Source organism: Mobula birostris, chromosome 5 (assembly GCF_030028105.1).
Source record: "Mobula birostris isolate sMobBir1 chromosome 5, sMobBir1.hap1, whole genome shotgun sequence".
Taxonomy (NCBI): Eukaryota; Metazoa; Chordata; class Chondrichthyes; order Myliobatiformes; family Myliobatidae; genus Mobula; species Mobula birostris.
In genome coordinates, this window is record NC_092374.1 from 187,441,013 (window position 1) to 187,705,472 (window position 264,460).

Sequence of the window (264,460 nt, forward strand, 5' to 3'; positions counted from 1 at the left end):
GAAATGGAAAGAGTCATGAAGGGGACACACGACCGTCTTCACAGAGAAATGGATGAAAGGTTCACTGGTTCACTGATGCCAAGTTTGTCGATGTCCAGGGACTGTGTTACGGTGCCGTCAGTAACGACCTGAAGAAGTGCGAAAACTTGGGCGAATTGTACAGCTCTGATGTTGATGGACAGCAGCTATATGAAGAAATTTTGGATTGCAGAACGTTTGTATCAAGGCAGGTCAACATGAAAATATCAATACATGAAGACCATCTTGAATTTATTGTTCAGTATGGAGATGAGAACATCTTCCCCAATCTTTGCATTGCTATTCAGATAATGCTAACCATCGCAGTTTCCATCGCCAGCTGTGAGAGATCATTCAGCAAGTTAAAACTAATACTTTCATATTTGAGAGCCTCCGTAGGTCAAGGCAGACTCTGTGATCTTGCTCTGCTGAGTGTAGAAAGAGGAGAAACCGAAAAAACTGACTTTGATCACATCATAGACCAATTTGCATCAGTGAAAGGAAGGAAGGTGCAGTTATAATTTTTATGTAGTGCCATAATTTGTTAATTAAAAGATTAGCGAGCTTGACTTGTATTTTTGAGCTGATATTATGGTAAAGTTATCTAAAAGATGGGTGTCAGATGTTTGGACGGGGGTGCAATTTCAGTGCTTGCCATAGGTGCTATTTTCCATAGATACGTCCCTGTGTCCAGATGGAATACAAGTTGCTTCTCCAACCTGCGTGTCACCTCATCGCAGCAGTAGAGGAGGCCATGGACTGACATGTCAAAATGGGAATGGGAAGTTGAATTGAAATGGGTGGCCACTGGGAGAAACCGCTTTTTCTTGCAGATAGAGCATAGGTGCTCGGCAAAACGATCTTCCAATCTACGTCAGGTCTCACCGATATACCGGAGGCCACATCGAGAGCACCAAATACAGTAGATGACCCCAGCAGACTCACAGGTGAAGTGTTCCCTCAACTAGAAGGAGTGTTTGCCGCCCTGAATGGTAGTGATGGAGGAGGTATTGGGGCAGATGTGGCACTGGTTCCACTTGCAGGGGTAAATGCCAGGAGGTAGTTCAGTGGGAAGGGATGAACGGATAAGTGAGTCATGTGGGGAGCGATTGCTGCGGATGCAGAAAGTGGGGGGAGGGAGAGATGTGGTTGTTGGTGGAATCCCATTGGGGATGGTGAAGTTACTGAGAATTATGTGCTGGACTTTGAGGCTAGTGGGTGGTAGGTGAGGACAAGGGGAACCCTATCCCTTGTAGGTGGTGGAAGGATGGGGTGACGCAGACCTGTGTGAAATGGAAGAGATGCGGTTGAGGGCAGTGTTGATGGTGGAGGAAGGGCAGCCCGTTTCTTTGGAGAAGTAGGACATCTCATTAGTTCCTAAGTGAAAAGCGTCCAACTAAGATGCCACAGATATGGAGGAACTGAGAGAAGGGGATGGCACTTTCACAAGTGACAGGGTGGGAAGAGGTATAGTCCAGGTAGCTGAGAGAATCAGTGGGTTTATTGAAGAAATCAGCAGATAAACTATCTCCGGAGATAGAGACCGAGAGATTGAGAAAGCGGAGGGTGGTTTTGGAAATGGACCAGGTAGGTTTGAAGGCATGGTGGAAGTTGGGGACAAAATGGATGAAGTTGATAAGTAATACTGAAAATTGCTTTTATTATCAAGATAGCTTTCTTTTACAGAGTACAAAACATGTTGCTCAAGACTGTTGACATTGATTTTGAGTTTGAGATCTCTTTGAAGCAATCAGTATTTCGTCATGTAAATTGCAAATGGAAGTTCAATTTAAATATTGGGCTGGCCCAAACAGTATTTCAACATTAATTTCCTCTCCATCTTAAAGCACACATTTATCTAGCTACTGCTGGGTGTTTGAATTGAAATATTTTGAACCATCAGCCTTGGCACTGCAGGGTTGAGATGTAGCTGTAAAGGGTATTAAAGTTTCTACCTCCTTGCAGATACTCCTCATTGTCATGGAGAACCACATGGGTATCAAGATGTGATAACAAATGATCCCAAGGGACGATGTCTATCAAAATAATAAGGGGGAGGTAGAAGATCAGAAAGAAATACCCAAGGAAAGACACAAACAAAGGAAAAAACCCTACTTTAAAATCTTTGTACAGAGCTCCTGTATCTCTTCGACATTTCAGATGGGTGAGAGGAGAACTGGGCGCAGCATATATGTAGACAATGAGCATGGCCAGTAAAGGTATAGTATAGCTTTAAAGTTACCCAACACCATGAGTGCACAGGCAGCAGAACTGACAGCTGTGGCATTTGTGGTTAGCCACCCAGAATGTTTTCCGCCAGGGTCAGTCATACACTACGATAGTATGCATGTTTGTAACAGCCTTACGGAACATTGCCTCTGTGGGAAGCAAGAGGGTTTGGTTCAGCTGACGGAAACCCCTCCCATTCTGCTCCTCTGTTACGGTATACATTTGAAGAAGAAAAGAGGAAAGAATACTGAGTTATAAAGTGAAAACCCACTCAAAATTATCCCGAGGAAAATAAGAAAGCTGATGAATTACCTAAGCAAGGTGGTTTAAATGGGCAGGAACAGCTGCCGCCACCTAGAGAGATGGGAAGGCAGTAGGAACATAAGGTTAAGGATTTAACCAAAGAGCAGAAGTGGAAGGGTCTTGGACTCATTTACAGACAGATTATGTCCGATCCGTGCCACCCAACCCAGGAAGGTACAACGATATTCTTGTAGTGATAGATACTTTCACCAAGTGGATGGACACTTTCATGACTAGGACAAACATGGCCAATGCCAATGTCTTTACTCACTGGGGATTATCTCAGAGTATTGAATCGGATCAAGGCACACATTCTACTGCCCTGATAATGCAAGATATCATGGTACTTTTAGGGATTAAGCAGAGATTTCATACACCCTATAGACCACAGTCTAGTGGATTTGTGGAAAGGATGAATCAAATGCAAAAAAAATGATTGTCAAAATAGTGCAATACCATGGAAGAACATGACAAGTAGTTTTGCCTTGTGCACTGATGATAATAAGGAATACATTCGTCATCATTGACAGATTACACCCCCGATACATTCATGATCAGTAGAAACATGAGAGGATTGGAGGAGTTGTTTGAATTAAATTTGTCAGAACCCGAAACAGATGGGATTGTGTCTGAAAAGTGGGTACAACTGTGGGTAGAGATAGTAGAGGAGGCCAATTATGTAGCAGTCCATCAACCTGGAAAGAAAAAACTACAGAGTAAAGCCTACTTTGAAATAAAAGTCAGTCCCTTAGAATTTAGTCTTGGACAAAGAGTGATGATTAGAATATACTAACCCAACCCCATTTTTAAATCCAACGTTTGCAGAGCACTATGAAATGATAGACAAAGCAAGTTCATGAGTGTACAGGCTACTGATTTCTCTAGATAAAAGTGAATGGTACCATATCAACCAGTTGAAGATGGTGGGGGAGAAACGGGAATGTTATCACCAATGGATCATAACAATTAAAGTAAACGATGGTCCTGATTTCGTAGACTTGACAAGCAATGTACATGGTGGTCCTGATCTAGAAGATTTGAGGTTGGAACGAATGTTCCAAGAAGATGGCGACAGATCTGACCAAAGGTGAGTTTTTCTGAACTTTCAGTCTAAGAATCAGGGGAGTTTTGGCAGGAAAATAAAGAAAATTAAAAACAAGTTGGTTCCTGTTCCCCTGTCCTGAAACAAAATTGGGTGAAAAAAGATGGATTGCATGGAGTCCATTGAGAACCTGGTTTGGATGGGCCAGAAAGACACATAGAAATTATGGACTTAAAATAGAAACTGGAAATAAGAGCAGAAATTACACTCAAAAGAGAAAATCTGCAGATGCTGGAAATCCAAGCAACACACACACAAAATACCAGAGGAACTCAGCAGACCAGGCAACATCTATGGGAAAAAAATACAGTCGACGTTTTGGGCCCAGACCCATGGCAGGACTAGAGAATAAAAGCTGAGGAGTAGATTTAAAAGGTCGGGGAGGAGAGAGAGAAACACAATGTGATAGGTGAAACCAGGAGGAGGAGTGATGAAGTAAAGAGCTGGGAAGTTGTTTGGTGAAAGAGATACAGGGCTGGAGAAGGGGAAGTCTGATAGGAGAGGACAGAAACTTTGACTGTTTGACCAGTTATCTAAACTTTACACTGCCACAAGATTTATGAAGCATGAAATCATCTTGGAACTCACGCATTTCTTGTACAGTTTTGCTGTGTGCTAGCAATATATCAACAATACTTAGAAATTCATAAATTGAATTTGAATTGATCTTGTTACTTACATCCTTCATATACATGAGGAGAAAAATCTTGATGCCACATCTCCATCTAAATGTGCAATATGCGATTTATAATAATTTGTAATAAATAGTATGTACAACAGGACATAAATATAACATAGAAATATCATTGTATCAGCGTGAATTAATCTGTTTGATGTCTTGGTGGAAGAAGCTGTCCCGGAGCCTGTTGGTCCTGACTTTTATGCTGTGGTACCGTTACCCGGAGGGTAGCAGTGAGCAGTTCATGGTTGGGGTGACTCAGGTCCCCAGTGATCCTTTAAGCCCTTTTTACACTCCTGTGTTTGTAAATATCCTGAATAGTGGGAAGTTCACTTCTCCAGATGCACTGGGCTGTCCGCACCACTCTCTGCAGACTCCTGCGATTGAGGGAAGTACAGTTCCTATACCAGGCAGCGATGGAGTCTGTCAGGATGCTCTCAATTGTGCCCCTGTAGAAAGTCTTTAGGATCTGGGGGCCCATACCAAACTTCTTCAACCATCTGCTGTGTTTTTTTCACCATACAGCCGGTATGTACAGACCACGTGAGATGCTCGGTGATGTGTATGCTGAGGAACTTAAAGCTGTTCACCCTCTCAACCCCAGATCCATTGATGTCTATAGGGTGAGCCTGTCTCCGTTCCTCCTGTACTCTGCAACCAGTTCCTTTGTTTATGCGACATTGAGGGAAAGGTTGTTTTCTTCACATCACTGTGTCAGGGTGATGACTTCTCTGTAGGCTGCCTTGGTGTTATTTGAGATTAGGTCAAATCAGACACAAATCTCAGGTTTACAAATGAAATCTAAAGCACAATAATAAGGAGATCAGTGTTGAATCTTTATCCACGCTTGCTGGGTCCAACTGGATTTTTGCATCCGGTTCTGGACACCTCACTCTAGGATTGATGTCCTGGCTTTGGACGGGATGGTGAGGGATTTACTGGAATGGTGCCAGGAACTGAAGACACCAGTAATGCGGAATATTTTTGTATCCTCTGCAGAGCAGGAAGCTGGGAGAGTAAAGCGTGTTCATATTGTCTCCAGCAGCGAGAGTGTCCCTAATCCCCGGGGACAATGTGGGCTGTGTGTCAGTAGAACAGTCGGGAAGTAAAACTCACAGCATGTTGTCATATTCTGGGATTCACTGGATGAAAATCCGGTGGAAACACATTCAGGAATCAGTTCCAATATGGTTTAATATACACTCTGCATTCACAGATCTCTGAAGAAAGAACAAGGCCGCGAGACTAATTTAATACCAACAATAAACGTCTCTCACTGTCGCGATGGCCCAGTGGCCTCTTGTATATAATCAAACTGTGATTCTATCGGGTTAGAACTAGGATACTGACTGGGCGGAATGGCCCAGGGAGACATGGTTTTTCGAAGAGTCGTTGTTGAGTACAAGGTTCACTCTTAAATTTAACCATCTCATTCAGTTCTTATAGGAAGCAATACACCTTGCAAAATATTTCAACCATATATTAAAAACCTTAAATTAATATTTGGATGGCAGGGTGGAGATACGACTCTACCATCCACTCACCTGGAGGTCACTCTTGGGCAAAATACAGCACCTGCTTAGCCCCCGGGTCAGGATCAGGTGAAGCCATGGGAACAGGTGCTGGGTAGTCATACAAGCAGCTGGTGAATAGACGGTACCGTCTAGGTAGTCTCCAGCCCCTTGGTATGAACATAGAATTCTCCAACTTCCGGTAATTCCCTCCCCCTCCCTTCCTCTATCCCTATTTCACTCTACCCCCTCCCTCAGCTCCCTCATGGTTCTGCCTCCTTCTTCTACTACCCATTGTTTTCAGGGCTATGATGTCAATGCTTCCCCTCCCCAACCCCTTCGTCTTTCAAATTACTGGTCTTTCAACTGATACTACAAGCATTCTTCAAATCCTTCCCCACTTTCATTCTTCAGTCCTGACGAAGGGTTCCGGCCCGAAACGTCGACTCATCATTTCTGACTGATGCTGCCCGACCTACTGAGTTCATCCAGCATACTGAAAGTGTTGCTTTGAGCTAAAGTCAGATGTATCAGTATTTTTAGCATTACAATGGAGTAAATGGAATTACAGAGGCATGAGAGAGGAGTTGGCCAGAATTGATTAGAAAAGAACACTGGTATGGGTAACTGCAGAGAAGGAATGGCTGGAATCTCTGGAAGCAATTCAGAAGGCATAGAAAATAGAAGGAAAGATGTCACAACCGGGCAAACAAGAGAAGTTAAAGCCAACATAAAAGCCAAAGAAAGGGCATATAATAGAGCAAAAATTATCAGTAAGTTAGAGTATTTGCAAGTTTTTAAAAACCAACAGAAGGCAATTAATAAAGTCATTAAGAAGGTAAAAGTGGAATATGAAAGGAAGCCAGCCAATAGTATTAAAGAGGATACCAAAAGTTTCTTCAGATACATGAAGTGTAAAAGAGATGCAAAACTGCCTATTAAATCATTGGAAAATGATGCTGGAGAGGTGGTAATGTGGGACAAAGAATTGGTGGATGAACTGAATAAGTATTTTGCATCCGTCTTCACTAGCAGTATGGTGGAAGTTGCTGGTGTCGGGTCATGAGGCGTGTGAAGTTACCATTATTAGAGAGAAGGTTCTTGGAATGCTGAAAGGACTGAAAGTAGATAAATCACCTGGACCATATGGTGTGCACCCCAGAGTTCTGAAAGAGGTGGCTGAAGATATTATGGAGGCACTAGTAATGATCTTTCAAGAATCAGTCGATTCTGGAATCATTTCGAATGGCCGGAAAATTGCAAAACCCCACACTTCAAGAAGAGGGAGAAGAAAGGAAGCTATAGTCTAATTAGACTACTTCAGTGATTGGGAAGATGTAGGAGTCGATTATTAAAGATGAGGTCTCAGGTTACCTGGAAACACAGGATAAAATAGACCATAGTCAGCATTGTTTCCTCAAGGGAAAATCTTGCCAAAAAATCTGTTGGAATTCTTTGAGGAAATAACAAGCAGGATAGACAAAGGAGAATTGGTTGAAGCTGTGTACTTGGATTTTCAGAAGGTCTTTGACAAGATACCACACATGAGGCTGCTTAACAAGCTACAAGCCCATGGTATTACAGGAAGGATTCTAGCATTGATAAAGCGGTGGCTGATTGGCAGGAGGCAAAGTGTTGGAATTAAAGGGGCCTTTTCCGGTTGACTGCCTGTGACTAGTGGTGGTCCACAGGGCTCTGTGTTGGGACCAGTTCTTCTTATGTTATGTTATTGATTTGGATGATGGAATTGATGGCTTTTTTACAAAGTTTGCTGAGAATACAAAGATAGGTGGAGGGGCAGGAAGTCTTGAAGAAGTAGAGAGGCTACAGATGTACTTAGATTCGGAGAATGGGCAAAGAAATGGCAGATGGAATACAGTGTGGGAAAGTGTACGGTCATGCACTTGGGTACAAGAAATGAAAAGTTGACTGTTTTCTAAATGGAGAGAAAATACAAAAAAATGAAGTGCAAAGGGACTTGGGAGTCCTTGTGCAGGATTCCCTGAAGGGTAACTTGCTGGTTGAGTCTGTGGTGAGGAAGGCAAATGCAATGTTAGCATTCATTTCAAGAGGACTAGATTATAAAAGCAAAGATGTTATGTTGAAACCGGAGAGGGACGTGCTGAAACTGGCGAGGGTTCCAAGGAGGATCACAAAAATTATTTCAGGATTGAATGGCTTGTGATATGAAGACCGTTTGATGGCTCTAGGCTTGTATTCACTAGAATTCAGAAGAAAGAGGGGTTACCTCATTGAAACCTATCAAATAGTATAATGACTTGATAGAGTGGATGTGGAGAGGCTGTTTGCTGTGGTGGGAAAGTCTAAGACTAAAGGGTACAGCCTCAGAACTGAGGGGCATCCTTTTGAAATGGAGATGAGGAGGAACTTCTACAGCCCCTGGACTCAGCGGTGAGAAAACCACCTTTCTAGAACTCTGTATGTCTAGGGTCGGTATGACTTGGGTCCCACCAAACTGGGAGGTTGGATGTTTCAATCGCCCAAACCCAGCTCTGAGTGAATACTGCTCATATGCAATTTTCCATTGGCAAGAAATAACAGATTGTACATAGCATACATTTATAAAGGAAGGGTAACTTCAGCTTTATCGAATAGATAGTAGGAAAAAGAAAAGAAAAATTAAATAAAAGAGCCAATTACAGTTAACCTAGTCCAATTGGAGCTCATCTTGAAGTTGCCTTTAACTCATACCCTGGACCCATGGCCTGCATGAAAGCAACACTATATCACCAACATCGCTTGACATCCATCTCGAACAAATGGGCTCCCTCTCAGAATTATTGGCCCTTCCTGCTTGGAGTTTTTTATCTGCACAAACCACGTTGTGCAACAGGGACAACATCATCAGCTATTTTTCCTCCTGTCCTTCCTCAGGTCCCGCCAAAAAGACCAGGAAACCCACCAGTGTCTGTCACATTTCTCTCTGTGCTCAGCTTTCTCTAGAACTTTCTCCCATTTCCACCATCCTGATTGGGAGACACAACATTCCTCAGTTGAACTTCACAGCCATTTGTGGGCCAAATGACCTAATTCTGCTCCGATATGTTTTTATGGAATAGAAAACACAATGATCAAATCATTGGACCTGGCGAGGAATGGCTCAGCATAATATTAAACAATAATCCCCCCAGTGAATGCTCACACTGCCGCCAGTTCCTGTCCGTGCTTCCTGTGCAGAAATTTTCTCAGCAACTGAACAAAACTCACCCAGAACTGGGTAGCACAGTGGTAAATTATTCACCTCAATATTTGCTCAGAGTTTCTCTCTTCGTCAGCATAGCCTGGGCTGCTGGACGCGAACTACACTACTTTTCATTACCTCTTTATTTTTTTACTCTCGGTCGTCAACTGCTCCCATCTCAAAACGTTTCTGTTACAGTTTTCCTGTGTGTCCGTGACTCCATTTACGAAGGGTTTTCACTACTTATCCCCACGGCCACCCTAGCCTCACTCTATCTGAGATATTTCGTCTGTCCTGTCCATCTCCCGTCCACTCTCTCCACACCTTAATACCAACGTAACGCATACAAAATGCTGGAGGAACTCGGCACGTTGGGCTGCAACTATGGAGAGGAATAATGAGTCCTGAAGAAAGGTCTCAGCCCAAAACATCGGCTGATCTTTCGTCTGCCTGACCTGCTGAGTTCGTCCACGTTTTGTGTGTGTTGCTCCGAATTTCCAGATTCTGCTGAATGTTATTAACTCGACAGTTATTTCAACACACTATGTGAAGAGGAATTTGGCAAGCTTTGTTGGGCCGAATGGCCTGTTCTTGTCAAAATCTTTCTAATGTTCTAATGTATTTTCCTTCAGAGTTTTGCTGAAGAGTCTTCAACCTGGAATATCAGCATTCCTCCTCTTTCCACAGACGCTGCCTGACATTCAGAGAGTTTCCAGAGTTTTCTCTTCTTGTCTGGACGTCCAGTGTAAGCAGTTTATTTTAAATTCACTGTCGCTTTTCTTTCAGCAATGTGGATTTGAAGACGTTCCCCTTCACTCTCCGATGGGTTTTACTGTGTCCTCCCTCAGTGATTTGTATTTCTCTTCTTGTCCTTGACCAAAACCATGTGTCTTCACCCAGTAACATCTCTCTCCTTTGCAAATGTGTTCAGCTCCAACTGATGCCATGTGAATTCCAGCTGAATATCGACCCTTTACATTTCAGAACCACCCTGGATCACGGGTGTGTTCCGACTACCCAGCGACCTGTGGACTCACTTTCAAGGACTCTACAACTCATGGCCTCGGTATTTTGTTTGTTTGTTGATTTAGCTATTTATTTGTTTATGTGTTTATATTTTCTAGTTGTTTGCAGTTTTTCTTCTTCTGCAATCGGTTGTTTGTTTGTCTCTGTGTGCAGTTTATCATTGATTCCATTCTATTTCTTTGTTCCAATGTCTAAGGAAGTGAATCTCAGGGTAGCAGCTGGTAACATACACATCCTTTGATAATAAATTTACTTTGAACTTTCTCCTTGCAGTATTCCTGTCCCATGCTGAGATCCATGCTAAAACGGCCCGTAGGATCATTGGGGACCCAAGCCATGCCAACTGCAATCTATTCCAGCTGCTACTATCCGGGAAGCAGTACGACAGCATAAAAGTCAGGACCAACAGGCTCCGGGACAGCTTCTTCCACCAGGCCATCAGACTGATGAACTCACGCTGACTTGAGTGTACTCTATATTACATTGACTGTTCTGTTTATTATAAATTATTATAAATTACTATGATTGAACATTGCACATTTAGATGGAGACGTAATGTAAAGGTTTTTACTCATGTATGTGAAGGATGTAAGAAATAAAGTCAATTCAATTCAATTCAACATGCACCTCTCTGACTTCTCTCTACAACAACCTGTCTCAGTGCGGTCGTGGTCCGCAATTCCACTTTATCCTCTGTAACATTCGGTGCTGACACAGACAACGTGCCCCTTCCTTTCTAAAGCGAACAACTGTAAACCTCAACAAATCCGCTCCTGGGTTTCCTTTGCCCCTTCACTTTCCACACTGACAAGTCCCAACTCCCCCCAGACCCCCTCCCTCTGCCGTATTCTCACCATCTATAGTTTAGATTCGATACGGATCTTCCCCTCTCCTTTCCCGAGCGATCGGTCCTCAGCTTCTGACCTCACCCCCATCTTTTTGTAACACACATCAAAGTTGCTGGTGAACGCAGCAGGCCAGGCAGCATCTCTCAGAAGAGGTACAGTGGGCGTTTCAGGCCGAGACCCTTCGTCAGGTCGGGAATCTCGGGATTGTTTATGGTGACATATATGTACTTTGATAATAAATTTACTCTGAACTTTGAATATGAAGCTCCAATAAGGTGTGGTCTCTGGGACGTTAGGGTTAATTCCTATCATGGAAAATGCCCGTGTGTGAGTTTGTTTAACGTGGGGAGGCTGATGCAGAAAACCATAAGACCATAAGATATAGGAGCAGAACCAGGTCATTTGGCCCATCGAGTCTGCTCTGCCATTCAGTCATGGGCTGATCTAATTCTTTCAGTCATTCCACTCCCCTGCCTTCTCCACATACCCTTTGATGCCCTGGCTCATCAAGAACCTATCCATCTCTGTCTTAAATGCACCCAATGACTTGGCCTCCACAGCCACTTGTGGCAACGAATTCCACAGATTTACTACCCTCTGATTAAAGTAATTTCTTCACATCTCTGTTCTAAATGGACGTCTCTCAGTCCTGAAGTTGTGCCTCTTGTCCTGGACTCCCCTACTAAGGGGAAATAACTTTGCCATATCTAATCTGTCCAGACCTTTTAACATTCAGAATGTTTCTATGAGATCCTCTCTCATTCTCCTGAACTCCAGGGAATACAGCCCAAGAGCTGCCAGACATTCTTCATACAGTAACCCTTTCATTTCTGGAATTATTCTCGTCAATATTCTCTGAACCCTCTCCAATGTCAGTATATGCTCATGAGTGCCTTATAGAGCCTCAACATCACATCCCTGCTCTTATATTCTATACCTGTAGAAATGAATGCCAACATTTCATTAACCATCTTCACCACCAACTCAAACTGGAGGTTAACTTTTAGGGTATTCTGCACAAGGACTCGCAAGTCTCTTTGTATCTCTGCATTTTGAATTCTCTCCCCATCTAAATAATAGTCTGCCCATTTATTTCTTCCACCAATGTGCATGACCATACACTTCCCAACTTTGTATTTCATTTGCCACTTCTTTGCCCATTCTCCTGTACTATCTAAGTCTCTCCCTTCTCCATGGATTGTCACCTTGTCGCGGTGGAGAAGCTTGTGTGGTCCTGTGATCCCAAGAGCAATGCTGTCTGGAGCTATGCCTGTAAGGTCGAGGGTGAGGTCCCTGACAAAGAACAATCCAACCAAGACTCAATGGTGGAATAGGCGGACGAAGTTGCTTCGAACTCGACGGCTGTAAAGGCCGATGAAGGCTGCAACAAATCCATCAGCTCCAATCGCCGTGGTTTCCATGCCATGCGCTTCTTGGAGCACAACATCAAGTACACGTTAAACAAATACACGCACAGGCATCTTCGCTCTGTGGGCCACTTCTTCAAGTCTTTCAGTGATCGGGGGAGGGCAACAGGAATGGGCAATGTGATGGCTGGAAGCTCCTAGTCAAGAACCGGCACGAAAGTGGTGAATACTTGATTCAGTTGCTCAACTTTTGGACAGAAGCAGGAAAGTTGTTCAGCAGCAGAATTCACATCTGAGCAGCCCTATTTAGGATCCACTCTGCTCACCCTGAACTGGGAAGGGGCTAGAAATGGTGCCCTAAAAATAATCTGCTTCACCCCAACCTGTCTGGAAAGCCGTGTCTAGAGGGATCACCATCATGCAGTCAAAAAACATCGAGAAGTGAAACTATGAAATTTGTTACCTGGAATATACGAACTCTGATGGATATCCCAAACTCAGACTGACCAGAAAGGAGAACCGCCTTTGTTGCCCGGGAACTCCAAAAATTCAACTTTGACATTGATGCTCTGAGTGAGACCCGCAGAGCTGGAGAAGGGCAACTAAAGGAAGAACAAGGTCAATACACCTTTTTCTGGAAAGGACTTGATCCTGAACAACCAAGGGTCCATGGAGTAGGTTTTGCCATCCGAAACAGCCTACTTCAGAAGCTGACAGAGCAACCACTGGGAATCAACAAACGTTTCATGATTCTACGAATCCAAATTGTCAAGAACCAACATGCTACCATCATCAACGCCTATGCTTCAACTCTGGACGTTGAAGATGAAGTAAAGATGAACTTCTACACCCAACTTGACCACGTCCTTTCCTCTGTTCCCAATAACAACAAGATCATTCTCTTGGGAGACTTCAATGCCAGAGTCGGGAAAGATCATAGGCTCTGGACTGGAATAATAAGCAAGGAAGGAGTTGGCAAGGTCAAAGCCAATGAAACACTCCTCCTCACCAAATGTGCTGAACACAACCTGGTGGTTACAAACACCCTATTTAAACAGAAAAACAGGCACAAAGTCTCCTGGCAGCATCCACGCTCCAAATACTGGCACCTCATCGACTATATCATCGTACGATCTCGGGACAAACAAGATGTACTGATAACAAGAGCTGTTACTGGTGCTGACGAGTGCTGGACAGACCATCGACTCATCTCGTCCACCATGAGAATGAAGATTCGACCCAAAAGGAAACACCAAAATCAGAACACTATTAACAAATTTAATGTTGACATCCTTCAAGACATCAGCCATGTACAGAAGTTCCAACAAAATCTTCAAGAACAGCTGCCTTAACAAATCCCACCATCTGTAGAACACTGGAATCAATTGAAGAACACTATCATCACATCCTGCAAAGAAACAATTGGGTTCAAGAAGAAAAAACATCAGGATTGGTTTGTTGATAATGACATAATTCTCCAACAACTCATCGACGAAAAGAGAAAAGCTTTCATTACCTTACAAAATGACCAACAATTGGCTACTAAAAGGAAACACTATCAGGAATGCAAGGCCGCAGTCCAGAAGAGCATCTGAAACCTGAAAAACCAATGGTGGAGGTAAAAAACTCAGGAAATCCAACAACTATCAGATGCCAATGACACTCAAGGCTTTTTCAATGCAACTAAAGCTGTTTTTGGCCCATCCACTCACGGTCAAGCCCCTCTCAAAAGCAAAGATGGTTCAACCATCCTGAAGAGCAATGCTGACATCAATTCTAGATGGAGGGAGCACTTTGAAGATCTTCTAAATCAAACTGTCTCATTTGACAGGAATATGATTAACAACATTCCAAAACAGCCTGTTGACAACTCCCTAAGCAAAATACCAACACTTGAAGAATTCAAGGAAGCCATCAAAACCTTGAAAAACAACAAGGCCGCTGGACGCAATAAAATACAAGCTGAGGTCCACAAAATTGGAGGTAACCCGCTTCATTATCAACTGCATCAACTTCTCATCAAGATCTGGATAAATGAAGACGTACCAGCAGACTTTAGAGACTCAGCAATCGTTACTATCTACAAAAGGAAAGGCGATCGATCCGAATGCGGGAACTATCGTGGAATTGCCCTGTTAGCAACAGCAGGAAAGATCCTCACCTACATCATGAACAACAGGCTCAAGTCTTTAACCGAGAAGATCCTTCCGGAGACACAAGCCGGTTTAGACCATCATGTGGAGAAATTGACATGATCTTCACAGTGCAACAACTACAAGAAAAATGTCGTGAACAACTTCAACCTTTGTACATGGCATTCATTGACCTCACCAAAGCCTTTGACTCGGTATCAAGGGAACTCCTGTGGGATGTCCTATCCACCTATGGATGCCCTGCAAAGTACATTCGAATCCTGAGACTCCTCCACGATGGCATGCTTGCCACAGTCATGGTCAGCAACAGTAACTGTGAGTCTTTTCAAGTTAGATCAGGAGTAAAACAGGGATGCGTGATTGCCCCAACTTTGTTCACCATCTTCATTGCGACAATCATCCACATTATCAAGGACGACCTACCCCCAGGAATCAAAATTGTCTTCAGAACAGGTGGCAGACCTTTCAATCTCGCCCGTCTCAAATCCAAAACCAAGATATCCATGACTTCCCTCATCGAGTTCCAATACGCAGATGACAACAGTGTCGCAGCTCTTTCAGAAAACCACCTACAACAGATTCTGACTGCCTTCAAGCGTGCATACGCGAAACTTGGACTTACCATCGATTCCAAGAAGACTCAGATCATCTATCAACCGTCATCAATTGAGGCATCGGATAAAACCATCATTTCAACTTGGTGAAACAACCCTGGAAAACGTGGACCACTGTCCGTATCTTGGAAGTCACCTCTCTCCAATGTCGACCTTAATGATGAAATCCAGCATCGTCTTAAATGCGCTGGAACAGCTTTTGGACGTCTCCAAACAAGAGTCTTTCATGATTGTGACATCCGAACAGACACCAAAATGTTAGTGTACAAAGCAGCAGTAATCCCAACGCTCCTGTATGCATCAGAAACCTGGACAACATACCGACAACATCTGAAGGCACTTGAAAAGTTCCATCAACGCTGTCTTTGAAACATCTTAAATATCAGCTGGGAAGATAGAAGAACCAACGTCGGTGTGCTAAATGAGGCAAAAACAACAAACATTGAAGCCTACGTCATCAAGAACCAACTAAGATGGAGCGGTCATGTTGTTCAGATGAAAGATGAGTGTCTGCTGAAACAAATCTACGCCCAGCTTAAAGAAGACAAACGTAATAGAGGCGGACAACAGAAGAGATTCAAAGACATCTTAAAAGCCAACATGAAGAAATGTAACATCGACATCAACAATTGGGAAACTAATGCCGAGGACAGGAAACTCTGGAAAGCCATCTTCCGAGAAGGAACAGCAACTTTCGAAGCCAACAGATGTGCAGAATTAGAAGAAAAGAGAAGAAAATGGAAAGAGAGGCAGCAACAACCAAAGCCCGATCTGCCATCTGGAACCACCTGTCCTGAATGCGGAAGAACTTTCAAAGCCAAGACTGGACTCATAAGCCATTTGAGAGCCCATATGTAGATCAACAGAACGAAGACCATCATCCTCGACCTTGAGGGATAGCCATGATAACTAAGTCTCTCCACAGACTCTCTGTTTCCTCAACACTACCCACTCCTCCACCTCTCTTTGTATCATTGGCAAATTCAGCCACAAATCCATTAACCCCATAGTCCAAATCATTGACATACGTTGTAAAAAGCAGCGGTCCCAACACCGACCCCTGTGGAACTCCACTGGTAGCTGGCAGCCTGCCAGAATAGGATCCCTTTATTCCCACTGTCCATTTTCAGCCAATCAGCCAATGCTCTACCCATGCTAGTAAATCCCCTGTAATTCCATGTGGCTTTTCTCTTGCTAAGCAGCCTCGTGTGCATCACCTTGTCAAAGGCCTTCTAAAAATCCAAGTACACCACATCTACTGAATCTCCTTTGTCGACCTGGCTTGCAATTTCCTCAAAAAATTGCAGTAGGTTAGTCAGGCAGGATTTCCCTTTCAGGAAGCCATGCTGGCTTTGGCCTATCTTGTCATGTGCCTCCAGGTATTCCATTATCTCATCCATAACAATCGGTTCCAACAACTTCCCAACCATTGATATCAGGCTAACAGGTCTACAGTTTCCTTTCTGCTGCCTCACACCCTTCTTAAATAGCGGAGTAACATTTGCAGTTTTCTTGTCATCCGGTGCAATGCCAGAATCTATTAATTCTTGAAAGATCATTGTTAATGCCTCCGCAGTATCTCTAGCTACTTCCTTCAGAACCCAAGGGTGCATTCCGTCACGTTCGGGAGAGTTATCCACCCTCAGACCATTAAACTTCCTGAGCACCTTCTCAGTAAAATTTTTCACTGCGCATACTTCACTTCCCTGACACTCTTGAATGTCTGATATACTGCAGGTGTCTTCCACTGTGAAGACTGATGCAAAATATGCGCTCAGTTCCTCTGCCATCTCTGCGTCTCTCATTGCAATATTTCCAGTGTCGTTTTCTATTGGTCCTGTGGTGACCCACTTTCTAGCACACACAAACCGGCTCACAACAGAGCGCGCAGGCAGAGGGCCGGCCCCAAAAAGGGCGCCAGGCCATCTTCAACAGCAGGGGGAAAATCCCACGTGCGGAAAGAGTCTATGATTATGCATTCCCCACAGCAGTCCCGCCCAGGGAGGGCGGGAAGGGGAAGGCTTTAAAGCAGGCCGCGAAGTTTGAATAAATCTCTTTCATCGCAACTCCAACTCACCGACTCCGTGTGGTTATTCTAGCGCTGTGTGTAGCACACCGCTACATTTGGTGACCCCGATGACCCAAACGATATTTGGGCCAGAGATGACCGACGCCGCATCTGTTCACGCAGTTTCGTTACAACTGCCAAGCTTCTGGGTGCTGCGACCCCAATTATGGTTCGAACAAGCAGAAGCACAATTCCACATTCGGCAGATAACCTCGGAGTCCACTCGCTACTACTACGTGCTGAGCTCACTCGACCAGGAGACTGCTGCACAAGTTGAGGAGTTTATACAGTCGCCCCCGGAGGACGGCAAATACACAGCATTCAAAGCCCTGCTCATAAGGACTTTCGGACTCTCACGGCGTGAACGAGCACGCCGCTTAATGCACCTGGATGGTTTGGGAGACAGGCCGCCGTCAGCATTAATGAACGAGATGCTAGCCCTGGCTGAAGGACACAAACCCTGCCTCATGTTTGAGCAGGTGTTCCCAGAGTAACTGCCCGAGGACATGTGCCTGCTGCTGTCCGACGCAGATTTCAGCAATCCCCGGGAGGTGGCGGCCCGAGCAGATGTGCTGTGGAATGCCAGGAAAGAGAGAGGGGCATCCGTCGCACAGATCACCAAGCCGCGTGCCCAAAGACAGACCAGACCAGGCCCGGCAGCAGAGCCCAACGAACAATGGTGTTTCTACCACCAGCGGTGGGGCACAGAGGCCCGCCCTGCAAATTCCCGGGAAACGCCATGGCCCAGCCGCCGCCGATCGCTAAGGCAGCTGGCCACCAGGACAGCCTCCTGTACGTCTGAGACAAGCAGTCAGGACGCCGTTTTTTGGTCGACACTGGAGTGGAGATCAGCGTCTTACCTCCAAGGAGTTATGACACCCGCAACAGAGAACCGGGACCCACCCTGAGGGCCGCAAATGGCAGCACAATATGGAGCTACGGCACCCGCACGGTGCGGCTACAGTTCAGCTCCAGCCGGTTCACGTGGGACTTCACACTGGCCGCTGTAGCCCAACCACTGCTGGGGGCGGATTTTCTACGAGCCCACAGTCTGCTGGTTGACCTGCAAGGGAAGCAATTAGTCCATGCCAAAACTTTTCAAACGTTCTCCCTGGGTGAAGCAAAGTTGCCAGCCCCACACCTCGACTCCATCACGCTGTCTGACAACGAATTCATCAAGGTCCTGACGGATTTCCCATCGGTACTGACACCGCAGTTCACGGCAGCCATGCCCAGACACGGAGTACAGCACCACATCCCGACCCAGGGACCACCCCTCCACACCCGTGCTCGAAGGCTTCCCCCGGACAAGCTCCAACTGGCGAAGGAGGAGTACAAGAAGATGGAGGAATTGGGGATCATACGATGTTCTGACAGCCCATGGGCCTCCCCCCTGCACATGGTGCCCAGGGCAACGGAGGGCTGGAGACCATGTGGTGACTACCACAGACTGAACGAGGCTACAATGCCAGACCGCTACCCTGTGCCGCACATTCAAGACTTTGCAGCAAACCTACACGGTGCAAGGATCTATTCCAAGGTAGACCTCGTCCGGGGATACCATCAAATCCCGGTACATCTGGACGACATCCCCAAAACAGCACTCATCACCCCGTTCGGCCTTTTTGAATTCCTCCGAATGCCGTTCGGCCTAAAGAATGCTGCAGAGACGTTCCAGCGGCTAATGGACGCGGTGGGACGCGACCTGGACTTTGCATTCATCTATTTGGACGACATCCTCATAGCCAGCAGTAGTCGGCAGGAGCATCTGTCCCACTTCCGTCGACTCTACTCCCGCCTGAGTGAATTCGGCCTTACAATCAACCCAGCCAAATGCCAGTTCGGACTCGACACCATCGACTTCCTGGGCCACAGGATTACTAAAGACGGGGCAACCCCGCTGCCCGCCAAGGTAGACGCAATCTGCCACTTCTCCCGACCCAACACAATCAAAGGCTTGCAGGAACTCGTGGGTATGGTGAATTTTTACCACCGTTTCCTCCCCTCAGCAGCCCGAACCATGCGCCCCCTGTTCACCCTGATGTCGGGTAAGGGCAAGGACATTACCTGGGACGAAGAGGCTGCAACTGCTTTCGTTAAAACCAAAGAAGCCTTGGCAAACGCCGCGATGCTAGTGCACCCCAGAACGGACGTTCCTACTGCCCTCACGGTGGACACATCCAACACAGCAGTCGGTGGAGTGCTGGAACAACTCATCGAGGGTTGCTGGCAACCCCTGGCGTTCTTCAGCAAACACCTACGACCACCTGAACTCAAATACAGTGATTTCGACCGGGAGCTATTGGCACTATACCTGGCAATCCAGCATTTCAGATACTTCTTAGAAGGTAGGCCCTTCACCGTGTTCACAGACCACAAACCGCTTACCTTTGCGTTCACTAAGGTGTCCGACCCCTGGTCATGCAGACACACTTTCCAGACCGACTATACAGGCCCTGTCCCAGGGGGTGGACTATGCAGTGCTGGTGGAGGCACAGCAGGCAGACGATGAGATCTCTAGTTACAGGACTGTAGTCTCCGGTATGCAGCTCCAAGACCTCCTCGTAGGCCCAGGTGAGAGAGCCCTACTGTGTGATGTAGCTACCGGCCAACCCGGCCCCATCGTCCCAGCAGCCTGGCGCCGGCGGCTTTTCAAATCCATTCACAACTTAGCGCACCCCTCCATCAGGACAACCGTCCGGCTGGTCGCCAACAGGTTCGTGTGGCATGGACTGCGTAAACAGGTCAGTGAATGGGCCAAAACGTGCATGCAGTGCCAACCGGCCAAGCTGCAGCGGCACACCAAGGCTCCGCCGCAGCGGTTCGAACCCACCCGCCGGAGGTTCGACCACATCCATGTGGATATCGTGGGGCCCCTGCCAGTGTCACGAGGAGCGCGGCACCTCCTAACTATGATAGATCGGTTCACCAGATGGCCAGAGACAGTCCCGCTCACCGACACCACCTCCGAATCCTGCGCCCGAGCACTGATCGCAACCTGGGTAGCACGCTTCGGGGTACCGGCCCACATTACCTCTGACAGGGGCGCCCAGTTCACCTCCAGCCTGTGCTCAGCTATGGCCAGCCTTTTAGGAACACAGCTACACCACACAACTGCCTACCACCCACAGTCGAACGGACTAGTGGAGCGCTTCCACCGTCACCTGAAATCGGCTCTCATAGCCCGCCTGGAGGGGCCTAACTGGGTGGACGAGCTTCCCTGGGTCCTGCTCGGAATCCGCACGGTGCCCAAAGAGGATCTGCACACCTCGTCAGCCGAGTTGGTGTACGGCGCGCCCCTGGTAGTCCCAGGAGAGTTCATACCAGCCCCAAGGGGGCAAGAGGAAGAACCCACAGCAGTCCTGGACAGACTATGAGAGAGGCTCGGTAACCTGGCCCCCATCCCCACTTCACAGCATGGACAGAGCCCGACCTGTGTACCCAAAGACCTGCAGAACTTTTTCTTTTTGTACGACGGGGCAGACACTGGGCACCGCTACAGCGGCCCTACGAGAGACCGTTTAAGGTGATCAGGAACAACGGGTCCACGTTTGTGCTGGATATTGGGGTGAGAGAGGAGGTTTTCACGGTGGACCGACTCAAACTGGCCCATGTGGACCTGGCGCAGCCGGTCCGGGCTCAGGCACCGCGGCGCAAGGGCAGACCTCCCAAACAGAGGCCGATTCAGACTGTGGACATTGGGGGAGGTATCGCCGGTTCTGGGGGGAGGGGGTTATGTGGCGACCCACTTTCTAGCACACACGAACCAGCTCACGAAACAGCATGCGCCGGCAGAGAGGCCGGCCCCAAAAAGGGCGCTAGGCCATCTTCACCAGCAGGGGAAAAATCCCACGCGTGGAGAGGGTCTACGATTATGCATTCCCCACAGCAGTCCCGCTCAGGGAGGGTGGGAACGGGAAGGCTTTAAAGCAGGCCGCGAAGTTTGAATAAATCTCTTTTCTCGCAACTCCAACTCACCGACTCTGTGTGGTTATTCTAGCGCTGTGTGTAGCACACCGCAACAGTCCCATATCAACCCTCAACTCTCTTTTACCCTTCATATACTTAAAAAAATTTTTAGTATCTTCTTTGATATTAGTTGCCAGCTTCCTTTCATAATTCATCTTTTTCTTCCTGATGACTTTCTTAGATTCCTTCTGCAAGTTCTTCAAAGCTTTCCAATCCTCTATCTTCCCATTAGCTTTGGCTTCCTTGAATGCCCTCTCTTTTGCCCTTAGTTTGGGTCTGACTTCACTTGTCAGACATGGTCGTGTTCTTCTTCCATTCGAAAATTTATTTTATTTGGAATATATCTGTCTTGCACTTCCCTCATTTTTTCAGAGAAACTTCAGCCATTGCTGCTCTACTGTCCTTCCTGCTAGTGTCCCTTTCCAGTCAACTTTGGCCAGTTCCCCTCTCATGCCATTGTAATTTCCTTTATTCCACTGAAGTACCGACATATTGGAATTTAGTTTCTTCTCAAATTTCAAAGTGAACTCGATCATATTGTGATCACTGTTCCCTCAGGGTTCCTTAACCTTAAGCTCTTTTTTCACCTCTGGATCATTGCACAAAATCCAATTCAGCACAGCCGATTCCTCAGTGAACTCAACAACAGGCTGTTTTAAAAAGCCATCTCTTAGACATTCTAGAAATTCTCTCTGTTAAGGTCCTGTACTTGCCCAGTTTTTCCAATACAATGTCATGTTAAAATCCCCAATGATTATCATGATATTGCCATTGTGACACGCCTTTTCTATCTCCTGCTGTAATTTGTAATCCACATCCCGGCTGCTGTTTGGAGGCCTGCATAGAATTGTCATTAGGGTCCTTTTACATTTGCCATTACTTAACACAACCCATAGAGTCTCTACACCTTCTGATCCTATGTCATCCCTTTCTAATGATTTAATATTATTTCTTATACACAGGGCCACACCATCCCCTCTGCCTACTAACCTATCTTTCTGATACACCACATATCCTTGGACATTCAACTCCCAATGGCATCCATCCTTCAGCCAAGTTTCAGAGATGGCCACAACGTCATACTTGCCAATTTGTAGCTGAATTTCAAGATCATCCATTTTATTTCTTAAGCTGCCTGCATTCAGATAGAACACTTTAAGTCCAGTATTTGTTGCTTTCTCTTCTAACTGCACCACAGCTCTATTGTCCTGTAACTCATCCCACTGGCTGTGATTATGCCTCATCTCCTGCCTGTCCTTTCTATTATTGCTGTTGCACGCTATCTTTGATTTATTTCTGTTTTCCCCTTCCTCAGCCTGATCACTCTGGTTCCCATCCCCCTACCAAATTAGTTTAAACTCTCTAACAGCTCTATTAAACCTGCCTGCCAGGATATTGGACCCTTTGGGTTCAGATGCACGGGCAGCTACCACAGGTTCCTTGACAGATCAGGGTCGGGGCCCAGTGACTGGGACCCTTCACTGCTGCAGCGTTCACTGTCTTTGTGCAGTTTGATCACCTTCTGTCAGCTCCACCATTGAGGTCTTAGTTGGGTCGTTCTTTGTCTGGAACCTTCCCCTTGACAGCATCACTGTGGTGACCACACCAGGAGATAAATTCCAGATGGCATCGCTCTTGGGATCTGCATCACCAGCCTCTCCACGACAAGGTGACGATCCTCGGAGAAGGATGTTGTACTAACGAGCCGCTGGCCTCTCCCTCACATGTGACACTGGCAACGATCTCACGTCCCTCGATGGAAAAAAAGAAGAGGTGCAGATTTCCCAGTGACTTGGCCTTCAATGCTCCTCAGGGTCCATCAAAATGAACTGCACTTATATAGCACCTTCAACACAAAGAGGATGCCCTGTTTGTAACTTGTGGGTCATTATAGATGTTCAATGAAATACAGACCTAATGATAAAAACTCTAAATAGAAACCTTGCCTTTACACTCTGGGCGACAGGAAAAGGAATCCATTTGGTGCTCTCTTTTTAAATTTGGCTTTTAACAACTAAATTAAAAGACAGTGAAGCTGCAGACTGCACAGTTAGAAACAGCCGACAGTCAGGCGAATGGCAGTAAACTGGAGTGAGCTGGAGCAGTGGGTGGATGGACGGGAACGATTCGAAAACGTTGAGTGTCCCTTCCATTCCAGGAAAATGGCTAAATCCCTCCTTGTTACACAGACATGGGCAGGAATACAAGGAGCTGTAGTTGTAGTTTGAGCTGTTAGACTTGTTTTATTTTCCTGTGTTCCACCGGGCAGGTATGCAGGTTTCTGTTCAAAGTGGGCTCAGTTCAGCCCCATGAGAATAATGTGAATATTTTCCAGGATATTTGTAATGTGATGTGTTTATTGGTCCCGGCAAATGAGAGCGATATCCGGGGACTGGGATGATTAAACAACAACCACACCCACCTTCCTTTGTGTAAAATGTAGTTCCAGCCCGTGGGTTCAATTCACTTTGTCTCAACTGTAAATGAAAATCTTCCTCCTGACCACACTGCAGCCTCCCAGACTCGATATTCAACATCAGACAGCCTGTTGTCTCTAATTCTCTCAGAACCATCAGTTCTGCTGCAGCTCACCCATCTGTAACATTGACTCAGTTTTTCTCTCTCCATTAACAGACCTGCTGGGCATTTCCTACAGCTCTACATTTCACAACTTTTACATCCCTTTGTGTGTGCTCCGTCTCCCTCACTCTAGAGTTTTATGTTCCTTTGTTCATGTTCCACCTCCCTAATAACTTCATTCATTACAAACCCAGTGATCTCGTCTACAACGTACCCCACGGAAACTCTGACCCTTTTGTTTTACCGAACCGCTCCATCCTCCTTGTAATTTAAAACCAACCTGTTTTCAATCTTTCCCACTTCTGACGTCCTCAATCTGAAACATTAATTCTGTTTCTCTTTCCATAGATATTGCCTGAACTACTGAGTGTTTCCAGCATTTTCTGGACCATGGTACTGTATTGGTCAGCACAACACTTTATGGTACCAGTGACCCGGGTTCAATTCCCACCACTGTCTGTAAGGAGTTCGTACACACTCCCTGTGACTGTGTGGGTTTCCTCGGATGCTCCGCTATCCTCCCACAGTGTAAATTATCCTATAATTAGGCTGATCCCATTCATGAATAGTAACCAACAGCAAAACAGAAGTGGCATATTTAATCAGCAATGGTCATAAAAAGGCACCAGGCAACATGTTTAAAATACAAATGTACACATGTACATACAGTATAGGATTAAAATATCCCCAAATCACCCTCCAGTACAACATTCAAACTCATAGAGTTTTATTGCAGTTTCACTGCTCACTGTACAGAAATGGGAGGGAGATTGTGAGGAAATGCTGTACCTGGTATTGGCACTGGGGAAATCACAATCTTTATGGGATTTCTAAGGACAGCATTAGTGCAACAGCCAGAGCAGTTTTAATACTTGTACAAAATGGAAAGGATTTCTGGGCTTGGATTCACTGGTTTAGTCTGATACAACAACACAAAGGTGGGGTGGAGTCTACACACTGTCCTCAGTTTGACTAACAGCAGTCAACCTGGACAGGAAAATGACAAATTTGATGTAGATCCCACAATGATTGCAACTGAGATCAGTGTGGATGGGCAACAAGGTCAGTATGGAGTTTCTGTGCTGTGTAACTCTGTGACCCTTCTCAGGATGGCCCAGGAGCAATAGCTCGATGTTTGTAGATTGATGAAGAAAATGCTCATCACTGATGTGTCACTCCGAGTTGGATGATGCCGGCCTCATCATTATGCTCAGGGTTAACGATCCGTGTATGAATGGGATTTATTGTCCTGAAACTGTAACCGGGTGATTTCATTGCAGATTCCAGTAAACAGGTGAACAAAGGAACTCCAGTTCCAACTGACGGCTGCGAGAGTACAAAGGGTAACTCCTGTAACACCGACGTGATGGAAGAGCAATGCCATGGCCGAGAGTGAACATGGTGACATCGGGACGTTCTGTTTGATCTCTCTCAGCTGCCAGCTCTTCACCTCTCTGCTACGACAGGGGAAGTCAGCCTTGATGGCACAAACAAATACAAGCAATAGGAAATGTTGTTGCTTCACAAACAGATTGGAAATGATGGGAAAGGAGAGGGACTCAGAGAGACCTTGTCATTCTGGTGGGGAACATTAACCACAAGAGGTGCTTGTTGTACAAGGGGGCCTTGGTGACCCTCCAGGTCTACAGCCAGGCAGCAGCAAGGAGTAAAGTGTGAGATGTGGTAGAAATCAGCAATGAATGATCCCGAGGTGAGGAATCTGAGAGGCAGTGATCTGGTCACAAAACAACAAATTTCATCTCATAACACAGTGACAATAAACCTGATTGTGGTTGTCTTCATCAGGCAAAGCAGTTGAACTGTGTGTGGGACCCTGCATTTGATGTCCCAGATTGCAGTCAGGACTGTCTTCTGAAGCACATATTATGTAGTTATTGCACCTTCATGAGATCTAAATCAGAGATAAATCCACAAGGTCTTGTGGACCGAGCCCCTCTGGGCTCCTCTTTCATGGTTCCTTAAAATGATTCCGGTACCAATGAGAATTTTGCCAGATTATCAGGATTGAATTCCTCACCGGAAGCTGAGAGCTGAAATGAGTGCAGTGTTGTTCTCACTCAGGGTAATACAAGTTACAGCTACAGAGCACCATGGTCCCACTGTTGGAGGGAAGGATTTTCCAGGCTCCAGTCTACAGCAGGGACACAGAACCTGCCCTCACAGTCACCTCTGGAACTGAAGACTGCCGTGTCCCTTCTAACTGACCGGATGATTTTCAGGTTCAGCTTCATGACCTGGGCCGAGAGGTTGTAATTCCGGCATTTCTCCAGGATCCTAAAATGGACAGAATGTGTTTGTTATACATGATGACAAATCTTCACTTTGTTCACTGAGATAAAGATGGGACAGACTGACAGGCAGTGGGGGGAGGGGTGTGGGACAGGGCAGGGGAGAGGAGTGGGATGAGGGAGAGGCAGAGGTGACTAATTGGACATAACTGATGTTACAAAGGGGTCAGACAGAGACAACCACTTTCTGCAGAACCAGACACAGACTGATAGAAATGGTAAATAACCATAATAGTGTCCAAACAAGAATGTAATGAAACACTAAGGGATACTGTCAATTAACTTAAAATTAACCAGATATTATCGACAGTAACAGAGGTCATGATTCCTGCTAACCCATGTGTCAATAAATGAGAGAGAGTGGCATTATAAATCAAAACCAGGTTTTGACTTGGAGCAAGAAGGCTGTGGGTGACCGGCTGATTTCCGGATCTGAGGCAGATTTTACTACTCGGGGTAAAAGAGAGGAGAGACTGTGCAGGTGCCTGACGTCAGCCAGTAGAGCGAGACAGATTTAAAAAGATGACCATCATATACAGCGGGCAGAGGAGTGAGAGGAAGCAGCGTGATCGGGCTTTGGCTCAACGGGCTTAGGCGGTAACGGGACGAGGTGAAGTAGGTTTACTTGTGTTGGTTGCGGAAAGGAGGAAGTATGTGTCAGAGGCCAGTTTTCTGTGCTTGGTGTCAGATGTGGAAGGTCCCGGAGTCTCCCAGCCTCCCGGACGGCCGTCTCTGCACTAGGTGTGTCGAGCTGCAGCTCTTAAAGGACCAAGTTAGGGAACTGGAGATGCAGCTCAATGACCTTCTCCTGGTCAGGGAGAGCGAGGAGGTGATAGAGAGGAGTTATTGGCAGGTGGTCACACCGGGGCCACGGGAGACAGACAAGTGGGTCACAGTCAGGAGGGGGAAGGGGAAGAGTCAGGTACTAGAGAGCACCCCTGTGGCTGTACCCCTTGACATTAAGTACTCCTGTTTGAATACTGTTGGGAGAGACGGCCTACCTGGGGGAAGCAACAGTGGCCGTGCCTCTGGCACAGAGTCTGGCCCTGTAGCTCAGAAGGGTAGTGAAAGGAAGAGGAAGGCAGTAGTGATAGGGGACTCTATAGTTGGGGGGTCAGACAGGCCATTTTGCGGATGCAGGAAGAAAACTCGGATGGTAGTTTGCCTCCCAGGTGCCAGGGTCTGGGATGTTTCAGCTCGCATCCAAAATATACCGCGTTGGGAGGGAGAACAGCCAGAGGTCGTGGTACATATTGGTACCAATGACATAGGTAGGAAAAGGGAAGAGGTCCTGAAAGGAGAATATAGGGAGTTAGGAAGGGAGTTGAGAAGCAGGACCATAAAGATAGCATCCTCAGGATTACTGCCTGTGCCATGCGACAGTGAGAATAGGAATAGAATGAGGTGGAGGGTAAATGCGTGGCTGAGGGATTGGAGCAGGGGGCAGGGATTCAGATTTCTGGATCATTGGGACCTCTTTTGTGGCAGGTGTGACCTGTACAAAAAGAACAGGTTGCACTTGAATCCCAGGGTGACCAATATCCTGGTGGGGAGGTTTGCTAAGGCTAGCTGGGAGAGTTTAAACTAGAATTGCTGGGGGGTGGCAACTGAACCGAAGAGACTGGGGAAGAAGAGGTTGGCTCACAAATAGAGAAAACTAGTAGACAGTGCAAGAGGGAGGACAGGCAGGTGATAGAGAAGGGACGCGCTCTGTTCGAAGAATTGAGATGTGTTTATTTTAACGCAAGGAGTGTTGTGAACAAAGCGGATGAGCTTAGAGCGTGAAGCATAGAGCTTGGAGATATGATGTGGTGGCCATTACAGAGACTTGGATGACTCAGGGACAGGAATGCTTACTTCAAGTGCCGAGTTTTAGATGTTTCAGAAAGGATAAGGAGGGAGGCAAAAGAGGTGGGGGTGTGGCACTGTGGATCAGAGATAGTGTCATTGCTGCAGAAAAGGTGGATGCCATGGAAGGATTGTCTATGGAGTCTCTGTGGGTGGAGGTCGGGAACAGGAAGGGGTCAATATCTTTACTGGGTGATTTTTACAGGCCGCCCAATAGTAACAGGGATATCTAGGAATAGATAGGGAAACAGATCCTGGAAAGGTGTAATAATAGCAGAGTTGTCATGATGGGAGATTTTAATTTCCCAAATATCGATTGGCATCTCCCTAGAGCAATGGATATTGATGGGGAGGAGTTTGTTAGGTGTGTTTCTTGACACAATATGTAGAAAAACCGACAAGATGAGAGGTTGTAATTGATTTGGTATTGGGAAATGAACCTGGTCAGGTGTCAGATCTCTCAGTGGGATAGCATTTTGGAGATAGTGATCATAATTCTATCTCCTTTACAATAGCATTGGAGAGAGATAGGACCAGACAAGTTAGAAAAGCGTTGAATTGGTGTAAGGGAAATTATGAGGCTATCAGGCAGGAAATTGTAAGCTTAAATCGGAAGCAGACGTTCTCAGGGAAAAGTATGGAAGAAATGTGGCAAACATTCAGGGGATATTTGTGTAGAATTCTGCACAGGTACATTCCAATGAGACAGGAAGTTATGGTAGGGTACAGGAACCGTGGTGTAAAAAGACTGTAATAAATCTAGACAAGAAGAAAAGATTACAGAAGGTTCAGAGAGCTAGGTAATGTTAGAGATCTAGAAGATTATAAGGCTAACAGGAAGGAGCTTAAGAAGGAAATTAGGAGAGCCAGAAGGGGCCATGAGAAGGCCTTGGTGCGCAGGATTAAATAAAACCCAAAGGCATTCTACAAGTATGTGAAGAGCAAGAGGATAAGACGTGAAAGAACAGGACGTATCAAGTGTGACAGTGGGAAAGTGTGTATGGAACCAAAGGAAAAAGCAGAGGTACTTAATGAATACTTTACTTCGGTATTCACTATGGAAAAGGATCTTGGTGATTGTAGTGATGACTTGCAGCAGAATGAAAAGCTTGAGCACATAGATTTTAAGAAAGAGGATGTGCTGGAGCTTTTGGAAAGCATCAAGTTGGATAAGTCGCTGGGAATAGATGAGATGTACCCAATGCTGCTCTGGGAGGTGAGGGAGGAGATTGCTGAGCCTCTGGCAATGATATTTTCATCATCAATGGGGACGGGAGAGGTTCCAGAGCATTGGAGGTTTGTGGATGTTGTTCCTTTTTTCAAGAAAGGGAGTAGAGATAGCCCAGGAAATTATAGACCAGTGAGTCTCACCTCAGTGGTTGGTAAGTTGATGGAGAAGATCCTGAGAGGCAGGATTTATGAACATTTGGAGAGGTATAATATGATTAGGAATAGTCAGCATGGCTTTGTCAAGGGCAGGTTGTGCCTTACGAGCCTGACTGAATTTTTTGAGGATATGACTAAACACATTGATGAAGGAAGAGCTGTAGATGTAGTGTATATGGATTTCAGCAAGGCATTTGATAAGGTACCCTATGCAAGGCTTATTGAGAAAGTAAGGAGGCATGGGATCCAAGGGGACATTGCTTTGCAGATCCAGAATGGCTTGCCCACAGAAGGCAAAGAGTGTTTGTGGACAGGTCATATTCTGCATGGAGATTGGTGACCTTTGGAGTGCCTCAGGGATTTGTTCTGGGACCCTTACTCTTTGTGATTTTTATAAATGACCTGGTTGAGGAAGTGGAGGGATGGGTTAGAAATTTGCTAATGGCACAAAGGTTGGGGGCATTGTGGATAGTGTGGAGGGCTGTCAGAGGTTACAGCGGGGTATCGATGGGATGCAAATCTGGCCTGAGAAGTGGCAGATGGAGTTCAACCCAGATAAGTGTGAAGTGGTTCATTTTGGTAGAATATGACAGCAGAATATAGTATTAACAGTAAGACTCTTGGCAGTGTGGAGGATCAGAGGGATCTTGGGGTCCAAGTCCATTGGACACTCAAAGCTGCGACACAGGTTGACTCTGTAATTAAGAAGGCATATGATGCATTGCCTTCATCAATCGTGGGATTGAGTTTAAGAGCTGAGAGGTAATGTTGCAGCTATATAGGACCCTGGTCAGACCTCACTTGGAGTACTGTGCTCATTTCTGGTCGCCTCACTACATGAAGGACGTGGAATCCATAGAAAGGGTGCAGAGGAGATTTACAAAGATGTTGCCTGGATTGGGGAGCATGCCTTATGAGAATAGGTTGAGTGAACTCGGCCTTTTCTCCTTGGAGCGACGGAGGATGAGAGGTGACCTGAGAGAGGTGTATAAGATGATTAGAGGCATTGATCATGTGGATGGTCAGAGGTTTTTTCCCAGGGCTGAAATGGTTCCCACAAGAGGACACAGGTTTAAGGTGCTGGGGAGTAGGTACGGAAGAGATGTCAGGGGTAAGTTTTTTACTCAGAGAGTGGTGAGTGTATGGAATGGGCTGTCAGCAATGGTGGTGGAGGCGGATACAATAGGGTCTTTTAAGAGACTTTTAGATAGATACATGGAGCTTAGAAAAATAGAGGGCTATAGGTAAGCGTAGTAATTTCTAACGGAGGGACATGTTCGGCACAACTTCATAGTTTTTCTATATTTCTATGTCTATAAATAGAGCAGGAAGATTCCAATGACTTTATTCATGTGTGAACTGAGAGAGGGAGAAATAACAGTGAATTTACAAACTATTTAAACACAATAAAACTGCAGGAATTTATATGAACAAAATACCTGCTCTGTTTCACCACGGTTGTTCTCATTAGTTTCTTCGTTCCTGCCTGTAATGAATGAAATAATCCCTTATAAATTCTAGATGAATGATGCACATTGGTGAAGATTACTTGTTGCTATTTTAACCGGCCATGGACACCAATCTATTTTGTCCACATGAGGTCCATACCCTTCTAAACCATGTCTATTTAAATGAGGTTCTAAATCGTTCTTGTAATACTAAACATGTCATCCTATGTCAGTGTGTTCCAGATGTCAACCATTCTCTGTTTAAAAACTAATCCCACACATCTCCTTCAAAACTCCTTCCTCTCAGTTTAAACCCGAAAGTTCTTTTTGATACCCCTATCGTACCATGGGAAATGATTTTCACTCTCTACCCCATCTATCTCTGAGGGGTTCACTTCTATGCTAACTGCTAAGGCTAATAAAATGGTTTCTCTGTAATGTTAACTGCTGAGGTAGTGGGTTCTCTGTAGCAGCATGTCTGGGTTATAAGCAGAGATAACGGGGCTTTGGAATTCAGTGTTAACCAATGGGAGAGAGGTTATTCTTTCTTGTCTGTCTAAAATCTATCGGTTTTTTGCGGGCTTTGGGCAGAAGGCGTGAGGGGAATGAAGAGAGGAGATGGGCTCGAGGAGTCGGTGGGCTACCCGACTCTCCGGGCTCTGGGCGGAAGCTCGGAGGTCGACAATGATCGGAGGATCAGCGCAGGGGAATCCGTGAGCTCCAACGATTTGTGCACGAACTGACGAACTGATTAATAAGTCTCTTGGTACATTTTATTTTATATTTTGTTTATCTACTAACCCCACAGTCAAATATAAAATCTTAGTCGTTTAACTGCATATTGTGTACCGTTTGTTATTCCGGGGTACTGATTTGAAACAGGGGACACATTGTGCAGCATCCACCGAAATGAGAATTCCAAGGTTTGGTCGAGCAGGGGGGTCCTCAACCCCGAGGTCATCCCACACATCTCCTTCAAAACTCCCTCCTCTCAGCTTAAACCCAAAAGTTGTTTTTGATACCCCTGTCATACCATGGGAAATGATTTTCACTCTCTACCCCATCTATGCCTTTCACAACCTTGTATACTTATAAGGGTCACTCCTTAGCTACCTTCACTCCAGGGAAACCAAGCCCAGCCGATGCAATCTCTCCTCATAACCAAACTCCTCCAATCCAGCAACTTCCCGTCGCATCTCCTCTGCACTCTCTCCAGTGCAACTATATCCTTCCTATAGTGTTGTGACCAGAACTACACACAGTACTCCCAGTGTGGCCTATCCAGTGTTTTGTAAAGTTGCAATGTAGAATCATAGAGAATACAGCACAGGTACAGGCCCTTCAGCCCAACGAGTCCATGCTGACCACATTGTTCTCTGAGCTCGTACCAATTTACTGTATCTGTCCCATATCCCTCCAAGTACTGTCCCTGAATGTATCGATTCAAGTATTTCTTACATGAAAAGATTGTACTTCCCACAACCACTTCCTCTGACAGTTCGTTCCATCTACTCACCAACCTCTGTGTGAAAAAGTTGCTCCTCAGATCTCTGTTAAATCTTTCCACTTTCACCTGAAATCTCTGCCCACCCCTAGATTTGGGATCCCCTCCCTGGGGAAGGCTGATTCCATCCACCTTATCTACGTTTCTCATTATTTTAAACATTTCTGTAAGGTCTCCTTCCTCCATGTTCCAATCCATAAAGACATAGCCTGGCCAACCTCTCCCTATAACTCTAGTCTTGGCAAAATCCTCGTAAATCTTTTCTACACTTGGTTTAGTTTCATTACATGTTTCCTATATCAGGCTGAACAAAACTGTACACAGTCCAAATGTAGCCTTACCAGTGACTAATACAACTGCAGCATAATGTCCCAACTCCTTTGCTCAATGTCCTGACTGAAGATGGTCAGCATGCTAAATGCCCTTTTCACCACCCTGTCTACCTGTGACACCACTTTCAATGAACGATGTACTTGTACTCCGAGGTCTCTCTGTTTCATTGCACTCCCTGGTGCCCGAACATTCAGAGTACCAGTTGCAAACTAGTTCCATTTTCCAAAATGCATCTAATACCTTGTACTTATCTGTATCGAAATCTATTTGCCACTTCTCAACCCTCTTCCCTCAATGATCAGGATCACTGTTCAATCTACGATAACCATTTTCACTATCACCAACATCTCCTCATTTTGTGTCATCTGCATATTTGTTGACCAAGCCTTGTGTATTCACATTTAAATCATTCTATAAATAACAAATAACAAGGGTCCCCATACTGACCCATAGAGCACAGCACTAATCACTGACCTCCATTCCCAGAAATAACCCTTAAAAACCTTCTGATTCCTACCAAAAAACTCATTTTGAATTCACCCAAATTGCTCTCCCTGGATTCCATGGGAGCTAAACCGCCATGTGGGACCTTGAACGCTTTGGAAAGGTCAAAGAAGACAACATCCACTGACCTACTCTCACCAACAGTTTTAGTTACTTCTTCAAGTAATTCTCTGGCTTCTCCTTGTTACTCTACTTAAACAACGGAATGACAGTAGCTACATTCCAGTCTTTGGGAATTTCACCAGTGGCTAAAAATGAAGCAAATATCTCTTCAACAGCCTCCACAATTTCTTCTTCAGCTTCCAATGTAGTCTGATGATATACTCAGTCAAGCCCTGAGAATTCATCCACATAAAAATGCACATTATCTAATTTAATCCCCTGCTTGATCCTGCCTAATTCCCACAAAATTAGCCCAGCCCCAGTTTTCAACCCTAACTTGGGGTCCCATGCTTGCTTTTCCATCACCATCTTAAAACTACAAGAACTGTGGTCACCAGAGCCAAAGTTCTCCCTGACTGCTCCCTCAGTTACTTGCCCTGCCTCATTCTCCAAGAGGAGGACCAGTATTGCACCCTCTGTCTAGGTCTCTCTACTCGGGAAACTTTTCAAAGTTTAAATATCGTTCAGTGTCATTTCATGTACACAAGTTTAAGGAGAATAAGATAATTATTACTTTGGATGCAATGCAGCACAAAAAATACAAACTATGAAGAACACATTATCAATAATAAAAATCACGAAATAACTATAAATACACACGACAGCTTACATGCATAGATTGATTGTCTATCCATAAAGTGACACTGGCTTGTACATAATGTCAGTGATGGGAAATTATAATGTAGTGGTGGAGTTAGCGGGTGGAGGTGTTGATCAGCCTCACCGCTTGGGGAAAGGAACTGTTTTTGAGTCTGGTGGTCCTGGCGTGGATGCTACGTAAACATGAGAAAGTCTGCAGATGCTGAAAGTCCAAAACGACACACACACAATGCTGGAGGAACTCAGCAGGTCAGGCAGCATCTTTGGAAATGAATAAACGCTCGACGTTTCAGGCTGAGAGCCTCCTTCAGGACTGAGAAAGAAGGGGGAAGATGTCAGAATAAAAAGGTGGGGGGAGGGGGAGGAGGCAATCTGGAAGTTGACAGGTGAAGCCAGGTGGGCAGGAAAGGTAAAGGGCTGGAGAAGAAGTAATCTGATAGGAGAGGGAGAATGGACCACACCGTACTCTATATACAATATGTCATTGATTGCAGGTAGTTTGGTGCCAGTGATGGGTTGGTCAGTTTTAACTACCCATTGTGGAGCCTTCCTGTTCGCCACAGTGCAGTTTCCGTACCAAGCAGTGATGCAGCTTGTTAGGCTGCCCTCTACTGTGCATCTGTGGAATGACATGAGTGTGGATGTGCAAAGTCTCGCTCTCTCAGACTCCTCAGAAAAATGAGGCAGTGGTGAGCTTTCCTGCCGTGTAGGATGTGTTCTGGGACCATGAGAGTTGTGTGTGATGTTCACTCCCAGGAGTTTGAAATGATGTTCAATCCATACAGCTTCACAGAATGAACCTCCAAAGATGTCATCTCTAATCACTGATGCTGTGTCCTCCGTGATCAAAAGGCAACATCCCCTCCTCATTTATCTGTACCTCTGTCCATAAGACCATAAGATCATAAAACATAGGAACAGAATTAGGCCATCTGGCCCATCGAGTCTACTCCGCCATTCAATCATGGCTAATCCTTTATTTTCCTCCTTCTTAACCCCAGTTCCCGGCCTTCTCCCCACAACATTTGATGTCATGTCTTATCAAGAACTTATTAATCTCTCCCTTAAATACACCCAACGACCAGGCCTCACAGCTGTATGTGGCATCAAATTCCACAAATTTACCACCCTTTGCTGAAGAAGTTTCTCCGTATCTCTATTTTGAAAGGGCGCCTCTCTATTCTGAGGCTGTGCCCTCATCCTAGACTCATGGGAAACATCCTTTCCACGTCTACTCCATCTAGGCCTTCTAACATTTGAAAGGTTTCAATGTGATTCCCCTCTTCCTTCTGAATTCCAGTGAGTACAGACCTGGAGATATCAAATATTCCTTGTGTGATAACCCTTTCACTCCTGGAATCATCCTCATGAACCTCCTCTGGACCCTCTCCAATGCCAGCACATCTTTTCTAAGATGAGGGGCCCAAAACTGTTCACAATACTCAAGCTGAGGCCTCAGCAGTGCCTTATAAAGCCTCAGCATCAAGTCCTTGCTCTTGTATTCTAGACCTCTTGAAATGAATGCTAAAATGGCATTTGCCTTCCTCACCACCAACTCAAACTGCAAGTTAACCTTTAGGATGTTCTGCACAAGGACTCCCAAGTCCCTTTGCATCTCAGATTTTGGGATTTTCTCCCCATTTAAAAAATAGTCTGCACATTTATTTCTACTGGCAAAGTGCATAACCATGCATTTTCCAACATTGTATTTCATTTGCCACTTTCTTGACCATTCTCCAAATTTGTCTAAGTCTTTCTGCATTCTACCCATTTCCTCAAAACTACTTGCCTCTCCATCAATTTTCATATCATCTGCAAACATGGCAACAAAGCTATCTATTCCATCATCTAAATAATTTATATACAGCATAAAAAGAAGTGGTCCCAACACCGCTAGTCACTGCCAGCCAACCAGAAAAGGATTTTTTATTCCCACTCACTACCTCCTACCAATCAGCCAATGCTCTAACCATGTTAGTATCTTTCCTGTAATACCATGGGCTCTTAAATTGGTAAGCAGCCTCATGTGTGGCACCTTGTCAAAGTCCTTCTGACAGTCCAAATAACAACTTCCACAGCATTCACTTTATCCTACTTGAAACATCCATCCTACTTGAAACTTCCTCAAAGAATTCGAACTGGCTCGCCAGGCAGGATTTTCCCTGAAGGAAACCATGCTGACTTTGTACTGTCTTGTCATGTGTCACCAAGTACTCCATCACCACATCCTTAACAATTGACTCTAACATCTTCCCAACCAGGCTAACTGGTCTATAATTTCCTTTCTGCTGCCTTCTTGCTTTCTTAAAGAGTGGAGTGACATTTGCAATTTTCCAGTCCTCTGGCACCATGCCAGAGTCCAATCATTTTTGAAAGATCATTTCTAATGCCATCACAATCTCTAATGCTATCTTTCAGAACTCTTGGGTGCAGTTCATCTGGTCTGGGTGACTTATGTAGCTTTAGGTCTCTCAGCTTTTTGAGCACCTTCTCTCTTGTAATAGTAACTGCACCCACTTCTCTTCCTTCACACACTACAACATCAGGCATACTGCTAGTGTCTTCCACAGTGAAGACTGATGCAAAATACTCATTTAGTTCATCAGCCATCTCCTTGTCCCCCATTATTATTTCTCCTGCCTCATCTTCTAGCGGTCCTATATCCAATCTCATCTCTCTTTTATTTTTAACATACTTGAAAAAACCTCTACTATCCACTTTGATATTATTTGCTAGCTTGCATTCATATTTCATCTTTTCCCTTCTAATTAATTTTTTTAGTTGCTCTCTCCAGGTTTTTAAAAGCTTCCCAATCATCTATCTACTATCACGTCTGTATTCTGGAGCATTGAGCTGCCAGTCCTGCCCTTCTCTCAGCCATGTTTCTGTTATGGCTGTAACATCCCAGTCCACAGAGCCAATCCACATTCTGAGCTCACTCACGTTACCTCTTAATCCTCATGCTGTGAATTAAATGCAGTTTGACTGAGTATTCTTTTCTTTCCCTTCATCCTGATATCCTGAATACAAAACTTGCTCTTGCAGATTACTGCTTTATCCCGTGTGTTGTTCCTGCTCAGAGTTCCATCCCACCCCCAAATGTTCTTGCAAGGATATTGGCCCCTCTCTGGTTCAAGTGTAACCTGTCCCTCTTGTACAGGTTGATTCCGTCCCCAGAAGAGATCCCAAGAACCTGAACCTCTCCCCTTGCTCCAGCACCTCAGCCACGAATTCATCCGGCCTATCTTTCTATTTCTGACCTTGCTTGTTGTCCCAAATTATAAATATCAGCATGCCATGTATGTTCTTCTCCACAATATCAACCGATGTTCCTTCTTAGAGATCTATGAACTTGGAGCTATGGTTAACTTCCACCCTGCCCTTAAATTCACTTTGTCCATTTCTGACACATCTCTCTCTCTCTCTCTCCTTTCTTGATCTTTGTCTCCATGTCTGGGGATAAGCTGTCTATTGTTATCTTTTGTAAACCTACTGAATCCCACAGCTATCTTGACTGTACCTCCTCCCAACCTCTCTCCTGTAAAAATGCCATTCCCTTCCATCAGTTCCTTTGTGTCTGTGTGGTGAGGCTTTCTTTTCTGGGAAATCAGAAATGTCCTACTTCTTCAAGGAACAGCGTTTCCCTTCCTCCACTATTGACGCTTCCCTCAATTGCATCTCCTCCATTCACAGGCATCTGCCCTCCACACATCATTCCGGTGCCTTAACACTGACCGAGTTCCTCTTGACTTCACCTACCACCCACGGGACTCTGTATACTTAACACTGACTGAGTTCCTCTTGTCTTCACCTACCACCCACAGGACTCTGCATCCTTAACACTGACCGAGTTCCTCTCGTCTTCACCTACCACCCACGGGACTCTGTATCCTTAACACTGACCGAGTTCCTCTTTTCTTCAGCTACCACCCATGGGACTCTGCATCATAGAACACAGAACATGGAATAGTACAGCACATTACAGGCCCAGGTTGTGCCGACCCTCAAACCCTGCCTCCCATATAAGCCCCCACCTTAAATTCCTCCATTTACCTGTCTAGTAGTCTCTTAAACTTCACTAGTGTATCTGCCTCCACCACTGACTCAGGCAGTGCATTCCACGCACCAACCACTCTCTGAGTAAAAAACCTTCCTCTGATATCTCCGTTGAACTTCCCACTCCTTAACTTAAAGCCACGTCCTCTTGTATTGAGCAGTGGTGCCCTGGGGAAGAGGCACTGGCTGTCCACTCTATCTATTCCTCTTAATATCTTGAATACCTCTATCACGTCTCCTCTTATCCTCCTTCTCCAAAGAGTAAAGCCCTAGCTATCTTAATCTCTGATCATAATACATACTCTCTAAACCAGGCACCATCCTGGTAAATCTCCTCTGTATCCTTTGCAATGCTTCCACATCCTTCCTATAGTGAGGCAACCAGAACTGGACACAGTACTCCAAGTGTGGCTAACCAGAGTTTTATAGAGCTGCATCATTACATCGCGACTCTTAAACTCTATCCCTCGACTTATGAAAGTTAACACCCTATAAGCTTTCTTAACTACCCTATCTACCTGTGAGGCAACTTTCAGGGATCTGTGGACATGTACCCCCAGATCCCTCTGCTCCTCCACACTATCAAGTAGTCCTGCCATTTACTTTGTACTCTGCCTTGGAGTTTGTCCTTCCAAAGTGTACCACCTCACACTTCTCTGGGTTGAACTCCATCTGCCACTTCTCAGCCCACATCCTTATCACTGACTGAATTTCTCTTGTCTTCACCTACCACCCACGGGACTCTGCATCCCTAACACTGACCGAGTTCCTCTAGTCTTCACCTACCACCCACGGGACTCTGCATCCAGCACATCATTCTCTGTACCATCCACCATCCCGGTGGCCAACCATTTTAGTTCCAGTCTCCCTTCTGACTTGTCAGTCCATGGTCTCCTCTATTGCCATGATGAAGCAACTCTCAGGTTGGAGGAGCAACACCTCATATTCCATCTGGTAGCCTCCAACTTGATGGCGTGAATATTGATTTTTCCAACTTCCAGTAATTTTTCTCCCTCCCGTCCCTTCTTCTTCTATTTGCCACTGTGTTCCCCTCTCCTCACCTGCCTATTACCCCTCTTCTTTCCCTTTCTGGAGATGGAGTTCAACCCAGATAAGTGTGAGGTGGTTCATTTTTGTAGCTCAAATATGATGGCAGAATATAGCATTAATGGCAAGACTCTGGGTCTCCATTTGGCAGCGTACGGAGTAAGACTTCTTTTGTCTCAGCTCCATCTTTCATAACTTACTTTCCACTGCTAGATCCATTTGAAGTTTGAAGATTTATTATATTTGCTGAAGGATTTTATGATTAATTAAGATGGCTGGAACCGAATTACGTAGTGGCAAACCCCTTTCTGAGCCGCAACAAACAGAGAAATCAGAGGAAGTTTCTACTTCAGAAAGAATGTTTTCTTCAATGGAAGCTATTAATGTGAAGATCGGTACGCTGGATACCAAAATGGATAAATTGACGAAAGCTAATGAATTGCTTGAAAAAACCAACATCGCTATTCAGGAGTCTTTGAAGAATTTGGAAGATGGATATCAGCCGCTTAAGCAGAGTACTCACAGAATTGAAAGGGAATTTGAGTTAATGGATCAATCTATTAAGGAACAAGATTTGATGATGTCCCTTATGGAAAAGAAAATTAATGAGTATACTTCAGAATTATAAGGAATTAAGAAGAAAACAATTGAATTGGAAAGCAGAAATCGCAGGATGAATCTACGTATACTGGGTTTGCCTGAAAATACAGAAACCAGTGAGCTACTAATATTTTTTTTTGAACATGTTATATTCACTTTCTTGTGACATTCTCGAAGTCTGTCCGATATTGGACACAGTCTACTGAATTCGGCGTTTTAAATCATCAGCCAAAATTAAACCACGTCCTGTAATTCTTTGTTTGCATTATTTTACAACCAAAGAAGCTATTCTTCCGAATACAAGGAAAAGGGATAAGCTAATCAATAATGAAGTTCAGGTTCGTATAGTGGAAGGTTTTGCCCCAGAGATTTATGCCGAAAGAATTATATATTGGGAAGTGATGGCGGAATTTTTAAATGAGCTGTTGCCCGTCTGATGAGTACTCCACCAAAACGAATTGACTCTCCAGAAGATGGTTGGAAATTTATAAGAGAGTTTAAATCCACTTCGGAAGCAATTTGAACAGTTGATCCTTAGCTGGGAGTGGTTTGTAACACCGTTGATGAAAGTCCGCTTTTCGTCTTATCAATGTTTAGATACAGACTTGGTTAACTTACTTAGATCTGTTGCAGTTTGCTTTAACAGTTAATGTAGTTCTGAACTTAACACATATATACTTATTTTTTCTTTGATTTTTAAGTCTTTAATATTAGTTGTAGTTTGTATTAGTTGATGGGATTCATCTTTTTTCTGAAGACATGGCTGCGTATATTAAATGGATTTAAGATGGCCGTCGTTAATTCGGTCTTAACAACTGTTAGACATAATATGAAAATATTTGGAATTTGTATACTTCTTTATGTATTCTTTGTTATGTCTTTTTTGTGGTGGTCAATTTAACTTTGTAAACGGAGCTGCCAACTGGAGACAGGGGTTAAGGGTCAATAGATTAGCATGTTGTTCGCCTATTGGACTATTTCTGGGCTTTTGGGGGAGGTGGGTGGGTCTATTAGGTTAGTTTTTTTCTCGACTGGGCAGTCCTGAGGGGTTTTTCTCTGTCAATCATCTTGCGTCTCTTTCTGATCGAGTCAAGCTTCACCTTTTCTTTCGATTTAGGTTGCGCCCGCGCGTTAGATTACTTTATAAAATTTTTAAATTAAGTTTTAAGTATGGATCTTAATAAAATCAATATAATATCTTGGAATTTAAATGGTATGAAGCAACCTATTAAGTGCAGAAAGATTTTTAAGAAATTAAAAACACTTCATGCAGATATTATTTCTGTGGAGGAGACACACATCTGTAGACAAGATGAAAATCATTTTTTTAAATTTTGGAAGGGACCCTTATTTCATTCTTTATCAGTAATTAAAATAAGAGGGGTTTCTATTTTTATTAATTCTAAAATCCCTTTTGTTCATTTTAATACTGTTACTGATTTAATTGGAAGATATTTAATTCTTACTGGTTTGTTGTGTGGTCAAAAGGTGGCTTTGGTATGTATATACGCACCTAATACAGACAACCCTGAATTTTTTAAGAAGCTATTTTCTGTATTGCCGAATTTAAATGAATATAAGTTGATTATGGGCGGTGACTTTAACTGCTGTCTTAACCCGTTGATTGACAGATCGTCCACCAATCCGTCACTTCCTGATAAAGCTGCGACTTGTATCAATTCTTTTTTATTACAATATGGTCTGGTCGATATTTGGAGATTTAAATTTCCTAAAGAAAAAGATTTTTCTTTTTTTTCACATGTATACCATAAATATTCTAGAATTGATTATTTTTTCTCGGATACACGATTGGTGTCCTCTGTTGTTGAGTGTGCCGACGATGTGATTGCGTTGTCAGATCATGCACCTATGAAACTAACTTTGGAACTCTCTGATAATATTCACATACTTCAGCAGAGATTTAATATTCCATTGTTGCAAGATTCAACTTTTGTAAATTTTATTAAAGAACATATTTCTCTGTTTTTGAATTGAATACAACTGAGGAAATGTCAAATTTGGTTATTTGGGATATAATGAAATCTTTTCTTAGGGGACAGATAATATCATATTCAGTAGGTTCAAGAAGGAAAACTAAGGCAGAACTTTTGCTGGTCACTAATAGGATTAAAGAAATAGATAAACTCTATTCAGTAACGCCTAGTGAAGATCTCTTTAACGAAAGGGTGGAACTCCAAGCACAACATGATTTGCTTTTGACTTTTCCTATTGAACAGCAACTTTTTAAACCCAAAAGCCAATTTTATATACATGGAGACAAATCAGGCAAACTAAGAGCTGGACAGTTAAAAGCAAGTAGGACTAGAAGACAGATCCTGAAAATAAGACATGATAGAACTATAACGGTAGATCCTTATGAAATTAATAAGATATTTATGGATTTCTACTCTAACCTTTATGAGTCTGAATTTTCAGATAATATTACTTTTACGAATAGTTTTTTGCAAAAAGTGAATATACTTAAAATCTCTACTCAAGATATGAATGCATGAGATGCACCTATTAAACAAGAAGAAATAGCGGGGGCTATATCCTCTCTCCAATCAGCTAAGGCTCTGGGACCGGACGGATACACAGTGGAATTTTATAAGACTTTTACTGATATACTTATACCTCATTTATATCAAAGATTCACTGACTCTGTACCCTCTGGGACTCTCCCAAACACTTTCTATGAAGCTTCAATCTCTTTAATTCCTAAAAAAGGTAAAGATTTATCTGAATGCGCCTCTTATAGACCAATTTCTCTATTGAACGTGAATTTTAAAATTCTCTCTAAGATTTTGGCTAATAGACTTGAGAATATTTTACCTACTGTTATTTCCAATGACCAAACTGGATTTATTAAAAACAGATATTCACATTTTAATATTTGAAGATTATTAAATATTATTCACTCTTCTCCATCTAAAGAATCTGAATGTGTTGTTTCTCTTGATGCAGAGAAAGCTTTTGATAGGGTGGAGTGGTCTTACTTATTTGAGGTTTTGGAAAGATTTAATCTGGGCCCAGGATTTATTTCTGGATTAAATTGATCTATCATGCTCCTATGGCTGCTGTTATAACTAACGACCAAAAATCTCCCTATTTTAGATAATATGGGGGTACTAGACAGGGATGCCCTTTCAGCCCTTTATTATTTAACTTGACTTTAGAACCCCTTGCTATTGTCCTTAGAGATTCTAACACTGTTCAAGGTATTAAGAGAGGGGACAAAATACACAAGGTTTCATTATATGCAGATGATCTGTTAGTTAATATTTCAGATCCTAGGAAATCTATTCCTCCTATGTTATCTATATTTTCTAAATTCAGAAGTTTTTCTGGGTATAAATTAAATTTACACAAACGTGAGTTATTTCCTATTAATAATTACTCGGATCCAAATCATCAAATATCTTTTGCTATTGCTAAAATTTACTTTACCTATCTTGGTATTAAAATTACTAAAAATTTTAAGGATCTCTATACATATAATTTTTTTTTCCATTAATTGGCTACACCAAACAAATGCTTTCTAAATGGTCTCCTATGACATTATCATTAATGGGTTGAATTAATGCTATTAAAATGATAGTTTTAACAAAATTTTATATATCAGGCAGTTCCTTCTTTTGTTCCTAAAAAGTTCTTCGACAGAATAGATTCTATAACTTTATCTTATATTTAGAACAACAAAAATCCTAGATTGAGTAAACCCTTATTGCAGAAATTAAAAAAAGGATGGTGGTATGGCTTTGCCTAACTTTGGAATGCACTATAGGGCAATTAATATTCGATATATTACTTTTTGGATTCACTATTCAAATATTGTCCTTCGTGGTTGGATCTAGAGGTAAACTCGGTGAAAGGATTCTCTTTGGCCTCTTTACTGGGAGTTTCTCTTCCTTTTTTGTTTACTAAGATTAGCAGACAAGAATTTAATCCCATTATTAAACATACATTAAGAATTTGGTTTCAGTTTTGTAGATTTTTTGAGTTAAATAATTTTATTCTTTCTAGTAATATCTATCTCAATTATTTTTTTTAAACCATCAATTTTTGATAAGGCCTTTCTAATTTGGAAAACCAAGGGAATAATAACTTCTTCAGATTTGTTTTTTCGGGGACTGTTTAATGTCTTTTTCTCAGTTAATGGATAAATATGATTTATCAAATGTACACTTCTTTGGATATTTACAAATTAGGAATTTTTTACGTGGTTTATTACCAAATTACCCTTCTGCTTATCCACCTAATATGACAGATGTTCTCTTTCAGTTTAAACCATTTCAGAAAGGGTTGATAGCTATAATCTATAAATGGTTATTGTGTTCACCAATGATATCTAATGATAAAATTAAACGTGCTTGGGAATCGGAACTTCAGGAAACATTTCCAGATAATCAATGGAGTAAAATTTTTCATTCGGTTAACAACTCATCTATTTGTGCCCGTCATTCCTTGATACAGTTCAAGGTAGTGCACCGGGCTCATATGTCAAAGGATAAACTAGTGCATATTTTCTCCAATATTAATCCTATTTGTGACAGATGTAATACTGAGCTGGCCACTTTAACTCATATGTATTGGTCTCGTATAAAGCTAGATAACTTTTGGAGAGATGTTTTTAAAACACTATCAAAAGTTTTGGATCTGGATCTACAACCTAATTTGCTTACGGCAATTTTTGGGATTATCCCATCGGAAGCAGGAAATATTCCTCTTTCCGCACAACTTAGGATAGCCTTTTCGACCTTGCTGGCTAGGAGAGCCATTTTATTGAAGTGGAAGGATTCTGATCCACCTACGGTCTTTTATTGGCTCTCCTCCATTATGTCCTGTTTAAGTTTAGAGAAAATAAGAAGTCAGACATTTCATACATCCTTTAAATTTGAGCGAATATGGCGACCTTTTATCCAATATTTTCATTTAATTTTATTTATTACTCTTTCAATCTTTTTTTCAAAGTTTTACATTTGATCAGAAAGTCTTTCTTTCTTTTTTGATCGTATCCTCAAAATGGGCCGCCCAGTCCTTTTTTTTTTTGTTTTTTTTAGTGCAGTGGGTTTTTTTCTTTTCATTTAAAACCCAATGTTTTTTTCTTTCTCTTCATAAACTGGTAAGAGCAGAATTGTTATTTTCATTTTTTTAATTATATATTTGATGCTAGTTGAACGATATCTATGATTTTGACAATGGTTTATACTGTTACTGATACATATATATTTGAACTAATTCTCCTCTGGATTGTATTTATGCTTTTTTAAAAAAATCACAAAAAAGACTAATAAAAAAAAGAAAGAAAGACACTTGGCAGTGTAGAGGATCAGAGGGATCTTGGAGTCCGAGTCCATAGGACACTCAAAGCTGCTACGCAGGTTGACTCTGTGGTTAAGACTCTGTGAAGGCATACGGTGCATCGGCCTTCGTCAATCGTGGGATTGAGTTTAAGATCTGAGAGGTAATGTTGCAGCTATATAGGACCCTGGTCAGACCTCACTTGGAGTACTGCGCTCAATTCTGGTTGCCTCACTACAGGAAGGACGTGGAAACCATAGGAAGGGTGCAGAGGAGATTTACAAAGATGTTGCCTGGATTGGGGAGCATGCCTTATGAGAATAGGTTGAGTGAACTCGGCCTTTTCTCCTTGGAGCGATGCAGGATGAGAGGTGACCTGATAGAGGTGTACAAGATAATGAGAAGCATTGATTGTGCAGATAGTCAGAGGCTTTTTCCCAGGGCTGAAATGGCTAGCACGACAGGGCATAGTTTTAAGGTTCTTGGAAGTAGGTACAGAGGAGATGTCAGGGGTACGTTTTTTTTACACAGTGAATGGTGAGTGTGTGGAATGGGCTGCCAGTGGTGGTGGTGGAAGCGGAAACGATAGGGTCTTTTAAGAAATTCCTGGATGGATACATGGAGCTTAGAAAAATAGAGGGCTATGGGAAGCCTAGGTAAGTGCATGTTCAGCACAGCTTTGTGGGCCGAAGGGTCTGTATTGTACTGTGGGTTTTCTATGTTTCTTCCACATTCCACTCTCTTCTCCTATCATATTTCTTCTCCAGCCCTTTGCCTTTTCTACCCAGCACCTCCCAGCATCGTCCTTCATCCCCCTCCTGCACCCACCTGGCTTCACGTATTAGCTTCGAGCTTGTTCTCCTTCCCCTTCCTCCTTCCTTGTTCTGGTTCTTCCCCCTTCTTTCCAGTCCTGATTAAAGGTCTCAGCCCGAGACATCGACTGTTTATTAATTTTCATCGTTGTTGCCTGACCTGCTGAGTTCCTCCAGCATTTTGTGTGCTTTGCTATGCACTTGGAATCCTCAGTCTCTCTGTTGAACATTTCTACCATGGACTGCAGATATCCAAGTCCTATTTCAACTCGACAAAATGGATGACCTTGTACTTGTCAGAATTAAGTTCCATTTGCTAATGCTCTACCCAGCTTTCCATCTGACCCATATCCTATTGCAGACTTGGACAACTTTCCTCACCATCCACAACACCACCAATTCTCATTCGTCTGTAAACTTACTAATCATACCTCCTAAACTCACAACTAAGTCGTTAATATATATCACAAAGTGCAGAAGTCCTACAACCATTCACTACTGTACATGAGTAGGTGCAGACTTCAAATCAGAAAAAAAACATTCTTCCAACACAACCTCTGCCTTCTGTCATCAAGCTGATTTTGGATCCATTTAGTTGGATTACCTCAGAACCCAGGTGTTTCAGCCTTCTGGATCAGCCTCTCATGTGTGACCATGTCAAATGCTTTACGAAAGTCTGCATGGAGAACATCTTTCACATTGCCTCCAGCAATCTTCTTTGCCAGCTCCTCAGATTGGAGAGATACAGTTTTTCTGACTCTGGGCGTTACTGACAATCCCTAATCAGATCCTGATCTCTCCAATTATACACAACTCCTATGATTTAAATTTTCTCCAATAATTTCCACACAGGCACAGATGGAAATCACTGAAACTCAATTCAAAGTTCTGGACTTCCACAATCCAGCAGGAGTCCCAAACCCCGTCAGCTCACCTACTAAGAGATCCCAGCACCTCTGTGCAGGACCTCCAACAGAATCCAGCAAAATCTGAGCCAGAACTGTTCCCGACTGACAGCAGCCAGCCAGGACAGATTTGATAACGCGCTGGAGAATTCCCCTCAACTGCTCCCTTTAGAAGCTTAAGTGATGGTGAGATCAGGGAAAGTTTTCACAGTGATTGAGTTCTTTAGAAAATGTTTTGTTTTTGATACTTACTGCAAACTGGAAAGAATCTGGATAATGCTGTCACAAATGTGATTCCTGATACAGTCAATATGATCCAGATTGGAATGTTGATCTTGCAGCTTTGATCTGAGACGTACAGAAGTGAACCCACTGAGTAAATTCACACTGATTCTCCACACCCACTCCCAGTTTAAAATACATTTAACACAGTCATATGTCCAACGGCATTCATGAGTCAAAGCAACAAGTTAATTAAAACAATGTAAATTTATTACCAAAATATATACTGTATATGTCACCATTTACTAACTTAAGATTCACTTTTTTGCAGGAAATCAAAGTAGAACAGAGAAATACAATAGAAACAATGAAAAACTACACACAAAGACAGACAAACAATCAAATCGAAAAGACTATTGAACGGTCTCGGCCAGAAATATCGACTGTACTCTATTCCATAGATGCTGCCTGGCCTGCTGAGTTCCTCCAGCATTTTGTTCGTGTTGCTTGGATTCCCAGCATCTGCAGACTTTCTCTTGTTCATTCAGATGTATTTCATTTATTAAATGCAAACACAAAACTAAATCCTAGAAAGCGGTAAACATGTGAAACCTGTAATATTCCCCACACACCCAAGATCCAAGGTGATGTTGTTCATAACAGCTACACAGTCAGCACTAATTACACTGCAAAAGGCAAATGCTAACAATACCTTCTCTCTCCTTCACTTCTAATGTACCACTGAGATTCCTTTTTGCTGTGGACTGTCACTTTAAGGCACAACAGAGAACTGAGACGAACTTTTGGATTTCTGCTGAGAGAGAGAGGGGCAGAGTCTGCCTTTCAGCTCATGTTTACACTTTTACAAGGACAGTGACTACTGCTGTCAGCTTCTGGGTTGCCATGGAGAGAGAGAGAGGTGGAGTTATTTGATGGACAATCGATGTTATGGTGTCTCTGCAGCGTGTTTACTTTTTACAACGACAGTTACAGACACACAGAAACACATGCTCAGAGTCAAGATGGATTCGGTTAATGAAAGACATCAGTGAGTGGGTCGCTGGTTTAAACTTTCAGTAACCCAAAAGGAGTGAGTTGAGATCGACCCTGAGTTTTGATAAATGACTCTCACAGGTTTTCTGCAACTAGAACAAGCGGAAGTGTGATTGTCACATATTTAATGCACAGGAGTGGGTTCTCTGGGGAGGGGAGTACCTTTGTGAATACCACTTGTGTGTTACCCTTGTTTGGGTGTGGTAGATCACTGAAGAAAGGCACCCCTGTGGCAAATCACTGTTGAAGTTATTTCATACGTCACGGAACTGGATAAGTGGCCATCACAGTTGTGTGTTTGGGTTACCTTGTGTGGAAACTACCTGTGTGTGATAATCCTTGCCTGGGTGGGTAGTTTTACCACTTGAAGACGGTACCTCAGTGATAGACTACTGTTGGTGATAATCCATACGTGGATTCTGTTGGAGACACACGGTTTTGGACACTGGATGAGCTTTGTTCTGCCCACAGAAAGGGGGGTTTTGGAGGATCAGTTAGGAGAATCAATCAGTGGCTCTCACAGTGTGGAAAAGGTGTGACCGGTGGGGAGTTATTCGTGTGTCTAATCCTCGCCTGGGTTGATAATTCTACCACAGAAGAACGGTCCCCTTGTTGTGGTCACATTCGGTGACTTCTAAAGGATTTCAGAGGACAACAGGAAGAATCGATGGCATCAGCTTACTCGGACAACCACAAAACCTCTCTCTCTGCATCACTACTCAACTCAATACCACGAACTGAACTGAACTTTACTCATCACTGTAAGACTGTATCCATTTACCCCTAGGCTTGAAAAAGCTTGGTCTTTATATTTCCACACTTATATACATATAATCTTTGCTAACCTGTTTAATATATCTGAACTTATATTACTGTATTGCATAGTTACTAATAAATAGCATTAGTTAATAGCAATACCAGACTCCAAAGTGTTTTCCATTTCTGCTGGTTCTTTAACACACTAACTCACCTTCTCTCTCCTCCTCCAACCCTTATAGTCCTTCCCTCTCTCCTCATTCTCCATCAATCAGATAACTCTTTCCCCTTCTCTACCCTCTTTCTGTGATTTATTGCTGCCCTGTTATAATATCATCGGAAACTTGTTTGTGACTGTTTAAAATCCCATCACCGGACTCAACCTGATGAAAAGTTGCAGTCACAACAGATTTGCCACCATCAATTCTTCACTCTGGTCAGTAGCATGCTTTCAGTTCCATCAGGTTCACCTTTAGGAGTTTATCAAGCAGCTTCTGGAAGTCCAGACACACCCTGTATAACCTACAGTGTCTATATTGGGTCAAACCTCCAGCAGGTCTCCCAGTCCCCAGCTGTAGACTGTGGGGCTGAGGACTGCAAGTGCTGGTGTTCCATATAAAGCAGTTCACAATGTACTGACTGAGATACTCATTCCATTCCTGCACTGAGCCACATGGCGACCATTTTAATGTAATTTAAGAATATTTGTGCACATACCTTTAGACACAATCCAGCAAATGAGGGCAATGAGGATGAAGACAAGAGCCACAATGTTACAAATATTCAGTCGCCACCACCACTGCTTGTCATCTAGAGTCCACAGGGAGAAATGAACAACAACATTAGAACTGTTTCAAACGGTTTCAAAACTGAAGTAACGGATCAACACAAACAGTTCTACATATGTTTCAGTGGACAAGTGTTCCAGATAACAGACATGGATTGGGATTGGTCAGGTTGACTGTGATAATGAATGTCCTAAACATGAGACAATCCACCAGGTTGGAAAAGGACCACGTGTCAGAGCAATGCAGTGAGGGAGGTTCAGAGAGTTCACTCCACTGTCAGTGTGTGCAGATCCCTGGACAGACTAAAGGCCTTGTGGTTAGTTCAAGAAATATATTGTAAAGCCTGGGTATCCATTATCCTCAGGCTGTGAAGATGGAACTGGCAGGAAGACTGCAGTCTCTCTGTGTACACACTGAGCCAATGAGACAAGACACCACTGTAAATAAGCTCAGTCGTATTATCCCAGTGATCAAGTGCTGCAATTGACATGGTCATGCCAGCCAGCCAATCAGGATGGTGGAATTGGGAGATGGTTCTGGAGAAAGCTGGGCGGAGAGAGATTTGTGATGGACACTGGTGGCGTCCTTGGTCTTTTGGCGGGAGATGGAGAGAGGAGAGGATCGGGAGAGGCAGCTGTAGGATTTGATCCAACGGGAAGGCGTGATTCAAAGGAGTCCAGGATGGAAAGTTCTACTGGTGATCAGTGATGAGGAGTTGGTGCCGTGGGTAAGGGACACATCCAGAGTTTGAAAAATATGATCTCCAACACTGTGCGCATTTCATGGAGAAGACCGTAGGGACATGAACATGCTTGAGGTACTGGTGTACATGAATGATCTCATAGTGTTCGAGTCCACACTGGAGGAGCACAAGACGAGACTACTGAAGGTGCTAGACCGCCTGAAAACCAAAGGGTTAAAGCTGTCACTGGACAAATGCCAGTTCTGCAAGATGTCAGTCAATTACGTCGGGCACATAGTGTCTCAGGATGGAATAGCTATGTATCTGTCCAAGGTCGAGGCAGAGACCACATGGCGAAGGCCCATGAATTTGAGAACTCTACACGCATTCCGTGGATTCTGTGGGTACTACCAGAGATTTGTGAAGGATTACTCCAAAGTAAGCCAGCCTTTGAATCAGCTTCTGTGTGGTTACCCTCCCTTGGGGAATAAAGGGAGGAGAACGAAAGGAGAAGAAGGTAATGTTTATCTTGGAGCCTTTCGGAGAAAGATGGGATGCAAAATATGAAGAGGCCTTTCAGCTGCTGAAGGAGTTGCTGACTAAAGACCTGTGTTGAGCTTTGCAAAGCCCCAGCTGCCATATGTCCTGCACACCAATGCCAACCCCAAGGGTTTAGGGGGTGTTCTGTATCAGGATCAGGGCAAAGGGTTGAGACCCATCGTTTTCATCAGCTGGAGTCTGTCACCTCTGAACGAAACTACCCTATGCACAAATTGGGTTGTGGTGGATAAGTTAGATGACTATCTATATGGTGCCAAGTCGGAGGTGAGGACAGACAACAATCCTGACCTTGGCGAAGCTGGATTCCACAGGTCACCGTTGGTCAGCAGCATTCTCTGTTTATGATTTCAGCCTGAAATATCGGCTGGGAAGTCAGAACATTGATGTGGAGTCATGGTCCTGACGGTCACATGAGGTGCTGGAAATGGACAGAGGGTGGGAGTGTGTTCCTGCCTCTGGTGTTAAAGCAATGTGCCAGCTCTCCACCACAGGGAAATGAGCAGCAAGGCTGTGGCAGGATAGAGCTGTGGATCATTTGGGAGCTTCCGGTTGTACCATTCCACAAGCTTATTGCCACTTGACAGCTCTGGATACAAAGCGATTGCCTGCCTTGAGTCCTGTGGAATTGGCAGTAACCCAGTGAGACAACACTTGTAAAGATGTCACTTGGTCATCTGTTGCAGAAGGGGATATGGGCCAAGTTGAAAAGATGAAACACCCTACCATACCCCTACTGATGAGGGAAAGGAACAAACTGGAGTTGAGGAACCAGGTTTTATACAGGGTCATGTCTCCTCCAGACAGGACTCAGCATTCCTAGTTGGTTTTGCCTGAGAAGCATCAGAGGATTGTGTTGAAGTCACTTCATGATGATTCTGGTTACTTGGGGTTTGACAAGACTGTTGGCCAGAAAGAATGACAATCTACAAATCAGTCAATTCAAGGAATCAAGGACAGTGGAATCAGACAGACTATTTGCCTTTGTTCCTGCTGCATGCTTGGGGATGGAGGCTGCCATTTTGTGAAGACACTCTATTCTCCATTTTGTGAGTTTGACATGCTGGGCTTGATCAATGTTTTGAATAAGACACAATGATACTTCAGGTAATCTGCTGGACTGGAGATCATTTCCAAATAAGAAGTTATTTGTGAGATGTTCTTTGATTGGATATAACATGCAGGTTTCTGAATGTTGGCATTGATGCATGTCTGAAGTGATTCAAGCTCATTGTTGATTGAGAACAAAAAGCCATAAATTATCAACTGTCACTTGATGGGAAGAGGGAATAAACTGGTGCTGGCTTGGAGCACAGCCAATAACAAGGTGTTAAAGAACAGAGACAGACCTGTGGCCAATGACACTGGAATGTGATATTTGAATTGAATAGGAATTGATATAAAAGTGGATGCTTTGTGTGTGCTGGTAGCAGTAACTTTGAAGAACAACCATCGCAGATACAAGCGTGAGCAACCCTATGTGAAACACGTGGTGAGTGAATCAGGACTATGAGGAACGCCTGGCCAGCGTAAACTCCTTTGCCAGGTAATACCTTTGCTATTCTTTGACTGTTGAGGAAAGTCAGGGGTACTTAGCGGGTGGGCACACAAGTTATTTAGTGTATGAATTCACGTTCTTGTTAGTTTAAACAATAAAGGTACTTGTCAGTAAATACAGATTTCTCTGTGCCTCACTAATCATCCTTACAAGTAATTTTTTTTAACAACAAGACCTACAGATTGGTCCGAGATCTGTCTTATTGGCCCCGAATGAATCCTGAGGCTGAAGAGTACTGCATTTGATCTATTTGGAGGAAGTTGGCTGATAACTGGGTGTCTACACTTTACATAGCGGACAGCCAGATGCCAAATGTGCCAGTTTTCCGGGTGAAGCCAGAAGCCGGGAATAGCCCTGTCAAAATTCTCCATTGGAATCACCTTTTACCTCCAGGGCAGGAGGTACGTGTTGACTGAAAGCCTGACATGGACCCTACACCTAGTAGGAGAAGAACAGAGAGGCAATCAGCGGAACGAGCTGAAAAGGACCTAATGTGCTGTACTCAATCTGTTCTTAGGGAATGAGACAGGGCAGGTGATAGAAGTTTGTGTAGGCAAACACTTTGCATCTAGTGATCACAATGCCATTAGATTCAAAGCAAATTTGCAAAAAGATGGGACTGGTCCACAGGATGTGATTCTAAATTGGAGAAAGGCCAACTTTGATGGTATCAGAAAGGATCTGGCAAGTATGGACTGGAACAGGCTGTTTTCCGGCAAAAGCATACTTGGTAAGTGGGAGACCTTCAAAAATGTAATTTTGAAAGTGCTAACCTTGTATGTGACTGTCAGAATAAAAGGTAAAGTTAACAGGTGTAGGGAACCATGGTATTCCAGAGATATTGAGGAATGGGAAGTGGAATTAAATGGACTAGAGGAGGCCATGGATTGACATATCGGAATGGGAATGGGAAGTGGAATTAAATGGGCTAGAGGAGGCCATGGATTGGCATATCGGAATGGGAATGCAAAGTGGAATTAAATGGACTAGAGGAGGCCATGGATTGACATATCGGAATGGGAATGGGAAGTGGAATTAAATGGGCTAGAGGAGGCCATGGATTGACATATCAGAATGGGAATGGGAAATGGAATTAAATGAACTAGAAGAGGCCATGGATTGACATATTGGAATGGGAATGGGAAGTGGAATTAAATGAGTGGCCACTGGGAGATTCCATTTCTTCTGGCAGATGGAGTGTAGATGCTCGGTGAAATGGGCTCCCAATCCATGTCAGGTCTCACCGATATAAAGGAGGCCACACCGGGAGCACCGGATACAGTATATGACCCTAACAGTCTCACAGGTGAAGTGTCGTCTCACCTGAAAAGATTGTTTGGGGCCCTGGATAGTAGTGAGGGAGGAGGGGTAGGGGCAGGTTCCACTTGCAAGGATAAGTGGCAAGAGGGAGATCAGTGGGGAGGGATGAATGGACAAGGGAGTTGCATAGGAACCGATCCTTGTGGAAAGTAGAAAATGGGAGGGTGGGGAGGGAAAGATGTACTTGGTGGTGGGATCCTGTTTGAGATGGTGGAAGTTCCAGAGAGTTATGTGCTGGACGCGGAGGCTGGTGGTGAGGTAGGTGAGGACAAGAGGGACCCTATCCCTGGTAGGGTGGCCTGAGGAAGGGGTAAGATGGGCTGAAAAATGGCAAATGGAATTTGATGCAGACAAGTGTGAGGTATTGCACTCGGTTGGACCATCAGGGTAGGTCTTACACAGTGAACGGTCGGGCACTGAGGAGTGTGGTAGAACAAGGGGATCTGGGAATACAGGTCCATAATTCATTGAAAGTGGAGTCACAGGTAGATAGGATCATAAAGAAGTTTTTGGCACACTGACCTTCATAAATCAAAGTGTTGAATACTGGAGATGGGATGCTATGTTGAAGTTGTATAAGACGTTGGTGAGGACTAATTTGGAGTATTGCGTGCAGTTTTGGTCACCTACCTACAGGAAAGATGAAGCAAAGGTTGAAAGAGTGCAGAGGAAATTTATACTCTGAGAGACCTGAGTGATATGGAAAGATTGAACAGGTTAGGATTATATTCCCTGGAATGTAGAATATTGAGAGGAGCTTTGACAGAGGCACACACAATTATCAGGGGTATAGACAGAGTAAATGCAAACAGGTCTTTTTCACTGATATTGGGTGGGACTACAATCAACAGTTTACAGGTTAAGGGTGAAAGGTGAAAGTTTAAGGGGAACATGAAAGTCGTCAGAGCAGGGAAGAAGCTGTCAGTACAAGTGGAGCATGCAAGCTCGATTTCAACGTTGGAGAGAAGTGAGGATGGGCACACAGATGGTTGCGGGTATGGAGGGATACGGTCCTGGTGCAGGTCAATGGGAGTTTAAATGGGTTGGCATGGACTAGATGGGCCGACAGGCCTGTTTCTGTGTCATATTTTTCTATGACACTCCCTCCTCAGGGCCACTTCTCCCAAAACCTCCTCTGCAGTCGGGTCAGAGTTGACTCCAGAACAACTCCAAACATTCTGTGTCACCACTTCATATCTCAACCTGTCAATCATGAAGGACAATTGCATTCCGGATGCCACAGGAATCCAGAGACTCTGTGGGGATGGGGGTGGGGGTGTGTGGGAGGAGTTCATTTTGTCAACATGAGTCACTTGGTATTTCTGCTGAAATGCAAGTTAGACAATAACAGGTACCTGGAGATCCTTTCCTTGACCAGCACATGAATATAATAGCATATGCTGTAGAAAACACCAGCCCCACCATCGATGTAACGGCAGCTCCTACATCCTCTCGTCCGAGGCCTGCAATTAAAAACATTGAATAACTGTATCTGTAACCAGATCAAGGTCATAAGAGGAGAGAATGCTGCCTCTTGAACAGAAGGCTGATGCCCAGATGAACTGAAAAACTCAGCTAATTTCCTGTGAAGAGGGACAGCAGTGAACTTCTCCAAGTTCACAGCACCTTTCATCACACTCTGTTCAAGAGCAGATCTCTGCCAATGATCTCGTGCAGTCAGTGTTGGAGGGAATGTGGAACGTGGTTTATACTGAGCAAGGCTGAACAAAAAGCAGTGTGACAGAAACCGACAAGCTGATGAGTGATGCTGATTTCATATTTCCTCACGATACAGAGGGACGTCACTGACACTTTGTCAGTTCTCAGAGCAAATCTCATCAACCCCATTCCCAACCACCCCCCCTATTTCCCTGCAACCTATTTCTTGTCCGTGCTTCACCTGCTACTTGCTGAGGATTCCCAGCAGATTCAGTTTTTAATTCCAGGAGCAGGTGATTTAGTCCCTCGAACTGTTCATGGCTGACAAATGACCTAGCTCCACATGGCCAGTGTTACAGAGGCTTTGTGGGGACGGGGATTGAGACCAGAACCCCCAGGATCCAGATATAGATCTGGGAAATCTACACCACACTCACTCAAATAGCAAAAGTAAAACAGAGAGAATCAGCAAAGCCACAGGAAGGAATGGAGGGAGGAGGAAAGAAAATCAGCACCGGCAGAATAAATGGTTGTTGTCGAGGTGTTTGGGAGCCCTGAGGGATGAAGGTCAGTAATTAATAGCTGCAGATGTCCCAGTTCAGAGCTGCGATAGTGAAACCAATTGTTACAGGGGTGGTCAAAAACACATGATGCAGTTACCATGCAGTTCCACTAGAGGGGAGTGTTGCACAGGGAATGACATCACGTGCCCCTGACATGGAAATAATGGGCATGAGGGTGACCAGCACCCACAGTGCCCAGTTACATTTATACAGTGGGTGTTACTCCTTTTTCACCCCAGGAAAAGGGATTCCCAGTTGGAAAACACTGGAACAAACCAATTTTCTGCAATTAAATTTCCTGCCCCAAGTTTCCCAGTCCCAGATGCCCTCAAGTAGCAGCAGGACTCTCTATCTCCCCGTGATCTTTAATTCAGACCATAAGACCATAAGATATAGGAGCAGAATTAGGCATTTGGCCCATTGAGTCTGCTCTGCCATTTCATCACGGTTGACCCAATTTTCCTCTCAGCCCCAATCTCTGCCTTCTCCCTGTATCCTTTCATGCCCTGACCAATCAAGAATCTATCAACCTTTTCCTTAAATAGGCCATACATAAAGATCTGGCCTCTACAGCTGCATGTGGCAAAGAATTCCACAGATTCTGTCTGAAGAAATTCCTCCTCATCTCCGTTCTAAAAGGACTCCACTCTATTCTGAAGCTGTATCCTCTGGTCTTCAACTCTCCCACCGTAGGAAAGATCCTTTCCATATCCACTACATCAAGGCCTTTCACCATTCGATAGGTTTCAATGAGGTCACCCCTCATCCTTCTGAATTCCAGTGAACACAGGCCTGGAGCCATCAAACGTTCTTCATATGACAAGCTATTCAATCTTGGAATCACTTTCGTGAATCTTCTTTGAATCCTCTCCAGTTTTAGCACATCCCTTCTAGGGTGCCCAAACCTGCTCACAATACTCATCAGTGCTTCATAAAGTTTCAACATTACCTCCTTGTTTTTCTATTCTAGTCCACCTGAAATAAATGCTAATATTGTAGTTGCTTTCCTCATCACAGACTCCACCTGCAAATTAACCTTTAGGGAGTCCTGCACAAGGACTCTCAAATCCCATTGCACCTCATTGTTTTGTACTTTCTGTCCATTTTTTGATTCTCTGGATTCTATTTTATCTTCTTATATATGGAAAAATAAGTGTTCTAGACGAAACAAAATTCATCTTCAGAAAGCTAAAAAGAATGGAGGGCTAGCTTTATCGAATTTTACGTTTTTATTATAGGGCAGTTAATATATGTAATACTACATTTTGGTTATATTACATTAATCATGAGGATTATCTGATGTGGGTTTCTTTAGAAGCTAACTCTGTTGATAAATTTTCGATTAGTTATATTCTTGGATCCTCACTTCCTTTGTCTTTGAGTAAGTTAACTGACAATTTGGTAGTTAAACATACTTTGAGGATATGGGTACAATTCCGAAAATACTTTGGCTCATTGAGATTTTCTCTTTAAGTCCTCTTTTTTCTAATTTTTTTTTAAACCTTCCATGATCGATGTGGCCTTTTGCTTGAGCAATTGTCAACTAAATATAGCTTACCTAAAACTCACTTTTTTCGATACCTACAAATTAGAGATTTTTTACGGTCTCAAATCTGTACATTTCCTAAAAGTCCTGATAAGAACCTATTAAATGTGATTTCTAATTTGAAACCTTTTGATAATGGATCTATAATCTAATATTTACAGATATAGATCCATTGGTTGCTGGGAATGAGAAGTGCCCCTTTAGATAAAACTAAAACTCTTTGGGAACAAGACTTACAGACTTCAATTTTGGAGGAAACATGGAAGGAATTTTCAAATTGATTAACACTTCTTTGTTACGTGCCCGCCACTCTCTTCTACAATTTAAAGTGGTCCATAGGGCCCATATGACCAAAGATAAGTTGTCTCGCTTTTATTTCGATATATCTCCTTATTGTGATAAATGTAATAATGGAGAAGCTTTGCTCATTCATATGTTTTGGACATGCCCAAGTCTTGAAAAATATTGGAAGGAAGTATTTCAAACCTTCTCAGTACTTTTCAAAGTAAACTTTAAGCCTAATCCTTTGACTGCTCTATTTGATATTGTTGTAGGGAAGGATATTATTTTGGAGTCAGCTGATTTGCACATTCCAGCTTTTATCTCTCTTATGGCAAGGATAGCACTTTTGCTTAAATGGAAAGAACTAGTCTTGCCTACTTACGCTCAATGGCTACGTGATGTAATGTCATGTTTAAATTTAGAGAAGATTCGGTGTTCAACTTCTGAACCTAAACAAGACTTTCAAACAATATGGGGACCTTTTTTTGAATTATTTTCAAAACCTTTGATTTGCTGTTGAAGCACAGCTGATGGCTAATAATATACTTTTTTCTCTTCCTTCTTCTTCTTCACTAATCAGCTTCGGTTTTGGTAGTGGGCTAGATATCTTTTCTATACTAATTACTATATTTCAATTTTGTGATTAATTAATCTGTATGAATATGTGGAGGCACACATAATAGTGAAATTTAAGAGACTACTAGACAGGTATATGGACGAATTTGATGTGGGGGGTTATATGGGAGGCAGGGTTTGAGGGTCGGCACAACAATGTGGGCTGAAGGGCCTGTACTGTGTTGTATGTTCTAATATAGGGTAAGGAGTTTTTATGTATGATTCAGTATAACGTATTTGATATATATTTTTTTCTTGAACTTTCTTGAAACACAGATCCTTATCTGTGGTCTTGCCAACATCTGTCTCCACAACCTCTCCACCAACTGTCCTGACACTCTGGTTCCCATCTCCCTGCAACTCTCGTTTAAATCCCACCATGAAGCATTAACAAATCTTCCCTCTCCAGTTCAGGTACAAACCGTCCCTTCTGTATTTGTCTCACCAAAGTGATATATCTGTTGTTGAAGGGGATGGCCACAGGGGTACTTTACACTGGGTCCTTAACCTCTTTCCCCTTCCTGACTGTCACCCAGTTTCCTGTGTCCTGCATCTTGGGTGTAACTACCACTTGATATGTCTTATCTATCAGCCCTTCAGCATCATCAATGATCTGGAATTCATCCAGTTTCAGCTCCAGTTCCTTAACACTGTTTGTTAGAAGCTGCAGCTGGATGCACTTCTCCCTGTTGTAGTCACCAGAGACACTGGAGGTCTCCCTGCTTTCCCACAGCATGTAAGAGGAGCATTTCACTATCCTGCCTGGCATCTCTACAGTCCTAACTGGGCATATATAAAGAAGAGAAGGGAAAAAAATTCAAGGTTGATTTCATTGTCTTCCCTGAGTGAAGCCTCCCTTTGAAGAGCAAAAACCTCGAAGAGCTAAAGTCTCAAGATCACCACTCTGAATAAGTCCACTGAGACGATGAACACTGTACTTGCCCCTGCCTTTCTTTAACTTGCTCTTACTAATCAATCCTAAATGCCGATTGGTGGCTGGTCACCAAACCATGACCCACTGCTGCCTTTTATACTCAAGAAGTGAACTAGGTTGATGTCCCCTCTTCTCCAAACTTCTGATGTCTGGATTGGCTGCTGGTCAAAGCTCTTTTTCTTGTAAAATTTGACTTCTTGTAAAATTTAACTACTTCACCCTTTAACTGTCTCAGATCCATTCAGCACAGCCCTAGTTTCTGCAGATTCTGCTCAATAAGCATAAACCAGAATCCTTAAACACCAATTTCTCCTTCCTGTGATTTGGGACACAAAATTCCTCTGTGTCTCCAAGAGCTGTTCAGGACTTGTCAGAATCCTGATGCCAACATGAATTTGTCTTGCTGTAGAGTGGCATGTATCCCTGGTTTTGCTCATTCCCATCTATTAATCCCTGTTGGCCACAGAGCTGCTACCACTTCTCCTTACTCCATTGGGAAATGTCGTCATGCAACCTGTTACTCCTCCGTCAATCTGAGACAAGTTGTAATCCAAACACAAATCCTTGCAGGACACCATTAGTCATATTATCCCAACATGAGCCACGTAATCTACTGCAAATTATCCCCACACTGCCTTGTCCCATTGAGGCAACTGTCTGCTCAGGTCAACATTTTGTCTTCAGTTCCACGAGCATCAGTGAAATGCCATTAAAGTCTAAACCTCCAGCAGATCTCCCTCTGGGAAAGGACTTCAGCTGTGGGACTGAGGACTTCAGGTGCGGGTGGTCCTGGTAAAGCAGTTCACAACATCCTGACTGAGATACTCTCTCCATTCCAACCAAACTCCAGAGAACCGAGTTCATCATTTATATGAAAATACAGAATAATATTTCAGCACATACCTTTAAATGCCATCCAGAAAATTGTAGCAATGACGATGATAATGAGAAAACCAACATTACTGACAGACATCCATCTTTGAAATTTATCTTCATCCTCTTTGGATAAATGAAAATTAATCAGTTTGAAAGCCATAGTAACTGATCTACACAAATTATTTCACATAAGCATCAATTTACAATGTGTTCTTGGTAATGAAGATGGTCCCCGAGTCAGTCAGGCTTCTTAAAGACAGGGAAACCCAACCAGTTCAGAAATGGAGCAGAAATCAGAATACCGGACTGAAGAAAGTCCAGGGATCACACTGGCAGCAAGCAGAGAATCCAGGAAACAACAGAAAAACACAAACAAACACATATTTGATAACTTCCGTAATCCCTTATCAAGTGTCTGCACATGCAGAATTGGCAGATACACTGCAGTCTCCCTGTGTACATATCCAGCAGATGAGGTAACAATCCACTACAAATCAGCTTTGTATTATTCTAGAGATGGTGAAGGTTTCAGTTGATGTGGTCCTGCCTCTGGTGACAATACCCAGCCCCAGCTACAGCACTGAGGTTCCACTGTGAAGCCTGTTCTGCTGTTGAGGACTGAACCATCACCACACCCAGATGCTCAAGGCTTCAAACAGTGTTCTGGCCCAAGAAAAAACTGAACTCAATGTGATTGCAGACTAAACTGTCCAAATGCTGGGACATTTAACATGGATAAGGGTAGTGGTTGTCCAGGAAGTCCATTGGGAACCAGTGATACATGTCTGAGGCATTGTCCACCATAAGATTCAAGGGACACTTTTCCTTCACCCAGATATTTTAATTCATTCAGACTGATGTGTTCAGTAATTTTTGTTTAGAAGACTCCAAGACCATAAGACATAGCAGCAGAATTAGGCTATTTGGCCCATCTGCTCTGCCAATCGATCATGGCTAATTCTTTTAGTCATAGTCATAGTCATACTTTATTAATCCCGGGGGAAATTGGTTTTCGTTACAGTTGCACCATAAATAATTAAATAGTAATAAAACCATAAATAATTAAATAGTAATATGTAAAATATGCCAGTAAATTATGAAATAAGTCCAGGACCAGCCTACTGGCTCAGGGTGTCTGACCCTCCAAGGGAGGAGTTGTAAAGTTTGATGGCCACACGCAGGAATGACTTCCTATGACGCTTTGTGTTGCATCTCGGTGGAATGAGTCTCTGGCTGAATACACTCCTGTGCCCACCCAGTACATTATGTGGTGGATGGGAGACATTGACCAAGATGGCATGCAACTTGGACAGCATCCTCTTTTCAGACTCCACCGTCAGAGAGTCCAGTTCCATCCCCACAACATCACTGGCCTTACGAATGAGTTTATTGATTCTGTTGGTGTCTGCTACCCTCAGCCTGCTGCCCCAGCACACAACAGCAAACATGATCGCACTAGCCACCACAGACTCGTAGAACATCCTCAGCATCGTCCGACAGATGTTAAAGGACCTCAGTCTCCTCAGGAAATAGAGACGGCTCTGACCCTTCTTGTAGACAGCCTCAGTGTTCTTTGACCAGTCCAGTTTATTGTCAATTTGTATCCCCAGGTATTTGTAATCCTCCACCATGTCCACACTGACCCCCTGGATGGAAACAGGGGTCACCGGTGCCTTAGCTCTCCTCAGGTCTACCACCAGCTCCTTAGTCTTTTTCACAATTAAGCTGCAGATTATTCTGCTCACACCATGTGACAAAGTTTCCTATCGTAGCCCTGTACTCAGCCTCATCTCCCTTGCTGATGCATCCAACTATGGAAGAGTCATCAGAAAACTTCTGAAGATGACAAGACTCTGTGCAGTATTTGAAGTCCGAGGTGTAAATGGTGAAGAGAAAGGGAGACAAGACAGTCCCCTGTGGAGCCCCAGTGCTGCTGATCACTCTGTCGGACACACAGTGTTTTTTAAACCTTCTCAGTCCCACTCCCTGGCCTTCTCCCCATAACCTTTAATGCTGTGGCCAATCAACAACTTATCAATTTCTGCTTCAAATACAACCAACGACCTGGCCTCCACAGCTGCCTGTGTTAACAAATTGCACAAATTTACCATCTTCTGGCCAAAGAAATTTCTCCGGATCTCTGTTTCAAATGGATGCCCCTCTATCCTGGGGTGCCCTCTTGTTCTAGGCTTCCTCACCATGGGAAACATCCTTTCCACATCTACTCTGTCTATGTTGCAAAGAACAGGTGAGCCCAAACGCAGGACACTGGCACGGAGATAGAGTTAGGATACAGACGAGGGCGTGAGCGTGGCGGGAGCTGAACGGCAAACCGGAGGGTGAACGGAAAAGCAGGAGGCAGGCAAAACATCTCTTGACACTGGGTGTTGCTGGAGCTGAACGGTAAACAGGAGGGTGAGCGGAAAAGCAGGAGGCAGGCAAAACATCTCTTGACACAGGGTGTTGCTGGAGCTGAATGGTAAACAGGAGACAGGTGACAGGCAACACTTATCTTAACACAGAGAGACAGGATTACACAGGTAAACCTCGGTACTGAAGTAAAACTTAGAATACAAAATCCTAAGTGGCCAGGAACGTAAATTACCACACTGACTGATACAATGATCTGGCGATGAGTGGATGCAAAGCCAGGGTATTTATGCTGAGGGTCGAGATGAGAATCAGGTGTGCCACAATCAAAGGGAATTAGGAGAATATGGGGAATTAACGGTCGGGACCGTGACAGTCAAGGCCTTTCAAAATTCAAAATCCTTCTAAGTTCAGCGAGTACAGACCCAGAGCCATCAAACGTTCCTCATATGATAACCCTTTCATTCCCAGAATCAACCTTGTGAACCTCCTCTGAACCTTCTCAAATGCCAGCACATCTTTTCCAAGATCAGGAGCCCAAAACTGTTCACAATATTCAAGGTGAGGCCTCACCAGTGCCTTATAAAACCTCAGCCATCACATCCCTGCTCTTATATTCTAGTCCTCCTGAAATGAATGTTAACATTGCATTTGCCTTCCTCACCACTGACTCAACCTGCAAGATAAACTTTAGAGTGTTCTGCACAGGGATTCCTAAGGGCCTTTGCATCTCAGACTTTTGGATTTTCTCCGCTTCGAAAGTAGTCCGCACATTTATTTCTACTACCAAGGTGTATGACAATGCATTTTCCAACATTGCATTTCATTTGCCGCTCTCTTGTCCATCTCCTCATCTGTCTAAGTCCTTCTGCACCCTTCCTTTTTCCTCAACACTACCAGCTCCTCCACCAATCTTTGTATCGTCTGCAAACTTGGCAGCAAAGCCATCTATTCCAGGCTTTCTCAACCGGGGCTCCGTGAGAGTTTGTGATTGAAAAAATAAACTTTGTTTATTTGAACTCCATGCAACGTGTGCCGCTAGCACTCACAGTGGTGGGCAGTGACCGAGCAGACACGTTAGCAATCTCATTCCAGGTCTCTCAGCCCAGTATGGCAGTGCAGAGTAGGGCCGTGTTTATTTGGCCATTGACAGTTGTTGAGAACTGTATTGCATGGAGGGGAGGACGGAAGACTGATAAATGGTGAGCGCGGTACTGTATGGAGGGGAGGACGGTAGGTTGATGAGGAGCATGAAGTTTGCTTTCAGAACATTGAATGGGCTCACCTGTTTTTATATTTTACTAACCGCTGTGTTTTACAGACTTGTCTGATGTTCCAGTGTGGTGATTTTTGAATTACAATCTGAGTCATTTCACTGCACTAGTGCAACAACGGACAATAAAAGTCTGTCTCTACAATGAAAGCTATTTATCAACGGGTTTTACATGGACTGGTGATCCACGTTGTCCTGTTCCATTGTGCCCAGTCTGTGACAAACAACTTACTGCGTCCTTCCTGTGTCTCCTCTTCTCTTCAGCAGTCGCTCTTCCAGATCCCTGAAGACTCTTGGCTACACCGTGGATCAGCGTTCCCCAGCGGTCTCTGGCACAAGCCAGCTGCCGCCACTCATTGACCTCGATATTTGGCTGAGAGAGCTGCTGCTTTTGTTGGTCTTTGTACCTCTTGTGCAGGACACTGTGATCTCTCTTCCCCTGAGGGAGTTCTCTGTAGAGTACAGCTTTCGGTAACCTGGAGTTGTCCATGTGAGACGTGTGGCCTGGCCAGCAGAGCTGCCTGAGCAGCAAAGTGGCTTCAATGCTTGGAAGTTGAGCCTTCTCCAAGACCTCATTGTTGGAGACACGATCCGGTCAGCTGATCCCCACGATGGAGCAAAGGCAGCACTGATGGAAGTACCTGAGCAACTGGATTTGCCTGCGGTACAAGACCCAGGCTTCGGAGCCGTATAGCAGTGTTGTGATGACAGCAGCCCTGTACACCTGGATTTTTGTGGACAGACACAGCTGGTGTTCTTCCACACGTTTCTCGAGGCAACTGAAGACACTGCTACCTCTGGCAAGTCGATTGTCAACGTCCCTCACTACTGTAGCGTCACTGGATATGACACTGCCCAGGTAGGTGAACTGCTCAAACGTGGTGAGAGGGTGGTTGTCAATGACAATCTGAGATGGGTTGTAAACCCCACGAGGGGACTTCTGATGGAGGATCATTGTTTTCTTCAGACTGACCATTAACCCCAAAGCCCTTGCAGCCTTGGTGAACTGAGTGACTGCAGCCTGTAGCATGTCCTCTGTGTGAGTGAGACGAGCACCGTTGTCCATAAATAGTAGCTCGAGAATGGGCTTTAGCATGGATTTTGTTCGGGCGAGAAGGTGACCACCCTCAAACAGTTCGATAAGTCAACGTGTTCATGACATGTGACTTGATGCTGAATAGGTTTTGCGTGACAAAGTGAAAAACAACAGCTTCTCTATCCAGGGTGATGAGTCAACAAATTTGATCAATAAATGTCATGTTGTAGCACTTGTAAAATTTGCAAATGTTGTTGAAATTCAAGAAAACTTTTTCTGTTGCAAACAGCTGCAAGAAACAAGCAAAGGCTAAGGTATATTTAATGTTTTGTCTTCGTATCTGGAAACGAAAGGTCTGTCTTGGAGGAACCATGTTGGCATCTGTACTGATGGTGCCCTCGATGGCTCCAGGAGGGGTTTCATTTCTCTTGTAACAAAGACAATCCTGATGGTGTCACAACACACTGCTTTCTTCACAGGGAGGTGCTGACGTCAACAACTCTTGGAGACGAAATGAAAAAGTTCTGGATGATGGTTCAAAAATGGTTGACTTTATTAAACAAAGACCAGTTCACTTGAGAATGTTTAAAAAAGTGTGAAAACCCCCTGGATTAACTGCAGAATAAAATTGAATAGTATATTTCTTCCCTTTCAACACAAGCGTATGACTAGGTGAGGGACCCTTTCGCTGAATTTTCTGCTTAGCCTGAGAACTTGACTTTTTTTTAGATTAGATTATGAGGACACTCAGTCCTCGTATATTGACATTTATAAATGCATGCATTAAAAAATGATACAATGTTCCTCCAGAATGATATCACAGAAACACAGGACAGACCAAGACTGAAACTGACAAAACCACATAATTATAACATATAGTTACCAACAGTGCAAAGCAATACCATAATGTGATAAAGAGCAGACCATGGGCACAGTAAAAAAAAGTCTCAAAGTCCCGATAGCCCCACCATCTCATGCAGACGGTAGAAGGGAGAAACTCTCCCTGCCATGAACCTCCAAGCGCCACAAACTTGCCGATGCAGCACCATTGGAAGCACCCAACTGCAGCGGACTCTTGAGTCCATCCGAAAACTTCGAGCCTCCGACCAGCCCTCTGACACCGAGCACCAAGCACTGTCCTCTGCCAAATGCTTTGACCCCACCCCGGCCACCGAACAACAAGCAAGGCCAAGGACTCGGGCCCTTGCCCTCCATAGATTCTGGATCACACAGTAGCAGCGGCAGCGAAGCAGGCATTTCAGAAGTTTCACCAGTGTTCCTCTGTGCTCTCACGTCTGTCTCCATCAAATCGGGATTGTGCACTGCACCCTACTTGACAGATAACAGACGTTTGAGAGAAAAGGAGGAACATGCACTCAAGATGGGATTTACTGACCTGCCCCTGGACAAGTGCTGGATTTCTGTGAAAGAAGAGTATCCTGCCATTCATAGGAAAGCAATAAACATTTTGCTGCAGTTCTCAACTTTGTACATGTGCCAGCAAGCTTTTTATTGTTTGACAAGCAACATGAGCATGAAGAGTTGCTTGCTCATTTCAGTTGAAGGTGAAATCTGTGTGTGCTTATCTCAAGTTTGACCCAGAATTGGGTATTTGTGCAGCAAAAAACAAACACGGGTTTCACATGCTAGGCCTATATTTGTGCCTGATCATGTCACTTAGTACGAAAATGTTTTTTCAAAGTCTTGTATAAAATTGTGTCTTAGGCTATATTTTTATTCATATTGCATTGGCTTATGGTTTTTAGTAACTTTACTATTCAACGTAGTCAATAAATTTTCATGTTGCAAATAGCATTAATTAAAGTCGATTTACAACCTTTATTTCAATTAAATTTACCGAGCCTTAAGTCAGATTACTAACTTAAGTCAGTTATTTAACAGAAATTTGTTATGCTTTGCCCTATGAAATTTTTAAATTCATAAGAAAGGGAAAGAAAGAGATTAATTTCAAGACTGGTTAGTTAAACTTAACTGCCTGTTTTTTCAAGAAAGGTTGGCTAAAAATTCATTCTGTACTCAAAAGAGCAATGATGATTATTTTTGGATTATTATATCTAGAATTTACTAACCACAATAACGTACTGCGCTGTAGATATAGTAATTTTTTAATCAGGAGATCCCTGAGATCTGAAAATTAATTCAAGGATTCCTCCAGAGCAAAAAGTTTGAGAAAGGCTTGACTAGCTTGTATGTGTTTGGAAGTCGTGCCAAAGTGAATATAGCTCTTATTTATTCGGATTTTTGATGTTGTGTACAAGCTACAGGTTGGTGGGATTTTAATGATGTTTGTATTGTTTTTTTTTGAATTGCCGCTACCATATTGGCTTTGTATATTTTGTTTAATTTATTTTCATACTGCATACGTAACTAGTTGATACACAAGTGTGTGGACCAAAGTTAAGCTTTTGATAGTTGCTTTCTGCACTAAAATATCTCAAACAGATAAAGGAATTAGAGACTTGAAAAAGTATTTGTTGTTCTGAGTGTGTATTCTTCCCAGGCTACAAAATTTGGCAGCAGCAATGTGGTAATTCCAAGCCAGTTTTGACTTTTGTATGCAGTATGTAACCGGGTGACCGTCAGATCTTATTCAGTATCGTTAAAAGTGTACTTAGGCATCCATTTGGGTAATACTAGAATAGTTGTCTGTGCCCTTAAGGGAGATGGTGATGTCATTACACACGCGCAGGATAGTGAGGAGGCTATTTTTGCATTGTACGGAATACCCTGGGTCCTCGAACTTAGAAGTGCAAGAGAAGGCTCATCTGTGGTTTTTTAGAGTCCTCAGGAAATGCAAAGACTGTAAAGTCAAAGTGTGGCAGTAGCCAGGCACAGTGCTCACCTCCTGAAGCTCAGGAATCCAAGTCTGTCACTGTAGACGATGTCCTTAAAGTAGTCGCAGAGCAGGGCAAAGCCACTGGTGAGTTGACTCAAGCAGTGAAAGATCTTACTGTACAGAGAGGTGTGGCATATGCTATTAGCAGTCGACCCAAGTTGCAGCCAAGATTCACAGAGGATGGGCAACCAATATGTTTCACGTGTCAGGTGGGGGGGGGGGACGTGGTCAAGAATTGCCCACAGAAGTGAAGTGCGAGGGACGTAGAGCCGGCATCTTCCAGCTCTCAGGCTGTTGTGAGTCGGGCAATTCGGGACAACCTCACAGATAATGTACAGATGTCCCGTGACCAGTCGTTGCAACGTGCCAGAGGACCATGTACTGTCGTTGTGCTTCAGATACCAGGTGTCACTGTCCATTGTCTGTAACACACAGGTAGTCAAGTGAGCACCCTGACTGAGCAGTTCTTTCGAGAACACTTGAATGGAGAGGGTGAGGATAAGTTGTTCACTGCTGGCTGGATTAGGCTAACAGCCACTGACAGTCTTGATATTCCTTACCTTGGGATTTTTACTTGTTTCTACTTGTTAGGGATTCTGTTAACACTGAACAACCCATCCAGTGCATTGTAGGCATGAACATTATAAGCCAAGGTAGACAACTTGTCTACACAGGATTTGACACAACTCTAGAAGGAAAGTTGGATTCTGGCTGGAGAGATGATTTCCAGAAAGTGCAGATGTGAACTACCAAAAAGAAAGCCATAGTCCGAGTATCAGGAAAAGATACTGAGCACATACCTGCTGGATCTGTAGTTACCATTGTGGCTAGGAAGGCTACTGGAGATGTTGGCTGTGACCATAAGATGTTACCTCAGCCACTTAACACCCTTCTACTGGGAAGTCTAGTAGTTATCACCATGCTCGTTGACTCTCGTAGTCGTACAGTACCAGTACAGAGTTTAGACCTCTTTCAAGAGGATGTATGGCTCTCACCCAGGACCCGACTGCGTATACTGCCAAAGTTAGAGTGTGTAGATAGTGATCAGCAATGTGCTATAAGATTTCAGCGGATCTCAGCTGGCATTGAACAAGTGACAACAAGTGACTGTTGGTGTAAAGGAGGAGGGTAGTAACCACAAGTTAAAGTCAATTCCTGACAAGCTTGACATTGGGGTAGTGAAGAACAACAAGCACAGCTAAGAGCATCACTGGTTAAGTACCTGGCTATCTTCGCTGTTGAAGATGAAGACCTTGGGGACACTGACAAGGTCAAGCATGAAATTCAGTTAATTGATGACGAGCCCGTTTCACAGCCACACCGTCACATTCCGCCCAGTCATTACAGTGAAGTGAAAGTGCACAGCTGAAAGAAGGGTGTGATTCAGGAGAGTGATCGTGCGTGCGTCTCCCCTGTAGAGTTGCTACAGAAGGCTGATGATAGCATAAGACTGTGTGTAGATTATCGGAGACTGAATCTCAAGACCAAATAGGTCACATTCCCCGTCCCCCGTATTGATGAGAGTCTTGATGCCCTGTGGGTAGTGCAATTTTTCTCAACAACAGACCTCACGATTAGTTACCACCAAGTGGTAGTAGAGGAGTGTGATAGGTATCAGACTACTTTTCAACCCCGTTTAGTCTGATCAACCCCGGTTGGGTCACCCGGGCGAGGGTGTATGATGTTGAAGGACCCGAAACACCCGACGACCCCAGGTTACGTCACTGATGATGTGTCCCAGCGCATCCGCAGGATGTATCTCAGAATCACACAAGCTGACTGAGCCAGTGACTCTCAGGAACAGGCTGGGTGACCACCAAGAACAGATTGATGACGACTGGAGAGACAGTTGACAGCTCGGAAAGACGGCAAGCGGGGCAGGGAGGGGTAGCAGCCCAACCTACAGCTTCTGTGAAGAAGAACCTAAGAAAGCTACAGATAAACCCAATGAAGGACACCCCCAGGGGAGCCCGGGGGTGGGGGGGGGGGGAGAATGAGCACCACAATAGGACGGACCTAATAACAACAACCAAGGCAAATGGGTAATTGACGACGAGAGAGAGATGCATTTGCAACAAGGTTTGTAAGAACAAGCACGGCCTAAAGATCCATCAGGTCAGAATGAAGTGCTGGGAGTGGAGAATGCTGCACAGCGCACAGGATTTACGTCTGGTGAGACGCAGGAGGAGCCCGGCCTGGAGTCACCCCACAGAGCCCAGAACCTCCAAGCACCAGAAGCTTCTGTGCCAAGCAACGTAGTTCAACAGCGCCGGATCAAGTGACCCCCAGCCAGCAATAAGGAGGAGTGGCTCCAGTTCGATGGGGATGTATCAAGGATCATACAGACAAGGGAGATTTTGACAGAGGCTTCAGACAATGACCACCATTATTGTCAGCTTTGCCACGGAGAGGTTTGGAATAGAGGAGGGAAAGACCACCAGATCCCAATAAACGATGAACCGCAGGGCAGCCCAGATCCACCAACTGCGCCAAGAGCTCCAGTCCCTGGCACGGCAGTTCACGGTAGCAACGGAGGAGAAATCTCCCCGATTGAGCTCCAGAACATCTGCAAGAAGAAGCTAATGACCCTGCACAGAGCAGAGTGTCACAGGAGGCGAGGGAGAGAAAGAGCCAGGAAGCAAACTGCCTTCATAGCCAACCCGTTTGGTTTTACAAAACAGCTCCCAGGGCAGAAACGCAGTGGCCGCCTTCTGTGCTCTAAAGAAGAGTTAGACCATTTCCTTCATAACATCCTGAGCGACCCTACAAGGGAGCAAGAGCTGGGCCTCCACAGAGCCCTTACAAGCCAACCACTCCCCATAGTGGAGTTCGTTGTGAGGGAGCCCTGTTACATACCTCAAGGAGATCTTGTGACTTTCCTGTGAGAATGATGTAATAGTCTTTTGGAGGTCACCTGATGTAATTTTCCCGCCGATGTGAGGTCACGTGATGACATGTTCACCACGGGTATAAAAGGGAAGACCTCAGGTGACGTAGTTAGTTTTTTTAGGGTTTTCCAGTTAGAACATCAATGAGATACTCCGCTCCGCTGTGTATTTGCAGGAACTGGATGGGCCCAGACCTGCTGGAAGCGTACAACGCTATGCTTCTGGCCGACAGTATGCCCGAGTCCATGAGGAAGGGAATCATCACCCTCATCTATAAGCAGAAGTGGGAAAGGGAGGACATTAGGAATTGGAGACCCATCTCTCTCCTGAATGTGGATTACAAGATCCTGTCCAAGGCTATCGCCAACAGGGTCAAGTCTGCTCTAGGACAGGTGATTCACCCAGACCAAACCTGTGCTGTACAGGGCAGGAAGATCTTAGACAGCTTCGCGCTGCTGAGGGACACCATCGCCTACGTGCAGGACAGGGGAGTGGATGCCTGTCTGGTCAGCTTGGACCAGGAGAAAGCCTTCGACAGGATATCGAACACGTACATGGCGGACGTGCTCTCCAAAATGGGATTTGGGGAGGGAATCCGGAATTGGATCAGACTGCTCTACACAGACATCCGTAGTGCAGTCCAGGTCAACGGGTGGGAAACAGACAGCTTCCCCATCAGATCTGGAGTCAGGCAGGGCTGTCCCCTCTCCCCTGTCTTGTTTGTCTGCTGCATAGAACCCTTTGCGGAAGCCATCAGGAGGGATGAGGGCATAAGAGAGGTGACGCTGCCAGGCAGTGGAGGGACACAAGTGAAAACCACCCTGTACATGGACGACGTCACCGCCTCCTGCTCTGATCCGAGGTCAGTTCGCAGGTTGATTGCGAACAGTTCGAGCTAGCGTCGGGGGCCAGGGTTAACCGCACGAAGAGCGAAGCCATGCTCTTCGGCAACTGGCTCGACCGATCCAGCGTCCCCTTCACCATCAGGTCTGACCACGTGAAGGTGTTGGGGATCTGGTTCGGAGGGGCCGAGGCGTGCAACAAGAACTGGCAGGAGCAGACTGCCAAGGTGAAACAGAAACTGGGACTGTGGGGAGGGCGCTCCCTGTCGATAACGGGCAAGAACCTGGTCATCAGGTGTGAGGTGCTCTCAGGGCTGCTGTACTTGGCGCAGGTCTGGCCCGTTCCCCGCTCCTACAGCTCGGAAATCACCCGAGCTGTCTTCAGATTCGTCTGGGGATCCAAGGTGGAGCGGGTGAGACAGACTGTCATGCACAAGTCCCTGGACAACGGGGGCAAGAACGTCCCCAATGTCGCCCTCACCCTGATGGCCAGCTTCGTATGTGGCTGCATCAGGTTGTGTGTAGAACTCAGGCATGTAGGCACCAAGTACCACTATGTGCCCAGGTTCTACCTGTCGCCCTGGCTACGAAGGATGGGTTTGGCCCCACTCCCGCGCAACGCCCCAGTCAGCTGGTCGTTGCCGGCATACCTGTCCTGTTCTTCCAGGACAACGCCTTTGACCACAGAGCTGGGCCTCCACAGAGCCCTTACAAGCCAACCACTCCCCATAGTAGAGTTCAATGTGAGGGAGCCCTGTTACATACCTCAAGGAGATCCTGTGACTTTCTTGTGAGAATGATGTAATGGTCTTTTGGAGGTCACCTGATGTAATTTTTCCTGCCAATGTGAGGTCTTGTGATGACATGTTCACCACGGGTCTAAAAGGGAAGACCTCAGGTGATGCAGTTAGCTTTTTTGGGGTTTTCCAGTTAGAACGTCAGTGAGATACTCCGCTCCACTGTGTATTTGCAGTATGACGCAGTTTTGATTTTAAACGGAGTTTTATGGTCTAATGTAAGATACGGAAGTCTGAGCCAGCAGTTTGATCATCGCTGCCAGGTTTGTTAGTGTATCTTTTCAGTAGTATTGGAGAGTGAAGACTTCATCGAAGTACAGGATATGAAGGATAAAGAGAAGTCGGGATTGTTCGGCAGTTTAATAAAGGATCGAACTTATTGAGTCTTCTTTGAAGAAGTAGCGACCTGCATCGGCGATAACTCTTGCCAAAAGAGCAAGGAAGTTCATGCAAGGTGCTCTCTAGAAATTAAGGTCAGTTGTTTTAAGCCGTTTATTTCCTTCCTCGTGAATCCTTTGGACAGAACCAGCAAGAAAGTCGCATCTATGAAGAAATCCTTCTCCAGAGAAGTCCCTCCCAATTGAATGTATAAATCTGTTGGACTTTCAAATTTACCATTTTAAGAACTGTATTTGACTTTACCGCTTTAAGAACTGTTTCCGAATTTATCGCTTTAAGAATCAGTACAGAGTGACGATTTGTTGAACGGCTGCATAGTGGTTAACTTCCGGTTAAGATTTTCGTTTGTTTTTATTGTTTATCCGTGTTTAATAAATGTTTGGTTGTTTTTATATAACCTGACTCGCTTGATATTCATTGTTGACGGTTACGTAACAGCCCACCTAGAGGGAAGTCTAGTGTTCGCGGTGCAGCATCCTCTACATCGGTGAAACCCGACACAGATTGGGGGACCACTTCGTCGAGCACCTCCGCTCCTTCCGCCAAGACAGACAGGATCTCCCAGTGGCCACCCACTTCAACTCTGCTTCCCACCCCCATTCAGATATGTCCGTACATGGCCTCCTCTACTGCCATGATGAGGCTAAACCCAGGTTGGAGGAGCATCACGTCATATACCGTCTAGGTAGTCTCCAGCCCCTTGGTATGAACATAGAATTCTCCAACTTCCGGTAATTCCCTCCCCCTCCCCTCCCATATCCCTATGTCACTCTGCCCCCTCCCCCAGCTGCCTAACACCTCCCTCATGGCTCCGCCTCCTTCTACTACCCATTGTGTTTTCCCCTATTCTTTCTTCACCTTTCCTGCCTATCACCTCCCTGCCTCCCCTCCCCCACCCCTTTGTCTTTTCCCTTACTGGTTTTTCACCTGGAACCCACCAGCCTTCTCCTTCCCACCCTCCCCCCACCTTCTTTATAGGGACTCTGCCCCTTCCCCCTACAGTCCTGACGAAGGGTTCCAGCCCGAAACGTCGACCGATCTTTTACACGGATGCCGCCTGACCAACTGAGTTCCTCCAGCGTGTTGTGAGTGTTGCCAGGAGGTTGTGTCTTCAACCAGAGCCATTCTGTGCCAGGACCCAGCAGAGGACCCTACAAGGTGTACAAGCACTGCCTGGAGCTCCTCAGGATTCTTTGGAAGATCCTGCGAGTGATCTGGCACAGGGGGACAGTAGCAGACCAGTGGAGGTACGCAGAGGGGTCTAGATCCCCAAGGAGGAAAATCCATCAAACCTGGAGCAGTTCAGGTCCATCTCGCTGCTTAGTGTGGAAGGGAAAATCTTCTTTAGTGTCTTGTCCCGCTGGATGATGGACTTTCTCCTCAAGAACGCTTATATCGACACTTCAGGGCAGAAGGGTGGAATTCCCGGAGTGCCTGGGTGCCTGGAACACTCTGGAGTCGTCACCCAGCTGATCAGGGAGGTGCACATGGGGAAGGGAGGCCTGGTTGTGCTTTGGCTAGATCTTGCCAATGCTTATGGGTCAATACCCCACAAACTGGTGGAGCTTACACTGGACCAACACCATGTTCCCAGAAAGGTCAAGGACCTCATCATGAACTACTACGGGAAGTTCAGACTGAGAGTCACTGCTGGAGCTGTGACACCAGGCTGGCATAGGCTGGAGAAGGGGATTATAACTGTGTGCACAATCTCCATTATTCTCTTTGCCCTTGCCATGAATATGATAGTCAAGGCAGCTGAGGCAGGGTGTAGAGGCCCGCTGACCAAGTCTGGTGTACGGCAGCCCCCGATCAGAGCCTTTATGGATGACCTCATTGTCACGACAACATCAGTTCCTGGCAGCAGGTGGATCCTCCAGGGCCTGGAAAAGCTCATCGCATGGGCACGGATGAGCTCCAAACCAGCTAAATCCAGGTCCATGGTGTTGAAGAATGGCAAAGTGGTGGACGGGTTTCGTTTTACCTTGGATGGCACTGCAATCCCATCTATCTCCGAGAAGCCAGTCGAGAGCTTGGGGAAGGTCTTCGACTGTAGCCTCAGATGCAGCTGCCGTCCGATCAGCTTCCAAGGAGCTTGAGAGCTGGTTCACAATGGTGGACAAGTCAGGCCTAGCTGGAAGGTTCAAAGCCTGGATTTACCAGCATGGCATCCTACACTGAACCCTATGGTCGCTGCTGGTATACGAGGTGCATGCGACAACTGTGGAGTTGCTGGAGAGAAAGGTCAGTAACTACCTTCGAAGGTGGCTGGGCCAACCTCGTAGTCTGAGTGGTGCAGCACTGTACGGAAGGTGCAATAAGCTGTGACTTCCCTTCAGCAGCCTGGGCGAGGAGTTCGGACTTTCCCCACACAAGAGAGGTGCTGCAGTACAGGGATTCCAAGGGCCCTAAAGTGGCAGCAGCTGGCATCCAGGTATGGACGGGCAGGAAGTGGAAGGCACAGGGAGGGCTGGTGGTAGCAGAGTCCCGGCTGAGACACAGGGCTCTGGTGGGGACAGTGTCAACTGGGCGAGTGGGGCTGGACTCCCTTTCACAACCTCGCTATGACAAGGCCAAAGGCAAGGACAGACACCAACTAGTTCTGGAGGAAGTGCGGGCTGGCGTTGGAGAGGAGAGGAATAGCAGGATGGTGGGCATGCAGCAGCAGGGAGCATGGACAAGGTGGGAAGGTGTGCTGGAGCGGAAAATCTCCTGGAAAATCTTCTGGCAGGCAGAACCCCAGCGCATTAAATTTATGATCCAGGCTGTCTATGATGTCTGGCCAGGCCCTGCAAACCTCAATGTCTGGGCAAGAGCAATACACCAGCATGTCCTCTCTGTCCAGGAAGAGGATCACTGGAGCACATCCTTAGCGGCTGCCCTAAAGCCTTGGGGGAAGGTCGCTACCGGTTTCATCATGACCAGGTGCTGAAGCCAGTGGCAGAGAGCATTGCGATGGCCATGACCACCAGCAAACAGAGTGGTCAGAGGAAGAACATCTCCTTTGTCAGAGCCGGAGCACAGCCCCCACGTCAGCCCAGACCAGCATCATCATCGGGCCTGCCGCAGCAGATTGGCTGCTTTAAGTTGACCTGGTGAGGCAGCTGAAGTTTCCCAACCAAATAGCAACAACTTCGCTGAGGCCGGATGTGGTCCTTTCTTCAGTGTCCTCGAAGCAGTTTGTCCTCATTCAGTTGACAGTTCCCTGGGAGGACCGCATTGAGGAGGCAAATGAGTGGAAGCGGGCCAAGTGCCAGGAGCTGGTGGAGCAGAGCTGGAGGCAAGGCTGGAGGGCTCGCTGTGAGCCCATCGAAGACGGATGCAGGGGTTTTGCCGGCCACTCACTCTGCAGAGTCTACACCCTACTTGGCATCACTGGGGCTGGCAAGAGGAAAGCTATCAGGACCATCACAGAGGTCGCTGAGAGAGCCTCCTGATGGCTATGGATCAGGCAGGGTGATCCGTGGGGCAATGCTGCTGGGACACAAGCTGGGGTCTGATCAACCTCGGCTGGGTCGCCTGGGCGAGGGTGTATGATGTTGAAAGACCCGAAACACACGACGACCCCAGGTTATATCACTGATGATGTGTCCCAGCGCATCCGCAGGGTGGACCTCAGAATCATATATGAATATCTTCAGATGACATTTGGGTCGGCAATGGGCTGGTGACTTTCCAAAGACTCATGCAGGCAACCATGAATAACTTAGTCTTCCAAATTATGCTGGTGTACCTGGATGATATTCTGATGTATTCACAGACTCTCCAGGGATACACTTGGAGAGGCTTGACACTGCGCTTCAGCATCTCAAGGAAACTGGTCTGAAGGTGAAATTGGAAAAAAGTCATTTTCTGCAGTCAGAGGTTAAGAACTTAGGACACCAGATATCAGATAGGCACAGATCCCGAGAAGGCCTTGCTGTTCAGCAATGGCCAGTACCATCTACAGTCAAAGACTTAAGATCATTTATCAGCTTTTGCAGTTCTTATAGACGGCTCATTCAGGGATTCTCAAAGATTGCAGGTCCGCTGCATGATGGAGTGAATTTGTGTTTTAATGCAGGGAGTCCGAGTAAAACAAACCAGCTGTTAAAACAGTCTTGGACAGAAGAATGTCAAACTGCCTTTGACTTGCTCAAAAAAAAACTAGCCATTTCACCCATCCTCAGCTTTGCCGATTTCACACACCCTTTCATAGTGGAGACTGATGGCAGCATAAGACTGTAGATTATTGGAGACTGAATCTTAAGACCAATAATGATGTGTTCCCACTCCCACGTATTGATCAGGGCGGGGTGTATGGGGTGTCAGGGAGGGGTAGCCCCTCTGGTGAGGGAACTTTTCGTGTCCTTTTCAGGTGGTTAGTCCACCTTTGGTCCCCACCTGGCACTCAGCTCTCACCTGTGGCTCCCCGTAGCTGTTTGCATGTGACAGCGGCCACACCCTGGGCAACGGCTTCGACAAGCTGGCTAAACCAGGTGAGGGTAGCCGACGGGTCTCAAACCCTCGGTGACATAAGGAGTTGTCTATCCCAGCATGTGAAGACAGACTCCGGCGGATTGAGCGGACAAGACCAATGGAAGGTCCAACGGTCAAGAAGGCGGTGTCTGCAAGCGTCGTGGAACGTGTAGAGCAGGACAAGACACAGAAGACGTCCTGGTCACCCATTGCGCCTAGTCCCATCTCCAGCCATCTAGACTCTATCTTACCACTGGATCCAGATGGGAATCGGGGAGAGAGACTGAGGCTGACGCTGCACAACGCTCCCTGAACTTAAATCCAAAACAAGCGCTAGTCTCGACACCATCGGTGTCGAGGTCTTCATCGACGATGACGATAGAGAAATGCACAACACACATTGATCAGGGTTACAGTATGGTGTATTTGAGTATGAGAAGCACGGGGAGTGTTATCAGCTTCTGCTACCTACCAGCTTGAGGAGTAAAGTGTTTGGATCTGTACATGACTCTATGGGCCATCAAGGCATAGAGCGTACTCCGCACTTGTTGAGAAGCAGATGTGTTTGGGTGGGCATGCACGAGGATGTGGCATGGTGGATCAAAAATTGTCCGCATCGGGGCGTCACGTGATGAAGTAGGATTGAGACGTGTAAATCCAGCTCTCCCGTAAAAAATCAGCAAAGTACCGTTTAAACAAAACAAAGTTAATAAATACTTTCTGAAAACTACTTATAAACTTCGCAAGACTACTTTACGATATGCCTCGTAATCCGCAACAGAAGAAGTCTGTTGTTGCGAAGTCGCCGCGAGATGGGAAGGAAAAAGGGCCTACTGCAGCGATGGAGCCTCAGACTCAGGTTGGTTCTCCTTCAGAGGAGATGCATTTTATCTCCAGCGTAGAAGAACAGGGAGCAATGGCGGTGGTAGTGGTCTCTCAGAAGAAGATGCCAGAAATGTGCATACGCAAATCGACACAACTCAAACTACAAGAACCGATGGCCACTGCAACTGAAAGTGACTCAGAGTCAGAATTGGATACCGCAGAGAACACAGATGAAGAGGAGGAGGAAGAACTGGAAGAGACTGGAAGTAAAGGAGATGACGGAGACATAAGAGAGGCTTTATTGCAAGTAAGGGCTGAACTAAGAAAAGTAAGAGCAGAGCTTAGAGACATGAAGATGTGCTATAATAAAGCTATGAAAAGACAGGATAAAATGGATAAGAAACTTCAGAAGATGGAAAGAATAATGGAGCATATTAATGATAGAGTGGAAAAAACAGAAAATGATCTGCTTGTCTGGAACACGGAAAGAAATCGACTCTTGGAGGAAGTGGACGTGTTGGAAAATTTCAGTAGACATAATAATATTAAAATTGTTGGTCTTAAAGAAGGTATAGGGGGAGACAATCCAATAGAATTTTTTCAAAGTTGGATCCCGAAAACTTTGCAAATGAAAGAGGAAGACCGACCAATTGAAATTGAGTGGGCACATAGAGCTCTAAGACCAAAACCACAAGATGACCAATATCCATGATCAATTTTAATAAAATTCTTAAGATTTCAAGACAAAGAAAGGATTCTACAGGCAGCTGCCCAAGCTGCCAAGAATAGAAAAGGGCCATTGATGATAGAAGGGAACAAAATTTTTTTCTACCCTGACATAAGTTATGAACTTTTGAAGAGAAGGAAGAAATTTAATCCAGTGAAAAAATTCCTATGGGATCACGGTTATCAATTCATATTGCGTTACCCTGCAACCTTGAAGATTTTTTTGGCTGGTGGAGAAAAAAGATTTTTTGACGATTACCGGAAAGCGGAGCAGTTTGTGCGAGATTCTCTGAACATCCACCAGATACAAGAACAAACCCAGGGGAGCGAGATGGATTGAAGATGAAGACTGGGTCAAGGAATAGTCCTGTTGGATTTTTAAAGGCTGATGAATATATAAATATATTATTAATTATATGAGGGAGGGGAAGAAAGGTTAAAATTTGAGGAATACTAGTTGGGAATAGTAACATTAATTTTTATATATATATTTTTTCTTGTTATGGGGGAGCTGGAAGAAACACTGACCAATTGCTACGCTAATCATGTGTGCAAGCGTGGCATTAGCCACGACCCGCAAAATGAAGGGGGGTAGTGTTGTGTATCTTTTCATTCACAACATTAGTGGGGGGGTATTTTGTTTTTTCTTTTTTTGTATCTTATCTATCTTTTATTTTTTTCTTTTTGCCAGGATGATTGGGAGGGAAACACATAGCAACAGGGTAAAGTTCAAAGAGATTCCCCAAGGAACTATGAGAGTTGAGAAGATAAGTAATGTTTTGGATTGGAGTAACTTTGTTAAGAATAATGACTAATTTATTGAATTTTTTGAGTTTTAACGTTAACGGGCTTAATGGACCGGTGAAAAGAAAAAGAATCTTAACACATTAAGAAAATAAAGATAGATTTAGCCTTCTTACAGGAAACGCATTTAATAGAAACAGAACATCAGAAATTAAAGAGAGATAGATTGGCTGGGTAGTGTTGTTGCAGCTTCATTTAATTCAAAAGCGAGGGGAGTAGCAATTTTGATCAATAAAACGTTATCAATTAGAATACAAAATGTAATAACCGATTCGGCGAGGAGATATGTGATTATACACTGTCAACTTTTTTCTGAATTATGGACTTTCATGAATATTTATACACCAAATGAAAATGATGCAAAATTCATACAAGAAGCTTTTTTGAGTTTGGCTGATGCACATGAAAAAATATTAATAGGAGGAGATTTTAATTTTTGCTTAGACCCAGTCTTAGATAGATCAACTAAGGCTGTCACAAAATTGAAGGTAGTAAATTCAACTTTATCATTGATGAAAGATTTAAATTTGATTGATATATGGAGAAGAATTAATCCCAGAGAAAGAGACTATTCGTTCTATTCCAATAGACACAAAACTTATTCAAGGATAGATCTTTTCCTATTATCAATGAATATTCAACACAGAGTAAAAAATATGGAATATAAAGCAAGAATATTGTCAGATCATTCTCCTCTATTAATGACAACAATAATGACTGATAAGGAAGAAGTGGCTTATAGATGGAGATTTAATTCAACATTATTAATACGTCAAGATTTTTGTGATTTTATGAAAAAGCAGATCCAATTTTTTTTGGATACAAACTCTCATTCAGTGGATGATAAATTTATATTATGGGATGCGATGAAAGCATATTTGAGGGGTCAGATAATAAGTTATACGTCTAAAATCAAGAAAGAATATATGGCAGAACTAGATCAATTGGAAAGAGAGATTACAAAATTAGAAAAAGAATCTCAAAGACATATGACAGAAGAAAAACGAAGGCAACTTGTCAATAAGAAGTTACAATATAATACGCTTCAGACATATAGAACGGAAAAAGCAATTATAAGAACTAAGCAAATGTATTATGAGTTAGGGGAGAGAGCACATAAAATTCTTGCTTGGCAGTTGAAAACAGAACAAGCTTCCAAAACGATAAATGCAATTAGAATAAGTGCAAATAAAATTACTTACAAACCTTTAGAAATTAATGAAACCTTCAAAAGTTTCTATTCGGAATTATATCAATCAGAATCACAAAATGATGTTAATGAGATAGAAAGGTTTTTAACACAAGTAACTCTTCCAAAATTGAATTTGGAAGAACAGAAGGGATTAGATACGCCTTTTACATTAAAAGAGGTTGAAGTAGTTTTAGGATCACTCCAAAGTAATAAATCTCCAGGAGAAGATGGTTTTCCACCTGAATTTTATAAAAAGTTTAAAGATTTATTATTTTCTCCCTTTATGGAGTTAATACGTCAAGCAGAAAAAATACATAAACTCCCAGAATCTTTTTCAACAGCGATTGTAATAGCATTGCCAAAAAAAGACAGAGATCCTATAAAACCAACATCATACAGGCCTATTTCTTTATTGAATACGGATTATAAAATAATAGCAGAAATTTTATCGAATAGATTATCCAAATATTTACCAAAATTAATACACATGGATCAAACAGGATTTATTAAAAATGGACAATTGGCAGATAATGTAACTCGGCTACTCAGTATAATTCATTTGGCACAAAAAAGGGAGGAGAAGAGTATAGTAGTAGCCTTGGATGCAGAAAAAGCATTTGATAGATTGGAATGGGATATTTTATTTAAAGTATTAGAAAAATATGGGTTAGGAACATCTTTTATAAACTGGACTAAAACTTTAAATACTAACCCTAATGCTAAAGTAGTGACAAATACTCAAATTTCAACACCATTCCAGTTAAAAAGGTCAACTAGACAATGTTGTCCATTATCACCTGCTTTATTTGTACTGGCGATAGAGCCATTAGCAGAATTAATTAGAATTGACCCAGACATTATGGGTTTTAGAGTTAATCAGAAGGAATATAAAATTAATCTTTTTGCTGATGATGTTTTGATTTACTTAACAAACCCACAACATTCGTTACATAAATTATCTTCTAGATTGGATGAATATGGGAAGGTATCAGGGTATAAAATAAATTGGGATAAAAGTGAAATTTTACCTCTTACTAAAGGAGACTATAGCCAATGTTGATTAGCAACCCAATTTAGATGGCCGGTAAATGGTATATAGTATTTAGGTATAAGACTTGATAATGATGTAAAGAATTTATATAAATTTAATTATTTACCACTATTGAAAAAAATTCAAGAAGATCTTGGCAAATGGATGATACTACCAATAACATTAGTGGGTAGAGTTAATGTTGTAAAAATGAATATATTTCCTAGATTACAGTATTTGTTTCAAACATTACCAATACAATTGCCACAGAAATTTTTTCAGGTGTTAAATAAATGTGTGAGAAAATTTCTTTGGAAAGGTAAGATGTCAAGAATATCATTGGAAAAATTGACATGTAAGCTTGAGTTAGGAGGGTTACAACTTCCAAATTTTAAGAATTATTATAAAGCAAATCAACTTAGATGTATTGCATCTTTCTTCGATGATTGAAAACTGGCATGGATTAAAATAGAATTAGACAAGATAGGAGAAAATAGACCTGAAGATTTTATATATAAATGGGAATCTAAATGGATACGGGAAAAGAAAGAATCTGCTATATTAAAACAACACACATAAAAGTTGCTGGTGAACGCAGCAGGCCAGGCAGCATCTCTAGGAAAAGGTGCAGTCGACGTTTCAGGCCGAGACCCTTCGTCACTGGAACTTTTATGTGTGTTGCTTGAATTTCCAGCATCTGCAGAATTCCTGTTGTTTGCGTTCCTATGTTAAAACATTTGATTGATCTACAGAATAAGATAAATGTTGATAATGAAATACAGAAATCTTTATTAGCAAGGAGACCTTTGTTCCAAAACAGACTTATTCCTTTTACAATGGACAATCAACTTTTATATAATTGGTACCAAAAAGGGATTAGATCTATAGGAGACTGTTATGAACGAGGTATATTGATGTCATTTGAACAACTAAAGGAAAAATATAAAATATCAAATAACACTTTCTTTTGTTACCTTCAATTAAGGGCTTACTTAAAAGGCAAGCTGGGTCAAACAATGTTTTTGCCAAAACCTAATGAAATTGAAACTTTAATTCAAAAAGGGAAAATTAAAAAAATTATTTCTTGTATGTATAATTTGATTCAAAAACAGACAATTAAACAAGGAATCCACAAGTCAAAACAAAAATGGGAAAAGGATCTGAATATTAATATTGATAAAACAAATTGGTCAAGACTCTGTCTTGACAGTATGACAAATACAATAAATGTTCGACTTAGATTAGTACAATATAATTTTTTACACCAATTATATATTACACCACAAAAAATAAATAGATTAAATTCAAATCTATCTGATAAATGTTTTTGGTGTAATCAAGAAATTGGTACTTTCTTACATTCTATTTGGTCTTGTTTTAAAATTCAACCCTTTTGGATAAATATAAGAGTCTTATTGGAACAAATTACTGGAACTCAACTTCCACATAACCCTGTATTATTTCTACTGGGTGATATTGAAGGGATAAAGCCGAAACTTAAATTGAATCAGTATCAGAAAGAATTCATAAAAATTGCACTGGCAGTAGCTAAGAAGGCTATAGCAGTTACTTGGAAATCGGATTTGTATTTAAGTATGAATCATTGGAACAATGAAATGACTAGTTCTATTCCACTTGAAAAAATTACTTATAATTTAAGAGATAAATATGAAACATTTTTGAATATTTGGCGCCCTTATTCACAAAAGATAGGATGGCATATTTAGTTGCTCCGATGATAAAGATCTTGGTCCCTTGGGGAAAGTAATAAATAAATATACTAAATCTATTTTGAATCACATGGAGCATGTGGAAACCTTCCAATGTCCAGGCGGTTCTTCTTTTTTTTTCTTCTTTCTTTCTTTTCTTTTTTAGGTAGGAGTATATATGGGGGGGGGGAGGGTAGATATTATCTTTTCATGTATTCACTTTGGAAACTCAATAAAAATTATATTAAAAAAAAATTGTCCGCATTGTGTGCTAACTAAGATGCCTCACCTTAAGGTCTGTCCCCCCATGAAATCATTTCTTGCTTCTTGGCCGCTCGAAGTTGTTGCTGTAGATTTCACTGTGCTTGAACCGACAGCTGATGGGTGTGAGAATGTCTTAGTAGTCACAGACATTTTTACAAAGTTCACCCAAGTATTCCCAGCTCAGGATCAAAAGGCCGATACCACAGCAAAGGTGCTCTTGAGCAAATGGTTTATGAAGTATGGTGTTCCTGAGAGGTTGCATTCTGACCAGGGCCGTAACTTTGAAAGTGAGGTCATAGCTGAGCTCTGCAAACTGTACAGGTAAAGAAAAGCTGTACTACACCCCATCATCCTACTGGCAACACTCAGTGTGAGTGTTTCAACAGGGCGATGCATGATTTGTTGCTTACGTTGTCTCCAGAAAAGAAACGCAGGTGGCCAGAGCGTCTACCCGAGTCAGTGTATGTGTATAATGTGACGCCTCACACAACCACCAGATATTCCCCTTATTACCGACTGTTCAGTGTTGATCCCCACTTGCCAGTGGATGCTCTGCTAGGGTGAAAACAGTCTGTAAACAGGAAATATGGCTGGTTAGCCATACACCAGAAACAACTGAGTGAATGCTCATGCCAGAGTGAAAGAATACTCGCAACAGAAGGCTGCAGAATGCATTGCCTTACTGCAGGATAAAATTCATTGTCCTAAGATTGACGTAAATATACTGGCTTACCTCAGGACAGACCAATAGGCCGTAATAAGGTCCAGGATGCTTGGAACTCAACTGTCTACAGGCTGGTGTAGGTACTAGACAACACAAACACTGTGGAACCTTTGGAGGGAGAGCCGATCAGGAGGGTGAACAGGGTAGACATCAGGCCCTGAGAGAACCTTCCCACCCCAGCTCCTCAAAGGAGACGATAAACTCATGTCCCTGGGACATGAATCAGGTTCTGAGGATTTAGAGAATGATGTGATATTGGTAGAAGGTGTGTCAGAACAGGGTGTACAGAATCTTGACTCCAGTCTTGACAGCATATCTTCTGGGACTGTAAAAATGTCTGGAACTGAGACTGTAGTGCCTGAGACTGATGATACAGGGTCAGATGTTGGTGGTCCTCCTGTTGTAGTACCCCGCAGGAGTGAAAGAGTAAACGCTGGACAGCACTCTAACCCACATCACGAACCAAGGTCAGTCCGAGATGTGGCCTCCATGAGTCCAGCAGCAGTGTCACAGATACTGGCTCGTCCAGGTTCAGCTCCATTCAGAGAAGCAGTTAAAGAGGTTAAAAATACCTTTGCAGTGAGCAAGTAATCGAGGATGCTGATCCGAGCTTCAGGTAGGTTAACAATGCTGAATTTAGTTAGTTCTGGAGGGGCCTGTGTAGGGTAACGCGATTGGCAGAAATGTATGTAATTCACAACCATCGACATTGAGTTGGAGTTTCATTTTAAGAGGCTGGTCTGACGAGATGACATTATTATGTAAAGAGTTTTAGCACGTTTTGCGCGCTGGTTTGGGAATTCAATAAAATGTGTTACGGGTTTCATTAAACATAAAATGCCTCACTTCATTTTATTTGTGCAAACCTACATTAATCCCTCATCTGAGTGTCTGCTGTGGTGGAGCCTCCATCTGCACTCCCTCAAATGAGAGATGCAAGTGTGGGTGTGTCCTTAGTGAAAAATGGCTTTAAACGTCCATCGTCAGATCTGGCTGCACCCTATTCAGCATCATCAGGTCCTGCTCTCCTTCACCAATTGTTCGTTCAAAGACTGTGCAGAAATGCAAAGAGAACCCCTAATTCACCACTGTTTCCACAATTCACCATGCTGAAGTATTCTAACAATGTGCACTGAACCCATGAATGGCTGGGATTCAGACTGTGCATCTGCCCCTGTAGTTTCCCTACTTCCCTTTGCCCATTGGACCAACAATCACAAATGTCCCTCGATGTCCTGGTGTTGAAATTGCATTGAGTCTGGATTCTAACCATTTCTTTTTCATGCTCAACCCTCCTTCTGTTAGATCCTGTTCATCACCAACCTCCTCTCCTGGTTCCAATGTTAATGCCATTGCTAATCGTTCCCTCTCAGGTATTGTTCCTCACCCTTTCACATCTCCCATCACCAGCTCTGTGCACAAAACAAAAGGCAAGACCTCACTTTCCTTACCACATGGAAGGAGGCCGTTCAGCCCGTCTATGCCAGTTCTCTCAGCTGTCCATTCCTGATTACTTCTCCTTGAAACCATTTCTCTCCACATCCACATCAAGTCTACCACACTTAAGCTACTGCAATTGCCAGAAACCAGGTAACTGAGCAGCCCATCTTTCTGGGATCTGTGCCCATGAATATTGAGAGTTGTCAGTTCCTCTCCAAGCCTTAGTCTTCTGTTTACTGTTTGTTCCTTTGCCTAGTTTCCCCTCTCCAAAAGCACTGCTGTAAACATTTCCAGACTGAATTCCACTTGCCTCTTTTGTGTATCCAAGGAGACCAGTGATAACTTTCTGTGACCCAGACCTTTCTTCTTCACTGCCAACCAAATTGCTACTATTATGATCAGCAGGAAACTTCCTGATTGTGTTCCTCAATTCAAGTTCAAATCATTGACATGAACCTTAAACAGCAAGGGACCTATTACTGAGCCCTGCTTAACTCACCACACATGTCTCTCCAGACACTGAAACTCCCACTGATCCTCACTGTTTGCTTCCTCCCTCTGAACCAATTTTTAATCCAACACCATCTTTTCCTGGATCGCATGGACATCTAGTTTCTTGAGTATGCCATGAGGAACTTTAACAAAACTTTGCTAAATTCCATGTCATGAGGAGGGGCTTTACCATTCTCCCACCTCCCCTTCATCTGGATTAATGAGCAACTTTCAAGTTTAAGTTATTGTCATTCAACCGTATACATGCATACCATCAAATGAGACAACTTTCCTCTGGATTAATGTGCACAACACAGTACATGTAACTCATGTGCATAACACAAAGTAATATCACCACAAATAAATTAAGCAGTAATAAGATGCAAATATAATACAACTGAAAACTAAACAGCCTCACACTACTGGTGCTCCATACATGATGAGACCTGGGTGGTGGCACGAAGTTCAGTAGTCTGGGGGATAAAACTGTTTCTCATCCTAACAGTTCTTGTCCTAATGCTATGGTACTTCCTGTCTGATGGTAGGGGATCAAAAGGACTGTTGGACGGATGGGAGGGATCATTGACAATGCTAAGTGCCCTGTGTATGTAACACTCCTGATAAATATATCTAATGGGTGAGAGAGAGACCCCAGTGATCCTCTCAGCAACACTTGTGATCTTTTGTTGGGACTTGCGGTCAGATACCTTGCAGTCCCCGTACCAGACAGAGATGCAGCCGGTCAGGACACTCTCGATTGGGGTCCTGTAAAAACTGGTTATCATGGAGGATGGGGGTGGGGGTTAGCCACAATCTCCTCAAGGAATGGAGATGCTGCTGTGCTTTCTTATCCAAAGAGGTAGTATTGACGGACCAGGTAAGATCACCTGTTATGTGCACTGTCAGAAACTTGGTGCTCTTAACTCTCTCCATGGAGGAGCCACGTGTGTGCAGTGAGGAGTGGTCCCTCACTCCTCACCTCTACATCACCAGTCACAGCACCTTTGACAACATTGAGTTGAGACATTTTACCCTCAAGTACCATCTCAGACACCAGGTCAGAGATGAGTCTGGAATCGTCCCAGCAGTGGTGTCACTGTGAAACACCACTCCACAACTGGGCAAAAATACAGGGGAATTTCATCCCTCATGTCTCAGTGAGGGTGATTTTTCTTTTAAAATTAACAGCAATTTCCTTGGAGAGATGCCTGAAGTTTAAACACAAGTGTAGACAATTACACTTACCTTCATACCAATATGCTTTCAACCAAAGAATCACAAATGGAATAAAAGCCACTAGGAGCAACACCACCATTGTGATTGATGCAGCAATCGTTACAGTGTCCTTGCTGTAAAAACCTGCAATTACAAATACATTCAAATAAGCAAACATGCAATAAACACCAGAAAAATGACCAGGAGAGCTGCTAATTGTTGCCAGAACCAAATTGTTCCCCTTCCTCTCCTGCAGGGAAGGGATGAGCTAATCACTGCCCAGCAGTCTTGTCAACCTGTGACTTCTGGTCTGCACCAACTGACTCTACCTGCTGTGCTGGGTTAACAAGCCACTCAATTGTTACATTTGTCAGCCATTTGCCTTTTGCACCTATCACCTCCCAGCTTCTCACTTCAACCCCTCCCCCACCCACCTACCTCCCCCTCCACATGGCCTCACCTATCACCTTGTACTCTTTCCCCTCCCCCCCCCCCCCCCCCCCACATTCCTATTCTGGCTCTTTCCCCTTTCTTTCTGGTCCTGAAGGGTAGCCTGAAACAACAATACTTTATTCCTTTCCGTAGACGCTGTCAAACATGCTGAGTTTCTCCAGCATTTTGTATGTGTTTCTCTGGATTTCCATTATCTGCAGAATCTCTCGTGTTAAGGACACAATCCATTGTTCTTTTGCAAGAAGATAATAAACATAAGAAAATAAGAGGGGAGTCGGTCTCTCAGCTCCTTAAACCTGCCCCACCATTCAATACAATTGGAGATACAATCATAGAAAACCTACAGCACAATACAGGTCCCTTGGCCCACAAAGTTGTGCTGAACATGTCCCTACCCTCTATTTTTCTAAGCTCCATGTACCTATCCAAAAGTCTCTTAAAAGACCCTATCGTATCCGCCTCCACCATCGTTGCCGGCAGCCCATTCCACGCACTCACCACTCTCTGAGTAAAAAAACTTACCCCTGACATCTCTGTACCAACTCCCCAGCACCTTAAACCTGTGCCCTGCCCTCGGAAAAAGCCTCTGACCATCCACACGATCAATGGCTCTCATCATCTGATACACATGATCTGCCCCAGTCCTCATATCCTCTTCTGTCCCAGTCCCACACAATCCTGAATTCCTCAATCTTTCAAATAATTATCCATCTCTTCTTTGAATACCTCTCAGCTGCTTGTGGTGGGAAAAGCCTCTCATCCCAGGAATGATCCTTATGGATCACTTTTGGACTGCCGGCAGTGTCAGTGCAATTGTTCTGATTCCCTTACAAGAACATCTTGATCCCTCTGCAATTCACTCATTTGCAATTCCTCTCCATTAACATAACAGTCTGATTCCTCTTACTCAAGGGCTCCACCTCACACTTTCCTGTATTAAACTCCACGTGCTGAGCTGTCACCCACTCATTCAATCTATCGATATCCTATTGTACAGTCCGAATTTCCTCATTGGGACTTGCTTTTCCTCCAGTTTTGATGAATTTCAATATCCATTCATGACATTAATATAATTAAAATATTAATAATTAGAAACTCTGCTCCCCCATGGGGTCGGATCACTGGTGCTTTTAGATTTTCACTATTTAGAATCTATCAGCTCTGTCTCTAATGAAAAAAATAAAAATGTTGGAAGCACACAACAGTTTGGGTAGCATCTGTGGAAAGTGAAAAAGAGTTAATATTGCAGGTCCTAGACACTCTCAGAATAGGGAGAACGGCTATTTGATAGTCATTTGAGCAGGGACCTTTTGGAGAGGTTGGACGCCTGAGAAGACACAGTTCACTCCCGTTCGCCCATTGTGCAGAAAATGCAGTGCCTCATGGCAGTTTGGTGCTTTGAGCAGCACCCAACCTGAATTCACGATTGATTGGCAGAAACAAATTAGAGTAAGGCAGTGGCTAGTGGAGCGGCCAACACTGGAGTGGTCAGAGTTAGAGTGGAGATTTTGAGGCTTTAGCTCTTCAAGGCTTCAGTGAGGAGATGCTTCAGTCAAAGAAAGAAAAAAAAAGCTATAGGTAGAGTTTTCTCCCTCCCCCCCCCCGACATTTTATTGTTTTTCCTTCATGGTTGCTCAGTTAGGAACAGTAGTGATGTCAGGCAGGATAGTGGAACGTTCCTCTCACGAGATGTGGGAAGACAGGGAGACCTCCAGTGTCTCTCTGATGGCTACACCTGTGAGAAATGCTTCCAGCTACAGCTTCTCACACTCTGTGTTAAGTATTTGGAGCTGGAACTGGGAGGCTGAGGGGTTGACAGGTAGGACATATCGAGAAATAGTTACACCCAAGGTGGAGAACACGGGAAATTGAGTGACAGTCAGGACGGGGAAAGGGATTAAACAGCCAGTGCAGAGTATCCCTGTGGCCATCCCCATCAACAACAGGTACACCACTTGGATACAATTAGGGGAATGACCAAGCAGGGGACAGTCACAGCGGTCAGGTCTCTGGCACTGAGTCTGGCTCTGTAACTCAGGAGGGAAGGGGGAAGAAGGGGTGAACTGTGGTGATAGGGGATTCATTCGTTAGGGAACAGAAAGGAGGTTCTGTGGACAAGAATGAGATTCCCAGATGTTATGCTGCCTCCTGGGTGCCTGGGTCCAGGACATCTTGGATTAGGTCCTCAGCATTCTGAGGTGGGAGGGTGAACAGCCAGAAGTCGTGGCCCATGTAGGTAAGAAGAGTAAAAAGGTTCTGCAAAGTGAGTTCAGGAGTTCGGTGCTAAGTTGAAGGGCAGAACTTCCAGAGTTGTGATCTCAGGATTGCTACTCAGGCCATGTACTAGTGAGGCCAGAAATAGGAAGATTATACAGTTTAACACATGGCTAAGGAGGTGGTGTAGGAGGGAGGGTGTCAGATTCTTGGAACATTGGGCTCTCTTCCAGGGAAAATGGAACCTGTACAGAAGTTTTACAGATAGTGGAGAGGTTGTGGGGACAGAGGGGAATCAAAAGGTTGAGCATGGTGCAACTAATGTCCTGAGCTGTGTATACTTCAATGCAAGAAGTACCATAGGAAAGGCAGATGAGCTCACAGCATGGATCAACACTTGGGAATATGGTAGGGAAACTTGGTTGTAGGAGGGTGTGGACTGGCAGCTCAGTATTCTGGGGTTCCATTGTTTTAGACCCAACACAGCAGGAGGGATTAAAGGAGGAGGGGATATTTTACTAGTCAAGGATAATATCCTGGCAATGTTCAGCCAGGCCAGACTGGAGAACTCATCGAGTGAGGCATTATGGTGGAACTGAGGAATAAGAAAAGTGTGAACACGTTAACGAGGCACATTACAGATTATACAAAAGTCCGTGGGATTTAGAGGAACAAATTTGTGGAAAGATCGTAGACTGTTGCAAGAAAAATAAGGTTGTTGTAGTTGCTGATTTTAACTTTCATCATGTAAGGGTTTTTTTTTCTGTCACTGCGTAGTCCAATTAAAATGGCTTCTTCGTTATGTTATAATTGAAAGGGCTTCTTTGTTATGTTAACTGCTGAGAAAGTCCTTCCTGCTAGCAGTTTGTTTTGGATTATTTATTGATAAGAGAACGAATGAACCAATTGCGATAGTTGTTATGCTTTTGGTGTGTCTGTAAGATATTGTATGCGCGGGTTTTGGGGCAGAAGGCAGGAGAGAGAGAGAGAGACAGAGGATGGACCAGGTGCTGTGAGTCCGCTAACGGGGTCGGACCTCGAGCGGGCCGTTCGGCGAGGAGAGGAGACAGAGACGGACTCGTGTGGAGCGTCTGGTCGACCACCGTTGTTGGTCCCAAGCGGCCGGTCGAGGTGGTCCAAGGGGTTGCAGGGTGAAGAAGAAGGGTCCTGAGCTCCAACTGTTTGTGCACGAAGAGACTGAACTTTGATAAGTGTGGCACCTTATATTTTCCTTTTATATTTTATTCTCTATTAATTATATAGTTCCAATAATATCTATCAAGTGTAAATCATTTAATCGTATCTGGTGTATTGTCTGTTATTTGAGTGGGGTGGGGTACATCACACAGCATCCAGACAAACTGATTACCCAGTTTGGCAGGGCCGAGGGCTGTTTCCCTAGACGACAGCAAGCCGAACGACCCTGAGGTTGGCCAGGGGGGCTACAATTATATGACTTGGACTCCCATAGTGTCAATAGACCATATTGGATTGAGTTTGTCAAATCTGTTCAGGAAATTTTCTTAATCAGTATTAGAACTTCCAGCGAAAGAGTGTGTGATTCTTGATCTGCTGTTAGGGAATGAGATAGGAAAGGTCACAGAAGCGTGTGTCGGAGAACACTTTGCATCTCATGATCGCAATGTCATTAGTTTAAAAGAAACTATGCAGAAAGATAGGTCTGGTCTGCAGGTTAAGATTCTAAATTAGAGAAAGGCTAATTTTGATGGATTAGGAGAAGATCTAGTAAGTGTGGATTCGGACAGGAAGTTTTCTGGCAAATGTACACTTGGTAAGTGGGAGGCCTTCAAAAATAAAATTTTGAAGGTACCAAGCTTGTATGTGTCTGTCTGAATAACAGGAAAAGATAACAGGTGTGGGGAACCTTGGTTTTTATGAGAAAGAAAGAGGTACATTGCAGGTACAAGCAGGTAAGAACAAATGAGGTGCTCATGGAGTATAAGAAATGAGAGAACAGTTAGGAAAGAAATCAGGAGGGCTAAAAGAAGCTTGAGGTTGCTTTAGCAGACAAGGTGAAGGAGAATCCTGAGGGAGTCTACAGATATGTTCAGAGCAAAAGGATTTCAAGTGAGAAAATTGGTCCTCTGGAAGATCAGAATGGTAATACATGTGTGGAGCCAAAAGTGATAGAGGAGATCTTAAATGCATATTTTACATCTGTATTTACTCAGCAGACAGACACAGAGGCTACAGAAACAAGGTAAAGTGGCATCAACTTCATGGACTCTATACAGACTACAGGTAGTAGATTGTTGCCTGTCTGACTGGAAGCCCGTGACCAGTGGAGTGCCGAGGGACTGGTGTTGGGTCCATTGTTTGTCATCTATATCATCTATCTGGATGATAATGGGGTTAACTGGATCAGCAAATTTGCAGATGTCAGCAATATTGGGGGTGTAGTGAACAGCGAGGAAGACTATCATGGCTTGGAGTGGGATCAGGACCAGCTGGAAAAATGGGCAGAAAAATGGCAGGTGGAATTTAATGCAGACAAGAGTGAGGTATTGCACTTTGGTAGGATCAACACAGTGAGTAGTTGCACTGAGGAGTTTGGAAGATGAAAGGGATCTGGGAATACAAGTACATAATTCATTGAAAGTGCATCACGGATTGATGGGGTCATCAAGAAAGCTTTTGGCACATTGGCCTTCATAAATCAGAGTATTGAGTGCAGGAGGTGGGATGTTATGTTGAAGCTGTACAAGACATTGGGGGGGCATAATTTGGAGTACAGTGTGCAGTCTTGGTCTCCTACCTACAGGAAAGTTGTAAATAAGGTTGAGAGAGTACAGAGAAATTTTATAAGGATGTTCCTGGGTTTGGAGGACCTGAGTTATATGGAAAGATTGAACAGATTTGGACTTTATTCCTTGGAGCCTAGAAGACAGAGGAGATTTGATATAGGTGGTATACAAAGTTATGAGGGGAATATTTCAGGTAAATTTCAGGCTTTTTTTCATTGAGATTGGATGGAATTTCAACTAGAGGTCATGGGTTAATGGTGAAAGGAGTAAGGGGAACACAAGGGGAAACATTTTCACTCAAAGGGTCGCGAGAGTGTGGACCGACCTGCCAGCACAGGTGATGTATGCAAGCTTGATTTCGGCCTGTAAGAGAAGTTTGGAAAAGTACATGGATGGTAGGGGAACTGAGGTCTATGGACCCAGTGCAGCTTGATTCAAGTAGGTAACTTAAGTTGCTCAGCAGGAACTAGATGGGCCAAAGAGCCTGCTTCTGTGCTCTATAACTGTAACAGAGAAGATGGGGCAGGGATGGGTGGATCAAAGGGAATATCTCTGATATGCTGAGTTATTGTTGCAATTAGAAGCACATAAAGCTTCTTTGTCAGTGTCACACATCACAAATAACAGGGCTGCAGGCAATGCCTTGTTAATAGAGAGAGAAAATCATGAGGCAATGTCAGATGGATGACTGGCAGAAGTGGCTATTTCTTACAAAGATAAAGAGAGAAAGCAAGTTACCTAAAGTTAGTGAATTCAATACCGAGTCCAGAAAGGAAATAACATGCCCTGATATTATGTTCAGAAACACAATCTGACTTTCCATAATTTGTCTATAATTGTCTGAAGTTTTGTGTGGCCAGTTGTTCTGAACAGAGATTTAAACTAAAATGGACATTCAGATATTTTAAACCTCCAGCAGGTTTCCCAGTCCTCAGCTGTGGGGCCAAGGAGCCAAGGACTGTATGCGTTTGTGGTCTAGATGAAGCAGCTCACAATGTTCTGACAGAGACACTTCATTCTATCCCTCTGCTCAGCACCAAGTACATCATTTCATGTAAATACAGAATAATGTTCGAGAACTTACCTGGAATGGAATTGCTGACAGAAATGCCAAGTAAGAATATCAGGTTAAAGAAACTAGTTTGGAAGAACTCCCAATCTAAAAAATGAAATTAAAACCATTTGAAATTCACAGACTCAGAATTCAAACTCAGGTTTATTATCACTGACATATCTCATGAAATCTGTTGCTTTGTGGCAACAGTACAGAGCAATAAATAAAATATACTATAAATTACAATGAGATATATAGTTGTGAAAAAGAGAGCAACAATAGTGAGGGCATCTTCATGGGTTCACGGACCATTCAGAATTCTGATGACAGAGGGGATGAAGCTGTCCCTAAATCATTGAATGTGTGTCTTCAGGCTCCTGTACCTCCTCCCTGATGGTAGTAATCCCCCTGAGTTACAATCTACACAACTTATTCAAAACTTGCTTCAGTGAAGTGCTGCAGTGAACAGAGATGAACCTGGGCTTGGTCAGGTTCATTGTGATATTCAGTGTCCTAACATGAGGCAATCAACCAGCTCAGAACTGGACCAGACATTCAAGCATTGGACTGAAGAAGGTTCAGAGAGCTCTCACACACTGGCAACAAGTGGAGAGACCAGGGAGGGACCAAAAACATCTTCTGGTTCCCTCTGGAAACACTACATTTGATAACTTACTGACCCACAGTCATCACATGTGGAAATGACAGGTACTCTGTAGTTTGTCCGTGTAGACATCCAGTGGATGGGATATCAGGCCACTGTAAATCAGTTCTGCTGAATTATCCCAGTGACCTGGAGGACTGTAATTAACAACATTTCACCAGTGACTAAGTTCCATGTCTGACAGTACAGCCTGTTCTGATGCAGAGAATCAGAACATCACTGTTTCAGCTGTTCAATGGCACCGGACAGTGTTCTGGTTCAAATTGAAAACTGATCTCCACGAGGTGCGGGCTGAACAGTCCACATGCTGGAACAGTTTATGTAGACGTGCTGAAAGATTATCCTGAATGTAAAAATAATGCCTTAGTTCCATCCTTTAACTTTTGCAGCAACTTATCAGGATGCCATGATGTTTGTGATCGAGATCATACATCTGTGTCTGCAGCTTCCCTCCTTCAATCTGCCCACTGGATCAACCCTTCAAAATGTTACACATCTCTCCAGTACTGAAAATTGTATCTGTCTCCAGATTCATCTGTCTCTATATTCTACCCCATCTCCTTGCCAAGTTTCACATCCACACATCACCGTCACCCATATTCTCCTGTCGTTCTTGGTATCTTTGTATAAAACAATCACGTTTGCTATTGTCCAATTTAATGGAAGCAATTTAAAGAATAGGGAGAATATTTAAATTGCTGCATGAAGTATGTCATTTGCTGCCTCTTTTAGATCCCAGGATGAGGTCCATCTGGATGTCCAACTTGCCAGATGGCAGCTCCAACAATTGACTCGGTATTTCTTCCCTGGTGATTGTAATTTTTCCAGATTTGTTCCCTGGTTCTCACTCAGATTACAGCTCAATGCTCATCAATACTTTCAGAAACCTCTGACTTTCCAACACACTTCCCCCCTTCCTCTCTGCAGTCTATAAACCTTTATATTTCTGTTCTAATCCTCTCCTTCACAGCAAGCTTGATCTTTGTGTTTTCAGAAAATTGCTCTTTACCTCTGAATTTACCCCACTAAAGCTCACCACCTTTCCTTAATCCTTCAAGCTTTTCTTTGATACCCAACTGTCTGACCAAGCCTGTGGCCATCTACCCTTATCTTGCTTTACTTGGCTTGGTGACAGACTTCATTTGGTCATTTGCCTGTGAAAGAACAGGGGGCATTTACTGTACAAACATTGATTCTATTCTTGGACAACTTTAGTCTGTACAGTGAAGTAGATCTCAAAGTAACTTCGCCAGGACTTGCTTGAATTAGGCCATGAGGAAGGAATGTCAATATTTTAAACCCTGGATAGTTTGTGATGTGGAGAGGAAGAGGGGGAACATGTTCCCTTGTGCTGACTAACTGGAAACTGCCGTTGAATACAAAGTGATTGGAAATACCTTTTGCGAATTAGTCACAAATTACTTGGGGAGATGACCAGAGCTTATACATAAAGTCAGTTACCTTCGTCGGGATCAGCCATGCAGATGAAGCACAACATTGTCATCACATTTATGAATGGCAACATCAGGATGACGTAAAACAAGGCAGCAATGAAAATGTCTTTGATGGAATCACCTGCAAGTGAAAATAAATTCAAATGAGAAAACATGTAACAATTCACCACAGAAATGACCACAACAGTTGCACAATGTTACCAACAGCTAAACTGTTCCACTTTCATCCTGCAGGGACAGGCAGATGCCAACCTCTGCCCTGTCTTACTGACTCTAAATCAATTGACTGCACGTCCTCTAAGGTGGGAAAACAAGATGCTTAACTGTTGTTCCAACCTAGAACAGACAATTCACAATCCTGATCAGCTGTCCAATCTCCCCAGGTCACCTCCTGCCAATATTCTGCATCAGCTGCTCCTTCTAGTGTTACAATGGCCACTCCTTGAGGAGTTCACTACACTGTGACCAGCAGCCACATGATCCAGGATTTGATTCTCCCGATGTCCACAATTGGTTTTGGAGTTGTCCCCACAATTTCTCTGGAAAGTCACTGGATCGTTTCAATCTGTCTCTCATTTACCAATGATAAGTGGGGTCAGACATTAACCCCTCACTGGGGACAATTTCTTACTGGCTCCATTCCACATTTTGTCACAAAAGTTCTCCCACTCATTTAGCCAGAGGAGCTCTGGCTGATATCCACAATCTGGTCAGGGACACATTGAGGAGAGAAAGTCTCCTTGTGAAGGGCAGGTTGATGCCCAGACAGCTGACTGACACCTGCACATCAGACTGATTGTCACCAGCGACTTTATTTCAGATATCAGGGTCTGATGTTGCATCGTACCAGGAACAGGAGAATATCTGACAGCTCTTTACATTCTTCATATCGTTTCAATGACGTCACACAGGAACTGAAATATTCAGCCAACCCCTGTGAGCAGGGGGCAGAGTGAACTTCTCCACATGAGAAACAGAACCTGTAACCTCACAGCATCTGTTACCAGTCTCTGGCCCAGACCATGAAGTACTTTAAGTGCAGTCACTGTTGCAGGGAATGAGACTCAGTTTGTACTGAGTAAGGCTGAACAAACAGTCATGTAAAAGCTGGCAACGTTTTTCCGATACTGGGGAGAAATCCTTTGTTCTTTTGGAAATAACACTGAAGGATCATTTACACCTTCCTGAAGAAGGCAGATGGGACTCTGGCTCAATGGCTCATCCAAAATTGGAGATCTCTCAACGTGCAACACTTCCTCAACACTGGTTCTGAGAATGCGGGTGATGCTGGTAAAGCCACAGATATCCCCTGTCAGTTTGTTATTTGATATTTTTATCAGTGATTTGCATGCAAAAACGCAAGGGTTGATCAAAAGGTTTGCATATTACACAAAATTAGGTGTTGCCGTTGATAATGAGGGCAGCTATTGTGGGATTTTTGCCCATTTAGGGAAGAGGTCTGATGAGTGTCAAATGGATTTCAAATCTAATGGAACCTTCTCCCAATCAAGATAACTTGAGAAAATGAATTCTGATCAGAAACTATAACTCTAGTTTGTTTTTTTAGACCCCAGGATGAAGTTCATCTTGACCTGGGACTCGGCAGATGGAAGCTCTGACAATGTGCTCAGTACCTCTTCCCTGGTGATCAAAATGTACCCAGTTTACTGCCCCATATGGTTCTCCCTCAGACAATGGCTCTATATTAAAATGCTCATCTGTTCTTTCAGAACCCTCTGACTTTACATTTCACCTCCCTGTCTCTCTCAGTCTACAAGTTTTTTGTATTTCTGCATCCATTTCCTCCTGTCCACCTGAGACAACCTGATCTTAATCAACTTGTGCTTTGAGCTTGAATTTACCCCCACTAAAGTTCTCTATCCCTCCCTATTCTATTAAGCTCTTCTTTAATACACAAATCCCTGACCAAACCTGGGGTCATCTGCCCTTTTCCTGATTCCTGTCTCTCGGTGACAGACTTCATTTGGTAATTAGTCTGTGAATCAGCAGAGAACATTTACACTACAAACACCAGTAGCTACTGATACTACTCTTGGATAACTATAGTCTGTGGGGTTAAATTATTCTCAAGGTGAACTCAGCCAGGACTTGCAAGAATTAGGCCATGAGGAAGGAATGTCAATATTTTGAACTTTGAATGGTTTATAACTTGAAGAGGAAAAGGGAGAAGGTGGTGTTCCCTTGCATTAATTGATTGGAAGGTGCTGTTGAAAACAAAAATCAGAATCAGGTTTATTATCACCAGCATGTGACATAAAATTTGTTAACTTAGCAACAGCAGTTCAATGCAGTACATAAAATAGAAGAAAAAAATAATAATATATCAATAAATCTTATTCCGGTACAATTTATACAGTATACATATATCGAATAGATTAAAAATTGTGCAAATAGATAGATAGATAGATAGATATACTTTATTAATCCCGAGGGAAATTTGGTTTCGTTACAGCCGCACCAACCAAGAATAGAGTGTAGATATAGCAATACAAAAAACCCCCAGCAATCAAACAACAAAATGCAAAACTACGCCAGATGGAAAATAAGTCCAGGACCAGTCTATTGGCTCAGGGTGTCTGACCCTCCACGGGAGGAGCTGCATGTTCGATGGCCACAGGCAGGAACGACCTCCCGTGCCGCCAAGTGTTGTATCACGGTGGAATGTGGCCAAAGCCCAACAGTAAAAAGTTCAATATCCAGTCTGCAAACATGTTCCTCGATCGTAATATACCCCGGATTGCACCATCCGTTGTTAACCAGATCAGTAAGCAGCCCACTCCTTCACGCTGCTTACCGCTCTCAGTGCACTTCCGGTCAGGTATTACCCACTGAACTCCTCTTCTCCAAAAATTTCTGTTGTCTCGATCCGGTCCTCTTTCCTCGGCTTTGTGATCCCTCTCTGTGTGTTTTCCTCCGGATTTCAGCAGGGCTGTCTGCCACTCTGTTCGCTAAGCCGACCGGAATTTGCTGGTCTGTGGAATACACAATGCGACCTTGCTTCTGTCCCGCATGTCGGGATGTAACCATTCCAGCGCTAAAGAAAACCCAAATAAAACTCTCTCTACCAGCATATTAGAGAGGGTGCAGCTTCGACGTGTTACCGGAAATAATATATTATATTAAAAATAAAGAGAGGTAGTGTCCAAGGGTTCAATATCCATTCAGGAATCGGATGGCAGAGGGGAAGAAGCTGTTCCTGAATCGCTGAGTGCGTGCCTTCAGGCTTCTGTATCTCCTACCTGATGGTAGCAGTGAGAAAGGGGCATGCCCTGGGTGCTGGGGTCCTTAATAACGGACGCTGCCTTTCTGAGACACCGCTCCCTGAAGATGTCCTGGATACTTTGTAGGCTAGTAACCAAGATGGAGTTGACTAAATTTACAACCTTCTGCAGCTTCTTTCAGTACTGTGCAATCGTCCCCCAATACCAGACAATGATGTTCTCCACGGTACTTCTATAGAAGTTTTTGAGTGTATTTGTTCACATACCAAATCTCTTCAATCTCTGAATAAAGTATATCCGCTGTCTTGCTTTCTTTGTAACTGCATCAATATGTTGGGACCAGGTTAGATCCTCAGAGAGCTTGACACCCAGGAACTTGAAGCTGCTCACTCCCTCCACTTCTGATCCCTCTATGAGGATTGGTATGTGTTCCTTCGCCTTACCCTTCTGAAAGTCCACAATCAGCTCTTTCGTGTAACTGACATTGAGTGCCAGGCTGTTGCTGTGGCACCACTCCACTAGTTGGCATATCTCACTCCTGTACACCCACTCATCGCCACCTGAGATTCTACCAAGAATGGTTGTATCATGAGCAAATTTATAGATGGTATTTGAGCTATGCCTAGCCACAGTCATGGGTATATAGAGAGTTGAGCAGTGGGCTAACCCCACACCCGAGGTGCATCAGTGTTGATCGTCAGCGAAGAGGAGATGTTATCACCAATCCGCACAGATTGTGGTCTTCCGGTTAGGAAATTGAGGATCCAACTGCAGAGGGAGGTACAGAGGCCCAGGTTCTGCATCTTCTCAATCAAGGTTGTGGGAATGATGGTATTAAATGCCGAGCTATAGTCGATGAACAGCATCCTGACGCAGGTGTTTCTGTTGTCCAGGTGGTCTAAAGCCGTGTGGAGAGCCATTGAGATTGCATCTGCCGTTGACCTATTGTGATGATAGGCAAATTGCAGTGGGTCCAGGTCCTTGCTGAGGCAGGAGTTCAGTTTAGTCATGACCAATCTCTCAAAGCATTTCATCACTGTAGATGTGAGTGCTACCAGGCGATAGTCGTTAAGGCAGCCCACTTTATTCTTCTTTGGCTCTAGCATAATTATTGTCTTTTTGAAGCAAGTGGGAACTTCTGCCCATAGCAGTGAGAGATTGAAAATGTCCTTGAATACTCCCACCAGTTGGTTGGCACAGGTTTACAGAGCCTTACCAGGTACTCCATCGGGGCCTTCACCTTGCGAGGGTTCACTCTCCTTAAAGGCAGCCTAACATCAACCTCTGAGACAGAGATCACAGGGTCACCAGGTGCAGCAGGGATCTACACAGCTGTAGTTGGTTTCTCCCTTTCAAAGCAGGCATAGAAGGCGTGGAATTCATCTGGTAGTGAAGCATTGCTGCCATTCATACTATTGGGTTTCACTTTGTCAGAAGTAGTATATTGCAGACTCTGCCAGAGTTGTTGTGCATCCGATATCGCCTCCAACCTCATTCAAAACTGTCTCTTTACCCTTGAAATAGCCCTCCGCAAATCATACCTGGCTTTCTGGTACAGGTCTGGATTGCCAGACGTGAATGCCACAGATCTAACCTTCAGCAGACGACGTACCTCCTGGCTCATCCACGGCTTTTGGTTTGAGAATGTGCAGGAAGTCTCTGTACGAACACACTCATCCACACATGTTTTAATGTAGTCGGTAACAACTGCAGCTTACTCAACCAGGTTCGAAGATGAATCCCTGAATATAGTCCAGTCCACCGATTCAAAGCAGTCCTGTAGGCGCCCCTGTGCTTCCCTTGTCCATACCTTCTTGGTCCTCACTGCTGGTGCTGCAGTCTTCAGTCTCTGCCTAAACTCAGGGAGTAGAAGTACAGCCAGGTGATCAGACTTCCTGAATTGAGGGTGTGGAATACTATGGTCGGCATTTTTGATGGTGGTGTAACAATGGTCCAGTGTGTTGGTTTCTCTGGTATTGCAAGTGATCTGTTGATGGTAATTGCTTAATGATTTTTTCAGACTGACCTTGTTAAAATCTCCCAAAACGATGGTGAAGGTGTTAGGATGTGCCGTGTCGTGCATGTTGATCCCATTGCTCAGATCATCTAAAGACTGACTGACATTGGCCTGAGGTGGAATGTATACTGCTACTAAAATGACCCCGGAGATCTCCCGTGGTAGGTAAAAAGGATGGCACTTAACTGCTAGATATTCCAGGTCCGGTGAGCATAATTGGGACAGCACTGATATATTTGTGCACCAAGAGGAGTTGATCATGAGGCATACTCCTCCACCTCTGCTTTTGAGAGACTGTATAGATCTATCCTGATGGTGTATCATAAACCCATCAATCTGAACCACTGCATCCGGTATGAAAGGGGTTAACCAGGATTCCGTGAAACAAAGGACACATGTGGTCCTAGTGTCCCTCTGATTCAGCACCCTGGCTCTGAGTTCATCGATTTTGTTCACCAGAGACTGCACGTTCGCCAGCAGGATAGTCGATGTAGGGAGCTTAAAACCCCCGTTTCCTTAAACGCACTTTGTAACCCCGATCTGCAGCCACGCTTCCTCCGTGGGTGCTTCCATCACAATCAAAGTTGTTTCTGTCAGTTTTAATCAGCAATAGTTTAAATGCATTAAGACGCCTTTGTTGACTGTACTGACCTTGAAATTTGTTGTGCCTTTCAGCTGTATCAGTCTGAAACAGGGATACTTAATCAAATATCCAAGCAAGGTTATTAACAGCCTGAAGGAGAGGCCTTCCCACACCCAACTGTATCAAGGATGAGAAAGGCCCCAAACACTCACTCACTCACCTCACCATCATTGGGATCCTTTACACCAACCTGATATGATGCTGAAATTTGACAACACCATGCACCAAACACCAGTCAGCTGAGACATGTTCCTCTCAAGACTACTTTTTCTAAAGACTCTCTGGAGTCAGATCAGAGGTGACTCCAGAATCATTCCAGCTGGGGTGACACTGTAAATCAGAATTTCATAACTGGGAAAAATGTCAGACAATTTCATCCCACAGGTCACAGGAATCCAGAGGGGTTGATGGAGGTGAGGATTATTCAGCTTTTTATCTTTTCTATCCTTTTATTAAAATGAGTCTAAAATTACTTGGAGATGTGACTGGAGTTCATACACAAGTGTGAAAATACCATGACAGATACCTCGATTTCTTCTGTAGCAACCAACCAGAATTGAAAAGATCACAATTGGCAGTACGATTGACAAGACGATACTGACAATTCCCGTGGTGGAAAGGCCTGTAATTAAAAACAAATTCAAATGAGTAAACCTGTAACAATTCATCAGGTAAATGACCATAACAGCTGCCTATTGATGCAAAGAACCGAACTATTCCACTTATCTCCACAGGGCAGGAAATGTACCAACCTCTGCCCAGACTTGCTAACTTTGTCTACCTGACTGAACCAACTGACTCTGCATGGCCTCCGATGTGGGATAACAACATGCTGACCTGTTATTCCGGACCAGAATTATTCTCTGCAGTCTAATCTATCCTGGTCACTTGCTGTCAATATTCTGCACTGGCTGCATCTTCTGGTGTTCCAATGGTCACACCTTGAGTAGTGCACTACACTGTGGCCGGCCATCGTACATGGTCCATGGTTTGATTCTCCTGGCACCCACAACAATTGGTTGTGCGGCTGTCCAACAATTTTACTGGAAAGTCACTGAATCACCCAAGTTCCATCACTCAGTCCGGTTTACCTATGTGCTCTCCAGTGATTTATCTGACCTGTATGTGTTCAACTGACCTGTGCTGTGTTTCTGGTGGTTCTGAACTGTTGATGTTTGGCCATTACTGTCTGACCCTCCAGCAGGTTTCCCTGCACCCAGTTGTGGGGCTGAGGACTGCAGCTGCTGGTGGTCCTGATAAAGCATCTTACAATGTACTGACTGAGATACTCAATGCATTCCAACCGCCCTGCAGAACAATGACTTCATCATTTTCATACAAGTTTATTTCACCACATACCAAAAATCGTAGCGCTGACGATCCAGGCAATGACGAAACAATTGATGAGGACAGTATCACAGAAGGCTTTCAACTTCCACCAAGTTGTGATCATCTGAGAACCTTTTTCAAAAATAAAAAGAAATTTACAACATTTGATAACCAAACAATATGAATGATTTAACACATGCATCAATGGACAAATGTCCCAGGTAACAGAGCTTGGCTCAGGGTTGTTTCGATTGGTGATGATATTGCATGTCCTAAACATCAACAATCCAAACAACTCTGAAATGGATCAGATGTCAGAGCTTTGGACTGAAGGAGGTTCAGGAGTTCACTCACCACTGCAGCAAATGGGGAGCTCAGAGAGACACAAAACACAGTTTGTGGCTGCTACCAGGATTTGTTTTACATTTGATAACTTAGATAAACCCTCAACCACTGACTGTGCATGTGGAAACAGATACACTGCAGCTTCCCTCTGGACATATCCAGCAGATAAGGCAACAGCCCACTGTGGATATTCTCTGCTGTATTCCCTCATGATCTCAAGGGCTGAGATTGACATCAAGTTGCCAGTGTTAACAAAAACTAATCCCAGCTGTAACACTGAGGTTACACTGTTTGACTGTGAATCCTGTTCTGATGCCGAGGACTGGAACAGCTGCTCACAGCATCAGGCAGTGGCTTATTCCAACATTGAAACTAAACAGCTCAAGGGTACAGGCTGAACTGTCCAAACGCTGGGATATTTAATACAGATAAGGGGAGAGGTTGTCCAGGACATCCAGTGGTGAGCAGTGCACAAGATCCAAGGCCACCTCTCTTGTAGTGTTTCTTGTTCATTTCTAATTGCTCTCAACAATGGGGGCGGTGGAAGAGCTGGTTTCTTATTTTGCATCCTCCATCTAAATTCCCACCCTCTTCAGACCCCACATTACTGAAAAAGAATTTCTCTCTATTTCCTCACAAATGCTCTTTCACATTCCCAAACTTATCGTCCACATCGCAGGAGTTACTGAGGTGTTGATTCAAACCCTCTTCATATCACCAAATCCCTTTCCCCCATTGTAACTATAACTCATTCACCTGAGACACTGCCCATTGGCACAACTTCCATCACTATACACTCAAGATTAACAGGCCTGAACACCCTATCTGATAAACTGGTTTAACTAATCACAAAAAGATTCAGCTCTTGACTACTGGACTGTTTAAAGATGAACTAGAATCCAAAATTATCACCCAGGTCATCACCTTGATGTTTTTCAACAATATGAACCGAACAGTGAATACTTGTGTAAAAATAAAACAAGTTGCATTAGGTCCCAACCTGAAATGTTGACAACCCCCTTAACCTCAAACAAGAGAAAATCTGCAGATGCTGGAAATCCGAGGAATACACACAAAATGCTGGAGGAACTCAGCAGGCCAGGCAGAAAAAAGTAGAGTCAATGTTTCCAGCCGAAACCCTTCAACAGGACCATTTTGTGTGTGCAACCCCTTGACCTTCACAGATGCTGCTGACCCACCGAGTTCCTCCAGCAACTTGTTTTCTGTTCCTGATCCCAGTTTCATCAGTCTTCTGTCTCCAATGAGACCTGTGGGTCTGACTATTCATCAGTCTCCTGTCTCCATGGAGACTTGTGGGTCAGACTATTCATCAGTCTCCTGTCTCCATGGAGACTCGTGGGTCAGACTATTCATCAGTCTCCTGTCTCCATGGAGACTTGTATGTCAGACTATTCATCAGCCTCTCTCCTTCCTCTTTGTCCTTGTTGTCCATCATGGAATTTTATCTCAGTCTAGATTTTATCCCACTACCTCCCCACATTAAACTTACCCAAGAAGCATACCTTTCATTCATTACCAATTTCCCTTCCAGCACTGAATGTTAACAAATTTGACAGGACTGATCTTCCATCTATTAACCGCCAACATTACCCTTCTCATAGACCAACCACTAACCACCCCCACCCTACATCAAGATTCCTACTGTCATTGTAATTGAGTTCCTCAATCACCAGTCGACCTTTCCTATTCACAAATCCTTATTGGCATCTCCTAAGTCAGTGGGAAATTTGATGTTTGAATGTCTGGGTTCCTGGTCCTGTTACAGTAGTGAAGCAGTTTTGGTCACCCTCCTACAGGAGAGATGCCATCAGCTGGAAAGTGTGCACAGGAGACTTGCGTAAGGATGTTGCCAGGATCTATAGACTCATAGAAAAGTACAGCATAGAAACAGGCCCTTTGGCCCATCTAGTCTCTGCCAAAACATTTAAACTGCCTACTCCCATTGACCTGCACCTGGACCATAACCCTCATACCCCTACCATCCATGTACCAATCCAAACTTCCTTTAAACATTGAAATTGAGCTCGCATGCACCACTTGTGCTGGCACTTCGATACAGACTCTCACAACTCTCCGAATAAAGAAGTTTCCCCTTAAACTTTCACCTTAAACTTTCCACCTTTCCAGTTAAAGATGGCACTACCAAAGGCATGAGACAGCTCACTGCTAGTTTGAAAGCAAAGGAATTCAATTAAAACCATTATTAATAACACTTTATTTTAAAGAAATTGTGGTAAACTACCACCACAAGCAATGAAGAGGCGAGCGAAGGCAAAGCGAATTCACGGGACGTGCCCTGCTGGTGCGCTGTAAAATCAACGCACTTGGAGTTGGAGCCGTGTTGGTTGGAGTGAACGATTCGGAGGGGAGAAGACGGGACAGAGGAGTTCCGATGCCCGTCCAACTAACCGGGTATGAAGATGGATCGCTCTAAGCACTGAGCCAAATTCAAGAGGTTGAGAACGGCTCCTTCAGCAGCGAATCCGGGTCTGAATTGAATCACTGGGTGGTGTTTTGAAGGCTCCTAATATGAGGTACAATCCGCTGTTTGGACCATCCAAATGCCGGCCCATATAGACTGGAAAGGCAGGATGTCGAGAGTTGGACGACGGTGGATCACTCTGGGCACCGAACCGATTTGGAGAGGTCGGGAACAGCTCCTTCGGCAGCTAAATCTCGGCCCGTAGTGACTCACCGGCGACAGGGCCTGGGTTCTAGTGTGAGGTTCCAACAACTTCAACCACTGAGGGTCAGAGATTCAAAGACCTTTTTGTGGGTTAATTTATTCTTTTGCTTTCTTATGGCCATGTGTTTTTTTTTATTCTCTGCTCATTGGGTGTTAGACAGATTTTTTCAGATATATGGGGTTAGTGTTTGTGTTTCTTTGTTTCATGGCTGCCTGTTAGGAGATGAATCTCAAGGTTGTATAATGTATACATACTTTGACAATAAAATGTACTTTGAATTTAAACACCGGCTCAGAAAGTCTGGGGGTTTCTCTCTCCGCGACGCTAAGGCTGTGAGACGGCCCCCAGTTGCTGTGCTTCGTGTCTGTGAACTTTGCAGCTATTTACCCTGCTAAAATGGTGAAGTGAATACTGAGGCTTGGGCTGTTCCAGGGATTTGGATCTAAAGACTCAATTTGGTTGGGAATGCTGTTGTTGTTGCTCGCTTCTCTTGTTTATATGATTTGTTTTGGTGTTTCTTTTTCTCTTTCTCTGTGGGCACTGGGGAGTTGGTCTCATTTTCTTCAATCGGGTTCTTTCGAGTTCCTTGCTTTGTGACTGCCTGTAAGCAAACAAATCTCAACCTTGTATAATTGATACATTTTTTGATAATAAATGCACTTTGAAACTTTGATCTTTGAAACTTAACCCATGACTTCTATTTGTCGATCCACCCAGCCTCAGTGGAAAGAACCCACTTGTATTTACCCTATCTATACCCACCATTATTTTGTATACCTCTGTCAAATCTCCCCCCAGACTGAGACATTGCAAGGAATAAAGTCCTAACTTATTCAATCTTTCCTTATAACTCAGGTCCTCCAACATCCTTGCAAATTTTCTCTGCACTCTTTCAACCTTATTTACATCTTTCCTGTTGGCAGGTGACCAAAACTGCACACAGTACTCCAAATTGGGCCTCACCAATTTTGTATACAACTTCAACATAATAACCCACTCCTGTACTCAATACATTGATTTAAGAGGACCAATGTGCCAAAAGGTTTCTTTATGACCCTCTCTTACTGTGACACCTCTTTCAATAAATTTTGGACCTGTATTCCCAGAGCCCTTTGTTTTTCCACACTCCTCAGTGCCCGACCATTCTCTGTGTAAGACCTGCCCAGGTTGGTCCTCCCAAAGTGCATCACCCAGCACTTGTCTGCATTAAATTCCATCTGCCATTTTTCAGCCCATTTTTCCAGCTGGTCCAGATCCCCCTGCAAGCAATGATAGCCTTCCTCACTGTCCACGACACCCCCACGCTCGGTGTCAGCCGCAAACTTACTGATCCAGTGAATCACATTATCAACCAGGTTGTTGACATAGATGACAAACAACAACAGACCCCGCCCCGATCCCTGCGGAAATAAATTTTCAACACAGATTATAGTTCAAGAATCCTCCAGCTCCTGGCATTAATACAATAAAAAGTACTCTTTCAAAATTACTCATATCTTTCCTGTAGGTAGGTGACCAAAACTGCACATAGTACTCCAAATTAGACCTTACCAAAGTTTTAGACAACTTCAACCTAAGCATCTCTTGTACTCAATACATTGATTTATGAAGGCCAATGTGCCAAAAGCTTTCTTTATGACCCTATCTACCCATGACACCACTTTCCTTGGATTACGGACCTGTATTCCCAGATCCCTTTGTTCTACCACACTCCTCAGTGCCCTACCATGCACTCCTAATCCTGGTGTCATCTGCATATTTACTGATCCAGTTAACCACATTATCATCCTGATCAGTGATATTGATGAGAAACAATGGACCCAGTGTTGATCCTGTGACACTCCACTAGTCACAGTCCTCCAGTCAGAGAGGGAACCACTGTTTGGCTTCTCCCACAAAGCCAATGTCTAATCAATTTACCATCTCATCCCGAAAGCCACGTGTCTGAACCTTTCTGATCAAACTCCCAAGCGAGAGCATGTCAAATGCCTTGCTAAAGTCCATGTAGACAACATCCGCTGTCTCGCCTTCATCAATTCTTCCGGTAATTTCCTCAAGAAACTCTAAAATATTGGTTAGAAATGGACTATCACGCACAAAGCCAAGCTGACTATCCCAGTGATAAAGCATCTTCTGACCAGAGAAATTCAGTGATAAGTTTGCAAAGATCGTCGTTGATGAAAATCTAACACCAAAACAAGTTTACAATGCTGATTGTTTTATACCTTAAAACCTAAAAAAAATACAAATACATTTTTACTGTGAGGTACAGATGTGTGATGAACAAGTGCAAGACAAAGTCTCTTTACTGGTAGCACATAAACTCAGAGTTTGAAATGATGGCGATACTAAACCATCTCATTATATATTCCAAAATCTGAAGCACTGCTGGCCCCGAGCGTTTCAGAGAAGGGTTATTCAACCTGTATATCGTGGTTGAGGCAGGAACATTAATAACACTTACACAGTCCCGGACCAGTCAGGTGTGGGGCCTTTAAGGCTCATCGCAATGACCGAAAGTGAGGCAGGAGAGGGGATCCAAGCCAGGCTGAAACACAGGGGGGTGAGGCCTCCTCGATCTGGCATCCTGTTGGCAAATGTGCCATCGCTGGAGAACAAAATCGTGGATCTGAGGGCAAGACTGCTGCATCGGAGGCAGCTGAGAGTCTGCTCAATTGTATGCTTTATCGAAACGTGGCTTTCTCCAGACACGCCGGATGCAGCAGACAGATCAGAGGGATTCACGATTCTCATTACAGATTGATAAGCTTCTGCAACCAGTCTGACTTGGCATTGGGGACCAGTGTCAACCATGGGAAGAGTGAGGCCACGCTCTTCAGCGTGGTTGTTATTCTGGGTGGAGTATCTGTGCTGGGACCTCTGTTGTTTGTAATGCAGAAATGACTTGGATCCAAATTTAGATGGTAGCTTTTCTGATGATAAAAGAGAACATTTGGCAGAGTTGCAGACATTGTACAGATATTGTGTGCAGTTTTGTTTGCCCAGTTGTAGGAAGGATGTGGAGGTTTTGGAGAGGGTGCAGAAAAGGTTTACCACGATGCTGTCTGGATTAGAGGGTATGAGCTACAAAGAGAGTTGGGTAAACTGCGAGTGTCAGAGGCTGTAGGGGGAAACCTGACAGAAGCTTATAAAATTATGAGAGAAGTAGATAGGGTAGACAGTCGGTCTTTTTCCCAGGGTGGAAATGTCAAAAACTAGAGGCTGTAGCTTGAAGGTCAATAGGTAAATTTTAAAGGAGATGTGCAGAGCAAATTATTTTACAGAGTGCCAAGTGTCTGGAGTGGGCTGCTAGGGATGGGGAGGCATTTAAAAGATATTCTGACAGGCAGAAGAATCTGCAGGGAATGGAGGGATATGGATCATGTTCAGGCAGAAGGGATGAGTTTGATTTGGTATCATGTTCAGCACAGACACTCTGCCTCAGGGCCGGTTCCTGTGTTGTACTGTTCTACATGAAGATCCTAAGGGTCTTGACAGAGTGTCGATTATTCAAAGTTCCGTGACGATATCATAAATGATTCATTATTGGACAAGAGAGAGACAGAGAGTGACACAGAGTGAGAGAGTGAGAGTGAGAGTGAGACTGAACAGCTCGTGAGTTGCCATGGTGGCAGAGGGCGGTGTTATCTGATGGACAGCTGGTGTCAAGCATGCTTGAATAAATACAAGGTCAGCTGGCTTTCTTGCAGATGCACAGAGGACACTGAATGAGCTTTGTTGTGCCCACAGAAGGGTGGGTTTTTGTGGATCGATCGGGAGAATCGATCAGTGGCTCTCGCAGTGTGTAAAGGGGTGACCGGTGGTAGGTTATCAGTGTGTCCAACCCTCGCCTGGGTAGATAGCTTTACCACTGAAGACGGTTCCCTTTGATGTGGTCATATTCGGTGACTTCGAAGATTTCGGAGGACAACGGGAAGATATAGCATCAGCATACTTGGACAACCAAAACACCTCTCTCTCTCCAACACAACTCAACTCAATAACATGAACTGAACTGACTTCATTTACCTAGCATCGTGAGACTGTATCCATTACCTCCTAAGCTTGAAGAAGCTTTGTTTTTATGTTTCCACACTTATATATGCATGAACTTTGCTAACCTGTTTGACTTATCTGGTTTTATATTACGTAGTTACTAATAAAATAGCATTTATTAACAGCAATACCAGACTCCAGGTGTGTTCCATTTCTGCTGGTTCTTTAACCCATTTCGGGGTACGTAACAGTTCAAAGTCAATTTTATTATCAAAGTACATAAATATCACCATATACAACCCTGAGATTCATTTTCTTGTGTGCTGCCCTGCAATTCTCTAGAATAGTAACTATAACAGGATCAATGAAAGATCAACCAGAGTGCAGAAGACAACAACTGCACAAATGCAAATAAATAACAAGACGATGCGGCACTGGCAACACACTCTGAAGAGCAACTGCAACGCCTCATGGACAGCTTGTCAAAAGCCTGCCAGGACTTCAGCTTGACCATCAGCCTGAAGAAAACCAACGTGTTGGGTCAAGGCGTTGAGCACCCCACTGTCATTACCATCAAAAACTACGAGCTGGAGATAGTTCACGAGTTACATACCTTGGCTCCACCATCACGGACAGCCTCTCCCTAGACACTGAGATCAACAGACTGATTGGACGAGCAGCCTCAACATTCGCCAGGTTGACAAAGAGACTCTGGGAGAACAGAAAGCTGACGACGCACACCAAAGTTGCAGTCTGCAGGGCCTGCGTCCTCAGCACACTGCTTTACGGCAGCGAGACCTGGAGCCTCTACTACAGACAACAGCGGCGTCTCAATGCCTTCCACCTTCATAGCCTGTGACACATCCTGGACATCACGTGGACTGACCGAGTCACCAACAGTGAGGTCCTGGCCCACGCCCAGATACCCAGCCTCTTCACCCTGTTCCAACAACGCCGTCTGCGTTGGCTGGGCCACGTACACTGCATGTCAGACAGGAGGATCCCGAAAGACGTGCTGTACGGGGAACTGGCCTCCGGCAAGAGAGCACAAGGGCGGCCCCATCTTCGTTTCAAAGAGGTTTGCAAGAGAGACATGAAGTCACTGAAAATGAACGTCGAGAGGTGGGAGGACATCGCAAGTGATCGCGCACTGGAGGCTGGAACTACGCAGAGGTCTAAAAAGAGGAGAAGAGAAGCTGAGGCTTGCTGCTGAAGAAAAGCGCACTCGTCGGAAAAACAGCGCCAAGACAACACTGGAGGACAGCACCTTCAAGTGTAGTCGATGCAGCCGAGACTGTTACTCTCGTGTGGGCCTCTACAGACACAACAGACGCTGCTCTAACACAGTCTGAAGCAAGACTTTCCAGGCGCAGATCCATGGTCTCACGAGACTAACGAATGCCACCAACAAGTACATGAGGTAATGAGATGGAGTCCTTGAAAGTGAGATCATTGATTGTGGGAACATTTCAAGGATGGGACAAGCACAGTGTAGTTGTCCTCTGTTGTTCCAGAGCCTGATGGTTGAGGGGTAGTAACTGTTTTTGAACCTGGTGGTGTGAGTCCTGAGGCTCTTGTACCTTCTACCTGATGGCCACAGTGAGAAGGGAGCATGACCTGGTTGGTGGGAATCCCTGATGATGGATGCTGCTTTCCTACGACAGTGTTTCATGTAGATGTGCTCAAAGGTTCAGAGGGCTTACCCATGATGAATCTGTTACTTTGTGTCGGGTTTTCCATTCAAAGTCATTAGTATTTCCATACCAGGCTATGATGCAGCCAATCAATATACTCTCCACTGCACATCTATAGAAGTGTCGAAGTTAGAATTAGAAGTTTGTCAAAGTTTCAGATGTCATTCTGAATCCCTGCCAACTGCTGAGGAAATGGGACAGGCGCTGCCAGGCTTCCTTCAGAATTGCATTTACATGCTGGACCCAGGACAGATCCTCTGAAATAGTAGCACCCAGGAGTTTAAAACTGCTGACCCTCTCCACCTCTGATCCTCTGATGAGGACTGGCTCATGGACCTCTGGTTCCTTCTCCTGAAGTCTGTCATCAATTCCTTGGTCTTTCTGACATTGAGTGAGAGGTTGTTGTCATGACACCACTCAGCCAGATTTTCAGTCTCCCTCCTGTATGCTGATTCATCAACACTTTGATTTAAGCCTGATTTATACTTCCGCGTCAACTGGACACCATAACCTACGCAAGTGGCTTACGCACATTGTGAGCATTTATACTTGTGCGTTGGTGTGTCTGCATCGCTCTGCACTTTGGGCACGTCACGCATGCGCACACACCTGCCTGCACAAGGCTTCATGGTCATGGTAGTCTTTCTCGGGGTAAACAAGAAGCGAGCGTCTTTTTTCGTAAAAGCGAAATACGTCCTCCATAATTTCGGAGGCCTGTAAAGCTTTATGGAAAGCATTACAGCCAGAGTTCCTTCCCTGCCCTTCAGTCACCGAATGGGAAGCTATCGCAGCGGAGAATGAAATGCGATGCTACCAAGCAGACCAATCACAGTTGTTGCGTTCTGCGTTGCTGCGACGCGCGGTTACATTTTGGGAGAGGTACGCATTGCAGCAATGCAGGATCTCGCGTAGGTTTCCGCATCGGCTTTGCGTAGGATTTACAGCGATGCAGTACTTACGGCAACACGGTGACGCAGAAGTATAAATCAGGCTTAGCCTGTGACAGTGGTGTTGTCAGCAAACCTGAATGTGGCATTGGAACTGTGCTCAGCCACACAGTCATCAGTGTAAAGCAGGTAGAGCAGGGTCTAAGCTCACAGCCCTGTGGTACACCTGTGCTGATGGAGATCATGGAGCAGATGTTGTTGCCAATCCGAACTGACTGGGATTTCCAAGTGAGGAAATTCAGGATCCAATTGCACAGGGTGGTATTGAGGCCAAGGTCTTGTAGCTTATTGATTAGATTTGAGGGGACGATGGCATTGAATGCTGAGCTGTAGATAATAACGAACATCCTGATATATGCATTTTTGTTGTTCAGATGTTCCAGGATTAAGTGAGGAGCCAATGAGACGACATCTGCTGTAGACCTGTTGCTCCGGAAGGCAAATTGGAGAGGATCCAAGAAACCTCTCAGGCAGGAGCTGATATGTTTCATCACCAACATCTCAAAACACGTCATCACTGTCAATGTACCTCAGTGCAACTGGGTGATAGACATTGAAGCAGGTCACCACGCTCTTCTTGAGCACCAATATAAATGAAGCCTGCTTGATGCAGGTGGTACCACACACTGCTGACACAAGAGGTTAAAGATCTCAGTGAACACACCAGCCAGTTGATCAACATTTTAGTACGTAGCCAGTTACCTAGTCTGGTCCAGATGCTTTCCCTGGATTCACCCTCCTGAAGACAACCCCCATTTCAGATCAACGGGGGATGTGGGAGTTTTCGATGGTTCCTCCATGTTCTGATAGTTAACATGAACATAGAAAACACTGAGCTCATCTGGAAGTGAAGCTCTGCTGTCTCCCATATCACTTGATTTAACTTTATGGGAGCTGATAGCATTCAAAACCTGCCACAGCTCTCGAGGATCCCATCGTTGATTCAAGTTTGGTTTGAAACTTCACGTCAAGTGTCTTCAGATCTTCTACCTCCTCCTCAATCTTAATGAGAAGAGGGCATATCCTGGGTGATGGGGGGCCTTAATGGTCAATGCCGTCTTTTTGAGGCATCCTTTAAAAGATTTCCTGGATGCTGGGGAGGCAGGTGCCCATGATGGAGCTGACTGAGTTTACAACTTTCTGCAGCTTATTCCGATCCTGTACACTGACCCCTCACACCAGACGGTGAAGCAACCTGTTAGGAAGCTCTTCACAGTGTATCGGTAGAAAGTTGTGAGTGTCTTTGGTGACATACCAGTTGTCCTCAAATTCCTCAGGAAATATAGCCGCTGTCGTGCTTTCTTTGTAATTGTATCAAGATGCTGGTCCAGGACAGATCCTCAGAGATGCTGACACCCAGCAACTTGAAACTGCTCACACTCAGCAAGCTGTTTACTGTCTACCTGTGCTGCACACTACATGCACTCTGAATTGTGTTTTATTAATGTATGTGTGGTAATATTTTGTGTTCTGCACTGTCAGTGATGTGTGTTTTGTGGGTGCACCGTGGTCTGGAGGAATATTTGTTTTGTTTGGTTGTATTATGTACAGTCAGATGACAATAAACTTGAATGTGAACGTGTCCTATTTAACTGAAGATAACTTTATCTCTTGTACAGTCAGTTCACTCTACAATACATGTGACATTCTGTTACCTTCTCTAATTACTTGCTGAAGCTGAAATTGAGACAGTTACTAATGATACCCAGTGAACCAGCTCCCTCTGCATCTGCAGCCTCTCCCCATTTCAATAATACACTCCTTCGTTTTCCCTGACAAAATGAACAATTCCACATTCTGCCACCTTACACTCCATTTGTCAATGATTTGCCCATTGTCATCACTCTATCCCTTTGGACCCTCCACATGTTCTTATCACAATTTACATTCCTCCTTATGCTGGTGTCAAATTTAACCACCATATCATTGGTACCTTCATCTCCCACAGCAAGAACATTACAGAAAATTACGAAAATCTCTGTTTACAGAACCAAACACAGCAGCATCCATTTTTACATCCAGACAACCAGAAAAGATCCATTTATACCGACTGTCTTCTTCCTGTTTTACATTCTCCACAATAACCTTTGATATGACACAGTAAATGTTCACTGGAAATCTAAACACAGCAGATCCACCTTTACCCACAGCACATTATCACTGTAAAAAGAGGCCAATAAATAGATCAAGCATGATCTCCCTCTCACTAAACCATGTTGATGTTTGCTGATTCAGGGATGTGTGTTTTAGGTGTCCTGTTATTGTGCCTAATGATTAAAATCTCACCTGTGCTCTCAGAACCTGCTAAATCTTCATATCTCACATTCCCTGACCCAGTTCTACAACAGTTTAGTCCAGATACATTTGAAATTTCTTCACTTCTCTAACACTCCTCCTGTGAACTCCTGATCTTCATCACTCCACCACTGGTGTGTGTGCTTTGATTTACCACAAAGACCAAACTCTGAGTTTCCCTGTCTGAAACTCTGCGCTTGTGCTCCTCCTTTCAAACCTAATTCGATGTTCAGTCCAGGGTCACCTGCATCATTATTGTTCCCTGTGGCTTGCTGACATATTATTTTGCAATTTCCCTCTGAAGCTTCACAGTACTTTTCATTATATTAATGCCAGGAGCTGGAGGTTTTGCTACTATTCTTGAACTATAATCTGTGTTGAAAGTTTATTTCTGAAGTGGACTTGGCCAGGAAGTTCCTGAATGAGGACATGAGGAAGGAATAACAATATTTTGATGTTTTATAAGCTGGAAAGGAATTTGGGGGTAAAAGCCACAGAGCTGAAAGCTGCTGTTGAATGAAAATGTTGTTGTAAGTATCCAGGAGAGACACAAGGGAGACAATCCTACCCCTTCCCAACCTTGCCACTATCAGGATCATGGGGGAAACTTTCCCTCGGTCCTCAGCTCCAAACTGATTTTGTGTTACACTGAAGTTCAACACAATGTGAAACACAAATGGATTGAGTCAGCTCCTCTCAGGGTCCCTTCTATTAAAGACCCTCCGGAGTCAGTTCAGAGACAATTCCCAAATATCTCCAGGCATTCTGTGTTACTGCAACACATCAGCTCATAACTGGAATGAACAATACAACGTCAACCAATTGTAGAGGACTGGAAGAGTTGGGACAGGGTGTTGATAATTCAGACAAGATTTAATTTGATATCTTTTTCTTTTTGAAAATATGTCACATTTCACTTGCTTGCAAATTTATATCCAAGTGTGTATTAAACAATGAAAGATACCCTTCAGTAATTCCATGATCTTGGTCACATATGGAAGTGCTGTGATATAAAATGAAGAAAGCTGCAATCCTATGATCATCACAGTAATCACTACAAAGTCCAGCGGTGAAAGGCCTGCAATTAAAAGTAAATCAAATCAGCAAACATGTAACAAAGCTCCAGAGAAATGTCAATGAACACTTCCAGTGGTTGCAAGAACCAAACTCTAACACTGATGTCCCAGAGAAGGGAACATGCCAATTCCCACCCAGTGTGCAAATGTGTGACCCAGACCTGCACCAGCAGACCCTGTATAGATTAACAAGACACTGAACTGCAATGCCAGGCAAGAATGAATAATTTACAGTGCCCACTCTATTTTCCACGTGGGTCTCCAGCCCAGTCTTTACACGTCACCTGCTGCCAATTTCTGCACTGGCTGCTCCTTCTGGTTCCAATGGCCAGACCTTAAGGAGTTCATTAAGGTCCATAGTTTCATTCTCCCAACATCCACAACAGTTGATCATGGAGAAGCCCATAAATTTCACAGAAAGTTGCTGAAATTTTCATTCCAATTCTGACCAGTTTCCATAGAATCTGCTGTTCATAACTGGAGCTTGATGCCAGTTCTTCACTGGTGGAAATTCCTCACTGGCTGCATTCTACGTGATTGCAACCTAATTTCCCTCATTTCATGATGTGGTCAACAGTCCATCAGAGAAGAAAAAGCTGTACATGGCATTCATCGAACAGTCAGACATGTCAGTCACTGTCACCAGCTCCATCACTCCAGATGTTTGTGTTGGAACGTCAGATGGTGAACAGAGGAAGGAAACAGGAGTGTTTCTGACAGCTGCTTTGACTCTGCATATCTATTCACTGATGTATTGATTGAACAATTCAGACAAATTCTGTGAATGGGAGCCACAGTGAAAATCTACTTTAACTATGCCCACCATCTTGGTGAATCTTTTCTGCACTCTTTCTAGTCTAATCACATTCTGACAGGCTGCATCACTGTCTGGTATGAGGGGTGGGGATAGGCTACTGCACAGGACCGAAAGAAGCTGCAGAGGGTTGTAAACAACAGGAATTCTGCAGATGCTGGAAATTCAAGCAACACACATCAAAGTTGCTGGTGAACGCAGCAGGTCAGGCAGCATCTCTAGGAAGAGGTACAGCCGACGTTTCAGGCCGAGACCTGACAAAGGGTTTCAGGCCGAGTCCTGACGAAGGGTCTCGGCCTGAAACGTCGACTGTACCTGTTCCTAGAGATGCTGCCTGGCCTGCTGCGTTCACCAGCAACTTTGATGTGTGTTGCAGAGGGTTGTAAGTTTAGTCGGCTCCATCCTGGGTACCAGCCTACAAAGTACCCAGGACATCTTCAAGGAGCAGTGGCTCAGAAAGGCAGTATCCATTATTAAGGACCTCCAGCACCCAGGGCATGCCCTTTTCTCACTGTTACCGTCAGGTAGGAGGTACAGATGCCCAAAGGCACACACTCAGCAATTCATGAACAGCTTCTTCCCCTCCTCCATCTGATTCCTAAATGGACACTGAGCCTTTGAACACAAAATAATCTGCAGATGTTGGGGTCAAAGCAACACACACAACATGCTGGAGGAACTCAGCAGGTCGGGCAGCATCCCTGGAAAAGATCGGTCGACGTTTCGGGCCGCGAGGGGTTCCAGCCTGAAACATCGACCGATCTTTTCCACGGATGCTGCCCGACCTGCTGAGTTCCTCCAGCGTGTTGTGTGTGAGCCTTTGAACACGACCTCACTTTTTTAACATATAATATTTCTGTTTTTTTACACGATTTTTAATCCATTGAATATACATATACTATAATTGATTTAGTTATTTATTTATTTATTATTATTATGTATTGCATTGAACTGCCGCTGATAAGTTAACAATTTTCACGACACATGCTGGTGCTAATAAACCTAATTCTGATTATGTAATATTCATTTATGATTACATTTATTTATGTAGTATTTATTTACGTCTGCAAGATTGGAACAGAATACTCCAGGTGTGGCCTGACTAAAGATAGTACAGTTGTAACGTGACGTCCCAACCTTGTACTCAATGCCCTACCGATGAAGGCAAGCACACCGTTCACCTTCTTTACAATCCTGTCTGTTTGTGTCACCACTTCCAGGGAACTATGTACTTGTCCTAAGCTAATTACCATCTGCCATTCCTACGCCCACTGACACAGATGATCTTGGTCTTGTTGCACACAGAGACAACTTTCTTCACTGTCCACTATCGCACCAATTGTGCTGTTGTCCATGGATTTACTGATCGTGTCACCTACATTTTTGTCCAAATCGTTAACGTGAATGACAAACAACAGGGGAACGAGCACCAATCACTGCAGTACACTATTTGTCAGCCACTGCCACCTCTGCCTCTGACAACCAAGCTAAATCTGCTTTAGTGATGCTGGTTGGGAGAATTATCTTCTTGGATACTGGTGAGAACTTTGTTTCTCTTTAGGAAATAGCACCAGGTGATCTGTTACATTCTCCCAGGGAACATAAATGGTTGCTTGGTTTCATGTCTCATCCAAAGGCAGAGCTGTACTGGAGTGTTAAATTATGAGAGATTACACAGACTAGGACTGCATTCCCTGCAGTTTACTCAGGTGTAATTGGAGTTTTCAAGGTATTAATGGTAGGTGGAAGCTATTTCCACACGTTGGGACTGAGAAACGTTACCACAGAAATTCCCTTACAAAGCACCGTTTTGACTCAGTGTTTTACAGTTGGGATTTACTTTTTCCAGAGTGGAAATGCCCTCCACAGAAATTCAATAGTGTGCTGTGTACAGTGGTCATCCTCACACCCTAATGGGGTTTCCACATCCACAACACTGGTGATGTCATTCCCTGTGCAACATCCTCCTGTCGGGAAACTGCAGTGTCATTAGACTGGAACTTGGAGATGCTCCTGACTACCTGCCATGGTCTCCTCTCAGTGAGTAAATGTAGCCTCAGTAACACCGTCTGAAGTCCCCATCACTTGTTTAAATGGCCAAGACCAGACTTCTGAAAATGCAACACTTCCCTCACACTGGTTTGGGGGATGTGGGTCCTGTAGTTACTCCCCTCAGCTTGTCCTGAGAGGGTGATATTGAGCATCCCACTAGAATCTCTCATGATGGGAACTGGGTAGAAACTCCAAGAAACTTACCCAGAGGCAATAAACTACTGGTCTCTGTGTGCTGACACTGTGATATCATTGTATAAACACATTTAAACCTCAATCAAATCCAGCACATCGGCAGCCCCTCGGGATTAGGGTTGATCTGTCTTCACCTCAATACCATGAGTTCTGAAGAGAATGTTATTAGAAACACAGAAACATAGAAAACCTACAGCACAATACAGGCCCTTCAGCCCACAAAGTTGTGCCAAACATGTCCCTACCTTAGAAATTACTAGGCTTACCCATAGTCCTCTATTTTTCTAAGCTTCATGTATCTATCCAAAAGTCTCTTAAAAGACACTATCGTATCCGCCTCCACCACCGTTGCCAGCAGCCCATTCCCCGCAGTCACCACTCTCTGAGTAAAAAACTTACCCCTGACATCTCCTCTGTACCTGCTCCCCAGCACCTTAAACCTGTGTCCTCTTGTGGCAACCATTTCAGCCCTGGGAAAAAGCCTCTGACTATCCACACGATCAATGCCTCTCATCATCTTATACACCTCTATCAGGTCACCTCTCATCCTCTGTCGCTCCAAGGAGAAAAGGCAGAGTTCACTCAACCTATTCTCATAATGCATGCTCCCCAATCCAGGCAAGAATTAATCATTAATTATAAGAATAATAATAATGATTATTAAAATATTACTTAGCTGCATCATTCCAGAATAATAATTATTTTGTTCTCCTTAACATTTGTGTACAAGGAAACTACAGTAAACATTTTTTAATTAAACAATTGTGAATCATAAGAGTATTGGTCACGTACCTTCAACAACAAACCAATAAATTAACATAATGTACATGGCGGTAAATGACAAAGTATTACAGATGGACAGACTGAGAAAATAAAATCTGTATCCCAGATGTCCTGTGGAGAAATAAAAAAAGCATATGAAAGCCGTTAACAATCTATGCAGACTGATTATGACACTGGAGGCCATTCTGGACATCAATCAATGCTAGCTCCCCAGGGAGCAAACACAATCCCACCATTGACCCACTTTAACTGTTACTCTCTCACCCCAGTTGTTACCAATGGCAAACCCTCCATCTCATCTCCCCCAAATGCAGATGATATAACAGTAAATGTTCTTGGTGAGAACTGTTTTAAACCATCAGATCCAGCTGCACCTGATTCAGCATTATCCGTCTTCCTCCCCATCACTAAATTAGTTGTTCAAAGATTAACCTGAAGTGCAAGAATAATCCCTGATTTGCTCTTGTCTCTGTAATTTTGCTTCCAACAACATGTTAGATGCCCATCGATGGGTGTGACTGAGACTGTCCACCTGTCTCTGTGGTTCCCTCCCATCTCTTTGCCCACTGGATCAATGTTGCCAAATGTTCCTGTTGCCCTGGTGTTGAAATTGCATCTCCCTCTCACTGGATTCTGTCCCATCTCAGTTCTAATTTCAGTTTATCTACAAAGCCACCGTGTGTCTGTGTCAGGCTTCGTGTCTGTGGATTCACTTTCATCAAATTCAGTTCTGAATATTCTCTGTTTAATTTTATTGTTTGCTTTTTTTTCTACACATCGGGTGTTTGACAGTCTTCTTTTTAATGGGTTCTATTGTGTTTCTTTGTTTTGTGGCTGCCTGTAAGGAGACAGAACTCAATGTTGCATATAGTATACAGTGGCATGCAAACGTTTGGGCACCCCGGTCAAAATTTCTGTTAGTGTGGATAATTAAGTGAGTAGAAGATGAACTGATCTCCAAAAGTCATGAAATTAAAGATGAAACGTTCTTTTCAACATTTTAAACAAGATTAGTGTATTATTTTTGTCTTGTACAATTTTAGAGTGAGAAAAATGAGAGGAGCACCATGCAAATGTTTGGAAACTTCAAGAGATTTGCACTCTCAGATAACTTTTACCAAGGTCTCAGACCCAAAGTTGGTTGGGGCAACTGTAACGAAAATCAATTTCCCTCAGAATCGATAAAGTATGACTATGACCTTAATTAGCTTGTTAAGGCTATGGCTTGTTCACAGTCAACATTACGAAAGGCCTGGTGATGCAAACTTCAAAGCTTTATAAATACACTGACTCCTCAAACCTTGTCCCAAAAATCAGCAGCCACGGGCTCCTCTAAGCAGCTGCCCAGCACTCTGAAAATTAAAATAAATGATGCCCACAAAGCAGGAGAAGGTTATAAGAAGATAGCAAAGCGTTTTCAGGTAGCCGTTTCCTCAGTTGGTAATGTAATTAAGAAATGGCAGTTAACAGGAATGGTGGAGGTCAAGCTGAGGTCTGGAAGACAATGAAACTTCCTGAGAGAACCGCTCGTAGATTGCTAGAAAGGCAAGTCAAAACCCCCGTTTGACTGCAAAAGACCTTCAGGAAGATTTAGCAGACTCTGGAGTGGTGGTGCACTGTTCTACTGTACAGCGACACCTGCACAAATATGACCTTCATGGAAGAGTCATCAGAAGAAAACCTTTCCTGTGTCCTCACCACAAAATTCAGCGTCAGAAGTTTGCAAAGGAACATGTAAACAAGCTTGATGCATTTTGGAAACAAGTCCTGTGGACTGATGAAGTTAAAATAGAACGTTTTGGCCACAATGAGCAAAGGTATGTTTGGAGAAAAAAGGGTGCAGAATTTCGCAAAAAGAACCCCTCTCCAACTGTTAAGCACAGGGGTGGATGGATCATGTATTGGGCTTGTGTTGCAGCCAGTGGCACAGGGAACATTTCACTGGTAGAGGGTAGAATGAATTCAATTAAATACCAGCAAATTCTGGAAGCAAACATCACACCATCTGTAAAAAAGCTGAAGATAAAAAGAGGATGGCTTCTACAACAGGATAATGATCCTAAACACACAATCAAAATCCACAGTGGACTACCTCAAGAGGCGCAAGCTGAAGGTTTTTCCATGGCCCTCACAGTCCCCGGACCTAAACATCATCGAAAATCTGTGGATAGACCTCAAAAGAGCAGTGCATGCAAGACAGCCCAAGAATCTCACAGAACTAGAAGCCTTTTGCAAGGAAGAATAGGTGAAAATCCCCCAAACAAGAATTGGAAGACTCTTAATGGGTTAAAGAAAGTGTTTACAAACTGTGATACTTGCCAAAGTGGTTGTTAGTAAGTACTGACCATGTAGGGTGCCCAAACATTTGCTTTGGGCCCTTTTCCTTTTTTGTTATTTTGAAACTGTAAAAGATGAAAATAAAAAAGTAATCTTCCTTAAAATATTAAAGAAACATGTCATCTTTAACTTTATGCCTTTTGGAAATCAGATCATCTTTTACTCGCTTAGCTATTCACGGTGTTACGTACCCCTTAACCGGGTTGCCAAACCAGCAGAAATGGACCACTTAGTTGGAGTCTGGATTACTGGAACCAAGAAAGTTTTATTAAAGAAATAAGCAACACAATACTCTAATAGTAAGGATATCAATGCAACAGATTAGCAATGAATAAACACACATGTACACAGAACTAAGATAATAGGATCAATCAAGCTCTATCACAGTCTAGGGGTAAAATGATCAGTCTCAAATGACGTAGAGTTCAGTTCAGTTTAGTTCTGTTCGCAGTAATCGCTGTTGTGCCATTGGGGAGAGAGAGAGAGAGATAGCGAATGCTGATATTCAAATCCGATTCAACAGACCTTTGATATTCCTCGGTTAGCTTTCGGCGCGAGCCCTTTTTAATATCTTCTGAGGTCACCGACTGTGACCCCTCTGTTCCGGATACAATCGTTCTTCTGCGGTGAACCTGGCACCCAGGCAAGGGTGGACACACACACCAGGTTCCCGCCGATCGTACCTTCTCACCCTGTGCATCTATGGTTGGTCCCGCGATCAGACCTCGAAACTCCCACCAACTTGTGGGGGCACACCGCACTTCCAGGGTCTCGTTATCTCGTGGTGTCGTGGTGTCCCTTGCCTTAGCGAACCTGCTCCTTTTATCCCCCTGCTGGGGTATCACCTGTCCATCAAACTTCAAACAGTTCAGGTTCAAAGCAACCGGTCTCTAACAATACTCGGAACTGTGTCTCTTTTCGTTAATCTCTCTCATCTCTCTCTTATTAGCATTTTGAATGTTTCCCCCATTTGTCTCTTTCTTCTCTCTCTTATCGGCATCAATCTTCTGATAACTTGGTCACACCCCTACCCTTCAAAGGATTTTTACCGGGGTAAAAATTATAGGCATGAATACAGTATTAGACACACACAAATATACATGTTCATCAGCTATTTGGCTAATACAGAGAACTTTAAGTTGTCAACACCTTGACAGACAGTCAGCAATCACATTTTCCATTCCTTTTATATGTGTTATTTTAATATCAAATTCCTGAAGCACCAAGCTCCAACTTAGCAATCTTTTGGTTTTATCTTTCATCGTGGCCAAAAACACTAATGAGTTGTGATCAGTGTAACTTCTCGGTGGTTTTCGTCCCGGACACAGATAACAAGGGTCGCCCCACAACAACTTAGCATTCTTTGGCAAGGGCTTAGTAAGAGGGTGGGTAATATCCGCAAAGTTTTTTTTTGCAAAACTTCCGATAGTACCCCACCATCTCCAAGAACCTTCTCAGGGCTCTCTTGTCTGTCGGGGTGGGGACTTCAGAGATAGCCCGCACCTTAGCTTGCATCGGAGCCAGCTGCCCCTGTCCTACCACAAATCCCAGATAAGTGACCATCGCGTGGCCGAACTCACTTTTTGTGAGGTTTACTGTCAGGCTGGCTTCAAATAGCTTTTTAAACAACTCCTCTACTGCCACAATGTGCTCCTCCCACGTGTCACTCCAGACCACTACATCGCCAATATACGCTTCTGCGTTCTTTAGAACTTTTGTCACTGAATTAATCATCCTATAGGGGTGTTGCTCACTAGGCTGACCTGATGTGACAACAATCCCATGTCCCGGCTCTTTGCATCGCCTCGAGACATTCGGACATACGTGTGCATGCCGTTTAATTAGCTCTCTTAGCGGGTCGCTTTGTTCGGGGATTAAGTGAGAGAACTCATCAGCAAAGTTGGTCAACACAATGGAGTTCTCCCATCTGGTCAGCACCACACTTATCTTTTCAAAATGGGTCCTCCCCTTATCAGGTGGCACCCTAGCCTCATTAATTTTCATGATATCACTAGCTAGATCTGTTTTCTGATCGTGATGAGCTTTTAACACGTTAATAGCCTCTAACGGTGTTAACTCACGTCTACAATAGTCAATAACATCCTTCCTCCTGTGTGGCCAGTAGAACTCTTTCATGATTTCTCCGACTGTTTTCCTCCCCGCAAAATGTCCACCGAGGGGTATCTTGTGGGCCAGGTTAAAAATCTCGCCCCTATAAGTTTTCGGCACTACCACCTGGTGTACAACTCCCCATTCCTCATCTGCGGGCACGGTACGGGGTCTCCATTTTCTCATTAGTACTCCCTCCTTCACATAATAGCCCACTGGCTCCCTTTTTAATTCTGCTTCGGAGAGAGCTGTCTCCATCAAAACCATCAGCTCCTCGTCTCACTCCTGTGCCTGTATAAAGTCTTTCCTTGCTAATGCTAGGTCTGCCTCAACTCCCTCACTTCCTCCTTTTTCCTTCTGCTTCTTCTTTTCACCTTCTAACCCCCCCGGTACAAGGCTGGTAGAAACGTCTCAGCTAACTCTATATCAGCCTCTGCAGCCTTTCTGGACATACGCCGAGTCACTGCGCAAACGGGATAAACCTGTGAGTCCATGGGCGGGGTCTCAATGCTGGCAGGCTGGTTTGTCAATCTCACTGCTGGGTACACTTCTCCACCGGCGAGGTCATTACCGAGTAAGACTTCCATGTCTTCCATCGGTAGTTCTGGCCTCACCCCGATCGTGACCGGTCCGGAGACCAAGCCGCTTTGTTGGTGTATCTGGTGCAAAGGTACTGCTGCAGTCCCTTTCCCAATGCCCTTCATGACCCTGACTTTCCCAGTCTTGGTCTATGAACTAAAGTCTAACACACTCTTTAATATCAATGACTGACAAGCTCCAGTGTCTCTCCAGATCCGTACTGGAACTGGGTTTAACCCCTCCTTCAACAACACCAATATGGCCGAGATAAACCTCTTGCACCCTTCCTGAACTTTATCAGACCTCTTCTCTCCTAGCGGTTTGCTTACCAGCTCAATACAGCCAGTCGGAACCACCGTTTTTCCATTCCCCGTCTCCTTCTTTGGGGCAAAGCACCTGGATGCAAAGTGTCCGACTTTCCCACAATTATAATATACGACCCCAGGAGACTTCCTACCAAACTGCTCCCGGTCTATCTTATCCTTCTCACAAGTCCCCGGCTTACTTTCTGACTTTTCTGGCGGACTCTCCCCGCTGTCCTGACTACCCTTCTGGTAGCCTTTACTTGGGGCAAACTTCGTTTTATGTGTCAACGTGTACTCATCCGCTAACTTAGCAGTTGTGGCTAAAGCGTCTGCTTCTTTCTTATCTGGGTAAGGTCTCATACCTTCAGGGACACAACCTTTAAACTGCTCAATCAGGATTAGCTGTAGCAGTCTGTCATAGTCCCCATTGATCCCTTTCGAGGTGCACCAACGCTCACAATATGTCTGCAGCTCACGGGCAAATTCTAAATACGTGCAGCCCCACTGCTTCCTTGCATTCCGGAACCTCTGCCGGTATGCCTCCGGGACCAACTCATAAATTCTGAGGATGGCCTCTTTCACCGCCTCATACCTCTGGGCATCTTCTGCGGACAAAGCCGAGTAAGTTTGTTGGGCTTTTCCTTTAAGTACACTCTGAAGCAAAACAGCCCACTTATCCCTTGGCCAGCCCTGACTTACAGTAACTTTTTCAAAATGGAGAAAGTACCGATCCACATCGGTATCGTCAAATGGGGGAACCAGCCTAACCTCCTGGGTCGCCCTGAACCCTCCACCTTGGTTCGGCATGGGCCCCTGCGCTGCCATCATCTTTAACCTCTCCAGCTCAAATTCCCTTTCCCTCTGTTTCTCCAACTGCCTCTCTTCTCGCTCCAACTGTTTGTCCCTCTCTTCTCGCTCCAACTGCCTCTCTCTCTCTTCTCGTTGTCGTTCTGTTTCTCTTCGTCTTCTAGCTGTCTTACCCGGAACTCGTGCTCGAGTCTCAATTTTTCAAGCTGCACCTGTACTGCGTCTCCACCAGGTTTTCCAATAGATATCACTTCCAGCTCCCCTTGGGGAAACACACCTTTAGACACATAATGCTCTATGATAGCTCTGTGCATCTCCACTCTCCTCATTGTCGACTTCCTCTTAAAAGAATTCAGCCATTTGGCCACAGCTGCCAATTCCGCTTTCCTGGCATCCTCTAATGCCTCCAAGGTTGGTGCCTTTAGAAATTCCTCAATCTCCATTTCTGCTGTTTGCCTTTTCTTTCTTTTAGGAATTTTAACCCAATCAATTTACCCAGTCCCAAACCTAGCATTCAAAATCGCGGACGAGAACCCCACTTATGTTACGTACCCCGTAACCGGGTTGCCAAACCAGCAGAAATGGACCACTTAGTTGGAGTCTGGATTACTGGAACTAAGAAAGTTTTATTAAAGAAATAAGTAACACAGTACTCTAATAGTAAGGATATAAATGCAACAGGTTAGCAATGAATAAACACACATGAACACCGAACTAGGATAATAGGATCAATCAAGCTCTATCGCAGTCTAGGGGTAAAATGATCAGTCTCAAGTGACACAGAGTTCAGTTCAGTTTCAGTTTGCAGTAATCACTGTTGTGCCGTTGGGGAGAGAGAGAGAGAGCGAATGCTGATATTCAAATCCGATTCAACAGACCTTTGATATTCCTCGCAGTTAGCTTTCGGCGCGAGCCCTTTTTAATGTCTTCTGAGGTCACCGACTGTGACCCCTCCGTTCCGGATACAAACGTTCTCCTGCGGTGAACCCGGCACCCAGGCAAGGGTGGACACACACACCAGGTTCCCGCTGATCGTACCTTCTCACCCTGTGCATCTATGGTTGGTCCCGCGATCTAACCTCCAAAACTCCCACCAACTTGTGGGGGCACACCGTACTTCCAGGGTCTCGTTACCTCGTGGTGTCGTGGTGTGTCCTTTGCCTTAGCGAACTTGTTCCTTTTATTCCCCTGCTGGGGTATCGCCTGTCCATCAAACTTCAAACAGTTCAGGTTCAAAGCAACCGGTCTCTGACAATACTCGGAACCGTGTCTCCTTTTTGTTAATCTCTCTCGTCACTCTCTTATTGGCATTTTGAATGTTTCCCCCATTTGTCTCTTTCTTATCTCTCTTATCGGCATCAATCTTCTGATAATTTGGTCACAACAGTAACAGAAATTTTGACCAGGGGTGCCCAAACTTTTGCATGCCACTCTGCATACTTTGATAATAAATGTACTTTGTACCATCCCTATTCTAATCCTGCCCATCTAGTTCAATTGATCCTCTTCACTGCCAACTTCTCTTCCAGGGCAAATGTTAACTGACATTGTTAATTGTTCCTTCTCCTCAGATATTGATCCTCCTACTTTGAAATCTCCCATCACCACCTCTCTGTATTTAAATAAAAGCAAAATCCTGCAGCTCAGCCATCGTAACATCACTGTCTGGTCATTCAAATCTATCTGGTTGCTTGGTGACTGGAGCTGAACACAATGCCTTGAATGTGTCCAAAACAATATAGTGACTGGAAACCCCACATGTTGAAAATCTGAAATACACTTAGTGGCCACTTTATTAGGTACACCTGTATACCTGTTCATTAATGTGAATATCTGATCAGCTAATCATGTGGCAGTAACTCAATGCATAAAAGCATTCAAACATTGTCATGAGGTTCAATTGTTGTTCAGACCAAACACCAGAATGGGGCAGAAATGTGATCTAGGTGACTTTGACTGAGGAGTGATTCTTGGTGCCACATGTGGTGGCTTGAGAATATCAGAAACTGCTGATCTCCTGAGATTGTCATGCACAACAGTCTCTAGAGTTTACAGAGAATGGACCAAAAAGCAAAATAAAACATCCAGTGAGTGACAGTTCTGTGGTTGAAAATATTTTGTCAGAGAATGGCCAGACTGTATCAAACTGACAGGAAGGTAACAGTAATTCAATTAACCACGTGTTACAACAGTGGTGTGCAGCAGGACATCTTTGGCAGACAACATATCGAACCTTGAAGTGGATGGGCTACAGCAGCAGAAGACCATGAACACACAATCAGTGGCCACTTTATTAGGTACAGGAGGCAGCTGATAAAGTGGTCACTGAGTGTATCATAGTAAATGCTGGAGGTACTCAGCAGTACAAACAGCATTTGTGCAGAGATTTGATGTTTCTAGTCACAGAGAGGAGTGAGAGAAATCCTGAGAAATACAAGAGAGAAATAAAAACCATCGGTGTACGATACACTGCAGTTGCTGGAAATCTGGAATTAAAAAGAATTCTAGATTTCAATTTCTGCATTTGTGGAGAGTGGAAAGTAGTTATGGTTAGACACTCTGATCTTGTATCAGAAGTGGTCAGTTCTAACATAAACTGGAATGGCTGGTTATCTGAAATTGATGAATTCATTATTGCGGCTCTGGGGACTCAATGTGGAATAAGAGATGCTGCTCCTCAATGGGCTTTGCTGGAACTGGAGAAGAGATTAAAGACGGGAAATCAGAGAGAAAACTAAAGTGATAGGCAACCGGAAGCTCACTGTTACCCTCGGTGTTCTGCAAAGTGGTCATACAACCTGCAGTGGTTTCTCCAATGTGCAGGAAACTGCTCTGAGGACATAGAATTGGAAGTACAAGTCACTCACTGCTTTACCTGGAGGGGTTATATGTGTGCCAGGAATGGGGCAAGGGAAGAGGTAATAAAGCAGGTGTTGCATCTTGTTTGGTTCTGGGAGACAGAGGTGTCCCACGTGGAAAACTGCATTGGAAAGAGAGGTTCTTTCAAAATAAACTTTTACAAACACCCAAGAGAAATTGCCACAAAGCCTGAAAGAAAGAGCCACATGTACTGTATGCTCACCAGCAGGTCTGAGAGACAACTGCTCAAACCCCCTGACACTAGATGGGGAGTAGAACTCCTTTCACAACTCTGCCGTATATGTGAAAGAGGTCCCTGTTTCAAAGGCACAGCCACCATCAGGATGAAAGGGCATCTTTCCTTCAGTCCCACCTCTAAACAGACTTGGTGAAAGAGTGAGATGAGACAACACAATGCAGCAAACACGAGTGAATGAAGATGGCTCCTCTCATGGCCACTTCTCCCAAATATCTTCTGCAGTTTGGTCAGAAGTGACTCCAGGACTGTTTCAGGCATTCAATGTCACTGCAAAGCACCTCAAAACTGGGAAAAATGGGCAATTTCACCCCACAGATCACAGAGACAGAGGGGAAGTGGGGGGGAAAGTTGTCAGTGGTGAATTGATTTCCCATATTTTCCCTTGTTTATGTTAAAGTTCATTCAGGTTTACTGGGTGGTGCCTGAAAGTTCACGCAAGAGCAAATTAATCAATGACAGATACCTCCGAGGGTTTTCCACCTCCACTGGTCCGGCAATATGGCTGAATGAAGAGACGGTGCAGACATCACCTGTCCTGCTGTCAATACAGCAATCATTATAACATCCTTGAGGGAAAGCCCTAAAATTAAAATTAAATTCAAATCATTATACATCTATTGGGCAGTGAATGACAAATGATGCAACAACCATAATGTTTCATAATTTCCTGCTGAGAAGGGAATGTTCCAACCCCGGTCTAATCTCACTGATCTGTGACCCAGGCTGACATCAACTGACTCTACTCTGAGAAACATTAATCACAATGCATCGTTATACAAATCAAGAATGGATTATTCAGATTCATTTATTTATCAAATGTACATCAAAACATACAACGAAATGTATTGTTTGTGTTAACAACCAACACAACCTGAGGATGTGCTGAGGGCAAGGCAGACTGCAAGTGTCACCACACACTCTGGTGCTACTTTCCAGCTGATGTTAGGGGCTGCTACACAAATGCACATGTGGGCAGTTTGTTCTAATTGATCCGTGAAGTGCATTATCTGCCTATTTATCCCATCCCAAGAGTTGGAAGAATGAGAAGAGCATACAAAGTCAAGGAGCCAATTCTAAAAAGGTTACACCAACAAGAGATTTGTAGAAAGGGTTACGAAAGTAGTTTGACAAAGATAGGATCTTTGCCTTCCTGATAAAAAAGGCAGAAAGAGGAAGAAAGTCGAAGTGAAAACCTACAGCACAATACAGGCCCTTCGGGAGAAGAACAAATAATATCTTGGGGATTTTTTTTATGCACCGTAGTGGACAGGGTCTAGAGTTCATTGTCAGGAATAGTGAAGGGATATTCAACTGTAATTTCATAAGAGGTCTGGATAAGTAACTGAAAGAAAGAATTTACAGAGCTGTGGGGAGAGGACAGAGCAATAGGACTCAGTTGTTTGCTAGGTGATCGAACCAATCTATTCTTAAATGGCTGAATGACTTTCTTCTCTGTGATAACTATTCTGTGATTCTGTGAACCCAATTAATTCAGCTTTTGCCTCTCTCTGCTACCGCACTGATTTGCATCGGCTGTATTCAATAGGCCATCCATATGGTCTAAATGCTAACTGCAAAATGTCATTCATGAATGAAGCTCACCTCCCAACATTAAGGTGTAGTTTGTCTGGATGGAGCTGACAGGATTGGTTGTGATACAGGCGTACACTCCACAGTCTTCAGATGAAGCGCTTGGGATAACAAGTGTTCTGTTTTCATCTGTTAGTTGGTGATGCTGGGAGATTTCCCCTCCATTCTTTTGCCACTGATACACATTCGAATCTCCAGTGACATCGCAGGTGAGCTCGACCGTCAAACCCAGTGATTCGATGTTGGTCAATATGGAACCTTCTGACAGCTCATCTAAAGGAGAGAATATGAAACCATGATATTCCTATCTTGATGTAGAATGCAATCTTACCACGTGACATTGCACCAGATATGTACAAAAGGTACAAAAGTACAGTCGGTTCAACACATCAAATATATACACAACAATGGAAATAAAAGCCATTTAAACCTCGACCCTGCTCTGTCATTGTACAAGATCACAGCTAACCTGATGGTAGATATTCCCATCTCCCACGATAACAGTTCACCTTTCTGTTTATCCAGGATCCATCTACCTCTGCCTCAAAAATATTCAAAGATTCCAAACAATCTTCTTCAAAGCTGTGGAAGCAAAAACTCAAAACTGTTTCATCTCTGTTTTAGATGTTCATTTGCAAGTTCATAGATGTGTCACTTACAGCAGGAATAGGGTGATGGTACAGATGAATGAGAGGCTCAAGAAGTGATGTTTGAACCTTCTCCCTGTTTAGATAATAGTCTGCACTATTGTTCCTTTTACCAACATGCATTATCATACATTTCAAAACACTCTATTCCATCTGCCATTTTTTTACGCATTCTTCCAATTTGTCAAAGTCCTGCTGCACATTGCTTCTTCAGCACTACCTAACCCTCCAACGATCTTCGTGTCATCTGCATACTTTGTCACAAAGCCATTAATCCGTTATCTAAATTACTGACAATGTAAAAAGTATCAGACCGCCCTGCCCCCCACCCCCAGGAACACCACTCATCACCACCAGCCAAGCAGAAAAGGCCCCTTTTTCCCCACTCGCTGCCCCCTGCCTCCCAGCCATTCTGCTATCCATTGCTGAATCTTTCCTGTAACACCATAGGATTTTATCGTATTAAACAGCCTCATTTGTGGTTGCTTATCAAATGCCTTCTGAAAATCCAAGCAAATGACATCCACTGCCTCTCCTTTATCCACATTGCTTGTTACTTCCTCGAGGAACTTGAACAAAATTATCAGGGAAGATTTCCCTTCACAGAAACCATGCTGACTTTGACTTATTTTACCATTAGTCTCCAAATACCTCGAAACCTCATCCTTAATAACAGACTCCAACACGCTCCCAACCACTGAGGTTAGTCAAACTGGACTAAAGCATCATTTCTTTTGGCTCTTCCTCCCTTATTAGGGGGAACTGGCCAAAATTGACTACAAAGGGACAGCAGAGGACAGCAGAGCAGCAATGGCTGGAGTTTCTGTGAAAAATAAGGGAAGTGCAAGGCAGATATATTCCAAATCAGAATGGATGAAGGACACTACTGTAGCTGACAAGTGAAGTCAGAGCCCAAGTTAACGTTCGAGGTCAGCCGAGGTGTGACAATTGAAGGAGCTGTGAAGGGAAATCTTCCATAGAAACCACAGAAAAACTACAGCACAGAAAAAGGCCTTTTGGCCCTTCTTGGCTGTGCCGAACTATTTTCTGCATGGTCCCAATGACCTGCACACGGACCATATCCCTCCATACACCTCCCATCCATGTATCTGTCAAATTTATTCTTAAATGTTAAAAAAGAACCCGCATTTACCACCTCGTCTGGTAGCTCATTCCAAACTCCCACCACTCTCTGTGTGAAGAAGCCCCCCCAATGTTCCCTTTAAACTTTTCCCCCCTCACCCTTAACCCATGTCCTCTGGTTTTTTTCTCCCCTTGCCTCAGTGGAAAAAGCCTGCTTGTATTCACTCTATCTATACCTATCATAATTTTATATACCTCTATTCCCTGGAGCATAGAAAAATGAGGGGAGATTTGATAAAGTCCTAACCTATTCAACCTTTCTCTGTAACTGAGTTTCTCAAGTCCCGGCACCATCCTTGTAAACTTTCTCTTCACTCTTTCAACCTTATTAATATCCTTCCTGTAATTTGGTGACCAAAACTGAACACAATACTCCAGATTCGGCCTCACCAATGCCTTATACAACCTCATCATAACGTTCCAGCTCTTATACTCAATACTTTGAATGATAAAGGCCAATGTACCAAAAGCTCTCTTTACCACCCTATCTACCCGTGACCCAACTTTTAGGGAATTTTGTATCTGTATTCCCAGATCCCCCTGTTCTACTGCACTCCTCAGTGCTTTAGCATTTACCCTGTATGTTCTACGTTGGTTTGTCCTTCCAAAGTGTAATACCTCACACTTGTCTGTATTAAACTCCATCTGCCATTTTTCCAGCTGGTCCAAGTCCCTCTGCAGACTCTGAAAACCTTCCTCACTGTCTACCACACCTCCAATCTTTGTATCATCAGCAAATTTGCTGATCTAATTTACCACATTTTCATCCAGATCAATGATATAGATGACAAATAACAATGGACCCAGCACTGATCCCCGTGGTACACCACTAGTCACAGGCCTCCACTCTGAGAAGCAATTCTCTACTACCACTCTTTGACTTCTTCTATTGAGCCAATGTCTAATTCAATTTACCACTTCTCCATGTGTACCTAGCGACTGAATTTTCCGACCTAACCTCCCATGCGGGACCTTGTCAAAGGCCTTACTGAAGTCCATGTAGACAATATCCACTGCCTTCCCTTCATTCACTTTCCTGGTAACCTCCTTGAAAAACTCCAATAGATTGGTCAAACATGACCTACCACGCACAAAGCCATGTTGACTCTCTCGAATAAGTCCCTGTCCATCCAAATGCTTATAGATTCTGTCTCTTAGTACTCCCTCCAATAACTTACCCACCACCGACGTCAAACTTACCAGCCTATAATTTCCCGGATTACTTTTTGATCCTTTTTTAAACAACGGAACAACATGAGCCACTCTGCAGTCCTCCGGCACCTCACCCATAGACACCGACATTTTAAATATATCTGCCAGGGCCCCTGCAATTTCAACACTAGTCTCTTTCAAGGTCTGAGGGAACACCCTGTCATGTCCTGGGGACTTATCCACTTTAATTTTCCTCAAGATAGCAAGCACCTCCTCCTTTTCAATCTGTACAGTTTCCATGATCTCACTACTTGTTCCCCTTAATTCCATAGACTACATGCCAGTTTCCTTAGTAAATACAGACACAAAAAACCCATTTAAGATCTCCCCCATTTCTTTTGGTTCCGCACATAGCCAGCCACTCTGATCTTCAAGAGGACCAATTTTATCCCTTACAATCCTTTTACTCTTAATATACCTGTAAAAGCTCTTTGGATTATCTTTCGCTTTGACTGCCAAGGCAACCTCATGTCTTCTTTTAGCCCTCCTGATTTCCTTCTTAAGTATTTTCTAGTACTTTTTATACTCCTCAAGCACTTTATTTACTCCCTGCTTCCTATACACATCATACAACTCTCTCTTCTTCTTTATCAGAGTTGCAATATCCCTTCAGAACCAAGGTTCCTTATTCCTATTCATTTTGCCTTTAATTCTGACAGGAACAAACAAGCTCTGCACTCTCAAAATTACTCCTTTGAAGGCTTCCCACTTACCGATCACATCCTTGTCAGAGAACAACCTGTCCCAATCCACGCTTTTTAGATCCTTTCTCATTTCTTCAAATTTGGCCTTCTTCCAGTTCAGAACCTCAACCCTAGGACCAGATCTATCCTTGTCCATGATCAAGTTGAAACTAATGGTGTTATGATCACTGGAACCAAAGTGCTTCCCTACACAGACTTCTGTCACTGTCCTAACTCGTTTCCTAACAGGAGATCCAATATTGCATCACCTCTAGTTGGTCCCTCTATGTATTGATTTAGAGAACTTTACTGAATACATTTTACAAACTCTAAACCATCTAGACCCCTAACAGTATGGGAGTCCGAATCAATGTATGGAAAATTAAAATCCCCTACCACCACAACTTTATGTTTCCTGTAGTTGCCTGCTATCTCTCTGCAGATTTGCTCTTCCAATTCTTGCTGACTATTGGGTGGTCTATAATACAACACCACTAAAGTGGCCATACCTTTCCTGTTTCTCAGCTCCACCCATAAGGACTCAGTAGATAAGCCCTCTAATCTGTCCTGCCTGAGCACTGCTGTAACATTTTCCCTGACAAGCAATGCTACCCCCCAACCCCATCTTTCATTCCTCTGCCTCGATCACATCTGAAACATCGGAACCCTGGAATTTTAAGCTGCCAGTCCTGCCCTTCCTGTAGCCAAGTTTCACTAATTGCTATAACGTCATAATTCCACGTGTCGATCCACGCCCTCAACTCGTCCGCCTTCCCCGCAATACTCCTAGCATTGAAATATATACACTTCAGAAGATTTTTACCACCTCTCACAACCTTTCTATTTGCGGCTTTGCTTGGACTTTTAACATCATTTATTCTCACCCCAGCCACAGTGTCAGCTCTGGCACTCTGGTTCCCATCCCCCTGCAAATCTAGTTTAAAGCCTCCCCAACAGCACTAACAAACCTCCCTGAAAGGATATTGGTCCCCCTGTAGTTCAAGTGTAACCCGTCTCTCTTGTACAGGTCCCACCTGCCCCAGAAGAGGTCCCAATGATCCTGAAATCTGAAACCCTGCCCCTTCACCAGTTCCTCAGCCACTTGTTCATTCTCCAGAGCATCCTATTCTTACCCTCACTGGCACGTAGCACAGGAAGCAATCCTGACATTACCACCCTTGAGGCCCTGCTTTTCAACTTCCTGCCAAGCTCTCTATACTCACTCTCCAGGACCTCCTCACTCATCCTTGCTTTGTCATTGGTACTGATGTGCACCACGACATCTGGCTGATCACCCTCCCACTTCAGAATGTCATGCAAGCGATCAGAGACATCCTTGACCCTGGCACCCGGGAGGCAACAAACCATCCTGGATTCTCTGTCACAACCACAGAACCTCCTATCTGCACCTCTAACTATCGAGTCCCCTATCAGTACCGCTCTCCTCTTTTTCCACCCTCCCTTCTGCACTGCAGAACCAGACTCAGTGCCAGAGATCTGGCTGCTGCAGCTTATCCCAGGTCAGTCATCCCCCCCTAACAGTATCCAATGCGGTATACTTGTTGTTGAGGGGAATGGCCACAGGGGAACCCTGCTCTGCCTGCCCTTTCCTCTTCTCTCGCCTGAAAGTGACCCAACTTCCTGTGCTCTGCTCCTTTGCCGTAACTACCTCCCTGTAGTGACTGTCTATAATCTCCTCATTCTCCCGAGTGATCCGGAGGTCATCCAGCTCCTGCTCCAGTTCCCTAACGCAGTTTGTCAGGAGCTGCAGCTGGATGCACTTCTTGCAGGTTTCATTGTCAGGGACACTGGAGGGCTCCCTGACTTCCCACATCCTGCAAGAGGAGCATTCCAACATCCTGCCTGGCATTCTCTCTACTCTAAACAATCTGGACAAAAACCTTACCGGAACCTACCCTGACCTCTGCCTGTTCTCGCTGAAGCCTGTTGAGCCAAAGCCATCCCACTCTGACTCAGTCCACTCCGACGATAGCCGCTACAACGATGGCCGTTGTAGATGGTGGTCTGTTTTTAAACCCTGACAATTTTGTTCAAGTTCCTAAGGTGCGATTGTGGATGACAAGGGGAGTCAAGGACAGTATAAGAATATAAGAGAGGAAGTATAAAATAGCAAGGATGAGCGGACAGCCAGAGGATTGGGAGACTTTTAAGGAGCAACAGAAGATAACTAAAAAGGCAATAAGGGGCGAAAAGATGAGGTACGAAGGTAAGCTAGCCACGAATATAAAGGAGGATAATAAAAGCTTCTTTAGGTATGTGAAGAGGAAAAAATTAGTTAAGACCAAAGTTGGGCCTTTGAAGACAAAAACGGGTGAAATTATTATGGGGAACAAGGAAATGGCAGACGAGCTGAACAGGAACTTTGGATCTGTCTTCACTAGGGAAGACACAAACAATCTCCCAGATGTAATTGTGGCCAGAGGACCTAGGGTAACAGAGGAACTGAAGGAAATCTGCATCAGGCAGAAAATGGTGTTGGGTAAAATGATGGGACTGAAGGCTGATAAATCCCCAGGGCCTGATGGTCTGCAACCCAGGGTACTTAAGGAGGTGGCTCTAGAAATCGTGGACGCATTGGTAATCAATTTCCAATGTTCTATAGATTCAGGATCAGTTGCTGCAGATTGGAGGGTAGCTAATGTTATCCCAATTTTTAAGAAAGGAGGGAGAGAGAAAACAGGCAATTATAGACCAGTTACTCTGACATCAGTAGTGGGGAAGATGTTGGAATCAATTATAAAAGATGAAATGGCGGCATATTTGGATAGCAGTGGCAGGATAGGTCCCAGTCAGCATGGATTTATGAAAGGGAAATCATGTTTGACTAATCTTCTGGAATTTTTTGAGAATGTAACTATGAAAATGGACAAGGGAGAGCCAGTGGATGTAGTGTACCTGGACTTTCAGAAAGCCTTTGATAAGGTCCCACATAGGAGGTTAGTGTGCAAAATTAGAGCAAATGGTATTGGGGGTAGGGTACTGACATGGATAGAAAATTGGTTGCAGACAAGAAACAAAGAGTAGGGATTAATGGGTCCTTTTCAGAATGGCAGGCAGTGACTAGTGGGGTACCGCAAGGCTCAGTGCTGAGACCGCAGCTATTTACAATTAAAGGCATCGGTTAGTCTTGTGAGACGATGGATCTGCACCTGGAAAGTCTTCACTCTCCAGGGCGCAGGCCTGGGCAAGGTTGTATGGAAGACCAGCAGTTGCCCATGTTGCAAGTCTCCCCTCTCCACAACACCGATGTTGTCCAAGGGAAGGGCATTAGGACCCATACAGTTTAGTACCAGTGTCATCGCAGAGCAATGTGTGATTAAGTACCTTCTTCAAAGATACAACACGTTGCCTCGGCTGGGGCTCAAACTCATGACCTTCAGGTTGCTAGTCCAATGCCTTAACCACTTGGCCATGTGCCCACACGTTAATGTATATTTACAATATACATTAATTATTTAGATGAAGAGATTAAAAGGAACATTAGCAAATTTGCAGATAACACAAAGCTGGGTGGCAGTGTGAAATATGAGGAGGATGTTATGAGAATGCAGGGTGGCTTGGACAGGTTGGGTGAGTGGGCAGATGCATGGCAGATGCAGCTTAATGTGGATAAATGTGAGGTTATCCACTTTGGTGGCAAGAACAGGAAGGCAGATTACTATCTGAATGGTGTCAAGTTAGGAAAAGGGGAAGTACAACGAGATCCAGATGTCCTTGTACATCAGTCACTGAAAGTAAGCATGCAGGTACAGCAGGCAGTGAAGAAAGCTAATGGCACGTTGGCCTTCATATCAAGGGGAGTTGAGTATAGGAGCAAATAGGTCCTTCTGCAGTTGTACAGGTCCCTGGTGAGACCACACCTGGAGTACTGTGTACAGTTTTGGTCTCCAAATTTGAGGAAGGACATTCTAGCTATTGAGGGAGTGCAGCGTAGGTTCACAAGGTTAATTCCCGGGATGGCGGGACTGTCATGTTGAAAGATTGGAGCGACTGGTGTTGTATACACCGGAATTTAGAAGGATGAGAGGGGATCTGATTGAAACATATAAGATTATTAAGGGATTGGACACGCTAGAGGCAGGAAACATGTTCCCGATGTTGAGCGAGTCCAGAACCAGAGGCCACAGTTTAAGAATAAGGGGTAGACAATTTAGATTCAGCCATGATCATAGTGAATGGTGCTGCTGGCTCGAAGGGCTGAATGGCCTACTCCTGCACCTATTGTCTATTAAAAAGCAAGAGAGAGGGCATACAAGGAAGCCAAAGCCAGTGGGAAGATAGAAGATTGGGAAGCTCTTAAAAAACTTGGAGAAGGAAACTAAGAAGGTCATTAGGAAGGAAAAGATGAATTATGAAAGGAAGCTGGCAACTAATATCAAAGAAGATACTAAAAGCTTTTTTAAGTACATAGAAGGGTAAAGGGAGTTGAGGGGAGATATAGGACCAATTGAAAATGACGCCCTGAAGGTATTGTAGTGAGAGATGCTGAGATGGCAGAGGAACTGAATGCGTATTTTGCATCGGTCTTCACAGTGTACTGCACATTCAAGAGTGTCTGGGAAGTGAAGTATGTGCAGTGAAAATTACAATTGAGAAGGTACACAGGAAGCTTAATGGTCTGAGGGTGGATAGAACTCCAGCACCTGATGGAATTGATCGACTCTGGCATTGTTCTGGATGACTAGAAAATTGCAAATGTTACTTTGTTATTCAAGGAGGGTGGCAGGCAGCAGAATGGAAACTACAGACCTGTTAGTCTGACATCAGTGGTTGGGAAGTTGTTGGAATCGATTGTTAGGGATGAGATTACAGAGTATCTGGAGGCACATGACAAGATAGGCAAAAGCCGGCATGATTTTCAGAAAGGAAAATCCTGCCTGACTAACCTACTACAATCTTTTGAGGAAATTACAAGCAGGGTAGACAAAGGAGATGAAGTGGATGTGGTGTACTTGGATTTTCAGAAGACCTTTGACAAGGTGCTGCACATGAGGCTGCTAAGCAAGATAAGAGCCCATGGAATTACAGGGAAGTTATTAGCATGGGTGAAGCATTGGCTGATCAGCAGAAAACTCTCTTTCAAAAGCATAGTTCATAGGGATACTTCAGAATCCCGTCACACAAAAAAAAATTGACTAAATGTAAATTACAGAGTTTGAAACAGTACAAGTAAAAAATCATCAGATGACAGAGCAAAAATGTGTACAGTTTCCAACTTAACATCTGGATATGCCATCAGCTATAATATTGTCAGTACCTTTCACATGTACCTTTCACAGTACCTTGCAGTATCAGACTCCAATTTAACAACCTTCTATTCTTATCCTTCATTTTAGTTAAAAACACCAATGAATTATGATCCGTGTAAATCACAAGGGGTCTTTGAGCAGGACAAGTATAAACCTCAAAATGTTGTAAGGCCAGAATAAGTGCCAATAACTCCTTTTCAACAGTTGAATAATTATTCTGGTGCACATTAAATTTCTTTGAGAAATAAGCTACTGAGTGTCCAATATCATCCACACCCTCCTGTAACAGTACTGCCCAGCAGCTTCAGCACAAGTGTCTGTTGCTATCGAGAATGGTTTTGAAAAATCAGGTGCTTTGAGCACAGGATGTTAACACAGGATGGTTTTCAGACGTTCAAATGCCTCCTGGCAAAAATCACTCCATACAAATCATTCATTCTTCCCTAGGAGTTTTATTAGGGGGAGAGCCATGTCAGCAAAGTTCCTACAACACTTATGATAATACCTAACCATTCCTAAAAACCTTCTCAAAGCTTCCTTGCCGGTCGGAACAGGAACTTCAGCAACAGCTTGAACCTTGGCCTGTACAGAAGCCAGGTGCCCCTGGCCCACCACATAACCCAGAGATACAACTGTGGCATGGCCAAACTCACTTTTAGCTAGGTTCACAGTAAGATTGGCCTTAAAAAGAGTGTCAAACAGTTTTTCTACCACTGCAATATGCTCTTCCCACGTGTCTGTCCAGACCACTAAATCTTTGTTATGAACTGGGCTTTCTAACCCTCCAATCACAGAATTGACCATTCTTTGAAACGTCCCTGGAGCATTTTTCATCTCGAAGTGTAAAACATTGTATTCATACAGTCGAGACAGTGTCACAAATGCTGATATCTCTTTACCCCTGTCTGTTAAAGGAACACACCAGTATCCTTTTAACAAGTCAATCTTAATAAGGTATTTAGCCTTCCCCACTCTTTCAATACAGTAATCCATTCTCTTTCTTTGTTCTCTCTTGTTTCTAATTCCTTGTTCAACCTTTTTACTTTCCTCAAATTTCACTCTGTGGAGATGCTGTTTCACAGGCTGGGCTGGATTCATAATGACGTGATGCACTGCACCTGTGCACCATTTCAAAATGCCAATTAGTCCTTCCACTTGTTTTCGCTGTGTAGGATCCAACTGATGGACCTTATCAGTAATATTTTTCAAAACAATGGAATTCTGACATTTCGGTGAGATTAGATTCAGTGGGTAAACATGCTTTTCCACTCCATTAACAGATTCCATGACTCCATTTTGTTCCATAACAATTCTCCCAGCTGCAATTCTAGCTAACAAGTGTCTTATTTTGACTTGACCATCTTGTAAACTTTCCTTTGCAAGGACACAAAGCTTACTAAATCTCTTCCAGGGTTTGAAAACATAACTAAACACACTGACACATATTTCTAAATCAGACCATAGTTCCCTGACTAGAGTCAAAGGTCCTTTTGGCCTGTAATTGAACACAGGTCCCAACAAACTACCCTCCAATGCCTTCTGAATCGAATCTCCAACAGGAAATAAGAGGAGGGGAACATCCTCATCCCAATTTTTCCTCTTCTCACACAATGTGCTTAAATCATGGTCTTAACAGTTGAGTTGAGCCATTCCGAGGCTCCCTTGGACTCTGTGTGATATGTAGATGACACCATGTGCTTAGCTTCCAATTCTCTAACTATCCGTTGGGATGTTCTCGAAGTAAAGTTACTGCCCTGGTCAAATTGAATTTCTCTGGGCAGACCTACCAGTGTGAAAAACTTACTGAATGCTGTTACCACAGTCTTTGCCTCGGTGTTTTCAAAAGACACTGCTTCAGGGGACCTAGACACAGCACACACAATTGTTAACACATACTGATAACCAGCTGCAGTCTTTTGCAATGAGCCTACACAATCCTCTATGACCCTAGGAAAAGATTCACTAAAAGCAGATATCGGTTTAAGTAGTGTTACCTGAATAACCAGATTAGATTTCCCCTCAACTTGACAGGTATGGCAAAACCTGTTACAATTCACAACATCCTTCCTTAAACTAGGCCAGTAAAGTTCCTTCATAATCCTATTCACTGTCTCCCTCACTACATGAGGTCCACCTAAAGGCATTCTGTGAGCCATGTTTAAAATTTCAGCTCTGTAAACTTTCAGAACCACCACGTGACTTGCAGGCACTGGGGCTGGTCTCCATTTCCTCATCAACAACCCATCTTTAAGGTAATATTCCACTGATTCTCTCTGAACCTCCACTCCTGTGAGAGATATCTCCTTCAAAGCCACCATTTCAGATCCTCGCTTCTGTTCCTCTATAAATTCCTTCCTCAATAAAGACAAACCTTTCTCATACACCTTACTCTTATCAGCTGTACTACCCTCTAAGTCCGGCCGAAATCTTGAAGGTAGAAAAGTCTGTGACACATCATTATAATTTAAACCTCTGGTTTTGCTATCATAGGCCTCAACAGGCTGCTTACTCATCACCTGAATTACTGAAACACTTTTATCTTGGAGAGGTGTCAACGTGCCTCCATTGTTTACCAAACTCTGCACCATCACCAGGCTGATGAGAATCATGTATACATTATGAAAGAGGCCAAACAATCTCTTTATCAACTTTCTCCAACCTTCACTATGACTTGCTTCCATAGCAACTTCCACTCCAAAACCATAACAAACTTCCTCCTTCTTCTCCACAACATTACACTGAATAACATTATGACCTTGCAGATGCTCAAATGTCCAAACAAAATTCAACAGAGCAGTACATCTTTCCTCAACAGGCCTTTGTCCTGCAAACAGGGTCAAAGGTCACACAACCAATTCCACTTTTTCCAGCACTTTATCAAAAAGTCCAGGAACAGCACTTTTCCCATTATTTTCAGCAACACTGACCTCACCAGCATTTAAAACACGGTCTAATACAAGTAACTGAGATTCCCCACATTCCACTGGTACCAAGGTTAACCCCTTATTCACTGACCCAAGATCATCTGACACACAAAAACTGCATTCCTTTTCAACTGAGTCAGACACCTCCGACTTTAACTGAGCCTTAACATAAGGTTCAGAATCCTGTGAACTCACAGGTACTTCCACAACCTGAACACATTCAGTCCGAACAACTGCCTCTTCTGGGCTATCATCACTTGTCCCAGTTTCAAATTAAAAGGCACCCCGAACCTCACAGCTATTCTCTGGCAAATTCTTTCTGGATTAAACTCAACCTTGTGGGTTAAAACTTCTTCACCTGCTTTCTTATCAGACCCCCGCAGGGTAGCGGCATCCTCTGCATCTGGGTCTGCTCTTACATCATCAGGAACACACCTTTTAAATTCATCACACAAAACTAGCCCTTCCGAGCTGCAAAGATCATCAGGGTCTGACACTAAACCTCTTTGCTACAATTTTTCCCTTTTCAACTGTCTCTGCCTTTCTGCCACATGATCTTCATGTTGCCATTTCTCTCTCTCAAGCTGTCTGTCTTTCTGCCTCTTCTCTCTGTTTTGCTGCCTCTCTAGCCTCTCTCTTGAACTGTTTTACTTGCAATTTCTCCATCTTTAATTTTTCCGACAGAAGCTGAAGCTCAGCCTCAATAGGTTTACCTTCCACGAACATTTTCAACACATCCTCAGTAAACTGCTTCGTCGAAATATAATATTCAACTATTTTTCTTTGAATTTCTACCTTAGTCATACCCTTCTTTACCTCAGTTCTCAATTCTTTAGCAATGTCCTGCATATCATCCTTTTTAGTTAACTTCAAAGTCACCAGGTCTGGTGATTTCAGAAAGTCCCTAACATCCATTTTTGCTGTTTTTCCACACAAACAAATCAAAAGGGATTTGTCCCAATCAATTCAAACCAGCCTCCCGAACAATTTGTTCATATCCCGGATGAGCCCCCAATTTATGTCACAAACCCCGTGACGGGAATAAAGAACCAGCAGAGCTGGAAAACGTTTTGGAGTCCAGTATTGCTATAAACTAATAATATTTATTAGTAACTACGCAATACAGTAATATAAATGTAGATAAATCAAACAGGTTAGCAATAATTATGTAAGTAAGTATATCAGTAAGTGTGGAAATATATGTATGAAAAACCAAGCTTCTTCAATTCTAGGGGTAAAAAGATACAGTCTTATGACAATGAGTAAAGTTCAGTTCAGTTCAGTTCAATTCATGGTATTGAGTTGAGTAGTGATGGAGAGAGAGAGAGAGAGAGAGAGGGAGAGATCTGAGTCTTCAGGTGAGCTGATGCCGTCGATCTTCTCGCTGCCCTTCAAAATCCTTTAAAAGTCACAGACTGTGACTTTAACAAAGGGGAACGGTTTTCTCTGGTGGAGCTATCTCCCAGGTGAGTGTGGACACATGGACAACTCCCCACCAGTCAACCCCTTTCCTCCTTTCACTGCAAAAGCGATGGATCGATCCACCTGATCGATCCTCCAAAATCCACTTTTTCTGTGGGCACAACAGTGCTCATTCAGTGTCCAGAACATGTGTCTGAGGTCTGTATCATCTCACCTCCTATTTTATCTCACTGTACTGGGTACCACCTGTCATTCAAATAATCCCTCCTTCCTTTGTGAAGAAATGCAAGCAGGCAAAAATCCTTGAAGTATCAACAACCTGCCAAAAATCATAACATTGAGTGTCCATTAAATTGCACCGCCTTTGGTCACCATAGCAACTTACGAGCTGCTCGGTGCTGTCTCCAACTCCAGCAGAAATTTAAAAGTTAACCCGTTCTTTCTTGTGCCTTAAAGTGACAGTCCAACCAGTTAGTCTTTGTCTCTCTCTCTCTCTCTCTCTCTTTTACAAACAAGTTGGTGTTAAATAACTCTCTCTCTCTCTCTCTCTCTCAACAAAAACACAGTTAATAGGGGTACTTCAGGATCCCCTCGCACTTGAGAGTATTGTGTGCAGTTTTGGGCTCCTTATTTTAAAAAGGATATACTGACATTGGAGAGGGTTCAGAGAAGATTCACGAAAATGATTCCAGGAATGAAAGGATTACCGTATGAGAAACACCTGGCAGCTCTTGAGCTGTATTCCCTGGAGTTCAGGAGACTGAGGGATTATCTTATAGAAACATTCTGAATGTTAAAAGGCCTGAACAGATTAGATATAGCAAATATTTCCCATGGTAGGGGAGTCTAGGACAAAGGGCAGGTCTTCAGGTTTGAAGGACATCCATTTAGAACAGAGATGCGGAGAAATTACTTTAGTCAGAGGGTGGTAAATCTGGAATTTTGTGCCACGAGTAACTGTGGAGGCTAAGGCACTGGGTGTATTTTAGGCAGAGATAGATAGGTTCGTTATTAGTCAGGGCATCAAAGGGTATGGGGAGAAGACAGGGGCAGTGGGGATGACTCGATGAATTGTATCAGCACATGATTGAATGGCAGAGCAGACTCGAGGGGCCAAATGGCCTACTTCTGCTCCTATATCTTATGGTCTTAGAGAGTGGAGTGACATTTGCAATCTTCTGGTCCTCTGGGACCATGCCAGGATCAAGTGATTCTTGAAAGATCATGACCAATGCATCTGTTATCTCTTCAGCAACCTCTCTCAGGCCTCTGGGATGTAGTCCATCTGGCCCAGGTGACATCCACCTTAAGACCTTTCACTTTGCCGCACACTTTTTCCTTCGTAATAGCAGTGACACTCACGGACCTCTGGCACACTGCTAGTGTCTTCCACAGTGAAGACAGATACAAAGTACCAATTAAGTTCATCTGCCATTTCTTTGTCTCCCTTTACTACTTCACCGGCATCACTTTCCAGTGGACCAACATCAACTCTCACCTCCCTTTTACTCTTTATATAACTGAAAAAGCTTTTGGTATTCTGCTTTATATTATTGGCTAGTCTGCCCTCATAACTTCATCTTTGATTCAAGTGTCTGACGGTTGAGGGTCAAAACTTGTTTCTGAATGTGTGGTGGGGGTCCCTGATGATGGAGGCTGCTTTCCTGCAACAACTCTCCATGTAGATGTGCTCAATGGTGGGGTGGGTTTTACCCATGATGCACTGGGCTATATCCAGTACTTCTTGTAGGATTTTCTGTTGAAGGGCATTGGTGGTTCCATAGGCTATGATGCAGCCAGTCAATATACTCTCCACCACACATCTACAGAGGTCTGTCAGATTTTCAGGTGTCACAGGAATCTCCGCAAATTCCGAAGGAAGTAGAGGCACTGCTGCACCTTCTGCATTTTACACTTAACTGCTGCACCCAGCACCCGTCGTCTGGAATGATAACACCAAGGAATTTAAAGTTGCTGACCCTCTCCGACTCTGATCCTCTGATGGGAATGGCTCATGGGCCTCTGGTTTCCTCCTGAAGTCAGTAATCAGGTCCTTGGTCTTGCTGACATTGAGGAAGAGGTTATTGCTGTGACACTATTCAGACAGATATTCAGTCTCCCTCCTATATGTTGATTCATCACCACCTTTCATCCCAGAATTACCACCAGCTCCAAGAACTCTTGCTGTTTTCCCAGTGGGATAGAGCAGCCCCACACATGGAAATACTTTACTGAGATTTGTGACTGACATTGTAACCAATGAAACAGGCACTGCTGTGGAAACCGTCAGACACGGCACCTCAGGAGGAAGGGGAAGGTGTACATTTAATAGGCTGTGGAATTACCAGCTGGCTCACACTTCATTAGTGCATTTTGACCCACCAGTGACCCATCTACACAGGGAACATCGATACCCTGACATCTCAGTCTTTTCAATAAGATTCTGCTCTTGTTACTTCAGAGAACATCTTCAGGTTTGTTGCCTTTTTGTCAGCCAGGATCAAAATATTTCTCATTGATCACCTTCACCTGGAGCTGAATGTTTATGTCAGAATCAGAGTTTAAACAATAAGATTAATATGATCATTGCGAGCATTGTACGGATTTCAAAAACATAAACAGAGACACCAATCTTAATTCTTTTTATATCCTCCAACTTCCTCCCTGGTCAGTTTCCCAAAATTCTAGTCCTTATCTCAGTACCTGGATTTACCAAACAGAACGGAAAAGTTTACGACAATACATTGCTGACATCACAGTGCAGACAATGGCTTTATCACATAAACACAATGGGAAAGTTTATTACAATACACCGCTGACTTCACAGTGCAGAGAATGGCTTCATCCCACATAAACACGCCAATAAACATTTGGTGGGGTGGAATTTGGAAGCTCCAGGAGCTTTCTGTATCTTTTAAAATGAATATTAGTCTTGTCTTCCCTGTTTTTAAAACACTTAACGGTTTGTGACCACAGTACATCACAGAATCACTTTCCTTTCATAATCCTGCTTAGGTTCTCAGATTGTCTGCCAACGGTCTCTTAAATTTAAAAAAGAATCTCCCTCAGAAGAAAATAGGCAGGTCATCTTTTTTGAACTACACTCCTGAACTGTGGAATTCAATACTTAAACCTATAGGGGATGCAGACTCAGTTGACACCTTTAAATGAAAGCTTAAAATCTATTTGTTTAAACTTGCTTTCAACAAACATCATTTTGTTTTTTTATTTATATTTATTTTTATTTTATTTTTCAAATTTGTACTTTTAGCCCATTGCCAGCAACTTTGAACTACATCATCTGTGTGAAAAGTGCTCGATAAATAAATTTTATCTTTTATTTATTATCATTGTTATTGAAGTTACTTTCATCATGTCATGCCTAATCCCACACTAATCTAAAGCATTTTGTACCTCCCTCCCCTCCCATCCCCTCTCTTGCTACTTTTTCCATTTCTCCACCTTTTCTATCCATCCCCACTCTCACTTCACAACCATTTCCTTCTGTACTCTCCAACAGAAAACCCAAGCCTCAGGTTTGACAAACAGTTCTTCTTCTCTCATCCCACCAGTGCAGCAATGAATGCTGTATCAAATCCCGAACGGGCTCCTCCTTGGGATGACAGGTACATCACAGTGATGGGGTTGAATGACGGCTGCATTCAATATCTGCCACCTCAGTGTTTATTCTATCAGGGGAGTCACCCAACTTAGCCCCTACTGGAAAATACAACTATGGCGAATTCTGTACCCAATCACATCCTGAACAAACACACAGATGGAAATAAAATGGATGTCTATGAGGGAGGGAAGGGTTAGATTTTTCTTGGAATAGGTTAAAAGGTTAGCATAACATTGTGGGCCAAATGGCCTGAACGATGTTGTACATTCGATGAAACATAAAGCTACCTACCAAAGAGTCTTAGTTGTATTATTCTCAGCTCTTGTCCATCCACAATGAAGGTGTAATCTCCTTGGTCATCATCTTCTGCTCCATCCACAGTCAGAGCACCATTAGAAGTATTAAAGTGCAGACGAAACTTGAACTGGTCACTCAGTTCCACTAAGCTGTGACCTGGGACATGATGCAAAATGCTCCTGCTGATGAAGGTCCAAACTATTTCACTCTTGCTGGGATCAACTTTGAGTTCAGGATCCAGTAAAACTGATGAGCCAAGGAGACCAACCTCTTCTTTATCTTTATCTGTTAATAAAAATAATTGTACTTTTCAAAATGTGGTGGCTGTGAAACACCAAAATAGAGAACTTTGTGAAACTACGGCAAATGAGAACATACTACTGAATAGATATTGTGCCACTCTTTACTGGGGTTACAGGAACTTGTCTTTAGGACTAGACTGTTGTGAAAATTCTTTCTGGTCCAGCCTCCCACCTCAGATCCCTCATCAACTTTGGCTGATCCAAGACTCTCACACTATACCTGTTGAAGCTGGAACCCAGTGCTTCTGATCTACACTGGCTCCAAAATTTGCAATTCACTGGCTTCGGAGAAGGAGGTCTGAGAGTCGGAGTGGGAGTGCGGAGGAAGCCATTTTTGAATTTTTCATTTTTTTTTCCATCGGCTTTTAGAGAGGCGGGACTGTGCAAGCGTGTGACGTCGGGCAGTGAAGCGTGGAGGATTTAAAAGGAACAGAGCCTTATATAGCGGGCAGTGGAGTTTGCGGGCTGCGGAGTGAGTCGGGAGCAGAGTGAAGGCTTAAGGGCTTCGGCTCAACGGGCTTAGGCGGAAACAGGCGAGGCGAAGAGGGTTTGGCATTCATTTTTTGTTGTTGTTTGAGCAGAGGGGCAATATGAGTGTGAGGGCAGTTTGTTGTTCTCGGTGCCAGATGTGGGAGGTCCTGGTGTCTCCAAGCCTCCAGGACATCCACATCTGTGCCAGTGCACCAAGATGCAGCTCCTAAGGGACCGCGTTAGGGAACTGGAGCTGCAGCTCAATGGCCTTTGTCTGGTCAGGGAGAGTGAGGAGGTTATAGAGAGGAGTTACAGGCAGGTGGTCACACCGGGGCCACGGGAGGCAGACGAGTGGGTCATGGTTAGGAGGGGGAAGGGGAAGGGTCAGGTACTGGAGAGTACACCAGTGGCTGTGCCCCTTGACAATAAGTACTCCTGTTTGAGTACTGTTGGGGGGGGCAATTACCTGGGGAAAGCGACAGTGGCCGTGCCTCCGGCACAGAGTCCGGCCCTGTAGCTCAGAAGGGTAGGGAAAGGAAGAGGAGGGCAGTTGTAATAAGGGACTCGATAGTAAGGGGGTCAGATAGGCAATTCTGTGGACGCAGTCCAGAGAACCGGATGGTAGTTTGCCTCCCTGGTGTCAGGGTCCAGGATATTTCTGATCGCGTCCAAGATATACTGAAGTGGGAGGGTGAGGATCCAGAGTTCATGGTACATATAGGTACCAATGACATAGGTTGGAAAAGGGAACAGTTCCTGAAAGGAGAATATAGGGAGTTAGGAAGGGAGATGAGAAAAAGGACCACAAAGGTAGTAATCTCGGGATTACTGCCTGTGCTACGCGACAGTGACAGTAGGAATGCAATGAGGTGGAGGATAAATGCGTGGCTGAGGGATTGGAGCAGGGGGCAGAGATTCAAGTTTTTGGATCATTGGGACCTCTTTTGGCGCAGGTGTAACCTGTACAAAAAGGACAGGTTGCACTTGAATCCTAGGGGGTCCAATATCCTGGCGGGGAGATTAGCGAGGGCTACTGAGGTGACTTTAAACTAGAATGGTTAGGGGGTGGGAATCAAATTAAAGAGACTAGGAGAGAGGAGGTTAGTTCACAACAGGGGGATGGGAACAAGTGCAGAGAAACAGAGGGGTGTAAAATGAGGGTAGAAGCAAAAAGTAGTAAGGTGAAAAGTAAAAGTGGCAGGCCGGCAAATCCAGGGCGAAAATCAAAAAGGGCCTCTTTTCAACATAATTGTATAAGGGCTAAGAGTGTTGTAAAAGCTAGCCCAAAGGCTTTGTGTAAAAATGCAAGGAGCATTCGTAACAAGGTTGATGAATTAAAAGTGCAGATTGTTATTAATGAACAAGATATAGTTGGGATCACATAGACACGGCTCCAGGGTGACCAAGGATGGGAGCTCAATGTTCAGAGATATTCGATATTCAGGAGGGATAGACATGAAAGAAAAGGAGGTGGGGTAGCATTGCTGGTTAGAGAGGAGATTAACGCAATAGAAAGGAAGGACATTAGCCGGGAGGATGTGGAATCGATATGGGTCGAGCTGCATATAACACTAAGGGGCAGAAAACGCTGGTGGGAGTTGTGTACAAGCCACCTAACAGTAGTAGTGAGGTTGGGGATGGCATTAAACTGGAAATTAGAAATGTGTGCAATAAAGGAACAGCAGCTATAATGGGTGACTTCAATCTACATATAGATTGGGTGAACCAAATTGGTAAGGGTGCTGAGGAAGAGGATTTCTTGGAATATATGCGGGATGGTTTTTGGAAGCAACATGTCGAGGAACCAACTAGAGAGCAGGCCATTCTAGACTGGGTATTGAGCAATGAGGAAGGGTTAGTTAGCAATCTTGTTGTGAGAGGCTCCTTGGGTAAGAGTGACCATAATATGGTGGAATTCTTCATTAAGATGGAGAGTGACATAGTTAATTCAGAAACAAAAGTTCTGAACTTAAAGAAGGGTAACTTTGAAGGTATGAGACGTGAATTAGCTAAGATAGACTGGCAAATGATACTTAAAGGGCTGACGGTGGATATGCAATGGCAAGCATTTAAAGATCGCATGGATGAACTACAACAATTGTTCATCCCAGTTTGGCAAAAGAATAAATCAGGGAAGGTATTACACCCATGGCTGACAAGGGAAATTAGGGATAGTTTCAATTCTAAAGGAGAAGCATACAAATTAGCCAGAAAAAGTGGCTCACCTGAGGACAGGTAGAAATTCAGAGTCCAGCAAAGGGCTTAATTAGGAAAGGGAAAAAAGATTATGAGAGAAAACTGGCAGGGAACATAAAAACTGACTGTAAAAGCTTTTATAGATATGTGAAAAGAAAAAGATTGGTTAAGACAAATGTAGGTCCCCTACAGACTGAAACAGGTGAATTGATTATGGGGAAACAAGGACATGGCAGACCAATTGAATAACTACTTTGGTTCTGTCTTCACTAAGGAGGACATAAATAATCTTCTGGAAATAGTAGGGGACAGAGGGTCTAGTGAGATGGAGGAACTGAACGAAATACATGTTAGTAGGGAAGTGGTGTTAGGTAAATCGAAGGGATTAAAGGCAGATAAATCCCCAGGGCCAGATGGTCTGCATCCCAGAGTGCTTAAGGAACTAGCCCAAGAAATAATGGATGCATTAGTGATAATTTTTCAAAACTCTTTAGATTCTGGACTAGTTCCTGAGGATTGGAGGGTGGCAAATGTAACCCCGCTTTTTAAAAAAGGAGGGCGAGAGAAACCGGGGAATTTTAGACCGGTTAGCCTAACATCGGTGGTGGGGAAAATGCTAGAGTCAGTTATCAAAGATGTGATAACAGCACATTTGGAAAGCAGTGAAATCATCAGACAAAGTCAACATGGATTTGTGAAAGGAAAATCATGTCTGACGAATCTCATAGAATTTTTTGAGGATGTAACTAGTAGAGTGCATATGGGAGAACCAGAGGATGTGGTATATTTGGATTTTCAAAAGGCTTTTGACAAGGTCCCACTCAGGAGATTAGTGTGCAAACTTAAAGCACACTGTATTGGGGGTAAGATATTGATGTGGATAGAGAATTGGTTGGCAGACAAGAAGCAAAGAGTGGGAATAAACAGGACCTTTTCAGAATGACAGGCGGTGACTAGTGGGGTACCACAAGGCTCAGTGCTGGGACCCCAGTTGTTTACAATATATATTAATGACTTAGATGAGGGAATTAAATGCAGCATCTCCAAGTTTGCGGATGACACGAAGCTGGGCGGCAGTGTTAGCTGTGAGGAGGATGCTAAGAGGATGCAGGGTGACTTGGATAGGTTAGGTGAGTGGGCGAAGTCATGACAGATGCAATTTAATGTGGATAAATGTGAGGTTATCCACTTTGGTAGCAAGAACAGGAAAACAGATTATTATCTGAATGGTGGCCGATTAGGAAAATGGGAGGTGCAACGAGACCTGGGTGTCATTATACACCAGTCATTGAAAGTGGGCATGCAGGTACAGCAGGCGGTGAAAAAGGCGAATGGTACGCTGGCATTCATAGCAAGAGGATTCGAGTACAAGAGCAGGGAGGTACTACTGCAGTTGTACAAGGCCTTGGTGAGACCTCACCTGGAGTATTGTGTGCAGTTTTGGTCCCCTTATCTGAGGAAAGACATTCTTGCTATAGAGGGAGTACAAAGAAGGTTCATCAGATTGATTCCTGGGATGGCAGGGCTTTCATATGATGAAAGACTGGATCGACTAGGCTTATACTCATTGGAATTTAGAAGATTGAGGGGGGATCTTATTGAAACGTATAAAATCCTAAAGGGATTGGACAGGCTAGATGCAGGAAAATTGTTCCCGATGTTGGGGAAGTCCAGAACGAGGGGTCACAGTTTGAGGATAAAGAGGAAGCCTTTTAGGACCGGGATGAGGAAAAACTTCTCCACACAGTGAGTGGTGAATCTGTGGAATTCTCTGCCACAGGAAACATTTGAGGCCAGTTTATCGGCTATATTTAAGAGGGAGTTAGATAAGGCCCTCGTGGCGAAAGGGATCAGGGGGTATGGAGGGAAGGGTTCTGAGTTGGATGATCAGCTATGATCACAATTCAATGGCGGTGCAGGCTCGAAGGGCCAAATGGCCTACTCCTGCACCTATTTTCTATGTTTCTATGTTTCAAATTTCTCTATTCTCCATCTCTCAGAAAGTTGAATTGCCTCACCTTCAGATTTCTCTGAAGTTCATTCATCCCCTTTTCAGGAACATCCCTCAGTTTCAACACCTCGGCAACACAGGGGACAGGCAGAACCTCAGCACGTTGTGGTACCTGGTGCCCGTGTATTTAGGTTCCACACACAGCCTGATGCTGCCACACATGAAGATGGTCATCAGGGTGAGGGACACATCGGGTACATTTTTGCTCCCACTATACAGGGATTTGTGCATTGTGATCTGCGCCTCACCACTCCATCTCGAACCCCCAGGTGAACCTGAAAACAGCTCGAGTGATTCTCAAGCTGGAAGAGTGGGACATGGGCAACACTTGCACCAAGTACAGCAGCCTGAGAGCCCCTCACACCTGATGACCAGGTTCTTCCCAGATATTGACAGGGAGCGCCCTCCCCACAGTCCCAATTTCAGTTTTATCTTCCCAGTCCAGTCCAGGCAATTATTCAAGGTTCAAAATACAAAGTAAATTTATTAGCAAAGTACATATATGTAACCATATACAACAGTAAGATTTATTGTCTTGTGGTCATTCACCGTAACTACAAGAAATACAAATTAATCAAAGAATGACCACCCCCGTCCAATGTGCAAAAGACAAAAACTGTGTAAATATAAAAAAAAATAATAGTAATAAATAATCAATAAATATCAAGAACATGAGTTGAACAGTCTTTGAAAGCAAGTCCATTGGTTGTGGGAACATTTCAATGATGGGGCAAGTGAAGTTGAGTGAAGTCATCCTCTTTGGTTCAAGAGACTGATGATGGTTGAGGGGTAATAACTGTTCCTGAACCTGGTGGTGTGAGTCCTGAGGCTCCTGTAATTCTTCCTGATGGCCGCAGTGAGAAGAGGCCACAACCTGGGTGGTGGGAGTTCCTGATGATGAATGCTGCTTTCCTGTAACAGCACTCTGTGTAGATGTGCTCAGTGGTCGGGAGGGATTTCCTTGATGATGGACTGGACCATGTCTGATACTTTTTGGAGGGTTTTCCATTCAAAGGCATTGGTGTTTCCATACCAGGCTGTGACACAACCAGTCAATATACTCTCCACCACACACATATAGTGGTTTGTCAGAGTTTTAGATGTCATGCTGAATCTTTGCCAACCCCTGAGGAAGTAGAGGCTGATATATCACATTTGTCTCAGTCTACGTCAGTGAACTTGAAAGTGGCATTGGAGCTGTACTTAGACACACAGTCGTCAGTGTAAAGTGAGTAGAGCAGGGGTGAAGCACACAGATCCTGTGGTGCTCCTGTGCTGATGGAGATTGTGGGGGAGATCTTCCTGCCAGGTACAGCACAGGTTTCGTCAGGTGAATCAGAACAGATTTGTCCCAATTGGTGCAACACACATCAAAGTTGCTGGTGAACGCAGCAGGCCAGGCAGCATCTGTAGGAAGAGGTGCAGTCGACGTTTCAGGCCGAGACCCTTCTTCAGGACTCCTGTTTGCGTTTTTGTTGTTTTTCCCTATTGGTGACGGCCTTGGACAGGATCTTACAGTTTACATTCAACAGTAAAATGGGTCTCCAGTTTCTGATGTCATCCTTTTGCCTCTATTACTTGTATATGAGGGGAATGATGCCCTTCTTCATGGAGTCTGACATGCTGCCAGCTGGAAGTATTGCATTGTACACTCCCAGCAGGTTCAGGGCCCATCAGTCCACGTAGCCGAGTACAACTCAGTCGGTAAACCATCACCATCCTTCTGAAGGGGTGCTGAAGGCATTGTGCAGCTTGTCTATTTTAACTGTTTTCATCAGGGATCTGGAGGTGCTGTCCAGCCTGCTGTCGGCACTACCAGCTGCATCGATGATCCAGTTGAAGTCACCAACCAGAATGACCAGCTGTGACGTCACCGGCAGTGGTGGGAGCGGCTCGAGGATGGCCAGTCTCTCACTCCGCACGGGTGAGGTGTACGTGTTAATTAACCAGAGCAGAGTGTTTCAGTACATTATGTATGCCACAAGGAGCCACCCCCCAACCACCTCTCTGACTTGGGTGTAATTGAGAAGCTGTCACCCTGTAACAGAATTCCCAGCCAGAAGGATGTCAATCGTTGCCCCCAAACACACAGACAGACCATGGGGCCACCATCACAACCAACTCTGGTAGATGCAGAGTGTGTTTGCCCACCTTCCTGTAAAAAACTCACATTGGCCAGTTACTGTAAGGCATTGACACATCACACTGTTCTCTTCACACTGATCACATTCAAAGATGCCAATTTTGTTTCTATGATTAGTTCTTGAGTTACATTTCTTGTCCAGGTCACTCAGCCTGAGCCGTCAAGGACATCGCTCTCTTTTGAGGCTGTGTCCTCTGGTCCTTGATTCGCCCACGAAAGCAAATATCCTCTTCACATCCACTCCATCTTGGCCTTTCAACTTTCAATAGGTTTCAATGAGATCCCCCTCATTCTTCTAAATTCCTCTGACTACAGGCCCAGAAACTTCAATCACTACTCATATGATAACTCTTTCATTCCAGCAATCATTCTTGTGAAACTCCTCTGAACCCTCTCCAACGTCAGCACATCCTTTCTTAAGTGTGGGGCCCAAAACTAATCACAATACTCAGAGTGAGGCCTCAGCAGTAATTTATACAGCACCAGCATTACATCTTTACTTTTATATTCTAGTCCTCTTCAAATGAATGCAAACATCCCCTCCACCAATTCAACCTATAAATTAAACTTTCAGGAGTCCTCGGGGACTCCCAAATCCCTTTGCACTTCAGATTTTTGATTTTTTTCCCCCGTTTAGACCATAATCTATGTTTTTAATTCTCCTACCAAAGTGCATGACCATACAATTCCTGACACTGTATTCCATCTGACACCTCTCCAAATCTGTCAAAGTCCTCCCGCAGCCTCACTGCTTCCTCAACACTACCTGCCCCTCCACCTTCAACTGACAGTTTAAGGCGACTGAAAATAATCATTGAATCAAATCAGAATCATGTTTAATATCACTGACATAGGTCATGAAATTTGTGCTTTTACAGGAGTACATTATAATACATAATAATAAAAAGCAATAAATTAAAGTGTATATTAAAAAATAAATTAAATAAATAGTGCAAAAAGAGAGCAAAAAAAAGGTGATGGAGTGTTCATGAATTCATTGTCCATTGAGAAAGCTAATGGCAGAGGGGAAGAAACAGTTCCTGAAATGCTGAGTGTGTATCTTCAGGCTCCTGTACCTCCTCCTTGATGGTAACATTGAGAAGAGGGCATGTCCTGGGTGATGGGGCTCCTTAATGATGGATACCATTTTTTTGAAGCATCACCTTTAGAAGGATCCTTGATACTAGGTTAGTGCCCATGATGGAGCTGGCTGAGTTTCCAACTTTCTGCTGCTTTTTCTGATCCTGAGCAGTGGCCCCTCCATACCAGACAGTGATGCAACCAGTTTGAATGCTCTCCACGTACATTTGTAGAAATTTGCGTGAGCCTTTGATGACATACCAAGACTCCACAAACTCATAACGAAATATAACCTCTGTTGTGCCTCCTTTGTAATTGCATCACTATGTACGGCCCAGGACAGATGTTCAGTGGTGTTGACACACAGGAACTTGAAACTGATCACCCTCTCCACGGTTGATCCATTGATGAGGACTGGGGAGTGTTCCCTTGACTTTGCCTTCCTGAAGTCCACAATCAATTCCTTGGCCTTACTTACATTGAGTGTAAGGTTGTTGTTGTCACCCACTCAACCAGCTGATCTACCTCACTCTTGTACGCCTCCTTGTCACCAACAGTGGGCTAAGCATTCATCCCAGACGTGTTCCAGTGTTGATTGTCAGCAGGATGAAGAAGTTATTTCTGATCCACTCTGACTGGTCTCCCAGTGAGGAAGTCAAGAAGGGAGGTATAGAGGCCCAGGTTTTGAAGCTTTTGGGACATTCTGATTCTGCCCCAGGGGAAGACAACACATGAATGTTCATGTTGATTGGTGGTCATTTAAATCCTCAGGGTGTGATCAGGGACGTTGTTAAGTGGCCATTGTCTGCTTTAGCACAATGTCAAAGTGTATCCCTGTCTCAATGCATCATTCAGAACAGGTCTGTTTCGTCAGAATCTGAATCAGGTTTATTATCACCGGCATGTGACGTGAAATTTGTTAATTTAGCAGCAGCAGTTCAATGCAATAGTTAATATACTGGCCAGTTCCGTATTCAGAGAGCCATCCTTCAGCACTTTAACAAAAGAGATGTATTTTGGGTGTTTGGAGTTTGTGCTCTGAAGCTTTCAAAAGGATTCTACTAGGTGGGATGTATGACTATTGTAAATATATAATTCTAAAAATATTCAAAATGTTAGAGGTTGGTAGGTAATTATAGCGATTGAAATTGTGTTTATTCATTTATCACTTGTGTTTAAAAAAATGTAAGACTGTGTGATGAGAGGAGAATCAGATTCTCTGCAGAAATTCTGCTGTTTTTATATCACCAGCTTCAATGTCTCTCCGATGACTCAGTTGATGAGTCACAGCAGAGGTTATCCTACTTAGACTTTGATGGAAATAAGAATCACAGATCATAGTTTCTATGGCAGATTCTGCCATTAATAAATCACACACTAAATCACAAATATCTGAAACTTCTTACCAATGACAAGCAATTCCATTATTTTCAACTCTTTCTCATCAACAGTGAAGGTGTAATCTCCTTGGTCACTGGCATTTAATCTGTTTATCGTCAGTGCACCACTCAAAGCGTTGAATTGTAAACGGTCCTTGAACTGTTCACTTGGTTCCAAATTGGCGTGACCTGGGATGTGCATCAAAATAACATCACGGCTTTTGTTGCTGGCTTTGAAAGTCCAAAGGATATCATTCTTGCTGGAATCAACGGTGATTTCAGGATCCAGTAAAACTGATGAACCAAGGACACCAACCACTTCTTCCCTTTCAGCTGATTAGAATAAAAAGAAAATATAGTCATTTAAACTGTAGAGCAGGTGAAAGTGAGACAATTACAGCAGAGGAGTCATATTACATGAACAGATGTTATTGGACATTTTACTGCAGTTTCAGGACCAAGCTGTGTAGGGCAACTTGATCTGTAGCCTTGGTCACCTGGACAATACTAATACTTCTGTCAGGATGTTGTTTATTGGCCTCAGCTCAGCGTTTAGTACAATCATTCCCACAGTTCTGATTGCAAACATTACAACCTTGCTTTTATATTCTAGTCCTCTCAAAATGAATGCTAACATCACATTTGCCTTCCTCACTACAGACTCAACCTGCAAATTAAACTTCAGGGAATCCTGCACAAGGTCTCTCAAATCCCTGTGGTGCCTCAGATTTTTGCATTTTCTCTCCATTTAGAAAATTATCAACCTTTTTATTTCATCTACTGAAGTGCATGACCATACACTTCCCGACACCACATTCCATCTGCCATTTCTTTGCCCATTTTCCGAACCTGTCTAAGTCCTTCTGTAGCCTCCCTATTTCCTCAAAACTACCTGCCCTCCACATCGACAGATGCACTGGGCTGTCCGCACCACTCACTCTGGCGATTGAGGGAAGTACAGTTCCCATACTACGCAGTGATGCAGCCAGTCAGGATGCTCTCAATTGTGCCCCTGCAGAAAGTCCTTAGGTTTTGGAGATCTATACCAAACTTCTTCAACCATGGATTGAAGGAAGATGAGGAGGAATTTCTTTACCCAGAGAGTGGTGAATCCATGGAATTCTTTGCCACAGGACATAGGAAAAAAAAAACACAGATGTTAGTTTGCCTCCCAGGAGCCAGGATCCAGGATGTTTCTGATCGCAACAACAAAGGATGGTGCAATCCAGGGTATATTATGATCGAGGAACATGTTTGCAGACTGGATATTGAATTTTTGACTGTTGGACTTCGGCCACATTCCACCATGATACGATACTTGGCGGCACGGGAGGTCGTTCCTGCCTGTGGTCATCGAACGTGCAGCTCCTCCCGTGGAGGTCCTCCTGTGGAGGGTCAGACACCCTGAGCCAATAGACTGGTCCTGGACTTATTTTCCATCTGGCATAGTTTGCATTTTGTTGTTTGACTCTTGGGGTTTTTTGTATTGCTATATCTACACTCTATTCTTGGTTGGTGCGGCTGTAACAAAAACAAATTTCCCTCCGGATTAATAAAGTATATCTATCTATCTATCTATCCACGATATCCTGAAGCAGGAAGGTGAACAGCCAGAGGTTGTGGTACATATTGGTACCAACGACATAGGTAGGAAAAGGGAGGAGGTCCTGGAAACAGACTACAGGGAGTTAAGAAAAAAGCTGAGAAGCTGGACCACAAAGGTAGTAATCTCGGGATTACTGCCTGTGCCACGTGACACTGAGTATAGGAATAGAATGAGGTGGAGGATAAATGCGTGGCTGAGGGACTGGAGCAGGCCACAGGGATTCCGATTTCTGGATCACTGGGACCTCTTTTGGGGCAGGTGTGACCTGTACGAAAAGGATGGGTTGCATTTGAATCCCAGGGGACTAATATCCTGGCTGCGAGGTTTGCGAAGGCTATTGGGGAGAGTTTAAACTGGAATTGCTGCGGGGTGGGAACTGAACTGAAGAGACAGAGGAAGTGGCGGTGGCTCAGAAATAGGGAAAGCTTGTAGGCAGTGTGAGATAGAGGATAGGCAGGTGATAGGGAAAGGATGTGTTCAGATGGTTTGAGATGTGTCTATTTTAATACAAGAAGCATCATGAACAAAGCAGATGAGCTTGCAGTGTGGATCAGTACTTGGAGCTATAACGTCGTGGCCATCGCAGAGACTTGGATGTTTCAGGGGCAGGAATGGCTACTTAGACTGCCAGGCTTTAGTTGTTTCAGAAAGGACAGGGAGGGAGACAAAAGAGATGGGGCCTTGCACTGCTGATCAGAGATAGTGTCACAGCTGCAGAAAAGGAGCAAGTCATGAGTGGAATTTATAAACAGGAATGGGTCAATAATCTACTGGGTCTTTTTTTAATCGACCATCCAATAGTAACAGGGACATCGAAGAGCTGATAGGGAGATAGATTCTGGAACGATCCAGTAATAACAGTTTCGGATGTTAAAAGGCCTGAACAGATTAGACGTGGCAAAGTGATTTCCCATGGTAGAGGAGTCTAAGACACGACTTCAGGATTGAACAGAGATGCGGAGAGATTACTTTAGTCAGAGGGTGGTAAATCTGCAGAATTTGTTGCCACGAGTGGCTGTGGAGGCCAAGTCATTGGATGCATTTAAGGCATAGATAGATAGGTTCTTGATTAGCCAGGGCATCAAGGGCTATGGGGAGAAGGAGGGGAAGTGGGGATGACTGGAAGAATTGGTTCAACTCATGAATGAATGGCGAAGCAGACTCAAAGGGCCAAATGGCCTCCTCCTGCTCCTATATCTTATGGTCTAGCAGGGTTGTCATGACGGGAGATTTTAATTTCCCAAATGTAAAGCTCTGCTTTATTGGCTCGTATATGTCGAGGGGAAATCCCGCCCGGCACCGGCCTGGACACTTTCCACTGGGTCAGTTGCTGTACCAACACCTAGCCAGTAGCATAAAAGAAGAAACCCTGTACACCCTCCCCCCACCAAATAAAGTCATGACCTCATGACTTCGAAAAAAACTCGCCAACCATTCCTGCAGACACAAAAATCCAATCCAGGTGCACACAGTGACATTGCTTCCCAAACAGTGGACCTCACGCCTGGTCCCATGGGTGCTACATAGGCCAACCTATCTGGAAGTTTCCTAATCCTCCAAGACCTCCGTACCCCCTCACCTAAACACTTAAGGCTCGAACACTACAGGGATACCTCGGGTCTGCTTGCCAACTCCCCTCTCAATCCCTCACTCATGCCTCCACTGCAACTTGGAGCCCCCGTCCCGTGTCTGGGGCCCCGCCTCTTTTCCTTCCGGGTCCTGTTGTAGCCCAGGATGCCCACAGCTAGCCCTTCCCACTACACCTGACAGAGTGGGAGAAGGGCCAAAGGTCTCTTCCTCAATCAACGGGAAGTTAGCAAAAGGCAGCATCTACCACATGCCCAGCCCATCATCCTTCGAATCTGTATTCTTCATCATTTCCCCGATCGGTAGCTGCTGTTTGATTTTCTCCAAACTGAAGCACTTGGCCTGGGCTGGCTCTGCAGCCTCTTCAGCCTCCTGTAATCGAGACGACAGCTTCTTCTTGGACTCCTCCAACTCTTGCCACAGTCTCAGCAGTTCTGACTCACGCTTCTTGGCCATCTCAATCTGGGACGCAGTTACACCACCTGCTTCTTCCACCCCGACCTGAAAAGCAGCAGTTAAAGGATATTCAGCCTTCAGTTTAGTGTTCACTGAACTTATCCCCAGCTTTTTCTTCCCGATGACTTCTTCCAGGTCAACTTGCAGTTTTTCCATTTCATTTAAACTGTCGATGGTCATCTTCAGGTTCCCTTCAAGCGTCCGCTTCCCTTTTCCGAGATCTGTCCTCAATTGCTTCACCTCCTCGGAAGTGTAGTCAAACTCCCCTCTCCGGGCTCTCAGTCTTCTGTTGGCCTTAGGCAGAACACTTCCTTGATCTTCCCCAACTTGTAATTCTTCCAATCTTTTCTGGATTAATTCATCAGTAAGTGGCCGCAGTTTCTGCTTGAAATTCCGGTTCTCCGTCTCCACGTTGACGAGCGTGGACTCTAAGTCTTCAAAGTTTGTTCCAAAAGTGCGGCACTTAGTCTCCAAGCCTGCATTTCTAAGCGCTCAGTTCAGCGGTGCAAATCCCCTCTCTCCCCAGTGTCTCATTCTGATTGACGACCTGGGTTTCTATCCCCAGGTCCACCACCGTCTGTTCCAACACCAGGAAGTTCAACTGGTATGTCGGGTCATTTTTCTCAGATTGCACCAAACTCCTCCGGCCAAAAACTCCTCCACATTTTACACTTCGCTTCAGTCGCTTTTCCCTGAACTGCCTCTTTCTCCAGACCTGGCACTCGTCCAAAGAAAGTTTTAATTCTTTAACTCTTTGTCGCCCGGGCTTCGCCACTCGCCTCGCATCATCATCCCCCAAGGCAAATCCAAACTCCAGGCGGTCATCCACATACGCCAAAACTCTGAACACCTCCACATCCCCCCCAGTCTTCCTCAGGCCCTGTGGGCAGGTTGCAGGGGCTCCGGATATGCCCTGGGGCATCTTTTCGGATTGAAAGAATCCTAGGGAACCTATAACGGTTGTCCTCTCCTCATCGGCTTCACTCATCGGGATCTGGCCATATCCACTCCTCAGATCCAGCACATTAAGCCACATTGCACCATACAAACAGACCATAGCCTGGGGGACATCACGTAATGACGTGGGATTGAGATGTGTAAATCCAGCTCTCCCGTAAAAAATCAGCAAAGTACTGTTTAAACAAAGCAAAGTTAACAAATACTTTCCGAAAACTACTTATAAACTTCTCAAGACCATTTTACGATATGCCTTGCAAACTGCAACAGAAGAAGCCTGTTGTTGTGAAGTTGCCGCAAGATGGGAAGGAAAAAGGGCCTACTGCAGTAATGGAACCTCGGACTCAGGTTAGATCTCCTTCAGAGGAGACACATTTCATCTCTGGCGCAGAAGAACAGGGAGCAACGGCGGCGGTAGCGGTCCCTGGGAAGAAGATGCCGGAATTGCGCATACGCAAAGAAGTAGGCATGCGCAAATCGATACAACTCAAACTACAAGAACTGACAGCCACTGCAAGGGAAAGTGACTCAGAGTCAGAATTGGATTCCGCAGAGAATACAGATGAAGAGGAGGAGGAAGAACTAGAAGAGACTGAAAATATAGGATGCGATGGAGACATAGGGAAGGCTTTATTGCAAGTATTGACTGAATTAAAAGGATTAAAAACAGAGCTTAGAGACATGAAGATGTGCTATGATAAACCTATGAAAAGACAGGAGAAAATGGATAAGAAACTTCAAAAGTTGGAAAGAACAATGGAACATATTAATGACAGAGTGTAAAAAACAGAAAATGATATGCTTGCCTGGAAGACAGAAAGAAATCGACTGTTGGGAAAAGTGGACGTGCTGGAAAATTTTAGTAGACGTAATAATACCAAGATTGTTGGTCTTAAAGAAGGTACAGAGGGAGACAATCCAATAAAATTTTTTCAAAGATGGATCCTGGAAACTTTGCAAATGAAAGAGGGAGACCAATTAATTGAAATTGAGCAGGCACATAGAGCTCGAAGACCAAAACCACAAGATGACCAATATCCACGATCAATTTTAATAAAATGTTTCAGATTTCAAGACAAAGAAAGGATTCGACAGGCGGCTGCCCAAGCTGCCAAGAATAGAAAAGGGCCATTGATGATAGAAGGGAACAAAATTTTTTTCTACCCTGACGTAATTTATGAACTCTTGAAGAGAAGGAAGAAATTTAATCCAGTGAAAAAAGTCCTATGGGACCACGGTTATCAATTTATATTGCGTTATCCTGCAACTTTGAAGATTTTTTTGAATAACGGAGAAAAAAGATTTTTTGACGGTTACCGGAAAGCGGAGGAATTTGTGTGAGTTTCTTTGAAGATACAAGAACAAACCTAGGGGAGCGAGATGGATTAAAGATGAAGACTGGGTCAAGGAATAGACTTGCTGGATTTTTGAAGGCAGAAGAATATATAAACATATTATTATTTATATGATAGAGGGGAAGAAAGGTTAAAATTTGAGGAATATTAGTTGGGAATAGTGACATTAATTTTTTTTATATGTATACAGTTTTTTTGTTACGGGGCAGCTGGAAAAAATACTGACCAATCGCTACGGTATTCATGTGTGCAAGCATGGCAATAGCGATGACCCGCAAAATGGAGGGGGGTAGTGTTGTGTATTTTTTCATTCACAACATTAGTAGGGGGGTATTTTGTTATTTTTCTTTTTGTATCATATCTATCTTTTATTTCTTTCTTTTTGCCTGGATGAATGGGAGAGAAACACATAGCAACATGGTGAAGTTTAAAGAGATTCCCCAAGGAACTATGAGAGTTGAGGTGTTAAGTAATGTTTTAGATTGGAGTAACTTTGTTAAGAATAATGACTAATTTATTGATTTTTTTTGAGTTTTAATGTTAATGGGCTTAATGGACCGGTGAAAAGAAAAAGAATCTTAACACATGTTAAGAAGATGAAGGGAGATTTAGCCTTCTTACAGGAAACACATTTAACAGAAACAGAACATCAGAAATTAAAGAGAGATTGGGTGGGTAGTGTTGTTGCAGCTTCATTTAATTTAAAAGCGAGGGGAGTAGCAATTTTGGTCAATAAAACGTTACCAATTAGAATACAAAATGTAATAACCGATTCGGCGGGGAGCTATGTGATTATACACTGTCAACTTTTTTCTGAATTATGGACCCTCAGGAATATTTATGCACCAAATGAAAATGATGCAAAATTCATATAAGAAGCTTTTTTGAATTTGGCTGATGCACATGAAAAAATATTAATAGGAGGAGATTTTAATTTTTGCCTGGACCCAGTCTTAGATAGATCAACTAAGGATGTCACAAAATCGAAGGTAGTAACACTAACTTTACCATTGATGAAAGATTTAAATTTGATTGATATATGGAGAAGAATTAATCCCAGAGAAAGAGACTATTCGTTCTATTCCAATAGACACAAAACTTACTCAAGGATAGATCTTTTCCTATTATCAATGAATATTCAACACAGAGTAAAAAATATGGAATATAAAGCAAGAATATTGTCAGATCATTCTCCTTTATTAATGATAACAATAATGACTGATAAGGAAGAAGAGACTTATAGATGGAGATTTAATTCAACATTATTCAAACGTCAAGATTTTAACGTTGTGATTTTATGAAAAAACAGATCCAATTTTTTTTGGATACAAACTCTCATTCAGTGGATGATAAATTTATACGGTGGGATGTGATGAAAGCATATTTGAGGGGTCAGATAATAAGTTATAAGTCTAAAATTGAGAAAGAATATATGGCAGAACTGGATCAATTGGAAAAAGAGACTACAAAATTAAAAAAAGAATCTCAAAGACATATGACAGAAGAAAAACGAAGGCAACTTGTCAATAAGAAGTTACAATATAATACGCTTCAGACATATAGAATGGAAAAAGAAATCATAAGAACTAAGCAAATGTATTATGAGTTAGGGGAGAGAGCACACAAAATTCTTGCTTGGCAGTTGAAAACAGAACAAGCTTCCAAAACGATAAATGCAATTAGAACAAGTGCAAATAAAATTACTTATACACCTTTAGAAATTAATGAAACCTTCAAAAGTTTCTATTCTGAGTTATATCAATCAGAATCACAAAATGATGTTAATGAGCTAGAAAGGTTTTTATCACAAGTAACTCTTCCAATATTGAATTCAGAAGAACAGAAGGGATTAGATATGCCTTTTACATTAAAAGAGGTTGAAGAAGCTTTAGGATCACTCCAAAGTGATAAATCTCCAGGAGAGGATGGTTTTCCACCTGAATTTTATAAAAAGTTTAAAGATTTATTATTTCCTCCCTTTATGGAGTTAATACGTCAAGCAGAAAAAATACATAAACTCCCAGAATCTTTTTCAACAGCTATTGTAATAGTATTGCCAAAAAAAGATAGAGATCCTTTAAAAACAGCATCATATAGGCCTATTTCTCTGTTGAACACGGATTATAAAATAATAGCAAGAATTTTATCGAATAAATTATCTAAATATTTACCAAAATTAATACATATGGATCAAACAGGATTTATTAAAACCAGACAATTGGCAGATAATGTAACTCGGCTACTCAGTATAATTCATTTGGCACAAAAAAGGGAGGAGATGAGTATAGTAGTAGCCTTGGATGCAGAAAAAGCATTTGATAGATTGGAATGGGATTTTTCATTTAAAGTATTAGAAAAATATTGGTTAGAAACACCTTTTATAAACTGGATTAAAACTTTAAATACTAACCCTAATGCTAAAGTAGAGACAAGTAGTCAAATTTCAACACCATTCCAGTTAAAAAGCTCAACTAGACAAGGTTGTCCATTATCACCTGCTTTATTTGTATTGGTGATAGAGCCATTAGCAGAACTAATTAGAATTGATCCAGATATTAAGGGTTTTAGAGTTAATCAGGAGGAATATAAAATTAATCTATTTGCTGATGATGTTTTGATTTACTTAACAAACCCACAGCATTCATTACATAAATTATCTTCTAGATTGGATGAATATGAGAAAGTATCAGGGTATAAAATAAATTGGGATAAAAGTGAAATTTTACCTCTTACTAAAGGAGACTATAGCCAATGTCGATTAGCAACCCAATTTAGATGGCCAGTAAATGGTATAAAGTACTTAGGTATAAGACTTGATAATGATGTAAAGAATTTATATAAATTTAATTATTTACCACTATCGAAAAAAACTCAAGAAGATCTTGACAAATGGATGATACTACCAATAACATTAGTGGGTAGAGTCAATGTTGTAAAAATGAATATATTTCCTAGATTACAGTATTTGTTTCAAACATTACCAATACAATTGCCACAGAAATGTTTTCAAGAGTTAAAGAAATATGTGAGAAAATTTCTTTGGAAAGGTAAGACGTCAAGAATATCATTGGAAAAATTGACATGGAAATTTGAGTTAGGAGGGTTACAACTTCCAAACTTTAAGAATTATTATAAAGCAAATCAACTTAGATTTATTGCATCTTTCTTTGATGAACGAAAACCGGCTTGGATTAGAATAGAATTAGATAAGATAGGCGAAAATAGACCTGAAGATTTTATATATAAATGGGAATCTGAATGGATACAGGAAAAGAATCTCCTATATTAAAACATTTGATTGATCTATGGAATAAGATAAATGTTGATAATGAAATAAAGAAATCTTTATTAGCAAGGAGACCTTTGTTCCAAAACAGACTTATTCCTTTTACAATGGATAATCAACTTTTATATAATTGGTACCAAAAAGGGATTAGATCTATATGAGACTGTTATGAATGAGGTAGATTGATGTCATTTGAACAAGTAAAGAATAAATATAAAATATCAAATAACACTTTCTTCTGTTTCCTTCAATTAAGGGCTTACTTAAAAGGCAAACTGGGTCAAACAATGTTTTTGCCAAAACCCAATGAAATTGAAATTTTAATTCAAAAAGGAAAAATTAAAAAATTTATTTCTTGTATGTATAATTTGATTCAAAAACAGACAATTAAACAAGGAATCCACAAGTCAAAACAAAAATGGGAAACGGATCTGAATATTAATATCGATGAAACAAATTGGTCAAGACTGTGTCTTGACAGTATGACAAATACAATAAACATTCGACTTAGATTAGTACAATATAATTTTTTACACCAATTATATATTACACCGCAAAAAATAGATTAAATTCAAATTTATCTGATCAATGCTTTTGGTGTAATCAAGAAGTTGGTACTTTCTTATATTCTACTTGGTCTTGTTCTAAAATTCAACCTTTTTGGATAAATTTAAGAGTCTTATTGGAACAAATTACTGGAACTCAACTTCCACATAACCCTGTATTATTTCTATTAGGTGACATTGAAGGGATAAAACCAAAACTTAAATTGAATAAATATCAGAAAGAATTCATAAAAATTGCATTGGCAGTAGCCAAGAAGGCTATAGCAGTTACTTGGAAATCGGATTCGTATTTAAGTATGAATCGTTGGAACAATGAAATGTCCAGCTGATTTCACTCGAAAAAAATACTTACAATTTAAGAGATAAATATGAAACATTTTTGAATATTTGGTGCCCTTATTCACAAAAGATAGGATGGCATATTTAGTTGCTCCAATGATAAAGATCTTGGTCCCTTGGGGAAAGTAATAAATAAATGGAGCATGTGGAAACCTTCCAATATCCAGGCAGTCCTTTTTTTTCTTTTTTTTCAGGTAGGGCTATATATCGGGGGGGGGGGGAGGGTTAAGGGGGGGGAGGGTAGACATTATCTTTCTATGTAATCACTTTGAAAACTCAATTAAAATTATATTAAAAAAATAAAAATAAAAAAAACAGACCATAGAGTCTTCGGCCCTCAGGCCCATATTCTGGTCAATGACTGTGCCTGTTCAGAGTCCTATAATCCACACACACGCTGCCTACGTCTTCCACGGCTACAGGGTCCAGCCGCCGCGACCTCTCTCTCACCGAGGTGTCTTCAGTGGACAACTCCCCTCCCTCATGGTATTTCGGAACGTCTACTAAGAGGGTCTCACACTCAGACACATCCCCCAGGTCGTACCACAATCGGCTCTCAGTTAAATTCGGTACCCACCCAAGGCTGCTACACATGTCCTCAGACGCAGCTCGAAACGCTGGGTGCCCAGACAATGCCCCCATGAACTCCAGGTTCACTAACCAATCATCGTCTTCTGGATAATCACTGGCACTGGTACCGCAAATCTCCAGTGCCCTTAATGTTGTCAAGGGTAAACGTTTCAGACACCGGTTGTAAAACGAACTGTACAACAACTTGACCTGCGCCCCAGTATCAAGGATGGCTTTAGCATCACCTCCCTCTATTCTTAACAACACCCTGGGGCGTGAACCGTCTAAGCCTTCAGGAATAGGGTCTTTTCCTTTTGGAAGTTCCTTGGTACGGTGCTGGGAACGTGCTTCCCCAGAAACCCCAAGCCGTTCCCCTACTGGGCCTCCACTAAGTTTCCTGACACCTCTCTGATCAGCCGAACAACTGAGGGAGGGGCTGATCCCCTGAAATGATCCCACTGGCAATGCAAGCAATCTAGCTGCCCTCCTAGCCAGAGAAGATACACTGAAAACTTTTTCCCCTCTTTCAGATAACTGGCGGCTGTCACTACGAGGTAATTGAACCTCACAGTTCTAACACCGTCATCAGCCCGCCTACTCAAACTTTCAACCAATCCCTGTCGCCCTCCCTCAACCGAGCACTGCCACTCATCTAACAACTGAGAGATCCGCTCCGCCCACGTCTCGTACACCTCCGCCCCTTTAGGGGTGGACAATATCCCAAAAGCCAGGTGGAGCCTGCCATAGCTGGAACATTTATTCGCAGACACTAGCTCCGAATCAGACCACTCTTTCCTCTTTCTCCTAACAGTATGGACAACTCCTAGTCCCACCACCAACTCGTCAGCGCTAGTCTGAACTCGAGCAAAGACCTCACCCAACACGCATGCTGCAATAACCAGCAAATAACCTCCAGAGACTCACATTACTAGCCGCAATCCCACAGAGACACAACAGCGCCGATTTAAACAGGGCAATCACACAGAACACCACTGAATCCAATCCCGGACAAGCCCCCAAATGTAGCCCCCCGGTAAGCCTCAGGTTCGCTCAACTCACTGTCGTCTAGGGAAAACAGCCTTCGGCCCCACCAAACTGGCTCATTTAGTTTATGTGGACGCTGTGTGATGTACCCCGCCCCACCAAATAACAGACAATACACCATATACGATTAAACGAATTACAATTTATAGATATTACTGGAACTATGTAATTAATAGAGATAAAACATAAAAGGAAAGTAAAAGGCGCTCAACTTATCAAAGTTCAAACTCTTTGTGCACAAACAGTTGGAGCTCTAGTAACGATCCTCTCTTCACTATTCGATCCCCTCTGACCACCTTGACCTGCCGCCTGGGACCAACCACAGTGGTCGACCAGACGCTCCACACGAGTCTGTCTCCATCTCTTCTCCTCGCCGAAGACCCTGGACCTCAGACTCCGGCTCGGAGTCTGACCCGTCGCCAGCTCATAGCATCGCGTTCACTCTCTCTCCCCATCGCACTTTCTCCCCAAAAACATGTGCATCACAATAGCTTACAGACACACAAGAAAGAATAACACCTATCCCAATTGGTTAACAAATGGATACGATCCTCCTTATCAGTAACATAACTCAAACAAGCTGCTAAAAAGAGAACCACTGTCTCAGCAGTTAACATCACAGAGAAGCTATTTAATTATAACATAACAAAGAAGCCATTTTAATTAGCCTACGCAGTAACATAAATGAAGAAACCCCTTACAATGTTAAGAAAAGTCAGCATTGCTTTGTCCAAGGCAGGTCGTGCCTTACGAGCCTGATTGAATTGTTTGAAGATGTGACTGAACACATTGATGAAGGTAGAGCAGTAGATGTAGTGTATATGGATTTCAGCAAAGCATTTGATAAGTCACCCCATGCAAGGCTAATTGAGAAAGTAAGGAGGCATGGGATCCAAGAGGACCTCTTCTCTTTGTGATTTTTATAAATGACCTGGATGAGGAAGTGGAGGGATTGGTGAGTAAATTTGCTGATGACACAAAGGTTCGGGGTGTTGTGGTTAGTGTGGAGGGCTGTCAGAGGTTATAGTGGGACATCGATAAGATGTAAAACTGGGCTAAGAAATGGCAGATGGAGTCAACCCAGAAAAGTGTGAAGTGGTTCATTTTGGTAGGTCAAATATGATGGCAGAATATAGTATTAATGATGAGACTGTTGGCAATGTGGAGGATCAGAGGGATATTCGGGTCCAAATCCATTGGACACTTAAAGCTGCTGCGCAGGTTAACTGTGTGGTTAACAGGGCATACGGTACATTGGCCCTCATCATCCGTGGGATTGAGTTCAAGAGCTGAGAGGTAATGTTACAGCTACATAGGACCCTGGTCAGACCCCACTTGGAGTACTGTGCTCAGTTCTGGTCAGCTCACTACAGGAAGGATGTGGAAACTATAGAAAGGGTACAGAATAGATTTACAAGGATGTTGCGTGGATTGTGGAATATGCCTTATGAGAATAGGTTGAGTGAGCTTGACCTTTTCTTCTTGGAGTGACAGAGGATGAGAGGTGACCTGATAGAGGTGTATAAGATGATGAGAGGCATTGATCATGTGGATAGTCAGAGGCTTTTTCCAGGGCTGAAATGGCTAACACGAGAGGGCACAGATTTAAGGTGTTTGGAAGTAGGTACAGAGGAGATGCCAGGGGTAAGTTGTGCTTTTTTACACACAGAGAATAGTGAGTGCATGGAATGGGCTGCCGGCGATGTTGGTGGAGGCGGATATGATAGGGTCTTTTAAGAGATTCCTGTGTAGGTGCATGGGGCTTAGAAAAATAGAGGGCTATGGGTTATTCTGGGTAATTTCTAAAGTGAGGACATGTTAGGCATAGCATTGTGGGCCGAAGAGCCTGTATGGTGCTGTAAGTTTTCTATGAAGATCTGAAGGCCAAGTATTTATGTACAGTATACTTAAGAGGTTGATAGATTCTTGATTGGTCAGGGCATGTAGGGATATGGGGAGAAGGCAGAGATTGGGGTTGAGAGGAAAATTGGATCAACCATGATGAAATGGAAGAGCAGACTTGATGGGTCAAATTCTGCTCCTACATCTTATGGTCTAATAGCCTTACTAGAATGACCACAACTGGACAAAATACTCCAAATTATCCCCACCAATGGTTGTGCAATTTCAATATAGCACCTCAACTCCTGTGCAAAAATGTGCCAAAAGCTTTCTTTACAACCATATCTACATGTCATGCCACATTCATAGATTTATGCATCTGTATTCCCAGATCTCTCTGTTCTACAAACACTCCTCTGTGCCTTACCCCTCATCTTGCCAAGTGCAACACCTCACTCTTGTCTACAATAAATTCCATCTCCCATTTTTGAGCCCATTTTTCCAGCTGCTCCAGATCCTGCTGCAAGCTTTGAAAGTCTTCCTCGCTATCTACCAGACCCCTAGTCTTGGTATCATCCACAAATTTGCTGATCCAGATTACCACATTATCATTCTGCTCATTGATCTAGATGACAAATAACTAATGGACCCAGCAGTGATCCCTGTGGCACACCATTAGTCATGGCTCTCCAGTCAGAGAGGTAACTATCTACTGCCACCCTTTGGCTTCTCTCTTCTCCTGTGAAGACAATGTCCGATCCAAATTACTACCTCATTTTGAATGCCAAGCAACTGAACCTTCTTGAGCAGCCTCCCGTGTGGGACCATTTCAAAGGCCTTGCTAAAGTCTATGTAAACCACATCCATGCCTTGCCTTCAGCGCTCCTGGTGCAACAACAGCCACGTGACTCAACGGTGAGAAGGCACCTTTCATAAACAATATACATCTCGGGTCGGTATGACTTCGGATTCAAACCAAACAGGAAGGTCATGATGTTCTGATTAAAGAAACCTCAATTTCAGGGAATGATTTGTAAATACTGCCCAAACCCAATTATCAATTGGGAAGAAATAACAGATTGTACACCACATAAAATTATAAAGAAAGTATATTTACTAATTTCAGCTTTATCGAACAGTTATCAAAAGAAAGAAAAGATTGAAGAAAAAAAAATTAAAAGGGCCTATTACAGTTAATCCTGTCAAAATATTGGAGCTCATCTTTTCCAAAGCTGGGTAAACAGTTACTCGTGATGCTGAACCCACGCTCTGCCTGAAAGCACCCACCACAGTCCGAACTTCCCTTGAAGGCCATCTTCAACAAACCGGCTTTTTCTGACAAGTATTGGCACTCATCCTTGGAGATACTCATCTGCACAAAGCACTTCTTGCAATGGGGACTCTCCTTACCACGGCATTCTGTGGTATCTTCCCTTCTGTCCCGCTCCGCAGCTCCTGCTAAACAGACCCCAAACCAGACTACTGTCCATCACAAAGCTCCATCCACTACACCCTCTCAAAAACTTTCTCCAGACCCCACCATCCTGACTGGCTGATACAACATTCCTAAGTAGAACAGCAGGGCTTCTTGTCTGAGCCAAAACCAAAACATTCTACCAGCAGGACATAATGCTTTTGCTAAAATGAAATACCTACAATATAGCACTGGAAATCTTAACCAGGGCATTACACTGGTAATTTCCTTCAAAAATACAGTAAAAATGGTTAGACTTGACTTACCACGCACAAAGCTATGTCTTCTTTTAGCCCACCTGATTTCCTTCTTCATTGTTCTCTTCCATTTCTTATACTGATCAAGTATCTCATTTGTTCCTACCTGCCTATACTATTATGCATATCCTTTTACTTAACCAGAGCATTAATGTCTTTCAAAAAAATCAAGATTACAAAAATCTATTATCCTTGTCTTAAATTCTGACAGGAATATATAAATTCTGTATTCTCAGAAGTTCGCTTTTGAAGCTCTCCCACTTCCTAAGTATACCTTTCCCAGAAAACAATCTGTCCCAATCCACATTTGCCATATCCTTTCTTATACCATCAAATTCAGCCTGTCTGCAAATTAGCATCTTAATCCGACCATGTCTATCCTTTTCCATAATTACCATAAAACTAAAGGCATTATGATCACATACTTTTGTCACCTGCCCTGTCTCATTCCCTAATAGGAGATGTAGTATCACATTCTCTCTAGTTGAGATTTCTATGCACTGATTAAGGAAACTTTACTGAACACATTTGACAAACTCTTTCCCATCTAGCTCTTTTATGGTATGGGTGTCCCTGTCAATATGTGGAAAGATAAATTCGACTATTATCACAACCTTGACTTTTTGCTACAGTCTGCAACCTCTCTGCAAATTTGCTCCTCTAAATCCTGTGGACTGCTGATGGTCTGTGAAACTATCCCATTAACTTAGCCATACGTTTCTTATTCCTCAGTTCTACCCAAAAACCCTCACAAGATGAGCTCTCCCATCTGTCCTGACTGAGCACGGCCATGACGTTTTCCCTTACTGGTAATGCCACACCTCCTGCTCCATCATGTCTAAAACAACTGAACCCCAGAACATTGAGCTGCCAGTCCTCCCTCCTGCAAACAAATCTCAGTAATGGCTACAATGTCATATTTCCACAGGCTGATCCATGCCCTAAACTCATCCACCTTTCCCACAATACTCCTTACATTGAAACATACACAGCTCAGGACATTTGCCCCACTATGCTCAATCTTTCAACTACCTGACTTTGTACATGGGCGTAACAACACCTTTCTCTACAACCACTCCATGATCTGTTTGGACACTCTGGTTCACATCCCCCTGCAACTCGAGTTTAAACTCCACCACTAGTAACCCTTCCCACTAGGATATTAGTCCCCCAGTTTGGGTGCAAACCATACCTTTTGTACAAACCTCACTTTCCAGAAAGAAAGCGCAATGATCAAAAAATCTGTAACCCTCCATCCTGCACCATCTCCTCAGCCATACATTAAACTGTATGATCCTCCTATTTCTGGCCTCACAAGCACATGGTATGGGTAGCAATCCTGAGATCACAGACCTGGAGATCCTGTCCTTTAACTGAGCACCTAATTCCCTGGACTCACTTTGCTGGATCTCGTCACCCTCCTCCCCATGTCATTGGTACCGACGTAGGCCTCGACCTCTGGCTGCTCACCCACCCACTTAACAATACTGTGGATCATCAGAGATGTCCCTGATCCTGGCATCCAGGAGGCAACATATCATCTGGGAATCTCACTCTCAGCCACAGAAGCTCCTTTCTGTTACCCTAATCAATTCGAATCCTCTATCGCCGCCGCTTGACTTTTCTCCCTCTTCCCCTCTGAGGCACAGAGCCTGACTCAGTACCAGGTACCTGACTGCTTTGGCTTTCCTCTGCTAGGTGATACCCCGCCTCAACAGTATCGAACACATCCTACCTGCTGTTGAGGAGAAAGGCCACAGGGGTACTCTGCACTGGCTGCCTATCACCTTCTCCACCTGACAGTCACCCATTTACCCGTGTCCTGCACAGTGTGTGTAACTACCTGACTGTGTGTGCTGTCTGTAAATGATCTCAGCCTCCTGAATGATCCAGAGTTCATCCAGTTTCAGCTCCAGCTCCTTCACACAGTCTATTAGAAGCTGCAGCTGGATACACTTCCAGTAGGTTTTGTCATCAGGAACACTGAAGAACTCCCTCCCTTCCCATATCCTGCAAGAAGAGCCTTCCACTGCCCTGTCTGGCAACCACACTGTTCTAAAAGAAGGAATGAAAGAATAAATGGCAAAGAAAAATCTACCTATGGACTAATCCTCCCCTAAGCCTTGATGAGCCAAAGCCTCAAATCCCACACTAACACTGGCCCACTCACACAATGGCCACTTTGCTGAAACCTAACTTCCAGTCAGATTTTCCCAACTTACCTGCATATCTAAATCCTCCCATGATTATCACAACATTGCCCTTTTTACATGCCCTTTCTATTTCCCTTTGTAATTTGTAGATCACATTCTGGCTACTGTTTGGAGGCCTGCATATAATTCCCATCAAGATCTTTTTACCCTTGCGGTTTCTTAACTCTACCCACAAGGTTTCTACATCTTCTCATGTCGATCTCTTTCCATGGATTTAGCTTAATTTTTACCAATCGAGCCACCCCAACCCCTCTGTCTACCTGCTTATCTTTTCGATACAACGTGTAGATTTGGATATTAAGCTCCCACTCTAATCTTCTTTCAGCCACAACTCAAATGCCCACAACATCATACCTGCCATCTCTAGCTGCGCCACAGGATCAACTACCTTATTCCATCTACTGTGTACATTGAAATATAACACCTTCATCACCTTTTTTGTTTTTGGCCCAATGTTACAATTTAACTCATACCACTGATTGCAATCTTGCCCTATTGTTTGCCTGTCTGTCCTCACAGCCTCACTGCACACTGCAACTAGTTGTGTACCAACTGCCCATCCTCAGCCCCATCACTGCAGTTGCCATCCCGCTGCCAAATTACTTTAAACCCTCCACAACAACTCTAGAAAACATGCCTGCAAGAATATTGACCCCTCAGGTTCAGGTGTAACCTGTCCTTTTGTACAGGTGGTTCCTTCCCCAGAAGAGATCCCAATGATCCAGAAATCTGAAACCCTGCCCCCTGCACCAATTCCTCAGCAGCACATTCATCCTATTCTTACCCTCACTGGCACGAGGTACAGGTAATAATCCAGTGATTACTACCCCAATGGTCCAGCTTTTCAGCTTACTGCCTAACTCCCTAGATTCTCTCTTCAGAAGCTTCTCCCTTTTCCTACCTATGTCGTTGGTACCAATATGTGCCAAATCTTACAGCTGTTCACCCTCCCCTTTAGAATGCTGTGGACTCGATCCAAGACAACTCTAACCCTGGGATCTGGGAGGCAACAGACCATCCGGGTTTCTCTTTCACATCCACAGAACCTGCTTTCTGATCCTCTAATCATGGAATCCCCTGTCATTACTGCACTCCTCTTCTCCTCATTCCCTTCGAAGCTGCAGAGCCAGGCTCAGTGCCAGAGACCCAGCCGCTGCTCAGAAGTATCCAAAGTGTTATACTTATTATTGAGGGGAACGGCCACAGGGATACTGTGCACTGACTGCCTATTCCCTTTTCCTCTCCTGACAGTCAGCCAGGTACCTGCATCCTGCAACTTCAGGGTAACTGACTCCCTGTATCTCCTATCTGTCACCTCCTCATTTTCTCGCATGAGCTGAAGGTCATCCAGCTGCAGCTCCAGTTCTTTAACACAGTCTCTGAGGAGATGTAACTTGGTGCTCTTCATGCATATGTAGTTATCAGTGAGGCTGCAGGTCTCCCAGAGTTCCCACATCTCTACAAGTAACACACACTAGCTACAGTTGATGACAGAAGTTTACATACACCTTAGTCAAATACATTTAAACTCAGTTTTTCACAATTCCTGACATTTAATCCTAGAAAACATTTCCTGTCTTAGGTCAGTTAGGATCACTACTTTATATTAAGAATGTGAAACATCAGAATAATAGTAAAGAGAATGATTTATTTCAGCTTTTATTTCTTTCATCACTTTCCCAGTGGGTCAGAAGTTTACATACACTTTGTTAGCATTTGATAGCATTACCTTTAAATTGTTTAACTTGGGTCAAATGTTTTGGGTAGCCTTCCACAAGCTTCTCACAATAAGTTGCTGGAATTTTGTTCCATTCCTCCAGACAGAACTGGTGCAACTAAGTCAGGTTTGTAGGTCTCCTTGCTCGCACACGCTTTTTCAGTTCTGCCCACAAACTTTCTACCGGATTGAGGTCAGGGCTTTGAGATGGCCACTCCAATACATTGACTTTGTTGTCCTTAAGCAATTTTGCCACAACTTTGGAGGTATGCTTGGGGTCATTGTCCATTTGGAAGACCCATTTGCGACCGAGCTTTAACTTCCTGGCTGATGTCTTGAGATGTTGCTTCAATATATCCACATAATTTTCCTTCCTCATGATGCCATCTATTTAGTGAAGTGCACCAGTCCCTCCTGCAGCAAAGCACCCCCACAACATGATGCTGCCACCCCCATGCTTCACGGTTAGGTTGGTATATCGACGTAACTTGAAAGGCTGCTAAGCAAGGAAGATGCCACTGCTCCAAAACCGCCATAAAATAGCCAGACTACAGTTTGCAAGTGCACATGGGGACAAAGATCTTACTTTCTGGAGAAATGTCCTCTGGTCTGATGAAACAGAACTTGAACTGTTTGGCCATAATGACCATCGTTATGTTTGGAGGAAAAAGGGTGAGGCTTGCAAGCCGAAGAACAGCATCCCAACCGTGAAGCATGGGGGTGGCAGCATCATGTTGTGGGGGTGCTTTGCTGCAGGAGGGACTGGTGCACTTCACAAAATAGATGGCATCACGAGGAAAGAAAATTATGTGGATATATTGAAGCAAAATCTCAAGACATCAGCCAGGAAGTTAAAGCTCGGTCGCAAATGGGTCTTCCAAATGGACAATGACCCCAAGCATACCTCCAAAGTTGTGGCAAAATTGCTTAAGGACGACAAAGTCAAGGTATTGGAGTGGCCATCACAAAGCCCTGACCTCAATACAGAAGAAAATTTGTGGGCAGAACTGAAAAATCGTGTGCAAGCAAGGAGGCCTACAAACCTGACTCAGTTACACCAGTTCTGTCTGGAGGAATGGAACAAAATTTCAGCAACTTATTGTGAAAAGCTTGTGGAAGGCTATCCAAAATGTTTGACCCAAGTTAAACAATTTAAAGGCAATGCTACCAAATACTAACAAAGTGTATGTAAACTTCTGACCCACTAGGAAAGTGATGAAAGAAATAAAAGCTGAAATAAATCATTCTCTCTATTATTATTCTGACATTTCACATTCTTAAAATAAATTAGTGATCCTAACTGACCTAAGACTGGGAATGTTTTCTAGGATTAAATGTCAGAAATTGTGAAAAACTGAGTTTAAATGTATTTGGCTAAGGTGTATGTAAACTTCTGACTTCAACTCTATGTACTAACTGAAAAAATATTCCCAGAAACTTTCTTGCTTACTTACTTAGAACCTCCAGATATGTTTGCCCAAGACCACTGAGCCAAATCTGGACCACTAACGCTGGCCCACTCCAACAACGACCACTCCAACAATGGCCACTCCTACAATGTCCGCTGTGCTTTTTATTGATCCAGAGCTGATTTCAGCCAGCAGAAAGAAAACTGACTCTCCTGAGCTCTTTAGAAACTTTGTGCTGCATCACAAACGGATGCAGTGCAGATGAAGAAACAGAGAAAAGGGAAAAGCATTTTTATAAGAAATAGGGAAGAGGTTAGTCGACATAATCATAGAAATCAGAGGTTTATAGAAGATGCTGGTTGATAGTTTTTCTCCAGAGATGGAGGCAGGGAGATCGAGAAAAGGGAGGGAGATGTCAGAGTTGGAACAACTGAATTTAAGAGAAGGGTGGAAGTCAGAGGCAAAGTTGATAAAATTGTTGAGCTCAGCATGGGTGCATGAGGTAGCACCAATGCAGTTGTCAATGTAGCAGAGGAAGAGATGGGGAGTATAACTGGGGAAGGCCGAACATGGACTGTTCGACATAGCCAACAAAGAGGCAGGCAGAGCTCGGGCCCATGTGAGTTCTTATGGCTACACCTCGAGTTTGGAGAAAGAGGGAGGAGCCCAATTTTGTAAAATTTTGAAGGTGAAGACTAGATCTGCCAGACGAAGGAGGATGGTGGTGGAGGAGGATTGGTTGGTTCTCCGTCAAGAAAGAAGCGGAGAACTCTGAGGCCTCACTGATGAGAGATAGGAGATGAGGGAAGGTATTATCAGCACAGGGTGTGAAATCCTTGGCAAAGAAGTGGGCTTGGGGATAGCGGTGATGGAAGAAGAGCTCACTGCTGTGGTGGGCATGGAACTCACAGAGGTGCACGTGAAGGGGTACAAAGGTGAGGCCTTCACTGAGGAAAAAACATTCAGCCTCAAAGAGGGGAATGTCGGAGGAAATTCAGAAGACATGGCAAGGATCAGAGCTGAGATTGGAGGGGGAAGAGGACTGGTGTTGTCACAGGAGAGACGAGGTTTGGGGTGTTCAGCGAAGCTGGAGAGGTGAGAGACACGGGGCTGTGGAGTGGTCAATCTTTCAACCTTTGCTGGACGTGCGGAAGGTGAAGACATGGATCTAGTGGAGGATAAAATTTCAGAGAGGTCCATGAAAGGCTGAAGAGAGCTGTGGCAGATACTGAGACAGAGTCTCCAGGTATCTCTGCATGGCAGAAAGAGTGACGTGTGGAATGTGGAGGGAGAAGCAGTCAATTAAACACGAGTACCTGGAATCCTCAGTGGGTCCAGACCTAGAGACCTGAAAACGGTACTGGAGGCCATGTGGCACAAGCTAGTGGCACAGACAAGCTCCCAGGAAGGTTACGTGGTTGTGGTAGAGGGTCTTGGTGAGCACATGGTGGAAGAGTCGGAGGGCAGCAGACATCACAGAGGAGAGGCAGTGAGAGAAGGTTTCACTGAGCTCCCATTGAAGAGAAGATTTAACACTAGAGCAATTCATCACAATAACAATGCAGAATAACTTGTTACGTGACAAACAAAGTGAAGAGCAATTTAACACTAGATCAATTCATCACATCAGTACGTCAGGGTAGTACAAAGGAAAACAATAACAATGCAGAATAAAGTGTCACAGTGACAAACAAAATGAAGAGCAGAATTAGAATCAGGTTTAATATCACTGGTATTTGTCATGAAATTTTAGTTGTGCGACAGCAGTACATTGCAATATATAATTAAATAACAAAATGCCAGTAACTATATATAGTAATTACAGTATATATAGCTAATTTAAATAAATAGTGCGAAAAGAGCAAAAAAAGTAGTGAGGTTGTATTCATGGGATCAATGTCCATTCAGAAATCTGATGACAGAGGGGAAGAAGCTGTTCCTAAATTGTTCAGTGTGAACCTTCAGTTTCCTGTACCTCCTCCTTGATGGTAGCAATGAGAAGAGGACATGTCCTGGGTGACACAGACAGTAAGGAGAAAGGCCATAGGTTAAGGGTGAAAGGTGAAATATTTAAGTGGAACCTGAAAGGAAACTTCTTCACTCAGTGGGTGGTGTGAACATGGGACGAGCTGCCAGCAGAAGTGGTGGATGAGGGTTTGACTGAGACGTTTAAGACAGGTTTGGATACGTACATGGATTGGAGGGGTAAGAGGGCTGTGTTCTAGGTGCAGGCCAATGGGACTGGACAGAATATCAGTTCAGCACAGACTAGATGTGCTGGAGATCCTGTTTCTGTGGTGTAGTGCTCAATGATTCTATGACTCTCCAATTATTCTGAATCACTAACTGCCCATGTCATAGTCACTAATTCAGTGTGTTGTGCACTCGTGTTTTCTGATAGTTTACGAGCTGCTGTCATAATTTCTTGTCTGCTGTCATCCTCAACAGAAACACTGAACCCTGTTTTCCTCTCAACTTCCTCCACGGGTGATCCATAGAACATAGAACAGTATAGTACAGGAACAGGCCCTTCGGCCCACAATGTTGTGCTGAACCAATTAAATTGTAATCAAATGGCTAACTAAACTAATCTCCATTCACTGTCCATATCCTTCCATTTTCCTCACATTCATGAGCCTATTGAAATGTCCCTTAAAAGTTTATAATGTTTCTGCCTCCACCACCACCCCAGGCAGCCACCATTCTGTGTAAAAACTTGCCCTTTCATCTCCTTTGAAATGATCCCCTTGCACCTTAAATACATACCCTCTGGTATTACACATTCCTACCCTGGGAAAAATCCCCTGTTTACTCTATCTATGCCTCTGATATTCTTATAAAACTCTAACAGATTTCCCCTCAGCCTCCATTGCTCCAGAGAAAACAACCCAAGTTTAACCAGCCGCTTGTTACAGCATGTTCCCTCTAATCCAGAGAGCGTCCCAGTAAACCTCTTCTGTACCGTCTCCAAAGCCTGGACTTCCTTCCGATAAGAACTATTTGCATTACTCCAGATGCGGCCTAACTAGAGTTTTATAAAGCTGCAACATAACTTCCTGACTTTTGAACTCAGTGCCTCGACTAATATAGGCAAGCATGCCATACACCTTCTGAACCACCCCATCAACCAGTCGAGCCACTTCCAATGAGCTATGAACTTGGACTCCAAGATCCCTCTGCTCACCAAAAATGTCAAGGATCTTGTCCTTAACAGTATACTGTCTCTTTACATTTGATCTACCAAGGTACAACACCTCACGTTTGGCTGGGTTAATCTTCATCTGCCATTTCTCTCCCCATATCTGCAACTGATCTCTGACCCATTGTAATTTCTGACAGTCTTCTACGCTACTCACAGCAGTACTGGTCTGCATATCATCAGCAAACTTATTAACTCACCCATCGACACTTTCATCCCGGTCTCTTATCCACTTCACAGATCATCCATCTGTGGAACTTTGAAAAGGGGTCTGTTTTCCTGACTCTGAACACCTCCCGTATAGTTTTGTTGCAAATGATACCTCAGAAACATTTGTTACTCACACTATGGCATTTGTGCATTTCTACACTTGTTTACCAACCAGTATCCTGCACTAAACTCAGGGAAATTCCCCTCATCCCCCCCACCTCGCCCCAGGTAGGAATGTTCTGGAGAATGTGAAACCAGACAAGGGAGATGATTCATTCCCTTTCCATTCTGGTGAAAAGTAGTGGATCAACAGGTTTTCCTTTCCTAGAGGCAGGGCTGGTTAGACAAGCTCCTGATTTTGTAAACATTTCTTCAGCATGCATCTAGTTTCACAAAGTTTTGGTAGCGTGTACTTTCAGCTGCTGTTTCTCTATCTCTGCCTCCCTTCACGGTTTTCTGCTTTCTACTGTTCAAGCATATTTCTTCAAAACCTCAGCTGATATTTTTAAATATTTTATTTCTATCTTTCTTTTATCATTTTGTTTTTACTCCAACTTTTCATCCTTATTATCTATCGTCCCTGACCAAGTACAATAATGAGGATACTTCTGAAGATTGAATTGTCAAGAATATCTTTCCAATATTTCACTGATCACTGACTGCCATCTTGCCTAATACACTCAGTGGCCATTTATTAGACAGACCCCTACACCTGATCATTAACACAAATATCTGATTAGACAATCTCGTGGCAGCAACTCAATGCATAAAAGCATGCAGACATTCATGCTTGTTCAAACCTAACACCAGAATGGGGAAGAAATGTGATTTCTGGGACTTTGACTGTGGAATGATTGTTGGTACCAGATAGGATGGTTTGACTATCTCAGAAACTCTGATGTACTATTTTTTCCATGCATGACAGTCTCTGGAGTTTACAGAGAATGGTGTGAAAAACAAAAATATCCAGTGAGTTGCATTTCTGTGGGTTAATGAGACAGGTCAGAGGAGAATGGCCAGACTGGTTCAAGCTGACAAGAATGCGACAGTAACTCAAATAACCGCTTGTTACAACAGCAGTAAGCAGAAGAGCATCTCAGAAAGCACAACACATCAAACCTAGCGGTGGATTGGCTGTATCTGCAGCAGACCACAAACATACACTCAATGCCCACTTTATGAGGTTCCTCCAGAAGTAGCCATTGAGTGTACGTATCAGTCGAGTTCCCTTATTGGTATGTTCGCTCATTTTTAATCACCCAATTACTTTTAATTTTTACAAACCCACCCATGGACACCTGTGTTCCGCAGGAAGACTCTGGGCAGATAGAGTCAGAAGTGGAATACTCATTTTATATTCAAAACTTTCTTTTTTCATCTCTTAATTCACATGTATTCTCGGTAATAATGCTGAAGACGACCAAATCAAATCAGTTACGACCTTACTTTCGTTGGGACACGATGACAGGTTAGATACATAATGATTAACTATCCAGATCTGATCTCCTCATCCCTGACACAGGGGCTTTCTATCAACCCTTCACGGCTGTTCCCTCTCACTCTGCAGATGTGGAGGTCTTTCTCTTTACAATAGCTTTGTCCCCACGAACTGCTGTACCAGTGTGGATTTTCTACCCCTTCTCACATCCACCACAGAGAGTTATTTGCTCACTTGATGAGTTTGAATCTTGTTTGGTCAGTTTTTGTTTGAAAACTAGTTTCAGTATTGCTTTGATTATCTATCAGCACCAAAAGTCTGTATCTGTCTGCCCACTGGTTTGATCATGGGTCGTTCCTCTCTCTCGCGCTCTCTCATTAGTCCACTGACTTAATCATACTTTACTTCTTACACTTGGGGTTTTCTTTTGCAAGCTGCTTTGTGCAACTTCACTCATTGCACCCCACCCCCATCACTGGGTGTTTGTCCGTGATGTGGACTCAAAATCCATGGTCTCATGAAGGAGAAAGTGAGCATTTCCCCATCATTTGCAAATACAACTTCCAAAAGCCATTGGTTACAAACTGGTCTTACCATCTGTCCCATCATTCAATTTTGCCTGCTCTCCCTGTCTCACACCCCCAATCTCTGCCTTCCTGAAAGCCAATGCAAAGACAATGACAATTCAGCCCTTGCTGGAATAACAGAAACTTTCCAAACTTTTCACATAACATCTTGCACACAATTCTCACACATCTTCCCTGCAGCCACTTTACCTGTGGTGTTGCATGCAGTAAGCGCTACAGTGGTGTAGCGGTCAGCATGATGCCATGACAGCTCGAGGCATTCCGGCATTTGGAGTTCAATTCCTGCGCCGTTCTGTAAGGAGTCTCTGTACGTCCTCCCGGTGGAATGCGTGAATTTCCTCCAGGTTCTCCAGTTTCCTCCCACAGTCCAAAGACCTACTGAGTAGTTTAATTGGTCATTGTAAATTGTCCTGTGATTAAGTTAGGACTAATCGGGTTTTTGGGGGTTGCTGGGGTGATGCACCTCAAAGGGCCAGAAGGGCCTACTCCGCACTGTATCACGAAATAAATAAATCGGCTTGAAAGTTAATATAAACTGAGCATCAGCAAAGTAAAAATGATCTTTTTGATTTTATAAGAATATTGACAATTCCATGTTCCCAGTCAGTTTATCTTCACCATGGATATGCAATCCATCTGCACTGGTCTCATATCAGGAGGGTCTGAAGATTAGATTCATCCTAACTTTGAACACTTTCTCCTTCAGCTGCATTCTCCATATCAAAGGCCTCATTATGGACACTCACTTGGGCCAAAACTTTGCTCATCCTCTTGTGTGATGCTTGGAACATCAGTATCTCACTCCTACAACACCTCCTCTGGTACATTGACAAATCTGTTGGTGCTGCTTCCTGCACTTAGTCAACTCAGAAGTTCCATCAATTTTGTTGCCAATTTCCACCTTCCCTTCATCTTCCCTTGGTCCATCTGCCTATTCTCTTCCCTTCCTGGATCTCTCCATCATAGTTCAGGGGATATGCTGACCACCGCTAACCATTAAAAGCCAAGATTTTAACACCTATCTTGTCTGTACTTCCCTCCCCGCTTCTTGTTGTGAGTGACTTCATTCCATTCTCCCAGTTCCTCCATGTCGCTACATTTGCTGTAGTGATGACCATTCTGCAGTTGCCTTAGAAAGGTCTTCCTTCTTCCCAAACAGTGGCTTCCCCTCAGCAGGCAAGGCCCCTGACTGAATCACAGACATCTGTTTTCACCCTGTTCTCCTCCTGGACAGAGCATGAACAAAGGTCCCCGGTCCTCACCTTCTCCTCCATCAGCCTTTATGAGTTTATCCCTCACAATTGATGCCAGGATTTCAGCAGACCCACACTCCCATCCCATCTCCTTTCAGCTTTTCAAAGGGATCACTCCCTTTGTGATTCCCTAGTCCACTCTACCACTCCAATCAACACTTCCGTATCATGAGGTGCTTCCCCATACAACCACAGGAGATGCAATGCCCAGAATGGAACACAGAAAATGCCGGAAACACTGAACAGTTACAGATGATGGTTTGCCGACAGAAAACAGTCACTGTTTCTCTTTCCTCAGATACTGCTTGAACTGTTGCAGCTTTTCTGGAATTTCCTGTTTATCTTTCAGATTTTCAGCATCTGCAGTTTTCAAATGCAACATCAGTCCTTTAACCTCTGGCCTTCCCAGCACCCACGTAACCAAACTGTCTTTCCAGATGAAGCAGTGACTAACTTGCACTTCCTGCAAATTCATGCCCCACATTCAGAGTTCACAATGTGATCACAGTTTGTCATTGTCATAGAGAGACATAGCATTGACCTTCAGCCCAGCAAATCTCCACCAACAACCCACCACCCATTTACACCAATTGTACATTCATCTCATTGATTATTCATCTCAACTTCCCATCAACTCTCCCAAATTCCAGCATTCAGCTACACACTGGGGGCAATTCACAGGAGTCAAGTGTACTTGTATCATCCCTCTCACCATTCCTTTCATTCACCATCATCACCAGGGAGATGTTTGTACCTGTATCTTTCATTGTAATGGCAGAACTGAAAATAAATTTAATTCGACCATTTCTTTGTTCTTCACTTTTCATTTCCCTGCTTCTGACCACAAGGGATGCACATTTACCTTCTCTCATCCTTTTCTCTTCACATGTTTATAGGAGCTTTTACACTCAGTTTATGTAAACCGCAAACTGCATCTCGTACTATTTCTCCCTTCCCATTGTATTTTTCTCTCAGTTGCTGAAACCACTCCCAATCCTCATGTTTGCTATTTTTTCTGCCTTTTTATGTTTCTCGCCATTGGATTGACCATATAAGATGGCTTTAGCAAACAACATGACCAACGGCAACGTCCTTCAGATGGTTCACAAAACTAATTCTTTTACACCTTCTTCTTCCAAATATGATTCTAGTAAACTGCATGGGATTGGAACCTGTAATTTACAATTTGATGGTGTGTTTTTGGGCCAATTGTGTGATCTGGCACTTTGCCGTCTCTGAGGGAGGTTGGTGAGGTTTGGAGTGGAGTGTGCAGCCTGGAGGCCAAGATGAAAGCATCTGATAAGATTGAAATCAACGAAGACGAGAGCAAAAGGCGAGCAGGTGTTCAGATCCATCTGTTCGTGCTTGACCGGTCTTCCTCTCCTTCCTTGCTGCAGGAGGAAGGTGCCGGAGTCTTTGACCTTGGGCAAGGTTTCATCTGCACAATTTGTGGGCTGGACTTGTTTACAATCTGCAGTTCATGTCATGTAGCTTTCTGGTTTCTGGTTGCTCTCATTTTATTGCTATTTTTGTCATCTTGATCGGAGCAGCTCTGCTGCCTGCGGTCAACGATCAACACTGCACTGAACTGAACTGAACCAAACGGAACATTCCTGGACTGTTTCAAAGCTCTGTAGTTTGATGTTTAATGTTCTGTGTGTTGTCCCCACATTTTTTGCCGTTTGGGTGCTTGATGTTTTCTTTGAATGGGTTCCATGGTGTTTCTTTGTTTCCTGGTTGGCTGTGGGAAGATGAATCTCAGGGTTGTATACTGCATAAATACTTTGATAATAAATGTACTTCGAGCATTTAACTTTATTCTCTAAATTCTTTTGAAATCCATTAATTCTTTGTCTCAATTCTTTACCTTGTGCACTGAATACAGAGGTGGGAATGGCAGCTGGAAAAGGCCAGTGACAGACAACATCCAGTTACTGAACAGGAGGTGAAGCCTCCTACTGATCCAAGAGCAAAGATTCCAGGGTCTGGAGGTTCCAAGGACCAAAACCTGGGAAGTGAACCCATTCCCCACTGCGTGTCAGGACCAATCAGGAGAGGACACACACACTGTTGTGCAGTCTCCGTCCTAATGGTCACTAAAGGTAAAATAAAAATCCAATCATTGACAATCAACCATTCAGATATTCCAGTGGTTTGGGCTCTGGTTCACCTGGTAACAATTCCCACACTATCCCCGAGGCTCTCCAGGTTTCAATCTCCCCTGACACTTACCAGATTCTGTGGAGAATGTACGATACTGTGAAACATCTCAACCAAAAGGTCTGTTGGGGCATTAACACTGAATAACACCCAATAGTCCTGAAGGTCTGGTAGTCTTCACTCCACCATCAGATTTATCACTATGTACTGCAAAGAACTGCTGCCACATAACAACAAATTGCACCACATATGTCGGTGATATTAAACCTGATTCTGATTCTGACAGTCCAGCACCAATGTCCCGAGTGTGCCTGATTGTCAGAGTTTGACTGGACATCTCTCGTACAAAACTGAACAGAATAGAATTGAACTGAGTTGACTTTATTACTTACATCCTTCACCTACATCAGGAGTAAAAATCTTTATGTTACGTCTCCATCCAAATGTGCAATGTGCAATTTATAATAAATTGTATGTACAACAGAACAGTCAATATAACATAGAAATACAATTGTATCAGCATGAATTAATCAGTCTGATGGCCTGCTAGAAGAAGCTGTCCTGGAGCCTGTTGGTCCTGGCTTTTATGCTGTGGTACTGTTTCCTGGATGGTTGCAGCTGGAACAGTTTGTGGTTGTGATAACTCGGGTCCCCAAAGATCCTTCGGGCCATTTTTACACACCTGTCTCTGTAAATGTCCTGAATAGTGGGAAGTTTACATCTACAGATGCGCTGGGCTGTCCGCACCGCTCTCTGCAGAGACCTGAGATTGAGAGGAGTGCAGTTCCCATACCAGGCAGTAATATAGCCAGTCAGAACGCTCTCAATTGTGACCCTGTCGAAAGATTTTAGGATTTGGGGACCATACCAAACTTCCTCGACAGTCTGAGGTGCTTTTTTAACCACACAGCCGGTACGTACAGACCACGTGAGATCCTTGGTGACGTGTAGCTGTTCAGCCCCTCAATCCCAGATCCATTCAATAGGGGAGCGGTTGAGTCTTTTTCTTAGACTAAATATATATTGATCTACAAATATATGAATTAGGACTACATTCTGTAGTTTCCATGAGATTTGCTTGTAATATGTCGGTTCCACAGTCTCAGACACATACCTATTCTAGGGTGACTCAGACTTTTGCACAGCACTGTAATGTCAACGAGGAGCAGAGAGTGAGTGTTTAAATCTGGTGGGATTAAAGGATGTTGGGAATGGCGAGGGTAGAGCACCACAGGAAGGGTATGGGACAGGTGGCAGAGAAGGCCTGCCAGGGGCAGGGATGGCACAGTTACATAGGTACCCAGCCCTCAGACACCAGTCAAGGGCATTTCATTCCAAACAATTGGTTCACTGATCATTACGGAATATCTCTCAGGGGCTTCCACTCCCTTCCCTCTCCCTGCCCCCACCCCACTCTCAGTCAACAAAAGAGACCCATATCAGAATCAGGTTTATCATCACTCACAAATGCCACAAAATTAGTTTTTGTTTTCGGCAGTAGTACAATACATATTACTCCAGGACTGTGCAAAAGTCAAAGGCATTCTCGTGATATAAATATGCCTGAGGCTTTTGCACAGTACTGTACGTAAAAATCAAAATGAAACTTCTGGCAATTCCATCATCAAGCACACCGACAGTCCCAGCCAAGCCCTCATCAGAGAGGAGGTACAGGAGCCCAGAGACTTACACCTCGATGTTCGACAACAGTTTCTGAACATTGTTTACCCTCCTCACTGCCTCTGGAAAGCAGCCAGCAAAACCAAAGACTCATCTACCCCAGATACTCTCTCCTCTCCCATTGGGCAGTGGATACAAAAGCCTGAAAGCCAATCCCACTGGGCTCAAGAAAAACCTCTAACCTCATTAATAAGCAAATACGTTGAGGGGCTGGTCAAGGACTACATCTGCAGGATGCTACCACCCACACTGGATCCCCTACAATTCACCCACTGACACAACCAATCGACAGACAACGCAATAGCCACAGCTCTACACATCGTCCTCACACATCTGGAGAAGAAGGATGCTTATGTGAGTATGCTGTTCTTGGACTACAGTTCAGCATTCAACACCATGATTCCCTCCAGGCTCAACAAGAAGCTCACAGACCTCTACCTTCACCCTGCCTTGTGTAGCTGGATCCTGGATTTCCTGTCAGATGGCCAGCAGGTGGTCAGAGTGGGCTCCCTCATCTGTGCCCTTCTGACACTCAACATAGGAGCCCTCAGGGCTGTGTACTAAGCCCCCTTCTTTACTCTCTGGATACCCATGACTATGCCACCACCCACAGCTCCAATCTGCTAATTAAATTTGCTGACGATACCACACTGAATGGCCTAATCTCAAGTAATGATGAGGCAACCGACAGAGAGGAAGTCATCACCCTGACACAGTGCTGTCAAGAAAAAAACCTCTCCCTCCATGTCACAAAAACAAAGGAGCTGGTTATGGATGGCAGTAGGAATGGAGATAGGCTAACCCATATTGACATCAATCGATCTGGGGTTGAGAGGGTGAACAGCTTTAAGTTTCTTGGCATCCACATCACTGAGGATCTCACGTGGTCTACACATACAGGTTGTGTGGTAAAAAAAAACACAACAGCAAACACAAAATATTCTGCAGATGCTGGGGTCAAAGCAAGACGCACAACACGCTGGAGGAACTCAGCCGGTCGGGCAGCACCCGTGGAAACAAACAGTCAACGTTTCAGGCCGAGACACTTTGTCAGGACAACAGTGCCTCTTTCACCTCAGACGGTTGAGGAAATTTGGTATGGTCCCCCAAATCCTAAGAAATTTCTATAGGGGCACAATTGAGAGCATCCTGACTGGCTGCATCACTGCCTGGTGTGGGAACTGTACTTCCCTCAGTTGCAGGACTCTGCAGAGAGTGGTGTGGACAGCCCAGTGCATCTGTAGATGTGAACATCCCAGTATTCAGGACATTTATAAAGACAGGTGTGTAAAAAGGGCCCGAGGGATCATTGGAGACCAAGTCACCCCAACCACAAACTTTTCCAGCTACTACCACCCGGGAAACGGTACCGCAGCATTAAAGCCAGGACGAAAAGACAACAGATAATGGGTGCAGGAGTAGGCCATTCGGCCCTTCGAGCCAGCACCACCATTCACTGTGATCTCGGCTGATCATCCACAATCAGTACCCCGTTCCTGCCTTCTTCCCCTATCCCTTGACTCTGCTATCTTTAAGAGCTTTATCTAACTCTTTCTTGAAAGCATCCAGAAAATTGGCCTCCACTGCTTTCTGAGGCAGAGCATTCCACAGATCCACAACTCGCTGGGTGAAAAAGTTTTTCCTCAACTCCGTTCTAAATGGCCTACTCCTTATTTTTAAACTGTGGCCTCTGGTTCTGGACTCCCCCAACATTGGAAACATGTTTCCTGCCTCTAGTGTGTCCAATCCCTTAATAATCTTATATGTTTCAATCAGATCCCCTCTCATCCTTCTAAATTCCAGTGTACACAAGCCCAGTCACTCCAATCTTTCAACATAGTTCCGCCATCCCGGGAATTACCCTCGTGAACCTACGCTGTACTCCCTCAATAGCAAGAATGTCCTTCCTCAAATTTGGAGACCAAAACTGCACACAATATTCCAAGTGTGGTCTCACCAAGGCCTTGTACAACTGCAGAAGGACCTCTTTGCTCCTATACTCAACTCCCTTTGTTATGAAGGCTAACATGCCATTAACTTTCTTCACTGCCTGCTGTACCTGCATGCTTACTTTCAGTGACTGATGAACAAGGCCACCAAGATCTTGTTGTACTTCCCCTTTTCCTAACTTGACACCATTCATATAGTAATCTGCCTTCCTGTTCTTGCCACCAAAGTGGATAACATCACATTTATCCACATTAAACTGCATCCGCCATGCATCTGCCCACTCACCCAACCTGTCCAAGTCACCTTGCATTCTCATAACATCCTCCTCACATTTCACACTGCCACCCAGTTTTGTGTCCTCTGCAAATTTGATGATGTTATTTTTAATTCCTTCATCTAAATCATTAATGTATATTGTAAATAGCTGCGGTCCCAGCACCAAGCCTTGCAGTACCCTACAAGTCACTGCCTGCCATTCTGAAAGGGACCCGTTAATCCCTACTCTTTGTTTTCTGTCTGCCAACCAATTTACAATTCATGTCAGTACCCTACCCCCAATACCATGTGCTCTAATTTTGCCCACTCATCTCCTATGTGGGACCTTATCAAAAGCTTTCTGAAAGTCCAAGTACACTACATCCACCGGCTCTCCCTTGTCCAATTTCATAGTTGCTTCCTCAAAAAATTCCAGAAGATTAGTCAAGCATGATTTCCCCTTTGTAAATCCATGCTGACTCGGACTGATCCTGTTGGTCCCAATCTACATCAACGAAGCTGTAGTAGAGCGTGTATCAAGCTTCAAATTCCTTGGTGTCCACATTTCCGAGGATCTCACCTGGTCCCTAAACTCCTCCATCCTGATCAAAAAGGCGCAACAGCGCCTTTATTTCCTGTGGAGCATCAAGAAAGCTCACCTCTACCCCAGGATACTGATGGACTTTTACCGCTGTACCATGGAGAACTTACTCACCAATTGCAACTCAGTGCGGTATGGCAATTGTACCATATTGGACCGCAATGCACTCTAGAGTGTGGTGAAAATGGCCCAGCGGATTATCAGCACCCAATTGCCCACTATTGAGAACATCTCAGCACTACAAGACTGTTTTTTGCACACAGACTGGGACATATTCAAAACAGCAGCCTCCTATGATGACCATACAGACATTGAGGAGTATGCGGAGGCAGTAATCAGCTACATAGCCAAATGCACGGAGGATGTCACTGTGATGAAAACCTTCACCGCACATGGTTATAAAAAGCCATGGATGACAACAGAGGTGCGGTCACTACTGAAGGTCCGTGACACAGCCTACAGGTCGGGGACAGGAGTGTGCTTCGCTCAACCAGGTCTGCGCTTTCACTAGGGATCAGGAAAACGAAAAGGGCCTACGCGGGCAAAATACACGGACACTTCTGTGACACAGGTGACACCAGACGGATGTGGCAGGGAATTAAAGCTCTGACAGACTACAAGATCAGGCAGAAAACTGATGACAGCGACGCCTCTCTACCAGACAGGCTGAACAATTTCTTTGCCCGCTTCGAAGCATCAAACGCTACAGCAAGGGGGAGAGCCAGTCCCTTTTTACCATCTGACCAGCCGGCTCCAATCATTGATCCAGCGCAAACACGGAGGACCCTTGGCAGGGTTAACCCACGAAAAGCGGGAGGTCCCGTCAACATCCCTGGACGTGTGCTCAAGGAATGTGCTGATGTACTAGCAGATGTCCTGACAGACATTTTCAACATCTTCCTTAGTCAAGCCATTGTCCCCAGATGCTTCAAAACCTCCACAATCATCCCTGTAGCAAAGAAATCAGTTGTAGCCTGTCTGAATGATTACTGTCCCGTTGCCCTGGCCCCCATAATGATGAAATGTTTTGAACGGCTTGTCAAGCCTCGTATCACAGCCAGCCTCCCCTCATCGCTGCATCCTCTACAGTTTGCTTATCGTCCAAATCGCTCTACAGAGGATGCAATATCCACCACACTGCACACAGTTCTCTCTCACTTGGACAACAAAGACACTTATGCCAGAATCCTGTACATTGATTTCAGTTCAGCGTTCAATACCATCATCCCGCAGAGACTAGTGGAGAAACTGTCGCTGCTTGGCCTTAACACTGCCATGTGTCGCTGGATTCTGGATTTCTCGACAGAGAGACCACAGTCAGTCAGTGCTGGTAGGAACATCTCTGACTCCATCACACTGAGCACTGTTTCTTCTTCTGCCATCAAGCAAATGTTACAGGAGCATCAAAACTAAAACCACAAGGCTACTAAACAGCTTCCTCCCACAGGTAATTAGACTGCTAAATAGCTGCTCTACCCGACTCTGCTTTGGACACTTTTAACTTGTACCGGACACTTATAACTTGATTTTAACTGACATGTGGCCGTTGTGTTTTACTATTTATTGTTATGTTTATTATTTAGTGTTGCGTTTGTTATGTTATGATTGCACTGCTCCTGGGAAAAGCTGTCTCATTCTGCCCTGCAGAGCTGATGTACGGTTAGAATGACAATAAAGTTTTTTGAATCTTGAATCTACCATAAACGCTGTCTGGGCAGGGCGAAAAGCATTATCAAGGATGCTTTTCACCCTAACCATGGACTTTTTACTCTCCTCCCATCCGGTAAGTGCTACAGGAGCCTCCGCTCCCGCACCAGCAGGCACAGGAAGAGCTTCTTCCCTGAGGCTGTGACACTGCTGAACCTCTCATCACAGCGCTAAGCAGTATTGCACCCATATTGTACTGTCTTAGTACTTTTATATTTGTGTGCTGTAGCACTTACTTTTTATTCGCAGTTATTTTGTAAATAACGCTATTCTTTGCATTTCTGGTCAGATGCTAACTGCATTTCATTGGCTTTGTATCTGTACTCGGCACAATGATAATAAAGTTGAATCTAATCTAATCTCATCTAATTACTGCTATCCAAATGTGCCGCTATTTCATCTTTTATAATGGACTCCAGCATCTTCCCCACCACTGATGTCAGGCTAACTGGTCTATAATTCCCTGTTTCCTCTCTCCCTCCTTTCTTAAAAAGTGGGATAACATTAGCTACCCTCCAATCCTCAGGAACTGATCCTGAATCCATAGAACAGGCTACGGGACAGCTTCTTCCACCAGGCTATCAGTCTGATTAATTCATGCTGATACAGTTGTATTTCTATGTTATATTGACTATCCTGTTGTACATACCGTTTATTATAAATTACTATAAATTGCACACTTAGACGGAGACGCAACATAAAGATTTTTACTCCTCATGTATATGAAGGATGTAAGTAATAAAGTCAATTCAATTTCCCTACTGGTTTGAGATGATTGAAACAAAAACTTCACACCATTTTAAGTTTATTCCTCAGGTAGTTATCTGATTAATTATGAGTTAGCCCCACCTCCATCTATTACCTCAATACTGCACTGTAAAGACTTTGAACCAGGTTTTTGAATACTGTTTACATTGTGAACAGATGCTGATATTTGTGTATTTATACACATTTTCTTCCGTATCCGTACCTTAACTTCTAAATCTATTTTATATAATTCTTTATAGTTATTAAATATTTCATTGCATATCACGCCAGCACACCGACAGCAAATTCCTAGCAATACACACAAAACAATGGAGGAACTCAGCAGGTCAGGCAGTCTCTGTGGAAATGAATAAACAGTTAACGTTTCGGGCTGACACCCTTCATTAGGACGCGTTTGTGTTCACAGCAAATTCCAAACACAGGTCAATATTTATGGCGATTAGATTTCCTCCCAGATCCTCGAATGGTCCCCTAGTACGATAAGATGGAGACTTGACCTCATCATGCCTTTTCACCTCACAGTCTGCTTGCACTGAGCTTTCTGGGGTACTGTAACACTTCATACCTCATTCTGCTGTTGTACATATTCCTTTGTACCACCTCAATGTACTGATGTCGCGGGAGTTCTGTCTGACATGCAAAAGAAGTTTTACATGTCCCTCCAATTTACCATTACAGTCAGGTTCTGGAGTTGAACTGAAAACCCCGAACACTACCTCTTTCTCTGTCTCAGCTGGCACCAATGTGTTGTATTTATTTGTTCCTGTAAATTGTATATAATTCCAGTCACGTGAACAAATGATCTTTGTCATGTTTGTAATGTACTGTGCTGTTACAAAAGCTAATGGCCGTGTCATTTGCCTCGGACAACAGACTTCAGACTTCAGCTTGCAAAGCTGCAGTTCCCGAAGAGAAAAAGCTGGTTCAGTCAGCAATCTGTTGTGACACCACAGTCTCCGAGCACGGAAATGGAGACTGTGGCTCTCGGATTCACACATGAAGTCATTCCCTTACCTTCGGCACCGATCACACCAAGCTGGAGCAGAAGCGAGAAAAGGTGAACGAGTGAAAATATCCGGAGACTGAGAAGGGACATAGCCCGGGGTTGACGATTCTTGGGTCCGACGCTCAACCGATCCACGCCTCTTCCCGACCGATCGGTGCCGGACCTGCTCTGGGATACTGACCCCGTTCGCTGGCGGACAGAGAGCAGAGGAGGGTCCGCACACCGGGTCACGGAGCTTCCCAGCGGGGAGTGGAGGAGACTGATGTGGAGTGAACTCATAACGATGGTGAACAATAAAGCTGAACACGGCAACGGTTAAAATGTCTGTTAATGATTTTAAGTTTCTGTTTCGCTCGTTTCAGTTTCAATTTCCGGCTTTGTGATCGACGAGGAGGAGGAGCAAGAGTTTGTACAAACAAGTAAACCTTGTTTGTTTTAGGAGTTCCTTTTTTAATTTCATAAATGATCTTTGTTCATAATAAAATAGACACAAAAAGAGAAAAGAAAATATTTACATCCTATTCATCATATGGTCAATATACTCAGCAGTGTTAACTCTGTTAAAAAACAATTGCCGTCCATGTGTTTCTCTCAGATGACACACTATGACATTGTTTGAGGGGCTACCCGAGCCGATTCGGGCCCTCCCTGTCCAGGAGCAGAAAGATCCCAGACTGTGGTCGTTCCCTACCGAGCCTTTGCATTGGCTGCACTGAGCTTCAGTGTGTCCCCAGCACATCCTCACACAGCCTGAGAGTGCCGGCAGCGTTCCTTACGGGCGCCTCACTGTGCTGGAAGAGCAACAGGTCTCAGACACATCTAAGGGAGTCCTTCACCGAATTGATCGAGCAGTACCGGATATCTGTCTCACGCAGACATCCCACCTCTCCCGGAAGTTCCGGGAGTCTCCCGCATATCAAAAGTGGCTCCCTGACACCCGGAAATTATATACAATATCCTGGAAAATAGATTTTTTTGAGAGGGAGAGGGAGAGCGAGCATCCTGATTGGTCTCTCTTCGTGCTAAGAGTGGTCCCCAACCACCGGGCCGCGAGGAAACAATATGATTTGGCGATATGAAACTATATGAGTTATTTGCACCTTTCCTCGTTCCCTATCACGCACTGTTGAATTTGAACGCACGCGAGGTCATTACTCACACGTCATCCACGTCAGCGCGGGAAAAAGATCAACTCCTGGAGCTTGCAAATGACGGCGAGCTGAAAAGTATGTTTGACATAACATCTCTGCCAGCATTCTGGATCAAAGTCAAGGCTAAGTATCCTGAGATAGCCACGAAAGCACTGAAAACATTGCTTCCATTTCCAACATATCTCTGCGAAGCGGAGTTTTCTGCAATGAATGCAACGAAAACTAAATTGCGGAATAGACTGGACATAAGGAACCCCGTTCGAGTATCGCTGTCTCTCGTCACCCCTCGATGGGACCGTCTTGTTGCAGGAAAACAAGCCCAGAGCTCGCACTGATTCAGTGATATTGGTGTGTTGCAATGATCTTATATGTTCATACAGGGAAAATATGCACTGTATGTCTAATATCCAAACGTTACTTAAAATGATATGTTGCTATTGACTTATCATCTATATTCTGGTCATGATTAAACCCCACCGCCCCCCCCCCCCCCCCGGGGTCGGCTGATCCGCATGAATATCGTCAATATTAAACTGGTCTGCGGAGCAAAAAAGGTTGGGGACCCCTGCTAAGTAGACCTATCAGTTTTCTCTGTGGGCGGGCTTTACAGTCGACCTCAAAAATAATGACAGTGTTGCTCGCTGCACTGTTTGCAACAGTGACGTTTCTATTGCCAATGGTGGGTTGAAATGTAAAAGACATTTTGAGGTGAGCTTAACAGGTGTCATTACAGCATAGCTAACGTTATTTAAACTAGCTGGCTAGCTGCTAAGGAGCTACGCTATTGATGTCCTACGTGATGAGGCCAAACTCCCTGTAGACTTGCTTAAAGTTGTAATAGAGTAAACATGACAATATAATATAAGTACATATTTTAATGTCACATTTGCTGCATATACCCAACTTGGTTTACAGATTAGACAAAATCACTAAACAAAGTATTACATACACCCTTGGAGGTTGACGGGGGTGGGGGGGGGATATGGTGTTGCGCGGGGGGGGGTGTGCTACCTCCATGAAATGGTGGTGATAACTCCCTGAAATTAGTTTTTGCAGGGTGGAATGTCTGCTCGCGTGTGTATGTGTCCGGAGAACAGGGCAGACCCATCCGCCACAACACCAGTGACGGATAGAACCTCAGCACATTGACACTCGGTGTCCACGTGCTTTAGATCCATACACAACTTGATACAGTTACACACAAAGGTGGTCATCAAGATGAAGGCAACATTTGGTGCAACTTTCTCTGGGGAATTATGCAATGCAACCTGTCAAACTCACTCCATCTTGCATATCCAGATGAACTGGAGAATAGCCCAGGTGTTTACAATGGAAGGGGAGAAACCGTGATCAAAAACTCAGAGATCTCTGTTGCCGATCACTCAGGATTTCATCTGCTGACGCGGGGTGGATCATAATAGAAAGGCTCCCCAAAATGGGTTGGGGTAGTTGGGATTTGCATCAGACTGCTCCACACAAACATATGTAGTGCGTCCAAATCAATTGGTGGGAAACAGAGAGCGTCCCCATCAATTCAGGTGTCAGGCATGGGTGCTCACTCTCCCCTGATTGTGAGCTGTATAGAAACCTTGGCAAACCATCAGGAACAACAAAGGGAGAAGAGAGGTGTTGTTGTCAGGCGATGGAGGTACCCCGGTCTAAACCTCATTCAACATGCATGATGTCACTGTATTGTGCTCAGATCCATGGTCAGTTCACAAACTCACCGGCATCTATGACCATTTGAATCGCCATCATTGGTCAGAGCGAGGTCACTGTACCGATCGAATGTCACAATCACCATCAGGTCTGACGGCCTGAAGGAGCCGGGCATCTTGTTTGGAGTTGCTGAAACATGGCCGGAGCAGATTGGGACGGTAAAACAAAAGGCGATGTTGCGGGAGGCAGCAGCGGCCTCTCCGGACCTGGGGTCACTTTAATTTAATTTTTGTTTAAAACTAGGGCATAATTTTTTAATTGCACATGGACAGCAGAGCAACCGATGTTCATATCTACCATTGCCGGACACTGCTACAGTACAGAAATTGCCCAACAACAAGGTATGGTTACCTGCTGGAGAAGCTACGCGACCTTGGCTTGCTTCAGGGACCAGGCCTACGGTCCTTGGAGTCGCCTGATGCCGGTGGCTGGGAGTGGAGACGTCGTAAGCGGTGTGCGAGGAAGCAGAAGCGTGGCAAGCGGGCAGGGGTCCGAGCTAGACTAAAAAAAAACCCTAGCCGGCCGGCTCTCCCGTCCATTCTGCTCTCCAATGTCCGCTCCCCAGACAATAAATTGGACTACATCCGACTCCAGCAGACTACTCAGCGGGAGTTCAGAGTCTGCTGTGCTTTTGATTTCATGGAAACATGGCTTAGCATCAGAGTTCCAGACGCTGCCATTCAGCTAGACGGGCTCGCCTTGTTTCGGGCCGACAGAGATGCAGCTCTGTGCGGTAAGGCTCGCGGTGGTGGCTTGTGTGTTTACATCAACAGGGAATGGTGCAAGAACTCTGTGCTGGTTTTAGTTGCTGCTCGTCGCTAGTGTTAGATGCAGACCATTTTATTTACCATGGGAATTCACCACTGTCCTTATAGTCGGTGTGTACATTCCCCCCAGCGCTAATGCTAAGGAGGCGAACTGTGAACTGTATGGAGCTATTAGTGAACTGCAGAACGCACACCCTGACGGTCTGTTTATTGTCACCGGAGATTTTAACCACGGGAATCTCAAGTCAGTGCTCCCCAAATTCCATCAGCATGTGGACTTTGCAATGAGAGGGGCAAACGCATTGGACCTTGTTTACACAAACATTCCCAACGCATACCAGGCAGAGCCCTGCCCCCACCTCAGTTACTCAGAGCCCTGCCCCCACCTCAGTTACTCAGAGCCCTGCCCCCACCTCAGTTACTCAGTTATGCTAATCCCAGCATACAGACCGCTCGTCAGACGCTCCAGACCAATTCAGAAGCAGGTGAAAACCAGGCCAGCAGGAGCCATCTCTGCTCTTCAAGACTGCTTTGAGCACACTGACTAGCACATGTTCAGGGAGGCTGAAACTGATGGCGACTCCACCAACTTAGAGGAATACACGGCATCAGTGACTAGCTACATCAGCAAGTGCATTGATGACGTCATGGTGTCCGAAACCATCACTACACGCGCTAACCAGAAGCCATGGATGACCGCGGAGATGCGTGCGCTGCTGAGGACCCGTGACTCCACCTTCACAGCAGGCGAAAAGGCAGCCCTAACAACAGTGAGGGCCAATCTGTCCCGGGCCATCAGAGAGGCAAAGCGTGCAGACGCCCAGCGAACCCACAGCCACTTCCAGGACAGCGGCAATATGCAGCGCATGTGGGAGGGCTTTCAGGACATCACCAAGGACAAGACAACACCACCTGCCTGTGCTGGTGATGCCTCCCTCCTAGATGCGTTGAACAACTTCTATGCTCGGATCGAGGCGGAAAATGACGTGGTGGTGAGGAAGACCACTTCTCCTCCCAATGACCAGGTGCTGTGTCTTACAGTGGCTGATGTGAGGAACACTCTATACAGGGTCAACCCATGGAAGGCTGCTGGACCAGACAATATTCCTGGCAGAGTGCTCAGAGGTTGTGCAGACCAGCTGGCAGATGTTCTCACTGACATATTCAACATCTCCCTGAGCAGTGCCATCGTTCCAACGTGCTTCAAGGCCACCACCATCGTACCGAAGAAGTCTTCAGTGTCCTGTCACAATGACTACTGTCCCATTGCTTTCACATCCATCATCATGAAGTGTTTCAAGAGGCTTGTCGTGAGGCACATCAAGACCCTGCTGCCCCCTCACTGGATCCCCTGCAGTCCGTGTATCTTCCCAACCACTCAATAGACGACGCCATCGCCACCACCCTCCACCTGGACAAAAAAGACATGTACGTTCGAATGCTGTTTAAAGACTTCAGTTCAGCATTCAACACAATCATTCCTCAGCACCTGATCGGAAAGCTGAAACTGCTGGGCCTGAACACCTCCCTCTGCAACTGGATCCTAGACTTCCTGACTGGGAGACCTCAGTCAGTCCGGATTGGAAGCAGCATCACCAACACCATCACACTGAGCACGGGGGCCCCCCAGGGCTGTGTGCTCAGTCCACTGCTGTTCACTCTGCTGACCCACGACTGTGCAGCAATACACAGCTCGAACCACATCATCAAGTTCGCTGATAACACAACCATGGTGGGTCTCATCAGCAAGAACGATGAGTCAGTATAGAGAGGAGGTGCAGCGACTAACGGACTGGTGCAGAGCCAACAACCTGTCTCTGAATGTGAACAAAACAAAAGAGATGGTTGTTGACTTCAGGAGAGCACGGAGCGGCCACTCTCCGCTGAACATTGACGGCTCCTCCTTAGAGATCATTAGAAGAACCAAATTTCTTGGTGTTCACCTGGCGGAGAATCTCACCTGGTCCCTCAACACCAGCTCCATAGCAAAGAAAGCCAAGCAGTGTCTCTACTTTCTGCGAAGGCTGAGAAAAGTCCATCTCCCACCCCCCCATCCTCACCACATTCTACAGAGGATGTATCGAGAGCATCCTGAGCAGCTGCATCACTGCCTGGTTTGGGAATTGCACCATCTCGGATCGCAAGACCCTGCAGCAGATGGTGGGGTCAGCTGAGAAGATCATCGGAGTCTCTGTTCCCGCCATTACAGACATTTACACCGCATGCTGCACCCATAAAGCCAACAGCATTATGAAGGACCCCACGCACCCCTCATACAAACTCATCTCCCTCCTGCCATCTGGCAAAAGGTACCAAAGCATTCGGGCTCTCACAACCAGACTGGGCAACAGTTTCTTCCTCCAAGCCATCAGATTCCTTAATACCCAGAGTCTAGACTGACATCTACATCCTTTATTATTATATCGTAATTTGTCCTTTACTGTGCCTATTGTCTTGTTTATAATTCATTGTACTGCCCTGCACTGTTTTGTGCACTTTAGGTAGTCCTGTGCAGGTCTGTAGTCTAGTGTAGTTTTGTATTGTTTCATGTAGCACCATGGTCCTGGAGGAACGTTGTTTTGTTTTTACTGTGTACTGTACCAGCAGTTTATGGTCGAAATGACAATAAAAAGCGACTTGACTTGAAAAACTGGCTTTGTGGAAATGGCGTTCTCTGTCAGTAACTTGAAAGAAATTAGCCATCAGGGTCTGATGTTCTGTCAGTGCTGTGGTACTTGGCACAGGTGTAACCTGTTCCCTTCTGTGGCTGCATCAGGGTGTGTGTAGAAGCAAAGTATATGGACACCAAGTGTCACCCTGTGCTGAGGTTTTATTTGTCCATAATGTTGCAGAGAACTGGTCTGGTCCTGTTGACGTACAACGTCACAGTCAGCTGGACGTTGCCGCACGACCTGTCCTTTGTGAAAGAGTTCTTCCAAGGAAACGCTTCTGAGCACAAGTCCATCAGGCGGTGGTCAGTATGGAATGTCCTACAGACACTACTGGGCAGAGACTTGTGGGTCAGTTTCCCAAGCAAACTGTATGCACCATCTCACAGAATGCCTCATCACCAGTACTAACCACGTACTGAGACACCGCTTGGCTGGTACATGGTATCTAATCCCCATGGTACACTGCCCTCAGAACAGCTGTGGTGGGGAAGAGATGGTCTTCCACCTCTTTAACGATTGCGAGATAGAGTCAGATGCAAGGATCCTTGTCTTTGGTCTGCAAGAAATATGTTGGTGTCCAGCACAGCAAAATTACACAAAGTTAGCACCTATCCAATCGGTTTCTCATTGACCAGAGTACCAAAAGCACCAGTAATCACGTTGCCTCTCAGACGATTAGCACCTATACAATCGATGTCTCATTGATGAAATGATCTATTGTAAATTAGTACAAGGAAGTTCAACCCATTCTGTTTCTTATTATGCCATCCTCATGATTCTGTTAACCCTTAGTTCTCAAGCTTAATTGTCCTCCACAAAACTGTTACCCAGTCGGGCAGTCCTAGTCCTGAGGCTTCTGTACCTCCTTCCTGACAGTAGTGGGTCGAAGAGATTGTGGGATGGGTGGTCAGGATCCTCAACAATGCTTCCGTAAGGGAATGCTTTTGACTGATATATTCCAGGCTGTGGGAGTATGTGCTGAGGATCAGTGCAGACAATGCAAAGGCTCTGTGGGGAAAGATCACAGTCTAAACTCCTTCTGCCACCACATGTGGAGGGGCAGAGTTGGGTGAGGAAGCCCCTCGAACATTGAATATCACCGAGGGCCACATCAGTCGTGGTGGTGCTATTGTTTAAGAGAAGTTAAAACTACTGAATACATTGAATAGATGATACTAAGAATTTAAAAATAAATTACAGTACTCTTTGTGCAACAAATCTTTTTGTATCTATGTTGTATTATGAATATTTATTTTTAAGTTTTAAAAATCAGTTGTGAAACTACGACAGTTGGCTTGAGTTTGGAATATGATAAAAGAATAGCCACATTGGAATTTCAAATGGAGTGAGGCTAATGAATATTTAGGTTGAAGGAGATCAGACACCCTCAGAAACAAAACACAAAGTGAATTTTGAAATACAACAATAAAAAAAGCAAAATGATTTTGACCTTTAACGTAAGAAAAAAGTAAGGTGGTCTCGCTACACCTGTGCAATGTTTTGATTGGATCTGTGTGAAACATTGCATTTATTTTGGTAAAAAGAAAAATCAGTTCCAATGAAATGTTCATATCTGACAGTGAAACGGGAAATAAACACAATGACAAAATATCTCATTGATTTACAAATAGCATGTAATATTCACATTGAGGAGTAGACAATAGTGAACAATTGTATGATTACACATCCCATGTCAAATTCATTCAGACATCCACACATGGGCTATTGGACAGGTATTTTACAATTGCACTCGTTTGACAATCACACTTTATTTACTTGTGCACAAGGAGAAGAGCTCAGTCAGGGTCTTTAAACTGTTCTGAAGTCTCAGCTCAAAATTGATGATTTTTATACAGATATTGATCCAATAATAACCTAATACTCTTCTGAATCCTGTTATTTGCATATTTAAATTCCAATCATAATACATATTTCAGGTACTAATAACCAGTAAAATGTACATGTTAAAGGCCAATAATACATTAGAATTAGTAAAATCACTGTCCAATTGCTGGTGTGCCTTTGTTTTTATCTGTATCTTGTCTTGGTATACCTGGTGGCCTTGGTTCCCAGTGTGGCAAAGACACTGAGCAAAGAGGAGCTGGGCTCTCAAGGATTGAGTTTTGCTTGGGGAACCACGTTCAGCTCAGTAACTCTACAATGTCTGCACACTGTTCTGTCAGCACCTCATTTTAACCCTTGCCTTGCTGCAACTTTCATAGATACAGTTGTTAAAACCATAAATAAAAATGACTCCCCTTTGGTTAATAAGGCAAAGATAGAGTGGATGAGGAGAGGATGTTTCCTATCTAGGAGTCAGAGGGCACAGACTCAGAATAAAAAGACAGACATTTAGAATGGAGATGAGGAATTCCTTTAGCCCGAGAGTGGTGAAGCTGTGGAGTTTGTTGCCATAGGGAGCTGTGGAGGCCAGGTCATTGGGTGTATTTAAAGCAGATATGGATCGGGTCTTGATTTCTCAGGGCATAAAAGATTATGGGGAGAAGGCAGGAGAATGGGGTTGAGAGCAAAATGGATCAGCCATGATGAAATGGCAGAGCAGACTTGATGACCAAATGGCCTAATTCTGCTCCTATGTTTTATGCTCTTAAGGTCCAAACAAGAATTTTAATTATTTTATTCTTTTCCTGGTCTAAGAATAGCAACTAAACACCTCCTTTTCAGCAAAATGGACCAAAATATAACCGGTAATCAATATCTTATGATTATTTCTATATTTATTCGATTTCACCTTTATGACTCCATATTCTTTTCTCTTTTCTTCTGCAAGTATATACCGTAACAGAGCACAGAATGGGTAGGGGCTTTCCATCCGTTCATCCCTCCCCAGTGAACTCCCTCCTGGCACTTATACTTGCAAGCGGAACAATTGCTACAGCTACCCCTACACCTCCTCCATCACAACCATTCAGAGCCCCAAACAGTCCTTCCAGGTGAGGCAACACTTCACCTGTGAGTCTAATGGGGTCATCCACTGTATTTGGTGCTCCCAGCATGGCCTCCTATATATCGGTAAGACCTGATGTAGATTGGGAGATTGCTTCGCTGAGCATCTATGCAAGAAAAAGTGGTTTCTCCCGGTGGCCACCCATTTCAGTTCAACTGTCCATTCCCATTTTGACATGTCAATCCATGGCCTCCTCTACTGCTGCGATGAGGTGACACGCAGGTTGGAGAAGCAATTTATATTCCATCTGGGTAGCCACCCACCTTATGGCATGAACATCAATTTCCCGAGCTTACGGTAACTGCTGCCCCCCTTCGCCATTCGCCATTCCCCATTCCAGACATCCCACCCTGCAAAAACTCATTTCAGGGAGGTATCACCACCATTTCAGGGAGGTAGCACCGCGCCCCCCCACAACCCCATATGCACCCCCCCTGGGTCGACCTCCAAGGGTGCATGTATACAGGATATTTGATTATGAAAGAACACAACAATTTATTTGACCACATATTGAATCTATTTACACACACACACACACACACACACACACACACACACACATATATATATATATATATATATATATTCCTTGTTGAGTATTTTGTTGGCAGTCTCAATGCTAATAGCTAAACGCTAATGCAAATAGCTTTTCTATTTCTTTTGGAAACTTTCCTTGTGCTGTCATGTGGCTTGCTTGGCAGATTTGAGCATTTTGCCAGAAGTCTCAACCTCAGAGCAGTCTGTGTCAATTAATTTGTTAATTTTGCAAGACATCAGATTCGCAAGTGTTTTGTGAGGCAGCTGACTTCTGAATTCTGTCTTGATGTGATGCACCATGCTGAATGCCCTTTCTACATCACAATTAGAATTTGGCAGCACCAAAAGCAGCTTCATCAACTGGCAGAGCTCTTTGAATCTCAACTGCCCTGTGCTCACAGATTTTACTTTCGACAGCTTCCCCCAGAACTCAGCAACTGGCAAACTTTTGTAGTTTGGCACCAGTCCTTCAAGGTTAGTTGAGCCATAATCCAGGACTTCCAAGTGGAGCTGTTCTCTTGCATCTGCCTTGATCACATTTGGAAATCTGTCTGCCAAAGTCAAAATCTGGTCTGGTTTCACCTCATCTTGGCTCTCTGTATTGACCACTGACAGATTTTTCACAAGATTTGGTCTCTCATTGGGAACTTCTCCAAGATTTTTTGAAAGCACCTGACATAGAATGCTCTGGCATCTTTGAAGAACTGCTTTGTCTTGTAAGGGTGGATCTCTTGTGCTTCCTCGCTTAGCAACTGCCTCCTTGCCAGGTACCCAGTAAAAAGCTCTTTATCTGGGCGGTGAATTTCAGGGTTGCTCACATCTATCTCCTGAATGTTCTGTTCTCTCAATACCCTTGGCTCAATAAATCTGCTTGCTATGTCCTGCAGGAGCTCTTCCACGCTCTGATCCAACTTGAAGAGGATAGGTGCCTTGTTCTGAAAACTCAAATCGAATTTGTCAAAACGTTGTGTGACATTATGGAGAAAGCATGTGTATATTTTCATTTGGGGGTCTTTCAGCCTCTTCTGAATATGAGATGACTTCTGATTCTCAATCTTTGACTCAAAATGTGAAAGAAAGGCTGGCCATTGGTGGAGCAGATGGTCCAAACCTTTTCCTGAAGAAAGCCAGTGTGTAGGACAATGCTTTTGTACTCTCTGCTGGGCAACATTGCAGAACTCTTGAAACTGTTTTAGCTCTTCTCTTCGTTTGGAACCTTTCTCAAAGTAGTAGTAGATGTCAACGAGCAGTTCTTCAGGTGGCATTGAGAACTCCTTCGCAGCAGTTTTGGCACAGCTGTTGACCAGGTGACTTGGACAGCCAACTCTGTAAATATGAGGGGCCTGTGCTTTCACTCTTGATAAGACAGAGTTGTTTTTGCCAATCATCACATTGCAGTTGTCACTGCTAAATCCTACACAAGTAGACAATTCAAGGCCTTTGTCATGCATGGATGATGCAATGAGGTTGAATATGTTTCCAGCTTTGGTATCATTGCATGTCTTCAAATCCAACTGTTACCTAATCCTGTGTTTCATTCTAGTACCCGGCTAAAATGGCACATTCCTTCTCACACATGATATCGTTGCTTTCATCAACCAAAATACTGTCTGGCCTTTTATCTGTCCGGACGAACTTGTACTGATCCTCTGAACATTCAGGTTCCAGTGCCGCGTTCACGATAGCTGCTGTCTTGGGTGATGAGCAGGCATAGTTTTTTGCTATTTCTGTACTTACATTATATTATATTATCAATAGACAGTAGGTGCAGGAGTAGGCCATTCGGCCCTTCGAGCCAGCACCGCCATTCACTGTGGTCATGCCTGATCATCCACAATCAGTGCCCTGTTCCTGCCTTCTCCCCATATCCCTTGACTCCGCTATCTTTATCATGGAGTCGTTTTTTTTATTCTATTACAACTTTAAGCACGTCTACAGGGAGTTTGGCGTCATCACGTAGGACATCAATAGAGTAGCTCCTTAGCAGCTGGCCAGCTAGTTTAAATAACATTAGCCATGCTAGTGAATGGATGACACCTGTTAAACTCACCTCAACATGTCTTTTACATTTTAACCCACCATGGGCAATAGAAAAGTCACTGTTGCAAACAGTGCAGCGAGCAACACTGTCATTATTTTTGACCCCTATTAGGCAGGGCTACACTTTAGTGTAGTCTGGGGTGAAGTGTGTTTTATATATTTTTTTGAAACACTCTGCCATGGCAGTGCAGGACACGAAACCGAACTGATGGGGAGACAGAGGTCGACTGTAATGCCCGCCCACAGAGAAAACTGATAGGTCTACTTAGCACAAAGAGAGACCAATCAGGATGCTCACTCTCGCTCTTGCTCTCGATCTCCCTCTCAAAAAAAATCAATTTCCAGGATATGGTATATAATTTGCGGGTGTCACGGAGCTGCCATCAATATGCGGGAGACTCCTGGAACTTCCGGGAGAAGTGGCATGTCTGCCATTCCCATTTTCCTCTCTCATCTTATCACCTTACCTCCCCATCACCTTCCTCTGGTGCTCCTCCCCCTTTTTCTTTCTTCCCTGGTTTTCCATCCTCTCACCAGATTCCCCCTTCTCCAGCCCTTTATCTCTTTCACCAATCGACTTTCCAGCTCTTTACGTCACCCTTCCCCCTCTCCCTGTTTCACCCATCACCTGTTACAGTACCTTGTATTTCTTCATCCCCCTCCCTCACCTTCTTACCCTGACTTCTCATCTCTTTTTTCCAGTCCTGAACTAGAGTCTCTGCCTGAAACATTGACTGTACGCTTCTCCATAGATGCTGCCTGGCCTGCTGAGCTCTTCCAATATTTTGTGTGTATTCCTTTGATTTCTGGCATTTGCAAATACTCTCTTGTTTACATCGCTGCTCCTCAAGTATTCCAATCTTTCCAAGGTGTTAAATTCTAATTCCAAATTTAACTGTCCGCTCGTCAACAGTTTTCCTGAATGCCCATATCCCTCTGAAATATGGGCATCTCATATTCGGAATCCATGTTTGAACTGTTCATCCCTCCGAATCTTTGCTGGAAATTGAAAATCTTAGAATAAGCAGTTAATTCTCTCCATGAAAAGTTTTCACACATTTTTCAAAGGACCGAAGAGAAAAGGGGGGAAAAACTGCTGGGTGGGTGACCCTGTCACATAACACATTGATGCAACCTCTTAAAGGAACAGCCTCTTCAAAACAGCCTTTGCATTCTCTCTCTCACAGACAGACAGACAGACACACACACACACACACACACTTACTCACTCTCTTTCAGTCTCTCTCCCTCCCTCACAAGTGAACTCACATGTGGCCACACTACACATAATTAAAACATGCAAACCATTGACAGCTTAAACCATTTTTGAAAATCTTATTTTCTTGAGGGTTAAATCATTACCAAATATATTCAGTTATAATCCAACAATATTGAGGAACTGTGTTACTCTAAGACTGTAAACAAAGAAATGTTGAAGTTATAAATTACGCACAAGTAAACAACATTCAACAAGTTTAAAGCATGAAATCCCCACATTAACCAAAATTCCAACATGTTCTGACCCATCAGTAACACCAATGACTGATTTTGTTTGGATTCTGATCATATGAACTGTCCGCTGTCGGGTTCCGGGCACAATGGCCCACATTGCCACATCTAAAACAGCAGATTTCAGCATATCCCTGCCCCCAACAGCAACTTCCTCAGTTGGGTGCAGGGGAAATCCAGCACTGTGTTGCTTCCCTTTTACAATCTCTCTGCTGGCTTCTACCCTGAACTGCATTACCCCACACGATACCCTGTGTATTTTCTTGAAGTGAAAACACTTTAGCTGCCTCTGAATTATTCCTGTACATCCTTCTGCCATGCTCCATTCATTTTCCTCAGTACCCTTGCCTCAGTGTGTGTAGGGTCACTGGGATCAAACAGTTCCAACATCTTTCTAGATTTGTTGGTGATATGAGACACTAATGTACTTATCCACCTGTCTGTAGGGTTCTGGTTCGAAATGATCTCGATCTAATGTTGATCCATACATCCCTTGAAACACCATCCACAGAGAGGATGCAAATGCATAATTCTCCTTTCCTCTGGTAACATTTACACAAATCATATATTGGGTCCCCGTTGTTATTACCCAGAACAGTCAGTACCACATTATTTAACTCCTTATTTGTTCCCCCAGCATGGCGCAGTCTTTCTGACAAAGTGTTCAGATACAAGCACATTGTAATCAATCTCCTTTCCTTGGCATTACTGAGACCGTGTATTGCTTTCTGGTAACTAACTTCATGGAAGAGTTCCCTAAGATCATCCCCAGGGATCCAGAGTCTGTGGGGATTGGTGATAGCATATCCTCTTCGCTGACGATCAACACTGGTGCACCTCAGGGGTGTGTGCTTAGCCCACTGCTCTACTCTCTGTATACACACGACTGTTTTGCTTGGCATAGTTCAAATACCATCTATAAATTTGTGGATGATACAACCATTGTTGGTAGAATCTGAGACGGTGACAAGAGGACGTACAAGAGTGAGATATGCCAGCTAGTAGGATAGTGCCACAGCAACAACCTGGCATTCAACATCAGTAAGACGAAAGAGCTGATTGTGGACTTCAGTAAGGGTAAGACAAAGGAACACATACCAATTATCATAGCGGGATCAGAAGTCGAGAGATTGAGCAGCTTCAAGTTCCTGGGTGTCAAGATCTCTGAGGATCTAACCTGGTCCCAACATATTGATGTAGTTATAAAGAAGGCAAGACAGCAGCTATACTTTATTAGGAGTTTGAAGAGATTTGGCATGTTAACAAATACATTCAAAAACTTCTATAGATGCACCGCGGAGAGCATTCTGACAGGCTTAAGTTCCCTGTCCCCACCGCTTTATTTTCACCATGGATGTCCAGTCCCTATATACTTCCATCCCCCATCAGGAAGGTCTCAAAGCTCTACGCTTCTTTTTGGATTCCAGACCTAATCAGTTCCCCTCTACCACCACTCTGCTCCGTCTAGCGGAATTAGTCCTTATTCTTAATAATTTCTCCTTTGGCTCCTCCCACTTCCTCCAAACTAAAGGTGTAGCTATGGGCACCCGTATGGGTCCTAGCTATGCCTGCCTTTTTGTTGGCTTTGTGGAACAATCTATGTTCCGTGCCTATTCTGGTACCTGTCCCCCACTTTTCCTTCGCTACATCAACGACTGCATTGGCGCTGCTTCCTGCACGCATGCAGAGCTCGTTGACTTTATTAACTTTGCCTCCAACTTTCACCCTGCCCTCAAGTTTACCTGGTCCATTTCCGACACCTCCCTCCCCTTTCTAGATCTTTCTGTCTCTGTCTCTGGAGACAGCTTATCCACTGATGTCTACTATAGGCCTACTGACTCTCACAGCTATCTGGACTATTCCTCTTCTCACCCTGTCTCTTGCAAAAACGCCATCCTCTTCTCGCAGTTCCTCCGTCTCCACCGCATCTGCTCTCAGGATGAGGCTTTTCATTCTAGGACGAGAGAGATGTCCTCCTTTTTTAAAGAAAGGGGCTTCCCCTCCTCCATTATCAACTCTGCTCTTAAACGCATCTCCCCCATTTCACGTACATCTGCTCTCACTCCATCCTCCTGCCACCCCACTAGGAATAGGGTTCCCCTGGTCCTCACCTACCACCCCACCAGCCTCCGGGTCCAACATATTATTCTCCGTAACTTCCGCCACCTCCAATGGGATCCCACCACTAAGCACATCTTTCCCTCCCCCCTCTCTCTGCTTTCTGCAGGGATCACTCCCTACGCGACTCCCTTGTCCATTCGTCCCCCCCATCCCTCCCCACTGATCTCCCTCCTGGCACTTATCCGTGTAAGCGGAACAAGTGCTACACATGCCCTTACACTTCCGCCCTTACCACCATTCAGGGCCCCAAACAGTCCTTCCAGGTGAGGCAACACTTCACCTGTGAGTCGGCTGGGGTGATATACTGCGTCCAGTGCTCCCGATATGGCCTTTTATATATTGGCGAGACCCGACGCAGACTGGGAGACTGCTTTGCTGAACACCTACGCTCTGTCCGCCAGAGAAAGCAGGATCTCCCAGTGGCCACACATTTTAATTCCACATCCCATTCCCATTCTGACATGTCTATCCACGGCCTCCTCTACTGTAAAGATGAAGCCACACTCAGGTTGGAGGAACAACACCTTATATTGTGTCTGGGTAGCCTCCAACCTGATGGCATGAACATCGACTTCTCTAACTTCCACTAATGCCCCACCTCTCTCTCGTACCCCATCTGTTATTTACTTTTATACACACATTCTTTCTCTCACTCTCCTTTTTCTCCCTCTGTCCCTCTGAATATACCTCTTGCCCATCCTCTGTGTTCCCCTCCACCTTGTCTTTCTTCCCGGACCTCCTGTCCCATGATCCTCTCGTATCCCTTTTGCCTATCACCAGTCCAGCTCTTGGCTCCATCCCTCCCACTCCTGTCTTCTCCTATCATTTTGGATCTCCCCCTCCCCCTCCCACTTTCAAATCTCTTACTAACTCTTCCTTCAGTTAGTCCTGACGAAGGGTCTCGGCCTGAGACGTCGACTGTACCTCTTCCTAGAGATGCTGCCTGGCCTGCTGCGTTCACCAGTAACTTTGATGTGTGAGGCTGCATCACTGTCTGGTATGGAAGGGCTACTGTAAGGACCGAAAAAGCTGCAGAAGGTTGTAAATCTAGTCAGCTCTATCTTAGGCACTAGCCTACCAATTACCCAGGACATCTTCAAGGAGCAGTGTCTCAGAAAGGCAGTGTCCATTATTAAAGACCTCCAGCACCCAGGGCATGCCCTTTTCTGACTGTTACCATCGGGTAGGAGATACAGAAACCTGAAGGCACACACTCAGTGATTCAGGAACAGCTTCTTCCCCTCTGCCACCTGATTCCTAAATGGACGTTGAAGCTTTGGACACTACCTCACTTTTTTAATATACAGTATTTCTGATTTCGCACATTTTTTAAATAATCTATTCAATATATATAATTAATTTACTCATTTATTTATTACTATGTTTTATTTCTTCTCTCTCTGCTGGATTATGTATTGCATTGAACTGCTTCTGCCATGTTTACAAATTTCACATCACATGCCAATGATAATAAACCTGATTCTGATTCTGATTCTGATATATGTCCTGATATCTTTCGCAATATCCCTCAACTGCTGAACCCCAAGCGGTGTAGTGTATGTTATATTCCTGTTTTTATTTCCCGCCCCACTCCTCCCTGTCTGATAGTGATTGGAAGTGTGGGGTGGAGACAATGGTGCTATTGGTAGCACAGGCTCTTCTTGGTGTTATGTCAGCGGGAAATCTTCGGAGGGAAGCTCCTCATCGTAACCATATCTAATCGTCTTATCTGCTAAATCATTCTAATCCATATCTCCATATTCATCCACCTCCCCTCTTTCAGATCCAAAAGCACATATTACTCCTCTCTGTGCAGCAAGTTGGTCCCACAGATTTTGTATTTGCTTTAAACACTTTGCATGATCCCCGCTGTTGCTTTTCTTTTCATCTACTGATTTCTCTATCACATTTTTAGCTGCTTTTGAATCACTCCACTGTTTCCTTAATTCCTCCACCTGGCTCGTAGCTCCCTGGATGGCTTCCTCCTGTTTACTCTTTTCTTTAACCAGTTTCTCACACTTCATCAGAAACTGGTTCATACTCACCATCCATCCTTCTCTGCATCTCTACCTCAGCTTTTCTTTAACGTTTTCTACCTCCTCACAAAGCCTTTAGATTTCCTGTTCCAATATATCTCACTCGGCGTCAGATTTGTGTCGACTTTCTATCAAATCCTCAGTCAGACAGGCTACTGCTACTGGCTTTTGTTTTTGGCTAAATTCCTTGTTTGAAAATTGACCCTGAGCGATGTTGAAAAGTGCTTTGCCAGTGGTTTTCCCTTCAGCGCTGGTGTGACGAGCATTCTCCCTGGGTCTCTGGAGAGGGTTAGCACAGCCAGTGCACTTGAAGTGTCTGCTTTTCTATTCATTCCTTAACAATTCAAATGTTGCATTTCAGTGTTATTGGCTATGGGTCACCTGACTGACCTTCACCACCTTCTTATTGGCTCTGGTCCAAGCTGGCATCCATTTATTGCCCTTCTCTGTTCGGACCAAAGGGTCCTGCGGAAGGGTTTTGGCCCGAAACGTCAACTGTACTCTTTTCCTAGATGCTGCCTGGCCTGCTGAGTTGGTCCAGCATTTTGTGTGTGTTGTTGGATTTTCTCTTCTTAGTGAAATATGTTGGCTGTGTTCACAACCAACACAACGTCAGGAAGTTCTGGGGGAGCCCACAAGGGTCACCACACATTCCGGAGCCAACACAGCATGTCCACGATATCCAGCAGAACAACACAAACAACAACAACAGTAACAGCATCAAAACAAAACTACGACAACAAAACAAGCCCCTTTCCCCCTTCCCACCCACTCACACACACCGGACAGGCTGTGGCTGGGTCTGGGTCTCCAACCTCCAGTCCCTGTTCTGTACTCGCAGACACACAGACTATGAGTGTGTGAAAAAGAATAAACTGTGCAAATACAAAACAAAAGAAATAATAATAATAATAAATAATTAAGAACTCCACGACATCGATGTTGTCCAAGGGAAGGGCATTGGGACCCATACAGCTTGGCACCGGTGTCGTCGCAGAGCAATGTGTGGTTAAGTGCCTTGCTCAGGCACACACACGCTACCTCAGCCAAAGCTCGAACTAGCGACCTTCAGATCACTAGACAAACGCCTTAACCACTTCACCACGCGCCAACACTTTATTTATTTATTATTATTATTTCTTTTGTTTTGTATTTGCACAGTTTATTCTCTTTCACACACTCATAGTCTGTGTGTCTGCAAGTACAGAACAGGGACTGGAGGTTGGAGACCCAGCCACAGCCTGTCCGGTGTGTGTGAGTGGGTGGGAAGGGGGAAAGGGGCTTGTTTTGTTGTCGTAGTTTTGTTTTGATGCTGTTACTGTTGTTGTTGTTTGTGTTGTTCTGCTGGATATCGTGGACATGCTGTGTTGGCTCCGGAATGTGTGGTGACCCTTGTGGGCGGCCCCAGAACATCCTGAGGTTGTGTTGGTTGTGAACGTAGCCAACACATTTCACTAACAAGAGAACATTGGCAGATGCTGGAAACCCCAGCAACACACACAAAATGCTGGAGCATCTCAGCAGGCCAGGCAGCATCTAGCAAAAGAGTACAGTCGACGTTTTGGGCCGAAACCCTTCGCCAGGACCCTTTCTTCCAAACAGAAAAGGGCAACAAATGCATGCCAGCTTGGACCAGAGTCAGTAAGAAGGTGGTGAAGGTCAGTCAGATGACCCATAGCCAATAACACTGAAATGCAACATTTGAGTTGTCAAGGAATGAATAGAAAAGCAGACGCTTCAAGTGCACTGGCTGTGCTAACCCTCTCCAGAGACCCAGGGAGAATGCTCGTCACACCAGCGCTGAAGGGAAAACCACTGGCAAAGCACTTTTCAGCGTCGCTCAGGGTAAAGTTTCAAACAAGGAATTTAACCGATCACAAAATCCAGTAGCAGTAGCCTGTCTGACTGAGGATTTGATAGAAAGTCGACACAAATCTGACGCCACGTGAGATATATTGGAACAGGAAATCTAAAGGCTTTGTGAGGAGGTAGAAAACGTTAAAGAAAAGCTGAGGTAGAGATGCAGAGAAGGATGGATGGTGAGTATGCACCAGTTTCAGGTGAAGTGTGAGAAACTGGGTAAAGAAAAGAGTAAACAGGAGGAAGCCATCCAGCTGGAGGAATTAAAGAAACAGTGGAGTGATTTAAAAGCAGCTAAAAATGTGATAGAGAAATCAGTAGATGAAAAGAAAAGCAACAGTGGGGATCATGCAAAGTGTTTAAAGCAAATACAAAATCTGCGGGACCAACTTGCTGCACAGAGAGGAGTAATATGTGCTTTTGGATCTGAAGGAGGGGAGGTGGATAGATATGGAGATAGGGATTGGAATGATTTAGCAGATAAGTCGACTGGATATGGTTATGATGCGGAGCTTCCCTCCGAAGATTTCCCGCTGACATAACACCAAGGAGAGCCTGTGCTACCAACAGCACCATTGTCTCCACCCTGCACTTCCAATCACTATCAGACAGGGAGGAGTGGGGCAGAATATAGTATTAATGGTAAGACTCTTGGCAGTGTAGAGGATCAGCGGGATCTTGGGATCCGAGTCCATAGGACACTCAAAGCAGCTGTGCAGGTTGACTCTGTGGTTAAGAAGGCATACGGTGTATTGTCCATCATTAATCGTGGAATTGAATTTAGGAGCAGAGGTAATGTTGCAGCTATATAGGACCCTGGTCAGACCCCATTTGGAGTACTGTGCTCAGTTCTGGTCACCTCACTACAGGAAGGATGTGGAAGCCATAGAAAGGGTACAGAGGAGATTTACAAGGATGTTGCCTGGATTGGGGAAGGTGCCTTATCAAAACAGGTTGAGTGAACTCGGCCTTTTCTCCTTGGAGTGACGGAGATGAAAGGTGACCTGATAGAGGTGTATAAGATGATGAGAGGCATTGATCGTGCAGATAGCCAGAGGCTTTTTCCCAGGGCTCAAATAGTTGCCACAACAGGACACAGGTTTAAGGTGCTGGGGAGTAGATACAGAGGAGATGTCAGGGGTAAGTTTTTTATGCAGAGAGTGGTGAGTGCATGGAATGGGCTGCCGGCAACGGTGGTGGAGGTGGATACGATAGGGTCTAGTAAGAGACTTTTGGATAGGTACATGGAGCTTAGAAAAATAGAGGGCTATGGGTAAGCCTAGTAATTTCTAAGGTAGGGACATGTTCAGCACAACTTTGTGGGCCCAAGGGCCTGTATTGTCCTGTAGGTTTTCTGTGTTTCTATTACTACTCCCCTTTATCAGGACTGGCAGCAGTAAAGGACGATCTTACACTACCCTTGAAAAATCTGCAAGCATTTCCCTATACAAAATCCCTCTGCCATCAAAAATGGATTAACTAATTGCCTATAATCACCTCTGGCCTGAAAACAATTGGGTCTCTGTGTAATATTGCTTGACCCATGAAGACAGAACTACAGAAACTATCCTGCTCCTCAACTTCCACCCCACTGGTCTCCACATCCTTCACAATTCCCTCCAGCTCCAGCAAAATTCCATCAGGCACATCCTCTCTTCCTCCTTTCAGCAGTTCAGAAATATTGGTCCCTTTCTGACTCCTTGTCTTACCTCTGTTCACACTAACCATTTAAATACTATAGTACCGCAGAAGCTGGAAATCTTTAAAAAATGCTTGAAATAGTCAGTCTTCAAACTGAAACGTTCTCTTCTTGGAGATGCTGCCTGACTTGCTAAGTATTTCAAGCATTTTCTGCTGTTTTATCTCACCAACCACTTGCTATCTTATGACATTTTCTTCTGCACCCTCAGGGTATGCAGTGTACATTTCCCCCACTTCCATCCCCATCATTCAGAGGCACAAGCAGTCTTTCAGGTGAATCAGTGATTCACTTGTACCTCCCCCAATTGAGTGACTGCATTCAGTGCTGGACACTGGGAAAATCAAAAGCTCATTGTGTGATCCCTTTAGGATCACCCGTCTTCAATCCACAGAGAGCAGCCATTCTGACCCCCTATTGCCTACCACTTCAGTACCCCATCCACTTTGACCTCAATGTCTACAGCCTCCCGCCCTGTTACAATGAGTGCACAGTGTTACACAGTGCAACCTTCCGGACTCAATATTGAATTCCCCAACGTTTGGTAACTTGATTCTGGCTGTATCAGAACTGGCCATTTCGACCAGTCATCCATCTATGATTTGGCTCTGTTTTTCTCTCTATTAAGACAGCTTGGTCGGGTGGTCATGATAAGCACTAGCCCTGTGATTAGTGACACATAACACAGACAGAGAGGCATGATCTGCTTTGAACTGTCACATTAACAAACTTAGTCTCATAAATTACCAACATTCTCTGTTTTTATTCCTTTCCAAATGGTTCATATCCTTTGTCACAAATTCCAACATTTTCCTTCTACTGTAGTCAACACCTCCATCGTTTCCTGCTTTATGTCTCCCTTCTTTCTTTGAGTGTTCACATTTCCCACCCTCCACTCTGCAGGAGCCATCCAGAATTCATGGAAGTCTCGAAAACCAGAAACACAATCCACCTTTTTCATAATTACCTTTCTCAAACTATTGAAGTTAGGTCATCGAGTCTTAGAATTTATCACATTTCAATTCCACTACTTTTGCCAGCACCAGTTCTTCACTGTGACTGCTATTTCTACATGTCCAGTTTATTTTTATTTATTAATACAAATTTCCTTCAATTATTCACTCCCTTAGCTTCTTGTAATCTCTGTGAAGATTGACAGAAATGCTCATAAACAATTTTGTCTACATTCCAGAAATTCATCCTCCAGATTGGCCCATCTCCAGATGTTGCTGATCTAAAGCTAATACTATTTGCCTGTGTTTGGCCCATAAACCTTAAACTTCTAACATTCTGAACCAAAAAGGTGATCCAGGCTTCCTCAAAGATGAAGTACAAAACTCTCTAGGCTTCTGGCCTGCAGGATTCTATGTAATTAATACATGTTACCAATACCAACTGTCATGGTCCTGTCTGGCAATCCCCCACTTTGCTATTATCTCAGCAATTGGGCCTCAATCCCCTCATCTACTCCCAATCATTCCCAGTTCCACTAATCACAGTTCCATCAGATAAAAAGGATAACAACCCTGCAATCACAACAAGGAGCTGCCAGTTCGTTGGTCGATTCTTGTATGAGTAACCTCATTTCATGGTTCTTTAGGACTGTCATTTCTAAGTTCCGCATCATTTTCCTGGATTCTCTACGTGAACATTGTCTCCGTGTTAAGACTCTATGGAATACCCATTCCACGCTCGCGACTATGCTAACACCTCTCGATCCTGCCTCCGTGCCTGTGTCCAGCACTTGGATTCCCCCCGCAGCCACGTCCTTGCAACACCCAAAGGGTTTATTTATTTCTTGAGATACAGTGTGGAATTGGCCCTTCAAGATACGCTGCCCAACAATCCCAGCAATCCCCTGATTTAATCCTCACCCAATCACAGGACAATTTACAATGACCAATTAACCTACCAACCAGCACATCTGTGGACTGTGGGAGGAAACCAGAGGACCCAGAGGAAACCCACGTAGTCACGGGTAGAATGTACAAACTCCTTACAGGCAGTGGCAGGAAATGAACCTGGGTCGTCTGTACTGTAAAGCGTTGTGCGAACCACTAGACTACCGTGCTGCCCCAAGGTATATGGCCTTTGGTAGAATTGATCTGTATTATTATCACTAATTTGATTTGCCCATTCTATATCAAAAGACACAACTTCACTGTAATAACACCTTCACATGTACTATGCCTCTATTTTCAGAATAGCAGGTATTCCAACAGGAATTCACTAGGCTAATTCCTGATAGGAAATGCTTATCTTATCACCAAATCGTACCAGTTGTGGACAGAGCATTTGTATTCTTTGGAGGTAGAAGAATTGGGCATGTCAATGAAAATGTTCAGTTATTTCCTCTAGTGACAGAATCTCAAAGAGTGATACTGTTAAAATCACAAACAAGAGAAAATCTGCAGATTGGGAGACCGCTTCGCGAACACCTACACTCTGTCCACCAGAGCAAGCAGGATCTCCCAGTGGCCACACATTTTAATTCCCCATCCCATTCCCATTCTGATATGTCAATCCATGGCCTCCTCTACTGTCGAGATGAAGCCACACTAAGGTTGGAGGAACAACACCTTATATTCCGTCTGGGTAGCCTCCAACCTGATGGTATGAACATTGAATTCTCTAACTTCCGTTAATGCCCCTTCTCCCCTTCTTACACCATCCCTAATTTAAAAATATAATTTTTTTTCTCTCTCTCTCTTTCCCTCTCACAATAACTCCTTGCCTGTTCTCCAACTTCCTCTGGTGCTCCCCTGCACCTTTCTTTCTTCCAAGGCCTTCCGTCTCATGATACCCTCCCTTCTCCAGCCTCATATCCCTTTTGCCAAACAACTCCCCAGCTCTTGGCTTCATTACTCCCCCTCCCACATTCAAATCTCTTACTATCTCTTTTTTCCGTTAGTCCTGATGAAGGGTCTTGACCCAATAAGTCGATTGTACTTCTTCCTATAGATGCTGCCTGGCCTGCTGCGATCCACCAGCAGTTTGTGTGTGTTGCTTGAATTTCCAACATCTGCAGATTTTCTTGTGTTTGCGTTTTTAAAATCTGCCGGTGCTAGAAATCCGAGCAACACACACAAAATGCTGGAGGAACTCAGCAGGCCAGGCGGTTTAGGGGCCACTGATTTAAAACTGAGGTACACAGAAATTTCTTCTCACAGAAGGCAGAGACTCTCTGGAATACTCAACCCCAAAGGGTAATGGAGACCCTGCCTTTTAAAGAGGAAATAGATGATTTTCTGAATGATTAGGGAATTGAAGAATATGCTAAATATCAAATGAAGACTGGGGCCTATCAGCCATAGTCAGATTAAATGACAGTATGTTTCACAGGGTGATGGCCAACTACAGTTCCTATTATTTTCTTTTCCTGTCCTTAACAGCTTCTGTTTTCTCATGTCCTTATCAATGCTTTCTGCCATTTGCTGTTTCATATTTTCACCCACACTCTGAGCTCCCACCCATGTGACCGTCAACTGTGCATGTACCTCCGTGCACGACTGCAATGAAATACTTACTTGCAACATCAGCACTGATACATGATATAAGCAGTGTTCACAAGGAGAAAATATATTAAACATAAACATCATTTTTACAAGAACAAACATGAAAATTATAGGGAAAAAAACAAAGTCAGCCCAGAAACTGGTTTGTGCCCTTAGATTCATTTTCTTGCAGGCATTCACAGTAGAACAAAGCAATAGCAATGGAATCAATGAAAAACCACACACATACCAACACTGATAAACAATCAATGTGCAAAAGAAGACAAAAGGTGCAAATTCAATCAGTCAATCAATCAATTGATGAATTGACCAATAGATAAATCAACCTATCAATCAATCTCCATGGATGGTCCCAAGCTTGGGCTGAGAAAGGAGGAGTTTGGCATGGGGCCAGCAGCCCAATCCCATAAAAAACCCAGAGCTACAGAAACTGCAACAAAAGCTCTAAAGACCTTATCCCTGGGAGAGAGAAACATCTTTGCCACAGAGACATATGATGGGCTACACCTGGGGAATACTTAAATGCCTGACCCAGGACAGAGGACTTTGGTGAGCTATGCCCCAGTCGGGGTGATGGACTTAAGTTAAGCAACTAAGAGTCCTTCAGGAGATCATAAAATTGCTAGTTTGTTTAGACAGTTCAAAAGCACATTTCTTAAAGAGAGATCACAGGTAGTAAGTACCAGCAATGGTAGTTCATAAAAAGCAATATCTATTAGTTTTGTAAGCTGCCAGCAAAACATCACCGTCAGGATGAAGGATGGAGCATGCACCAAGGAGAAGGATGAGGAGGACAGCAAGATCAGTGTGGAGTGGGATAATATACCAGGGCATTTTCAGATAAAGATAAAAATGGTACTGGGTCTCTTGAAGAATATTACGGTTGCTAAGTCCCCATGGTTTGATGTGATGTACCCATAACCTGGAGTCAGGCAACATCTCTGGAGGGAAACAGCCAGTTGACATTTCAGGTTGAGACCCTTCTTCAGGAGTGGAAAGAAAGTGGGGAGAGTGAGCTAGAAAATGTGGGGCGGGAGGGGTGGAGCAAAATCTGGTAGGTGAGAGGTAGATCCAGGTATGTGATCCAGGGGAGTGATCGGCAGGTGAGGAATTATGAAAAGTGGCACTGATGTAAGAAGCAGGGAGGTGATAAGTGGAACTGACAAAGGGATGAAAAACCTGACTGGACAGGACAGAATCAATGGAAGGAGGGGAGAGGGAAACCAGAGGGAGGAATGTGTGGGTGATAGACAGATGGTGGCTGGTAGGTGAGGTAGAGGGTCAGTGGCCTGAAGTTAGAAAAATCAGTATTCATGCTATCAGGCTGCAGACTACCAAGACATAATAACATTCAGAACATAACAACATGATAACATTCAGGCAGCAGAATCAATACAGTTGGATCTAAACAAAATCCAGATGTGGGCAGATAAATGGCAGATGAAATGTAGTGTAAATAAATGTAAAATAATACATATAGGGAGTGGAAATGTTAGATATAAATGTGCAATGGTGGTCTTGAGTTAGAACATGCACTGTATGAGAGGATTTGAGCATCCTGGTAGACTCATCACTATCAACGTCCAGACAAAGCACAGAAGCGATTAGGAAGGCTTCTGGAACGTTGGCCTATATAATGCGCTCAGTGGAGTTCAAGTCCAGAGACGTTCTCCTTTGGCTGTGCAATGTGCTTATGAGGCCACACCTTGGGTGTGGTGTGCAATTTTGGTCTCCATATTTTGTGAGGGATGTGAAGGCATTGGAGAGAGTTCAGAGAAGGGCAATGAGACTCGTTCCAGGTCTGCAGGGTATAAGTTATGAAGAAGGAACGAAAGAGCTAAATCTTTTTAGCCTAAGTAGATGTAGAATGAGAGGAGACATGACACAAGTTTTCAAGATCATTAAGGGTGTAAGTAAGGTGGATGCCAACTGCTACTTCAAAATTAATCCCTCAGTGAGGACTAGGTGGAGACTGGTTAAAGGGAGATTTCAGACTGACATCAGGAGGCATTTCTTTATACAGCGAGTTGCAGACACATTGAACAAACTGCCTAGTTACGTCGTTGATAGTAGTGACTCAGAGACTTTCAAATATAAACTAGGAATTAAGTAAGTGGGGTGATTGACCCATTCTTGCCAAAAACTTCCAAATGTTCTAATAATAAGAACATAATGAGAGGTGCTGTAATAATGAGAGGTGCTCTAATAATAAGAGGTGCTGTACCTCTGATCTGTGTCTAGCCTCCACATGGCAGTACAGGAGGAGGCTGCCTGGATAGCCTGTTGAGGAGATGATGGGCGGGTGCCGTTTTGTACCTGAGTGGTGCTGTGGTATTGAGTGCCGGAGTGGGGATGTCCCATCTGGGTGTCTGTCTAAACCATTCCTGTGTCCTGACTGAGTGTAAAACCATCTCCTTACCTTCCGTGAGAAAAACTCCCAGAGTGAACAGAAGAGCGAGCAACAACATATCCAAGCACCGAGCGGGAGCCAAAGTTTCCAGACAATTCAGGGAAGTTTCCAACGTCTCAGATTCCTGGACTTTGGACTCTGAGCACTGAGACTGGGGGATGTGTGGAGAGTAAAATTAACAACAGCTTCCAGTCATAAACGTTGAACATTGAACCAAGGAGTGGTTCAGCTACCTGTGAAAATGAAAGGAAGGTAGACTCAGTCTGATTACAGAACTGAACAACGTATTGAGAAATAATGGGAGTTTATGTCATTGGAATCTGCTGTGTCAGTCCACAAGATCATAGCTGATGTTCCGATCATCCTCACATGAAACTGGTAAATGAGTTTATTACTGTCACAAATAAAGTAAAGGATTTGTCTCATATACCGTTCATACAGATCAATTAATTACATTGTGCACTGAGGTGTTACAATAACATTGCAGAATAAAGGGTTACAGAGAAAGTGCAATGCAGATAGAGAGTAAGGTGAAAGGTCACAGCAAGGTAGATTATGAGTTCAAGATTCCACCTTTTCATAAAACATCTTATGTTTCAGTATTCACAATTTCTAATGCAATAAATTACCAAGACACAGAATTCCAAATGTTTACAGTCCTCTGAGTGAAGAAGATTTCCATTCACCTGTTAAATAGTTTGTTCATTTTTACTGGACTGACAGGGTTCTGAGAAACAAAAGTAACGACATTCATCTCTGAACCTTCACTGGTATAGACCACCCCACAATTACAAGTGGCTAAATCTTGTTCCCTCACCTATTGTGGGACATTTTACACCACAGCATGGTTTCCCTTTCAGGAATCCCATGTCGATGCTGACTGTTTTCGAAGCAATCTAATATTGTATAGTATTCCAGGATTTTCCCCAAATACTGACTTCAGGTTAACAGATTTCGAACTTCTATATTTTCTATCTTGCTCCTTTTTGAAATGGGTCACGTTTGCCTGCATCCATCTACAGAAGACATATTAGAATATGTTTTTTTTAGGATGATGCCCAGAGGATCCACTATCTCAGTTATCCAGCTCTTTCAAACCTTTGATTGTAGTTCATGTACCCAATGGGCTTTGACAAGTTTCAGTCTCATTAACTTCTTGTGTATTGATACCTATTTCTCCATCAGACGATCCTCAGTTTGCCATTTCAGGGACTTTTCTCTTTCATGTAGATGGACATCAAGCCTTTGTTTGAATCCATGTGTCCTTTTCTGCTTCTTCATGATACACTCAGCGGCCGCAACATTAGATACACCTGCACACCTGCTCACTAATGTGAATATATCATCAGCCAATCTTGTGGCAGCAACTCAATTCATAAAAGCTTGCAGACATGGTCAACACGTAAAGTTCAAACATCAGAAAGGGGAAGAAAATATGATCAAAGTGACTTCCATCATGGAATGATTGATGGTGCCAGATAGGTTGGCTTGAGTATCTCAGCAACTGTTGATCTCCTCGGATCTTCACTTACAAAGTTTCTAGTGTTTACTGAGAATGGTGGCAGGAAAAATAAAACATCCAGTGAGCAGAGGTTCTGGGTGAAATGCCTTGGTAATGAGAGAGGTCAAAGGAGAATGTCCAGACTGGTTCAAGCTGACAGGAAGGTGACAGTAACTCGAATAACCACACATTACAACAGTACTGAGCTGAAGAGCTTCTCTGAATGCAGAACACGTCGTAACTTGAAGTGGATGGTGACAGCAGCAGAATACCCCACCGGGTTCCCCTGCTGTACTTAATAAAGTGGCCATTGAGTGAAGGGATGGTGTGTGCGTGTGTGTGGGGTGGATGTATTTTTACCTTCGACTCGTTTCCTTTTCACATATTGAGTCAGCCGTTCTGCCTCATGCTGATTTACACACACTTTATTTTCTCTTTATCAATTGTTTGCTGATCCTTTAAGGAGTTGACCCCTTTGGAAAATTGAGCTCTCTTCTGGGGAAGGTTGGATCTGTACAAGAGGAACGGTTTTCCCCTGCACTGGAGGGGGATTAATATTCTCACAGGAAGGTTGATAGTGCTGCACAGGAGGGGTTAAAGTGGAGGTGCAGGGGGAATGGGAACCGCAGCGCCAGAACAGATAGTGGAGTGGTTGTGGAGAAAGATGTTGTTAAGCCTACAGGAATCAAAATGTTGATGATGGAGTGACTAATGTTCTGAGCTGTGTATATTACAACACCAGGAGTATTGTAAGAAAGGCAGATGAGTTTAGGGCACGGATCAGCATGTGGGATTATGACATTGTAACTTTTAGTGAGACTTGTTTGCAGAAGGAACAAGCTCAATGTTCTGGGGTTCCATTGTTTTAGATGTGATAGAGCAGGAGGGATTAAAGTGGGAGGGGTGGCTTTACTCGTGAGAGAAAATGTCACAACAGTGCTCAGTCAGGTTAGACAGGAGAGCTCATCCAGTGAGGCTCTGCGAGTAGAACTGAGGAATAAAAATGTATGACCACGATAATGGGATTATATTACAGACTACCCAGCAGTTTACAGGAGCAGATTTGTAGAGAATTCGCAGACTTTTGTGAGAAACATAAGGTTGTGATAGTAGGTGATTTTAACTTGTCACATTTTAACTGGGATTCCCATACTGTGAAAGAACTAGATGGGAAAGAGTTTATCAAATATGTTCAGGGAAGTTTCCTTAATGAATACATAGAAATCCCAGCTAGAGAGAATGTGGTACTAGATGCACTATTATGGACTGAGAGAAGGCTGGTGACAGAAGTTTGTGTGGGGAGTACATTACATCTAGTGACCATAATGACATTAGTTCAAGCTAACTTTCGAAAAGGATAGGTCTGGTCCTTGGGATGAGATTCTAAATTAGAGAAAGGCCAGTTTTGATGGCGTTAGAAAGGATCTGGCCAATGTGAATTGGGACAGGTTGCTTTCTGGCAAAAGTGTACTTGATAAGAAGGAGGCCTTCAAAAGTGAAATTTTGAGAGTACAATATTTGTATGTTCCTATAAGAATAAAAGGCAAGGATAACAGGTTTAGGATTAGGAGTGCAGCCTGACATTGTGTTGTGCTCTGACTCATTGAAGCCCGTTCTTATGCTTGAGCTTACCGTGCCGTGGGAAGAATGCATGGAGGAGGCCTACGAGCGGAAAAGAGCCAAGTATGAAGTTCTAAAGAACGACTGCCAAAGAAGAGGCTGGAGAGCAAATGTTGGCCTGTGGAGGTCGGCTGCCGTGGCTTTGCAGGCCAGTCGCTCTCCAAAGTATACACTGCACTTGGAATCACGGGAGAGAGAAGAAGGAGAGCCGTTTCTACCACCATAGATGCAGCAGAGAAAGCATCGAGATGGCTCTGGATAAAAAGGGCAGATCCATGGGTTGCTGCTAGATCACAGGCCAGGGTCTGATTAACCCTGGTCGGGTCGCCTTGGCGAGGGTGCATGATAAAGACCTGAAACACCCGACGACCACAGGTAACATCCCTGATGATGTGCCCTAGCTTATCATCATGCAGATGTTTCTGTAAGAAGAAAAGGAACCTTGGTAATATCAAGAGATATTGAACCCCTGGTTAAGAAAAAGGAGGAGATGCATAGCAGGTATAGGACCAGGAACAAATGAAGTACTTGAGCAGTATAAGAAATGCAAGAGAACACTGAAGAAGATAATCAGCAGGGCTAAAAGAAGACATGAGGTTGCTCTAGTAGACATGATGAATGAGAATCCCAAGGGATTCTACAGATATATTGAGAGCAAATGGATAGAAAGACACAAAGTTGGTCCTCTGAGATATCAGAGTGGGCATCTGTTTGAGGAGCCAAGAGAGATCGGGGAAATCTCAAAAGGATTTTTTTTCCATCTGTATTCGGAGATGGACACAGAGACACAGAGTCGATACATGTGAGACAATGCAGCAGTGAGTTAATGGACCCTACACAGATTACAGAGGAGGAAGTGTTTGCTGTCTTGAGGTAAACTAAGGTGGATAAACTCCCAGAGTTAAACTCCTCGGACCCTGTGAGAGGCTGGTACAGAAATTGCAAGGGCCTCAGCAGAGATATTTAGAACATCCTTAGGCGCTGGAGGATTGGACAATAGCTAATGTCGTTCTGCTCTTTAAGAAAAGCTCTACGAATAAGCCAGGAAACTATAGGTTGGTGAGCCTGATATCAGTAGTGGGAAAATTATTGGAAGATATTCTAAGGGACCAGATATATTTGGACACGCAGGGACTGATTAGGTCTAGTCAACATGACTTTGTGTGTGGTAACTTGGTGTGTAGCCAAGTTTCCATCCAACTCAATATACAAGTTTGCTGATGACACAACAATTGTAGGCTGTATCTCAGATAATGATGAGTTTGCGTACCGAGAGGAAATTAAGAACCTGGTGGCATGGTACGAAGACAATAACCTATCCCTCAATGTCGGCAAGACGAAGGAATTGGTTGTTGACTTCAGAAGGAGTAGCGGACCGCACAACCCCATTTACATCAGTGGTGCACAAGTGGAACAGGTCAAAAGCTTTAAGTTCCTTGGGGTCAATATCACAAATAACCTGACTTGGCCCAACCAAGCAGAGCCCACTGCCAAGAAGACCCACCAGCGCCTTTACTTCCTGAGAAAGCTAAAGAAATTTGGCCTGTCCCCTAAAACCCTCACTAATTTTTATAGATGCACAGTAGAAAGCATTCTTCTTGGGTGCATCACAACCTGGCATGGAAGTTGTCCTGTCCAGGACTAGTAGAATCTGCAGAAGATCGTGAACCCAGCGCAGCACATCACACAAACTAATCTTCCGTCCTTGGACTCACTTTACACAGCACGCTGTCGCAGCAGTGTTGCCAGGATAATCAAGGACACGACCCACCCAGCCAACACCCTTTTTGTCCCTCTTCCCTCGGGAGAAGGCTCAGGATCTTGAGGACTCATACATCTAGATTTGGGAACAGCTTCTTTCCAACTGTGATAAGACTGCTGAACGGATCCTGACCCGGATCTGGGCCATACTCTCCAAATATCCGGACCTGCCTCTCAGTTTTTTTTTGCATGACCTTACTTTCCCTTTTCTATTTCTTATTTATGATTTATAATTTAAGTTTTTTATATTTACTACTGATTTGTACTCCAGGGAGCAGGAGGCGCAGAATCAAATATCGCTGTGATGATTGTACGTTCTAGTATCAATTGTTTGGCGACAATAAAGTACAAACATTTGTATGAAGTATAACTTGTGCCAAACCGATCTACAGAGTTTTTGAGTAATTTACCAGGAAAGCTGATGACAGCAAGGCAGTGGATGTCGTTTTCATAGATGTTAGCAAGGCCTTTGGCAAGGTGCCGCATGGGAGGTTGGTCAAGAAGTTTCAGTTGCTGTATTTGCCATTTTCCAGGTCCTACTGAATTTGGGGCTGTAGTGGACTGCGAGGAAGACTATCAAAGTTTGCAGTGGGATCTGGAAAATGGCAAATGGAATTTAATGCAGACAAATACAAGGTGTTGCAGTTTGGAAGGACCAACCAGGTTAGGTCTTACACAGTGAGTAGTAGGGCAGTGTGGTAGAGCAGAGGGATCTCAGTCTACAGATCCATAGTTCCTTGGAAGTGACATCACAGGTAGACAGGGTTTTAGGTTTGTAGAGAACACTTTGGCATATTGGCATTCATAAATGAATGGAGGAGTTAGGACATTATATTGAAATTGTATAAGATGTTGGTGAGGTCTAATTTGGAGGATTGTGTACAGTTTTCATCACCTACCTTCAGGAAAGATGTAAAGAAGATTGAAAGAGTGCCGAGGAGATTTACAAGGATGTTGCTGGATCTTGAGGACCTGAGTTATAGGGAAAGGTTGAATAGGTTGGTACTTATTCCCTAGAACATAGAAGATTGAGGGGAGATTTGATAACAATATACAAAATTATGAAGAATGTACAAGATAGGGTGAATGCAAGCTGCTTATTCCACTGAGGTTGAGTGAGATAACAACTAGAGGTCATGGGTTAAGAGTGAAAGGTGAAATGTTTAAAGGCTCATGATGGGAAGCTTCTTCACTCAGAGGGTGATGAGAGTGTGGAATGAGCTGCCAGTGATGGACGCAGCGTCAATTTCAACATCTGTGAGACATTTGGATAGGTACATGGATGAGAGGGGTATGGAGGGCTATGGTCTGGTGCAGGTCAATGGACTTAGCAGATTAATAGTTTAGCATAGACTAGATGGGCTGAAGGGCCTGTTTTTGTGCTGTAGTGCTCTATGAGTATTTGGAAAAATCATGTTGCAAAAGGAAATCTTGAAATGTTTCCAATGCTGCTTGGGCTTGAGAGTGAGGATGGACACCAAAGAGTCTCGAGTCTTACTGAAAATCACCTGGAATAACTGCAGAACAAAATTGAACAGTATTTTTCCTCCCTTTCAACACAAGTATACGACTGGGTGAGGGACCTTTTCTCTGAATCTTCTGCTCTTCTTAGAACTTGACTTTGAGAGAAGAGGAGGAACTTTGTGAGATGCAGTCTGATTGTGCACTCAAGATGGGATTTACTGACCTGCCCCTGGACAAGTTCTGGATTTCTGAGAAAGAAGAGTATCCTACCATTCATGTATGAGCAAGCTTTTTCTTGTTTACTTTCAAGAAATGTAAAGTAAAAATGTATTCCCTACTCAGAAGAGCATTGACAATTATCTTTGGATTATTATATCAGAATCAGGTTTATTATCACAGGCATGTGATGTGAAATCTGTTAACTTAGCAGCAGCAGTTCAATGCAAAACACAATACTGTACAGAAGAAAAAATAAATAAAATAAGTAAAATAATAATAATAAATAAATAAGCAAATCAATAAATAAGGAAATAAGTATCTACAAATTACTGTTCATGGTAATGTACCATGAGCTGTAGATATAATGATTTTTATACTGGGGTTCCCTGAGACCTGAAAATTATTTCAAGGGTTCCTCCAGGGCAAAAAGGTTGAGAAAGGCTGGGTCAGAGGATGGGCAATTAGTATACAGGTTGATACAGGATATAGAGAAATGGTGAGGAATGACAGGCAGTTGACAGAGCAAAAATGAAGTGTACCTTTTTTAATGCAAGAAGTATTAGGAACAAAGATGGTGAACTTAAATCATAGGTTCGTACATGGAACTATGATGGTGCAACTTGGCTGTCACAAGGGCAGGAAAGGCTACTGGATATTCCAGGAGTCAGATGTTTAAAAGGAGACAGGGAGGAGGTAAAGAGATGGGGGAGTGGCATTGCTAATCAGGGAGAGTATCTCAGCTGGTGGACGTCCTGGTGGGATCGTCTCCGGTGTCAGAAATAGGAATGGAGCAATCACCCTATGGGGATTATTCTAGACAGCCCCACACCCCGATAGCAGAGCCTATTGGGAATGGGTGACAATTGAGACAGCAGTAGGTGAGGGAAAGAAATAATTCCAAATCACAGTGGGAGGGGGCGTGGATTGAGTTAATGGTTCCAAAGAGTTAGCACAAAACTTCAGGCTAACAAAGAACGGAAAAACAGTTTTCTGAAGACAACATAATCAAAATCATCAGCACATAACTTTAGCCTCTTGCTGCAGCATTACATTAGATGGGTATAACAGGAGTTTGAGGAGAAGGCTGTTTAAGATGATGCAGTGGATGCAAATAAACACAAAGGTGATAAAATGTTAACATTCGGAAAAAGGAGAAACAAATCCAAAAACATGGTTATCAGTGGCCCCGTTACTCTCTCTCTTTCTTCTCCCCACCCTCCCAACCTGTCTATTAACTTCATCTTCCTCCCTTTGGTTCCCCACCTCCTTCCCCTTCCCATTCCTCCGTGGTCTACTGTCCTATCAGATTCCTTTTAGTTCAGCCCTTTGCCTGTCTAAGTTCAAAATTCAATATAAATTTATCAATGGCTTTCTATGTTACTATTTACTACACTGAGATTCATTGTCTTGTAGACATCTCCCAGCTTCTCACATTACTCTCTCTTTATTGTCCCGATGTCCTGCCTTCCCCTTCTCACCTTGATTCACCCATCACCTGCAAGCCCCCTCCCTTTTCATCCTGGCTGCTACCCCTTCCTTTCCTGTCCTGATGAAGTGCCTTAGCCCAACACATCAACTGTGCATTTCTCTCCGCAGATGCTGTCCGGCTGCTCAGTTCCTCCAACATTTTGTGTGTGTTGATCCAGATTTTTTAAATTTATTGGCATAGAGCAAGGAACAGACCTTTCTAGCCCAGACGTGCTGCCCTGCAACCCCCAATTTAACCCTAGTCTAATCATTGGACAATTTACAAAGACCAACTAACCTGCCAATCGGTACGTCTTTGGACTTTGGGAGGAAACCAGAGCACCTGGAGGAAACCCACGTGGTTACGGAGAGAACGTGCTAAGTCCTTACATACAGCGGTGGGAATTGAACCCGGGTTGCTGATACTGTAAAGCCTATAGCCATTACACTACATTTCTAGTGTCAGTAATCTCTCGTGACATAACTTCAGCCTCTTGCAATAGTGACATTAGATTCAGATTCATTTTATTTATCACGTAAACATCAAAAGATATAGTTAAACATGTAATAACACCCAGCACACCCAAGAATGTGCTGAGGGCAGCCTGCAAGTGTTGCCACACATTCTAGCGCAAGCAGAGCACGTCTACAATGTTCAGCACAACAACACAACACACAATAACACAAGCAGCAACTACAGCAGAAGAAAATAAGACGACAGCAAGACAAGTCTCTTGCCCACCATCGCACCCACTCAGGAGACAGGGTGGGGAGAGGTATAGTTAAAAACAGTGGGAATCAGTAGGTTTATTAAAGATGTCAGTTGACATTTTGTCTCCAGCCATGGGGAGGGAGGTATGCTGGCAGTGGGTGGGAATTCTCCAGTGTCGATGAGGTCAGTGACGTTGTTGGAGACAGTTTTCTGATGGTCCAGTGTGGGGTCCTCTTCAAGGGGTGGATATGAGGAAGTGTCTGAGAGCCGCCACCTGGCCTCAGGAAAGTAGAGGTCAGTGCACCACACTACAACAGCACTGCCTTTGTCTGCAGGTTTGATCGTAAGGTTGGGATTGGAGGGGAGAGACTAGAGGGCAAATGTGTTCACAGGTGCAACACAGCAAGTGAATATAGAATAATTTAGATTATAAGGACACGCAGTCCTCTTTTATTGTCACTTAGTAATGCATGCATTAAGAAATGATACAATATTTCCTCCAGTGTGATATCACAAAACACAGGACAGACCAAGACTGGAAAAACTAACAAAACCACATAATTATAACATATAGTTACAACAGTGCAACAATACCATAAATTGATGAAGAAGTCCATGATCACAGTAAAAAGTTCAAAGTCTCTCAAATGTCCCACATCTCATGCAGGCAGGAGAAGGAAGAAAAACTCTCCCTGCCATCCCTGACCACAGTCCGAATCTGAGTCATCCGAAAACTTTGAGCATCCAATCAGCTCTCCAACACCGAGTACTGAGAGCCATCTCTGTCCGAACGAGTCGACCTCCTTCTCGGTCACCAGCAGCAGGCAAAGCCGAGGATTTTGAGGTCTTCCCTCTGGAAGATTCCCAACCGCGCAGTAACAACAGCAGCGAACTGGTGTTTCAGAAATTTCTCCAGATGTTCCTCCGTGCTTTCACGTCTACCTCCATCAAATCAGAATTGTCCACGGCCCCTATTTAACGGATATGATATCATTTTTCACCAGAGGACTGCGCACGCGCGGTGTGCTGCTCTCTCTCCTCCCGCCTGAACAAAGTCCCAGAAGTAGGAAGCATAGGATCCACGGGGAGGCGGGGGGATAACTGTGAATAAAGAAATACTGAAGAAGTTAGTGGGTCTGAAATTAAAACACAATGAGTCTATGAACTACAATCAAGGTGTTTGAAAGAGCTGGAGAAATAAGATAGTGAAGCCTCTCCATATCATTTAAAAATTAACTTATTCTAATATGTCTCCTGCAGATGGATGGAAGCAAACCATTTACAAAAGGAGCAAGAAAGAAAGTAGTAAGAAAATACTAACCCTGTTAACCTGAAATCAGTATTTGGGGAAAATATTGGAATATGCAATATTAAAAAGCTTAGAAATTAAGCAGAATTGATATGGGATTTGTGAACGGGAAATTGTGCTGTTGTTTATAAAGTCCCATATAGATGAGTGAACAAGATTGTGACACTTGAAATTGAGTGGAAGCTATATCAGAGAAAATTAACAAATTATATTGTTTCTTTTCAATGTAACGTGCTGGTTAAGGTTTTTGCTGCTATGCTGTAAATATTTCATTTTCTCTGTAAGAGCAATCTGTTCTACTTTCAGCCTGTTTGGCTTTGAGCTGAGTAAAGAGACTTTGTGGTTCAACTTAGGAATGTGGTGTCAGCCAATCAGCTTGGTGGAATTGGGAGAAGGTTCTGGAGAACGCTGTGTGGAGAAGTTTTGTGAAGAACATTGGTGAGGGTCGATGTCTTTTTTGGTGGGAGCTGGGAGAAGACAGGAGTGAAGATGACCGAGGATACCATCCCTGTTGCACAAGGGGCTTTGTGCAGATGAATGACTTCAAGGAGGAAGGACCGGTACTCTCGTGGGAGACCTGTTTGTTCGAGGTGGATTTCGAGCGACATTCAGAAAGGTCGTGTGTGCTTTGGCAGCCCAGATGAATGTTGATTAGAGTTTTAAGTATTGTTGGAGCATGAGGGAAAGTTACGATCATGGAGTGGCAATTTGATCAAATAGAGGGGAAAGATGTGGTGTTAGTTCAGACCAGCGCTGACGTAACAGGAATGGATCTGCCTGTTATCACTGGGGTCCCGGGAGAGGCTGTCCATACTTTCAGAGAAGAGGGGAGTGGAGGTGAGGGTGCCCAATTGGAATTTGTGTTTCTCATAGCTGAGAGCAAGGACTTCAAAGAAAAGTTGTTCTTGTTTCTGTGGAGTGAGGGGAAGGAGTTGTCTGATGTGAGATGTGAGAGGTCTACTGATTTCTTCAGCTGTTGATTTAATCCTGAGCCCGTTTTGGCTATTGTATCACTGGCTGATAAATGAAGAAGGATATCTGTGGAGAGCCAAAGTTATTGTAGGTTGGGAATGTTCTCTGGAGCCAAGCCCACATCCGATGGGGAAGAAAAACTTGAGGCTTGGGCTGAGCAGACATCCCAGTTACTGGATGAGCGGCAGTGCTCAGATAATATGAAAAAAACAGTGACTGGTAGAGTGCTTGAAGGGGCTAGTGGCTGATATAGTGAAGTTCTTCAAAGAAGAAAATCCATTAGCCACTGGAGGATGTGGAGATTCTTCAGAGGTATATAGATAGGTTAAGTGAGTGGGCCAAGGTCTGGCAGATGCAATACAATGTTGGTAAATGTGAGATCATCCACTTTGGAAGGAATAATAGAAGAGCAGATTATTATTTAAATGGTGAAAGATTGCAGCCTGCTTCTGTGCAGAGGGACTGCACAAAAGCCATTGACACAGTGAAACACCAAGTCATCATGAAAATGCTTAAGGATTTTAATATCGATGGAAGAGATCTAAGAATAACCAGGAATCTCTACTGGCAATAAAATGCAGCCATACGGGTAGACAACGAGATTGGTGAATAAGTATAGGAGGATACAATATCAACAACCTCCGCTATGCGGATGAAACAGTACTGATAGGAAACAGTGAAGTAAATTTACAGAAACTAGTATCTTCCATCAACACAGAGAGCGAAAGACTTGGCCTAACCTTAAACAAAAAGAAAACTGAAGTAATAGTAGTATCAAAGAAACCTTATATTCCAAACTGTAGGATCATATTGGGAAATAAAATCCTGAAACAAGTTCACAACTTCAAGTACCTTGGATCATGGGTAACATCTGATGGCAAATGTGAAACAGACATAAAAGCAAGAATAACAATGGCAAGAACAGCATTTGCAGAAATGAGAAACATCCTAACGATCAAGATATTAGCAATTGACAACCGCCTTAGAACCCTCAGCTGTTACATTCTTCCAATATTGATGTATGGCTGCGAGTCATGGACCATCACAAATGCAACGGAAAAAAGAATCAATGCACCAGAGATGTGGTTCCTCAGAAGAATGCTATCAATATCATATACGGACAGGATAACCAACGAAGAAGTTCTACAGAGAACGAAAATAAAACGTACATTACTTTAAAATATCAGAGAACAGCAATCAGAATTCTTTGGACACATCATACGAAGGGAGACATTAGAACATTTAGTTACAACTGGAAAGCTGGAAGGGAAAAGAATCAGAGGCAGACAGAGAATGAAAATGATAGATGGAATAACATCATGGTTAGAAACAGGGGAGGCAACAGCTACAATCCGGAGGGTCAGAGACTGTGATGGGTGGAGAGACATGATCGCCCACGCCGAACGGTAAAGCACCTGAATGATGACTTGAGGAAGGATATACTGGCTTTGGAGGCAGTGCAGAGGAGGTTCACCAGGTTGATTCCAGAGATGAAGAGAGGAGAGAACCTATGAGGAGAGATTGAGTTGCCTGGGACAATACTCTCTGGAGTTCAGAAGAATGAGAGGGGATCTTATAGAAGCATACAAAATTTTGAAAGGGATAGACATGATAGAAGTAGGAAAGTTGTTTCCATTGGTAAGTGGGACAAGAACTAGGGGACATTGCCTCAAGATTCAGGGGAGAAGATTTAGGATGGAGATGAGGAGAAACTGTTTTTCCCAGAGAGTGGTGAATCTGTGGAATTCTCTGCCCAGGGGAGCAGCTGATGCTTACTCGCTAAATATATTTAACAAAACAGTTAAGTAACACACATAAAAGTTGCTGGTGAACGCAGCAGGCCAGGCAGCATCTCTAGGAAGAGGTACAGTCGATGTTTCGGGCTGAGACCCTTCATCAGGACTAAGTGAAAGAAGAGCTAGTCAGAGATTTGAAAGTGTGAGGGGGAGTTGGGAGATCCAAAATGATAGGAGAAGACAGGAGGGGGAGGGATGGAGCCAAGAGCTGGACAGGTGATTGGCAAAAGGGATATGAGAGGATCATGGGACAGGAGGTCTGGGGAGAAAGAAAGGGAGGGGTGAAGCCCAGAGTATGAGTAGGGGTATAGTGAGAGGGACAGCGGGAGAAAAAGGGGAGAGAGAGAAAAAGAATATGTGTGTGTGTGTGTGTGTGTGTGTGTGTGTATGTGTGTGTGTATATATAATTAATAAATAAATAACGGATGGGGTACGGGGGTGGGTGGGGCATTAGCGGAAGTTAGAGAAGTCAATGTTCATGCCATCAGGTTGGAGGCTACCCAGACGGAATATAAGGTGTTGTTCCTCCAACCTGAGTGTGGCTTCACCTTGACAGTAGAGGATCTCCCCCTCCCCCTCCCACTTTCAAATCTCTTACTAGCTCTTTTTTCAGTTAGTCCTGACGAAGCGTCTCGGCCTGAAACATCGACTGTATCTTTTCCTAGAGATGCTGTCTGGCCTGCTGCATTCACCAGCAACTTTTATGTGTGTTGCTTGAAATTCCAGCATCTACAGGTTTCCTCGTGTTTCCATTAAGAAACAGTTAGGTAGGTTTTTACATCGTAAGGGAATTAAGTGTTATGAGGTAAAGGGAGGTAGATGGAGCAGAGTTTACGGACAGATCAGCCATGATCTTATCGAATGGCGGGACAGGCTTGATGGGCCAGATGGCCTACTCCTGCTCCTATTTCATATGTTCTTATGTTCTTATAGTGAAGTTCCTGAAGGAAGAAAATCCATTAGCCACGTCAGCCAATTACCTACAAGCTCTGGAGGATGTTTTAGGAAACAAAAGAAAATCTGCAGATGCTGGGAATCCGAGCAACACACAGAAAATGCTGGAGGAACTCAGCAGGCCAGGCAGCATCTATGGAAAAGAGCACAGTGAATGGTTTAGTTTCAGCCACAAACAGTAATCTTCCATAGATGCTGACTGACCTGCTGAGTTCCTCCAGCATTTTGTAGAAGTTGCTTTTGGCTCTGCTGGAAGTGCAGCCGACCTTTGGGTGAAATTTAAGCGCACATTTCAGGAGGAAGGAGGGTAATCGTCTGTTTACATTTTCAAGTTGGAGAAGTTGCTGCACTGTTTGTGCCGCAAAAGGGTATTCAACTTGTCCGGGAGAAATTGTTTGAGGATGGAGCAGGTTGTGAAGGGCATGTTGTCACATGACGTGATTGCTCTACATAGTCGAATGACTCCGCCATCTTTTCCCGAGTTGCTCACAGAAGTTAGAGAGGAGGAAAATGCAATGGAGGAGCTGGAGGCTTCCGTCAGTGGGGCACAGACCTCAGTAGTAGCCTCTGTTGCAAAAGCAAACCTGATACCACAGGAGCAGGGGTTTTGCATGGAATTGGGAAAGATCTGAGGGCTGAAGTATTTCGGATGATATCAGTTGGTGCTGTCGCCAAGCTTGACAATAGACAATAGACAATAGGTGCAGGAGTAGGCCATTTGGCCCTTCGAGCCAGCACCACCATTCACTGTGATCATGGCTGATCATCCACAATCAGTACCCCGTTCCTGCCTTCTCTCCATATTCCTTGACTCCGCTATCTTTAAGAGCTCTATCTAACTCTTTCTTGAAAACATCCAGAGAATTGGCCTCCACTGCATTCTAAGACAGAGTATTCCACAGATCCACCACTCTCTGGGTGAAAAACTTTTTCCTCAACTCCATTCAAAATGGCCTACCCCTTATTCTTAAAATGTGGCCTCTGGTTCTGGACTCACCCAACATCGGGAACATGTTTCCTGCCTCTAGCGTGTCCAATCCCTTAATAATCTTATATGTTTCAATCAGATCCCCTCTCATCCTTCTAAATTCCAGTGTATACAAGCCCAGTCGCTCCAATCTTTCAACATATGACAGTCCCACCATCCCGGGAATTAACCTTGTGAATCTACGCTGCAATCCCTCAATAGCAAGAATGTCCTTCCTCCAATTTGGAGACCAAAACTACACATAATACTCCAGGCGTGGTCTCACCAGGGCCCTGTACAACTGCAGAAGGACTTCTTTGCTCCTATACTCAACTCCCCTTGTTATGAAGGCCAATATGCCATTAGCTTTCTTCACTGCCTGCTGTAGCTGCATGCTTACTTTCAGTGACTGATGAACAAGGACACCTAGATCTCGTTGTACTTTCCCTTTTCCTAATTTGACACCATTCAGATAGTAATCTGCCTTCCTGTTCTTGCCACCAAAGTGGATAACCTCACATTCATCCACATTAAACTGCATCTGCCATGCATCTGCCCACTCACCCAACCTGTCCAAGTCACCCTGCATTCTCATTACATCCTCCTTACATTTCACACTGCCACCCAGCTTTGCGTCATCTGTAAATTTGCTAATATTACTTTTAATCTCTTCTAAATTATTAACTTATATTGTAAATAGCTGTGGCCCCAGCACCGAGCCTTGTGGTACCCCATTAGTCACTGCCTGCCATTCTGAAAGGGACACGTTAATCCCTACTCTTTGTTTCCTGTCTGCCAACCAATGTTATATCCATGTCAGTACCCTACCCCCAATACCATTTGCTCTAATTTTGCCCACTAATCTCCTATGTGGGACCCTATCAAAGGCTTTCTGAAAGTCCAGGTACACTACATCCACTGGCTCTCCCTTGTCCATTTTCATAGTTACATCCTCAAAAAATTCCAGAAGATTAGACAAGCATGATTTCCCCTTCATAAATCCATGTTGACTCGGACTGATCCTGTTACTGCTATCCAAATGTGCCGCTATTTCATCCTTTATAATTGACTCCAGCATTTTCCCCACCACCGATGTCAAGCTAACTGGTCTATAGTTTCGTTTTCTTTCTCCCTCCTTTCGTAAAAAGTGGGATAACATTATCTACCCTCCAGTCCTCAGGAACTGATCCTATGGAACATTGATCTATAGAACATTGGAAAATGATTACCAATGAGTCCACGATTTCTAGAGCCACCTCCTTGAGTACCCTGGGATGCAGACCATCAGGCCCTGGGGATTTATCAGCCTTCAGTTCCATCAGTCTACCCAACTCCATTTTCTGCCTAATGTGAATTTCTTTCAGTTCCTTTGTTATCCTAGGTCTTCTGGCCACTATTACATCTGGGAGATTGTTGGTGTCTTCCCTAATGAAGACAGATCCTGTCTTCAACTCAAAGTACCTGTTCAACTCATCTGCCATTTCCTTGTTCCCCATAATAAATTCACCCATTTCTGTCTTCAAGGGCCCAACTTTGGTCTTAACTAATTTTTTCCTCTTCACATACCTAAAGAAGCTTTCACTATCCTCCTTTATATTCTTGGCTAGCTTACCTTGGTATCTCATCTTTTTTCCCGTATTACCTTTTCAGTTATCTTCTGTTGCTCTTTAAAAGTTTCCTAATCCTCTGGCTTCCCACTCATCTTTGCTATGTTATACTTCTTCTCTTTTATTTTTATACTGTCCTTATATGTTTATACTGTACTGACACGGCCAATAGGAAGCTTGACTCACTGGTGGGATTATCAAGGCGAGGGCGGCTACTGAGTGGGGTGCCTTGACAAGAGAAATGTCCTGTTGCACCTGTGGAGAAGATGGACATTTCCAGTGGGAGTGTGAAGGACAGGAAGATCTTTAGAAAGTAAACTAGTGGTTATTCAGAAAGAGAAGAAAAGAATTAAAATTACCGAGGGACCCAGTAAAGGAACGTACTGATGTTTTGGAGACGATATGTTACTATCAGTGTATCAAGTTAAATACTAAAGTACCAAACATTATTCCTGAAGGTTTAGAAACTCCAAGCTCTGATGTATCCATACTGATTGAAGGTGTTTATGCCAGAGCCATACTTGACACAGGCTCTTGGGTTACTTTGCTTTATAGATCCTTTTACAACCGGTATTTGATGCATTTACCATTGACACCACTCTGTTCCCTAGAGATTCGGGGGCCTAGTACTGATGAATACCCATACGATGGCTACTACTTGTTGAAACTGAAGTTTTCGGAAGCAGATGTTGGAATAACTGAGATGATTGACACACCCGTATTGGTCTGCCGGGATCCAATCGAAAAGGGTGTTGCTTCCATTCTTGTGGGGACAAATACTGCCATTGTGAGAAGGCTCCTGGGAGCATGCAAGGAGAGAAATAGGGAGAACTTTTTGAAAACCTTGTTCATTCACCCTGTGTTCAGAGCTGCATTTGAGAAGGTACAGGTTTCTGCTAAGCAGGGCGATGAGCTGAAACAAGGGACGGTGCGATGCACCTGGTCTAAATCTGTCATGTTACATCCTGGAAGAGTACCTAGAGTGAAAGAAACCCCAGAATTTGCCGGAATGTCCAAAAAATGGAAAAGAAGATTAACTGAGAAGCTGTTGGGACATGAAGATACATTTTCTACTGACGTGGCTGATGTTGGTTACTCCAAGAGTACTTGCCACACTATTGGAGTAAATGAGGATCCCTCTTTCCGAGAGGGGTCTCACTGGATAGCACCAGCGGAGGGTGAGGATGTTTGACTGCATTGGCTTATACTGATGGTAGCTAAATTCGGTCATCGAGAAGGGGCTCCTGTGTCGCCAGAAGACACGGGTGATAGACAGGGAGAGGCACCCTCTAGCAGACAGGAAGTTTCACAAGGGGTGGTTGAAGACACAGGTGACAGACAGGGAGAGGCACCCTCTAGCAGACAGGAAGGGTCACAAGGGGTAGTTGAAGACAGGGAGAGGCACCGTCTAGCAAACAGGAAGGGTCACAAGGGGTGGTTGAAGACATGGGTGATAGACAGGGAGAGGCAGCCTCTAGCAGACAGGAAGTGTCACAAGGGCTGGTTGAAGGTGGAGGAGCTGAAGTTGTGATAAGGAAGTCTCGGAGTCGGGAAACCTCCAGATAGTCTGGTCTATAATGCACCAGGGGAAAAGAGGCTTGCGGCTCTCCTCTTGGTGAAATATTTCAGTACCATTCACAAATGGGAGAAATTCAGAGTTCAGCAGAGGAGGACAAAGGGCTTAATTAGGAAGGGGAAAAAAGATTATGAGAGAAAACTGGCAGGGAACATAAAAACTGACTGTAAAAGCTTTTATAGATATGTGAAAAGAAAAAGACTGGTTAAGACAAATGTAGGTCCCCTACAGACAGAAACAGGTGAATTAATTATGGGGAGCAAGGACATGGCAGACCAATTGAATAATTACTTTGGTTCTGTCTTCACTAAGGAGGACATAAATAATCTTCCAGAAATAGTAGGGGACAGAGGGTCCAGTGAGATGGAGGAGCTGAGCGAAATACATGTTAGTAGGGAAGTGGTAGGGAAGTGGTAAATTGAAGGGATTAAAGGCAGGTAAATCCCCAGGGCCCGATGGTCTGCATCCCAGAGTGTTTAAGGAAGTAGCCCAAGAAATAGTGGATGCATTAGTGATAATTTTTCAAAACTCTTTAGATTCTGGACTAGTTCCTGAGGATTGGAGGGTGGCTAATGTAACCCCACTTTTTAAAAAAGGAGGGAGAGAGAAACCAAGGAATTATAGACTGGTTAGCCTAACGTCAGTGGTGGGGAAACTGCTAGAGTCAGTTATCAAAGATGTGATATCAGAACATTTGGAAAGTGGTGAAATCATCAAAGTCAGCATGGATTTGTGAAAGGAAAATCATGTCTGACGAATCTCACAGAATTTTTTGAGGATGTAACTAGTAGAGTGGATAGGGGAGAACCAGTGGATGTGGTATATTTGGATTTTCAAAAGGCTTTTGACAAGGTCCCACCCAGGAGATTAGTGTGCAAACTTAAAGCACACGGTATTGGGGGTAAGATATTGATGTGGATAGAGAATTGGTTGGCAGACAGGAAGCAAAGAGTGGGAATAAACGGGACCTTCTCAGAGTGGCAGGCAGTGACTAGTGGGGTACCGCAAGGCTCAGTGCTGGGACCCCAGTTGTTTACAATATATATTAATGACTTGGATGAGGGAATTAAATGCAGCATCTCCAAGTCTGCGGATGACACGAAGCTGGGCGGCAGTGTTAGCTGTGAGGAGGATGCTAAGAGGATGCAGGGTGACTTGGATAGGTTAGGTGAGTGGGCAAATTCATGGCAGATGCAATTTAATGTGGATAAATGTGAAGTTATCCACTTTGGTGGCAAAAATAGGAAAACAGATTATTATCTGAATGGTGGCCGATTAGGAAAAGGGGAGGTGCAACAAGACCTGGGTGTCATTATACACCAGTCATTGAAAGTGGGCATGCAGGTACAGCAGACGGTGAAAAAGGCGAATGGTATGCTGGCATTTATAACAAGAGGATTTGAGTACAGGAGCAGGTAGGTACTACTGCAGTTGTACAAGGCCTTGGTGAGACCACACCTGGAGTATTGTGTGCAGTTTTGGTCCCCTAATCTGAGGAAAGACATCCTTGCCATAGAGGGAGTACAAAGAAGGTTCACCAGATTGATTCCTGGAATGGCAGGACTTTCATATGAAGAAAGAGTGGATGAACTAGGCTTGTACTCATTGGCATTTAGAAGATTGAGGGGGGATCTGATTGAAACATATAAAATCCTAAAGGAATTGGACAGGCTAGATGCAGGAAGATTGTTCCCGATGTTGGGGAAGTCCAGAACGAGGGGCCACAGTTTGAGGATAAAGGGGAAGCCTTTTAGGACTGAGATTAGGAAGAACTTCTTCACACAGAGAGTGGTGAATCTGTGGAATTCTCTGCCACAGGAAACAGTTGAGGCCAGTTCATTGGCTATATTTAAGAGGGAGTTAGATATGGCCCTTGTGGCTATGGGGATCAGGGGGTATGGAGGGAAGGCTGGTGCCGGGTTCTGAGTTTTATGATCAGCCATGATCATAATAAATGGCGGTGCAGGCTGGAAGGGCCGAATGGCCTACTCCTGCACCTATTTTCTATGTTTCTATGTTAAATGGATTGGAGGTCCTGACATCACGAAATTCTTTTGAAAACTGTGTTATTAATGATCGGTTGATAAGTTTCAAGTCATGAGGACATGACTGTTTTTGGTGGGAGGAGAATGTAATGCTCTCGTTCAGATTTATACTCCAATGCTGTAGGTATTTCACTTTAGCAGTTCTGTAAGAGCAGTCTGCTCTACTTTCAGCCTGTTTGGGTTTGAGCTGATATAAGAGGCTTTGTTGTTCAACTTAGGAATGTTATTTTAGCCAATCGGGATAGTGGAATTGGGAGAAGGTTCTGGAGAACGCTGGGCAGAGAGTTTTGTGAGGGACACTAGTGTGGGTCGAGGTCGTTTTTTATCGGGAACTGGGAGAAGACAGGAGGGAAGATGACTGAGGATGCTGTCCCTGTGGCACAAGGTGCTTTGTGTGGATGAATGGCTTCAAGGAGCAGGGACCAGTACTCTCGTGGGAGACCCATTTGTTCAATATGGATTTTGAATGACATTCGGAAGGTGGTGTGTGCTTTCGTGCAGACCAAGGGTCCAGTGCGTGAGTTACAGATGAGCTCCACTTGTGTGCATGTTTGACTGTTTAAGTATAATGGGCCCTTTTCGTTTTTTTTCTTTCTTTCCCTCAATAAATGTTTGCTTAAGTTAACATTCTTAAATGTACTTCTTTATAATTGTATGCAGTGTACGATTTATTATTTCTTGTCGAGGACATTAATTCACACAAACCTGCTTTCTCACCATGGAGTCCCATGGCTGTTAGCGAGGGGTTAACAAGCTGCATTTCCAGAGACACTCAGTAAAAAGGGTTTCACAATTTGTCAAGTACCTCTCAGTCCACTAAAACGGAAAAGGTCGTTTAATACAAAAGTGGAAATTTTTGTTGCTGGAAGAACATTGGAATGCTCTGTCCTGGTTATTTGTTGCATGAGATGCTGTGAACATCAGCTATGGTCTTTTCAGTGATGTGCAATTATGACCCAAGTACAGCGAGAGACACGCTGAAGCTGATCAAAGTTCAAAGTAAGTTTATTATCAAAGTAAATACTTGCCACCAGATACAACCCTGATATTTGCCCTCTTGCAGGTGTTCACAGTAAATACAGGAAATCAGTGAAAGACCACAACCTAACACGATGGACATCGACCAATTGCAAAAAAACAAAGGCAGATCTGTGTAAATACAAAAAGAAACAATAATAATACTACCAAATAAATAAGCGACAAATATCATGAACATCAGATGGAAGAGTCATTGAAAGAGAGTCCAGTTGAGTGGGAACAGTTCAGTGCTGGGGCAAGTGAGGTTATCCCCTCTGGTTCAATAGCCTGATGTTTGGGGGGTCTTGAGGCTCCTGAATCTTCTTCCAGATGTCAGCAGTGAGAAAAGAGCATGGCTGAGATGATGGGGATCCTTGATAATGGATGCTGCTTTCCTGTGACGGTGCTCCATGTCGATGTGCTCAGTGGTGGGGAGCGCTATACTGGTGATAAACTGTATCCACCACTTTTTCTAGGCTTTTCTGCACAAGGGATACAAGTGTAAAGCAAGTAGACCAGGGGGCTAATCACACAGCCTGCTGGTACACCTGGATTGGTGGAGATTGTGGAGGAGATTTTGTTGCCAATTCGGACTGACTGGGGTCTGCAAGTGAGGAAATCGTGGATCCAATTGCACAAGGAGGTATTGAGGCCTAGGACTTGAATCTTCTTAAACAGCTCACTGACTTTTAACAGGAAATGTGCAGAATTAAGGGAAATAAAATAAATGCTTGGCCAACCGGGCCGTTGACTAGAACTTCCAAACTAAAGTCAATATGGATACAGTGGCTCAGCAGTAGTAGTTTAATGCTAAGTAAGTATCACCTCTAACAGTGTCAGTCTAAATGGTTGTTTTCGTTTCCAGAACCAGTTGGGAACATTGATGTTGCTCTGGTTTTGATCAAGTCTCAACAAGACTGAAACAAGAGGAAGGGAGTTAACTACTGCTGCCATGAAACACTAATTGTCTGCACCAAGTGTGATTGTGGAACCCATTCCCCAGACTGCCTGTGAGGGAGTGCAGACTCCGGGGCAGAGTCCTTGGTTGTGATCAATCTCATGGAATGACAGAGCAGGTTCGAGTGGTGTAACCTACCCTTCTTTCTGAATACACGGTTCACTTCAACAAAATGAATCTATCTGGCTTTCATTTTCACAAGGAGCTGAACCCCTCCCCAGTTCAGTGTCCACAAATAAGAACCAGACTCAGGAAGACCGCGCTGGTGACTTGTTCTCCTATCTCAGGGAAGCTTTTAGAGATGAGCGTAGTGTACACCAGCTGTGGCATAGCTTCTACAGTCGCAAACAGCGTGAGGGTGAAGAAGTAAGAGAATTTTCACATCCCCTAGCCCAAGCTCTTGATACTGAAGCACTTCCCCGATGCCGTGACTGATAAGAGGGTGGTGCTAAGAGATGAATTTATAGAGGGGATCCGGGATCCTTCCCTCAGAAGGGAGCTCCACAGATTTGTGCAGGGCCACCCTGAGCCCTCAATGATAGAAGTGAGGGAGGTGGCTCGTAGAAGAGCCCCTGGGAAATATGAGGTCTGGAAAGTCAAAATGTAGCAGTGGCCAGACACAGTGCTCGATTCTTACAGCTCGGGAATCTGAGTCTGTCACACTCGATTACGTCCTTAAAGTGGTCGCAGAGCAGGGCAAAGCCCTTTGTGAATTGACTCAAGCAGTGAAAGATCTCACCGCAGAGGGATTTTACATGCCCTATTAGTGGCAGACGTAATTTACGGCCTAGGTTCATAGAAGATGGGTAATCAATATGTTTCAAGTGTAAGGTGGGAGGGCATTTGGCCAAGAATTGCTCACAGAAGCAGGGTGCAAGGGAAGTGGATTCTGTATCCTCCTGCCCTCAAGAAGTTGGGAGTTGGGCAATTCGGCAGAACCTCATAGATACAGATGATGTACAGCTACCCTGCGACCAGTTGCTGCAACGCGCTATAGGGACATGTCCAGTTGTGGGGCTTGAAGAATCAGGTGTCGCTGTCTGTTGTCTGTTGGATACGGGTAGTCAGGTAAGCACCCTGACTGAGCAGTTCTTTCGCGAACACTTGAATGGAGAGGATGAGGGTATGTTGTCCACTGCTGGCTGGCTTAGGCTAGCAGCTACAAATGATCTTGATATTCCTTACCTTGGGTATCTAGAGCTAGAGGTTCAAGCAGTGGGCATGAAGATACCAAATTGTGGCTTTCAAGTAGTCAGGGATCCTCTTAGCACCGAACCACCTATCCCATGTATTGTAGGCATGAACATTATCAGCCAGTGTTAGCAACTTGTCTATGCAGTATTTGACTTCGATGTCCAGTATCGTCCGGGTCAGAGTGATACCGTGGCTGACGCACTCTCTAGGTAGCCATTTGCAGGGGAGCCTGAGCCTGCCTCAGAGGATGCGGAGTTTGATGGGGCTGTGGCGATCTGTAGTTTGATCAATCATGGCACTGCACTGTAACCCGGCACTGGTTACCTCTGGTCTTAACAGCTGTAGGGTTAAGCAAATTCGAGCCTGGGAAGCTGGTACTAGTGAGGTAAGTGGTCCGACGCAAGGGAACACTCCAACCCTCCCAGGTTACACTAATGGGGACTTGCATACTTTTCAGCAGCAAGACCCTGTGTTAGGTGTCCTAAGAGACTTATGGGATCAGAAAAGAAAGCTGAGTGGCCAGGAGCGTAAAACTCTGCCTAGACCCGTTTTGTCTCTGTTTAGGCACTGGGACAGTATCAGGGAGCGTAAAGGGTTACTGTATAGGGCAGTTGAGGATGAGAAGCTTGGGGAGTGTTACCAACTTCTGGTATCTAACAGCTTGAGGAGCAAAGTGTTGGAGTATGTGCATGACTCTATGGGCCATCAAGGCATCGAACGTACTCTGCAGTTGTTGAGAAGCTGATGTTTTTGGGTGGGCATACACGAGGATGTGGCACAGTGGGTCAAAAATTGTCCACGTTGTGTACTAAGATGCTGCAGCCTACGATCTGCGCCCCCCTCCCACCCCCCATGAAGTCATTTCTGGCTAGGCCGCTTGAAGTTGCTGCGGTAGATTTCACTGTGTTGGAGCCGGCAAGTGATGGGCGTGAGAATGTCTTAGTGGTCACGGAAGTTTTCACTGAATGTACCCAAGCATTTCCGACTCGGGATCAAATAGCGGATCCCACAGCAAGGGTGCTCTTGAGGGAATGGTTCATGAAGTACGGTGTCCCTGAGAGGTTGCATTCTGACCATGGCCGTAACTTCGAAAGTGAGGTCATAGCTGAGCTCTGCAAACTGTACGGGGTAAAGAAAAGCCGTACTACACCCCATCATCCCACTGGAAACGCGCAGCGTGAGCGTTTCAGCAGGGCGATGCATGACTTGTTACGTACGCTGTCTCCAGAAAAGAAACGCAGGTGGCCAGAACATCTACCCGAGTTGGTGTTTGCATATAATGCGACACCTCACGCCACCACCGGGTATTCACCTTACTGTCTGTTGTTTGGGATGGATCCCCACTTGCCCGTGGATGCTCTGCTGGGGCAAGAACAGACGGTGGACCGGAAACATGACTGGCTAGCTGTACACCAGAGCTGACTGAGGGATGCGCATGCCAGAGCAAAAGAATACTCTGAACAGAAGGCGGCAGAGCGCATTGCCTGGCAGGAGGACAAAGTGTACTGTCACAAAGTTGATGTGGATGCACTGGTTTACTTGAGGAACAGACCATTAGGCCATAATAAGATCCAGGATGCTTGAAACTCAATGGTCTACAGGTTGGTAGAGGTACTGGGCAACACCTACACGGTGGAACCTTGGGAGGCTGGGCCTAGCAAGAGGGTGAACAGCGTAGACATCAGGCCCTGTGAGAACCATCCCCCTCCAGCTACCCGAAGGAGACAGCAAACTCCAGTAATCCAGGCCGGCTCACCTCTGGGGCAAGAATCGGATTCTGAGGATTCAGAGAATGGTGTGATAGTGGCAGAAGACATGTCAGAACAGGGGGTACAGACTCTTGACCCTAGCCTAAACAGCATATCTTCTGAAAATATGACACCTTCTGGAACTGAGACGGGGGAGCCGATGATGGCTAATGCAGGGGCAGAGGTTGAAAGCCCTCTTGTAGCAGCACCCCGCAGGAGTAAACGAGTAAATGCTGGACAGCACCCCAACCCACATCGCGAACCAAGGTCAGGCTTTGATGAGGTTTCCATAAGTCCGGCAGCAGTGTCTGAGATACTGGCTAGTCTCTGTTCAGTTCAGTTCTCTTTAGAGAAGCAGTTAAGGAGGTTAAAACTACCCTTGTAGTGAGCGAGTAATCGAGGATGATTACTTGAATGCAGGAGAGAATGTAACCGGGTGACCGTCGGATCTAATTCAGTATCGTTAAAAGTGTACTTAGGCATCCATCCAGGTAATGCTAGAATAGCTGTCTGTGCCTTTAAGGGAGATGATGATGTCATTACACACGCGCGGGATAGTGGGGAGACCATTTTGCTTTCTGCTGAAGACGTGGTAAGGCGTTGGAATTGGGTTCTTCCCAGAGGGTGCTGGGCATGGTGAGGAAAGGTGAGCATTAATTGACAATATCCATGTGAATTTGTTTATGCTTGTTGGCGGATCGAGAGTATCGGTAATTTGATATGTTTTACATGTGGATGCTTTAGATTTCCACTAGTGAAGAAATCAGCGCTGGGTAGCGTGGCTTGTACCAAGTTCCTCACCATCCAAGTAGGTCAGTCTTCCTGTAATTTAACTACCAGGCAATAGCTTGTAAAAGTTGTGCCAAAGTGAACCTTTCGGCTAACTTTATTGAATCAGGACTGGTCCTGCATGCAAACACCTAACGTGAAAGTTTACTCTCTGTTCGGAAGTTCAGTACGTGTGTACGTCTTAGATGAGATATATTCGCTTACATTTTTCGCTGTTATGTATAAGGTGCAGGGTGGGAGGGATTCTAATGTTGTTTGTATTGTGTTCCTTCAGGATTGCCACTACCATATTTGTACCGTATTAGTACTGTATTAGTTCTGGTATTTTTATACTGTTTACGCAATTCTGTTCGTACACAAGGGTGTGGATTGAAAGTTAAGCTGAGATTGTAATGGCGAGAACTGGTTGTAAATTCATTCGTTTTGTTTTGCAACCCTCTTCTGGCACTTAAATATCGAAAGCCGATAAAGGAATTAAAACCCGCAAAAGTATTTGTTGTCCTGAGTGTGTACTTTTCCCCAGGCTACAAAACATTTATCAATCTTAACTAAAGTGTTAGTAAAGAATAACAAAAAGAAAAGGGCCCATTCTAATTAAACAGTCAAATGTGCACAAGTTGGAGCTCATATTGAACTTCTCTGTCACTCCCGCGCTGGGCCCTCGGTCAACGTGAAAGGACACACACCTTCTGAACTTGGCTCACAGTTCATCTTGAACAAACCGGTCTCCCTCCAGATCGTATGCTGGTTCTCCCAGAATCTTCTCTCTTAGTCTCCTCTCAAACAAAAAAAACCCAAATGCAACCTCATTGACCCTCATCAAGAAACCCTCCTGATAATTGGATGGCACACGTTCCACATCATCCCTTATCTTCAGCAATAACCTAACCAGGCTGAAAGCAGAGCTGTTGAATGAAATACCTACAACATAACAGTAAAGATGTGAACCAGGACTTTACACTTGAAAGAGGTGGGGGGACAGGAGGAAGAGGGACAAGGTGAGAAAGGGACGAAGTGAAGTTACGAACTGGGAAGTTGATGCGTGAAAGAGATAAAGGGCTGGGGAGGGGGAATTTGATGGGACAGGGCCGAAGATGATGGAATAGAGGGAATGAGGAGGTGTAGGGGCAGGTGTGGCACTTGTTCTGCTTGCAAGGATTATTACCAGGAGGGAGATCAGTGAGAAAGGATGAGTGGACAAGGGAGTCGCACAGGAAGCTATCCTTGCAGAAAGCGGAAAGTGGAGGTGGGGGGTGAAGATGTGCCTGGGGGTGGGGTGCCATTGGAGATGGTGGGAGTTACAGACAATTATGTGCTGGATGCAGAGGCTAATGGGGAGTAGGAGAGGACAACAGGAACCCTATCTCTGGTATTGCAGTGGGAGGATGGGGTGAGGGCAGACATGCACAAAATGAAAGTGATGTAGGTCAGGGCAACATTGATGGTTGAGGAAGGAAAGCCCCTTTCTTTGAAGAAGGAGGACATCTCATTAGTTCTGAAATGAAAAGCTTCATCCTGAGAGCAGACGCTGTGGAGATGGAAGAACTGAGAGAAGTGTATGGCAATTTTGATGTGACCGAGTGGAAATCGCTATAGTGCAGGTAGCTGTGTGTATCAGTGAGATCATAGAACAAAATTTACAGCACATTACAGGCTGTTCGGCCCACAATGTTGTGCTGACCATGTAACCTACTCTAGAAATTGCGTAGAATTACCCTACCGCATAGCCCTCTACTTTTCTAAGTTCCATGTACCTATCTAAGAGTCTCTTAAAAGACCCTATCGTATTCACCTCCACCACTGTCACTGGCAGTGCATTCCACGTATCCACCACTTACAAATGATCTTGATGGATAGACTCTCTCCAGGGATAGAGACAGAGAGATTGAGAAAGGGGAGAGAGATGTTGGAAATAGGACAGAGTGGAGGTTGCAGGCAAAGTTGATGAAGTCGATGAGCTCAGCGTGGGTGCAAAAGGCACTGACCTGCTGAGTTCCTCCACCATTTTGTGTGTTGCCTTGAATTTCCAGCATCTGCAGATTTTTTTCATGTTGAGTTGTCCCCTCTGGTTTAAGAGTCTGATAGTTGAAGGGTAATAACTGTTCCTGAACCTGGTAGGTTGGGTCCTGAAGCTCCGGTACCTTGTACCTGATGACAGCAGCGAGAGGAGAGCATGACCTGGGTGGTGCAAGTCCTAGATGATGTGTGCTGCTTTCCTGTGACAGCGCTCTGTGTCAATGTGCTCAATAGTGGGGGTTCTGTCTAACCTCCTTTCCAAGCGCAACATCAGTAAAGCCTTTGTGCATCATTTATAAACACAAAACACACCTACCGCTATCCTCTCTACTCATTTGATTCTACCTATTTCCCTTTCAGTCTCAATGTTTACTGACATTTTGAATAGTTTCTTCAGTTATTGTCATACCTGCTATTAAATCTCCATTGTCACCTCATTGTATGAAATCAAGCCCTAAGATAACCCCTGTCTTTGCAAATTCCTGCTCCCATCATCATTCTCTTTCTATTCCAAATCCTTATTGTTTTTCAGTTTTCTCTCAATCTGATTTTCAAATCTGTCACATTCCAACACGGCCACACGACAGTATCAGACCACATCAGGAGTTCAAATTTCATTCCTTACTAAGATCCACGTACGCTACATCGATTGTGCTTTCCTCATTGATAAACTTGTATCTTTAACCTTATTGAATGCTTTAATTAGGATTTTCTTTGTTCTCCAGCTGGATATGTCTGCCCTTGCTGGGTTCCATTCTATTTTTTATATAATTGATGGAAAATCATCTTCAGTGTCTTCTGCTCCCATTCCTTCCCAATGAGAACTGAAACTCCCTGAGGATCGATCCTTCAACATCCAATTTACTATTTGCACACTGTCCCTTAGTTCAGTGCAATCTCCTACAAAATAGACAATATGCTATTTTTCTGCTCTCTGATAAAGAAGAAAATTACACATTCACCTACTTTATACTCCATCTGCTAGATATTTGTCCATTCTCTTTTCCTCTGTATCCTCATGTACTCCTCAAGTTAGAATAATATCTACCTCTACATAGAGTGGATGTGGAGAGGATGCTGTCTGTGGTGGGGGAATCTAGAACCACAGGGCACAGCCTCAGAGTAGAGGAACATCCCTTTAGAACAGAGATGAGAAGAATTTTTTTAAACAGAGATTAGTGAATCTGTAGAATTCATTGCTACAGGCAGCTGTCGAGGCTATGTCAATGGGTATATTTAAAACAGAGGTTGACAGATTCTTGATTAGTAAGGATGTCAGCAGTTATGGAAGGCAGGAGACTGGGGTTGAAAGGAAACATAAATCAGCCATAATGGAATGGTGGAGCAGAATGGTCGCTGAAAGGCCTAATTCTGCTACGATATCTTCTGGTCTACATCACATTTAGCAACCATACCTTTGGTGCTTTCACCAGGTTCCTCAACAAGGTGGAAAAGATATCACAAAGTGTTACACAAAATTGAGGTTGCAGGGATTTTTCATGAAGCACACAATTTATAATGGCTTGTCAACCCAAAACGACCTAAAGTGGAAGCTTCCATCACTGACGAGTCATGTAGTGAGTTTCCTCACCTAGTTCCATTGACGATCAGTCAACATATATTGGCATCTCGGGGTGCGCTCGAAAACAATGGAGGTCTGGCACCTGAGTTTCCAGCTGAACCACCCACAAGGTTAGGGCAATAAAATGGGAAAAAGAGAGGACAAGAAGAACTCAGGGGGTTCGGATCATTTTCTCAAACGTTTATCAAGATAATTGCTCGACTCTGAGACATGGATGGGGAAGAGGGTCAGGGATCCTGGGGGATGCTTGTGGAAAGCAGTTAGTGAAAAGAAATTAAAGAAATAACTATCGGCTAAAAAGCTGTTTTAATGCGATGTATATGGGAAGGCCTAATTGCAGACATCCCACCTTGCAAAAACTCATTTCAGGGAGGTCTCAACCTCAAAGCATTCTGTGTCAGTGATTTTGTTAATTTGTTATATTGTATTATATTATCATGCAGTCGTTTTTTTATTCCATTACAACTTTAAGCAAGTCTACAGGGAGTTTGGCCTCATCATGTAGGACATCATTAGAGTAGCTCCTTAGCAGCTACCCAGCTAGTTTAAATAACGTTAGCTATGCTAATGAACGAATGACGCCTGTTAAACTCACCTCAACACATCTTTTACAGTCTTTAACCCACCATGGGCAATACAAATGTCACTGTTGCAGCGAGCAACACTGTAAATATTTTTGACCCCTATTAGGCAGGGGTACACATTAGTGTAGTCTGGGGTGACGTACGTTTTATATTTTCTTGTTTTGGAACACCTGCCATGGCGCTGCAGGACACTAAACTGATGGACAATGAAAGAGAGAGAGGTCGACTGTAAAGTCTGCCCACAGAGAAAACTGTTAGGTCTACTTAGCACAAGGAGAGACCAATCAGGATGCTCTCTCTGTCACTCTCTCTCTCTATGTCCATCGCTCACACTCTCTCCCTCTCCATCTCTCCATCGCTCCCAAAAAAATCGATTTCCGGGATATTGTATATAATTTGCGTGCGTCAGGGAGGCCCTATCAATATGCTGGAGACTCCCGGAACTTCTGGGAGAGGTGGGATGTCTGTAATTGGAGTGAAGAGAGAAAAACAAACTTGCAGAGGAGTTAAGTAAACTGGCAGAGTAAGTGTAGGGAGGAGTTGGAAAGCGAAGGGAAAGAAAATGAAATTCTGGGGAACAGGGTCAGGCGAATTTGATCCACGTGACTCAGGTTCAGACAGTGTAAACGCGTAACGAGACACAGGTGAAATGGGAAGAGGCATGTTAAAAAGCTAGTACAGAATTGGAGAAAAGGAAAAGTCGGTGTCAGGATTTACGGACGGCTATGAACGTCGTGCAGAAATCGGCAGCTGAGAACAAAGGCAGCGTCGACCACACCAAGTGTTTAAAACAATTCGAAAAGCTGCAGTCAACTCTCAGCTCAGAGAGAAATGATATGTGCATTTGGTGTGAGGGCTGACGGTGATGGCGTTGTCGATAGGGGCAATTTGGCGTCCGAGGCGGAACTCTACAATAGTGAGGATGATTGGGGAAGTGGCCCGCATCCCTGTGGATTTTTCCAGGAGAGCATGGAAACTACAGCACCCACCACCCCAGTGATACCTGTAGTAATGGAGAGCGCAGGAAATACCACAGCCGGAGGACCGGTTGTGACATGGCAGTCTATCCATCTCAATGTGACCCAATTGAGTGTTATAGCTGCATATACCAAAGTGTGGGCTGGCAGACGATCCTCGGGAACTTTCAGCAGCGCAGGATAATTCTTGGACTTTAGATGAAGCAGAGGAACGGAAGCTAACCGTGTTAAACTTCATTAAGCATTATCTATTAGCAGTATTTTGGGCATTTCAACATTTTGCTTATATTATGGAGCTTATCCATTAGCCATTTTAACAGAACACACTGCAATTCAGCTTTTACATGATGGTCACATCAAGGATGGAACAGTCAGTCAAACTTGGCTAGTCCGATGAACATTGTTATTACGGGGTCGTAATGTTGCAGTTAAAAGAGTTAACAGTACAACCACACTTGCTGACAATCTAACTTATCGGGGTGAACCTCACGAGTGCCAGGTGACAGTAGTACAAGTACAGAATGGACCATCATTCCTCTCTTTTAATCAGGAGAGGAAATTAAAGCAATCTGTCCAGAAAGTCCCTCTTTAAGGATCATTGTTGATGGATAATTATACTTATACTTTATTGTTGCCAAACAATTGGTACTAGAACGTACAATCATCACAGCAATATTCGATTCTGCACTTCCCGCTCCTTGGATTACAAATATTAAATATTAAAAATATTAAAAATTGTAAAAATTAGTAAATATTAAAAATTTAAATCATAAATCATAAATAGAAAATGGAAAGTAAGGTAGTGCAAAAAAACCGAGAGGCAGGTCCGGATATTTGGAGGGTACGGCCCAGATCCGGGTCAGGATCCGTTCAGCAGTCTTATCACAGTTGGAAAGAAGCTGTTCCCAAATCTGGCCGTACGAGTCTTCAAGCTCCTGAGCCTTCTCCCGGAGGGAAGAGGGAAGAAAAGTGTGTTGGCTGGGTGGGTCGTGTCCTTGATTATTCTGGCAGCACTGCTCCGACAGCATGCAGTGTATAGTGAGTCCATGGACAGAAGATTGGTTTGTGTGATGTGCTGCGCCGTGTTCACGATCTTCTGCAACTTCTTTCAGTCTTGGACAGGACAACTTCCATACCAGGTTGTGATGCACCCTAGAAGAATGCTTTCTACGGTGCATCTATAAAAATTAGTGAGGGTTTTAGGGGACAGGCCACATTTCTTTAGTTTTCTCAGCATGTGAAGGCACTGGTGGGCCTTCTTGGCAGTGAACTCTGCCTGGTTGGACCAAGTCAGGTCATTTGTGATATTGACCCCGAGGAACTTAAAGCTTTTGACCTGTTCCACTTGCGCACCACCGTTGTAAATTGGGCCATGCGGTCCGCTACTCCTTCTGAAGTCAACAACCAATTCCTTCGTCTTGCTGACGTTGAGGGATAAGTTATTGTCTTTGCACCATGCCACCAGGTTCTTAATTTCCTCTCTGTACTCAAACTCATCATTACCGGAGATACGGCCTACAATTGTTGTGTCATCAGCAAACTTATATACTGAGTTCGATGGAAACTTGGCTACACAATCATGGGTGTACAGTGAGTACAGCAGGGGGCTGAGTACACAGCCTTGTGGGGCCCCGGTGCTCAGAGTGATTGTAGAGGAGAGCTTGACCCCTATTTTTACAGCCTGGGTCCTGTCTGTGAGGAAGTTGAAGATCCAGCTGCAGATCTGAGTGCTAAGGCCCAGGTTCCGGAGCTTAGGAATCAGTTTATTTGGAATGATTTAGATTACTTAGATAATTATTTAGATCATCATCAGTTCAGGATGGAGAGAGACTTACAGGATGTGGGAAATATGTAGAAGACGAGGAAAGAGTAGAAATCAAAAGGGTTGCAATCGAGTTGCCCACAACAATGTGTGTACAAGCGGCAGAGCTGGCTACTATAGCTTTTGTTGTCAGCCATCCAGATATCCTTCAGGAGCAATCACACACTCAGACAGTATATATATTTGTAATAGTTGTCCTGAATATTTACTGTTATGGGAAGCGAGAGGTTATGTCTCAGCAGATGGTAAACGTTTATCAGCACCCTTGCTGAAGTATATATTTGAGAAGGCAACAGGAAACACACGGAGTAAAGAAGGTGAGGGCTCATGTAAAAACATCCCCGGAAGGGTACAGGAGGGTTGAGGTAGCCAAATGAGGAGCAAGATGTGGGGTGAAATGGAATCCGGATCTAGGAGGAACAATGATACAGAAACAAACAGATTACCTGGTAAAGGTACAGCAACAGGATCAGGAGTTGGCAAAGGTGCAGGGAGGGGAAAATTCTGAAGAGGATGGGAAATACCCAGGAATACAGGTAAAGGATGAGATTGCACTTGATAATGGTAGATTTGTGGTGCCAGAAAGTGAAAGTAACTAGATGATGTATTGGTACCATGACATTTCTGGGCATCAAGGAGCAGACAGAACTGTGGGACAGTTGGAGAATCTGTGTTGGTGGCTGAAGATGTGAGGAGATGGTGAACGTTACAGTGAGAATTGTTTGAATTTTGTCCAGTATAACCCAGATAAATTGGCTAGAAAAGCAGTTTCAAGACACACGGCCCAGAGAAGGACATGGGTTAACTTGCAAAATGGTCTTGTAGGACCTTTACCTCCATCCCCTGAAGCACCTAAATATATCTGAGTGATAGTAGATACTTCCACCAATTGGATAGAGGCTTTGCCGACTCGAAATAACATGACGAAGGTTACGGCTAGGATTTTGTTCAAGAGAGCCTTTACTCATTGGGGATTGCTAAGGAGTTTAGAATCAGATCAAGAGCCTCACTTCGCTGTAAAAGTGATGCAAAATATGATGAGACTGTTTGGGATAAAACATAGGTTTCTTATCCCTTATCGACCCCAATCAGTGGAGTTGTTGAACGGATAAACAGAACTTTAATGACAATGTTAGCTAAAATGGCTAAGCAACACAGGGCCACATGGGTCACTGTCTACCCTAAGTCCTTGTGGTAATCGGTAGCAGCGAAACTTTTTCTACCGTTTATTACTCCTTTGAAGTCGAAAACACAAAATAATCTGCAGATGCTGAGATCAAAGCAACACTCACAACACGCTGGAGGAACTCAGCAGGTCGGGCAGCATCCGTGGGACAGGTCAGTCGACGTTTCGGGCCGGAAACCTTTGTCAGGACTGTAGAGGGAAGCGGCAGAGGCCCTATAAAGAAGGTGGGGGGAGGGTGGGAAGGAGAAGGCTGGGAAGTTCCAGGTGAAAAACCAGTAAGGGGAAAGATAAAGGGGTGGGGGAAGGGAGGCAGGGAGGGGATAGGCAGGAAAGGTGAAGAAAGAATAGGGGAAAACACATGGATAGTAGAAGGAGGCGGAACCATGAGGGAGGTGATAGGCAGCTGGGGGAGGGGGGCAGAGTGACATAGGGATAGTGGAAGGGAGGGGGAGGGAATTACCGGAAGTTGGAGAATTCTATGTTCATACCAAGGGGCTGGAGACTACCTAGCGGCTAGACAGTATATGAGGTGTTGCTCCTCTAACCTGAGTTTAGCCTCATCATGGCAGTAGAGGAGGCCATGTATGGACATACCTGAATGGGAGTGGGAAGCAGAGTTGAAGTGGGTGGTGACTGGGAGATCCTGTCTGTTGTGGCGGACGGAGTGGAGGTGCTCGACGAAGCGGTCCCCCAATCTGTGTCGGGTTTCACCGATGTAGAGGAGGCCGCACCGGGAGCACCGGATGCAATAGATGACCCCAACAGACTCACAAGTGAAGTGTTGCCTCACTTGGAAGGACTGTTTGGAGCCCTGATTGGGCTCCAACAGCTCTATTAAACCTGCCTGCCAGGTTTACGTGAGGCAGGGGCAGAAACAGACAATAGTTTCAGGGAGATAGTCACCCCAAAAAGTCAGGAGACAGGTAGCTGGGTGACTGTCAGGAGAGGGAATGGGAATAGACAGAATGAGCAGAACACCCCTGTGGCCGTTCCCATCAATAATAAGTATACCGTTTTGGATACTGTTAGTGGGGACAACCTACCAGGGACAAGTTGCAGTGTTTGCGTTCTGGCACCAAGACTGGACCCTTAGCTCAGAAGTCATAGTCATAGTCATAGTCATACTTTATTGATCCCAGGGGGAAATTGGTTTTCGTTACAGTTGCACAAATAATAAATAGTAATAGAACCATAAATAGTTAAATAGTAATATGTAAATTATGCCAGTAAATTATAAAATAAGTCCAGGACCAGCCTATCGGCACAGGGTTTCTGACCCTCCAAGGGAGGAGTTGTAAAGCTTGATGGCCACAGGCAGAAATGACTTCCTATGACGCTCTGTGCTGCATCTTGGAGGAATGAGTCTCCGGCTGAATGTACTCCTCTGCCCACCCAGTACATTATGTAGTGGATGGGAGACATTGACCAAGATGGCATGCAACTTAGACAGCATCCTCTTTTCAGACACCACCGTGAGAGAGTCCAGTTCCATCCCCACAGAAGGGAAGGAGGGAAAAGAGGAGAGCAGTAGTGATAGGGAATTCGATAGTTAGTGGGACAGATTAGAGGTTCTGTGGGAGAGATCGAGAATCCCGGATGGTCTGCTGCCTCCCTGGTGCCAGGGTCCGCGATATCTCGGATCGAGTTCTCAGTATTCTCAAGAGGGAGGGTGAGCAGCCAGATGTCGTGGACCATGTAGGGACCAATGATGTGGATAGGAAGAAGGAGGAGGTCCTGCAAACAGAATTGAGGGAGTTAGGTGGAAAGTTGAAGGACAGGACCTCCAGGGTCGCACTATCAGGATTGCTACCCATGCCACGTGCTAGTGAGGCTAGAAATAGGAAGATAATGCAACTAAATACGTGGCAAAGGAGTTGGTGCAGGAGGGAGGACACAAGATTTGGATATGATTCTGAGTCCACAATGGGTAAACCTTGAATGTAATTCTGTACAAGGGTTCTCATTGGTTTCCATTTTAGGGACTTTGCTTCCCTTTGTTCTCTCTAAATTGAATAAACAAATGGTTAATCCAATAATTAAATACACATTACGAATATGGTTTCAATTTCGTAAATTTATTGTTTGAACAAATTTATTTTATCAAGCCCTATTATATCTAAATTTTTTCCAACCCTCTGTTATGGATCTGGCCTTTTTGATATGGAAAATGAAGGGTATAATATGTTTTCGTGGTTTATTCTTGGAATTATTTCATGTCTTTTGAACAGTTGTCTAATAAATATAATAAATCCCATTTTTTTTAGATATTTACAAATTAGAAACTTTTAAAATACTATGCTACCTACCTTTCCGACTTCATATCCAACTGATATCACGGAAAATATTTTAGGTTTAAATCCTTATCAGAAAAGTTTAACAGCAATTATTTATGATATGATTATGAAAATACAGCCAGGTATATCTGATAAAATTAAGAATGAATGGGAAAGGGAACTTCGACTTCACTTACCTATAGAAAAATGGGAGAAAATTTTTCAATTAGTTACTACTACTACTACTACTACGTCAACTCAGGCCTTGGGGGGGCCAGTGTCGGGCACGATGATGGACTCTCCACTTCTCCCTCTCCCTCATCAGTGTGTTCATTTCATCTACATTAGCCGCGCCGCTGCCTTCTAGGAGCCTGTTGACCATAGTCTTGGGAGGGCATCCAGGGTTCATCCTTCCATGCTTCGGCTCCCATATGATGACCAGGCTGGCAGGTAGCTCGGGGTGGTGTAGACAGTGCCCCGCTAGTTGCAGTCTTCTCGCCTCGATTTTAGTGGTGAGCATCAGTAGGTTGTTATAGAGCTCGACGTTCGTCATGTGCTAAGCATACATTGATACAATTTAAGGTGGTGCATACGGCCAACATGTCTAAAGATGAACTAGCTCGTTTTTACTCTCAAATAAGTCCTGTTTGTGACAGTTGTCATTCTGAGGTGGCTTTGACTCATATGTTCTGGTCTTGCCCTCTTCTGAAAAAATTTTGGAAGGACATCTTTGATATTATTTCAACAGTTTTGCGTATTGATTTACAACCTCATCCTATTACCGCAATTTTTGGTTTACCAATGTTGGAACATACTTACTTCTCCTCTTCAGCTTGTCAGATGATTGCATTTGTTAAATTAATGGCAAGAAGATCCATTTTATTGATTTGGAAAGAGATCAATCCCCCTACTACATTGCAATGGTTTTCCCAGACTATATCTTGTTTAAATTCAGAAAAATCCAGAAGTGTCACTTTTGATCCTTTGGTTAAATTTGAAGAGACCTGGAGACCATTTATTCAACACTTTCACATGATATAGCTCGACCTTTTCTGAATCCTTTTTATTGACCTAAAATACACGGACAGAGGAGCGGAGTTAATGACATTAATGATTGTATTCAATGTAATATAATAGCCCAGCTTTGTTTAGTTCAGTTTAGTTTAGTTTTTTTTAATTTTGGGGTTTTATTTCTTGATATTTTTTCATTTTTCTTTTTATCATGTTTAATTATATTAAGAGTTTGGGAGGCCTAATATACTTGTAATATCAGTAGTTTTTACTTGCATATGTCAATTACCAATAATGCAATCCCAATCTCTTTGTATTAGTATTATTGCTATGTTTATGAATTTGAAAATTAATAAAAAGATTTAAAAAAAAAGAAAGGAGGGAGGGCTTCATGTTTCTGGACAATTGGGCCTTGTTCCAGGGAAGGTGGGACCTGTTCCAACGGGACGGGTTACACCTGAACTGGAGGAGGACTAACATCTTTGCGGGAAGGTTTGTTAGTGCTGCTCCTCGGGGGAGGGGGGGGTTTAAACTAGATTTGCAGGGGGAGGGGAACCAGAGTGCTAGTGCAGATAGTGAGGTGGAGGAAGATAAAGGTCATGCGAGAACTGCAAGTATAGTGCATGGAGTAAAGCCAGATCTAACATACAGAGAGGCTTTGAGGAAAGAGAAGCAGAATAAAGGGTGTAAAGACAGTAAGGTAGAAGGGCTGAAATGTGTGTACTCAATGCAAGGAGCATCAGGAACAAAGGTGATGAACTGAGAGCTTGGATACATACATGAAATTATGATGTAGTGGCCATTACAGAGACTTGGCTGGCACCAGGGCAGGAATGGATTCTCAATATTCCTGGATCTCAGTGCTTTAAAAGGGATGGGGGGGGGCGAGGGGAGGAGGGGTGGCATTACTGGTCAGGGATACTATTACACCTACAGAAAGGGTGGGTAATGTAGCAGGATCCTCTTTTGAGTCAGTATGGCTAGAGGTCAGGAACAGGAAGGGAGCAGTTACTCTATTGGGGGTATTCTGTAGACCCTTTGGTAGCAGCAGAGATACCGAGGAGCAGATTGGGAGGCAGATTTTGAGAAAGGTGCAAGAATAACAGCGTTGTTATCATGGGTGACTTTAACTTCCCTAATATTGATTGGCACCTGATTAGTTCCAAGGGTTTAGATGGGGCAGAGATTGTTAAGTGTGTCCAGGACAGATTCCTGTCACAGTATGTGAACAGGCCGAGCGGGGGAATGCCATACTAGATCTAGTACTAGGTAATGAACCAGGTCAGGTCACAGATCTCTCAGTGGGTGAGCATCTGGGGGACAGTGACCACCGCTCCCTGGCCTTTAGCATTATCATGGAAAAGGATAGAATCAGAGAGGACAGGAAAATTTTTAATCGGGGAAGGGCAAATTATGAGGCTATAAGGCTAGAACTTGTGGGTGTGAATTGGGATAATGTTTTTGCAGGGAAATATACGATGGACATCTGGTCAATGTTTAAGGATCTCTTGCAGGATGTTAGGGATAAATTTGTCCCGGTGAGGAAGATAAAGAATGGTAGGGTGAAGGAACCATGGGTGACAAGTGAGGTGGAGAATCTAGTCAGGTGGAAGAAGGCAGCATACATGAGGTTTAGGAAGCAAGGATCAGATGGGTCTATTGAGGAATATAGGGCAGCAAGAAAGGAGATTACGAAGGGGCTGAGAAGAGGAAGAAGGGGGCATGAGAAGGCCTTGTCGAGTAGGGTAAAGGAAAACCCCAAGGCAGTCTTCAGTTATGTGAAGAACAAAAGGATGACAGGAGTGAAGATAGGACTGATTAGAGATAAAGGTGGGAAGGTATGCCTGGAGGCTGTGGAAGTGAGCGAAGTCCTCAATGAATACTTCTCTTCGGTATTCACCAATGAGAGGGAACTTGAGGACAGTGAGGACAATATGAGTGAGGTTGATGTTCTGGAGCATGTTGATATTAAGGGAGAGGAGGTGTTGGAATTATTAAAATACATTAGGACAGATAAGTCCCGGGGGCCTGATGGAATATTCCCCAGGCTGCTCCACGAGGCGAGAGAAGAGATTGCTGCGCCCCTGACTAGGATGTTTATGTCCTCGTTGTCCACGGGAATGGTACCGGAGGATTGGAGGGAAGCGAATGTTGTCCCCTTGTTCAAAAAAGGTCGTAGGGATAGTCCGGGTAGTTATAGACCAGTGAGGCTTATGTCTGTGGTGCGAAAGCTGTTGGGAAAGATGCTTAGAGATAGGATGTATAGGCATTTAGAGAATCATGGTCTGATCAGGGACAGCCAGCATGGCTTTGTGAAGGGCAGAAAATGTCTAACAATCCTGAAAGAGTTCTTTGAGGAGGTGACCAGGCATATAGATGAGGGTAGTGCAGTGGATGTGATCTATATGGATTTTAGTAAGGCGTTTGACAAAGTTCCACACGGTAGGCTTATTCAGAAAGTCAGAAGGCATGGGATCCAGGGAAGTTTGGCCAGGTGGATTCAGAATTGGCTTGCCTGCAGAAAGCACAGGGTCATGGTGGAGGGAGTACATTCGGATTGGAGGGTTGTGCCTAGTGGTGTCCTACAAGGATCAGTTCTGGAACATTCAATTTTCGTGATTTTTACTAACGACCTGTATGTGGGGGTAGAAGCATGTGTTGGCAAGTTTGCAGACAACACAAAGGTTGGTGGTGTTCTGGATAGTGTAGAGAATTGTCGAAGATTGCAGAGAGACATTGATAGGATGCAGAAGTGGGCTGAGAAGTGGCAGTTGGAGTTCAACCCAGAGAAGTGTGAGGTGGTACACTTTGGAAGGAGAAACTCCAAGGCAGAGTACAAAGTAAATGGCAGGATACATGGCAGTGTGGAGGAGCAGAGGGATCTGGGGGTACATGTCCACAAAACCCTGAAAGTTGTCTCACAGGCAGATAGGGTAGTTAAGAAAGCTTATGAAGTGTTAGCTTTCATAAGTTGAGAGATAGAGTTTAAAAGTCGCGTGGTAATGATGCAGCTCTATAAATCTCTGGTTCGGCCACACTTGGAGTACTGTGTCCAGTTCTGGTCACCTCACTATAGGAAAGACGTGGGAGCATTGGAAAGGGTACAGAAGAGATTTACCAGAATGCTGCCTGGTTTAAAGAGTATGCATTATGATCAGAGATTAAGGGAGCTAAAGCTTTACCCTTTGGAGAGAAGGAGGATGAGAGGAGACATGATAGAGGTATACAAGATATTAAGAGGAATAGATAGAGTGGACAGCCAGCACCTCTTCCCCAGGGCACCACTGCTCAATACAAGAGGACATGGCTTTAAGGTAAGGGGTGGGAATCTGAAGGGAGATATTAGAGGAAGGTTTTTTACCCAGAGAGTGGTTGGTGTGTGGAATGCACTGCCTGAGTCAGTGGTCGAAGCAGATACACTAGTGAAATTTATGAGACTACTAGACAGGTATATGGAGAAATTTAAGGTGGAGGGTTATATGGGAGGCAGGGATTGAGGGTTGGCACAACATTCTGGGCCGAAGAGCCTGTACTGCGCTATGTTCTACGTTCTATATTGGACCCCTTTTACCCTTGCCATTACTTAACACAACATATACAGACTCTATACCTTCCGATCCTATGTCACCTCTTTCTAATGATTTAATATTATTTCTTATACACAGGGACACACCAGCCCCTCTGCCTACTAACCTATCTTTCTGATACTCCGTATATACTTGGACATTCAACTCCCAATGGCAGCCATCCTTCAGCCAAGTTTCAGAGATGGCAACAACATCATACTTCCCAATCTGTAGCTGACTTCCAAGATCATCCATTTTATTTCTTATACTGCTTGCATTCAAATACAACACTTTCAGTCCAGTATTTGTTGCTTTCCATTTTAACTGCACCACACCTCTATTGCCCTGTAACTCATCCCACTAGCTGTGATTATGCCTCATCTCCTGCCTGTCCTTTTTATCATCTCTGTTGCACGCTTTCTTTGACTTATTTCTGTTTTTCCCTTCCTCAGCCCTATCACTCTGGTTCCCATCCCCCTACCAAATTAGTTTAAACCCTCCCTTACAGCTCTATTAAACCTGCCTGCCAGGATATTGGACCCTTTGTGTTCAGATGCACGGGCAGCTACCACAGGTTCCTTGACAGATCAGGGTCGGGGCCCAGTGACTGGGACCCTTCACTGCTGCAGCTTTCACTGTCTTTGTGCAGTTTGATCACCTTCTGCCAGCTCCACCATTGAGGTCTTAGTTGGATCGTTCTTTGTCTGAAACCTTCCCCTTGACAGCATCACTGTGGTGACCACACCAGGAGATAAATTCCAGAAGGCATCGCTCTTGGGATCTCCATCACCAGCCTCTCCGCGACAAGGTGACGATCCTCGGAGAAGAATGTTGTACTAACGAGCTGCTTGCCTCTCCCTCACACGTGAGACTGGCAAAGATCTATGAGAAAAGGAAGAGGTGGGAATTTCCCAGTGACTTGACCCTCAACACTCCTCAGGGTCCAACAAAATGGATTGCACTTATATAGCGCCTTCAATACTAAGAGGATGCCGTTTGTAACTTGTGGGTCATTATAAATGTTCAATGAAATACAGACCTAGTGATAAAACTCTGAATATAAACTTTGCCTTTACACTCTGGGTGACAGGAATAAGAATCTATTTGGTGCTCTCTTTTTAAATTTGGCTTTTAACAACTAAATTTAAAAGATAGTGAAGCTGCAGACTGCACAGTTGGAAACAGCCGACAGTCAGGCGAATGGCAGTAAACTGGGGTGAGCTGGAGCAGTGGGCGGATGGACGGGAACGATTTGAAAATGTTGAGTGTCCCTTCCATTCCAGGAAAATGGCTACATGCTTCCTTGTTACACGGACATGGGCAGGAATACAAGGAGCTGTAGTTATAGTTTGAGCTGTTAGGCTTGTTGTTTTATTTTCCTGTGTTCCACCAGGCAAGTATGCAGATTTCTGTTCAAAGTGGGCTCAGTTCAGGCCCATGAGAAACATGCTAATATTTTCCAGGATATTTGTAATATGATGTGTTTATTGGTCCCGGCAAATGAGAGCGATATCCTGGGACTGGGATAATTAAACTCCAACAACCACACCCACCTTCCTTCGTGTAAAGTGCGGTTCCAGCCAGTGGGTTCAATTCACTTTGTCTCAACTGTAAATGAAAATCTTCCTCCTGACCACACTGCAGCCT

General features: G+C 44.0%; 1 protein-coding gene across 5 annotated transcripts; it reads right to left on the reverse strand.

The window, feature by feature from the left end:
* Nucleotides 1–24,255: 24,255 nt before the first annotated feature.
* On the reverse strand, nucleotides 24,256–222,209 carry LOC140198141 (uncharacterized). 5 transcript variants are annotated; one of them, XM_072259103.1, is made up of 18 exons: nucleotides 222,130–222,209; nucleotides 157,652–157,957; nucleotides 148,037–148,327; nucleotides 130,835–131,095; nucleotides 129,696–129,812; nucleotides 119,987–120,088; nucleotides 116,022–116,135; nucleotides 103,103–103,204; nucleotides 102,270–102,365; nucleotides 95,849–95,962; nucleotides 93,754–93,828; nucleotides 87,268–87,381; nucleotides 59,924–60,019; nucleotides 54,777–54,884; nucleotides 49,233–49,325; nucleotides 46,737–46,832; nucleotides 30,652–30,698; nucleotides 24,256–25,964 (listed from the first exon to the last, which is right to left on the reverse strand). In XM_072259103.1, exons 1-18 carry the CDS (start codon nucleotides 222,176–222,178, stop codon nucleotides 25,887–25,889), a joined length of 2,259 nt encoding a protein of 752 aa, XP_072115204.1. In that variant the 5' UTR covers nucleotides 222,179–222,209; the 3' UTR covers nucleotides 24,256–25,886. The 5 variants fall into 5 exon arrangements, with proteins under 5 accessions (XP_072115204.1, XP_072115201.1, XP_072115206.1 ...); XM_072259100.1 differs by lacking the exon at nucleotides 222,130–222,209 and adding an exon at nucleotides 195,125–195,945; XM_072259105.1 differs by lacking the exon at nucleotides 222,130–222,209 and adding an exon at nucleotides 162,554–162,632.
* Nucleotides 222,210–264,460: the final 42,251 nt, after the last annotated feature.

What these genes read in the sequence shown, in the direction of transcription:
- LOC140198141 (XM_072259100.1), bottom strand. Translation starts at nt 195,395, where the DNA reads ATGAGTTCACTCCACATCAGTCTCCTCCACTCCCCGCTGGGAAGCTCC. An exon ending in CTACACCTTAATGTTGGGAG is followed by an intron (nt 129,813 to 130,834) that starts GTGAGCTTCATT and finishes TTTTAATTTTAG; the next exon opens with GGCTTTCCCTCAAGGATGTT. An exon ending in GAAAGCATATTGGTATGAAG is followed by an intron (nt 60,020 to 87,267) that starts GTAAGTGTAATT and finishes ATTTATCCAAAG; the next exon opens with AGGATGAAGATAAATTTCAA.